The sequence below is a fragment of the Lissotriton helveticus genome, chromosome 5_1 (assembly GCF_964261635.1).
Source record: "Lissotriton helveticus chromosome 5_1, aLisHel1.1, whole genome shotgun sequence".
In the NCBI taxonomy this organism is placed as follows: Eukaryota; Metazoa; Chordata; class Amphibia; order Caudata; family Salamandridae; genus Lissotriton; species Lissotriton helveticus.
Window position 1 is genome coordinate 363,663,218 of NC_136065.1, and position 288,358 is coordinate 363,951,575.

General features: G+C 45.4%; 1 protein-coding gene across 1 annotated transcript; it reads right to left on the reverse strand.

The window, feature by feature from the left end:
* Positions 1-20,205: 20,205 nt before the first annotated feature.
* Positions 20,206-140,729, reverse strand: NBL1 (NBL1, DAN family BMP antagonist). The gene is made up of 4 exons (XM_078642490.1): positions 140,548-140,729; positions 47,789-47,982; positions 27,641-27,752; positions 20,206-26,217 (listed from the first exon to the last, which is right to left on the reverse strand). Exons 2-4 carry the CDS (start codon positions 47,953-47,955, stop codon positions 25,975-25,977), a joined length of 522 nt encoding a protein of 173 aa, XP_078498616.1. The 5' UTR covers positions 47,956-47,982; positions 140,548-140,729; the 3' UTR covers positions 20,206-25,974.
* Between the last annotated feature and the right edge of the window lie 147,629 nt (positions 140,730-288,358).

Here is a 288,358-nt window from a genome sequence, read left to right on the forward strand (position 1 = left end):
GGGAATCAAAAACATTTCAGAAGAAGGAGCTAAGGGAAAGATAACAATAACAAATGAATCAGGATGAGAGGGATCTAACCTTGAATGTACTAACTCACGATGTCCAGGATTTACATTTCCAGATAAAACGAAAAACTTTGTTCAATTGGCTACATACAAAGGGTGCTGATGTTGTACTACTGCTGAAGCACATCTCCTAGCGGATGATGCCAGGAGGTGTAGATCTCGTTAGTACTCTCTACAATTACATTCTAATGCCCCCACTAAGAACACGGGTGGTCACCGTGCCTTTGAAGGATGATATTGCCTTCAATCTAGAAGTAATTCATGGAGGCAAAGAGGGAGAATGGTTGGGATAAGAGGAGTTTTGCTTCCCAGGGCATCAACAATGGTCTGGGTTTATGAACCTAATGATAGCATGGTGGCTTTCTATTCTTGGGTGTTCCCGTTCAGATCCCATTTTGCGACGGAGACTTTGACAGTTGGGAGAGACCTAAACGTTGCTCTTGATCCTCTTCTTGATAGGTTTGACACTTTGTGTCACCAGGTTGGATCCCCAAGAACGAGCAATCCCTTACTCGCTGATAAGTGGGATTAAGGATTTGAATCCTACAGATATATGCCAATTACAGCATCCATGAGAAAGGAGTTATACTTTCTATTGTAACATGCATAGATCCTACTCTAGAACTGACTAGTTGTTAGTTTGACCTGCACTGTTACCATCTAGAATTGACTAGTTGCTAGTTTGACCTGCACTATTACCATTGATGAGATCCCCTACAATAGACACTCAAGTATTGTCTCACCATGCACCTATGTCAATGTTGCTCAGTATTATGCCTCTTTCTCGTCTCCTACCTGTGAGTTGTCAAAACGGTAAACACAATACACTGGTGCCTCTACTATACTGTAGGCTGGCGGTACCGATTTATTCAACAATTTGTATTCAACTTTTGATGCATATATTTAAATTACAGCATTTTCTAATAGCAAGGCTGTCTTGTTTGAACGAGCCATAGTGATTGACATGCTTAAGGCATAAGTCCCAATAATAATGTAAATGTATCAGTGTAATAAATTAGATTATTGTTTGGGGTGAGTAACTACCTACCTCAATGAATAATCACAACCCATGTCATGGTGAACCTTCAAACTCACTAAATTAACCTGAACTCAACCCGTTGGTAGCTATGGCAGAGAGCAGACAGGCTTAACTTAGGGTAATGTGTAGAGTATTATGAGGTACCAAAACTGTAATAAAGTCAAAATGCAAAAAGATAAATATCCCAAACTAAAATAGAAAACTAAAGTAAAGCTCAATAAAACAAAACTATACCAAAAAGACAAATATGAAATAAGGGGAACCGTAGATATGAATTTTTAAACTTTTATGTGGAAATAGCACAAAAATCAACAAAGTGTCAACGATAGTCACTGGTCATGGTAGACCAGGACTTAGGCGCAATTTGAGGCTGACTGCAATGGAGTGCGTGTCGGGTGCACCAACGAGCTTCATCCTGGTCAAAGGGTATACCTTCTGACTTAGTCTTTTAAGTCCTAATCAACCACAGGAGTACACTTCTAAAGACCCAAGGACCTTAGGGAGGCACTTAGAGACTGATAGGGTGCCCTGCAGAGGCCAACAGCAGGGTCCAGTTTAGGCTTAGTTGCCACTGGCCAGTTTGGTACTCCCAGGAAAAGGCCTCTTGCAGCTTGTTGTCTTCTTGTAGCCACATATGTCGTCGGCCAAGTGACTCTTGGTGTCCACTACTTTGCCCCATGTACAGGAGGGAGCAGGTCCTGTCCTTCAGGGCTCCTCTCAGGTCATAGATAGCTGGTCCAGCCTTCACTGATTTTTGCAGGTACAGAAAGTGTTTTGAAGTCTGTGCCTGGAAGTGTCACATTTATGCCTGGCACTAGCTAGTTATTGAGAATGACTGCAATGCACACTAACAATGGGGTACAAGTTCCTGAGGTGAACCCTGCCAACTCTGGGCATTTTTTAAATGGTGAAAGTCTTTGGCCACACTAAACTTGGGCTCTGAGGGCTGGGGGTGTGTGCGAGGAGTGTACTATGGTATAGTGTCCTTCCACATTTAACTTTAAAATCCAGTTCAAAGCAGCCACTGTACCCACAACAAACCAAGAAACAGAGGTCTGGTAGGACAAAACCAGAGTCCTTCAGCAACTAGACAGTAGATCCACAAGCATTGTCTTGGCATCATGTTTTCTACCCTTTCAAGTATGCACCAAGTGTTATATATGAACAGGTCTGTCAAGCATGACTTGACACTCAAGCAGGAACCGACACTGTAGTATCAAAAAGGATGCACATCGGCCCCATCTTACATATTTTGTGGAGTTCAGAGGACCCAGCGCTGCCAGTTCATGTCAGCCTATTCTTTGCTACTGGGATGCACATATTTAAGGCTAATTACTGGCTGGGAGAAGCTGGAGAGCCAATGCCAATTAGTCTTCAGAAACTTCCGGCAGGGAAAGGGTAACTTTCTAAAAGCTACTTTTCCTTAAAATTATAATAACATCTGGATTTACAATTGAATTCGATTTGTAATAATCAAAAAAACTATTTCTCTAGCTGGTCACATTCCTAAGTTACAATATTAGTATTTTAATGTGCATTGGACAGCAGGGTCTGTCACAGTGAAAATAGCTTTTATGGCCTTGTCCCTGTGGGTACATGGTAATATTAATGTTCTACATTATCTGACTTTTAAATATGATGCACCCTTCTTTGTGGGATACAAGGCTAACATAGGAGTGACTTATTCGTATTTAAAAGGGTGGGTTTAATCTTTTAAAGTGGTTTGTTTTGACAGGTCCCAGTGCATGTTTTGCACTGTTGCAGTCAGGTTGCAGCGGTAGGGCTGAAGCTATGTCTGCACTGCTATTATAGTGAAAGGCACAAAAGGTGGGGTAGTCCACTAGTGGAACTTGACTTCCAGGCCCATATACTAGGCATCTATAGGTAAGTTAGATATACCAATGAGGAATATGCAGGTGGATCGATAGGTGTCTCCCAAATAAAAGACCCTCATACACGTGTTTTTTCAGAGTTGTGTAGCGGTATATGATGTGTCCCCGCTTCTTGTAACACGTGTCCGTGCGTAATCCTTGGGTCAGTTTTTGTTTGCACCCTCCTCCAGGAGGTTGTACCATTGGTTAAAACAGTAGTGATGGTGAATAAGTGAAATAGTGCTATAAAGGTGTTCTAAAATACCCGGACAGCCAGAGGTTCAACTTTAATATTTCTGGATTCGGGAAGAAGGTTAAGGCGTGTCGCTATGGAATTATTTAGGAATTCTAGCGCACTAATCTTGTGAGGTTAAAAGTGGTCGACATGTTTCAGCCTTATCTGCCTGTTGGTCAGTCGGCTTTCCTCAGGACCATAAAGTGATTACGTGAAAAAAAGGAAAAGGTAAATTTGTAACCTGATTCGTTTTTTGTGGTAGTAGGTCACATTGTACCTGTAATAAGAGAAAAGGGAGATAGTGCAACCACATTTGTAACGAATAAGTGGGAAAAGACACTTCAGCAATGTACAATGACATAGAGACACAGTTGAGAATTATGAAGCATATTATTAAAAAAACGTATAATCAAAAGCGAGTTGTGCAATACTAGACTCAGAGTCACATTCATATTAAGCGTCAACTTACTCATTCTCAAAATTCTATGCGGAATATTGTGATGTATAAATCCCAAAGTCGTATTTAGGCGTCATGAGATCATTTCTTTACAGTGCCCTGATATTAAAAGCGCTATTTAATTTAAGGCGCAATTTCATTGTTACATTACCATGACGTCAAAGGCGCTAATCAATTTTACTGTGTCATCACGATTGTCTTAGACATTGGTATAACGATGTAATACCTGTTCGAGTATAGACTCTTACAATTATTTCAAAGTACATGCATTCGTTATTAGACGGTACCAAGCACTCGTTCTACATGTATTCTGAAAATCGAACATGTGCATACTGCCGCTATAGTATCTTTAAATGCGCACTCTGGAAAGCCTATTCAGAGAGAGATTCTATTCGAAAAGTAGGCACTTCTAACAATGAAATTGCGCCTTAAATTAAATAGCGCTTTTAATATCAGGGCACTGTAAAGAAATGATCTCATGACGCCTAAATACGACTTTGGGATTTATACATCACAATATTCCGCATAGAATTTTGAGAATGAGTAAGTTGACGCTTAATATGAATGTGACTCTGAGTCTAGTATTGCACAACTCGCTTTTAATTATATGTTTTTTTAATAATATGCTTCATAATTCTCAACTGTGTCTCTATGTCATTGTACATTGCTGAAGTGTCTTTTCCCACTTATTCGCTACAAATGTGGTTGTACTATCTCCCTTTTCTCTTATTAGAGGTACAATGTGACCTACTACCACAAAACGAATCAGGTTACAAATTTACCTTTTCCTTTTTTTCACTTAATCACTTTATGGTCCTGAGGAAAGCCGACTGACCAACAGGCAGATAAGGCTGAAACATGTCGACCACTTTTAACCTCACAAGATTAGTGCGCTAGAATTCCTAAATAATTCCATAGCGACACGCCTTAACCTTCTACCCGAATCCAGAAATATTAAAGTTGAACCTCTGGCTGTCCGGGTATTTTAGAACGCCTTTATAGCACTATTTCACTTATTCACCATCACTACTGTTTTAACCAATGGTACAACCTCCTGGCGGAGGGTGCAAACAAAAACTGACCCAAGGATTACGCACGGACACGTGTTACAAGAAGCGGGGACACATCATATACCGCTACACAATTCTGAAAAAACACGTGTATGAGGGTCTTTTTTTTGGGAGACACCTATCGATCCACCTGCAGACCTTGGTTATGCAGGACCAGTGATCCTTTCCACATTGATTTATAATTATTGAAAGGACTTTGAAAGGATCTCTACTCTCTCTCCCTCCACCAATTGATGATACAATGAGGAATATGCCAATTCAACCATGTTTTGAATGCCGGAGCACAGGCACTTTACTGCTGGTTAGCAGGTGTAAAGTGCTCAAAGTTCTAAAGCCAGCTAATGGCAAAAATCTGGGGTGGCCACACAGAAAATGTGCAATTCCTACAATCAGTAACATATTGTTAATGCTTTTTCGCATTATTTAGCCTTTTCCCTATGTGAGGGGTGACTTAAAGATGTACCAGATACCCCATAGGGTGTGCTAGAATGATGCTGAATATTTTGCACTTGACTTTCTGTGCACTAGTGGGTTACCCCATAAAAGATAAAGGGTAGATTCTGCAGGTGCATTGCTGCTTCCCTGTGGAAGACAGACTCACAATCCATTCTTATTTTTTTAATAACTTTTACTAAATGTAGTTGATGCCTTGAATACAAACAAGCATTGGCAAAGCCAATAGGTCGCGCTTTCGAACCTATTGACTTTTGCAATAGTTCTCGCGATGCTGTGCAGCATGGTTTTAAAAAAAAAAAGAAGCCATAATCAGATGGCTTGTTCATTTTGTAGGTGCACGAACCAAGCACACACTCACCTACAAAATGTTCCGTTTTCCCAATCCAAGATGAATTGGTAAACAGAAAAAAGTAGCACCAGTGGAGTGAAGAAACTAGGGGGGCTATGAATACAGAGGAAGGAAAGTAGAAGGAGAGGGTCAACAAAGCAACACCGGGGAAGGGGGGAAGCAAGGCCAAGTTGGGGGAAGCAACAGAAAGGGGGGCACAAAGCAACTTGGAGGCGCGGGAGATGGAAAGCAACACTGAGGTCCAGAGAAGGAAAATAGAGGGGGTGAGCAAACAGAGAGGAATGTGCAGAGAGCAAAAGAATGAGAGAGCGCAATGCGGAGTTGGGGGGAGAAGCAGCCATGTGAAAAAGCAATGCACAGTGGGATAAGCACATGAGAGCTAGCGGAAGCAAACAGGAAGCAATCTCAGTAGAAGGGGACGTTTATGAGGACTGCAACCAGGCCCGGACTGGCCGTTGCGGGCACCGGGCGATTCCCCGGTCGGCCGCATGGGTGGGGGCCGATTTTTGGGCCCCAGTGGGCCGTTTTTGTTACAGGGCCGTTTTTGCAGCATAGCTGCAAAAACGGCCCTGTAACAAAATCGGCCGAAAACCCGCCCTCGCAAAGAGTGCGGTCGCACCCCCAGGGGAGAGGGGGGGCCGGCTGACCACTTTGCCAGGGCAGATTTCGGTCCCCAGTCCGGCCCTGACTGCAACAGAAAAACATGCTCTCTCCTAGAGAGCTTAAAGATGAAGAAAAAAGTAGCACCTGAAAAGGGAGCAGCGGGAGGCTAAATTAATGTGTCCATGTTCCAGGGGAGGGAGAAACCCAAGACGAGAAAGTGAAGTCCACATGCACTAACGTATTAGAAGCAAACATGAGAGCAATGATGAAGACAAACTATAGTGTGTAATACACAGGTTCCAAGACCACCGTAAGGTAACACAAGTTCTTGAAACATGAGCTGCAGTGCTTAATTTGTAAAAATAAATGCCAGGGTTCTGACCAGGAAGCCACTGCAGCTTACACCACCCATCACCCCTGTCATCGCTGCCAAAACAACTATTCTCCATCCCTCTCGCCTGCAAGTGCAACGGTTCAAATTACAGGCCCGCAAAGCTAAAGGATGGCTGGGAAGCCAGGTATTAGTCATTTTTAATGTGTATTGTATTCATAAACGCCAGTTGGTAAGCTCCTCTCTAAAGTATACGAGCAACGCCACCATGTGGCAGACTGTTATAAGTGCAATCTTGACAAATTTGTGCGGTGCCGAGAGTGGCGGTGCAGAGCAACGGAAATCACGGGCTCAAATTAAGCACTGATGCACTTCTGAGGTAAGACCCAAAAAGGTTTGTCATTTCTTATAAGCTAGGACTTTTTTTTCCAGAGTGCCACAACCAGAACAATAGTTTTAGTGGGAGTTCTTGGATGACACCATCTTTCTCGAAATCTCTAGTTCTTTAAACCCCCATTACCTACTCGGTACGTTTCTCTCCCTAATTAATTATGTAATGAGACCGCTGCGCATCATTGCATAATTAATTAGGGTGAAAACGTACTCGGAGTAATGCAATTACTGGAAAGTAATTGAAGCATGTGTGCTCAGCACAGACAGTACTAACAGGGACGCTGTCCTGCCTCTGAATTTGTTTTTTCCACGCCACATTTATTGCTTGATGCTTTTGCAAGACTGGCTGTCTCCCAAGCTCCATGGTAGAGCGGGCTTCTATCATCAAGTTTCTCCGGTTCCTTCTCCTGATGAAGGCCTCTCTCTTCCCCTCCACTTACTACTGAGGGGTCAAAAAACTGGGGCATATTAGCAACAAATAGCGATATTGATCGCTAAATGCGCTTAGCGCATTTTTTTTCCGCTGTCTATCGCTGGATATTATCGCACAGATAACATGCTATTAGCAATGTTTATCTCTTATGCGATAAAATATCCGGCGATAGCGGCTCAAAGCGTGAAAATCGCTGGAAATCCAGCGATATGCAGGCATTAACGCTAATGGGGACTTAGCCTGAATATCCACCTCTCATTGGATATAAAGGTTAAGTCATGGTCTGAGCAGGCGTTAGATTCTGGCGATAATCGCGCTTAGCGCAACTTTTTTCATCGCACAGCCTGCCTTGCTAATAGGCGATAGCTGTGGTAGCGACTGCTTTCAGTCGCTAACAGGTTGGGTACGCCCACTTTGCATGTCTTTAGCAATAAATATCGCTGACATGCAAAGTGGGACCCAAACCGGTCGCGATCGCCTAAAAGCTGTCGCTAACTGCTGTTAGCGACTGCTTGCTAATAGGGCGATAAAGTTATTGCCACTTTAGCGGGGAAAAGTCCCGCTAAAGTGGCAATAGTGCCCTTGCTAATATGCCCCATTGTCCATAGGTGGAATTTGACTGTGCACCAGTTATTTTTTCTTATACCAGAACACGGGAAGTCAATATTTCCTCACCTCTTGCTCCTGACTCTCGAAGGATGTTTAATGTCAAAATGTTTTCTTTCCTATACATGTCTGTTTCAACAAACTTTGCCGGATTTTCTTCATGACAATGTAATCGCCCGAGTATTGTGCACCACTTCACTAATGTCTATAGCACCCTGACTGAAATGTACACAAGCAAGTAAATGGACAACTGTATTTAATACACTGTTTATACAATTAAAGATGTGCCTGATAGTAAATGTTTGTTCTAGTCGTATGAGGTGTCCCCGTTATAAACAAACTGACTCATTTGGAAAGTGTTGATCAGAAAGGAAATAATCCCATGGTATTCATGTGGTACAACCCAAACAAAGTTATATTTCTAAGTAATACAATTCCGTTTTAAAACATCCCAGAAGGAACCCACTTTTCCTTATGTGTGAAACATAGTTACAGCATCCTCTCCAAGTCAGATCTTCATAATCAAGAGGAGATCCGGGGCACATGCCAGGCCAGTGGCTCAGTTTAGTAATATATCCACCGCAGAAATCTATTTTTAACCTCATGGTAATAGATTCGAGTCTCTGTGCCTCCAATCACCGTTCATCCTCTTGAGGTCGATAAAATGAATACCGTTGTATTGTGTGAAAATATAACATTAGAAATCAGTCAATAGCCGTTAGTGTGAATGTGCACTCTATAAAGGAGGTTCTTATGCCATTTCATCTTTTTTTAATGCTGTTAATTGAGTCTTACCAGGATATAGATTTTTTTGGTCTGGCATTAGCAAAGCTCTTTTTATATTTCTAACATTATTTATATATAATAGTGTTACTTAAGGGGGCTTTTACGGAACCATCTATCACTGTGTTGTTGCATCATTCATATTTTTCCGTCCATTACAGCACACAGGAGGGCACAAAGGATCAGCCGACTTCTCCCATTGGCTAACTTTATTGTGAGTGATGGCATTCTCTCTCACAAGAAGTACATCCACACACAACTGTTCCCTTCCCTGCAGTGCTTCATTTGAGTGGGTGGTTTCCAGGAGCTCAGCACCTAATTATCAATACCAGAGCTGGTGACAGTCTGCCACAAGGTGGCACTGTCTGCCTAATTTAGAGATGACCACGGCAGCAGCTAATTATTAATTCATTATACTTTAAAACTGACTATTACCTAATGCGTAAACCATTCTTTTAGCTATGGGGACCTGAAATAGTCCAAAATGTCTTGTAGGCATGTGATGATAAGTAGTTGTGTTGTTACTATCATTGGCAGCATGGCAGGGGCATTATGTGGTGCAAATTGCAGTGGCCTCCTGACGAGAATCCTGGCACTTATGTTTTCCCCTCAAATTAAGCACTGCTTCGGTGCCAGGAAGAACTATGGCATTACATGCTTTTAGACCAAAAACGTGCTTTTCGTTTAGCAATTTTTTTTATATATATATCGACATGGGCCAGGCAAGTCAGCCACCAAAAAAAGTTTCAACACCTGTGTCAAAACAAGTATTGAAAATGCTAATAGGCTAGCAGCCCAACCCCAGACATGTTGGCTTTGCCAGTGCTTGTTTGGAGATGCAGCTTGGATTGAGGAGGGTGCATCCCAGCAGTTTCTAGGAGGACCGGCTGAATGTTAACACCAAGATCAGAACCCCTTGCCTGACCCCTTGATGGCTGCCACTGTAGTCCCTTCCATGTTGTGGTCCTACTTCGAGATATTTAATTTGACATTGACCTTTCCCCCATTCGGATATTGAATCTGTGAACTTACCTCCGACCGCGGAGACCTAGTTTTCTGGCCGACGCCCGGTGGAGCTACCTGGTAGCTAAAGAGGAGATGGGCTGTGGACTTTCCCCCTCGGCCGTCACCTACCCAGCAGGACGTTGGGCAGATTTTTCCTGCGTCTCTTCGTCATATGGATATTCGGATATTGAATCTGTGAACTTACCTCCGACCGCGTGGACCTAGTTTTCTGGCCGACGCCCGGTGGAGCTACCTGGTAGCTAAAGAGGAGATGGGCTGTGGACTCTCCCCCTCGGCCGTCACCTACCCAGCAGGACGTTGGGCAGATTTTTCCTGCGTCTCTTCGTCATATGTTCCCTCCTACACCTTTACCCTACCCCATTACCCCTCTACGCTCCATTTATTTTTCCCTCTATGTTCTCTAAATGTTTTCCCATTGAGACCTATATTTGGCCAATGCCGGGTGGAGCTATCTGATTGCTATAGAGGAGATGGGTTTTGGGACTTCCCCCTCGACCGTCACCTACCCAGCCGGACTTCGGGCAGACTTTCCTTCGTCTCTGCCGTACCTCCCTCCTACCCCTTTACCCTAACCCCCTTCCCGTCTACACTTCACTCATCTCGTCTTCTATGCTCTTGTAATGTGTGTCTAGCAACTGATGTAAATCGTAGCTGATGTAATTTTGTAATTTGTGGATCCTCATGTAAAGCGCTCTGATACCTCCGGGTCTAGCCAGCGCTATATAAAACCTTTGCCCTCACCTGTCCTTGCCCTAGTCCCCACCCTGTTTACCTGTGAATTTCCCGTGTCATTTGAGAGCTAGCTATTTTGTCTGATGCCCGATGGAGCTACCTGGTTTAGCTATACGGGAGACAGGTCGGGAATTCCCTCCTTGGACGTCACCTACCCAGTAGGTCTTTAGCCAGACTTCCTTTCGTCTCTCCTGTCGTCTCTTCCTGCTTCCTCCCTCTATTTATATCTCTACTTCTCTCCTCTCTCAATGTATTGAGACGGAACTATTTTGTCTGATGCCCGATGGAGCTACCTGGTTTAGGGCAGCAGAAATAGTTGGAAGCTGACATAGGAGAGGCCATGAGGGTTGGGAAGTGAAAGCAGTGGCTCATTATGCTGGTGATGGTTGAGAGGCCACTTGACAGTGGTGGGAGGGACTTAGGTCGAATCAGATTAGAAGAGGGATGAAAGTTAAAGTTTAGCAGCACAATTTTGGAATGTTTATTTGGGTGGTGTCAGAATGCGGGGCTGAAGGGAACTAGAAAGGCCCTTGATGATGAAGACGCAATGGGCAGAGATTAATGTGAGACGAAAGGTGAAGCGGCCCACAGTGAGCATATAGAGAATGAGTTACAAGGAGGAATAGCAGGAGTTATAGCCAGGCAGGAGGAGGCTATATCAAAAGTGTGTACATGTGGAATAAGAAGGAATAATGAAAGAGGAGTGAAATAGAGGCATTTGGTGGGTTCTAAGAATGCAATCCAGATTTAGTTAGGGTTTTGGGGAGGAGTAGGACGAAGATCAAGGGATTGGCAGAATGAAGAGGATTTGAGGCAAGTTAGAGAACTAAGGAGTGGATGGTGCAGAATAGAGAGAAATAAGTCTGAAGGCCTTTGGGGCACAAAGATAGAGATGTCCTGATTACAAATGGAATGGCTGGTGGGAGGGTATTCACTGTACCAAGTAAGTCGAGTCCTGAGTTTTCTCTCTGAAAATGGGCCTTAACACACGAAATTCTCCATCACTACAAATCCAACATGAACCACTATTTACAGGTTATTACTGCCAATAAATGCTAATTTAACTATTTTGACCTGTCTGTGTGGAAATTTCAAGGACCTCAAATCTCTACTACTCAACAACTACCTGAATGTGTGCACATCTCTACGTTCCCTCATTGATTAATGCCTTCTAGACGGTCACATGTCTTGCTCATTCGCCTTTTTGTCCCTGATGCCGTTCTCCTCCATGTACCCTGTGTTATACTTTGTGACTGTATAATCACTTAGTGCTGTACTGTCTTGCGACGTTGACATTATTAATACCCTCATATATCTCTTGTAAATGTATTTACATATTCACATAGGTGACCCTATTTAGAAAACCTCCCAGAGACTGTTGTGTCAAGAAACCGTCAAGACTTTTGTCTCAAAGACTGGGGTTTACCTGGTTACATTACTACGTCACCCTCGCTGAATCTAGGCTTTTATCTTCCTGTGCATTACGTCAGCGGTACAGTGACAGTTGCTTTATGTCTCTGTAAAGGAACGTACAATGTATTATTTGTCTCCATGCGCAGGTACCTGCTACTACTTATATGGCCGCTGCGCTATGTTCCTCTTTATTCTCTGTACTACCCATTTGCACATAAGTTACTACTTGTGTAGCGCTCTGATACCCTCAGGTCCAGCAAGTGCTATATAAAACTCCTAAATTAAAAAATAAAATAAAAACATAACCTGTAAAGTGCTCTGATACCGTCAGATCCAGCTAGTGCTACAGAAAGCTAAAAAAACAACTAAATTAATAAAATTGTGCGCCAGTAATCATTAAACTCAGAATTTCAATATGTAATCGAGCCTAGGCAGAAAGAGTTAAAGAGCATGTGTAGGTCTGTGTGCAATTGCTTCGCAATTCTGCACTCCTCACTCCCCTGCGGACGCCACTTACTAAGCCTAAACTATGTAACTGTAAGAAAAAAGAGTAAGGGTTATTGAACAGTTTTTGCCCACAATCTTTACTTTTTCTACTGTTTCTTGCCACTCCAACCCCATCACCGACCACTCAATCCTTTCCAGCCAATTGGCCAAGCCGCAGTGCACCCTTCTTCTTTATGAACCTTTAGTGCCCCTCCCACCTACTCTAATCTTGTTCAGATTGGGCCTGCTCTTCTACCCACCATCTACCTCTTTCTATTATTGAAGTAAAATACTGTATAACTATTGTAGTAATTGAAATGTCTGGTTGCTAGCTTGACCTGGGACCGCCCATTTGTGAACTGCTTCTCCAACTGCCAGCTGTTCTGGTCATGAAGAACAATTTTACTGCAGCAGGGTTTAAGTTGGCCATTTCCTTCTTGGGCCCATGCAACGCACATAACAATATTAGATGCAGACTTGTAGATATGTGTTATGTTGGAACAGTTATTGTATGCATATTATAAGCAAGATTTTTTTGTATGTATATTTCGATTTCCTCTATCCCCTTTATTTGCTGTAAAGCGCTCTGATACCCGAAAGGGTCTTGTCCGCGCTATACAAAACATTCAAAATAAATAAAATTAAAATAAATAACAAGCATTGGCAAAGCTAGTAGGCATGGCTGTGGCAAACACTAGTGGTTTCTTTCAATTGCAAGCATATGCCACAAAAAGACAAAAAAAAATGAAAACATGCTGTCACTTAAATGTGGCAGGCACATGCTTGCAATAAAAAAAGTAAAATACACTTTTTAATGAAAATGATAATAGCCATCACTCTTAATTTTAACAGAACAGTATGGGTGATTTTCCATGGGCAGATGCTTTTGAATAAGCATAGGGACCTGTTTTAGTTTAAATGCACTTCAAAGGGAAATATGATTCTTATTGGCACAAAAGAAAAGGGCCTGCCAGCTTTGAATTGCTAGAACCTAAAGATATATTTTAGGCACATAAAGAGGACTTAAAAACAAAAAAGGATCAACACTAAAAGGAAAAAAACATTAAAGTGAAGTATAGGCCCACGAATTCTTGTAATGAACTGTTGTGATCGGGGGGAAATGCTGGCAATAGAGCTATTGGCAGGGTCGGACAGGGACAAAAAGTAGGCATGTGCACCAAAAGAACAGTGACACACTTTAGTGAAGCATATAGTTAAAAAAAAGTGCTAATATCAGGGCAATCAACAGTAAAAACTGGCCCACCTGGTCTTAAAACCAGTCCAAACTGCTAAAACAAAAACAGCCCACACATTGCTGTCCAAAATGTCACCACGACTTGTTAATAAAAATATTTTGCAGTCAGTGCAACTTCATATCCAGGTCACAAAAGGAAGGAAATGAGAACGTAAACGGACATGCAATAAATAAAAATTAAGTACATACTAATGACTCCCCTTTTGGAAAGTTCTGTCTAACGCACCTTTGATTACAAAATAGTTTGTTTCTGTCCCCAAATACGTACCTGCCCCGTAATTAAAGCAACTTAAGTGCATTGCACTGAAAGTCAAAAACGTTTGTTTGTTTTCCTTCCAAAATGTTCATGCTTTCAAACGTTAAAGTCAAGGTAGGTGGGTAGTGTAAAAATGAAAGTGAATAGGGGAGAGGATGTTGCCTAATGGCTAGGGCAGTCGATCTCAAATCTCGGGAACTGGGTTTGAGTCTCGGCAGGGATGCTCAACATCCTGTGATTTTGGTCAAATCATTTAATCTCCCCGTGCCTAACTAAAAAAAAAATGAATGTGCCCTTGTGTAGCAACTGGTGCTCATGTAAAGCACTCAGATACCTTCGGGTCAAGTTTGCGCTATATAAAACTCAGGAGAAAAAAAAAAGTTTACTATTTGCGATATAACCTGAGAGAAGTGCTGCTAGTCTTGTACAATCTCGAGAAAGAAAGGGTTTATTTAGGAATTTATCAACCACAGGGTTCAGATCCAATGTGTACTAGAGAACAAGTTACAAACCCACACCTCTTATTAAGGTCCCATAGCCACTCTTCTTAGACCAATGCCCACCTCGTTTCCATCTTAAAGTGTTGTTCTGTGTGAGGGAAGCTTGCAGTACTGCTGCCCAGTGCTAGTTGTTGCGTGTCTGAGGTAGACACTGTTTACTTTAGGGTTTGTACACTGATGCATAGCTGCAAGCTTTTAGAATGGTTAACCGTAACATTTCCATGGTTTCAGTGTACTTAAAGTGACATTTATTTATTTATTTATAAAGTTTTATACAGCACAAACAAGATCCTGAAGGATATCAGAGTGCTTTACAATAAGTTGGAAGAGGGGACAAAATGAAATATACACAGCAATTGTGGAAAAAAAAATATCTACCAAATGTGTGATACTTAGAGTAACACTTTCCCGCACGTGAAACCAAGCAACGACATGAATAAAGAGAGATATATAATTACACTCTTTTCAGCAAATGAAATCTCTTAAAAGATCTTGAAACTGCTGCAAAACGCATGAAATGGAAGAGTATGAACTCTTGGCGATAACTGCCATAAATACTACCTAATCCCGTTCAGGAAAAATTTGTTCTGCATTGACAACAGTTTACTAGACAAACCGCAAAACAGGTACATAAAGAGGAAGTGACAGATATACCAGCCAGTCACTAAGGTTGCCACCTGGCTGGTATTCTCAGGTCATTACAAATAATGGGAAAAACTTTCAGAATTCAATATTTCTTAACCCTTGAACAATAATCTCAGAACAGGTACAAATGGCTAATATGCTTCTCTAAGAAAGATGTAGAAAAAAGGGGTTACGTCCCATATTGATGGTCAGAAAGGACGTTTTGAACATTTATAAAAAAAATAGAGATTCCGACCCCTTATTTGATTCCTGCTTTTTATTTTAGCAGAATGAGGACCAATATAGACCTATTTTCATTGGTCCTGGCTATTATTTGCCAAACTTTTATCTATCAATGATTTATAGATCTTATTTCATACTGTTTGTCTGGAAAGTGATACACACAAATCAAATTACATGAAAAACAGTCCTAGACACATTACAACTTATAACAATTGATAAGAAAAATATAATAAGTGGAAAGATTCAGCGACTTATAATGTTACACCAACAATTTTTCGGAACTCTATCCAACAACAATTTTTCATCTTTTCATAGAGTTCCTATAACCATGGGGTTTAGCTCAAAGCATTATGGGATTTAAAATTCAATGTTATCCCTATGATGCTATTTTGGCTGTATTCATCACCCTCGGGTAATATTTTAAGAAAGTGCTGACTTGTTTCTAATACCAGTGGATATTTAGGGATTGTCTTCAGGGCAGGTGACGTGGTGTAATCTGAACTGTTACCTGTGTATTATAACTCAGAGTTTTCTCAAAAATGATTTTATTTGTCTGGTCTTGCTGGGGCTGCATTTACTTAGTTCTCATGTATCACATTGTTTATTTGTAGCAACACGCTGTGTTTTGCATTAAAACTTGTCTTTAATGGTCCATTTATTGCCTGATACTAATGTTTGCCAAGCTCGTCTGAGTCACTGCTGTATGAATACTTTAGGTATATGGAGTCATAAGACTGACCGCCCTTTTCTTCGGGGTACTCGTCATTAATTTTTTATATTAAAAATTTTGCGGATATAATGTTGCAGTATTCCCCGGGCACTGTAATTTCTGGCAGTCTGCAGGTTCGTGAAATGTCAGTTTCTACTTTGCTTTAAATTCTCAGCAACCGACCAAACTCTTCATCAGTCGCTGATTATTTACACTTATTATATTTTTCTTATCAATTGTTATAAGTTGTAATGTATCTAGGTGTGCATGAAATAAGATATATAAATAATTGATAGATAATATGTTGGCGAATAATAGCCAGGATCAATGAAAATAGGTCTATATTGGTCCTCATTCTGCTAAAATAAAAAGCAGGAATCAAATAAGGTGGTCGGAATCTCTACTTTTTTACAAATATCTCTAAGAAAGATGGCAGGTAGTCATTGTGGAGTGCCAGACATACCCAGGGCACAAGTCCTATAAAGATAAGTGGAGTGACTAGCCAAGTTGGGCAGTATGCACGTGACATCATGAGGCGTGCCATCACAGAGCATGACATCACGACGCATGACATTGCATGTGGCATCACAGGAAGTGACCTCACTGGAAGTGACATTAGATATTAAGACCTCACACATGTGTATTAGGTATACCATTAATACATTTAAGTGCATTATGAGATTTAACAAATGAGATTTGGTGTCAGGTTGTGCCAAAAAAGTGGCTCTATCCCGACGCATATCCTGGGACTCAACTAATGTCAATTTCTTTAAAGCCTGCCACGAAAAAAATGGTAACAAGAAGGAGAATGGTAGTAGATCTGCTCTGCTTAATTAGTTGCAAATTCTGCACTTTAAAATATTTGATGGGGTTAAGGCATCTGCTGCAGAGGTGCCCAGTAAATCTCATGGAATAATAATAATGGTGAGATAACTCTGGAGGTTAACACATTTGTTGGAAAGACCGGTGTTTGGTGTAGTCCCAGATTTGAATCAAAGTTGTATAGAGGTTAAGATGGCTCCTGCAAAGCACACCATGTAACATGCAGATCCCAGATTTTTATTTTATGTAAATTGGTAAGTGGATTACTGCTTTGAACACAGAGATCCTTTTGTTACTTGCAGTTCATTATTTGTAATCCTTCTAATAGACCACAGTGAGCTATGTAGGGCATGTGACTCCTACACCTTGTAACCCTCATTGTCTCATGTAATACACCTTGTACATTGATGTGCACACTTACATGATTTATTGTCAATGGATAATGTGTGTTTTGTAAAGCGCTCTAACACCCTGCATTGGGATGAGAGTGCTGTAAAAGAAATAAAATAATGCTATTTAACTTATTTGTGTAAATTCTGGGACAGACCAACACATTTGACATTCTTACAGCGCATGCATCTATTATGTACAGGGACTGAACAAGGTAAAAAACATGCATCTCTTAAGTACCTATGAAGAGATAACAAGCTGCATGCTTTTGTTTCCCCTCCCTTGCATTTAAGTGTGAGGTTCCCACAGCCTCCAGTCAGGATACTCAATTAAAAGGGTGCCTGATGGCCCCTTAACTTCAGCCGGCTGGAGGTGAAAATAGCCCCCCTCGCTTCCTGCACGTTGCTGCTGGGAATGAAAGCCAGCAACGTACAGGCGCTGCTGAACATGTCCCGCTGTCTGAAAAGGACACTGGAACAAGTTCAACATATTTCTGTGGGGCCAACTTCTTGGCAGGGGGGACGCCGTCCACCCTGTGAAAATAGTGGGTGGACGCCGTGCACCCGAGTGTACCCCCGACTCATGTCCTGGACATACCTCAGGGAGGTGTATGCGTCTCTTTGCGGGGTAGAGGGACTGGACTGCCCCTACAGTCAGTGGTACGGTGCTCTCAAGTCAGCAAGGTTGGGTGAGCCAGCAAATTTAGAGGGACAGCAGAGCCAGAGGGGAGCCAGGGGTCAGCTCTGGGCCAAGGGCCTGTGTAGGAGCGGAGCCTTGAAAACATTTGGCATGTAAATCAACCAACAAACATAATGTAAACGTTTGAAAAAGAGTCTTTAAAATCGTAAAAGGTGTACTTCTTGTAGATGCATGCTAAAACATTTCACCTCAGTACGCCAAGTCAGTAGGAGCCTACATGTTACATGTAGCCTATTATTATAGACACAAGAGAGGATGCTGTACAGCGCGCATCCAAATTCCAAATGTTTTGGAAGTTATATAGCGGAAAACGTGTCCAAGATGAAAGGGGCGCTTCAGAGCTGCCACACACTGTTACACGTTTATTTTTCTGCAGTTTAAATAGCGGAACCTTGCCTGGGGAGAAAACAGCACTTCGTGACTAATATAGACAACATTACCTGTTTATTTGACAGCTGCTCTCCAGCATGTACAAGTAACAGAGCTCAATTAAAGAGGCAGAGCTCCGGTCTCCCCGAGCCTCGGGACAATGCCTGTCCCTGTGCCCGACAGGTGCCAGGAAGCAGCGTGGGGGCCGACAGCGCCAACTCCTTTTCTAGGCACCACAGGAAGGTATTTGTAGAGTCATTAAAAACACTACGTGTAACCTAACTAAAGCAAAGAGGGTCAGGTGAAACGTGACGAGAGGGGAAGAAGTCAGCCAGACAAGGTAAAGCAGCGGGGCCCAGGCTTAAATTACTGTTTCCATGACAACCACAGTCCTCTTTTGACCCCGACACCCAACCAAAGCTATCAGTTTGTGCTCTAGCTGACGAGACACAAGAGTTGTAGCGCTTTGAGCAATTAAGGGCATAACTAATGCGTGAAATTTCATGCCATTACGGTAAGGCGGAAATAGGCATTAAAATGCGCTAGCCTCCCCCACATGCGTGGCACTTGGCAGGGCTGCTGATACATGGGGTCCAATCCATGTGGGTAGTTCAAGCTATTCTCGTGAGTTGCATTTATGTACAGCAAACCTAGACAGAATCATTTACAGTGGCAGCTCCTCCGCTAAGGCAGATGAGCATCAAACCACTGCTCAAAAGGAAAAATAAATTGATAAAGTATCGTTATCATTTTATTTTTCCTATTGCAGTAAGTGTGGGCAGGGATGGCCAGAGCAGGCCTTAAGTGTGCATGACTGTTTGGCCGGCCCTCTTGGGCCGGCCAAACAGTCATGCACACTTTGCACGTTCTTCACAAATCTGCATTACACAGCCTGGTGAGGAACATGCACAGGCTCCCTGTCCCCGTCTGAGCGTGACCCACGGCACTCAGACCAATCACAACGCTGCTGCATTGCACGTTGTGATGCTCAGGGGAGCCTGTGGGCCCGGGTGCTTCCTGCGGTCGGCCGGGACTGGAAAAAGGAAGATGAAGAGGACGGAGGACGGAGGAGAGCTGGCAGCCAGACATCCAGGTAAGTTCTTTTTTTCCTATTCTACCCACCCACCCTCCCCTCCCCTCCCATCCCATCCCATCCAGTAGAAACCACTACTGGTCATTTATATAGTCAATCACTTCACTTCCTACAGGAGGTGGGAAACAATGATCTTCCCCCATGATCTGAGCACGTATCCTACACGGGCACGTGCTGGGGGTTCTCACACTTGCGCTCGCCCACCGTTTCCGACCCTCAATCAACTAGTGTACACGATTGCATACACCTGTCCACCCTTGCACACACATTTCTTTTTCAACCACAATGGCCTGCCGCCACCTCCCTCGCCCATCTCCACTCTGTCCCAGTTTACCTCTAGCCCCAGTTTTTTGACATTGGGGCAGAGTGCTGCTGACCATGCCAAGTGCATACCATCTAGGAATTATCATTTTTGCTGCTTTATATGCAGTATTCATTTACTGATGTGTGTTCTTTTACATGTGAACAGTTCACATTTCATGACCAATGTCTTTACCATATTGATGGAAACGGTTGATTGCAATTGTTAACTGTATTTTAAAACCAACATACTTTCTTAGAAAGAAGAAATAGTCATTGGATATCCTAAAATTCTGGCATGGATCAGTCCACAGTGAAGCAATGTTGGACAACCCTGACTTACCTTTTCTGTGTAAACTCAACTCTGTTATTGCTCCTTCCTGTGCAATACTTGCCCTGTGTGCAGAGGCGGCAGAGTGCATTAATGATGCCTGTGTTACCAGTCCTGTGTCTGCTGGAATGCAACATACATGCTGTCTAGCCCAGGGATGGGGGGGGACACTTTACTCCCATAGCCACCCCCAGGAGCCCCCTGCCCTCGTGCTTTGCCCTCCCCCAAGCATTCCTTTAATTCTGGCACACCAATGACACACTGCAAAAGTAAAATCTAATTTATTTCTGAAAAACGTACACAAACAATTCTGAGCACATATGTACATTAAGTGTCATACATAGTGAAAAGAAAAACATGGATCCTAATTCATTTCAGCCAGAGGGCGAGATCCACAATAACATGGATAAGAAAACACAAGATATCAGATCTGCTAGGAGTGGTAGCTTCACTCTTCCCAGAGAGGTGGTGTCCTTACTGTTACCAGGGGAAGATGATGTCCCCACAGCATGCAAAGGAGGAGCTCCACTGCCTCACTCCTGCCCGAGGAAAGGTGAGGTCTTCACTGCTGCTAGAGGAAATAGGATGCCCTCACTGGTGCCAAGAGGAGGAGATGTGATGGCCTCTCTGCTGGCTGAGGATTAGATGTGATGCCCTCTCTGCTGGAATGGGATGTTCTCACTGCTGGTAGAAGAGATGTAATGCTCTCACTGGTTTTAAGAGAAGGGGATATGATGGCCTTACAGTTTGCAGAGGAGGTGGTGTGATCGATTCCCCGCTGGCAGAGGCGTGATGTTCTTACTGCTGCCAGAGGAGACGGTGTTGTGTACTCACGGCTGCTAGAGCTGCGAAATCATCACTGCTGGCAAAGGAGATGTGATGCCCTCACAGCCACCAGAGGAAGAGATGGGATGTTCTCACTGGTGGCCGGGAAGGTTGTGTGATGTACTCATGGCTACTAGAGGTGGGGATGTCATGTCCTCACTGCTGTCAGAGGAGATGTAATGCACTCATGATTGCTACATGAAAACATGTCATATTCTCACAGCTGGCAGAGGAGAGATGTCTTCACTCCTGGTAGAGGAGATATGAAGTCCTCATGTCTCACACGGGATGGGATGCTCTCAATGCCAACAGAAGAGGGGATGTTATACAGTTACTGTTGGCAGAGAAGAAGAAATATCCACAAAGCTTCCAGGGGAGATGATCTATCATCACTGACACTAGAGTAGGTGGCATGATGCCCACACTGCTACTACCAGAGGAGAGATAATAGCATTACTGCTTGGAGAGAAAGTAATGTGACGACACTGGCAGAGCTTTGATGTCATTACTGCTGGCAGGGGAGATGTGATTGCCTATCTGTACATAGGGGAAGCATGCTTGTCTCACTATTGACAGTGGCTTAGATGTGATGCCCTCACTGTGCTAGGAGAGGCGATGGACTTGTAGAGGAAGAAGTGTGACTGACTCACCACTGGCAGAGATGCAATGTCTTCACTACTGCCAGACAGAGATGTGATGGCCTCACTGCTGCTAGGGGAGTTGATGTGTTGGCCCAACTGTTGGGAGGCCAGATGTGGTGTCATCACTGCTGCCAGAGAGATGGTGCTACAGAACACTGACACATGAGCAGGAGACATGCTCATGAAAGACCATCAGAGGGTTAAGCTACACCAAGACAGGCCCTAGGCCGCCAACATGATGTGCATGAAAATAATACAAGCATATACATACAGATCCGGAGGTCAAATGATATACCTACATGTGGCAGATTTGATGCCAAAGAAAGGCCAGAGAGAACTCAATAAGACAACCACATTCTGTAATGCTTTAAACACATGATCAAAAAGATGTGAAACAAAGGAACACAAAACTGACCACTCAACCTGCAAGTAAATGCAACACTTTACCACACTGCCATCAAGTGACATCCGATTGTACTGTTACTGGCATGCGCATAGCCTGCCTCCGATCTCTTCCTAGCCTCCTATTGATTCATTACAGGGACACCCTTATGTATTAAATGACTAAATTAATGAAGCGCAACTCTGCAGCTTGAATGACCTCTTTGCGGCTTGTAGCACCTGGGAATACTAGAAAAGACAGGATTCAAGAGGTCTTTGAATGGAAGATGGTTAAACTCAGGGCACATATTCATGGGAAGCACATCCCTGGAGATCTTGTACTACAAGGCCTCTACCTCCTTTCGAGGTGCAGACAGTCTGGTTCCGCTGGCTGTCTGGGACGCGGGGAAACCCTAGTAGGGTCAGAGTGGAGCTTCGAGGTCTGGATGCGTTGAAGGATCCTCAGCCGACAGCAGCCCTGAGGTAACAGCATATGCAGTTCTCATAGGCATTCATGATTTGTGTCTGTGGTAAATAATTCTCCTAGGTACTGTGCTAGGTTCTAGACTGTTGGAATACTTCCAAACTTTCTCTCCAGAACCACATACAAGCCTGTGACTTTTTAAGCTATATACATCTCAAAAATGTGCTGGAATCTCAGTTTGATTGTTACAATTTAAAAAAAGGTTTTAGGACAAAAACTGACTCACACCCTCCTGGTCAGACTGGTCCCCTTACTTTCCCTGCTTGTTCAGTGGGGCATGGAGCTGATATTAAAACATCTCCTAAAAATCTTTTAACTCCCAGTCCAGCCTCAGCCACACAGTTTTGGGGGTGCGGAGCATGCTTTGTTTGCATGCGTACAGGGAATGTTTTCCGGAGAAGTATATTTTGTTGCAGATAAATTATTTAACTTTGTTGTGGATGGTGCAGAAAACCTTAATGGTGACAAGGATATGGGTGGTTTGCCAATGTGTTGTCTTCAAGGGAACAGAGACCCATTTTTTTCCCTATTACGAGTCCGGCAGCAGCGCAATCAACCTCTTGAATGCAGAAGATTTAATGTTCGCGCAGCCATGATAGAAGGAGTGAAGATCAGGCATGAAGTTTATGGTATGATCCATTACCATCAGTGTCCCGCCCTCTAGAAGATGGAGGAGCGAGTGGGATACTGATCCACTGACCGGTCTGGAGGGTGATAGATTGATATTTCATTTAATGTTGGAAAAATGGTTTGAGTTTAGTCTTCCATCGTTAAAAAGCTTCTAGGCATCCATGGATTGATGGAAGACCAAACAACTTCTAAGACGCCTTATTGGTTTTGCTTTATGGTGATCAATAAGAGTCGAAGATCATTATTTTAGGAGATATAAAACATATTACGAATGTCAGTAATAATAACGAGGCGGCAAAGTGATATACTGAAGTGGGTGAGTGATTGGGAAGATCCTTGAAGAACTCCACAAGAAGCTAAAGGGAACCTGTAAATAAGCTGAGCCAAAGCAATGGAGACAGGATGGGCCCAATGAAGAATTACCCAGGAAAGAGTGTAGAATGGCTCTGAATACTTCAGAAAGAAGGTGGGCAGGGTACGAACCATGAAAGCTTTGCGAAGATATAGATGTTCAAGGAGTCATGTCCTATGATTATCAGCTGCTGCAAAAGAGTCTTTCCCATACTATTTTTATCCACAGAAGAAGCCAGACTATAATTGGCTGAAGGAGTTGCAAGTGGCAAGGTGATACAAAGAGGCAAAATAAGATTTTGCTCAGGGAACCTTTATAGAGAGAGAGAGAGGGGGAATCGCAATGGGTTAATATTTTGTCGGTGGTAGTGGGTCTTGAGGAAGATTATTGAGTTCGGTGAATCAATAACCTATTTGAAGGTGACCCAATTATTTTACTAAGCGAGTTATGTGTGAGCCGAAGATGTAGGTGTACCAGTTAGCGATTTAGGTGATTATGTCACTTGCTGAGGAGCAGTCACATAAACAGCAACAAGTGACCTTGGCGGTTTTGGTACAGGTGTCTAGTCTGTTTTGATCAGGGGAGGTTACATTTTGCTGCTGATTTGGGGGGGGGGGAGGTTTGAGAAGATGTCTACCACAGACTAGTTGGAATTCTTTATTTTAAGGTCCTAGAAACGTATATTGATCAATTTGGATATACTTTGAATATCTTATGGGAGCAATTTTCTGCATTAGTTAGATTCTAAGCTAGGAGGTCTTTCTTTGAGGTCGAGATGGCTTCGTGGCTCTTGGTAAGGTTGATTTTTGGAAGGTTTCATTAATGGCCCTCCTGATTGTTGGTCTTCTGAATATATCCTTGAACTCTAGAAGGTCCATCTTTGCCAACCAAGTGAATTCCCATTGGTCCTTATCGCCTTTCACCAAACCTCTCGCTTCGCATTCCATTGATGTTTTGCAAGCTGGCTATTGAAAGTAATTTGGTTGATCTAATATATGGCTCCTTTGGGCCTTTTTATGGCACCCCATGGCTGGATTAAAGACTGCTGGTGAGAGCGCATTAAGCATGCCAAGGAAAGATGCTAATAGAACAGCCATAAAATACTAATCAAAGGTCAGCACTATGCCAACAACTTGACAACAAAGAATTAAAACAAAGGCGCTAGCTCACCACTGGTCTTGCAAACAATTATGTGGAGGGGTCTCTAATAATCTAGGTACATGAATATCTAGAAAGAGGTGAACAATATTTTAAAGTGGGGCTATCAAGAGTCACTTGACCCGGAGACTACTGCGAACAAATATGGTTGCAGACAATGGTCAGAAAACAGTGGTCACACCATCTGGGATTAAGTTGTTCTCAGTGATTCTTGTTCATTTTATGGTGTTTGACACCAGTGCCTACATTGCCTCTTCCCAATAGTCTGTATCCAGGTCACAGAGTGCGTAAGCTCTTATTGTGATAAAAAAAACCTTGGTGGTCAGATCATCAGTACATGTGTCGACTAAGCAGCAGTTGCTGAGTGGTCATGATCCATAGCAACCACACCACCACCTCTGCTAATTTAGAATCTTGCTGGATGAGCTGTGAAAAGTATCCCCTCACTTATGTGATGTAGTTAGTTAGTAAGAAGTGGTACATTTCCAATGACTAAGTGCTGCTAGTACCTGTTTTGAGTGGTGGCTGACTCCCTGGTGAGTGGGAAGTAATTTTTAAGCTAGGTAGCGCATATTAAGTTAGTGGAAAAGGACAGAAGTGCTTAGAAGACTGTTGGGTGGTCTATATTTGGTGAACAATGAGTGAATTGTGGTATGTAATCCAGTAGATAGGCCTGTAGTTGTGAACCAGTGAATTGACCTGTTGTTCACCTAGTGAGCTGAACTGTGTTTGGTAACACATTGTAGCATGGTTATTGAACTAGCAGGCTGTTTTCTAGTTATCAGCCCAAAGAGAGGAGAAGTGGTTTGTGATTCAGTATGGTCTATAGATGTATTACACAAATGCACTCCAATATAGTTATTTGCCCAATTAGGCTGGTCTGGAATTAGTTACCCACAAAAGAGATGTGGCTCGTCACACAACACACTAAGTTTTGGTTAGGAAAGTTAATGCTAAAGTGGTTTAGGCTATGCTTAGTAACCCAATGGGCCGGCGTTTGGTGAGCTATAGTTAGATAGAGGCTATTGCCCTAGTGGATGATGCATAGCGTTTGCTACATGTGTTCTTTTTAGAATGAAGACAAGTGAATCACAATTTATACACTGAAAATACTTTGCATGCTTCAACTATGTTGCCTTGGCCGTGAAGTACACTGTTCAGATTTCGGTTCTCATTGTCTCACACACACACACTCCCTCACCCATGACTCTTCACTTCAACAAAACACATTGAAGTGTATCCACAAAATTTGGCAGGATGTCGGCAGATGACCTCCAAAGCAGAGCCCAAGGGGTTCAACAAGCCCATCCTCCTACGACTGCCAGCTTTTGTCACCCACTCCCAACTCCGCTCTTCCACCCCTCAATATTCAGTCTTTGTGCTAGGGGTAACCACAATAAGCAGAGAACGGAGTACTCTCTCTTCCGAGTCCAAGATCTCAAGAGATTCTACTCCTCTAGACATGGCCCATCACTGTGACCTGTGTGACGGATGCATACAACGCGTGGGATACACAGTGGGCTTGGTCCACATAGGTGCAAGGTCGGTGTCCACAGTCTGAGCTCAGTCCTCGCTCTCTTCCTCATGCGGTTGGTGCGCATGTGACTCGTCGGTCTGCTGCTGTATATATGGATAGTTGTGGCTCCCCTGGATTGGAGGCAGGGCCTCGTCGGCAGACAGTACACTGAAGAGCGCACCCTCATGGCTGGGGTCTTTACCACATGCCTGGCAGCTGCATCGACTTATCTTCTCCACCAGTTTATCCACCCTGGGCACATCCTCACTGCCTGGGCACTCAAGGGTCACCTAAAACAGAGGAACATATGTCAGACGAGGGAACCAGAGGGTCGACACAATAATGTGACCTGAATTAATAAAGGGACAAGGGGATTTAGAGCCACATGTGAACCAATAAAACAGGTCAAAAGAACAGGTTATCTTCAGAGCAAAGAAGGAGGACAGAGAAACAGACTAACATCATGTGAACCATTGACCAGAGGAGAAGGCTTCAGAGAATGCGATTTGGGATAGAATGTGAACCCCTAAGATTTAGGCGGTGCTTTCATAGAGGGACTGGGCTCGGGAAGTGAACCTCTAAATTGAAGGAGTCGTCAGTGCCAGTTAGGCACATAGATTTCCCGGACAATGGTACACTGTTTGATTGGCCTAGCATCAATTGGTGCAACTTGCTTCCAATGCGCTAGTCTAATTTGGCTGGCTCATGCAACCAGTCAAGATCAGAAATTATGTTAATAAGGGGTAGCAAAATAAATAAAGAGTTCTTACACTAGGAATTTCTTGCCACTATACTAAGATAATAAGAACTCGGAAATAAGTGAAAAGGAGCAACATAAAACCACCAGATCATATAATAAATCGAGCAGAAAAAAACAAGTCTTGGATTCACAGCTAAATTTACTTTCACAGTTGATGGATCTTAGACAGAAAAAAAAGTTTTAAGGACTGGCAGTCTTAACAGAAAAGCTATGTCCTCCCACCCGGGTTTTAGTGAATTTGGGTAAAACCAGGAGGTTAGCATCAGAAGAACACAGTCCTAAAAGGCTGATAATGTTTAAAACATTCTTAAGGGTCTGAAATCTCACGTGAGTGCTTAAAATAGAGGTGAGTGCTTATCATAGGAGGAAATGGAGTGTGTGAACACCTTGAAGAGAAAGGGATTGGTCAGAGGAGGGATCATGTGAACCCTTAAAAGAGTAGTGGGCAGACAGTGCCTGGTGGGCAGAGTGTAAACCCATAGAAGAGGAAAAATCAGAGGTAAGGAAAAGGACATGTGAGTCCATGGACAAGATTAAATGGCTTCTTGTGATTTGAGAATAACTTTAGTGCCTTACGAAGAACATGCATAACATTTAGAAGTCACTTACTGCATCTAGCATTTGCCCGGTTATGCCAAGCGTAATGCATAACAGTCAATGGGGGAGACAAAGTAATTTACGGTGAAGTAAATTAGGTATTTTCTATTTTACGTCTTGTGTGATTTTTTTGCTGTTCGCTACAGCAAAAACTATTAACAAAATTTACACAATTTGCTTTACTCTGATTCTATACACATTCACACTGGATGATAGAGAGATAGAGAGATAGAGAGATATGCACCTTTAAAAAACAAAAGATAACAAAAGTGCTTTGATAGAAACTTTCCTCATTTCCTCAAACAAGGCAGAGGAGTCACCTGCAATGTTCCTTTATACTCCATTGAAAGACTTACCACATTCCACACGGACTCTGCCGGCATGCACGAGTCGCAATGCACCAGGGACTCTGTGGACTGGGGGAAGGTGTTCGGAACACTGTAACTGAAGCACTGTCCCATGCATGCCCTGTCAAGAGAGAGAGAAAGTGAGAAACTGGAGTAAATACATAGAATGATTCCTGTAGAGCATCACCAACAAGAAATACCTTCCCCTCCCCCCCCCCCGCCACAAAAACACTAACCATTGGGCCTGGAGCAGCGTGTTGCACAGCTTAAAAGCACACCAAGGCCTCATCAGGGGTAGCAAGTGCTATATAATGCAATTACAATTCATTATAAAAACATAACACTCAGCAGCCACACTGTCTATTGTAGTTCATACAGGCTGCTTAATTATTCCATTTACTGCTGAACACTCTTACTCTCGCATAACACAAAAGGTAATGGTCATATCCATCACCCAGTACTATTTCAGTCCACAGCAATAAACCACCCAACACCAATTGAACAGGCACAGAACTGAGGAGTACATTTACATAAAGACACACCTTAAGTCCAATTCATGTGTTTACAAAGATCAGGTGCAGTGAAACCCTACCTCTCTCGAAACTAGCACAGGTGTTATATATCATTAAGGGGGAGACATCCCTTAAGGATTAGAACCCTCACTCACCCGAGGGTGACATGCTTCATCATATGGGTCCTCCTTACCAGTGCAGAAAACCTAGTCGTCACTGGGAGCTACTACTTCAGAGTTTTAAGGAAGGAGCTCAGAGATGTTTTCTGGGAGAAGGATGGGTATTAAACCCATATGTGAGAATGATGAGTGTAGTGAGGTATGCAGCGCTGTGTGAAAAGGACGTGAAATTAAAACTGTCTAGATAAGAATCACTAACATATGTTTTATTAATGTGTTCTCTCTGACAGGATTAAAATGAAACAGCACAGTGGTATGGATATATAACCACTGTCACTTAGTGGTCAACATGTTTCAGCCTGTTGATCAAACCTTTGTATCAGCGGCTTTCTTCAGGACCAGATATAATCGTGCTATGCTGCTGCAAATAGTGAAAAAATAATAATAAAGTATGTACAACACCGGTATTCCTGTTTTTCTTTCTTTGATCAGGTTATACCTCAAGGTATCCTCAATAGTAGGATAGCCCTGCCTCACCTCTACCTGACAGGCTGCTCAGGAAGGCGGCCCCGCTCTGTCCGTCGGTACCTCGGTTCAGCAGAGTGCTCGCCCCGGGAGGTCACAGAACTGAGGAGATCTGCCACAACCAGGTGGCCAACAGAGGAATCTAATTTAGTCCAACACTGTAGGTCTCAACTAGCAACATACTACAGCCACTTCCTCGCATCTCACAATGACAATCAGATTTTGGGATGATATGAACAACGTCCATCCCAGCAGATACCGCCACCACTTCTCCCTTTAAGCTATGCCTGCTCAGCACCATAAACTTTTGACACATCTCTGAATGGACAACCCAGTACAGTAGCCAGCTGCGTGGACTGGGAACATTAAATATGCCATAAAGGGACCCGGAGAGCTACTCAAAACTGTCAGCTTACTAAAAACCATAAACTGTGCCTATCCCTCACATTTCTTGAAATGTCACTGGTCAGCGCTGCGTCCCATAACACAACAACAGCACCTCTGTGGTCATCAAGCACAACATGGAAATACTTCCCAAATAGGAACCAAACACAGACTACATCCTTTCAACCATACTTCCTACACGGTGTAACATGCTACCCAGGGCGTTAAGTGGGATGAAAAAACTGGGGGGTCTCTCAAAGGGGCGTGGCCAATGTAATTAAGGGCCTGGCTTAAAAACACATTAGCTAAAAATCTGTGCTTAGCATATTGTGCCTCCGACTTGTCATTTCCTGCTCCTGTCATTGCATCCAGATATATCATACAACAAGTAACACCATACCTACAACCAGTTAGGACTATTGGCTTTGTCAATGGTTGTCCGTTGCATAAGATAAATAAGCAGCAACTATGGCTTGTAGATAAGATTGAAAAAGCTTCCACTTAAAGCCCTGGTGACACCACGACAATGTTGCTGCTCCGGAGATTCAAAAAGAGAAGGGAAATACAGAGAGAAAATACAAAGCTCACCTGGCATGACGTCATGCTGTAACTTCTCCATTAGTGAGAAGTGGCAAGTGAGCAGGCGCATATCGATGTGCCTGTGTCACCCCAGTCCTGAAAAAAATGGACCACCTGTGCTAGGGCACAAAACAGAGCCTGAGAGAGACCCGTTTTGAGGTCCCCTTTGAAAAATTGCCGGTGCTCGGACCCGGTGAGACCCGCCCACTTAAAGGCCTGATGCTATCCATGTAGACAAGCCCTTCAACACCCCACATAGGTGTAGTAAGCCCTATATAAATGTAAGCGATATATAATATGTTACAATCCAACACTTAAGGCACTTTCCCAGGCAGGCCCTTTAAATATGAGAAAAGAGAATGAAAGTGTTGGGGCATAAAGTTCTGGACAATGGAAGCCAACTTAAAAGAGGTGAGTCAGTGATCTTTTTACCAAAGTACTGTCCACCGGAGGCCCAAAAGGAACAGGAGGGAACTCTTGACCAAAGTACTGTCAAATGGAGGCATAAGGCCGGCTCTTTACTAAGGTACTGTCCCAGGGAGGCCCATCAGAGAGAAAAGCAGAGAACTGTATCCTAGGTACTGTCCAATGGAGAGCTATAGGGGAGAGAATAGGCAGCTCTTTACCCTGTCCTGTCCAGAAAAGGCCCACTGTGGAAAGAGGGCTGTGCTCTGTGTACTGAGCAAAGGAGAACCTGAGAGTAGTGAAGGGCTGAGCTGTATTCAGTAGATCTGTTCTTGTAAGGCCCGGCGAGGAAAAAGCTGTACAACACATGGCCCAGGAGATGCGCGAGGAGGGGGACAGAAAACGGAATACAGCGCCTCACAAGAGAACCCATGTTTTGTAATTTTGGTTTTGCAGTTTTGTATAGCGCGAACTCGACCCGAAGGTCCTGGAGCGTTTTATATGAGCACCAGTTACATTACATAAGGGAACATAAATTTTTTGTAGGCCCGGGGATTTGCCCAGAATCACGGGATGTTGTGCCCATGCCCAGGCTCGAACCTGCTTCCCCAGCTCCATAATCGGCAGCTCCACTGGCCGTTAGTCCACATCCTATGCAAGGGGACCTGAAAACTGGAGGGGAAGAGAGGTAGAGGGGTAGAGTGGATTTGCAGATGGGTGGGGGTCGGGGGTGAAGAAGCCAGTCAAGAGGGAGAAGGGCATATAACGACGTGGAAAGTGAGCGGAAGCGATTATAACACTTCCATTCACAAAAGCCTCCCTGGCATGGATGACCTCACAATCCGGTGCACTTCCAGCACGTGCCGATGACAGCCCCACCGAAGCGTGCCCGATCACACCGCGCAGAAGCAATCTGCACAGTGTGTGATCGATGGCTCGGCCAGCTTTTGGGGCCCAAGTCCTAGCACAGCGCGGCTGCTTGGTATTCATGAGCCATTTGTGAAGCAGGTTCATGCTTTCCAATAGAGACGCTCGCTGGCGGGATTGCGGATTATTCCTTTGTGAGGGGGAAGCTCGGAGGTGGCAGATTTCAGAACAAAAAGAATACATTGGTTTTAGCAGCAGCAGGAATAGCATCAAAGGCTGCGTATCCGAAGGAGGCCTTAGAATCTGCCTTTCGATCTGCATGGGTGCATTCCTGACAGGAAACCATTAGATTAGGTGTGAGCGGGGGACGCGTCGCGAGTGAAATGGAGGGTAAAGAAGTGCGCTGACGAGGCTGTGAAATATGTGTATAGTACTTAATGGTGAGTGGGGACGAGTCACAAGCAACGCGCAGACCAGTGTTCATCAGGCGGAGAGGTATCCGGGCAATATTGAAGGCAGAAATTGTTTTTAATGGCCCCATGGCTTAATATTTTTTTGGTCCATGCATGACAGCCTTTGATGCTAGGACAAGAACTGATGCCAATACATTTTTTTGCATAAAACGGTGTTTCTGATTATTTATATTTAACGTTTAGAAAATTTGGAGATTTGGCAATATTTCAAAGACTATTATGAACCGCTGATGGTTTAAGAGCATAATGTCTCGACCCAGCCATAACTAGTAGCATCTGCATTTGTTTAAGGAGCGCCGATGGGCAGACTTAGGAAGGGGTTTTTCTTTTCCACACTTTGTTTTCTAGTAGTAAAGTGATTACTTTTTTAGTTGCATTTTAATATAGCGTGAACTTGACCCGAAGGTATTGACACAGAGCACCAGTTACATCACAGAAGGACACATTCATTTTCGTATTTTTTAGGCACGAGGAGATTAATGGATTTGCTCAGAATCACAGGGGGGTTGTTACGACGCCGAGATTCGAACCTGCCCCTCAGTTCCAAAGTCGGCAACCTTGGTCGTTATGCCACATCTTCTCCCCACACAGCACGTTTGATTTGGAGTGATTTGACTAAACTTAAACTTGCAACTGCACAATTAAGGGGAGAATGGGACCAGGGTACATTTGAAAAGTGTGAGGCACCACAATCATAGTAAATTAATAGGACTGTGTAATGAAAAGGCTAATTACTTTAGGGTTTGTCCTGGTCTTATGAACAGATGCATTACAAGCCGATCTTAGAGTGCATGAACTGATAGGAGCTTTTAGGTTCTTCTCAGAAATCACAATTGCTCACCAGGATGAATTTATTACTGCAGTTTAGACTGAAAGTAGTACCTTCCAGGCAGAATAGGTCTAAAATAAAAACAAACTACAGGTCTATATGTACATCTTAATATATTTAGTACCAACTTTGACACTGTACAGTCCTCTGCTGCCTTGTGGCTAAGTCCAAGATACAGTTATGTATTTCTTTGCTAGCTCGGTCGCCAGTGAAGGTTCCAGCTGTCTATTTTCTATGAGCTTACTACTGGGGGTTGCTCTAGTTCTAAGTGCCACCACCCTTGGTATATATGGGGACTGAGGCTTAGGGAGATAAAGAACTGGCTAGAACCGAACAACTGGTCAGTTGGGGAAGGTGGTTGCAAAGATTAAGTCAGCAGGTGTTACTATCTGCAGCTTAATCACTAGCGTGTACCCCTCCAACCTGGCCAATGATTTGGCTTTAAAACGTAATGAAATGATTAGCACTGTATTTTTCTTCATGGACAAACCATGGAATGATATTGAATTGGTTTCCATAGTCACCCAGGGATGACCGTGGTTTGACCACGTAATTTACCAGACACAGGAAAGATTACAGTAGAAGCAATACGTAATTTGTGCCCCAGCTTGAGTAAGGAAAAAATGCAAGCAAACTAAAGGGGTGAAAAAGGAGGAATAGATATATAAATAATAGGGGACTGTTAATTCTCCCATAGTAGGGACATTTGTCCACTCATCCACTATACTATAAATATAGATACCATCACGATTGTTTAAAGACGTGATTACATCTTTTATTTATAATAATCACAGGGAATTATTATCCTCTTAATTTCTGTTGATTACACATTTACATTATAAAAAGTTAGAGATCCCAAATATAAAGAATGTGTCAAAGAATATAATTCCACTTTGATAAAAAGATTAGATCAGACTCCTCTTTATGGAAAGTGTAAAGAGCACTGCATTCATTCTTGGGCACTAACACACTTTAGCCCAATATGACACTGAAGCAGTCATCCTTTTAATATCCCTTTTCTGAGGCCAGCCTGTCATGTCACTTTCATATCATGTGATCATTACATTTTCCACTCCTGAGGGGGTAAGACAGAGCTGCAGTGCTGGCCCGCCCACACCCACTTAAGCCACCTCCAATTGGCTGAAATATTTATTGGTCTGTCTCAGATGGGTCATGCCTTTGCATGTACACTTTCCTCGGCCTCGTAGACCACTCATGGTTTACTTTCACTATGCCACCGCCCACCCATGTTACCCATCACTACCGCCCTTTTAAAGAGGAAAGTCGCTACAGTCCGGCACGGCTCTGGACCATGACAGACCAGTGAGCTGTCCAACATGCAACAGCCGGGACCAAAGGCACCAGCGGATGAACCGTGGATGCGAGGGATATGCAATCGCCCACTTAGCTGCAGGTGGTTGGGGCAACCATCCAGCAGCTAACAGGGTGACAGCGCAGTCATGTCACACCTGGCGATGGCAGCATGCAAACCTGTGGCACCAGAACACAGCCCCATACACAGGTCCACCACCAGGGCCGAATGCGTGGTCTTATGTAATAGATGTGATGCAGAGAGACCAGCTCTGTCCGCGTGAGCCTCCAACAACCAATGGTCAGCCAGTTAGCATAGCTACAGACATTAATGGTTGCTAATGTCATTTGCGTTTTCATTGTGCATGTGTGTGACATTTCAAAGGATATTTTATTGCAATTTAATCAAGTAATGTTATCTGTACATAATTAAATGCATTTAAGAAAAAAATGCATTGCAATTGCACTTATGTGCTGCTTACTACCCTTGATCAGGCGTTGAAGCACTTTACGCCACGCAGCATGCTGCTCCAGAACCCAAGGGTAGTAGCTAATTCAGTGGAATTTTCCTTTTGGGATGAATCTGTGTTCTTAAGAAAACTGTCCCCTTCATTTACTCAATTTTCTTGTGATGGATTAAATGAATAGGAGTTAAGTGTGCTCATTAGTGGGGACCGGTATGCGTGTTCACGTAGGTGGTTGGTGGGAATACTAGAGGGGATTAGGTTTCATTAGGTTGCAGTTGTGACTTTAAAAAAAAAAGGAGGTTTTTTTTTGTTGCAAATGATCAACTCTGTTGCAGTGTAAAGCCTAGAAAGCGCCTTACTATGCTTCCATAATCTACTTCGCCATGATAAATATATACAAGCTGTTTGTTGTCAGTGCATCGGTGTAATGTAGCCATAGGTTGTGCTATTACAGGAAAGTATTTCCAGCAAACATGCTGCTTAGACACTTCCTCTTCTCAACAAGAAATAACTTGTTCAGGCAACGTCAGAGAAACTCTGGAAACAGTTGCATTACTCTCAATAAAGCATTCATACCAAACTTTTTAAATGTATGACTAAACAAGAAAACATATTTGCTTGTAGGAGAGCGCTGTGTGTCTAGGACAGAGAGCACTGCGACATGAGAAGGACAGTCGGACAGCCTATACCAGTCTATTTGTCCAATGAGCACCAGGAAATCTTTCATAAAATCTGCATTTGTGTTTTTTTTCTAGCAAAGTAGGCAGGAAGAACACACCAAAGCAAAAGATTGATGTTTTTTCACTTACAAAACCTCCATTTATATGAGAGCATGTCCGGTCTTGAGAATAAATGCTTTACAACCGAGCAACATATTGAAAGAGCGATTAGTATTCACAAAGAGTAAAGTGGGGCACGCATTTGGAGGTGCAGAAAATTAAAGCACAATTAGCGGTATGTGGGCTGAAAAGATTCAATCGCAGTTATGGTGATATGTCCCTTAGACCATTGCTAACGGCCTACAAAGCATTGATCCCCTTGCAACTCCAATATGGTGCAGAAATCCTTTGCATAGAAGGTAAAAGCTCTTGGGATAAGGACAAAGGGAAATGCTTAAAATCACTATTGTCCCTCCCTAGTTCTTCAATGATACACGCAATTAGATTGGAACAAGGTCTGACCGCGAGGAATGTCCAGGTGAAATTAAGCCTACTTAGATTCTGGAATCGTTTGGGATCTGGAGAGGTTACAAAAGTGCCCCAATGGTGTATGAAGGAGATTCAGCTCCGTGAGTTAAAATGGGCCAAATCTACAAGAAGTAAACTCCAGACCTACAGATCAGCTCCCCTCTAGAACAGAAGGGTGATCAGAAGCAATCTAGCACCTGTACACTGCACACCCCCTCCCTGACTGGTCTCTTAATTAACTGCCGATCGCAAGTAAAGCATGCCGCCGATGTAGCTGCTCTCATCCTGAACAATAACTCCGACTTAGCTATTCTAACAGAATCATGGCTCAATGATTCCTCATCCCCATGCCTGGACCTCCTAGTCCCACCAACTATAACATTGCTAGGCTAGACAGACAACATAGCAAGAAAGGTGGTGGCATCACCTGCATCTATCACTCTAACCTTCTTGTCACTGAGCTTCTGGCGGATACTACCGATTCCTGCGAATACCTAGCCCTCTCAGTTTGCAGTAACACCACCCAACTGTGCAACCTGCACATCTTTTACCACCCCCCAGGCATGAACGACTCCTTCACTGACCACCTCATGGAAATTCTCACAGCAAAGAGTTCCTCCAACGCCAAAGACATTTTCCTCTGCGATTTCAACCTGCACTGGAACGATCCCAAGGATTCTCATGTCAACGCCATTAAAGAACTCTGGCCGATGAAGCCCTGACCCAAGCTTGTTCACTCCCAACCCACTCGAGAGGGGCCACTCTTGGCTGGATCATCTCTAAGGAGGCAATCGTCAAGCTTATCTCTATAAACCCCTGCGACTGGTCTGACCACCATGTCATTGCCTTCCTTCCACCTGGCACCCACAAGATAAGGACATCACAACCGGTGCTTCCTAAACGCTCGGTCAGAGACACCAAGAACCTGGACCACAAGGAACTTGAGGGCCGCTGCAAATCTGACCTCTCCCCCCCCACATATCACATCGGTCAGTTACCTCAATGATCAGTAACTCTGCAACTATGTTGAACATTCTGGATGACCTAGCCCCTCTTAAACTAAAAAGACCTCAAGTCAAAGATGGAAACCCATGGTTCACTGGATCCCTCAACAATGAGAGGAGATCTCTCCGACAAGCTGAAAGAATCTGGAGACAGCACCCCTCGGCCACTCGCCTAAAACCTCTCCGCCAGACCAGAAATACATAGAACAAGAACATCCTCAACTCAAAAAAAGAATTCTTCAGAGCGGAACTAGGGAATGCCCAGAACAGACCCGCAAACTCTTTGAGCTGGTCAAACACCAATCGAACAAATTGGCCAAAACATCAAAAGAAAACCCCAAGTCTCCAATCTCATCATAGGAATTCTTCTAGTTTTTTACGAACAAAATCAAAACCTTAGGTAACAAACTTAGTTCTGCCTCACTCTCTCTACCACCCCCTGACCTGCCGCCCCCTCACCCGCTGCCTCTACAGTCCTTACCTAAGAATCAAGCACACTGGACGGACTTCTCACTCTACGATGAAGGCACTGTCTCCAAAATCCTTTCCACCTTAAACCCGAACAACCATTGCAACGATCCTCTCCCTTCACACTGTCTTGCGGCCGCTGCTCAATCCATTATTCCTAGCTAGACTGCGATAATGAATGCCTCTCTCCGGCAGGGATCAATCCCTGGCTCGCTGAAAGCGGGCCAAGTCCTCCCCATTCTGAAAAAGCCGTCACTGGATCCAGCCTCCCCAGACAATTTCAGACCTATTTCCAACATTCCTCTCTTAGCTAAAGTGCTGGAGAAGTGTGTGCAACTGCAGCTAAGTCACCACATCAACAACTTCTACCTACTTGATGACTGCCAATCTGGATTCCGACCTGGACAGCACTGAAACCCCCATGCTCCACATCGTCGATGATGCCCTACAAGCACTTGACCAAGGCAAAACCTGTCTCCTAATCCTCCTAGATCTATCCACGGCCTTCGACACGGTCAACCATGGGAAGCTACTTGAATGCCTCAAACTTAGATTGGGATTAGATGGCCCTGTCCTTGACTGGTTTAGATCCTTCCTCCAAAACCAATCTCAGAGATTCCCAATCAACGGTAACCTGTCCGCTCCCTCCTTTGTCATGGTTGGAGTCCCTCAAGGATCAACATTGTCCCCCACCCTTTTCAACCTTTATTTAGAATCCCTTGCCGAAGTCCTTCGCACTGCAAATATCTCCTACCATATGTACGCCGACGACACTCCGATCTACATAAAAATCTCATCTCTCGAGGAGATTCTCGCCCTGAAGCTAACCGTCCAATGGCTCTCCTCCAACCAACTCAAACTCAATGCAAAGAAAACAGAGTTCCTTCTAATTTCCCCGCCTAAAACCAACTCAGAGATCCAGACATGGATTAAAGCCATCACAGCCTTAAACTGTCCCCCGACCATTGTGGACTCAGCCAAATCTCTGGGAATAACCTTAGATTACAATTTAAACATGCAAGACCACATCAACTCAATGGCCAAATCTGCCAGATTCCACCTGAGATACCTATGGAAACTGAAACCCTTCCTTGACGCTCCCGACCTAAAACTTGTAGTCCAAGCAGTAGTAATTTCTAGACTAAAATATGGCTGTTCCACCCTCTCTGGTTTACCCAAGATCTCCCTAGCACCCTTAAAAGCCTGCCTCAATGCAGAGGCCAGACTACTTACCGGCACAAGGAAATTTGATCACATCTCTCCTCACCTGAAAGCGCTGAACTGGCTTCCTTCTCAAGGTCAGCATACAACATAAGCTGGCATGCATCACGCACAAGGCACTACACTCAAACTCCCCTGCGTATCTTGCACAGAAACTTGTGATATCCGGAGGAATCAGACACTCTCAATCTGCCAGTGCACTCCTACTCCAGCCTGCATGCTTTCGGAATTAAAAAAAAACCTATAATCGGGCATTCGCTGGGGCTGCACCAAGAATATGGAACTCCTTCCCACCCGCCACCAGAAGAATCCCCTCTCTTGCACGCTTCAAAAAGGAGGCTAAATCCTTCCTAATGGGTAAATTCCTCGGCTAAACCCCGTCCCACAACCACCACAGAGACTATTGCCTCCCTCCTTCGGCCTCGCCCCACCAAGAAACCGGGGGCCTGTCCTCAGCAACTGTAATATTGACTATTTTTGTATACTCCCATCCCTCTTGTACTCAGCACTCCCCCTCCCTAATTTACATTGTACTCTTGTGATACCATGCCTCTTGTACGACTCTTTGACTCTGTAAAGCGCTCTGATACCCTAACGGGTCAAGTTCGCGCTCTATAAACACTAAAATAAATAAATAAACAGATTTGTGACTACTTGAACGTGAAAATAGATCCGCAGACATTGCAAATCGAGGTAATAAACAGTGTACTTAAATTGCAGGAAAAGGCATTGTCTAGAGCAGTAGACCGGAAGTACCTGAGTAAGAAAGACTCTGTAAAGTTTATGAATAATACCTGGGAGAAAGAAATCAGCTATCCCTATCTAGACACACTACCGAACCAATGGCTGAGAATGGAACTTTTTAGGATAAGAATTGGTATTAACCCGGCTTTAACAAATAGTTTAGTAAAATCAGGCTTGATGCAACCTGATGGAAAAGGTACGTTTAAGATGGGGACGAAATGTAATATTCTACACATTTTATTGGATTGCCAACATTTTTTAAACCTTCGTAAACTGTTTTTACGTCCGATCTTTTTAAAATATGATGTAAGGTCGCTTACACAAGCATGGGTGCTTCTTGCTGATATGGAAAACGTAGATACTGCGATAGCTATTGGAAAATATATGCAGGGTGTAAATAGGTCCCCTGCTTGATTATACGTTTAAGTGGAGCTAGAAGTTGTACTATCTGGCGGCACAGTGCAGCTTTGCACAGACATGGTATCATCCGGATGCCAGGATCAATTTCCTGAGGCCAGAGTCAGATTTTGTCCTACCGGACACCCTGGCTGCAGTTGTGCCCCTTGGTATTCCGCAAGATCCCAAGGACATTCAACCGGTCTCCACAACCAGTTGGGCTTGGGCTAAACTGGGCCGTCTCACTAACACCCACACGGTTTACTCCTCCGACCTACCACTCCCTAACGCAAAATGGCTGCCCATAACAGGCGAAAAGTTGGTACAGAAGACGTGCAAAAAATTTAATATCGTCAAAATGGGAGACTTGTTCCCTGCAGGCCATATAGTTGACCCAGAAGACGCGTTCTCATTTCCGGACGTGACATTCATGGACAGATTTATTCTGGCGAGACTTCGGTCTGTGCTTCGAGACCAGTTCCCATACTACCCGCTGGGGCCTCCGTCCTTCCCGCCACGAGACCAGTTCCCAGACTACCCGCTGGAGCCTCCGTCCTTCCCGCCACTCACAATGATGGTAGGAAGTAGCAGGGGGGTCCATTTGATATCCCAACTTTACAGAACATGTGCAGACTTAATCACACTGGACGATAGCAGGGTACGCAGCACTTGGGAAGCAGACTTGGGCAATTCAATATCTGACGAACAATGGACAGCTTGCTGCAAAGTAATGAAAACAGTATCTTTAAGTTTCTACGCAGAATATATGTCACCCCCGCCATAGCACACAAGATAGACCCAACAAGATCTCATCAGTGTCAGCGATGTCATTCCCCTCAAGCAGACTTCGTGCATCTAGCCTGGACGTGCCCACGCATACGCACTTTTTGGGTGGAAGTACGCTGTACATTGAGCAAGATCATACAGGTGCCTATGAACCTCCTGTGATACGTGGTCCAACTCCCTCTTAAAGTTCGCAGATTTGCTGCCATCGCTTTACTCTTGGCCAAAAGAAAGGTAGCAATACACTGGGGCGGCAGGAGGGCTCCAACAAAAAAGGGATGGATTCAATGCTTAGCTTCCTGTTCTACGAGAAGTGATCAGTATGCTGACACAATCCCTCTCTCCTCCAGGTCTAGAGACGTCTGGGGCCCCTTTAAGGCCTTCCTAACAGCACAACAGCAAGATCTCCACACACAGCAGGATCAGGGTATACTACCAACTGGGGTGGGCTAGTCTGGCACTCACCCCGTACTAACACCTCAAAATATGAAGCACCCACTCCCTATAGCTTTGGTCTATTTCCATTTCGAAAGTAGGCTGATGGGTGGAGGGGGTAGTTGGATTTACAGATGTGCAAATTGTACTGTCATTCGAGATGGACCTTAAATGCATTGTATACATACTACATCACATGTTACATTACCTACTGTGAATCGAAGGTAACTAATATTGAAATTACCTCGTGATTGTACCCAAAATGTCCCTTATTTGAAATCAGTGCCTTGCTTAGTCTTACCAAAATGCTAAATTAAGTGGAAAAAAAGTGGAGCTAGGAGTATTGTGATTTAAAATGAAATTTTACTGTTTTAAAATTCTGCTAGAAAAACTGTTAGGAATGAAGTTTTAAGACAAATAGATGTTAATACATTGCAACCTTGATTTTTAATGCATAAGAAAATGAACTTTCTAATGTTTTAGACTTTCTAATTATTATTGCAAGAGTTTATGTGGTTTAAAGACCTACGGTCTAAATAAACTTTACCTTTTAACTGAAGTGAGTAGTGTATTATCTTGGATTAAGAGGAAGAAAGCATTTAGGACGGTCTACAAGTGAACACTATATACTTGGAAGGTGGTAAATTCAATTTATGGGTGACTTAATTTGATTTTGCTTCAGACTTTGCCCTGGGCTGAGATTAGGAGGCATCAGGTCCTAGTTTAGGTAACATGAAGTGTGGTGATACGTACCATGGACAGCACATTTCCACTGGAGGAAAAAGCTGGCGTGCTTTAAAACTACACGTCACAGCATTTCTTTTCAAGCAGGGAGGGCAGCTAAATATCCACCAAAGTTAAATCGAAACTGTATGATTACGCATGCAGTGCTAATCCACTGCTCTACAAACAGTTTGCCTACCACTTTATAAGGTAATTAATATTGTTACCGCCAAGCTGGCCCGCTACCCTGCCGCCAAGCTGGCCCGCAATCCTGCAGCCAAGCTGGCCCGCAATCCTGCAGCCAAGCTGGCCAGCAACCCTCTCAATGTCTCTGATCTTTACCAGCTAGCCAACACTTCACTGTATTACAGTTCAAGCAGCTTTTGGAATTTCAATATCCATGGAGGAATCAAGCAGATGCTGTATGGTTTTGCACGCCATGCTAATCCACTACCCTACAGCAAGCTAATCTGAAATTTTATGAGGTAATCCACAACATTATAGCTAAACTAACTCACAACTTTATAATTAGCTGATCCAAAAATGTACAACTGTCTAAACCACAACTCTGCAGCCTAGCCAATTTACAACCCTGCAGCTAAGCTAATCCACACCTCTACAGCCTCACTTAACCCACTCCTCTGCAACCAAAAAAGCACACATGACTACAGCCAACCTAACCCACAACTCGGTCAAGATAACCCACAACTTGGTCAAGCTAGCCCACAGTGCGGCCAAGCCAACCAATAACATGGCCAAGCTAATCCATAATGCGGCCAAGCTAATCCATATCTCTACAGACACAACTCTACATCCAAGTGTCTAGGTGGAAGCTGGGTTGAAGGCCTTTTCCAAGGCTTCACTGACAATGGTTGCTGATTGGAGAGGCATTTTTTCCCAGATCTGTCTTTGCGCACTATATGCATGAGGTCTTTTGTTTTCATTCTATTTCCTCTGAATAAGTATTTATTAATGTGTTGTAAAGCATGTTCTGCAGGCCTGTGTAACAGTCAATAGGATATCAATCTAGGGGTGGAGATGGGATTTGGATTGATCAGGGGCTACCGGACCTCTTCTCTAGGGAAACGAAAAGAGAATAATAGAGGCAGCCACCATCAGTCATAGGCTATGGGTCCTCCTGCACCCTCGAGAGATGGTCCATCCATGCCTTGCCAGATCTAGAAAATATAACTGGAAATGAACAGGGCACCCTAGAGCTCTCTCGCTGTACAGTCTCCGAGAAACTGAATGCCAGCCTAGAGCGCGAAACCTACCCCAAATATTTACCTTTTATAACCAAATATTTACCTTTTATAACCAAAACTCTATGTAATACAGGATTTGTTTGTCGAACTTCTCTTCCAGACCGGTTACATTTACGAGCTAAAGGGAGAATTTATTTATTTAAAAAGGTTATTTTCCAGATTTTGAAGAAAAGAACGTACCGCAGTTTATAAAGCATCAGAAGCATGTCTTTCCAGGCAAATTGCAAGAGAGTAGATTTATAAGTAATCATTGATCACACAGTTTGGGATCATCAAGCTAGGGGGACGGACTTGTCCTATACTTCCATACCTCAATTCCAGTCATATCCTCACGTTTAGTCTCCTTATTCTCCTCCCGGTGTATCCTCATCTCCATTGTCTGTTATTCTGTCATCGGAGGACTCAGCTGTGGCCTCCAGATTCAGGAGTCTGTCAGAGTGATCTCTCCAGATATCAAGGTCCTCCACTACCTTGTAATCATGCAGGCTTTGTTTCATATGTAATTCTTCTGCTAATGCCCATTCCCCTATATCGCTATGCCAAAGGACAGGATCAGAGGCAACCCAGGCACCCCAGTGCCTGGCCAGAAGCAGCTCCAGTTGCAGGAACTTGGATGCTATCTTTTTCTTTTCCAAGCGGCGTGAGTTCCAGAGGAGGCAACATGCTGGTGTGAGTGTCAAGTTGATATTCACAGGCCTCTTTGGGTCCAGTACCACCAGCTCCCAGAACCTATAAACCTCCCTACAGGGCCATGCCAAGTGTGGGAAGCCCACACCAGCCTCAGCACATCTATGGAAGCTATCTGCGTGTGAGGCGGCATTCTGTGGAGAGCTCCTGGGCTCAGATAGGTCCTGCATAACACATTTTAGTGGATTATCTTTATGAGGGCGTTGCATGAGACCGAGTGGGTAAGGGTGTTAATACTTGACCAGTCCACCTCCTCCGGCTGTTCTTCCAAGTCAAATTCCCATGCTGACCGTGATCGCAGCATAGCCCCCCCACCCCCAAATAAATCCATGTTCATTGCTCTATATAATACTGAGGTCCGGTGGCGGCATGCCCCCCATGACAAAAGTATCTCCAAGGTGTGCAAGGCTCTGGGGTTTATGTTTCCCTGGTTATGTTTCCCTGGTTATGTCTGCCAAACCAGCATAGAGTAGGAAGTGACTGTGTCTCAGCATAAATGTGGTAAATGCTTCCTCAAATGTTATAAACGCCTCCCAGGCTATAGGTCTCCAAGAGTACTTCAGTCACCCGTACGCCACTCCTGAAAGGATACCTCCCCCATCAATTGTCAGATGGGTTTCAGTATCCAAATCGGGAGTTCCTGGTAGAACGGGACTCTTTACGTCTTTTTGGGAAAACCGCTGAACTGATGGAGGCTGTGCATCACGCTATATGCGGGCTGTCCAATGGGAGTCCCAACCCTCCATCAAGAGCTCTGGTAGATATTTGACTGCCAACACTCCCAATAAGAAGTGCTTCTCCCAGTTGTCTTCAGGATCCAGCCAATGTGCCACATGCTGACTCTGACTTCCATGCCACCAGAGGCTAGATGGCCATCGAAAATAACAGAGGAAACAGCAGACAGCCCGCAGCATGCCCCTACCCAATCTGAAGTCAGCTGAGAGTGTGAAATGGACTCTGACACACACCGCAGGATCCCTGAAGAGCATATTCGCTCATGTTTGAAATGACGGGCCAAAACCCACCTTGCGCATGATCGCCATCCTGCAGGGCTATTTCAGAGAACAGAATGCTTTTTCAGCATCTAGGGATCCCAGCGTGGCTGGCTCCACAGGCCTTCCTCCACACCACACACCCAAACAGTAACCTGATGATGTTCCTCGTTGCTCAATAGGGCATGAAGACCGATTGATCTGGAGCGATGAGAGCTTTCACCACTTATATCAAATGATTTGCCAGGACCTTCGCCAGCACCTTGGTTTCTACGTTGAGTAGCGATATCGGCCTATAGAAGGCCCACTCACTGCTCCCTTCTTGTGGATCAGGGCAATGGTGCCCAGAGCCTTACCATGTTTTAGCTTGGCCATGGTCTCAGAGATCTCAGCTTTGATGATATCTGCTTCCACGGCCATGCAGGCACCATGTCCCAGAGAAAGCCATCCAGATTCCTGTGGCTCTAACACTCTGCAACCAACAGAGTTCATGCAAGCATGCTGCAAAAAGCCTGGGCCATCACTGCGGGTGTCTCTACTACTTCACCACCCTCACTCCACAATAAGTATACCCACCTCTGTAACTCTTCTCTTAAGGCTAGCCAGGCCAGTAGTTTCCCAGCCTTGTCACCTGTCTCATACATAATGTCCTATATTGTGCACTTTTGGACTAGGGCGACTGTCATCCCGAAGTAAATAAATGTGCACCATCTTGATCTAGGATGTTAAATTCAGCCGCCTCAACAGACGTTTGACAGCAATAAAAGTTTCCAGCTGATGCTGCACTGCCATGATGTACTGTGGGTAGATGTTTGCAGTCCCACCCGTCCACTTGTTAGGGTCCGTCCATGGGCACGGGCTACCTGTAGGACCTTCTCTGTTCCTGATCTTGAAAAATTGACAGGGTGGGGCCCGGAAGTCATCCCCGTACCCTGTGCACCCTTTCAACCATGAATAAATCGGAGGCCTTTCCTCTCAGGATCGTCATCAGCAACCACTATTCAAGAAGCAGTTCCATGCTCAGGCCGTCAGCCTTTTCAGTGACCCCCACCAGACATATATGTTGTTTTGCCTGGATCAGCCTTCAGCATCTTTCAGCTTTTCTTTCAAAGCTACTATTTCTTTCGGCATCATTCTTAACATGCTGGTATAATCACGTACTGATTTCACCATTAAATTAGATTTTGAATACCAATAAAATTAGTCCTTGCATTATTTCTCTAGCTGCTACCAATCCGAATTTAGCATTTATTAAATGTAACCAATGTTTCCCTATGTGAGTAGCCAGCCTTGCTACAGTGAAAATAGCTTTTGGGGATGTTTCACTGTAAGGACATATTCAGCATTAACTTACATATTCTACCTTTAAATACCATGCAACCTGCCTTATTGGGAAATACGGCCAACAAAGGGATGACTTCTTAAAATTTAAAAAGGAAGTGTAGGCCTGTCAAAGGAGGTTATTTTGGCAGGTCGAATTTGCAGTTTAAAACAGCCACAGGTATGCTACCTGTGTGCAGCTCCTAGGTTACGCACAACAGCAGCCTCCCACGCGCAGCCTGCATACATGTCTATGTGTAACTAGCCCAGCGCCCATTACCCAATATGCACCGCAGTGGATTGATCTTAAAAGGCAGATACGGTTGGTAAGCACGCTTAGTATAAATTATTTATTTAGAAGTTTTACAAAGAACTCAGCTAACCCATTGGGATTTCCCAGCGCTAGAAACGTCAGGTCAGGTCAGGTCTTCATCGGCCTCACTAAATTTAGACCAGCCAGGTCTTCAGCTGTCTTCGAAAGATAAGTGAGAGACAGTTTCTCAGAGATTCTGGTAGAGCATTCCACAGCATAGGGCCCTGAAACGCAAATGACCAGCCTCCCATACGTGTGTGTTTAATTAAAGGGACAATGTTATGAAATTTCTGAGAGCTCGATTCAGGAAGTGAGATGACCACAGTAAAGGTCCAAAAACCAGGTGATCAAAAGCAAAAGATCCTGATGGACTAAATCAGCAGAACCTATTTGCAAGCTTATTGTAATAGTAAATATTATCCCAATAGCCAAGTCTTGCAAGAAATGCCACAAATCAAAAAGAAAAAACGGAAGAGTTGTGCTATGCCACTACATCCCATGCAGCGTCCAGACTGTGGTAGAATTTGGCTCTGGTTTTACTAGGTCCATTTGCTGTATTAAATGGCCGTATGGGGTATCAAACTCTTGTCACAAATTAGGTTTTAAAGTGGGAATAGATATTTGTAAGTATTCCTACGAATGAGGTTGTAATGCAGTTCAAGAGAATTCTTTGATCCCAGAGAGCACATTGTCCTTGTTGGTGACAATGATGTTCAATTCCAACACACAGGATGAGAGATTGTGTACCCATGAAGTTGCTCCCAAACGGACACCACTGTACTATCCTGAAAGCAATAACCTGGTTGAGAGGACTAATAGAGAGGGGTGCGAAGGGCTTCAAAGCTGCTTTTGCCTGTGCCTCAAATTTCAGACCTGAGAACCAGATTGTACCTCTCAGACCAGTACAGGTACATCACCCTTTTACATGTTAAAACAGAACCTCATGCTGAAATAAATATAGCCTGGTTGAGGAAATCTGGTGTGGGAAATGTTAAAAAGGATACACCCAAATCGGTAAAAAAAAATCAAATGCTGAGAACCGAGGTATAGAAAAAAGTGGTTTGACACAAGTCATGGTGCGTAAGAGGCAAGTTCTTGAGTGGGATATTTTGTCAAAATGGAAAGTCTGGCTGGGCCCGAAAAGTGGAGTCTGAAATTACCAGCGTAGTGATAAACTCAGGCTCTTGGTAGTGCTTACAGTAGTCAAGTATATGGACGAAAAAAGTATGCGAGTCTGGAGGGGTGCCAGAGCTTACATAAGGAGAAGGTGGTTTTCCAGATCCAGATATGCCTCCTGCTTTGCATTTGGATAAAGACCACTCGTAGTTGGATGGACGGATGAGAGTATGGCTGCTCCTGTAAATTTTGGAAGGTCAAGTCGGGAGACTGGTACGTCAGTTGACAGATTACATTTATACTTATTGCAGGCGAGGCAGATTTTTAAGCCTCCACTGTGCAAAGACTAGATTTAGTTATTTTCTTTTTACCATATACCCTAATACTGCCGCTGTAATTCATTGCTTCGGATGAAGCACTTCTTCTCGATGTGTTCGGCCACCTGTTCTTTGGTACTCTATACGCCTTTGTTTTACCTGTTCAGATGGGCTAGGCTTGGCCATTAGCGTTCACATTCCTTCAGATATCTCATTTGCTCTTAAATTGGTACTGCTAGAACGTTGCCTCTGCCACCCCCATACCTCATAATTAAATTAATTAATTCTGAAGCTTATAAAGCGCATGGTTACACTTACCAGTGTGTCCCCGCGCTGAATAAACCGCTGAGGAACCCGTCCTGGCCTGTTCCTGTGAGGCGCCCAACTCCTGGGCAGCCCCCTGGTGAAGCCAGGCATCCTTAGCGATTAGGGCCGGTGTGGAGACTAAGCAAGCTATTGCCCAGAGTTGCAGCGTGGGACCCCATGATTAGAGTAGGCACCGTGCCGAGAATTCTCAGGTCCGCGGACATTTGAGCTCAAGACCCTGCCGCGACGGGAATTGAACCCTGGTCCCGGGCCAGACCTCTGCATCAGGGTCTGCCGCTCTAATCAGTGAGCCACACTCCTCCACATCATCTGTTCTGGATAGCATCCCTAATAACCCCAAAAATCTCCCAATCCCGCGAACCCTCTACCACCCTCCACTTTGTCTTACTTGTTCTCGATGGACTGGGACTGGCAGCCGCTGTGCCCCACGATCTGGGTGATGACCTTCGCTTCGCACCAGGCGCTCTTGTCTGGGAAAAGAGCCAGTTTGTTGATGGGAGGTGGCGCTGCCAGCACCACAGCCGGGCCCAGGGCAGCGATCAGGAGGAAGATCATCCTTACCACCGGTGAAGGGCTCAGAAACTACAACCAGAACATGCAAAAAAAAAAAAAAAGTATGGTTAGCAACATCCACAAAACACATGCTTAGCAACACTACCCGCCTAAATGAAGGGCGGAGCATCGACATCTTCATTAAAAGACAAGGTCAGTACTATGAACGCCATGAAGGCAAATTCCGCATCACTAACAAACTCATAGGTAACATTAAAGATGCTGTCCCTAACCTAGATGTCCTCACTGCCCTCATACAGATAGCTAAAATAAAAACACAACTTCAAAGTGTAAATTAACATTTTTAAATCAATTATGGAAGGATAAGCAGATTGCATGGCCATCTGAAAGCTGGCCTAGAAAGTACTGAAGAATCACTACTCACCAACAGCGATCAATCACACAAGAACTCAAAGAACAAGTAGGAATTAACAGCAATAGCAAAAGACTGTTGAGATACAGATGTGTTTCAGTGGTCAGAGCAAATTGGGTGTGGTCAAGCAGTCAACAAAAACTAGAACACTCTACTGAAACCAGTGATAACGTGCCTGGCTCAGGGGTGTGCAATTTATTAAAATATCTACTTGTCCATGGGGCAGGTTGCTTCATAAATCTACTTGTCCTGCAACACAATCCACTTGTCCCTTTGGTGCCATGGAGTGCGGCAACACATTATGGCAGCAATCGCATTATACAAGAGCTCTTATATAGTCTCTCTGACTATGCCAGGGCTCATACCACAGTAGTGTTTGAATACTAGCAATCCCTTTATATTGCCAAGTTTCGGCAGATCTACATACTGGGACTGAAGGTAGTGGTAAGCAGTAGTTCCAGGGTTGCAATGCCCTTTTGAGTCTGTGCAAACCTACTAACTTGCATATTTTAAGGGTTTTCAACAACTCTTCTCTAATCTTTTCTAATACTGAGGAATGTTGGAAATTTACTCCTGATAATGGCAGACGTAAACCTTCTTCCAGAGTTGGGAAAAAAGTGGTTGGAGGGATAATGCAAACACTCAGGTTTTCGCATGAGCAAATCTACACATGCATATTTGCTCATGCTAAAATGTAGTTCACAAATATTTTCTAGGAGTACAATTTCTTGGTCTACTTCTGTAAATTCTTGTGAATGTGCGAAAGCCATATAATTGCACTTAATGCAAGGACATATACCAAGGGTGCACTTTTGAGACTTTCTTCAATAATTGGGCCCCTAATTTTGTCTGCCGTTAACCATGCCCTTTTGGGTTTATTAAAATTCTCTCTCTGTATCGGCTGGCTTCACTGAGAGTGATCGCATTCTGCTCTTTCACGAGGAGCATATCAGCACTCAAAGTAGTTTTGTTCAGTGCCAATAACTAATGTGGCAGTGTGTGCTTTTTTGTAGACCAAAAACAATTTTTGCTTTTGCCAATATTGGTTAATATGGTGAGGGCCCAGCAGCTCTCACATCAATAAGGTTTTACAAATACCATGCCAAAAGAATTCACCAATTGCCAAAACTAAAAAGCTGACCACCAATTTCAGACCTACTGGCTTTGCCAATGCTTGTTTATTTTTATGTTTCCCATAATCTTATTGAAACTGGTTACATTGATTTTCCAATATGAATATTTTTGGGAAATACTAGCATGCATCAACACATTTTAATAAATGATGCTGCAAAGAAATGGTACCTGAAATGTTACAGTAGTTTAGCAAAATGTTTTTTCCATACTTTCATTTTTTTAGGAGCATTTTATATTGAAAGCAAACAATCAATAATCTTGCTTTCATGCTTCTGCAAATATTTGCATTCAGGCAGCATTTTTTAGGGCCTCATATTGCTAAACTTTGAAACGGTGTGTACCTATTTTTATACTGGAACCACTATCAGTAGTGCAGTTAAAATGTACATTTAATTAGAGCGCTCACCCTAATAATAAAGGCTTTAAAATAGTGAACCATAAATACAAATTTGAACAGCATTAACATATGCACACAAATATTAACTTAACTGCAGGCAGTGCCCTCCCCTGACCCTTAATGTGGTACTACAAACTGGCAGCCAAAGGGTTTGTGCTGCAGGGGGTTGGGCCTACTTGTCCCAAGGACAAAATACACATTAAAACTTGTTGCCCGTGACCCCAAACAATATGTCCTGGGTGTCTGGCTATAGGAATTCCACATCCCTGCTGGCTATTGCATCAGCAACAAACAATGGACAACCCAACACACAGAACCTGACCCCAAAAATAACACAAATACGGGTGCAAGGAAAGGCTGCCGTTTCTCAACATTCTTGGGAACTAACTATTATGACTGCAGCCAGAATGAGCCTCGAAAGCAAGCAACCTCACCGCATTGTTTCACTGTAATCCAATCCACATACATCCCAGCTACTCACCAACCCTTGACCAGCAGAGAGCACATCAGACTCTGAGGCGATACCGTTGATAGACCGGTCATACTGTCACTGATCGACTATTTGATAGCTATTTCTAATGTTTTCCTTTGCAGCATATGAGGTTTTGGACATTGGTCTGTTTCCAGCCCTTGCTTATACGTCATCCTGGACCATCCGTTCCCTCTAGGACACTGGTGTAAACCACTATTAGACCTGGTCATTAGACTAGCTCACACCGTTAACCAATCTAAACGTTCTGAGAAAATCACCTTCTAGAAGGACACAGTGGCAATTCTGCACACATCTCCTGTATATCACAAATCTCTTTAAATTAGTTTCTGTTTTGAATCTGACTATGTGCTCTAAAATGATTATCTGACCACTCATCATGAATATCATTGCAAAAAATCTTAAATGATGTTTCACAATGGATGTATCTATGAAAATCAAAGCCTTTATGGTGACAGAAAACCTGTTGATTCAAAATATATGGAGAAATATAGGCTCCTCCTTTAGTGCAAACTGGAGAATGCAATTAAATAATCCTAGGTGTGATGCTTTGTCTTGACTTCAATTTAGAACAATAAACAACCTACATTATTGCAAGCTCATATACGATTATTTTTACATGAAGTATGTAAACTCCTGTTAAGCTGCTTACATTAATAGGCTAGTTCTTAACCTATTGTAACAATATACTGAGGCACTTTGACACCTGGTGGGACTTTGTTTGCAACAGTATAAAAAATAAATGCAAATATAAGTAAAACAATAAAAAATAAATAAAACAAAACTATAATTGGTGTGTGAAATCGCATTTTTTTGGGCTTTAGTCTGAAATGTCATGAAAATTATGCAAAAGGCTATAAATGTGATTTGCTGGTGTTTGACACGGAATATTCGCGAGGGCAAACTTTAGTTAAAAAAAAGAAATCACTTGATATTGGGAAGAGACGGGTTCAAGCAGGAAACGTCTCTTTGTAAGACATTTTATGCTCAAATCACTCAGTGAACAAAACTGATGCGAAATTGTGTAATCAGAAACTCGTAAATTTTGCAAGCATAATTAAGATCTTGAAAGTGCCTGGGGAATCGGGGCACTCTAATGCTCTACAAAAGTACTTTAAAGTATAAGCAAATCACCATTCTAAATGAATCCACTGTCAAATAGCTGGTGGTTAACCTGAAAAGTCTCACCCGCTCAATCAAAGACGCTTAATGCCAGTCACACCCAACAACAGGACGCCATCTTAGTTAAGCAACTGGTTAATCGCATTACCACAAAACACATAGAACCAAATTCAGCAATAAATATTTTGCTTGTACATGTATAAAACCAATAATGAAGAGTTGTAGCTTCCATTGGTGCAGCATACATGTCAATAGGGTACAAGTCGGGGTACACGTGGGAAATTGGGATCCACCCACTATTTTCACAGGGTGGATGCCAGCCACCCTTCCAAAAAGGCAGGACCGAATACAATATGCTGAACTCATCCAGGGTGGGTTTTCCAACACCTGCACGTTGTCTGCTTTCCTTTACCATCAGCTAAGTGCAGGCAAACGAGCAGGCTTTGGTCATTTAAATTCTAACTGGGGCCAAAACAAAGGTCGAAGTAAAGGGGCCATCAGGCCTCTTTTGGTTTGAGTATCCTGGCTGGGAGCTACATGGATCCTCACACCTATATGCAAACACAATGGAGGGGAAACAAAGGCACACAGCTTGCCATTACTTCAAACGTACTCATAAGAGGCATGGTTTTGACTTTGTTCAGTCCCTGTATATAAAAGATGTGCATGCACTGCAGGTTTGTACCGGTATTTACACAAATAATTTAAATAACACTATTTTGTGTTATTTCGATTATAGCGCTACTCATCCCGATGCACTTTCCATTAGACGTACACATTATACATTGACAATAAATTGTGTGTAATTAAATGCACAGGATGTGTTACACACGACAGTGAGGGTTACAAGGTGTAGGAGTCACATGTTCTTCATAGTGCACTGTGCTATATTAGAAGGATTACAATTTATGAACTGCAAGTAACAAAAGAATGTGTTAAAAGCAGTAACCCACTCACCTAGGCATATAAAATAAAAATATGCCATCTGCATGTTAGATTATGTGTTTTGCAGGAGACACGTTCAACCCCTCTATACTATTTCGATTCAAAACTTGGACTAGACAAAACACAGATCTCTCTAGCAAATAAATATATTAACCTCCAGAGTTCTCACCTATTATTGTCAGGGCCACCGGAATTCGGGAGCTTTGAGTGCCACATTATGTGTCAGGGTTGAGTAAATTATGTGGCAACAAAAGGAAAATTATGCAGTGTAATGTGGCACATTTTATGATAGTATTAGGTCATTGTTTTGTAATTTTTATACTGGTTAACATTTTCTGGGAATTGGTTGCACCTCATTTGTTCCAGATTAATATTCAAATATTGCAATAAGCAACAGAAAGGTACCCAGTCAATCTTTCCAAAGGGCATTCTACTGCGCAACCACACGTCACAGCGCTTTTAGTAACTTTTGAACTGTTTGAGCTAGAAACAAAAATTTTTTTTGATTAAATCTACAGATTACGCAGCAGATGAGGTATTAGGAGGCAAATGCAGCAAATCTATATTTATACGAAAAACAACACAGCCTCACAATTATAATTCCAGTGGCCCCGATTATAGTTCCCAGAGATTTACTAGGCTTTCAAAGTTCTCTGCAGCAGGCGCCTTAACCCCCTAAGACATTATAAAATGCAGACTTTGCTACTAATTACGCAGAACAGATTTACGCCCACATTTCTTCATGTTGCCAATTTCTTTGCGGTACAAAAGGGGGTGGTGATGGACGGAGCATCTGAACCAATCAAACACTCACACCCAGGCAAAAGATTTGGGTTTAATCCATCACTGTTCTTTAGCCCACTTTGCCACCCCAGTTCAGACATGGCCATATGCAAAATCAGTCTGACCCTGTGCCTCATGGGAACAGTCCAGCCCGAACTGCCAAGTCATGCCTTCCCTGGACCGGAAACAAGATTCCTAGGACCAGTTTCTGGCATATCAGCCGTCTTCAGCCAGGCTTTCTTTGTGGCAGATTTTTTTTAAATAAATGTATTAACAGAGCCAAACAGGTCTGAGGTGTTAAAATCTGATGTCACTTCTTGTGAGGTCGTTTCCTGTGAGGTGATGGGTTGTGATGGCCTCTTTCTGTGATGTCGCTTCCTGTGATGTTGCGTGATGTCACGCCGTGATGTCACACACCCTGATGTCACTTGCATACTGCCTGACTTGGTTAGGTCTCTCACTCTTTTCCTTTTGGACTTGTGCCATGCATGTCAACATTTTAAAACTGGAAAACGTTTGGAGAAATGTATTTTCCCGATTGACAGATAGATGCAGAGTCAGTTTTAGGTGGGGAAGGAAGGAGACAGCTATAAAGCCGTTTTGGCATACAAAATTAGGAGTCTCCCTCCAGATTCAGGTCTGTTGGCATATGTGGGTGCAGCGGCGGCACCGGGGCACAGGTCCACCTTTCCCTGATTATTGCTGTATTTTACAGTTCAACCAGTCACTGGCGGCGGCGGGGAGTGAGTGCAGGAGGCCTTCCCTCGACACCCTCATCGGCGTGTAAAACGCACTTTGAATCGGGCCAAAGAGGGCACCAACGTGGAACATTTTCAGTTGTCCGGTAGATGGCGCTACACTACCGTTACATCTCCTGTGAAGGCTTGTCAACTGGTGCTCTTGGAGATTGGTATGAAACGACGCCCTGATATACAAAGGATTTCGTTTTCAAAATTTGCAAGGAAATAAATGTAAACGTTAATGGTCGGAAGGAAGAGACGAGCCAGGGGAGTGATTGGTGAACAGAAAGTATCACACTAAAATTGGACTATGAGGAACAGAAAATATTTAGAGGAAATGGCAGTGATTTTTCAGAGACCCGTAAAGCCTCGACGCGCCACATTTGCACTGTCCAACTTTTACACATCGGTGTTTCGATGCATCGTGCACTGCTCTGCCAATGAACCTCAAACCCGACATGTCGCATCCTCTGCTATTCTAGTTTTAACACAGATGATACTCAACCCTAACCCTCCAACCAATATTGTGACGGATCCATGCAACAAGTCTTCAACGCGCCTCAATCCTATCACAACGAGACTCTCGTGGAACCACAGTCCTGCACCGGGGGTTGGCACAACAGTGCAAACCAGCCATAGGACACCATAGCAACATATTGCTTTCATCTCGAGGGTTTCAATAACCAGCTGTAGGAGTGCAATGAGGCACCCTAGGAAGACCACATACAGACAAGGTTCAAGCACCTACGATATAGGGTGACCACAGGGTCAGATTAGTAACGCGGGCACTCGGGCAATGCAAGAGGGGCCGGGGCCGAGTTCCAACTGTGGGCTGCTTTTTGGAGCAGTCTGGGGATCAGATTTGGGCGGTGTTGCTGTTCGGATACAGACAGCGACCCAGTGGGTGTCCGAGTGGCCTTCCTGGATGCAGATGGACGTTCATTACCTCATGTTTAGCAACAGGCAGAGGTGTCACTTTCTTTCTCTTGCAGGACCTTCCCATTAATGTATGAATACCTAGCGGGGCAGGTGGCCTGAGCAGAAGTGGCCTCCCTTGTTTTCAGTCACCAGTGTAAACGAATCTGTGCATTTTTTTGCATCCCCCCCCTTTTTTTTTTTTAATAACATTTCGCCAAAGCAGTGTTTTGAGGAAAGGCAATATGCAAATATAGACCACTTTTTTTTTTAGCGTGCCGGGGCCTATTTTGAATCCCAATCCAACCCTGGGTGACCACCTCACTCCAAGGCATTATGTGCCTGTCTCCAGTATCGACTTTTCACCTACAACTTATTTCCAAGAGTGCCAGTTTAAGTAGTTAAATGGAAGCAAAATATGCAGGCTGGACTGTTTTCATGAGGAACAGGGTCATGACTGATTTGCAAATGGTAGAGTTCAAACTGGGATGGAGCAGTGAGCAAAAGAACGATGAATTCAACCCAAATCCCTTGGGTGAGTGGTTGAAATGTTTCAGCACTCAGTCCATCATCTTGTTGTGTTTGCTATGATCGCCCTAAGTGGCCAAAGGTATGCCCAGACGTGGGTCCATTGCTGCTGTGCCACTGGATTCAAGCTAGCCTGGCTGATGAGGTGATATCTAGAAACCGGTCCCAGGATGCTTGTTTCTGGCTCAGGGAGGACCTGGCCTGGCAGTTCGGGCTGGACTGTTCCTACTGAAGCAGGTTCAATACGGATTTGCGTATGGCTGGCCCAAATTGGGGTGGCATGGTGAGCAAAAGAAAATGGATTCAAACCAGAGCTCTTGACTGGGGGTGAGTGGTTGAAAAGTTTTAGCACTGTGCTATGAAAGTTATTGCGTTATTGCCTCAAGTAATCATCCTACCAGGGTTTGAGAATGGGGAACAATCTCATGTTCACTGGAGAACATCACAACCTAGACAGTAGCCTGGGGTCCACCAAACGCAAACAACAGATGCCATGTCTATATGCAGTTGACAGCCAAACCATGGTCATCCCTGACTGGACCTCCTTGCTTCCAGGTACACATAGTCAAGTGCCTCACAGCAATTAGGCACTTCATGGCTCTCTGTTCTCATGTTAAATTTGTCTGGAGCAATGATTATCTAATTAATTCCACGACAATTCCTCACTTGACATTCTGGCCCTGTCACTCCAACTCCTTGGTGTGTTCTTTAACCTCAACAAGTGGCTTGACACAATGTACCCAGAGAGCCCCTTCACACAGCCAAAAACAGATCACTGCACTAGTCCCAAGTAAACTGGACTACCACAATAGTTTTTTTGTTGCCCACCCTCGTAGCTGATTATTCTCTACTAAACATAGTGCTGGAGTTCAACAGAAGAACTGGACCCAAATTCCCAGAGCACACACCCTCTTCCAATCCCCACCATCCCAGATGGATAGCTGCTAAAACAGGATGTTGTGTACAGTAAAGATTCTTTTATTAAGGCCAACAATGGCACTGCCCCCCCATTACCTCTCCCAACTCCACAATTTGTAAAGACCCACTCACAACTTACTCTCAATCTCCTAGTTCCTTCCAAAGTTCTGTGTACCACCTGAGGGTTCTGGTCCTCCACCTTTCTGGGCTCCTCCGCTTGCGTTCTACTGTTCACGTGTAATCTCATTGCTCGATCAGTGATGGCAGCCTCAGCACTAGCCCTAGATTAGTAAAATAAAGAAATAAGTGCAGAGGCCTAAAGTTTATCTTTAGGGCCCTCCGCCACAATTGCTAAATCCCAGCTAGATTTACTATTGACTCGACCTAATGCCATCTTCTTTGATGGCATGATTTATCTTACTCTACCAGATTTTTTTTTGCTTTCTCCCTTTGTAACTGTTTTCCTGATTATTTTTTCCCTCTTGCTCCAAGTCAAAGTCCGATGAAAAAGAATAAGTCTTGATTGTGAAAATGGGTGCATATCTCTCTCTCTCGCTCTCTCTCTCTAGTCATCGTCATCGTCCCTTACCAGCTACATCTTCTTTACATGTACCTCCCACACCCGAGACGGGGCCATGTACCTTGGTTTTCAGAGATGGCCAGAGTAATAGACTGTTCACTGTAGAAGGGATTGCATGCAGCCTGGGACTGTGACGGTGGAGTAGTGTGGCTCACTGGTTAGAGGCGGCAGGCCTGAGAGCAGAAGTCAGCCTGGGACCAGGGTTCAATTCCCGACGCGGCAGGGTTGTGGACCTTGGTCAGCGGACTTGATAATTCTCGCTTCGGTGCTTACTCTAATCAGGGGTTCCACTCAGCAACTCTGGGCATTAGCTTGCCTAATCTCCACAACGGCCCCACCAATTCCGGGGATGCCTGGCTCCACCTTGGGGACTCCCAGCAAGGGACCATCCCACAGGGAAAGCCAGGACGGGTTCCCCAGAGTTATACAGCGCCGGGACGCCCCGTTGCTGGGGCAGCTGTGCGCTTTACAAGTATACTACACACTGTTCATTTTGTCTCACTGGAGTTCTCGAAGATCTGGAGGAGCTACCATGTCCACTAGCCCTTTTTCACTATCCTCATTTATAGGTTAGGTCTCCAATGCGGTGTCCCAACTGAGTTTCAACAGGTGTGGTACAGTAAGTATTGCTGGGTGTTAACCTGGCCATATATTAATGTTGTCCTTAGTAAACCATCCATTGACTATTTACTGCAAGATTTGTACAGTGCAGTCAGATATGCCTTTATGGTTAGTATGATGGTTATGTTCCACCCTGGGTATATTTTAACATATCAGTTCCCCTGGGAGTGTACCCTTGTTTTGCTTTTTCAGCGTATTTCTAACCATAAGCCGCATAGAAGGTTGCCTATGGGGCTTCTGGCTGGGGCTGATGTCACAGGTCCACTATCATGAACTAATGTAGTGCTTTGCAGCAGTGCTGCAGACAGCTAGCGCTATATAAAACTCAAAAAATAAATAAGAACACACGAAAAAAGAAGAGGAAAAACACACGGAGTTGAGATGGCAGTGTTTGTGTATTCAGTGCCTTTCTTTTTAGTACTTTCCCTGTGAGTCAGTCGCAGCCCATAACATTGCATGCTAGCTGCTGAAAGGCTGAGTGAATATTTCTGTCAAGCCCTAGTTAAGTCGAGTCTGGATTTTGCTTTGTGTTTCCTAGGCACCGAAGATTTGGAACAACCTTCCCCCAGACGTACGCAGAATCTCTCCTTTTACTGCCTTCAAAATAGAAGCGAAAATGTTTCTCATGAACAAATTAACATCCTAAACCTTTAACTCTGATGCCTACTTGCCACCGATTTTATCCAAACAGCAATGTCTACCTCATTTGTATTATATGCGATTCCCGATTGTATGTATAATATGTGAGAATTATGTACTGTAAAGTGCTCCGATACCCCCATGGGACATGTTCGCGCTATATAAAACTTTATAAATAAATAAATATCATCTCAGATGGTTCATTAGCAAGGCCACTAAATTATGCGATTCTTTGGTCACAGCGTTTCCAACCTAATTATGGATTTACAGCACTTGCCCCAAATGATCTGCCACGTAATTGGCAATTTCAAGCTACAAATATGTTTCTAGCTCAAACAGATTAGAGTAATCTAAAAAAAGCATCACAAATTGTGCGGCACAATGACTGACCCCTGCACAGCTCGTCTTTCAGTTGCAGAGTGCTGTATGCTGGTGTCAATTGGTACAGATGTGACACTATTGCCCAGGCTGAGTTAATGGCCTAATTATCAAAACAGCAAACTGCTGGCACAGACCGTGCCCCCTAATTCCAGGTGCCATGCTCCGTACCAACGTTGAATTGTGTTTAAAGAAAACTTCAGTGGTACCCACAATGTAGCCAGACCGCCAGCCTGCAACCCCCACCCAACAGCATGTCCCCATCGTAAATTAAGATTTCTTTGAGCCATGATTTTAGGTCAGCATGGGGATGTCTTAGAACATGATGCAAGCCCACTACCCATTGCTACAAATTCTTTACTATATACATAGAGTGGGCTTTTGCTCACGTCCCCAAGAGTATTTCCCTCTCACCTCATGATGGTGGCTGTTTGAGGTATTATTCCACCTCCTATGGAGGGCTTACCTTGCAATGCATGAGGGACTATTTTACATCTCAAAAGTACACGCAATCAAGACATATTTCTATTTACATCATTTATAAAGAGCATGGCGACCCGGATGCGTCCCAGCGCCGAGTAAGAGGCAGCATCCCAACCGAGCGGACCGATCCCATATGAAATTATTTTTCTCAGATGCATTGTACACAGAAAGCAAATCATTTTTTGTTTCATTTTCACTGCAAAAATGTTTTAGTCGGGACTCAAAATGCAAGCGTGTCGTATTGGCTTTGCCAATGCTTCTTGTTTTTGGCACTCCGATGATAAAACGGACTTCTCACCTAAACTTGGAGGAGTCAGCCTAAATACATACTATTATTGTCTCTGCTTTCAAGAAAGCAAACATTCACTGCATAATTATTTTAAATCAGCAAAAACTATTGTGCAAGGATAACCATGTCTTCCCAAATTCCAATCGCTTCAGTAACCCGACAGGTCGAGCAGCAACAACAACTGGTGAAGGCAGATTGTTGGAGCCATCGCACTCAACATAACAAAAAAAAAGTCCTCCCCGTCTTCAAAAAAATGCTTCTTCACTGCATTTGTTTACAAACACATGGAGTCCAGATGCTGGTGTCTTTAATTAACATGTCTTGTGACGCATTCTAAGTCTCGTTAAGTACATCCAGTGCTTCACTTTAGGACAGACTCAACTGAAAATCTTTTCAGGTTTTTTTTTTGCCACATTTCAGAAGTAAATACTGAGGCCCAAGTCACATGTTTGATACTGTAGCTTTCTACAGCACCTGAAGTTCTCTTCTCTACTCACAATGCAATTAAGAAACCTCAAAATATATTTCTTTCTTTTGGTTTTGGTGGTGGGGCAGTTAGGGTACAACAAGCTATAATCCACAAAAATCCCAAATCGTTAGATTTCTAAAGGGGCGTATGCCGAATTAGGTCTTGAGGTCCCAAAAACAGCTGCCAAAAAGACTCAAAGGTGAATTTCCATACAGGAAAAGCCTCTGAAAAATACGATTCTGTGGCCTAGGTATTTTCTGTCTAATTATGGATTTTCCACACTTGCCAAATAATCCACCATCACCTATATAATTTGCAGTTTTCAATAAAAATGTTGTTTGGTGCACAATCAGATCAAAAGTTACAAAAAAAGCTCAACACATTGGCATACCTTTTGCATTGGTTATCCGGTGACTTTTTTTATTTCAAAGTATTTTATTAATTTTATAAGCAGACACATTAGCATTTCTGATACGAGGTTAACCAAACGTAGTTTGTAGTGCAGTGATTACATGTACTTTGAAATATATGTTTAGCTAATCCCCTTGACTTACATATTGCTGTAGCCTGGTGTTCAACTGATAAAGATGTGAATATGTTGTCTAGATAGCATTAATGAGTGTTAAAATGATAAGATGTGCTACATTCTCAGCATTTCCTTACTGCATAATTTGATCATATCTGCTGCATAATTTTGTACCCCATTGCTTTGTAATTTCCCAGGAAAACGGTAAAGTGCCAGAAGGTCAGTGCCTCCGAAATCCCACCGGGACAGAGCTAAAAGCAGTCACAATTTAGGCATAGTATAACTAGGGCTCCCGTTTTAATGGTATTTATTTTTTTAACATTTTATTCTGTATCCATATTTATGTTCTGGTCATCTTATTGTTATTAATCTATATTTATTTAATTTTTTGTGAACAGATGTGATAACTCGTATATTTCCACATTTAACAGATAATAGTGCACTCCTATTGATGCCCGTCGGGTTTTAGCACATTACACAGCCAAAAATAATAAACCCACATTAATAAATTAGCATAACAGAACCAATACATATTGAGGTGTACAGTATTTTAAGCAAATTATATTGAGCTTTGTAATTCCCATGCTGCCAATATGTACAGCTATTGGCCCGAAAGTCATTAATCTCAGCATGGAGAGTCACTCAAAAGAAGCCAAATTGTATGTATTTTTCTATTTTTAAAAACAAATACGGACAGGACACAGAATGTTTTCGGTCTATATTTATCTGTAAAAATCAGTAAAAACGGAAAACAGGGAGCCCTAAGTAATACGTGATTTACTGTATACCAGGCCCATTTGCCTTTCAGAGGCACAGACCTGCATGAATTTTATTCAGGACTCAACCTCATTCCCGGTTTTCCCACCGACATGGTAGCTATATGGTTCTTCCTGCCTGCACCAGGTCAAGCCTCTTGCTGCCTGCAGGGATATTCATTTGTTGGCCCGCTCTGGGAGGGTGGCCTACAGGAAGACAGAGTAGACTGGAGACACCGGCAGCTGTCCAGTCTGTCTTCTGTCATCCTGCCTAGCCTATGGAGTGCTCCCAAATGCATGGACGTTAAAAGCCAAGTAAATGTACGCACTAGTTAGACAGCGAATACATTCCAGTCAGTGTTGGGTGCCTTTACAATAAGTTATCCTAAACGATGGCTGCTTTCCCATATCATTTTATATGTATATCATTATATTATGGTGTCAGTTTTAACCCACTATAAACATTAGAGGAAACTGTGCTCTTTGCAACATAGTAGCATTAATATTTTACACAGTTTAATCAGTGTCTGTTGGTTTTCATGCTCACAGTCAAAGAGCGAATGGACTGTTAATGGTCGGAGAAAGCAGAAATTAGAATGTTTGCAAGATGGCAGCTCTGATTGAAGACGGACTGCTGTCGTTTCAAGATACGAACCCTTGAACTCCAGAGTTAAATGGATATCCCTTAATACATTTTTATGTAAACTGTAAGAAAACAGGGAGTTTTGCAGATGTCCTCCACTTTATTACCCCATTGGACAACTAGACGCTGGTTTTCAACTCCAACAGTGCACTGAAGCCTGATAACCAGGCTCCAGTGCCCTAGCCCTAAAAGTGTTATGTGTAAATTGACAACCCTAAATGAAAAGGACTTTACTCCCCTTATAAGTCCCTAGTATATGGTACCAGTGGTACCCAGGGCATGGCTGGTAAAGGGGCCTCCAGGGTTTTCAGCACACTTATTGTGCCATCCTGAGGGACACAAGTAAATTACTGACAACATGCTTGTCATTGCAGACTGCAAGAACTGTATATACTGCTCCATCTTGACTTTGCCGTCACAATGCGTGGCAAAATCAATGCACTGCTTTTTATATAGGTCAGTCACCAATCAGGAAGATCTCATGAACCAGGTAGGCACATTGTCTTATATTAAAGGTGTGGGCATTTACTTACACACTTATATGTCCTAATAGTGGCCTTTACCATGAAAGTTCACTATAAGCGATAGGCAGTTCACAGGATTACATGGGCAGCACCCGGGCAAACCTGGGGTTGCAAGCTTCATTTTGGTACCACCTAAATATGTCAAGTTTGGTGTCAAACAACGTGCCTTCTCAACACTGACACTAATGTGGTGTAGAGGGCAATGTGGTGGCATGAGCACAAATGGCTACCTTGGAGGTTGCCCACCTGCTCACCCTAGCTTTGGGAGGGTGGCCTACAGGAAGACAGAGTAGACTGGAGACACCGGCAGCTGTCCAGTCTGTCTTCTGTCATCCTGCCTAGCCTATGGAGTGCTCCCAAATGCATGGACGTTAAAAGCCAAGTAAATGTACGCACTAGTTAGACAGCGAATACATTCCAGTCAGTGTTGGGTGCCTTTACAATAAGTTATCCTAAACGATGGCTGCTTTCCCATATCATTTTATATGTATATCATTATATTATGGTGTCAGTTTTAACCCACTATAAACATTAGAGGAAACTGTGCTCTTTGCAACATAGTAGCATTAATATTTTACACAGTTTAATCAGTGTCTGTTGGTTTTCATGCTCACAGTCAAAGAGCGAATGGACTGTTAATGGTCGGAGAAAGCAGAAATTAGAATGTTTGCAAGATGGCAGCTCTGATTGAAGACGGACTGCTGTCGTTTCAAGATACGAACCCTTGAACTCCAGAGTTAAATGGATATCCCTTAATACATTTTTATGTAAACTGTAAGAAAACAGGGAGTTTTGCAGATGTCCTCCACTTTATTACCCCATTGGACAACTAGACGCTGGTTTTCAACTCCAACAGTGCACTGAAGCCTGATAACCAGGCTCCAGTGCCCTAGCCCTAAAAGTGTTATGTGTAAATTGACAACCCTAAATGAAAAGGACTTTACTCCCCTTATAAGTCCCTAGTATATGGTACCAGTGGTACCCAGGGCATGGCTGGTAAAGGGGCCTCCAGGGCTTTCAGCACACTTATTGTGCCATCCTGAGGGACACAAGTAAATTACTGACAACATGCTTGTCATTGCAGACTGCAAGAACTGTATATACTGCTCCATCTTGACTTTGCCGTCACAATGCGTGGCAAAATCAATGCACTGCTTTTTATATAGGTCAGTCACCAATCGGGAAGATCTCATGAACCAGGTAGGCACATTGTCTTATATTAAAGGTGTGGGCATTTACTTACACACTTATATGTCCTAATAGTGGCCTTTACCATGAAAGTTCACTATAAGCGATAGGCGGTTCACAGGATTACATGGGCAGCACCCGGGCAAACCTGGGGTTGCAAGCTTCATTTTGGTACCACCTAAATATGTCAAGTTTGGTGTCAAACAACGTGCCTTCTCAACACTGACACTAATGTGGTGTAGAGGGCAATGTGGTGGCATGAGCACAAATGGCTACCTTGGAGGTTGCCCACCTGCTCACCCTAGCTTCTCCATGCTCTGGCTGGCAGCCCACGCTTGCTGCCACCAAGACAGGATTCTGACCGCCTTCCAGGCAGTGTGATCACTCCCAGGAGGCATGAACAAATGCCTGAGCAGGAAGGGTCACACCTCCTCCCTCTCAGGACAGCTAGTGATTTGGCACATAAATGCTACACCATCTTGAATATGCAGCAGGGCTACCTCCCTAAGGAGGAAAGAGCCCCCCCCTGCCACAGGCATACTTGCTCCTGGACAGATGGGAAATTGGGTATGCAGAAGGTGTACATCCCTAATAGGCTAGCCACATGCCTGGTCTGAACAGCTAAAGAAAATGTTTGCCATTGTTAAAATTGGTGGAAACAGTAGGTTCTGGGTAGAAAAGGTGACCTCAAGGTCAGATTAGATGCTGGGGCAAGTAGCCCATTGCCACTTGCACCCACACCTTAATGCCCCTAAATCTAGGATTTAAAAGCCACCCTGACACCAAAACATCGGTTCTGAACCAACTTGCAAAGAGACAAAGAAAAGACCTGTGTCTGCGACAACAGGACTTACACAAACCAAAAGAGGGATACTTTGTACCTGTGGCATTGCTCCTGGAACTGCCTGATCAAGACTCGTGCTATGCTGGCTTGGTTTCCCCCAGAAAGAGGCAGAAGCAACTTCATTGGACTAGTGGCATTAGTACCCTCCAAACTGCAGGTAAATCAACACTCCAGATACAAATAATTGCAGGTCATCGGGCCCTCCAAGGGATCACCCAAAAGCAGATGATCCAGTGCATTGTGAGAACCGTAATCCCGTCCTCGCTGAAGTTTTAGGCAGCTACCGTGCTCCCCTGGACCTCCAAGAAGCTTCCTAGTGAGCTTACTGCTGGCAAGGCTTGTTGGTCACCAGTCCGGCAACCGACCCCTGCACTAGATGGTGCATCAAGAGGAAAATCCTAACACCTTCAACTGACCACAACTGTGGCCCAGTTATTGATCTTTCCCATACGTTTTCCTCCCAGCATTGTGTAGGAAGTAAAAAGCAGCTCTCCTGCAGCTCCCGTTCATCACCAGGGCCTGCAAGGACAACTATGCACCAGGCCTCCACAGGCCAGGCAAAATTCTACTGACAGTCATGGCCTGGTCCAGGGACCTGCATCATGTTTACCCTCTATAGGTTACTTTGGTGTCTAAATTAGGATAAAAATACACTTTATTTTTATAAATTGGTATCGGATTTCTATCAAGTTGTGTCAATTACTCATCATCCATGTTGGTACTCTGAAATGCTTAACACATGCCCCCCTAGGTCTTTCTCATGACCCCCAAGCAGCTCAATAAGGAAACCACTTCATTTAGTCTTCCTTCGCTGGATTTTGGTCCAGGTTCTGCCACATAACCTTGGTCAATATACGTTTCAGTGGAGACACAACTTGCTTGGACACAAGTCCAATAGATTGATTCAACTAGCACAACAAGTTGGGTATATTCTAATAAAATGAGAACTACATGTAGGGGTCACACCATATAAAAAGAATTTAGTAGAAACATCCTTTTTGTACATGTAAAGATAAAAACCCTCACTGAAAATAAGTTTCTTAGACACATTATGGTTTCGCCAACAAATACTCCCTTGGTACCCCTGAGGATGGATCTGGGTATCCTCCCAATGGTGGACCTAATCTCGAGCCGACCGTTGCTTTATTGGCAACGGTTATGGAGCACAGCAGAGTTAAGACACTATAGGAAGGAACTCAAGGTACTATTATTGTCACCTGGGGCCATGGGTGGCATACCGTGGCTGTCTTTTGCGAGGGATTCGCTCCGTGCTATTGGTAGGGAGGACTTATGGTCTACCCCGGAGGAGTCCTGTTTAGTTACCCCAAATAAAACCTTAGCTAAAGAATTAAGCAATTTTAAATTGATCAGTTTAATTCACGCGGCTAGAGTAGGGACTCCTGACGCACGGGTTTCTGAACTTTGTCACATTACCAATTTGAACAGGTCCTAGATTCAATACAGCCCACATTTACAAGAAGGTTGTTTCTTCAATTTAGATACGGGACCCTTCTACTTTTTGTAACAACTAATAAGTGGTCAGACGAGGCCTGCTATTTATGCCCTGGATGCCGAGTGGCAGAGGAAACAGAACTCCACGTACTGTTCTTTTACCCGGCATACAAACAGGTTTAGGTCTAAATGGGTTATACAAATGTGTAGAAACATGGGGATCAGGGATTACCTTGTATTCTAGAGGATCTTAAAATCTAATGCAGATCCAGTGTATGTGGTTGTAATCTCTAAATTTCTCCAGGCTATGTGGAAGAAACGAAGGCACTTGTTGAAAATTTGATACCTACTTAACTGTGACTGTTTAAATTAGTTGTAATTACTCTGGAGCATTTTGAATGAATTATATGATATGTTTAATAATGGTCTTAAATTTTTTATCTTAAATTATATATATTTTTTTTAATTAACTTTTTAAAAATGGTTTTTGAGCTTAAACATTTAGTGAAGTTTATGCATCCTTACATTTGCCAATGTCACCACGAGATTTTATTGTACACTGCCATGGGAAACGTATTGTTTATTATTAATTTACATGTGCTTTTATGACTGTAATAGTCGCAATAAAGTAATTATGATGATGATGAAAGATAAAAACACAGACTCCACCAAATCACCTGAATCACCTCACCAATATGTGTATTCAGAAGTGGGCTCCAATTTTTTTTTCTTTAAATACCATCAGCTAGGTGAGTCTCCAAATCTTAGAAAAAGGTACCATTAGCAAACCCCAGTGCACGTGTCCTCACAGTGCCTTATATATGCTGCAACCATCATTCACCACAAACAAATGATACACCAATCCTGTATACTGCCTAATGACAGACAGAATTAAGGTAAAGTATTCTCTCAGTTGGCCATGTCCACACAGTAATCAGCCGTTTTACTGGATAATTCCTATCAGATAGAAAAGAAAACCTGAATTATTATCTCTGTGCATGAACACTCCATTATACAAAACGGGGATAACATCCTCCATTCAGCCCTCCAACCTACACATACCCATGCCGTCAACATTTATATGTTAATGTTATATGGACTTATAACGCGCACGGCTGCCCCAGCCAAGGGGCGTCCCGGCGCTAGCTGCATGAAGTGATCGGACAGGAGGTGTTTGTGCTGTCATAGAAGAAATATTGCACACTAACAGAAAAGGTGAGTCTTTATGGCTTTCCTGAAGGGTAGAAGATCTTCTATTCCTCGGATTTGAATTGGAAGTTCATTCCAGAGTTTTGCAGCAAGGTATCTGAATGAACGGCCGCCCATCCTGGCTAAAATACGGGGCACTACAGCTAAATTCTGCCCCTCTGATCGCAGCGTGCGTCGGGGAACGTAGGATGAAAGAAGTGGACAGAGCATGGGGGGGAGGCAGTTTTGAGAATTTTAAATGCAAGGCATAGGGTTTTGTAGTGGATCCTTTTTTCCACGGGAAGCCAGTGGAGTTTCGTAAGGACAGAGGACACCGACTTATGACGCGGGAGGCCGGTCAGAGCTCTGGCGGCGGTGTTCTGGACTCGCTGGAGTCTAGATTTCTCTGCTACGTTTGCCCCTAACAAGAGGGAGCTAGCGTAGTCCAGCCTGGACAAGATTGCTGACTGCACCACTAGTTGGCGGGTTTGGTGGTCGAAATTTTTTAGAATCGGTCTGAGATTTCGTAGAATGCCAAAACAGGTGGCCGCCACTTTCTTGGTATGGTGGGTGAGGTTCAGGGCAGCTCCACCCAGACTCCCAGGTTTTTTACATGGTCTTTATACTCGGGTGGCTGGCCGAGGATCTCTGGCCACCAGCTGTTCCCCCAGGCAGTTGTTTCTTTGCCCACTAGTAAAACCTCAGTTTTGCCGGCGTTTAGTTGTAGGTAGTTCGCCGTCATCCAGTTGGTGATGTCAATGAGCGTCTGTTTGAAATTCTGTGCACTGAGACCGCTTTCGTTATCCAGTGCCACAACCAGCTGGGTGTCGTCGGAGTAGGTCACAAGTGAGAGTCCGTGTCTCCTGGCTACTTCTGCCAGGGGTTGGACGTAGACATTGAACAGGGTAGGGCTCAAAGCTGACCCCTGGGGAACACCCTGCTCAATGGAGTACTCTTTAGAAAGAAAAGGAGGTGTGGAGACTCTGAAAGATCTGCCAGATAGGAAAGCTTTAAACCAATTGAGAGCCTGCCCTGTGATCCCTATCTCCTCCAGCCTCGACAGCAAAATCTCGTGTGACACCGTATCGAAGGCAGCACTGAGATCTAAAAGGATCAGTGCTGCCGTCCCACCAGAATCTAATATGGTACGGAGATGTTCTGTCACACTTAAGAGAGCTGTCTCGGTGCTGTGACCAGCGCGGAAGCCATGTTGGGACCTGTCCAGAATGGAATTGGACATCAAATAGTTGGTCAAGATGGAATTAACATGGGCTTCCGCTACTTTTGCTGGCCAGGGGAGGAGTGATATAGGTCTGAAGCTTTCGGGTAGGGTAGGGTCTAGCGTGGGCTTTTTTATGATGGGAGTCACCCAGGCTTGCTTCCATCTTGTAGGTATAATGGCCATGGAAAAGGACAGGTTTACCATGTCTCTAAGGGGGCCAAGAACAGTCCAATCTAACTCTCTAAATAGTTCAGGCTTCAGGGGGTCTGCAGGTGAACCTGACTTGATTTTATGGCAGAGTTTGAGCAAATCTTCATGGCTGAGTGTTGAGATATTGGAAAGATTGGGCCTGTTCGGGTCGACTGCAGAAACAAGGTGGGGAGTCGCTGGAAAGGTGCAATAGATTTTCTTAATTTTGTCGATGAAAAAAGACGCCATGTTATTGCAAAATGTGGAAGACGTATTGGAATTGTCTATCGATCTCTTGGCACTAAGCTCTTTCAGTATTCTAAAAATGGTTTTGGATGCATTATCACTATTCTTAATCTCAGTGGTGTAATACGCCGCTCGAGTCCTGCAGATATTGCGGTGGTAAGTTTTTTGTAGTTGGACATAGAGGGCCCTGAGTATCGGATCATAGTCTCTCCTCCATCTTCGTTCGGCTTTTTTACACTTTTTTTTTTGCAAGGAGAGCACTTCGTTGAACCAAGGGCTGGATTCGTGGGAGCGCGCCCTGATCCATTTGGCTGGTATCAGGGTGTCCAAAGCATTACTAATCCACTCGCAAAACTGGTCATAGTCTCGGTCAGGGTCCTCGCTCGGTTGAGGGGGGTTCTTTGTGAGGAGTGCGTGGACGTCTTCGAGACACAGCTTCCTCCATGGTCTTTTCAGGACTTGCTAGGCGGGTTTTAAATTAGAGTCAGTACTGAGAGGTATAGACAATCACCAAACAGTGGTCAATCCAGACCATAGGGATAGGGGGTTCAACACTTACATTGCTCAGATTCGAAAAGATGGGATCTAAGAGATGCCCAACGCTGTGTGTAGGACCACTCACAAGCTGGCAGAGCTGAAGGGCAGCGAGATCGGCCAGAAAGGTATTGATCCTAGTGTGAGTGGTGAGATCAAAGTGAATGTTCAAGTCTCCTATGATGGTGAAGTTCACAGTTTCGGCGATCAGAGAGCATGTATGCTCCAGGAGCGAGGTTGTAAAGTTCATGCTTGCTCCCGGTGGCCTGTAGATCAGAAGACCCACGAGGCTAAGTAGAGAATTAATCTTAATATTGAAGCGTGCACATTCGCTTTCATGGATTTCTAATCTCAATAGATGGCAAGTAAAATAGGATTTAACCATTATTGCTATCCCCCCTCCCCTCGAGTGCCTATTCAGCGTATACGCAGTATACCCCGTAGGGGTGGCGAGGTTGATGACTGAATTCATATCGTCTTGAAGCCAGGTCTCTGTCAGAAATAAAATATCTAGGCAGTAGTTGGAGAGTAACTCATGAATTTCCGAGTAGTGTTTCTGCATAGATCTGACGTTCAGCTGGCCCACTCTAATTTGTTGGGGTTTGACTTTATTAAGGGACGGTAGTAGGGAGGGAATCGGCAGAGCGAAGCCACAAGGGCAAATGAAACGACTTCTACTAGATGAGAGGTTATGTTCAACACATTCGCTATCTGAACCTTTTAGAGACAATATCTCTTGTCTAGAGTAGGATATCACGTCCTCTCTTGTGTCGCCCTGATCCAAAATTCCAAATCCTTCCATCCTAAATCCAGAGATGCTTGCTGTAAGACTCCGGTGTGCAAATCAAGTTATTGATGGCAAGATTTTGAGCAGAATTGTTTTAGGACATCAGGTTTTGCTCATATATCCATAGCATTACTTTTTTAACACCTTGGGTGCTCAGAAGATCCCTCTGCTGTGCTGGGCCATACGGAAATGGGTGTGGTCATGACAAGCTCAGCTCGTCATGAGCACACGAGAGGTATACCTCACGACGAGCTGAGCTCGTCATGAGCATCGAAGGGGTTAACCAAGCAAAGGAGGTTTTTTTTATGGAAGTCTAGGAATGTTGTCCCTAGTGATTAGCTGCAGCATTATTGATAGCTAAGCATAATGAATCTCGTTTTGGTTGATTTTGACGCTCTTTGTGTCTGCTTTGAGGTTGCCGGAGTATCTTACGGAAGAAGGAGGAGAAGCATATCATGACAATCTATGATTTCGATGTATTACAGGATCTAGGATGGATGGATTTTGTATACAAATGTCAACGACATGGGTATGAATAGGATTATGCGGTGAAGTTATAGGGAGGATGTTATTCCCTTTTTTTTGTGCTGGGTGACTCAATTTATTGGACTTGGATCCTGAAGAAGGTTGTCAAGCAAGTTGTGTATCCACCAAAACGTACGTTGACGGAAGGTGTCTGGCAGACCCTGAACCAAGATACAGCAAAGGAAGAATAAAAGAAGGGCTACTTAGGACTACTACAGATTCATGAGAAATGTTTGAAGGGAATGTGTGTTAGCGTGGTGTGTGGGTATGAACGAGAGACAGTAAGATACAAGCGGGAATTAGATGGATATTGTGTATTAAATTGATTTGATACTGTGTATCTATATTACTATAGTGTAATTTTGATGACAAAAAGTGCAATATGGATAACTTTTGTGTTGGACCTAGTGTTACCAAGTCACATAGGGTAGCCTGGCCTAGGGTAAGACAGTCAGTTCCTAGAAGTTCAAATGTAAAGTTTGCGGTCCACCCAGCAGTAACTCAATGCACTTCCACACAAAAACGACACTAAACCAAAATTTTGTGGAAAAATATGGACTGGTTTATAAAAATTGTTTTGATTTACTTTGTCTTTTTCACACCATTATTTCTCCTTATACTCTTGTTCCCTTTAAGCATTTGAAATCACATTACAAAGTCATATTTTACTTCCTCCGACAACTTACATATGAGTTCAGCACTACTTTACCCACCAGTATAATAACAGTACTACACAGTAAATAATGAGTGAGCAATTGATTGAGGAAATCAACCTATACAGCCCCCTAAGTAAACATAGGCATTCTAAACAGGCAGATGTACAGTGTGAACAGAAGTTTCCTCAGTTGATCCCTTCAGTTATGTAACCACTTAGCATTTTAACTTTCTACAGAGAGTTTCTCCAACGCACAGAGTTAGCACCTCCTACAACAATGGATTGCACTCACAAGTGGAGGCTTTCTGGTTAAGCGATCCCTGGTTATAATGTGCAACACAGATTGGAATTCCTGTCACAGGCAACCTATATCCGGGCGTCAGCACACCCGGTAGGCTGAAGGGCCTCACCCTAGCTCTGCCACGTAATAGTCATGCATCCAAACTCCACTGGGTGCCAGGAACGTTCTCCCGCCCCTATTCTCGGTGCTCCCAGTCAGGGGTTAGAAGAAATGTGGGAAGACCTTAAACACCCACAGTTCCCGCTTCCCTCCTTACTTGAGTCGGGCTACCGGAGACTGTTTCTGAGTACTGCTCCAGCCCCGAAAATCAGCTTTCCTCAGGGGCCTCTTTCGGTCCCCAACAGCTCTTACCTCGTGGGCCTGTCCATATTTTGTACTACTAAATGAGAAATAGGGCGCACTACTTGTTTAACAGTCTTCTAGTTTGTGTGGTTCTCCGGGGTATCACTATCCTGTCCATATTTTGCACACACCAGCCCCGGAGAATGGTCGCACTAGGTCCGCCTCCAGATCTCGCCCCCCAATCCCACCTCCGGCCGCCTTTGTCGTTTCTCTCACCGGTGGCGCTACCACGCAGCCGCGGGAGAGTAGCGGCCCAGAACGGAGGTTGCTCCTACAGCTGGCTCAGGAAGTGGCCCTCCTTTGGGCCTACGCGATCTTAGGCCCCTCCTGGCTGAGGAAGTAGTCTTCGCCCGGAGAATGCGCAGAAGCGCGCCGCGTCAGCTCGGCTGGCCCCTCACTCCACTCAGCCCCGCCAAATCAGCAGGGCCAACGATCCCCAGCCTGGTCCAACAATGATGGTGACAGGATGAGTGGGACACCCACCAGAGCCCCGATTCTCCTCACCTCGGGCTTCACAGGTGAGGGGGGTGCAATCTCTGGGTGCTCTCCTTAAAACAGGTGAGGGGTCACAGCTGCGCCAGAGCAGCAGATAGCACACCAGTCAAAGAGGAGGGGGTGGAGATGAAGTCTCACGCTTTTGGGCCCCAGTCCCCTAACTTCTGCCAGAGTCAAACTAGCCTTCCATACTGGACAGGAGGAAGGGGGTGCTTCTTACTTCTCACCCTCCTCAGCTGGGATCTCCTATGCTTCACCGCTAGCTAGGGTCAGTTGTTACACCCAACTTGAGGTAACTCCCTGTCCAGGGTCAGCAGGTCGGTACTAACTGGGTCAGGTCTACAGGAATGGGGGTGGTGACCCCAGTAAGGAGGCAACCCTAGAAAAGTAGTCCACCCTATGAAGGCCCTACCCCTTCCAGACCCACAGCCTATACTCCAGCTGCTCCTCTCTGACAAGACAAAATGGTCTCCCTACAGGTGTCCTATTTATACCCCTAGCTCCCAAGGTCCAGAACAAGCGAGAAGGTTCTGGAAGCCTCCTATTCTATCCTATGGGCCCAGTCCCTGAGTTGGCAGTTATGGCAGTTAATAGCCACCATTTTACATGACCCAAACTTTCCAGTCAGAAAAGGGGCACCTAGGCCTCAGGAAAGAAACTATGAGGGTGAAAGAGCATCTATCCCCCAGGACAACACCATAAAAATTCAGTGGACACAAAAAGATTAAAAGGTTATGAGGGGCAAAAAGGGGATAAAATAAATAAAAATTAGGAGGGACTACCCAAAGGCAGACAGGTCTAACACGCGTCCCCCCCCAGCTGAAAGTGGGGAGAGCTACCCAACCCCTTGGGAGTCCTCATCACTAAGGCGGAAATACCTAGAGAGACCGTCTGCATTGGCGTGGTCCACTCCAGGCCGATGTTCCACCCGGAAGTCCATTCCCTGTAGGTAGATGGACCATCTCAGCAACTTGGGATTTTCCCCCTTCATTTGCATCAGCCAACGAAGGGGTCGGTGGTCAGTCTGAACCAGGAAGTGCGAGCCAAACAGGTATGGCCGCAACTTCTTCAGAGCCCACACCACCGCAAAAGCTTCCCGCTCAATTGCACTCCACTTCTGTTCCCGGGGAAGCAGTCTCCTGGATAGGAAAACCACAGGCTGATCCAGACCCTCTTCATTGAGTTGCGATAACACTGCCCCAATGCCATGTTCTGATGCGTCTGTCTGAACAATGAACTCCTTAGAGAAGTCTGGGGCCCTCAGGACCGGTGCTGCACACATTGCCTGCTTCAATTTCTCAAAGGCTTGCTGATAAGCCTCTGTCCAGACTACCCGTCGAGGTTGTTTCTTTGAGGTAAGCTCTGTGAGGGGCGCTACAATAGTGCCATACCCTTTCACAAAGCGACGGTAGTAACCTGTGAGGCCCAGAAAAGCTCGGACCTCAGTCTGGGTCTTCGGGGGGTTCCCAGGCCATGATTGCCTCAATCTTTGCCTGGAGGGGCTGCACTGTTCCCCTACCCACCAAGTGGCCTAGGTACACAACCGACCCCTGCCCAATCTGACATTTGCTGGCCTTGATTGTCAAGCCAGCTTGTTTCAGGGCCTGGAGAACTGCTTGCAAGTGATGCAAATGGTCCTCCCAACTGCTGCTGAAGACAGCAATGTCATCCTGGTAAGCAGCGGAGAAACTCTCCATTCCGGAAAGGACCTGGTTCACCAGCTGCTGAAAAGTGGCAGGGGCGTTCTTGAGCCCAAAGGGCATCACACAGAACTTGAAGTGTCCTTCAGGCGTGGAGAAAGCTGACCTTTCCTTTGCTCCATCTGTAAGGGAGATCTGCCAGTACCCTGAAGTGAGCTCAAAGGTACTCAAGTATTGGGCAGCTCCCAGCCGGTCAATTAATTCATCCGCCCTAGGGATCGGATGAGCATCAGTTTTGGTAACTGAGTTCAGTCCCCGGTAATCCACACAGAACCTCAGTTCTGGAGTGGTGCCTGGTGGAGCAGATTTTGGCACTAGAACCACCGGACTGGACCAAGGGCTACTGGAAGGTTCAATAACTCCTAGCTCCAGCATCTTGGTAACCTCACCGTGGATGTTGGCCTTCACCTTGTCTGACAGCCGGTAGGTCTTTGACTTCACTGGTGGGCTGTCTCCTGTGTCCACATCATGGGTACACAGGTGGGTCCTTCCCGGGACAAGGGAGAACAACGTAGAGTACTGCTCCAGTATCTGGCGGGACTCCTCCCACTGTTCAGGAGTGAGGGTTGGGGAGAATCACTCCCTCCACCGACCCATCCTTTTCCTGAGACGAAAACAAGTCCGGGAGAGGTTCGCTTTCCGCTTCCTCTCCTCCATCAGTCACCATCATCAAGATGACCTCGGGCCTCTCATGGTGGGGTTTGAGGCGATTAGCATGTAGCACCCGTAGGGGCTGTCGAGGGGTCTTAAGGTCCACCAGATATGTGGCCTTACCCTTCTTCTCTAACACCTCAAAGGGGCCTGTCCAGCGATCCTGGAGGGCACTTAGCTCTCCAGGCTCCATCACCCACACTTTCTGGCCAGGCTCCAACTCCACCGGGTGAGCGTTGTGGTCATACCACTCCTTCATTACCGCTTGGCTGGCCTCCAAGTTGTCAGAAGCTTACTTCCACAACTTCGCCATTTGGCTCCTGAAGGCCAGCATGTAGCTCACCACATCCTGGGGAGGCTTCCTGGGAGACTTTTCCCATCCATCCTTCACCAGGCTGAGAGGTCCGCGTACAGGATGCCCATACAGAAGCTCAAAGGGGCTGAAGCCCACTCCCTTCTGTGGCACTTCCCTGTAGGAAAATAGCAAACAGGGTAGGAGGACGTCCCATTTCCTCCGCAGGCTTTCAGGCAGACTTCTGATCATGCCCTTCAAGGTCTTGTTGAACCTTTCTACCAGTCCATTTGACTGGGGGTGATAGGGTGTGGTGAACCGGTAGGTCACTCCACACTCCTTCCACATTGCGCGCATATACGCTGACATGAAGTTGGTCCCCCTGTCAGACACAACTTCTTTGGGGAAACCCACTCGGGTGAAGATCCTCATCAGGGCCCTAGCCACTACAGGTGCAGTGACAGTCCTCAGAGGAATTGCCTCTGGGTACCGCGTGGCGTGATCCAACAGAACCAGGATAAACCTGTGACCAGCCGTTGTTGGCGGATCCAATGGCCCCACAATGTCGATGCACCCTTTCAAAGGGGGTGCTAACGACAGGTAGTGGTTCCAGGGGAGCTTTCAGCTTCACCCCTGTTTTCCCACTGGCTTGACAGGATACACATGTCCGACAGTAGGTGTCGGATGACACTTTCATCTGAGGCCAGTAAAAGTGGGGGACAAGCCGGGCAAAGGTCTTGTCCTGACCTAAGTGTCCTGCCAAGGGAATCTCATGAGCCAGTTCCAACAGAAAGGCTCGGTATCGTTGAGGGACTACCAAGGACCTTGAAGAACCAGGTAAAGGTACCTTGGGTTCACTGTAGAGTAGTCCGTCCTCCCAGTAAATGTGGTAGTGCCCTGCAACGTTCCCTGCTGCCTGGGCTTCGGCCTGTCGCCTCAGTCCCTCAAGGGTAGGGCACTCCTTCTGGCCCTTACAGAACTCTTCCCTAGTAGGCCCTCCCTCCACATGCCACTCAGCAGGGATGGGTAGGTCCTCCAGGGAGACTACTTCCCCCTCCATGCACTCCTGGCTCACCACCGCAGGTGGCCGATCTGTCACATGGGGCGTGGAAGCCGAAGCAGGCTTCTCCCGTCTTCGGGTCTGTCCCTTTTTGGCAGCGGGCTGGGCCATTGTTCCAGGCTCCAACCCAGGCGAACTCCCTCTCCGGGTAGTCGCAGACCTTGTGCTTACACAGGCCCAGTCAGGTGTACCCAGCATCTCTGAATGAGTCCGGTATTCCACCTCTCTCCAAGCATTGTGCTCCATGTCATTCCCCAGCAGGCAATCGACTGGCACGGCAGGGCTTACGGCAACTCGAAGTGAACCTGCAACCCCTTCCCACTCAAAGGGAACCTCGGCCACAGGGTAGTGGCCCATTCTGCCGTCAGCCATCGCGGCAGGGTGGAGTACATTGGGAATCACCTGCTCTGGAGATACCAGTTGACTCCTTACCATAGTCATACTGGCTCCTGTATCTCTCAGAGCCTCCCCTCTCTGGCCATTGATGGTGATCCATTGCCCATACTTGGTAGTATTTGGGGGCACCTGGATCTTAGGAACCATCTCCCGATCTCCCAGGGACACTAAGGTGACACCCGCCCACTCACCCCCCTTATCTAAGGGCAACTCCTCCCCGAGCGCTACACTAGCTACTCCCGAGGCTTTTCCTCCGGTGGGAGGGGATGGTCTCTTTGGGCATTTGACATCTCCTTTATAATGTCCAACACCACCACACTCAAAGCAGTGGACAACCCTTGGCTGCTGGCTTTGGCCAGGATGAGGGTTTCTGGGCGGGTTAGCCTTAGGGGTGAAACCTGTTCCCTTTCCCTGGAAACTGTTTTGGGGACCTTTAGAGAACTCCCGCTTTTTCTCCCCTCCCTCCTTCTTCTGAGGGGCGCCATGTCCGGCCCTTTGGGAATCCCCTCCAGTCCCCTTTGAGGACACCCGGGTACTTGCCCAGATGTCCGCCTCCTCTGCAAGCTTCCAGGGGTTGGGTCAGCTTGCTGTCCACCAGGTGTTGGCGCAGCTCGGGAAAACATTTCTCGAGTTGATGCTCTTTAGGAAAAAGGTCATATAACCCCTCATAGTTCTTCACCTCGCTGCCCTGTACCCAGCCCTCCAATGCCTTCCTCGCATAGTCCAGGAAATCCACCCAGTTTTGGGTGCTTAACTTGTTGCTCCCCCTGAACTTTTGGCGATACTTTTCCAGGGTTAGCCCAAACTTTGATTAACGCTACCTTCATGGTGGGGTAGTGGGTCTGCTCCTCCTGTTCCAGGGCCAATAATGTGTCCCGACCCGTGGGAGGCATATACTTATATAACCCACCCCCCAGTGTTTCTCCTGGATCCCATGGGCTCTTAAAGAGACCTCATAGGCAGCCAGCCACTTGGCAATGTCATCCCCTTGGCTATAGCTGGCAACTATGTCTTTAGGTAGGTAGGGTCTGGACTCCCTGGTGGGTTCTCTTTTTTTGCTGCCACCATTCGGAGAGTTGGAGGGTCCTAATTGTAGGGCCTTGAGTTCTAGCTCTCTTAGTTTAAGCTCATGAGCCATAATCTGTTCCTCCCTCTCCCGTTCTAACTTGGCTAACTCCCACTTCAGCTGCCTTTTCTCCCTCCTGTCTGTTAGTTCAGCTTCGGTCAAGCTTCCTCCGGAGACACTACTGCCCCTCCTTGAGTAGGTCATCGGTCCTGGAAGTAGGTTTCCCATCTCAGGATGGAACAATCCCTCTACCCCTATGACTGTGTCCCGGTCCGTCCCCTCTTCCTCCTCCTTTCCTTCTCCATGCGCTGCCACCCAAGCCCTCAAACTGGTCTGGAGTTCCCCCTTCTTGGCACCACGCTTAAAAAACACTCCCATCTTTTGACAAAAGTCCCTAAGCTGGGCTGCAGAATAAGTTTCCAGTTCTTCCAGAGCAAATTCCATTTTGCTAAAGAGCTATGTAGGGACAAGCACACAAAAAGAATAGATCCACAAGGGGCAATCTGAAGCTACCTCCACCCACCACCAGGAATGAATTTAGAAAAAGCAAAAGTAGTAATTTGGAAGTCCGCCAGGAGAAAACTCCTGGTGTAGGTCAGTGGAATACACTAAGTTACTGCAGAGTAGTCGCAACCACAGTTCTCATCCCACCGCTAGACACCAATCATGTTGGACCTAGTGTTACCAAGTCACATAGGGTAGCCTGGCCTAGGGTAAGACAGTCAGTTCCTAGAAGTTCAAATGCAAAGTTTGCGCTCCACCCAGCAGTAACTCAATGCACTTCCACACAAAAACGACACTACACCAAAATTTTGTGGAAAAATATGAACTGGTTTATAAAAATAGTTTTGATTCACTTTGTCTTTTTCACACCATTATTTCTCCTTATACTCTTGTTCCCTTTAAGCATTTGAAATCACATTACAAAGTCATATTTTACTTCCTCCGACAACTTACATATGAGTTCAGCACTACTTTACCCACCAGTATAATAACAGTACTACACAGTAAATAATGAGTGAGCAATTGATTGAGGAAATCAACCTATACAGCCCCCTAAGTAAACATAGGCATTCTAAACAGGCAGATGTACAGTGTGAACAGAAGTTTCCTCAGTTGATCCCTTCAGTTATGTAACCACTTAGCATTTTAACTTTCTACAGAGAGTTTCTCCAACGCACAGAGTTAGCACCTCCTACAACAATGGATTGCACTCACAAGTGGAGGCTTTCTGGTTAAGCGATCCCTGGTTATAATGTGCAACACAGATTGGAATTCCTCTCACAGGCAACCTATATCCGGGCGTCAGCACACCCGGTAGGCTGAAGGACCTCACCCTAGCTCTGCCACGTAATAGTGATGCATCCAAACTCCACTGGGTGCCAGGAACGTTCTCCCGCCCCTATTCTCGGTGCTCCCAGTCAGGGGTTAGAAGAAATGTGGGAAGACCTTAAACACCCAACAGTTCCCGCTTCCCTCCTTACTTGAGTCGGGCTACCGGAGACTGTTTCTGAGTACTGCTCCAGCCCCGAAAATCAGCTTTCCTCAGGGGCCTCTTTCGGTCCCCAACAGCGCTTACCTCGTGGGCCTGTCCATATTTTGCACACACCAGCCCCGGAGAGAGGTCGCACTAGGTCAGCCTCCAGAGCTCGCCCCCAATCCCGCCTCCAGCCGCCTTTGTCGTTTCTCTCACCGGTGGCGCTACCACGCAGCCGCGGGAGAGTAGCGGCCCAGAACGGAGGTTGCTCCTACAGCTGGCTCAGGAAGTGGCCCTCCTTTGGGCCTGCGCGATCTTAGGCCCCTCCTGGCTGAGGAAGTAGTCTTCGCCCGGTGAATGCGCAGAAGCGCGCCGCGTCAGCTCGGCTGGCCCCTCACTCCACTCAGCCCCGCCAAATCAGTAGCGCCAACGATCCCCAGCCTGGTCCAACAACGATGGTGACAGGATGAGTGGGACACCCACCAGACCCCCGATTCTCCTCACCTCGGGCTTCACAGGTGAGGGGGGTGCAATCTCTGGGTGCTCTCCTTAAAACGGGTGAGGGGTCACAGCTGCGCCAGAGCAGCAGATAGCACACCAGTCAAAGAGGAGGGGGGTGGAGATGAAGTCTCACGCTTTTGGGCCCCAGTCCCCTAACTTCTGCCAGAGTCAAACTAGACTTCCATACTGGACAGGAGGAAGGGGGTGCTTCTTACTTCTCACCCTCCTCAGCTGGGATCTCCTATGCTTCACCGCTAGCTAGGGTCAGTTGTTACACCCAACTTGAGGTAACTCCCTGTCCAGGGTCAGCAGGTCGGGACTAACTGGGTCAGGTTTACAGGAATGGGGGTGGTAACCCCAGTAAGGAGGCAACCCTAGAAAAGTAGTCCACCCTCTGAAGGTCCTACCCCTTCCAGACCCACAGCCTATACTCCAGCTGCTCCTCTCTGACAAGACAAAATGGTCGCCCTACAGGTGTCCTATATATACCCCTAGCTCCCAAGGTCCAGAACAAGCCAGAAGGTTCTGGAAGCCTCCTATTCTATCCTATGGGCCCAGTCCCTGAGTTGGCAGTTATGGCAGTTAATAGCCACCATTTTACATGACCCAAACTTTCCAGTCAGAAAAGGGGCACCTAGGCCTCAGGAAAGAAACTATGAGGGTGAAAGAGCATCTATCCCCCAGGACAACACCATAAAAATTCAGTGGACACAAAAAGATTAAAAGGTTATGAGGGGCAAAAAGGGGATAAAATAAATAAAAATTAGGAGGGACTACCCAAAGGCAGACAGGTCTAACATTTTGTATATGTAAAATGATGGGGTAAAAATGTGATATGTAAAGTTTTGCAATGTATACGAGATAAAGAAAGCGTAAGAAGAATGCAATAAATCTTTGAAAGAAATTGTTGGGACAGCAACTATGTTGAATATATTCCTGTAATTAATGTAAAGAGGTCTGGCGGCTAATATTTGTTTAAGAATACTGTGTTAGAGGAATTTGGTTTCCTTTCTGTTCTAGGACCACTGTCCCATGCCTCCAAAATCCAAAAATGTAAGTAAGTCGTTTAATGTATTCTTTAGAAGGTGATAACCAAACCCAAAAGAGATAGAAGCTGCATCATCAGCAACTTAGTCAGCATTCATGAGGTTGGCATTAGCATCAAATCACAAAAAATAACACCTGAGGACATTTGTGCAATAAAAACCGGATGTTTCATAATTTTCAGTGTTTATGCAGCTCAGTAAAGCCTGGGTTCAGTCCAGGGTTCAAAAAGAACCATTGCATTGGCACAATCTCAGCTCTTACTGCAAAATACCCAAAAGGTGGCCCTTTAAATCCTCGAACATAATCAGGTTCCAAGGGCAATAATGGAATGTTAGGGGCTAGGTGTCTGTCTGGCAGAGCATTGATTCCTAATGCTAGGGATGTAAAGGAGTATAAAGGGACACCAGAGTATTCAGTAATATGAAGCGAGGTGGCATATATCGTTATTTGTCGATGCCATCTGGGTAGTGCTTGGAAGAGGAGAACAATAATCCCATAAGTCCTCGCGCCGCAGACGTAAAGGCCTAAAGAAGCAGGGTGAGCATTGTGAAAAATGCACAGCCCTCATATTATTAGGGTGTGACATGTATATATTCATCTATATTCTGATATTGTTGTATCTTGAGTCTGATTGTGATTATTGTATTTAGATTTTGATTATGTTTATATCGACTGCTGAGTCTGATTGTGATTATTGTATTTAGATTTTGATTTTGACTATGTTTATATCGACTGCTCAATAGTATCACGTTTGGCTCCATGTAACGTACTGTTTGCATTTGTTCTCTGTTTTCTGATGCACACGGGTACCACTTTAGTTCATCCTCGCCATCCTAACATGGATCCCATCGGCGAGCACACTTCTAGAATAAACTACCCACCCACACTCACCAAAAAAGCCGCTAAACGCTATAAACACAACTTCCTGAGATCTCACCCTGAAACACCCTTTGCCGACACCTACTTCTCACCGGTCAATGGATCCCTGAACACTAACATCATCTTCCACACCACACGCAGAGCTCAATGGAGAAAAACGTTCCACACCTTACTCACAGTCTCCACCACCAGAAAATCCGCTCATGGCCTAACTCTCTCCATCACACCTTCACTACTATTCCCAGGTAGAGCCACCATTACTATTTAGAATAACTGAATGGTCCTATCCCAAGCCACAGACAGGAACTTGGAACTACTAGACAACCTGTTCCCCACTTTCAAAGATCACCTCTCCGACCCGCGGTCAGACACTCACATTGCCCTCAGTTCCACCACCCCTGACTTCACCCCTGACCCCATAGCTCCCATCACACACAACACTTCTAACCTAGCACAGCTCCAGGCAGCTGCTACACACTCTGCATTCAGTGACACACCTACCACCCCAGACTTCTCAACTCCCACCCATAACACCTCTCTCCCAGTTCAGCACCAGGTAACAATCACTCACGCCTCAAACACAGACACAGCTCCTTCCAACTATCACAACACTCGCACCCCCACCCCTCCTTCCAGACCCAGGACCTCCACACATACCATTAACACGCCTCTCTCCCAGAACATCACAGCCAACATTAACACAGCTAACCTAGTTTCGCACCAAAATGACACGCACAAAGACAAATCCCACCCTCTATCCCCCCCATACTCAGCCCCCACCCCCCTCTAACTAACTACGCAGAACACACCTCTTCTCCTATTCTAACTCCCCCCCTCACAACAGGACCACCCCAATACCATTTCCCCACCCACTCTCAGCCCCCATTATCCTTCCTGCATCCCCAGCTCCACTAACATACACCCATCCTCCACCTTGATCTCTAACATACACCCATCCTCCACTTTGATCTCTCCGCCTACCAACAACGCCCACACTCACGACCACACTCATACCCATACCACCAACCTCCTACCCACCTCATCCTCACCCAACACGCCCATACACTCTCCCCCTCCTAATACCATCTTGTACACTAACATAACGGAGTCCTACACCAACATCAGCCCACTACACCGCCTGAACGACAACTCCTTGGTCAGTCAGCCACCCTCGACCTCCACCCCCACCTCCATCACCCACCCCACATTGGACTTGATTATGGCCACCCTCATCCAGATTAAAGGAGACATACACAGCATCAAAGATCTACTCTCCACACACCCCGTACATCCCTCACTCACCTCCACCTCCACCCCAAAGATGTCCCCTACCCTACCGGCTGACACTCTCACTCAGCACTCCACACACCGGACCTCAATGCCTGTTCGTAATCGCTACAACCGCCCCCGTCGCCCCTGCAAGCCTTCACCCACCTCCACCTCCCCTCCCAATGAGTCCCGCACCTCTTCGGGTAACTCTCTCACTCGACACTCCCCACACTGGACTTCAATCCCTGCCAGCAATCGCAACAACCGCCCTCGTCGCCCCTGCAACGCTCTTTCGGACCTCGACACACTCACTCTCCTACGTGAGTATGACCCAACCCCCCAAAATAACACATCCGCCACACATCTCACCATTCCTACGATACACTCAAATGCCCTTAGACCCCCCTCACTCAACAGCAGAACCTCCAACCCCAATAACCTTAGAAAAGTCCCTCTCTCTCTTGAACCCTCTCTTGAACCCTCTACCGCCTCCAACACACCCCGTCTCAAATGCACTCTCCTTAACTGCAGATCGGCCTCGAAACATTCCGCCGCCATCGCTGATCTCTTATCGCTGGACCTTGACCTAATCATTCTGACTGAAACTTGGCTAACTGAAGCCTCCTCACCTATAATGGACATTCTGGTTCCACCTAATTACCACATAATTAGACTTGACAGGCCAGGCAAAATAGGTGGTGGAATTGCATGCATCCACAGGAACAACATCTCCGTTCTGAAAGGCAAGTCCACCCCTATAACATCCCCAACATCCTTTGAATACATTTGCCTAGACATTATCAGTGGGGACAAACCGATATGCTCTCTACACTTCATTTACCACCCACCCAGAGACAACCTTACCTTTTCTCAACAAATCATGGATATGATCTCAACCAACTCCGGACGGCAGCTCACCCAAATATACCTTGGCGACTTCAACCTCCACTGGAACGATCACAATGACGCGATGGTAAATAGCCTTAAAAGTTTCCTCAATGCCCTTGACCTCACCCAAATATGCAACAGCCCGACCCACAAGAAAGGCTCCACCCTCGACCTTATCTCCAAAGAGGACTCTATCCAACTAGAGTCTATCCAACCTTGTGACTGGTCAGATCACCATACTGTCACATTCTTCATCAGTGTAAAAGTTAAATCCAACCCGGCTCAATCCGCTAAGCCCAAAGTCTGGAAAAGAGACCTGAAAAAACTTAACCCAAGCTCTCTGTCTCCTAACAGCTGCAATCTCCTACTACCACCGCCCGGCGTTGAGGACGTTCAATCATTGACTGACCACTACCTCAATGCTATGTCCACAATAATAAATGAGGCGGCACCTATGCAGTTAAAAAGAGTCTCAACTAAAATGTCCAACCCATGGTATAACGGAAGTCTCAATGAGGACAGACGAGACATGCGAATGGCAGAACGCACCTGGAGATCAGCTCCCTCTGCACTGCACCTAAAAACTCTGAAGAAAAAGAGAAACGCCTATTTCAGGAAAATAAAACGCTCAAAACTAGATTTCTTCAGCCTCCAGCTTGACCAAGCAAAAAACCGTCCGAGAAAACTGTTTGAGCTAATCAAAACACAATCCAAGGAACAACCCCAACCACTCAGCACTGTACGCGAAGCTCCCTCCTGTGAAGACTTCTCCGCTTTCTTTATCCAAAAAACTGACAACATAAAGAGCGATCTCCTTGCGGACGCAAGCCTCTATTCCAAACCTCACTGCATAGCACCCACTGAACCAAAAAACAATGCTACATGGTCATCCTTTGGCACATACTCTGAAGAGGAAATTGGCTAACTGCTCAGTACCTTGAAACCATCCAATCACCTAACAGATCCCCTTCCTGCTAACGCTGTAAAAGACTTTGCGCCCCTTTGCTTCTCCCACTCTGGACCAGAAATATTAACGGCTCACTTCAACAAGGAACCATACCCGACTCCCTCAAAGTTGGACAAGTCACACCCTTACTAAAGAAACCTACAGCAGACCCCTCTGATCTGAACAACTATCGTCCCATCACTAATATCCCCACTCTCGCCAAACTGCTGGAAAAATGCGTACAGCTACAATTGACTAAACACATTGAACAATTTGATCTCCTCAATCCTCATCAATCAGGTTTCCGAGCAGGACACAGTACAGAAACTGCTATGACTCACATAATTGACGACGCACTTCAAATGCTAGACCAAAACGACACATGCCTCCTCATCCTTCTTGATCTCTCTTCAGCATTCGACACCGTTAAACATGAGAACTTACTCGAACTATTAAGCACTAGAATGGGATTATCTGGAACTGTTCTCAAATGGTTCACTTCCTTCCTTCACAACAGATCGCAGAAGTTCAAGAGCAACAATCTGATGTCATCGCCAATACCGGTAACGCTGGGCGTCCCCCAAGGATCCTCTCTATCCCCAACTTTGTTCAACTTAGTGATGGAACCTCTAACCACCTTGCTACAAGCATCCAACTTACACTTTCACATGTACGCCGATGACACCCAACTATATCTCAAATTACAATCCCCCACAGACATTCTGCTCCTGAACTCAACGATCAGAAGCACCCAATCCTGGCTAGCCGATAATCATCTCAAACTCAATGCTCTGAAAACAGAGTTCCTTCTGATATCACCTCCAGCGAAGATCTCCACCACTCAAAGTTGGCTTAAACACCTTACTGCACTCAATGTCCAACCCACCATTCGTGGACTCAGCAAAATCTCTAGGCATAACCCTCGACACCAATCTCAACATGCAGCAACACATCAACAAGGCTACTAAGGGAGCGAATTTCCAAATCAATACCCTGAGGAAACTTAAAGCATTCCTCCCAGCCAATGACTTCCAAACCGCAGTACAATCACTAGTCATCCCTCGAATAGAATATGGCAGCGTCGCCCTCTGCGGACTCCCGCTAACTACTACCGCACCTCTAAGAGCTTCTCTAAACGCTGCAGCGAGGCTCATAACTGGGTCAAAAAAGCACTCTCATATTACACCTGACTTGAAATCCCTGAACTGGCTGCCTTTTGAAGCCAGAATACATCTGAAAATCGCCTGCATGGCACACAAGGCGATACACCATAACTCTCCTGGCTACCTCACGCAGAAGTTGACAATTTCTGCCGGCGCTAGAAAAACTAGAGGCACAAACAATCTTCTGCTGAAACCTCGTAGATTCCGGAAGGAAAAAACATATAAACGCTCCTTCTCAGGAATGGCACCCAGAATCTGGAACTCACCCCCCCCCCCGAAACCAGGCTCATCTCTTCCACTACACTGTTTAAGAAAGAAGTAAAAGCTATCCTCATGGCAAAAAACACCTGAACTGTTAAGTAGGTCACCTTAAGAAAAGGCACCGATCTGTATTATTTGTCTGACCCCCGCTGCACATATGCATTATTTGTATTAGTGATTCACTGATTTACATGCTGGCTGTGCCCTCATTTATTTGTATTGTATGCTCCCCTGACTTAATTGTTTTGATTATGTTCCCTCATGTACCCTTTCTGTGTAAAGCGCTCTGATATCTGCAAAGATCTTGTCCGCGCTATATAAAACTTTCAAAATAAATAAATAAATAAATACCCATTCCATGACACCACCCCCATCCCCCAACCTTCCCCTCGATGCTTGAAACCCCATCAGCCCTGCAGCTTCCATGTTTCCAAGACAATGTGAGGAATGTGTCCAAAAAGTCACAAAATGTAACTGATTAAATACAAAGCACGATGATAGTGTGCTAATAAGTAGAACTGTCACACCAAATGCGGACAGGCGCGTCCCTCAAATACTGTATGCCAACAACACCCCCACCACAATCCACATGACACCCCTTCTAGACATGATATCCCCTTCTGATACACCAGCATCTTCACCCACTACCCCTAAGAAACTTTTCAAAGGAGACATATAGTTACACAACCACATTAGAATGAAGCAGGGTTTTCTTATACATATGTCCCACACAATAACTTCAAAAATATGGATCACCCGACATCTTCCCAAATTCAAAAATCTCTCACCATAGTGAAATCTACCATTACAGAGCAGCATCCCATTTCTCACCATCTCACTCAAGACATGATTCCCCATATGACAATTCTCTCATCTCAACACCCTTAGTTTGACTCAACCAGTGCTTAATTTGAGCCTGTGGTTTCCAGTGCTCAGCAATGGCATTTAATGTTCAATAACGGCACTAATGAAAGTCCACCACGCGGTGGTGCTGCCTGTCCAACTGTGTTTAATAACTCAATATACATTAAAAATGAATAATACCTGCCAACCATGTCATTCTTATAGCTTTGGGTGGCCTGGAATTGTCTGAACTGGCACACATGTAAGCGTGCAAGGATTAGTAGTTGCAATATTCATCCAGACCAAGGCATATCAACTGAAAGCTAGATACAAGCCCTAAAAAATTCAGTCTTAAACTAAGGAAACTAAAATGCACCAGAACATCTCAGTAAATGGTGTTACAGAAGCCCACAGCACAGTCCTTTCTACCTTTGAATTTGATGGTAATGGGTCTTAAGCTTTTCAAAATTATATCTATCCCACAAAAAATCTTTCTGACTAGTTACCCCGCTAGAAATAGGTTTAAACTTCTAACGTGGCTTTTACATTTTGTGATGCAGCCCCAAGATATGAGAGACATGTGGTGTATGAAGTGGGCGGTAAACCACAGTGTATACTCAGGCACCCTGCTCATCTGCCCGATGTCCTCTGGCATAGACTACTCCATCTGCCCCTTGTTGCCCTCCTTCCGACACTGCCTCCCCACCTCCTTGTAGGATGGCTGGGAGTTTTAGAATACAATAGCCTTGAAACAGGCAAGAATGTTGATTCACCAAAATGGCAGGGGTAGCGGAAGTGACATCACATGCTATCTGACCTTTACTTTCATGGACAGTCAAATGCTTACACATACATTCACTCATACACACACTCCTTACATAAAAGCAACACACACTCACCCGCATGCGCACACACACACACAAAATACATTTAAAAGCATTTTTTCCCCAGGTGGAGTCATATTGCAGCTAATTGCACTGTAATAATATAAACCGCCTTAAAACAAGGAAATTAAAGTCACAACCAACATCCATAAGGACGAGCTGCCCCTATGTTCCTGGCACCGATGTTTCCACCTCAGAGGCCAGGGGTCGCAAAGGTAGGGCCAGGGGTTTCAAGGGGCAAGCCAGGTTTGCAGCTGCGACCCCTGGCGACCCCTAAATGACATCCATAAAAACAGTATTTCCTAAAGGAGCGCATCCATTGCTGTGCTTGTACAAGGATCACAAGGGAAACAGCCACTACAACGCGGCCGTTACCACGAATACACTAACCATGCATGTTTTAGAACGCATGCCTGGTTACCACGGATAATCTTTACCATGCATTCCTTTACTGCGAGATACGTAGTAAAGGAATGGGAGTTAAAGGTCGAAATAAAAAAGGGGGCTTGGGGGGGCTCTCCCCTCCCCAAAAAAAGTGGGCTTAAAAAAAAAACTCTTACCTAAAAGACGCTCTTCTGTGCCTCTTGTCCTTAATGAGAGCCTCCCTAACGACGTAATTACGTACGTGCATCTACGTACTGCATTGTCAAAAAAATAGAAAAAGGACCATTAAAAACAGTGTTAGAAGAAGGAGAATTCCGTCAAAAGAAATTGAGTATACTTTTTTTATTACACTAATTTAATAGGTTAGGATTTATTAAAAACATATATAGATTTTAACTAAATAATCAGCCCTGCAGTCGGTTTACCATGAAAATGCCATTATCATGCATAGATATACAACGAAAGTCGTTGTAAAGGTATGCGTGGTAAAGGCATTTTCGTGGTAAACCATATGCGTGGTAATGGCATTCCCGTTGTAACACATGCGTGGAAAAGGCATGCCTTGCAAGGGAATGCGTTGTAACGTCATACAACCGGATCACAAGTGGGCGGAAAAGACGTCTGATAATTTCTGCAAATTGGCTCTTCGCCATTTTGAAGTGTGGCTCGCCAACACAGCTGTTTGCAAGACCACTTTTTTGTAATATATAGAGAGTGGATCAGCCCCGTCATGTACTGCCTAGTTGTGTTGGCCACCTTCTGATTATGTGGATGCTTTTTCATTTTGGCTTGTTTTTTTTTGTCTTTTCTCTGTGCCAACGTGTTCTTTTCGAATCACTACTCCTTCAGCCTTGTTGGCTGTATGTGCCACTGCTGTCCTGTCACCTTTGAATATGTTTTTCTGTTACAGTATTGAAAGAACGCTTCTAAGAAGGATACCAATTTAAATATTCAACCCAAGAGGTTTATGCTCCTTCAGCTGCCCTTGGAAGTGAACATTTTGAAACGTGCGCATCCTTTCATTATATCATTCTTATGGTATATGCAATGAATACGGGCTCATTCTAGGAGGGAGTTTACACTTTACAATATGGCAGCAGAAGCGGAAAACCTTTCTTAGTTCTAAATAGCAAGGAATGCATATGGTCACCGATAAGGATTCTGGGTATGCAGATAATTGTGGTTGTACAGTCTTTTTCCAAGATTTTGTCTACACCGTTTATCCTAGTGAACAGTCTAGCCTGTCCGCCTCCTTTTGTTATCTCCACAAACAGCACAGCTGCTTGTGTAGCACAAACAGCTGTGCTACACATGAATTCCACACTAAGGAGCCATGTTTTGTGATGGTTTTTTCCACATAAAATGAAACCTGTTCCACTAAAGCAGGCTTCTCTAGCTCTTCAACTGCCTAACATTAATTAGCTCTCCTGGGTACAGTTCAGCGTACTAAATTAGATGCTTTCGCTTGACCTAATTAATATACCCGTACCAGAATTGAAAAATGTTGTTTTCAAAATGAGAATGTGTGTATTTTCAGAACTGACAAGCTGAGGTTTGAATTTCCAAAATATATTTAAAGCGGATATTGGAGTGCTAAATAATGGTGTGTTGGGGAGGTTTATTACTAATATTATGACCTTGATGCCAGGAGCATTTAGGCTACGGCTGTTAAGTATTACCTATGTAAAGGTATTCCAAATTGATAAAGCCTTTTTTTACATTACTGCTGTCGACCCTGCCCGATGCAGCGGTTAATTTTATGTAGGGTGGCCAATGACAATCTTTTCTGATGTAATCACTATTGCAATACAAATTATATTAGTAACTATTGCAATACAAATTATATTAGTAGCTCGGGCCGATTTTTTATTGATCAGAAGTAGCTCTCATAACAGAGAAGGTTGGCGACCCCTGCACTAAAGGCATCTTTCACGTTTATACCCACTTACTCCAGCTTCAGAAGGGAGCGAGGACTGTATTCTCTACCCAGTAGAAGAGTTGTGCCTCAGCGAAGTTGCTTACAAACACGGTTATTGTTACATATATTCAAATGTTCACACACAGTAAATAATGTTTTAATGATAAACATTTTATTCTCTTTTATTTTGTTTGCGAAAAATAGTTCAACGTCTACAGGGATATCTAGTGTAAGCCTGTAGTATTGTGCCCCATTGGTGTGCTTGGCTACACAGGGACATTAGTACCAGACGCTAGGTTTGAACCCTTATGCTTTTGACTTAAGTAGCACACTTAAGTAGCACATCTAGCAGCCACTTGTGGGAGTGATTAACAGAAGCCAGACCTATTGGCTTTGCCAATGCTCATTTAATATGAAGCACTTGTTGCCATACGTTCTCATAAGTAGCAGCTGAAACAGTTGTCCCAATATACTCTTTTTTTTCTCTGTAGAATACGCTGGGATTATCGCATATCCACTATCGCCAATAATTAGACACCAAGGAACCCGACAATGACAAGGCTTATAGTGTGAAAGCCCACCACGCATGCACATGAGAGGGAGTGGATCACAGCCCACTGTTTAAATTGAGCCGGTGTTTGCTGGTGGTGGCCACCAACACTCATTTTTGGGGGCCGGCACTTATTTTTCAGCATCAGACATTTACCGAGAGAAAGAGAGAGGAAAAACTTTAAAAGAAGGAGGAAGAGAAAGAAAAAACATCACAGAGGTAGAAAGCAGGAGCTTGCACAAGTGGGATGAAGGGGCAGGTAGCATCTGGTAGTCGATTAAAGAGCCATGAGGTGGATTCCAGACTAAGAAGCCTTGGTATTCGGCACGCCGACATGTAACAACACTGCCTCGGGTTTCTGAGCAGAGCTTCGGGCACCGGCATGAATTCTTTCACAAATTAAGCACTGATCATATCCAACAGATGACAGGGTGAGGAGACCCGTCGTTCACGGAATACTGATGCTGAACACAAGTCCTAACATTCACATCAACAACAGCACTCTCTAAAATACGACTACACTATTCAAAGATGTTTATTATCCATTTATTGTTCATATAAAAGAAACTAGGCTCGTTCTCAATAGAACACTGTAGAGGTATCACACTGCAAAACAATGCAGTGACACGTATATAATTAAGATCAAATAAAGAGCAAATAGAAACTGGTTAGTAGCTGTGGGCATTAAAAACCTTGCATGATCAATGTAATATCGACGGTAATCGATATTACATTGATCAATGCAATCCTCAAGAGCGGAGGGGTACCACCCTCCCACCGTTTTTCGGACCTGAAGAGGGCCTGTCAGACTGAGCACCGGTCAGCTTGACAGACACTCTTCTGGTTGAGGTCAGGCAACCAGGCACTATACATATGCTAAATGCGCGAGTGCCTGGCTGCCTGAGCTGATCTTTGCCAGGCTAAGATCACACCCACCGGGCTGTGACATCTTCAGCACAGCAAAGTGCCTCAAGGACCTACTCTACAGGCTGAGGTGCAGTGCCACCAATCGCTCGGACCTGGACACTTCAGTTTTAAGGTAGGTGGGGGGAGACGAGATGGGTGCTGTAGGTGTGTGGGGTCTACTGCCCCTTCTGCTTCAATTACCGTCCGCCACAGGTCAGGAACTACATATATGGAACCAAATGGCATGATTGACTGTTGTAATAAAGTGAAAAAATTAAGTAAGAACTCATTAAAAAAAATACACTGGGATTGTGGTTAGAAGTTAGAAACAGTTGTCAACAGTAGCAGCATGTGAAAGGGAAGGCAGCCACACAGGAACAGGTTTTGTGATGGCTTGGGCACCAGAGTTGTGACATGAAACCAGGAGACTGATATGTGAATCGGTCAGATGTCTGACCGCTCTTCATGCACTTTAGAGCCCACCTCACAGGCATAAACCATCTCTTTATTTGGTCACCGGATAATCCTTCTTAACTGTGCTTTCGAGGGAAACTGAATGTGCTGCCGACTGTTTCACGTTGTTTTCATCACGGACATGAATGTCCTCACGACCGCACAAGGCCAAGTGACATGTCCACGTGAGATACACATATGTATTGACCAAGAGCGCCAGGGAAGAGTGCTAGGGTTGTGCTAGAAACACCTGCAAAGGTTGTTTACTTTGCAGCATCGTCACATACCCTGTGAGGAGCACTTAGGATGAAAGGCAACAGTGCCAGATGTTGGTTTTTACATAAAAAAAGATACAAAGAGCACAGCAGCAGACCAAGGTCAAGCACATAAATTCCGTCAGTTTCGATTTATACGTTGGTGCTACTTCTCCCAACACCCGCTGCCAGAGGTTGTGTAAGAAACAAAATGTTCATAGGAAGAGGAAGGTGCACTCCAATGAAGTCAGTTGCGCAAGAGGTTTGTGTGAAAGTTCTTCTCTTTATTTATTCTTTTCGTGAAAAAAACGGCCCAGCCAACGCGTTTCGTTCCCCCAGTGCCACGGGAACTTCGTCAGGGCTTACGTAGAGAGCACTTAAGAGGTAAGCTTGTAACAGAAGAATAATAATCCTCACTAGGTTCAGTCACCACGGTTGGGTCGTCCCAGACAACCAAGTTCTAACTCTCGCAGCTAGTCACAACGATCAGCATTGATGATGCTTCTGATAATAGTGTCCTTATTCGGAAGCCAATAACTAATATCCTTCTATACAGAGGTGTCCTCCTGGATTCAAAATAACCACACAGTCATTCCCCAATTTTTAATTCGAATTTAGAAACAAAGCCCGTAGAGAGGATATTTAGCAGAAAAGTCGCTATTTTCCAAATTGTAGATAACGGTCCAATTTCCAGTTCTAACTATTAGTGAGCACCATAGTCAGTTCAAGGTGCCAGGATTCATGAAGCATTGCCTCAGTATTGGCGAATCATATCTCAAAGAAGTTTGGCCAATTGGTATGGTAATCAAAATTCGCTCCTCCCAGTTTCGGACGTCAATAAAATTTATATCGCAACACCGTTGCCTATAATAGGGCACTATTCCAAAAATTGGAAACGGGAGGTGGAAAGTGTACGTAACCTTCACAGAGACCCGACGTCCACCTTATAGATATTTCATCCGTAGTAAGGATGAAGCAAGTCCACGGCACCTGTGATAAGGTGCAGTCGTTACGATCCTCTGGTAACCAGCAAAGACATTAGCGTGCACCTTCCTCTTCCTATGTACATATTGGTTTTTACATGTTAAGTGGCAAACGATAGGGGTCACTGTTACAGGACCATTCTCCACATTTTATCGACTTCTGATGGATTAAGGGTGGAGTAAAGCACGGAGGATGGTGGAGTAAAGCATGGAGATTTATAACGTTTGATTAGGCTTGGGCAAAACGTTAATAACCTCAGAGTGATTGGTGTAATCTTCTTAATTTTGTGTAATGACATTTATGCAGAATCAACAAGATTACAACACATCGTGTAATTTCGGTGACAACTTTTTATGCGAGATGTAACATTCAGGTAATTTTTTAACAGAAGCTGCGTTTCAAGTTGTTTTTTTACTTAAGAGGACCATTCTGGTAATTTTTCAGTGGAAAACTACAAATCTGAATGAGAGTGGCAGCGGTCTGAATGTGAACAGCTGTTCCTTTAACATGAGTGGTCAACAAACATATCAAGTACATTTTTACTTGAGTGGACCATGCGGGTAATTTTTGAGCCCAAAACTGAAAAATCTAAATGCGAGTAAATGTAAATGTAAATGTAGTATACTTGTAAAGCGCACAGCTGCCCCAGCAACGGGGCGTCCCGGCGCTGTATAACTCTGGGGAACCCGTCCTGGCTTTCCCTGTGGGATGGTCCCTTGCTGGGAGTCCCCAAGGTGGAGCCAGGCATCCCCGGAATTGGTGGGGCCGTTGTGGAGATTAGGCAAGCTAATGCCCAGAGTTGCCGAGTGGAACCCCTGATTAGAGTAAGCACTGAAGCGAGAATTATCAAGTCCGCTGACCAAGGTCCACGACCCTGCCGCGTCGGGAATTGAACCCTGGTCCCGGGCTGACTTCTGCTCTCAGGCCTGCTGCCTCTAACCAGTGAGCCACACTACTCCTAGCAGTGTTTTGAATGCAAGCGACCAGAAATCAATTCTAAATTCAATTTTCGGAGTTGACTTTTAACCTTAACAGATTACTCATGTAATTTTTGGGGTAAGAGATGCATTTGGCATAATTACTCCTAATTTTGCATAACAGCAAATTTCACACACTGCTACCTGTGATCCCTAGTTTCCAAACTAATTTTTATAGCAGGAGGATTCATGCACTTCACTCGCTCTCAAATGATTTCCCCTCACTGAAATTTGTAATCAATCCTCAAACCCATATAGGGATCTCTGTTAATAATGGGCACTAGCAGAGCTACAAAATGCATTCCAGCTCCCCATCCATGTCAGTGGTTCCTTCTCCTCTTCCAATGTGGTCCCTCCTTGCTCATGACCTGCCATGCCCCCTTTGCAATCCACTGCCTCCAAGCACAGTCCTATTCCACCATGTCTGAAGGATTCATTTGCAGTAGGGTGTTCAGGCCAAGGGGATTGAGGTGTACAAGGAGGAGGAGTAGTAGTAGTAGTAGTAGTTAGGGACGGCAGGAGTGTTGCAGAGGGAGTTGGGTAGGGAGTGTTGGAGGGATGGATGGTAAGGGGGAGTTGGGTTAAGGGAGGGGATGGGAGTGGCAAACACATTAGAGCAGGTTTGAAATAAAACTATCTAGATTGAGTCAGCTTTTACCACTTTTCATTGATGGTGTCCGTAGATGTTTAGTGAGGTAATTGCCCTTTTTTTTATCTGAACCAATTGCCAGCAGGTATGGGAGGAGAGTTTGGATGAATCTTTCCACTTGGAGAGAATGACTTTGAGGCTGATTGTGACGAAGATGTCCCCTAAAATGTGGCCTTTTTCTAGTCAGCTCATAATTTTATATCAGGGGGAGGATTCCTAATGTAATAGAGGTTAGGTTAGGAGTCCAATTAGTGTGTAGAATTTGTAAGATGGTATTGCTAATGTCTAACCAGAATTTCTTAGTAAAAGTACATTCCAATAACATGTGCCTCAAGTCACCGGCTTTTTTCTCACAACTCCAGTAGGTGTCGGAGGGTCTAAGTCCAAGTTTACATAGTTTGGCAGGGGCCCATTCGGCCATATAAGCAATCCAGGATCAACATTGCACTAGTGATGGCGAACTTTTGTTAGAAGTAAGGTTCTCCCATATGGACGGCCAGTCTGGTGTCTCGCCCGGTGTACAGTTTGAATCGGAGAGAAAGGATTCCCATTTCTTTTGTATAGATTTGTTTACACTGGAGTTTGAATGGAGAGGAGTGAATATGGTTTCGACACAAAGTATCCGCCTTTGGTACGTGTTTGTAGCGTGTTCTGTAGGTCGGGAGTAAGTGCTGGTTTGTTTCTGGCTAGGAGTGTCTTAATCTTTAGGAAATGAAAAAAGTCTAGGTCATTTAAGATTAAGTTAGCTCTGGGTAAAATGACCTCCTTTCAAGGGAGAGTCAAGAACGCTAAATATTTTCTTTGAATTAAAGTGCGCCCTGATTGCTCATTGGTGGGTGCAATATTTGTGAGAGATGTGTAAGCAGCTCGTCAGCCGGAGAGAAGCACTCAATGGCCCTCATTGCGAGTAAATGGCTAGATTCCAATCCCTGCTCAAACAGGTGTTTGCACGGGGTTAGGAATTACAAGTTGTGTGATCATTATTACACCCTCTCTGTGTGCTTCTGGTAAGTCAGACTTGCCATAATTTATATGGGGAAACGGCCCAGAAAAAAGCATAGACATCTTGAAGTCAGTGTGTTAAAAAACAATACTGCATGTTTTACCCCATTTTTCTTCTAAAGGCTCAGAAAAAGAGGCATTTACCTTAATTGCTAAATCCCACACTGTGTGGTTAATGGTGGGTACCACTTGTGGTAAATACCCCACCCTATTCTGACAAACTCATAATGAGAACCGATATTACTGTTATCTTGTGTGTACAGTTAAATGTTAGAGTTCCAGAATCTGCCTGTGGAGGACCATGGAAAATTAATTAACACTTCAGTAGAAAAAGTGAACAATGAGATAGTTATGGATTTGAGAAAGAACAGCCCGGACAGTAAGAGTCTTATAAAAACATTCAATCTATATTCATAGCTGAGCCCCAGAGGAAATTGCAACGTTGTCGCTGTTTGCTGAGAGAAATTATTGTAAAGATCTGACACCAGTAGTGGAGATATGCAACAGAGCCTCACTCACCCCTTCCCCCCTCACCCACATTTCAGGCAACGAAACTTGAGCTACAATAGACTGCCAGCACAGCAATATCAACCATAGACCCTTGTTGAAAGTTAAAGTTTATGTTTATGTTTTGGCAATTTGTATGGCGCGCAAATACCTGGGGGTCTAAATGATCAGATCAGATGATGACAATTACAAGATCTTTAATGTGGAAACAGCCATGTTTTTACTTGCTTCCTGAAGCGGAGGAGGGTGATGGAGGTTTTAATGGTGAGGGGAAGGGAATTCCATAATCTAGCCGTGGAAATCACAAAACATCTGTCGCCCCAGTTCGCTTTCCTTGTGCGTTGGACATTAAGCAGATGAGCTGAGGATGAGCGAAGTGTCCTGGGAGTTACAAGAGGACGAAAAGCATCGTTAAGAAACTGCGGGCCAGAATTGTTAATAGCCTTGTAAGCAATACACAGTGCCTTAAATTTCGTGCGGCTTTTGACAGGAAGCCAGTGAAGCTGTCGAATGAAAGGTGTGATGGAGGTGTACTTGGGTATGCCCAGTAAGATTCTAGCTGAAGCGTTCTGCACCAGTTGAAGCTTATTTAGAACCTTTTCCTGCGCGTTGAGGAGGAGGGCATTGCAGTAATCTGTACTGTAAAAAATAAGGGTGCTGATCAGAGTCTTACCGGCTGTTATGGGAAGGTAGGGGAGAAGCTTCTTGATTTTCTTTAGAGTAAAGAAGGAGGTGGAAACTACCGCATTGACATGATGGTGGAAAAGCAATCTATCGTCAAACATGACTCCAAGATTACGAACCTTAGTGACGGGTTCGGGTGGAGAACCCATCTCATTAGGCCACCAGTGGGGGAACCAAGCAGGTTCAAGCTTCCCAAAGGTCATTACCTCCGTTTTTCCAGAGTTTAATTTTAAACAGTTGGAGGACATCCAGGAGCTGATGGCAAGCATTCCTTCTTGGAAGTTCGCTGCAACTAAAAGTCCATCATGATGTACTGATAGAACCAGCTGGGTGTCGTCGGCATATGTTGTGAGACTAATGCCATAAGACTTGATCACCCTCGCTAAGTCCGAGACGTAGATATTAAACAAAGTGGGACTTAGCGAGGAGCCCTGCGGCACTCCACAAGGAAGGGAAAAAGTGAGGGAAAAGAAGGAGCCTAATTTTACAGCTTGAGAGCGTTTGGCAAGAAAAGATGCAACAAGGTCTTTGGCCTTATGCTGGATACCAATCGCTGAGACACGGTCGATCAGAGTAGCATGATCGACCGCGTCAAAGGTCGCGGACAAGTCAAGCAGTATCAAAACTGCCGCACCGCCTTTGTCTAGGGTTATTCTGATTTCATCAGCCGCTTTTATAAGGGCCGTCTCAGTTCCATGCCCTTGTCTGAATCCGAACGGAGTATCGTCAAGCAGGTGGTTTGAGTCAATGAATTTGGAGAGCTGCCTATTCATTAGATTTTCAAATATTTTTGCAGGGAACGGAAGGCAGGCAATAGGTCTGTAGCTGGAAGGTGATGTGGGGTCAAGGGTACCTTTTCTTAAAAGTGGCTTAATTATAGCTTTTTTCCATACTGATGGATAAGAACCTGTAAGGAACATGGTATTGCAAATATTGGCTAAAGCAGGAGAGATGGCATCAGGAATGAGGTTGAGGATGGAAGGAGGACATGGGTCAAGGGGTGATCCTGATTTGGTGATAGAGATTAAATGAGAGATTTGTTCCTCAGAAACCTGATTAAACTTAGGAAAAGAAGTGTTGGTACAGGGGTGCCTAGCAGTATTATGTGTTGAAGAAGGTTCGTGAAGGAAAGCAGAAAAGATAGCAGTAACTTTGTCCTAGAAGAAATCTGCCAGAGAATTGCAGAGGGCTTGAGAGGTGTCGGGAAGAGGGTTAGGGGGATTAGAAAGGTGGTTAACCATCTGAAACAGTTTTTTTGCCGAGTTGTGTGCCTGATTGATTTGAGTAGTGAAGTACGTAGTCTTTTCTGCGAAAATTAGTTCTTTATACTTGGACAGGGCACTTTTGTAAGAATGTTTATCAAGGGGATTGTAGTGCCTGCGCCAGTGTCTTTCCAAGTTCCTGCAGTGTTGTCTTTGTAAGCGGAGGGATTCAGAAAACCATGGAGCGGAAGGGGAACTTCGGTTACGGAGAAAAGTCTTGGGAGGTGCCATTGTGGTGCAGGCAGTGTCCAGGTTTTTAAGGTAGTTATTAGATGCTAGTGCCCGATCCGGCTCCACCACATTGAGGACATTGGTCAGCATAGAGGTCAGAAGAGGAATATCAATGTTTTTCCAGTCTCGTGTTAAAGCTGGGGATGATGGTCTGGCTTGAGATGGAAAGGACTTAACTTTAACTGAAAAACAAACTGCAGAATGATCTGTCCAAGTGAAGGGAATAGGGGTGGAAGTCAAAATGTCAGGGTTGTTAGTGAATATCCCATCAAGGGTATGTCCTGCCTTATGTGTAGGCCGGGTGACAAGTTGCTGAAGTCCTACAGCTGACAAATCGCTAATAAGGGAGATGGTGTTGATGTCAGTAAGGGATTCCAAATGGAAATTTAAGTCTCCTAATATGGTGTAGTGAGGAGCTCCAGCTGTAGTCTCGGCTAGATTGTTAAGACTCGCAAGGAAATTAAATTTAGGGCCAGGAGGGCGGTAGAGCAGAGTGCCTGTGAATGACTGGTTGCTTGAAAGGCCAATATAGAAAGAAAAGCCTTCGCAGTCTCCATAGTTAAGGGCTGTCGTTTGTAAATTATAGCAGTCTCTATATATAATGGCTATACCGCCACCTCTTTCAACAGTTCTGTCTAATCTATACACGCAGTAACCCTCAGGTAGGGCTGCTTTGAAGTCTAGGCCAGAGGAGTTGCCACCCAAAGTCTCAGTGACGAACAGAAGATCTAGGTTGTAGGACGAAATGAACTCCAAAATATCAAGTTTATGTCTTGGAAGGGAACGCACATTAATGAGTGCTGCCAAGACCTGTTTGGGGATAACAGGTAATGGAGAATGTCTTCTGCAAGCACGACATTTGAAAGGGCCTACCAAAGGACCAGTGTGAAGAACTGATGGCATACAATGCGGCAGTTTAGGGGATGGATTAAGTGCTAAGAGTTGCGAGAAAGTGTAAGTGACCATTACAGTGACCTTTGGGGCTTGAGGGTGCAGTTGACCAGGGGGAGTGGCCCTAGGCCCGGTGCGGACGGGCGCAGATGGGCGCAGACGGGCTTGCCTTTGGGGCACCTTCGGCGCGCCGCATGCGCACCCGCTGCACGGACGGGAAATGGTATGAACTATAAAGGGGTGGGGGAGGGTGGGACTCATCCCAGCACTGGTGCGCTGACTGACTCGAACCCCCAATATGGCGGCAAGCCCTGCCTCCAACGCGTCAGATCCTAATAGTCTGCGCGTGGAGCGGGCGGTGAATGCGGCGAGGCAGGGGTGAGTGAAGAATTTTTAAAAATAAGCACAAGTTACAAGGCGCAACAGAAACAAAAGCAATACTTTTTAAAAATAGTGGCTGTCTCGTCCTCCGGCTTCCGCCTCAGAGGAGTAGTACTCACTGATCTGAGCGCGCAAAGTGGCGAGCGATTAAGTAGGCAGGAGGGCGGGAATCATCCCAGCACTGGTGTGCTGACTGACTCGAACCCCCAATATGGCGGCAAGCCCTGCCTCCAACGCGTCAGATCCTAATCGTCTGCGCGTGGAGCGGGCGGTAAATGCGGCGAGGCAGGGGTGAGTGAAGAATTTTTAAAATAAGCACAAGTTACAAGACGCAACAGAAACAAAAGCAATAATTTTTAAAAATAGTGGCTGTCTCGTCCTCCGGCTTCTGCCTCTGAGGAGTAGTACTCACTGATCTGGGCGCGCAAAGTGGCGAGCGATTAAGTAGGCAGGAGGGCGGGACTCATCCCAGCACTGGTGCGCTGACTGACTCGAACCCCCAATATGGCGGCAAGCCCTGCCTCCAACGCGTCAGATCCTAATCGTCTGCGCGTGGAGCGGGCGGTGAATGCGGCGAGGCAGGGGTGAGTGAAGACATTTTAAAATAAGCACAAGTTACAAGGCGCAACAGAAACAAAAGCAATAATTTTTTTAAATAGTGGCTGTCTCGTCCTCCGGCTTCCGCCTCAGAGGAGTAGTACTCACTGAAGTGGTTGTATTAAATCAGTGGAGTACTAGCGGGTCACTGGAATTATGCTAAACTGTGGCGTTTACCACATAATTATGGATTTGCCACATTTGTTGCGTAATCCATCATCTGCTGCATTAACTGCAGATTTGAACAGATTTTTTTTATTTGTACCGGATCAAATGTTACTAAAAACAGAGACGTGCCCTGAGTGTGTAACCCCTGTGCAAACGCAATTACAATAAATCTGCAACCCTGTTAAACTCCGGCGAGGCCAGCCAAACATGATGAATTCTGAGAGGTGAAAAGGGCTCAGCAAAAACCAGGACATTAGATTTTTAAGCCGAAAAAACCAAATTCTCTCTTAATCCCCATTCCTGGGAGAAAACGAATATATAATCTATTTACGAATCCCGGGCATCGGATATTATCAGGTGCAATAAATAGCACACTCAGAAGGACGAGCGGCTGTAAAGGAATCTGCGCTTCCTCCGATCGCAACGGTCGTGCCAAGCTGTGATCCGGACTGTAGCCACAAGGAGGCACTGTAGCATCACCAAACAGTCCATCAATTACAAACGTATAGCCTTAATTCCATCCTAACTCTCTAAACTTCGCTACCGCATACAACTTGATGTTAATTCAATGCAGCTTCAACACGGGCGCAGCTGCCCCACCTTTCTCGTGGAGACACCTTCAGCCACGAATGTCTTGTTCACGAAACTAAGCTTCAATCCAGAGCTCCTTGGTTCGCTTTTAATCTTTGGTGTTATTAAATCGGTATGTAAAGAATTCTTGGCTGAAAAGGCCTGGCTAGGCCGACGGTCACACGCGACACCAGGTCACTTGGCAGCAATCCCCTGAACTCTCCCACGCAGCTTTGTGAATCCCAGAGCCCGCCGCCTTCGAGTGTCAGCGAGTAGGCGCAGTTGTCTGCATTACAAGCCCCGTCATTCATTCATTCATTCAATCACATCTCATCTATCTCTTCCTGTAAAATATGTACATCAACATATCCCCAAGTGTCCGCCCCGGTATAAAAAAAGACCACAAACTGCAACAGGCCCCTTGTGCAAGACAGCAGCAGAGATCGGTCTATAGCACAATAGCCCCCTCTCTAAACTGTATGCACTTATAAGATTATGCGCTAAGAAAGCACCTCGAGGCGCTATACGATCCCCAGTCACAAGCGATGACTCCAAGGTCAGAAACGTTGCATTAGGCCACACTGCTAAAGTATGATAAAGTAGTGTGCTCCGCACTGACACAGTAGGCGGTTCGGCGAGGAATTTCGCTACGTTATGTTATGTTATGTTATTTATTATTTATTAAGCGTGCATACGCCCGAGGGCTTCTTGGCGCTGATGAGAGAATCAAACATAACAGTACATAAAAGACATATAATCACTATTTACAATAGGCCTGAGAAAAAAGAAAAGTTTTAAATGCCTTCCTGAAGGCAAGGAGGTCCCTACTGTGTCGCAGAGTCAAAGGGAGGGAGTTCCACAATGAAGCAGCTAAAAATTGAAAACTGCTGCCTCCCTGTCGTTTCTTTTTGAAACGAGGGACCTCAAGTAGGTCTTTGTGGGCTGATCCCAAGCTGCGTAAGGGTTTATATTTGCTCAGCAATTGTCTAAGGAACATAGGACCCTTACCCTCCAAAGCCTTGAACACAATGCAGCCCACCTTGAATGTAGCTCTCTGTTCCACAGGCAGCCAGTGCAAGGTCTCTAGTCCGTGTCTAATCGATTCCCACTTCGGGACTTTGCAAATAAGTCTCGCAGCTTGATTTTGCAAGTATTGCAATCTTTTGAGTTGGCCAATAGCCGCCCCCAAATAAAGGCCATTTGAGAAGTCGATGTGAGACAGGACTAGAGCACTAACTGCCTGAATTAAGGCCAACCCGGTAAGGAGGTGTGCTATTTTCTTAATCTTCCTCAGTTGAAAAAACCCGAGGAGACCACCGTTCCGACTTGACTTTCCAAGGTAAGATCCTCACTGAGAGTCACTCCCAAACTTTTTACTGTTCGGGATTTTTTTGGGGGCGAGCCCATGTCCGACGGCCAAAAACAAGGACTCCAACTGATCTCACTCTTCCCAGGCAGAATGAGCTCAGTTTTTCCCGGGTTTAACTTAAGGTGGTTTAAAGACATCCACCTTTGGATAAAAGACATAGTTGCTCAAAAGTCCTCGGCCGCATTGGGTGAATTTAGCACAAAAACCAACTGCAGGTCGTCTGCATAATTATATACATCAACCTTAAACTCTCGTAGGGAAAACAAAAGAGGCCGCATATACAAATTAAATAATAGAGGGGACAAGGAAGATCCTTGAGGAACCCCACAAAAGGAGATGTTTTTAGGGGCTGTAAAGGAACCTAGTCGAACCGACTGGGTACGTTCTGAAATAAAGGACTTGAGCCAGGCCAAGGCCGAGTCTCGAAGACCGGCCTGTTCGACACGGTTGACCAAGATGGTATAGTCAACCGTGTCGAACGCGGCAGACAGATCCAATAACACCAAGGCCTGGTGCAAGTCCCCGTCGGCATTAGACCTTAAGGTATTCTGAACGGCCAATATCACTGCCTCAGTAGAATGACCAGGCCGGAAACCTGCCTGGTTAGGTTGTAAATAGCCAGAGGCTTCCACAAAACTTGATAGGCTATTGGTTACATGAGCCTCCAAAATTTTGGACAAGTAAGGCAGTAGCGATATTGGTCTGTAATTTGAAAGGTCTGAGGAGTCGATGCCAGGTTTCTTTTTTAAAGGGATCAATAAGGCCTGTTTAAAACTATTAGGGACTTTCCCTGACATGAGGGAATTATTGAGCAGAGGAATCAGGCTATTTGGGAATGCCCGACCATTTTCTCTCATTACTTGGGGAGGGCAGACATCCTGAGGAGATCCTGATTTAACTCTAATGAGCAAATCTTGAAGGATTTGGTCATTGATTAAGGGGAAGGAATGCAAAGTAAGGGGGTTTAAAAAGGTATCGTCTATCGGGGCACAAACTGGAAGCTTGGATAGAGTATCCTTAATCAACACTATCTTATCATTAAAAAAGTCATTCAGCGAGTTGCAGAGCAATTGTGAGGGGACAACCGGGGGAGAAGTTCTCTCATCATTGCACAACTCAGTCACAATCCTGAAAATTTCTTTCGACTTATTAGTCGCATTAAGTATTTTAGAAGAGAAATAAGCAGTTTTGTGAGTGTGCAACGTCTTTTGGTAGGCTTTACGAATTAAACAGTATGCAATCCTTGCTTGAGAACAGTAATTAATACGCCATGTTCTCTCTTGCTGCCTCACTTCAAGTTTTAATTTCCTCAACTCCGGCGTGAACCACTTGTGTGCGTCCGCGCCGCGTGAGTTATCAAAGCGGGTGAGGGGAACACAGACGTTAATGGCCGAGATTAGCCATTCTTGAAGCCTACAATCGGCTATCTCCACATCTGAGCTCTGCTCTGGCAGAGTAGACTTTAACAAATTTAAAAAAGCTGACATGTCCATCGAGGACCATTTCCGAGTCAGACTGGTAGCCTGCAGCTTGAATTGAGGTGCTTTCACAACACAAAATGAGAAACTAATGGTAAAATGATCAGACCAGCTACAAGGTTTAATATCAATAAAATCAATAGGTAAGTTCAGTGACCATAGTTGATCGAGACTGTGGCCCTTTTGATGAGTTTGAGTATCTATATATTGTGTTAGATTCAGATCACTCAAAAGGTCCTTCGTCTCGGCTGCTTGGGGATCTAATAGTATGTTGTCAAACCAGAGATTTAAATCCCCGATCAGGAGTAATTTAGAGTTATTGGTGGCTAGCATAGCCAGTTGCTCCGCAAAAATGGCAGGAAACATAGCCATAGTTTGGGGTGGGCGGTATAATAAAACCACCACAAGTGTCCCGTTGACAGTATCCAATTTGGCAACAATATTCTCCACATTAGGTATGTCTAAGGAGGGGAGTTGTCTAAGTTGATGTTTCTTATTGGCAATAATGGCCACCCCGCCCCCAGTTTTACCTGCTGGTCGTATCACAGAAATGATATACTAATCAGCAGGCAAGGCAGCTAAGATGTCCGGTAATGAATCCGGTGTGAGCCATGTCTCAGTCAACAGGAGTAAGTCCGGTTTGGTATCAGATAGCAACAAAAAGATATCTGTCTGATGTTTGGTCATAGAACGGGTGTTTAAATAGACACATTTAAAATTACAGGTGGTACCTGGCGTACTTTCCAAAACCGCATAATTAGAGGCAGGGTCCGTAGCTAGATTAATAGGATTACTGATGCCTAGGCGAGATGTCCGTTTCGTCGTGTTGAGGGGTACGGGGGGGCACATCATGATGGTAGGTCGTAACGCTAGTAAGTCAGCGGATGTATACACTAAGGGACAAACATAGTCCTTGGCCCCTAGCCCCGGACGCTCGCGGACGAGCGCAGACGAGCTTGACTCTAGCGCGACTCCGGCGCGCCTCCGTCGCGCCCGCTGCGCTCGTCCGCTGCGCTCCCTCCAGCACATTACGTTTTATGTGAGGGAGCCTCGAGCGACTGGACCGCTGCCACAGGTCCCTGCGCTCTCTGACTCCTCCCAATATGGCGCCCGTTCCCACCACCAGACCGGCACTAGGAGCCGCGGTAGGTGAGCTGCCCTCCACACAATCGGCAGAAGCCGCGATGGAACAAGGCAGAGGGGCCGCTATTAAGGTGAGAGTGCGAGTGGCACTAGTAATCAGCCGCCCTGCACGTATACAAATACAAAAGCACTCGCCAGCGATTCCACATGCAAGTAGCTGTTGCAGTCACCGCTTTGCACACAGTAACTATTTAAAACACAATATGGCAAAATAATACAGGTTAAAATTTGTAAGAGCAATTGTAGTCAGGTCTGCCGTGATGCAGAGTCTCTCATTAAATGGCGCCGGGCTGCTACCACCAACCCGGAATCCACGAGTGAGAGAGGACTCCCTATCGTTTTATGGGAGGGAGCCTCGAGCGACTGGACCGCTGCCACAGGTCCCTGCGCTCTCTGACTCCTCCCAATATGGCGCCCGTTCCCACCACCAGACCGGCACTAGGAGCCGCGGTAGGTGAGCCGCCCTCCACACAATCGGCAGAAGCCGCGATGGAACAAGGCAGAGGGGCCGCTATTAAGGTGAGAGTGCGAGTGGCACTAGTAATCAGCCGCCCTGCACGTATACAAATACAAAAGCACTCGCCAGCGATTCCACATGCAAGTAGCTGTTGCAGTCACCGCTTTGCACACAGTAACTATTTAAAACACAATATGGCAAAATAATACAGGTTAAAATTTGTAAGAGCAATTGTAGTCAGGTCTGCCGTGATGCAGAGTCTCTCATTAAATGGCGCCGGGCTGCTACCACCAACCCGGAATCCACGAGTGAGAGAGGACTCCCTATCGTTTTATGGGAGGGAGCCTCGAGCGACTGGACCGCTGCCACAGGTCCCTGCGCTCTCTGACTCCTCCCAATATGGCGCCCGTTCCCACCACCAGACCGGCACTAGGAGCCGCGGTAGGTGAGCCGCCCTCCACACAATCGGCAGAAGCCGCGATGGAACAAGGCAGAGGGGACGCTATTAAGGTGAGAGTGCGAGTGGCACTAGTAATCAGCCGCCCTGCACGTATACAAATACAAAAGCACTCGCCAGCGATTCCACATGCAAGTAGCTGTTGCAGTCACCGCTTTGCACACAGTAACTATTTAAAACACAATATGGCAAAATAATACAGGTTAAAATTTGTAAGAGCAATTGTAGTCAGGTCTGCCGTGATGCAGAGTCTCTCATTAAATGGCGCCGGGCTGCTACCACCAACCCGGAATCCGCCTCATTTGGCCCTTTTCCGGGTTTTTTCCCGACTGTTCTCTCTCCAAAATATGGACCTTTAACACTCTTCTGACTCATCGCCACTAAAAACTGTGCCTGGTCTTAAAGGTTCCAGTTTTGCCCCAGTTGTACCTCAACGGCCTTTTCCGCTGCCCTTGAAAATAAGCTTTCAGTTGCACTGCTACCGTCAGCTTGTAAATTATAACCACGTGCTCGCCAGTTAAAAAAAGCAATAACGCACGAAAAAAGGACGCACGTATGCCATAAAGTCCTTTTTTAAAAAAAAAAAAAGACAGCAATGCGTAATGTGCAGCCCAGGGCATTAATAAAACAGGGAGCAGGTGGGGCTTTTGCACCTCTTATTGCAGTAGTGACCGTTATGAGCTGAGCACAATTTGTGCTCTAACCAGTTTTCCATCACACACTTCCACTACTGAAAACTGCCCGCATAAAAAGTAAAACGACACTAACATTTGCGCACATAACTAACCGTTTATTTATTTTACACCTTAGGTAGTAGTCGGTTGCAAAAACTAACCCGAAATCAGAAGCAAACAACGTAATTTCCACCGCAGTGGTTTGTGCCCACAGTTAACATCAGGCTGTGAATGACGTATTAAAGCGCAAAGCGGCAGCAACAATAGAAAACCCGTTACCAGAATACCTGACCTGACACAAACCTTTTTGTGGGGTGTTTTTGCGCCCGATTTTTAAACTGGGTTAATGACCGCACTAGCATTATTCTGACAACGTAAAAAAAGCCTGCCCTTAGCTTGACGTCCCTTCAGGGGTCGAACAAGTGAACTGTTCGCACTCCGAGAAAAAGAATACGTTTGATGGTAACATTACATGGATAAAGAGGCAGATGATGAAAATACGATAAACTGCACTAGTCTAACCACCACCATTTAATGCGTAACAGAAATGAAGCCTCAACAGTGGCCAGACAACAAAGAAGTACAAAATTCCAGTCATCAAGCAGCAGGTGAAGATTGGTTTATATAGAGCTTGAGGACGACGCCACAATTTCCTACTTCCAAGGTTTTGATATATTGTTACTACAAGAGACTTGGCTTATGGCACCGCAGCACCTAGAAGGCTTAAAAATTCATCACATTCCAGCTAACAAACTTAATCGTCCAGGAAGAGGGAATGGCGGCCTTGCAGTCTACATATCAACACAAAATGCAGTCACCTCCTGGGACCTCTCGGGCTCATCATATAGTCTCCAGTGTGTGGGAATCTCACACGCTTCGAGCAATGGCCAAAGTCGGAGACTAATCTTAATGAACGCCTACGTCCGTCCAAATACAGCATCAAGGAAATCCTTTGTAGAAGAAGCCGCAGCGTCAGTAGTGAGAGTGCAAACAGGCCCTTTAAATTCAGAAATTCTATTCACTGGTGACTTTAACATGTGGTTCATGTCAGACCTCCAAAAAAATGAGGTCACCAAATCACACGACAGCATCTGGGTGATACCACCGCAGGATCGGACTGGACGGCACAAGATCGATCCCTATGGAAGATCTCTACAAGGCAACCTTGAAAACCTCGGTCCTAGAGCGTTAAACAGGCGTTTTTCCTCCGACAAGCCTCCTCGATTTTCCTATCTATCAAAAAAAGGCACTTCACTAATTAACTATACCTTTGTTAGCCTCTCATTGTTCCATCAAATAGCAGGTTATTGTCTTGGAAACAGAACGGAAAGTGACCATTGTCCCTAAGAAATTATGCTGTGGACCGGTCACAAGCAACATGAAGAAGAAAGGGCTTTGCCATCCGAGAGTATTACAATCAACCTCAAACGAATCAAATGCTCCCCCAAGAATCTTCAACTAGTATCAACAGAGGCCAAACTAATAATTGACCGCCAAAGCAGGAGCCCAGAAAATATAATCACCAACTGGTCAATATTTGCAACCGAACTCATTGACAGATTTGCAAAACCAATAACGCTCACAATCCAAACCAGACAAAAACATACATCCCGATCGAATCCAGAGATACAATCAGCAACAAGAACTATGAATCGGGCATGGCGGGCCTTAAAAACTGATCCAATGGACCCCATTAAATTAACAAAATTGAGAGAGGCCCGAAGCCATCATAAGAAAGCGAAACGTGAGCTACGAATACGCCAATGGAACTCTTTCTGGTCCAAACTGCAGTATGACATCAAAACACAGAATTCTGCTAGGTTCTGGCGAACAATCAATAGCGTATCTGGGCGTGCACCTAAAGTTGCCTCCTCGTGCATACTTGAGACAGAGTGGGTCGACTTTCTCTATTCTCACTTCAACAATCAAGAAGGGATTACCCACCTAAGTCCACCCTCCTCGGCCAAAGCAACACAAAAAGAGTGTGTCCGGGCATCACTTCTAAATACTGTAAACTCCCCAACAAAGGAATGTCCCTTTGCAGATCACAAAACGGCACTAACAAAAGAGCAGGTATCGACTAAAAGCAGGGCTAATTCCATAACAATCCAGAAGGACGAAATAGAAAAAATGATAAAAAAGGGACGGAAGGATGGTGCTCCTGGCCCAGGCGGAATTCCTCAAGCTTTATTCAAGGAAGACGCAACCTTTTGGGCTGCGAACCTAAGCACCCTTTTCACTTCAAGCCTGCAAAATAACATCATACCGCCCTCCTGGCGAGGATCAATCCTCGCACCGATCTTCAAAGGAGGGGATAAAAAATCCCCAGGGAACTATCACCTCATCGCACTCATTGACAATGAAGCAAAGTATTTTGCGGGAGTGTTGCTTAACGCACTTAGGGCATGGGCGGATGACAACTCGATAATTCCTCCGAACCAAACAGGCTTCAGAAAAAACACTGGGACCTCCGTCAATCTAATGACCCTCTCTTGCCTGATTGACCAAGCAAAGTTCCGTTCTTGTCCACTTTATATGGGATTCATTGACTTTCAAGCGGCCTTCGATAACGTTAACAGAAGTAAACTTTGGCAGAAGTTGGCTAGACTTAACATTTCAGCGGACCTCCTAAGAGCTATACAACTTTTACACCAGGACACATGGGTCAAGATTAAGATCGGGGATGGCTCAAGACTATCTCGCCCTATTCTGACGAAAAGAGGCCTCAAACAGGACTGCGTCTTGGCCCCGACACTTTTTAATCTATTTCTAGCCGACCTGCCCGAAGTCCTCAATAAGGTCAATTCCCATGCTCCCAAACTATCTGGTCTTTTGTTGACAAATCTACTTTACGCCGATGACGTGGTCCTGCTAACTAAAACAAAGATCGGAATGCAAAGGCTCCTGGATGCTATCTTGGAATATTCAAACAATAACGAACTTCAAATTAACAACAGGAAGACGAAAATCCTAGCAATTCATCCAAGGAAAGCCAAGAAACAGTGCTGGACCTTGAATAATGAAACCATCGCCGAATCAAACTGCCAGAGGTACCTCGGAGTCACTTTTAACAATAATGAAAAATACAAATCCCATCTTGAAGAACAAAAAAGGAAGGGTTAATTCAAAAGAAGATGCAAGGCCCAACTCTTGCACCTACACTACAGGCCGCTCAGGCAAAAATTATTCCCACCCTAACCTACGGTAGTGAAGCTCTAAAAGGATTGGACAGTTGCCAACTGGACACAACCAATTCTAAGATCTATAGATCAGTGTTTAAATTACCAACCCATACATCACCGGCACAAATTAGGTTGGAACTAGGCATCTGCAAGCAATCACTGGCTAGAGCGATGTACTTTCTAGTGTGCTGTCACAAATTAAGGCTATCAAAGGAGGGAAGTCTAGGGCACCACCTGTGGGCCAGTATTGACAATAACTCATGGCCAGCAGGACACGACTACTGGTCAAAAGGTCTAACAACCCTATGCCTAAAATGACCTCTGGAACTTGCACGCTAGTCAAACGGAATTCAAAAGGCTAGCGAAAATTAGTACCAAACATTTATCAACTTTGGAAGTTAAAGCTACACTAGCAAAAATAAGTCATGGGTGGATGACCCTTCAATCCTATTCCCTGCTAATCCCACAGCCGTACCTTACCATATCTTTTAGTGTACGAACCAAATTAAGTTTCTTAAAGTTGAGACTGGGAGTTATCAACTTGCTGACTCATTGGCCAAAATGGAAAAGAGAGTTCGGACGTGACCTATGCCGACTGTGTGGGAACCATAAAGAAGACATTACACACATTGTCTGCTTGTGCCCAAAACTGCTGACCGAGAGACGGGGCCTGCTCAAGCCTCTTTGGAACATAAAAATGATCAGAAGCTGTAGAGCAGCAGTCCTGGCCTGCTTTGATCATAGGAACACTAAATTAAACTGTGCCCTAGTTAAATTCATGGAGCGTGCTGTTAAAAAAACTCAGTGAGGCGCCGACAGCATGCGATTCCCCATTGGCATAATGTTACATAAGCTTCACCTGTTATTGCTACCCCTACTGGTTTTATGATGTTATTGCTGGTTTTTACGAATTATGACATTTTAAATGAAATCTTGAATTCTTTTTTTTTTATCTTATTTTTTTTTAAAGTTTTGTATTTGCAATGTTTTTTTTTTTAATCACGCAATAAATAAATAAATGATTGGTTTATATAGAGCTTGTGTCGTGCCTAAACGCTTCAAATAGCTAATGGGTCCTCTTTTATTTTGGTGCCCGGGACTATTTTTTGTCCCAGTCCGACCCTGGTGGTAACCCTTGCTGCGCTTTTTTGGCAAATAAAAGTTGTACAATTAGCGCCCCTCAATAAATTTCGGGAGGGAAAAACCAGACCGACAAGTAAAAGGGACATAAGGATTTTGTGGAGAAGGGCACTCAAATCCGGTTGTTATGCCCCATTTCTTGGGAAGTAACTGGGTGCTATTTTTCGCACCATGTATATTCGGATCCCTTGGGGTGTCGGAATAGATCAGGAGCGATAAACAGTACACCCTTTTCCAGGATGACGTAATCGGTTCTTAAGTGGATACTGGCAGTTCTAACTTTTGACCTTCAAATGACCGAATTTCTCATCAGCGAGCGCTTAACTCACTGAGTTTCACTCCTTGGTGAATAAATATGAGCTTCCACCGATGCCCAGGACAGTGCAATCCGCATAAATCGTGCAACAGGGTGTAAACGCGGGAAAAAAGCTGAAACAAGGTAAAGTATCATTTCCTCAAGAGAGAGAGGTGTGCTTGAAAACCATGTCTGTCGGATGAATTTGGCACCCATAACACAGACTAAATTCAGGGAGAAGAGAGAGAAGCTTATGACAGAAGTCTCGAACACGTGTCGGGGAACAAAGACAGGCCCCACTTTCCTCCTGAAAACAGGAGAACTGTTTATTCTTCACTGTTTCAAGATCTAGAAAAATCGCCTCAATCTCGAATTCTTCCTCAACCTCCGTCGAGATTCTCTGAGCCTCTGGGTGACACAGAGACCCAGCAGTCTCAAAACCAGCCCCGTGCACTCAAATCAAGGGCCGCTCCAACCACTCTTTGATCGAGAACTGTCCCATCCTAGCGCCGGCCAGCCTGACACCAGCGCCACCTCGCAGCACATAAACCGAGCCTCCTCTGATACAACACCGAGCCCTCCCAGCACAGTCCTATCCAGGCCCCCTTCCACCCAGCACCGCGCTTTATAAAAATGCATTAAATAAATAAAAATAGGCGGAGGAGCTTCGCTGGCATCCAAGATGGTCGCGTGAGCACAGAGCTCCCCGGACCCGCGCTGCCCCCTTACAGATATCCTGACTACATCCTGATTCTGAGGACGGGCTTTTGTTCGTACATCCTTGCTGATCTTCGTACCCTTTGAAAAATTGAATTTGGACGCTGGGGTCCACTTTTGTGTCGTCTCTACTTTTTGCGGCCCACCCAGAGGCAGCCCGGGGGCTCGGTTGCTCAGCAGGCCGAGGAGCAGTTGATCAACAACGGCTGAGGAGGTCCCCTCTGGCCGACCTCTCCTGACTTTCGGTTTCGTTTTCTGCTCCCGGCTCTGATTGGCAGAGGTGTAGCCCTGATCCACCTTCGGCTGGCCTGTTGTCTCTTTGCTGTTCGGTGCTGGCCCGACTGACTGCCAGGATCCCGGCCTTCTGTGCCTACAACAATCTGATCTGGTCTTGTTGACTGCCTGGACACTCCAAGACCGGCCATTTTCACCAGGTCGCGGGGACCCCTTCGGTGTCCCTTTTCCAATATGGCCTCCGGACCGCCTCTTGAGAAGCGCAAGACCAAGGCACCTCTCCGTGGTGGTCAATCTCAGACGAACATTATGGATCACTACTCGCAGGTCAAGGGGTCGCCTGGCACTGCGGGCCGCGCTTCGCATAATCCTAAGACCGTCTTCTCAGCGTCTTCGGACCCATCCTTGCAGGACATCATGAGTGCCATTGCCAACATGCAGGCCTCTATTGGACAGCAGTATGAGGCCCTGGCCTCTAACATCGACACGGTGGCCGTTGACATTACGCTGATTAGAGCGGATCTTGCGAAGACTAATGAGCGGGTAGAGTCATTGAGCTTGAAGACTTCTAGTCTTACTGCGGATGTCACGGAGGCACAGACTGAGATAGGTAATCTGCGTTCCTCGCATGACCTGATGGCTCGTCACCTCGAAGACTATGAAAACGGGGCCCGTCGCAACGTGTGCCTTATTGGTGTCCCGGAGAATCCCGAGACCCTGGGGGTTGACCTCTTTGTGGAGGACTTGATTACCAACTATCTATCTCCCGCTGGACTCAGCAAGTTCTTTGCGGTTGAGCGCGCTCATCGTATCCCTGGCGGAAAGGCTAAGCCGGGTGCCCCCCCCCCCCCGAGGCCCATTATTGCCAGGCTGTTCCACTTCAGAGACCGGGATGCTGTTCTGCAGGCCTCACGGGACAAGGGCCCAGTGAACTTTGAGAATGCCTCCGTTTCTTTTTATCCTGACTTTTCACCGCTTGTCCGAAAACAAAGACTTGGATTCCAGGGAGTGAAGAAACGATTGCGGGACTTGGGTTTCAAATACGCCTTGTTGTTCCCTACCAGGCTCCGGATTGAATATCGGGAACGTGTATTCTTTTTGATCGACCCGAAACTGTCAGTGACTGGCTCGACTCTCTACCTATAAGAGATGAACATACTGGGCACCCCGAAGGCGCCGACGGGGGTGTAGCGGAGTGAGGATTGTACCCGTGGATCCTGGAGTCTGAACTTTTCTGCTGTTTCAGCTGAGTCTGGACTTGGGTCTTCTATTAGGCCTATATCAGTCTGGGGTTGGCGGGGGGTGAATGGGGACTCTTCCTCCTCCTGGGTTCTTTGCGTAGCTTAGTTTAGTAATGGGGCGACAGGCACACTGCAAGTTGGGGTGGCTTTTTAGTCGTACACAGGGGTGCAGGGTGGGGGGAGTAACGAGTTCAAGTTGGGGGGTGGTGGGGGGGGTGTGTGTGTTTCTGTTTCCTCGCAAGTCATCGTATTGTTTTCTTTATCCTCACTGATCATGGGGTTCTATGTGGGTCCTGCTCTGTTTACTTTTAGGGGATGGGGGGTGGCGAGTTGAGACTTATCCTGGAATGTCAATGGGTTAGGGGACAGAATTAAGCGAAGTATTGTTTTGCGATTCTTTAGGCGTCACTCTCCCGACATTGTCCTCCTACAGGAGACGCATTTAATAGGCAATGCATGTCAGGCGATGAATAGGCGCGGTTATCGGTTGGTGGCCCATGCGGGGTTTACTTCTGGGTCCAGGGGGGCTGGTATGCTCATTCAGTCCTCTCTGCCTTTTGCAGTTGACGAGGTGAAACTTGACGACAGGGGGGCGCTATGCGGTGCTCACTGGTAGGTGGGAGGGGAAGACACTGTCCATACTTTCGGTTTATGTTCCCCTGGGTCTGCAGGCTTTAACCTATGCTGATCTGTGTAGAGTCCTTTTGGACCTCCCTGAGGGCCTTTTGATTTTGGGTGGGATTTCAATTTGGTAGTTTCTGGCACCTTTGATCGTCATCCTCCCAGAGATTTACCTAGGGCACAAATGTGGTTGAGTGACCTGCTAGAGACCTTCGGGCTGGTGGACGCTTGGAGACTACTCCACCCTACACAGTTGCAGTACACCTTCCACTCTGGGGCACATGGCAGCCTTTCTAGATTGGACTATTTCTTAATGCCCGCGGTCCAATCCTCCTCCATCAGAGAAATCCGTCAGCTCCCTAGGGGTATTTCCGATCACTCCCCCTTGTGGCTCCGGTATGAGGTCGGGGCGGGCGATGAGGGTAGAGTTGCTCCCATTAATCCATGGTAACCCCAAGACCCGTTCGGAACTAGTAAAAGCTATTGAGCATTATTTTGGCGAAAATGTGGGGTCTGTTTCTTCTGCTGTTTCGTTATGGGAAGCATTTAAAACTGTTGTACGTGGTCAGTCCCTGTCCTTGATTGTCGTTGCTAAGAAGGCTGCAAATATGGAGGTGGTGCGATTGGAATCTGAGATAGCCGCTTTGGAGGACGATCTTCGATTGGGCGTCTCAGATATGAAGTTGCACTCCCTTGCTTTGAAACAAGCTGATTACAAGGCTCTTGTGACTGATGCTGCAAAAGTGATGTATAGGGAGCAGCAGGGACAGATGTATTATGTGGGTGACAAAGCGGGTAAATTGCTTGCGTGGTTGGACAAGAAAGAGAGGGTCAATCGTGTGGTTCCTGTGATTGAGCGGCCTGATGGTGAGTGTGTCACTGATCCGGCTGGGATCGTCCAGTGTTTCACGGACCACTTTGAGACGGTGTACACCTCTGTTTGTGATAGGGATGAGGTGGACTCCCGATTGCTGTTGCGGGACATTGCTTTGCCTCGCCTTTCTGACGCTGACAGAGACCTCATGGATGCTCCGCTTACAGTGGATGAAGTTGCGGTGGCTATTCGTTCACTCCGTTCGGGTAAGGTGATGGGCCCCAATGGTTTGCCCATTGAATTGTACAAGTTGCGACCCGACAAAATGGCGCCCTACTTAAGGGACATGTTCCTCGAGGCTCTGGAGTCTGGCTCCCTCCCCTTGGACCAACGACTCGCTACTATTGTAGTCATTCCTAAGGAGGGTAAGCCACGAGATAGGTCTGTACGAAGTACAACTATCTCTTTACTCAATGCCGAACCCAAGATTTTGGCTAAATTATTGGCTAATCGCTTAGTAACTGTGATCGAGGACTTGATCCATCCAGATCAATCCGGTTTTATCCCACACCGCAACACTGCTTTGAATCTGCGCAGACTCCATGGAGTTCTCGCGAGAGCCGGGACGCTCACTGAACCGGCCATTTTGGCTTCTCTTGACGCTACCATGGCCTTCGACACTATCGAATGGCCCTACCTTTGGGCGGCCCTCTCGAAATTCGAGTTTGGGCCGGGCTTCATAGCCTGGGTGAAGCTTCTTTATGAGACTCCCTGGCCCAGGTGGTTGTTAATCGAAGAGTGTCTTGTGTCTTTACGCTTGGACGGGGCACCCGGCAGGGCTGTCCGCTGTCTCCTCTTGCTTTTTGCTCTCGCCCTGGAACCTTTGGCGGAGTGGCTCCGTTGGGAACCGTCTATGCGGGGCATCCGATGGTCTCCTGATTTCGAGGATCGAGTTTCGCTATACGCGGACGACATCCTCCTATATCTGACTTCCCCTAAAAAGTCCCTGAATGTACTTTTTGATGTTCTGACCTCTTTCGGAAAGAACTCCGGTCTTGTTATTAATTGGGCTAAATCCTGAGTCTACGTTTTGGCGGGAGATCTTCCTCCACTGCTGCGTAGATTTCCGATTCACGTGACGGAGACCGGTTTCAAGTACTTGGGGATTTAGGTTTCCTTGGACCCCTCTAGGCGCTGTGAGCTTAATTTACTACCCCCCCTTCAGCGGCTCACGCTCGACGTGGCTCGCTGGCGTAGGTTGCCACGGTCGCCCCTCGGTAGAGCGGCGCTTTTCAAAATGATGTCTCTACCTCAATTTTTATACGCGCTCAAGAATTCCTTTGACCCGATTGCTTCGGGCTATTTTCGTGAAGTGGAGAGCCTACAGAGGCAATTGGTCTGGGACGGGCGTGCCCGTATTGCTCTCTCTAAGCTCACGCTTCCTTGGTACGATGGCGGTATTGCCCTCCCGGACATCAAGCGTTATTACTGGGCTTCCCAGTTAAGTGCGATTAATCATGCGACCTATGCTCCAGGCCCTGCCCCGGCGTTCTCCATGGACAAATTTATTCTGCCGGGGGGGACCTTCAGCAGAGTGTTTTACTCTGGGAGGCACCGTGGAACACTGACTGGTCCCACTAGGATTGCAGTGAGAGTGTGGCGTGATGCGAATGGGGCCTTGGGTTGGCGTGGTAGGTTCACTCGGGCCACCCCTTTCTATGATTCGGAATGTTTGGGTCACCTGTGGAAAACGAAAGGCTTTGATAAATGGGATATGATTGGTATCAGTAGAGTGGGCGATTTGTGGTCGAAGGGTACTGTCAAGTCCTTTGACGTGCTGCGAGTGGAGTATGAACTTGGTGACAATGAATTCTTTAGGTATGCCCAGGTCCGTCATACCCTGTTGTCCGTGTTTGCTGCGGGTGATGATATCCCTGAGTCTTCCCCTCTGGAGGACCGCATTTTGGATGGTCATGTGCCCGACAGTACGATCTCATTGATTTATAAAAAGCTCATCAATAACAGAGCTGACTTGCTGGTTCGCCTCAGGGCCGCGTGGTGTGCAGACGGACTGGAATTGGACGATGAGGACTGGCAGGCTGCTTTGTCCTCTCCCAAGAAGGTCGCTATTCCTGCTGGTTTGAGGTTCGTCCAGCTTAAGATTCTTCACCGAGTGTATGTCACAGGGCCTTGTCTGGTTCGAATGGGTTTTTCCTTGGATGGGTTATGTAAGCGCGGCTGTGGGATGTCTGGTACCTTTCTCCGCATATTGTGGGAATGCCCGGAGATGGTTAAGTTCTGGTCCCGAGTGCATGATGTCATGGAGGGTGTCACGGGTGTGTCCCTGCTGCCCGAGGCCAGGCGTTGCTTGCTGAATGTTTGGGAGCCCAATGACTACGGCTCAGCACAGATTGTATGGGCGACCCTTGGAAATATGATCGCGAAAAGGGACATTGCCCAGCTCTGGGGTTCACATAGACAGCCCACCTTATCCAAGTGGAAAGAAAACATGGACTGGTGCATGGTTCGGGAGAAGACTGTGTACCTTTCCCGGGGACAGCCCAAGAAATGGGGTAGAATCTGGTCCCAATGGAACGCCTACTGTGGTAATATATGTACTCCCCCGCACGATGTACCCATTGATGTGTCCTCATCCCCCTAATTGACATTCACTTTTATTTGTTGTTCATGATTTCGTTGGTTTCCTTGTCCGCCCCTTTCCCCGTACTAGCCGAATGCGATGTATTCATCTACCCTTTGAGCTCTGCCTGCACGGACTCATGATACTGTACTACTATGTCCTTGCCTTGTGAGATTTTGTTTGCTTTTCTGTATGTTGGAAAGGCGATCCCAGGGGAGACAGAAGATGTCTGACTGTCCGCCCCGAGACCCACCTCTCTCTATGGAATAGGCCGAGCGCCGCAGGGAGGCCTCCTTGGCGAGGCTCCTCTCCTACAACCGTAACAGCTGAGCAATCACACTACTACAGATGGACACCACACGAAGGAATATTCACAAGTATCTTTATATAATAAAAATGAAGGCACGTTCTTGGCAGGGTAGCAGGCAGGGATCGAGGGATCCGTAAAGTCTTGGCTTCGGGAGTAAGGGGGTAGCGGGACAGTCTTGGCACCAACTGGTGCGTGGATAGTTCAAGTGGTCAGGCCGCGACAGCGTCAGCAGGGCCTCGAAGGTGGTTCAGCTTGGTCAGGCCGCGACAGCGTCAGCAGGGCCTCGAAGATGGTTCAGTTCGGTCAGGCCGCGACAGCAGGGCCTCGAAGATGGTTCAGCTCGGTCAGGCCGCGACAGCGTCAGCAGGGCCTCGAAGATGGTTCAGCTCGGTCAGGCCGCGACAGCGTCAGCAGGGCCTCGAAGATGGTTCAGCTTGGTCAGGCCGCGACAGCGTCAGTAGGGCCTGGAAGATGGTTCAGCTTGGTCAGGCCGCGACAGCGTCAGCAGGGCCTCGAAAGTTCCAGGGCATGAGTTCGGATCAGGATCAGCCGCGACAAGGTCAGCAGGGCTTCGACTCCAAGATACAACTGGAGTCCTAATCCAGGGCGGGCCCAGATATAGGACTGGAGTCCTTTGATGTCCGGACCCTCGCGCCTGGGGGTCAGAGGGGCCGGGATGAAGGTGTCCAGACACCCAGCAGGGGGGTGGAGCCAGCGCCCAGGGAGGCTGGAGGGCGATCGATACCAGGCGTCCGGGGACGGCTGGAGGCCCATCGAAACTCCCCTCCTCCGGGATCCGTCAAGTGGCCACTCTACCACCTGGGAGGATCTTGGTGCCTCGATGTCGGGGCTTCGCTGGGGCCGGGGCCAGGGATGGCTGCGGCCATGTGCTCGGGACGTGACGGACCCAAGATGGAGTCGGGCCGGGAATGGTGGCCTGGCATGGTCGCCAGACCGGCAGTGTTGACGAGCAGGGTCTGCCGGGGTTCCAGGGGGGGAGAACCGTGGGTTGCCAGGGGGGCTGCTCTCGTCGATGGCTCGGGTTCAGGGGGGGGGGGGGTCGACAGCAGGTCGACAGCGGGCCGATGTCGTCCCGGGCCCGCCATGCGGGAGGGGTAGGACCACGCCACGAGGCCGGGTCCAACACACGTCCCCTCCAGCTGAAGGCGGGGAGAGTCACCCATCTCCCTGGGTATTCTCCTCGTCGAGGCGGAAGAAGCGGGACAGGCCGTCAGCGTTGGCGTGATCGTCGCCAGGGCGATGCTCCACAGTGAAGTCCATCCCTTGCAGGGAGATGGACCACCTTAGCAGCTTTGGGTTTTCGCCACGCATCTGCATCAGCCACCGCAGGGGCCGGTGGTCAGTCTGGATCCGGAAGTGGGTGCCGAAGAGGTAGGGCCTGAGTTTCTTGAGGGCCCACACCACGGCGAAGGCCTCTCTCTCAATGGTGCTCCATCGCTGCTCTCTGGCCAGCAGCCGCCGGCTGATGAAGGCCACCGGATGGTCAATCCCCTCGGGATCAATCTGGGATAGGACTGCCCCAATGCCATGCTCCGAGGCGTCGGTCTGGACTACGAACTCTCGGCTGTAGTCAGGGGCTTGGAGCACAGGGGTGGTGCACATGGCTGTTTTCAAAGTCTCGAAGGCCACCTGACACGTGGGTGTCCATTGTACTTTTTGTGGCCGGTTCTTCGAGGTCAGTTCAGTGAGGGGGCCCACCATGCTTCCATAGTTCTTTATGAAGCGCCGATAATATCCAGTGAGCCCCAGGAAGGCTCGGACGGCTGTCTGGCTGACCGGGGGCTCCCAGGCCACAACGGCGTCAATCTTGGGTTGGAGGGGAGCCACGTGGCCGCTCCCCACTTGGTGTCCCAGGTAGGTCACGGACCCTTGACCCATCTGGCACTTGCTGGCTTTCACAGTTAGTCCGGCCCGTCGGAGGGCCGTCAGGACCTCCCAGAGGTGCTTCAGGTGCTCGGCCCAGTGGAGGCTGTACACTGCAATGTCGTCTAGATAGGCGGCGCTGAATTCTTATAGCCCCGCCAGCACTTGGTTCACCAGTCTCTGGAAGGTTGCTGGGGCGTTTTTCATGCCGAAGGGCATCACCTTGAATTGGTAGTGGCCATCGGGTGTGGAGAAGGCCGATCGCTCCTGGGCGCCAGGGGTGAGGCCGATCTGCCAGTACCCGGCTGTGAGGTCGAAGGTACTGAGGTACTTGGCGGCTCCCAGGCGGTCGATTAGTTCATCGGCCCGGGGGATGGGATGTGCGTCGGTTCTGGTCACAGCATTCAGTCCCCGGTAGTCGACACAAAACATGAGTTCTGGAGGGGTGCCAGGTGCGGCGGCTTTGGGGACCAGGACAACTGGGCTGGCCCAGGGACTGTCGGAGGGTTCGATCACCCCCAGGGCCAGCATTTTGGTAACTTCTTTCTGGATGCAGGCCCGAACTCGGTCGGGAACTCGGTAGGCCCGGTGTCGTACTGGCTGGCTGTCCCCGGTGTCAACATCGTGGACACACCACTGGGTAACTCCAGGGGTGAGGGAGAACAGGTCCGTGAATTGCCCCAACAGCTCTTGGCAGTCTCGGCGCAGTGCGGGGGTCAGGTCGAAGGAGAGAGAGATTCCCTCGGCGGAGCCGTCTTTCTCGGCGCACCTTAGGAGGTCGGGCAGGGGCTCGGAGTCGTCTTCGGCCCCATCATCGGTAGCTAGCAGCAGGCTCAGTTCTGTGCGGGCAAAATGAGGCTTGAGCCGATTGGTGTGGAGAACCCGGAGGGGGTTTCGGGGTGACTCCATGTCCACGAGATAGGTGACGGGGCTCTTGCGCTCGATCACTTTGAAGGGGCCCGACCATTTGTCCTGGAGGGCACAAGGTTCGACCGGGGCCATGACCCAGACCTGCTGGCCCGGCTGGAACTCGATGGATGAAGAGTTCTGGTCATACCAGCGTTTCATGTCCTCCTGACTGGCCTCAAGGTTGGCCTCGGCAAGGGCCCGGAACTTCAGAGTCTGGCTTCGGAGGGTCAGGAGGTACCGGTAGACATCCGGCGGTGCGTCTTGGATGGTAGTTTCCCAGCCTACTTTGACCAGGCTGAGGGGACCTCGGACAGGGTGCCCGTACAAGAGTTCAAAGGGGCTGAACCCCAGGGATTTCTGGGGTACCTCCCGATAGGCGAACAAGAGGCAGGGCAGCAGGACGTCCCATTTGCGGCGGAGGGGTTCTTCTAGGCCCTGGATCATCCCCTTGAGTGTTCGGTTAAACCGCTCCACAAGTCCATTCCCTTGGGGGTGATACGGGGTGGTGAACTTATACGTGACCCCGCACTGTTGCCACAGGGACCGCATATACTTCGATATAAAGTTTGTGCCCCGATCGCTCACGACTTCTCGGGGGAACCTCACTCTGGAGAAGATCCCCATCAGGGCTCGGCCCACCACGGGAGCCGTTATGGTTCGGAGGGGGATGGCTTCGGGATAGCGGGTGGCATGGTCCACCAGGACGAGGATGAAGCGATGCCCTTGCGAGGTTCGGGGGTCCAGGGGCCCCACGATGTCGATCCCCACTCGCTCGAAGGGAGTGGTCACTACTGGAAAGGGTTGGAGCGGGGCCTTCACCTTCCCCCAGCTCTTTCCGCTGGCTTGGCATGTCGGGCAGGTGCGGCAGTGGTTATGCACATCGTTGCGCATTTTCGGCCAGTAGAAATGGGTCACCAAGCGGCTGTAAGTTTTGTCCTGCCCCAGGTGCCCGGCGAGGGGCACATCGTGTGCCAGGTTCAAGAGGAAGTCTCTGAATCGTAGGGGGACCACCAACACTCGGCTGGCCCCCAGCTCGGCAATTTTCTGTTCACTGTATAGGAGGCCGTGGTCCCAGTAGACCCAGTGGGACCCCGAGGTGTCCCCGGCAGCTTGGGCTGTGGCTTGCTGCCGGGTCCCCTCGAGGGAGGGGCAGGTCTTCTGTTCCTGCCGGAATTGTTCTCGAGTGGGACCACCCTCCTGGCGCCATTGGGCTAGTTCAGGTATGTCGCTGAGTTCGGCGCTGCCTTCTTGGTCCTGCTCCGATGGCTCGGGCTCGGATTCTTCATTGACTGCGGGCGGTGGTGGCGCGGGCCACTCCGACTCTTCCGTCGGGGTGGCCTCGGTTGCCGCCGGGGCCCGGGCAGTCATAGATCGGGTCGTAGCACAGACCCACTCTGGTAGTCCCATCATTCCTTGATGCTCTCTCCGCTCGACTTGGGCCCAGGGAGAGCTCTCGAGGTCGTTTCCGAAGAGGCAGTCCACGGGGGCGTCGTCCCGGACGGTCACCTTGAGGGTGCCCGACACCCCCCCCCCCACTCGAAGGGGATTCGGGCCATCTGACACAGAGTCTCAGAGTTGTCGGCGGCCCTCACGGGGCATCGCACGTTTGGTATGATCTGTTCGGGGGTCACCAAGTGGCAGCGGACGGCCGTCACACTGGCTCCCGTGTCTCGGAGGGCTTCGGTCCGCCGTCCATTGATGAGGACCCACTGACGGTATTTTTGAGTGTTGCTCGGTAGCGGGGCCTGGGGGATCATGTCTCTTTCGCCCAGGCAGGCTAGGGCCATGGCGGCCGGTTCATACTCGGTCTGATCTTCATTGTAGACCTCTTCGTCTTCTTCTCCCCCTTCCCCCAGGGCGGCAGCAGCGAACTGGCGGGTCGGAGGCCCGTTGGTGCCGGGACGCTGGTTCATGGGGCAGAGGGGGTCACTGGCATAGTGACCGGGCCGCTGGCATCTGTGGCAAGTAAGGTTTGGGCGGGGCCCCGGCCGTGTTGGAGGGGGCCCTCTTCTGGTCAGGGATGGCGACGTGTTATTCTGGGGTGACCCCCGGGGCGGACTCCGGCCCGGGGCCGATGGGAAGTCTCGGCTCCTGTTCTGGCCTCCTCCGCTGCCACGCTGGCGGTGGTGCCCCTGGCCGTTTCGTCCAGTTTCTCCTATCAGGGTCCGGGGGACCCGGGTGCTCACCCATCGATCGGCCTCAACGGCGAATTTGAGGCTCGGTCAGCTTGCTGTCGAGGAGATGCTGTCTGAGCTCAACAAAGCAGTTGTTGGAGAGGTGCTCCCAAACGATGAGGTCGAACAGCTGCTCGTAGGTGGACACGTTGCTGCCCTTTATCCACCCTTCCAGGGCCCGGCTATAAAAGTTCACGTACTCTACCCACGTGGTACCGGGGATCTTTTTGCAGTCTCTGAACCGCTGTCGGTACATCTCGGGGGTGAGGCCATACCGGGTGAGCAGGGCGTCCTTCATGTGGTCATAGGAGGACATCACGTCCTCGGCCAGCTCGAGCAGGGTGTCTCTTCCTTCGCTGACAGATCTCCCCCATAAGCCGGCACCCCAATCTTTTCGCGGGATGTGGTGCGCGGTCATGGCCACTTCATACGCTTTGAACCATTGCTGGACATCGTCATTCTTGTAGTATTCCTTGACGATATCCTTGGGAATGTGGACCTTTGGGTCGGCAGGAGGTGGGGGGTCCCGGGTTACCGCGGCGCCAGCCTCTTCGATCTTGGCTTTGATCTCGAGTACTTTGAGGCCACGCTCGTGTTCGTACGTGAGCTTTTTTTCTTCCAATTCCCTTTGCCTCCGCCTTTCTTCCATATCTCCCTCTAATCGTAGTTGCTCAATGGCCATTTTTTTTCTGCTAGTTGAAGTTCTCCATCCAGCCGGAGTCGGGCGAGCTCTAGTTCATGGAGCAGACTCCTCTCTCGTTCCCGGGCGTCTTCGTGGGAGAGGCCCGGTTCTCTGTTGGCGGTTCTTTCTTCCACTGGGGCTATGCCTGTACTCAGGGGTACTACTAGGACAATGTCATTGTTAGCTTGGGGTGGGGTCGCTCCGGTTTCCACCCACGTTTGCAGCGCGTCTTTGAAATCGTATTTCGTGCTTAGTCCGGTGGTAGCGATACCCAGGGCTTTGCAGAATTGTTTGAGTTCTTTATGGGTGTAACCCTCTAATCGTTCCTTCTGGAATTCTGTGGTCATTCCGGCTTCCTTAGTAGTCATCGTGGTTGTGGGTCTCTGTTAGTAGTGGCGAGTTACTCGCTGTACGATTTGCGCGGGCTCGGATCCCGTCGCTTGCCACCAATGTTGGAAAGGCGATCCCAGGGGAGACAGAAGATGTCTGACTGTCCGCCCTGAGACCCACCTCTCTCTATGGAATAGGCCGAGCACCTTAGGGAGGCCTCCTTGGCGAGGATCCTCTCCTACAACCGTAACAGCTGAGCAATCACACTACTACAGATGGACACCACACAAAGGAATATTCACAAGTATCTTTATATAATAAAAATGAAGGCACGTTCTTGGCAGGGTAGCAGGCAGGGATCGAGGGATCCGTAAAGTCTTGGCTTCGGGAGTAAGGGGGTAGCGGGACAGTCTTGGCACCAACTGGTGCGTGGATAGTTCAAGGGGTCAGGCCGCGACAGCGTCAGCAGGGCCTTGGAATAGTTCAGCGTTGATTAGGCCGCGACAGCGTCAGCAGGGCCTCGAAGGTGGTTCAGCTTGGTCAGGCCGCGACAGCGTCAGCAGGGCCTCGAAGATGGTTCAGTTCGGTCAGGCCGCGACAGCGTCAGCAGGGCCTCGAAGATGGTTCAGCTCGGTCAGGCCGCGACAGCGTCAGCAGGGCCTCGAAGATGGTTCAGCTCGGTCAGGCCGCGACAGCGTCAGCAGGGCCTCGAAGATGGTTCAGCTTGGTCAGGCCGCAACAGCGTCAGCAGGGCCTCGAAAGTTCCAGGGCATGAGTTCGGATCAGGATCAGCCGCGACAAGGTCAGCAGGGCTTCGACTCCAAGATACAACTGGAGTCCTAATCCAGGGCGGGCCCAGATATAGGACTGGAGTCCTTTGATGTCCGGACCCTCGCGCCTGGGGGTCAGAGGGGCCGGGATGAAGGTGTCCAGACACCCAGCAGGGGGGTGGAGCCAGCGCCCAGGGAGGCTGGAGGGCGATCAATACCAGGCGTCCGGGGACGGCTGGAGGCCCATCGAAACTCCCCTCCTCCGGGATCCGTCAAGTGGCCACTCTACCACCTGGGAGGATCTTGATGCCTCGATGTCGGGGCTTCGCTGGGGCCGGGGCCAGGGATGGCTGCGGCCATGTGCTCGGGACGTGACGGACCCAAGATGGAGTCGGGCCGGGAATGGTGGCCTGGCATGGTCGCCAGACCGGCAGTGTTGACGAGCAGGGTCTGCCGGGGTTCCAGGGGGGAGAGCCGTGGGTTGCCAGGGGGGCTGCTCTCGTCGATGGTTCGGGTTCAGGGGGGTCGAAAGCGGGTCGACGGAGGGCCGATGTCGTCCCGGGCCCGCCATGCGGGAGGGGTAGGACCACGCCACGAGGCCGGGTCCAACACTGTATGTTTGTTTAATTTTAATAAAAACTTTTTAAAAAAATAATAAATAAATAAAAATAAATAAATAAATAAACCTAGCACCGAGAAGCCAAGCACAGGGCACTCAAATCAGGCAATGCTCCTACCGCAACACACTCTAGCCCAGAGCGGACTCATCCTAGCACCCTCCCATCCATCCTAGCACCCTCCCATCCAACACCGCCCTCACGAACCAAGCACTGCGCCCTCCCATATCAGATACTCCGAGCACCCTTAAACCAAGGACTGCTCAACCACCGCACCCTCTAACCCGGAACTGACTCCAACTTTCCCACCAAGCACTGTCCCTTCTAAGCAGAGTTCATTCCCAGCAACGCCCCTCCCCACATCCTCAAAGCCAACACTGCTCATTAAAATCAGGGACTGCTCAACCCCAACGTATTCCAGTCCACCACAATCCCATCACAGTCAAAGACGTTTTAAGGCATGGGCAAAGTGTGCTATAGCACAGGGCCCCAGTCTTTCAGGGGGCCCTGATCGAGCCAGCTCTATTCTGCAGAGTCTTGCCCGGATGACATTGAATAATTCTTAAAAAGATTGTTATAAAACTTGTTTCGTTTCATTTACTTTTATAGAGGTGATGTGTGAGAGTCTATTACAGACATTTTGCAGATAAATATTGTGTTTATTTTTCTGCAACATTCATAAAAAAAACTTTTTTAGATCAAAATAGAACCTCACATATGAGAAATGTGAGGGGGTCAAAGAGATTATTTGCAGATATATAAAAGTGAGTTGCTGAAAACACATATCACTATTCCTAAATATTAGATCATGTAAGTGCATTTAGAATGTGTAGGAGTGTGCCTGGATAAAGAGAGGATGAAAGAGCTGAAATTGGATCATAAGTTCAAAACTGCTCTGAACAGGGCCCCCCAAAATACTTTTGGCCCAGGGCCCCCGAAATTCTTAAGATGTCCCTGATCCCAGTACCACCCCTTCCAGCACCCTTTAACCTAGCGCCGCACCTCCATAACTCAGACCTGAAACCTGTATCCCTCAAACTCAGCATGCCCCATCCCAGCACAATCTAACCAAGCACCACCCCTTCCCAGCACACTCTAACCAAGAACCGCCCCGTCCCAGCACACTAACCAAGCGCCACCCATTCCCAGCACAATCTAACCAAGCGCCGCCCCTTCCCAGCCCTTCCCAGCACACTCTAACCAAGCACCCCCCTTCCCAGCACACTCTAACCAAGCACTGCCCTTTTCCAGCACGATCTAATCAAGCACCGCCCATCGCAGTGGCGGCTCCTCCGCTTAGGCGGAGCGTTGCCACACAGCCATTTTGGCAGTGCAAAAATAATAACAGGACAATATCATTTTATTTTTCTATACAGGAGTCGGGCGGGGCTGGGCTCTGCGACGCCAGAGCAGGGGAGGAGTGGTGTGCACTCCTCTAAGTGCATATGACGGTTTGGCTGGCAAAACTGTTATGCACACTTGGCATGTTCTCCATTGGACTGTGTTGCTTAGTCCCATGGAGATCATGCCTAGGCTACAGGGACTGCCTGAGCGACCAAACAGGATGCTCAGACCAATCACAGCGCTGCTCATAAAGCGTCGTGATTGGCTGGGAGAGTCCGGAAGCATGGGTGCTCCCGATGCTTCTAGCAGACCAAGGACTTAGGAGAGGCGTGCAGCGGCGTGGCGTTGAAGGTAAGTTTGTTTGAATTTTTTTTTTTTTATCCACCCCAGCCCCTGTGAGGCAGCCGCCACTGCCATTGCAGCACACTCTAACCAAGCACCGCAGCACACTAACCAAGCACCACCCCGTCCCAGCACAATCTAACCAAGCACCACCCCACCGCAGCACACTATAGACAAGCACCACCCCATCACAGCACTGCCCCACCACAGCACACTAACCAAGCACCGCCTCACCGCACTCTACCCCACCAGATCAAATTCTATCCAAGCACCGCCCACTACATCACATTTTAACCATGCACACCCCATACCAGCACACTAACCAAGCATCACCCCATCCCAGCACACTAAGCAAGTACCGCCCCATCCGAGCACAATCTAACCATGCACCGCCCCATCCCAGCACAATCTAAACAAGCATCCCCCCATCCCAGCACAATCTAAACAAGCATCACCCCATCCCAGCACAATGTAAACAAGCATCACCCCATCCCAGCACAATCTAACCAAGCATCACTCCATCCCAGCACAATCTAACCAAGCATCACTCCATCCCAGCACAATCTAACCAAGCATCACTCCACCCCAGCACAATCTAAACAAGCATCACCCCATCCCAGCACAATCTAACCAAGCATCACTCCATCCCACCACAATCTAACAAAGCACCACCCCACCGTAGCACACTTCAACCCTGCACCGCCCCATCTCCAGCACAATCTAACTAAGCACCACCCCTTCCCAGCACAATCTAATAAAGCACCACCCCACTCCCAGCACATTACCCAAGCACCTGCCCATTCAAGCACACTCTAATCAAGCAGCTTGCTTGTGCTTCTTGCCCTGAACTGCAGCCTCAGGGCAGCAGTGGGGTGTCAAACACTGGAAGGGCAAATTTACAACTCTAACTCAAGTCCTAGAATATTTGCTGAAAGAGCCCAATTTCAGCACAGTAACCAAGCACCGGCCCATCCCAGAACATCCTAAGAAAGCACCACCCCTCTGCAGCACACTCTAACCAAGCACTGCTCCACCTCACTAACCCTGCACTGCTCCACCCCAGCAAAAACTATCCAAGCATCAACCTATCAGAGCAAACTCTAAACTATTACCATCCCATTCTAAACCTGTATGGCTAGACCCCCAGTGCACTAAGCCTGCACCGCTGCGCCCCAGTACACTAACCCTGCACAACCCCACCCCAGCTCAAACTAACCAAGCAACGACCTATCCCAGCCCCCACTATCCTAGCACCACCCCATTTTAACACCCCTCCCCCAGCACACTAACCCTGCACCCCGTACCCCAGTGCACTAACCTTGCAGTGCCCCACTCCAGCGCACTGATCAAGCGCCGCCCCATCCCAGCACACTATAAGCCTGCACAGCCCCATCCCAGCACAAACTAACCAAACAGTTAGTTTGTGTTTCTTGCCCTGAACTGCAGCCTCAAGGCAGCAGTGGGCATGGCAGACACTGGAAGGTCAAATTTACTATTCTATCTCCTTGAATATTTGGGACAAGAGCCCCATTCCAACACGCTAACCAATCACCGCCCATTCTAGCACATTTGGACCCCGCACCACCCCATTCTAGTACATTCTAACCCTGCACCACCCCATTCTGCACCGCTACAACTCACCGCACTAACCCTGCACCTCCCCACCACAGCACACGCTGACCATGCAGACTATCCTAGTACCGCCCCATTCTAGCACATTCTGAACATGCACCGTCCGACCATGAGAGCACTAAGCATGCACCACCCTACCACAGTGCACTAACCCTGCACCGCCCCAGTACACTAACCCTGCACCGACTCACCGCAGTGCACTAACCCTGCACCGCCCCAGTACACTAACCCTGCACCACCCTACCACAGTGCACTAACCCTGCACCGCCCCAGTACACTAACCCTGCACCACCCTACCACAGTGCACTAACCCTGCACCGCCCCAGTACACTAACCCTGCACCGACTCACCTCAGTGCACTAACCCTGCACCGCCCCACCCCAGTGCACTAACCCTGCACCGCCCCAGTGCACTAACCCTGCACCACCCCACCCCAGTGCACTAACCCTGCACCACCCCACCCCAGTGCACTAACCCTGCACCGCCCCAGTACACTAACCCTGCACCGACTCACCGCAGTGCACTAACCCTGCACCACCCCACCCCAGTGCACTAACCCTGCACCACCCCACCCCAGTGCACTAACCCTGCACCGCCCCAGTACACTAACCCTGCACCGACTCACCGCAGTGCACTAACCCTGCACCACCCCACCCCAGTGCACTAACCCTGCACCACCCCACCCCAGTGCACTAACCCTGCACCACCCCACCCCAGTGCACTAACCCTGCACCGCCCCAGTACACTAACCCTGCACCACCCCACCCCAGTGCACTAACCCTGCACCACCCCACCCCAGTGCACTAACCCTGCACCGCCCCAGTACACTAACCCTGCACCACCCCACCCCAGTGCACTAACCCTGCACCACCCCACCCCAGTGCACTAACCCTGCACCACCCCACCCCAGTGCACTAACCCTGCACCACCCCAGTACACTAACCCTGCACCACCCCACCCCAGTGCACTAACCCTGCACCACCCCACCCCAGTGCACTAACCCTGCACCGCCCCAGTACACTAACCCTGCACCACCCCACCCCAGTGCACTAACCCTGCACCGCCCCAGTACACTAACCCTGCACCACCCCACCCCAGTGCACTAACCCTGCACCACCCCACCCCGTGCACTAACCCTGCACCGCCCCAGTACACTAACCCTGCACCACCCCACCCCAGTGCACTAACCCTGCACCGCCCCAGTACACTAACCCTGCACCGACTCACCGCAGTGCACTAACCCTGCACCACCCCACCCCAGTGCACTAACCCTGCACCACCCCACCCCAGTGCACTAACCCTGCACCACCCCACCCCAGTGCACTAACCCTGCACCACCCCACCCCAGTGCACTAACCCTGCACCGCCCCAGTACACTAACCCTGCACCGACTCACCGCAGTGCACTAACCCTGCACCACCCCACCCCAGTGCACTAACCCTGCACCACCCCACCCCAGTGCACTAACCCTGCACCACCCCACCCCAGTGCACTAACCCTGCACCGCCCCAGTACACTAACCCTGCACCACCCCACCCCAGTGCACTAACCCTGCACCACCCCACCCCAGTGCACTAACCCTGCACCGCCCCAGTACACTAACCCTGCACCACCCCACCCCAGTGCACTAACCCTGCACCACCCCACCCCAGTGCACTAACCCTGCACCACCCCACCCCAGTGCACTAACCCTGCACCACCCCAGTACACTAACCCTGCACCACCCCACCCCAGTGCACTAACCCTGCACCACCCCACCCCAGTGCACTAACCCTGCACCGCCCCAGTACACTAACCCTGCACCACCCCACCCCAGTGCACTAACCCTGCACCGCCCCAGCACACTAACCCTGCACCACCCCACCCCAGTGCACTAACCCTGCACCACCCCACCCCAGTGCACTAACCCTGCACCGCCCCAGTACACTAACCCTGCACCACCCCACCCCAGTGCACTAACCCTGCACCGCCCCAGTACACTAACCCTGCACCGACTCACCGCAGTGCACTAACCCTGCACCGCCCCAGTACACTAACCCTGCACCGACTCACCGCAGTGCACTAACCCTGCACCACCCCACCCCAGTGCACTAACCCTACACCACCCCACCCCAGTGCACTAACCCTGCACCGCCCCAGTACACTAACCCTGCACCGACTCACCGCAGTGCACTAACCCTGCACCACCCCACCCCAGTGCACTAACCCTGCACCACCCCACCCCAGTGCACTAACCCTGCACCGCCCCAGTGCACTAACCCTGCACCGACTCACCGCAGTGCACTAACCCTGCACCACCCCACCCCAGTGCACTAACCCTGCACCACCCCACCCCAGTGCACTAACCCTGCACCGCCCCAGTACACTAACCCTGCACCGACTCACCGCAGTGCACTAACCCTGCACCACCCCACCCCAGTGCAATAACCCTACACCACCCCACCCCAGAACACCAACCCTGCACCTCCCCCAGCACAATCTAACCAAGCACCACCCGAACCCAGCACACTAATCCTGCACTGCCCCAGCAAACTAATCAAGCACCACCTCATCCTAGCCCAATTTGACCAAGCACTGCCCCATCCCAGCACAATCTAACCCAGCACAGCCCCATCCCAGCACCTTAATCAAGCACCGCCTCATCCCAGCACACTAATCAAGCACCGCCTCATCCCAGCACACTAATCAAGCACCACCTCATCCTAGCCCAATTTGACCAAGCACTGCCCCATCCCAGCACAATCTAACCCAGCACAGCCCCATCCCAGCACCTTAATCAAGCACCACCTCATCCCAGCACACTAATCAAGCACCACCTCGTCCTAGCACAATCTAACCAAACACTGCACCATTCCAGCACACTAACCAAACACTGCACCATTCCAGCACACTAACCAAACCCTGCCCCATCCCCGCACCATCTAGCCACGCACCGCCCCATTCCAGCACACTCTAACCACGCAAAGCCCCCTCCGAGCACACTAACCCAGCACTGCTCCATCCCAGCACATTAATCAAGCATCGCCCCCATCCCAGCACACTCCAACCAAGCACCAACCTAGCACACTAATCAAGCACAACCTCATCTCACACTCTTACCAAGCACCACCCAATACCCCGCACATTCTAACCAAGCACCACCCCATCGTCGCAGAATCAAACCAAGCACCGCCCCAGCACAGTAATCAAGCACCACCACATTACACTATAACCAAGCACTGCCCCATCCCAGCACAATCTAACCAAGCACGGCCCCATTTCAACACACTAATCCTGCACCTCCCAGCACACTAATCATACACCACCTCATCCCAGCACAAGCTAGCCTAGCCTGCCCCACCAATCAAGCACCTCCCCATCCCAGTACACTAACCAAGCATCGCCCCACCCAGCACACTCTAAACATGCAGTACCATCCTAGCACCCTCAGGACCAAGCCCGCAAAATCAATTCAAAGCGCTCTCTGACCCCGCACCACCCGATCTCTCATTATCCTAGCAACCTCCAACCCCAGCAGAGCTGCATCTATTACAAGCACCCTCTAACCAGGAAATCATGTTCGCAGCGCTACCCCAGCGCGAGAACCGCCTCACCCCACAACTCTCTCTGACAAACGCACCCTCAGCCAACTTTCTCACTCTAGTCCTAGTATCGTCTCACTCCTGCCTAGGTCATGTTCACCGTCTCACTCACCAGCACACTCTCGTTAATTTGCCATTCGCTCGAACCAGCACCACCCACAATCCTAGCAGTCTCTGGCTCCAACCCCTGCCCTCTACCGCACCCTAACCTTCTCCCAGTACAACACGACAACTCTACTTTCTTACCACAGCATTCTCATTTCTCTCTAAAACCAGCCCAGTTTTACCTCTCACTATACATTCTGCATTTTCTACTCGGATCTTTTACTCTCACACGCTGCCTAACTCCAGCAAAGTCTCTGCGTTTAGCACTTTTTGTACACTATTTTACGCTCCCTGTAACACCGGCACCATCGATCACAGAGTGTGCACGAAGATGCTCTCAGTGCCACATCTATTACCGGCCCTCAATGTACTCCCACTATCTCCAGCCAGAGAAGGCTAGCTCAGCGCCCTGTTCTCTCACTCTAGGGTACCCCACTAACAACCCCATATCGTTCACGAGTACCACTCCTTTTAACCCCAATGCAGTCTCCCCTAACCCAATTGTTCCAGCTGTAATAATCTCACTATACTCTCTGGCTCCAATCCAAGCATTACACACAACCCGCTCTCCAATCCAAGCACTTACACTCTCTTTCTCTAATCTGAGAACACATTCTCTCTCTCTAATCCATGCACACACACCTCACTCTAAAGCAACCACACACGCACCCCTCTCCTTCTAATCCAAGAATACACACAACTCCCTCTCCAATTCAAGCACTTACACTGTCTTTTTCTAATCCGAGAACACACTCTCTCTCTTAACCAACCACACACACACCTCTCTAAGGCTACCACACACACACACTCCACTTTCTCTAATCTGAGAACACACTCTCTCTAATCCAACCATACACACACCTCTCTAAGGCAACCACACACACCCCTCCCTCTCTAATCCAAGAAAACACACTTTCTCTAATCCGAGAACACACTCCCTCTTTCTAATCCAAGCACACACCACACACCTCACTCCAAGGCAACCACACACGCACCCCTCTCCCTCTAATCCAAGCATACACACACAACTCCCTCTCCAATCCAAGCATTTACACTGTATTTCTCTAATCCAAACACCCACACACAACTCACTCTAAAGCAACCACACACACCCCTCTCTCTCTAATCCAAGAACACACATATCCCTCTCTCACTTCCAAGAACACACACACTCTTTCTAATCCACTTGTTCTCTCATCAAAGAAACACACTCTCCCTCTCTCGCTAATCCAAGCACACACACGTCCCTCGCTCTTATCAAAGCACACACACACTCTTTCTCTGATTCAGGAGCACATCCCTCTCTCTCTAATCCAAGCATACACACATCCCTCTCTCTCTAATCCACACACACCCTCTTTCTCTAATCCAAACACACACACACACCCTCTCTCTCTAATCTAAGCACACATCCCCTCTCTCTCTAATCCAAACACACATATACCATCTCTAATCCAAGCACACACACTCCCCATCATCCAAGCTCACCCACATCCTCTCTTTCTAACCCAAACACATACATACTCCCCATCTACCCCAATCACACACTCGCCCTCTAACCCAGTCACACTCGCACACTAATCCAATCGCACACACACATTCTCTAATCAAATGACACACATACTCTAAACCAAGAATCACACACACACACACACACACTAATCCAATGGCATACACACAAAATATCTAATCCAATTACATACACATACACCCTGAACCAAACAACACACAGACACCACCCACCCATCCATTGGTGCACACACACACAGACACAAATCTATTGTCAGACACACCCCCCCCAATCCATTGGCAGACACACCCCCCCCAATTCATTGGCACCCCCCAATTCATTGGCACGCACACACACACCAATCCATTGGCGCACACACACACACACACCAATCCATCAGGCGCACACACACACTCCCCCCGCAGTGGCACACACACTCCCCCCGCAGTCACACACTCCCCCCGCAGTGGCACACTCCCCCCGCAGTGGCACACTCCCCCCGCAGTGGCACACTCCCCCCGCAGTGGCACACACACACTCCCCCTGCAGGGGCACGCACACACTCCCCCCGCAGGGGCACGCACACACTCCCCCCGCAGGGGCACGCACACACTCCCCCCGCAGGGGCACGCACACACTCCCCCCGCAGGGGCACGCACACACTCCGCCCGCAGGGGCACGCACACACTCCCCCCGCAGGGGCACGCACACACTCCGCCCGCAGGGGCACGCACACACTCCGCCCGCAGGGGCACGCACACACTCCGCCCGCAGGGGCACGCACACACTCCGCCCGCAGGGGCACGCACACACTCCGCCCGCAGGGGCACGCACACACTCCGCCCGCAGTGGCACGCACACACTCCCCCCGCAGTGGCACGCACACACTCCCCCCTCAGTGGCACACACACACTCCCCCCTCAGTGGCACACACACACTCCCCCCTCAGTGGCACACACACACTCCCCCCTCAGTGGCACACACACACACTCCCCCCGCAGGGGCACACACACACACTCCCCCCGCAGGGGCACGCACACACTCCCCCCGCAGGGGCACGCACACACTCCCCCCGCAGGGGCACGCACACACTCCCCCCGCAGGGGCACGCACACACTCCCCCCGCAGGGGCACGCACACACTCCCCCCGCAGGGGCACGCACACACTCCCCCCGCAGGGGCACGCACACACTCCCCCCGCAGGGGCACGCACACACTCCCCCCGCAGGGGCACACACACACTCCCCCCGCAGGGGCACACACACACTCCCACCGCAGGGGCACACACACACTCCCCCCTCAGTGGCACACACACACTCCCCCCTCAGTGGCACACACACACTCCCCCCTCAGTGGCACACACACACTCCCCCCTCAGTGGCACACACACACTCCCCCCTCAGTGGCACACACACACTCCCCCCTCAGTGGCACACACACACTCCCCCCTCAGTGGCACACACACACTCCCCCCTCAGTGGCACACACACACTCCCCCCTCAGTGGCACACACACACTCCCCCCTCAGTGGCACACACACACTCCCCCCGCAGGGGCACACACACACTCGCCCCTCAGTGGCACACACACACTCGCCCCTCAGTGGCACACACACACTCCCCCCTCAGTGGCACACACACACTCGCCCCTCAGTGGCACACACACACTCGCCCCGCAGGGGCACACACACACTCGCCCCGCAGGGGCACACACACACTCGCCCCTCAGTGGCACACACACTCTAATTCAGTCAAGTCTAATCCAGTCACACACACGTTACCCAAGCTCACACAGGCAGATTCTTTGTAATAAAAGCACAAACTTGGCCTAGTAGCAGAACCCTGACACCAGTCTAACATGGGGTGCACACAGTCCCATTAGCTATACCCGCTAGAGGTGGGTGGGCCACTGAAAGCTCGAGCCTGAAGCATGGCTCTGGCTCTGCTCAAGGTTCTACTGGAACCTTGAGCCCATGACAAGAAGGGCTCTCAAGTGGAAACGGCTTCCACCCACCATCTACCCAGGATGTGGTGTTACGACCAGAGCAGCCAACTTTGCAACTGGGGAACCAGGCTCAGAGTTCACCATTGACTCAACATCCTGTGATTCTGGGCAACTCACTTAACCTCCTTGTGCCTTTGAAAAGTGATTGTGACCGAGTGTAATGTAAGTGATGTTCATTAAAGTGCCCCAATACCTTTGGTCAAGTAGGCGCTACATACAAACTGCAGAAAAATGCACAAACCGGTAAAAACAAAGCGTTAACATAAAAAAGGGAAGACAAATAGATAACTATTCAGCGGCTGATTTGTACAAAGTGAAACCAGAAAACCTGGATAAATCGTGCCTTCTCAGCTTAATTAGTGTGATTTTAGGCACATATCTTATTTCTCAAAACCTTATTTTTCTTCTTTATTGCGTATGAAAGCACTTTCATATATGTGAGTTCAGAATACCAGTTTTATAAAAATCTATTGTGTTTGCGTGTATAGACTACAAGTTGCTCTATAGTAATCTGGAAACATATTTACATGGCAATTGTCTTTTCTTAGTTCACTAATGGTTCACGTCTAAAAACTAGCACTTTTAATAAGTACTTCCCAGTGCAGTGCTATAACGTGACGTATTATTGTCAAAGCTTACATGTTAAAGAAAACCGCTTTTTTGAATTTCAAAAAAACATTATGATATTTCACGTGATGTTTGTTGTATGATTCATATAGCAAACGTTTTCATGGCTCGGCTCGTGCATGGACTCTTGGCTCGGCGCTCTCTTAATTTTTGGCTCGCTGACCTCTATCCCCGCCATACAAATACACCCCAAAACGGGCCCGCGCACACACTGTACACCACGCTCCAACCAACCCACAGGCAGGGTCGGCTTTAGGGTTGGTGGCGCCTGGTGCGACAATCATTCTTGGTGCCCACACACCCAATGACTACCTCCTCGGTTGTTCTCACTACCATCAGGCAAAAGTGCTCCTCATCGCTCCGATCGTAGGTTATTGCTAAAAACAGCGCCCCCTTGAGGTCGGCGCCCCCCTCCACAGGTCAGCGCCCAGTGCGGCTGCACCAGTCGCACTGCCCTAAAGCCGGCCCTCCGCACACGCCCACAACACCCCACCACGCACTCTCTTACCCCAGCATCCATGTTCGCTATACTCAAGTAAAATATTTTATTGTTTTAGTCTTTTCAATAGTCGTTTACAAGATTGTAATAAACTTGCATCCTACAAATATTTATAAAACAGACATTGCCTTATAAGGCATAATTAGTATGATCAAATATTGCTTGCTTGTTCATTCAGATTGCTGTTGTAGAGTTGTATCGTCATCACAAAATTATGAAATCATCGACAGCGTGCAATTATCTGCAAAAGCTAACTAGGGTTAATTGTCATGTAATCTGGCACTCAAACTCTCAAACCCAGCACAGTCAACGCACGTCTCTCTAACGTTCGCACACTTCCCTACACAACTTCAGAGCAAAACAGTTTCTATACCACAACTTCACAGGTACAATCTCTAACTCAACTCCCATACTCGTCCCCTAAAACACTCTAGCACACTCAGCACTTTTGTCAAATCACTGCACTTTACCCACTACTCACCCTTGCGGCAAATCCTCCACACTCTGACCCAAACGCCCACTTCTAGGGCAAATCCTTCACTCTGTGACCCCAGCACTCCCTCGGTGCAAATTCCGCTAACTCCCACACACTCACTCTCATGGTAAATCCCTCACTCTGACCACAGCACTCACTCTCATGGCAATTCCTTCACATTCCCTCATCTCTCGCTCTCATGGCAAACCCTTCATTCACTGTGACTATAGCAGTCACTAATTGCAATTCCTTCATAATCTGTAATCATAACACTGACTCTCACGACAATTCCTTCGCATTCCCTCATGTCAAAACCCTCACACGCTAACCACAGCACTCACTCTCATGGCAAACCTTTCACACACTGTGACTACAACACTTGATTTCATGGCAAATCCTTCATCGTTTATTACCACAACATTCACTCTCCGGGCAAGTCCTTCACACTGACCACAGCGCTCACCGTCATGGCAATGTCTTCACTTTTACCACAACACTCACTTTCATGGCTAATCCGTGAGCCTCTGTGACCTCTTCACTCACTCCCATGGCAAAACTTTAGCACTCAGACGACAGCACTCACTCATAAAAAATCTTTCTCATTCTGTGACCAGAACGCTCACTCATGGCAAATTCTCACACTCCAACAGCACTCATTCTGATGGCAAATGCTTCACACTCAGACCACAACACTCACTCATTACAGTTCCTTCAGACTCCCACGACAGCACTCATTCTCATGGCAAATCCCTCACACTCAGTGACCACAACACTCACTTTCAGGGTAAATATTTCGCACTCTGTGACCACAGAGCAATGCACTCTGCCAGGGAGACTGCCCAACTCCATCTAATCCTGGACACCCTTTTCAATACTAGACATTTCACCCACAAGTCATTGCTATCAGGTATGTTAAGTAGTTCAGTGGAAGTAAAGACTACAACACCCAAAATGCATTCGTTTTCACAAAAAGCCCTTGAGCACAAACAGTTTGACTGTAAACCTACGCACTCTCTACGTTAAACTGTAACGCACTAAGTAATTGCACTATCCACTCACTCCAAGCCCACCACAAACCAAAGTGATTCTCAAGTTGTCCCTGTTCGGTGTGAGACGTTCACTATCCCCCGCTTTCCATTCTGAGCGTTATAGTCAACCATTTACACAGAAAACACATAACTACGAACATGGAAATGTAAGGGATAAAACCAGATCTGCAAAAGTGCCTCCTTCCAGATGTGGTAAAACCTAAGATCCCCGTCACTCTTTGTAAACACAACACTCCTTAACTCACTCTCGTCCCAAACACACACACTCTCTCGACCAGCACTCTCCCAGGACTTACTCTGTAACCCAGTTTCTCTCTTAATTTAGAGGGTTTTCCAGCACTCAAGACCCGGCACACACAATCTCAAGACCCGGCACACACACACACAAACACAATCTCAAAACCCGTCACACACACAGACACACAATCTCAAAACCCAGCACACACACACACAGACACACAATCTCAAGACCCGGCACACACACACACACACACACACACGCAATCTCAAAACCCGGCACACACACACACACAATCTCAAAACCCGGCACACACACACACACACACAATCTCAAAACCCGGCACACACACACACACACACAATCTCAAAACCCGGCACACACACAATCTCAAAACCCGGCACACAGACACACACAATCTCAAAACCCGGCACACAGACACACACAATCTCAAAACCCGGCACACAGACACACACAATCTCAAAACCCGGCACACAGACACACACAATCTCAAAACCCGGCACACAGACACACACAATCTCACACACAATCTCAAAACCCGGCACACAGACACACAATCTCAAAACCCGGCACACACACACAGACACACAATCTCAAAACCCGGTACACAAACACAATCTCAAGACCCGGCACTCACACACATACAATCTCAAGACCCAGCACACACACACATACAATCTCAAGACCCAGCACACAAAACACACTGTTTAGTCCCAGCACACTACTTTGTAGCAGTTTAGCTCCGCCACCTATTCTCTATAGCAGCTTTCTATTCTCTCTAAACCAAACGCTTACCGATCACAGATTCTACAACATGGCTGTTACTCCCCACTTAAGCATTACTGGGCCCCCTCTGAATCATTATTGGAATCCGAGAACCCCCACTGAGTCATTACTCTCAGCCTAACCATTTTCTTTCATTTGAACTGCAAAACAATTCACACAAAAATACAGAAACACATCAAAAAAAAATAAAAGATTTAATAATTTGTGTAATTAAAACAAATAAAACATTTAATTGGAAGTTTGAAGCTTTTCTAAATTCAATTGAGGCCACCCATCGTCCATACTATATTCTGTTTCATGCACTTGCACGGCTCCCAAGAATCATTCTGGCAATACTAGCAATTCTTTAGCCTCCAATTTCAAGTTCCTTCACATTTACAGAACGTATTAAAAGCTCAATTTGACATGTTGCTTCTTTAAATAATATTAACAGATTAACAATGTTAATGTTTTAAGCTGTCACGGACCCCCAGGGGGTCCCTGGACCACAGTTTGAGGACCACTGTACCTCCCCCGTTCTCTCTTTGGCTGTCTCTCCATCGGTCCACTGCTTTCTCTCTTTATTCCCAGAGCCCTCTCTCTCAATTAATTCCTAACTCTCTCCAAACCTTCTCTAACCCCGGCAATCTCGTTACAAATCCAGCTCTCTCGAGAATCCCAACGTTGTTTCGCTTACTTCCAAGTATTGTCGTCACTAACCACAGCACCCACTCCTGGTATCAGAGGTCTGTCATCACAGGTCCCTCTCACTTCAACACATCTCTAAGAAATGCACTCTCAGCCTAGGACACTTGCTGTCCTACACTGACTTTCCGTGCAAAGCACCTACCTCCCAATGCCTCAGCACCCTCTCTGCATCTCCAGCGGACTGTCTCGCTCTGTCAAACACTCACTGACGCCGTGACCGGCTCGCCACTCACTGTCTCTGCTGAATTTACTTGATGATTGTGTCTCCTCGTCCTAATACAAGACTTCCAACCTCAGCACACACGGTCCATTACGAACACACGCCCGTACCTCGCCTTCTCCTTCCCCAGCAATCTCTCTCCCCTCCAGGCACTCTGCTTCTCCCTCCGTCACTTTTTCAAACCTTGACATTGACTGTTCTCTGCACCCCTCAGTTACAAACACTGCCGCTTTTCACCAGCCGCTCTCTTTCCAGCACTCCGTGTCTCCCCGGCACTCTCTCGGCTTCCAGCCCTCCCTCGGTGTCAAGCACCCCCTGTATCCAGCACCCTTATTCCCAGCGCGCCCTCACGCTCTTCGCAGCGCCCGCTCTTGAGCGTCTAGTTCTGAGGCAGATCACGGCGTGGGAGCGGCCCGGGCTCTTACCAGAAAGGGTGACCGTCAGGTAAGTCCCATAAAGAATCCTCCAGGGTGGGGTCCCAGGGGCTGGACAGACAGGAGTCCCCCCGAGAGACCCTTGAAGTTGCCAGGAAGACGGGAGCCGGGATGTATAAGCAGCCCAGCCCCAAAACTCCTCTCCTAATAGGGAAATAGGATTTGAAGCCTCTGCTCGCAGCCCTCTGCTGGAGAGAGCGGGAACTGCAGGCAGGGCCAGGAGTGAGCCCAGGAACAGGCAGGGCCAGGCAGTGACCTCAGCAGCAGGCACAAGGCTGCGAGTTAGCGAAGAGGCCGAGCAGTGAGCTCAGAGCTCTCGAGTTTCCCAGCTTCATGGATGAGTAGCTCACTGAGTCCTGAAATTTCATTTAAATTGAGGAAATTGTAGTCCTGGTTTTTGTAATGGGTTAAACGGGACTACAAATCCCAATATGCAATGAAAAAAATCTGGACTCGGTCAGGTGAGCTGCTCACAGAATGGATTTGGATCATCTAAGAGCTCAGCCGGCAGTATCACCGAATTTTAGAGCTCTGTGTGCTCATCAGGCAGGTTCAAGACCTAGCTTACAATAGGCACAGCAATTTGTGGTTCATGAAGGGCTACTAGATACAGTGGCGGCTGGCATGTCCCGAGGGTGGTAGGGTGGGTGTGACATTAAAAAAAAAGAAAAAATTAAAACAACTTACCTGCAAGCGTGATGCGACTTCCTCCTCGATGGTCTTCTCTCCTCGAGGAAGGCAGGCTCCAAACTCCCTTCATCAATCCTAGCGCTGCTCTCATCAGCATAAGAGCAGTACGAGGATTGGGGGAGCGGCCTCACTCGGTGCTCCGCAGTGCTCTGGGGGCTTTGGCTTTCTCTAACTGAGCTGTCTTAAGATAGCTGGGTTAGAGAGGTTTAACACCTTGCGTGCTTATGACGAGCTGAGCTCGTCATGAGGCACAGTGGCGCTGTGCTGTCATGACCGCCGCGGCGTTCATACGCGGTGCTAATTCCCCTGCTGTGCTGAGCGTTCCAGGGTAAAGGATGTGGTCATGACGAGCTCAGCTCGTCATGAGCACAGCGCCACCGTGCAGCGTGAATTAGCCCCGCGGCAAAGGGGTTAAAGTGCGCATGTGTGGCTGTCCCTCACAAGACGTCCGGCCAAAAAGACGTGCACTTTAAACTGAAAGTGCCCCTCTCTCTCTGCTGTTTTCATTCAGCAGCAGCCCCGCCCCCGTCTTGACGCTCCGTTCGGGATGGGGGGAAGAAAATTAAAATGGCAATGAATTAACTTCATTACTATTCTACTTTTCTCTCAGGGGGCATTTAAGTGGGATGACGCTCCTCCGCTCAAATAGAGGAGACGCTCCTGACTAGGTAGCTGCTAAGTTTTCCGGGTCAATGCAGATTGTTCTCCTTTGGTCCAGGTCTTTTTAATTTGACCTCTGGGCCTGGTAGCCCTGGTGTTATATTGGCATAAATGAGACTTGATGCATTTGCTAGTAGTTTGAGCTTGTCTGCAATCAGGAGCAAGAGAGTGAGGCAAGCAGGACCATGAGTATGACTTCAGGATCAGACAGGGCTAAAACAAGTCCCAGAATTCAAAGGAAAAAAAATCTGGACTCAAACAGCACTCGGCCTTATGGACCTGGGAAACTTGGCAGCTATGAAAAGTGAGCTCACCAGTAGGCAGGACAGGGTTCATAGAAGGCAGGAAGAGGCCCATAAACTCAGCAGCAGGCAGTGGAAGTTCAGTGAGTTCAGCACTGTCTGTGAGGCAAGTTTGGCTGGGCAGGAGTAGGTGCCAGCTGACCCCAAGTCATATGTGAAACATCATCTATTCCTGGCTTTTAGCTAATAGAACTTAAGCTGGGATTTTTTTTAAACCCATCTCCATGTTAAACTCAAGCGTGCAAATCCCAGAAAGCAACTTGCTGCTGGATCAAAATCTATCACTGGTTTAAGATGCGACTGTTGTAGTTGGATTGGAGGTCTGCAGTGGTGACTGGTGGGTTTTGAAAATGGTGAGGCATAAAAGTTGATGATGAGTGTTACGTCATAAGTGAGAAAAGCAAACAAGCCCAACCAACTGAGATAATTTGGGATGGGGGTTACACCCCCAAGAATTTTTTGAGATAATGAATGGGAATAGAGAGATAGGAGGAAAGGATAGCTTGTGAAGGGGACATTCTGCAGAGAGAAGGAGCGGGCATAGAGAGGAGGAGGCGTTGGAAGGAGGGGAATATAAAGGGCAGATGAAGATGAGAGAAAACACAAATATAATTAGGAGAGGGGTGAGCAAGAAGGAGGGAGAAGTGTTAACCCCTTCGGCGCTGCTCGAATTCTCCTGCTGTGCGGGAGAATCAATAAGTGGGCAGGTTTCGGACGGCCGGGGGCCGTCCTTAGCACATGCCCACAGTGACGTCGGACAGCCAGGGGCCGTCCTGAGCACCGAAGAGGTTAAAAGGTTGAAGTATGTAATAGAAAGCGACCTGGGAGAGTGGGACATTGTAAAAGGGTAAGAAAGGAGAAAGTAAGCAAGTGCATAAAATGGTTGGAAGACTTGGTGGAGTGAGAGACAGAAAGGTCGAATGACAAGTCAGAGAGATGAAGAGACAGACAGGGGAAGGGGGGTGCGTCAATTAGGGCACTGAGGCGTTGCCCCACAAGCTGCCCGCAGCTCCCTCGGTCTCTGAACTTAAGTAAACTCTCAGTTTACTTAAGTTCAGAGATGCCAAGGGAGAACTGACAATCATGTCAGTCAGCATGATGTCGGACCGCGCACCCCCTTCAGAGTCTGAAGGGGGTGGGCGGTCCAACGTCATGTTGACTGACATGATTATCAGACCAGGGGCAGCAGGCAGCACCACAAGTGCGCATGAATGGGGAAGGTCGGTGAATTTTTCCGCCGTGCCCAGTCATGCGCACTAGGGTCTGCACAGGCTGGCGCATTCCCATTAGGAGAGCGAGGGTTGGGCAAAGGCTCAATCCTCGGTCTCCTGATGGGCAGTCAGACAGAGAGTAACCGTGCCCAAAGTCAATCCTGGTGCTGCTGGCAGCGCCAGGGTTGGCTGAGAGGGGTTGCCATCCAATTGCCAGCAGTGATGCGACTGTTCTGTTCTGTAGGCGCCAACGGACCCGAAGCAGCGCGGACCTGTTCAGGTAGGATTTTTTAAATTTATTTTAAAACTCCCCCACCCGACACCCCTCCCTCCCCCCGTGAGCCGCGACTGCTACCCCTGTCAGCCTTTTTCCTATTTAACCATATAACTATTTGCATTTACACGTGCCAGGAAACTACAGGCAAGATTTACTACCTTTCTCTCAATGCAGCGGTGTGCAAAAATCTACATAACTGCATTGATCAAACATTGAAAAAATGTGCAACGCTGTGTTTTGTGAAAGTTGGGCAATTTTAGCGTGGTGCTAAGCATTGTGCTATGGCATAAAAACGAGCCAGTGCTAAGCCTCAACCTATCATGAAATGTGCCTGGCTGGTGTGAACAGATAAATGCCTCAGCTTGATTAGATATGGCACTAGGGTGGAGTTTGGGCCATGTGGCTGCCTTCTTGTGAGGACCTGCATTGATTATTTGCTCCGATGTCTGAAGAACATTGTTTATGATCAGCTCTATTTTTTGCACTGGGCATAATGGGTGAAAACAATTATACAGCGCATGGTTGAACATGGATAAACCTATTGTTCCTCCTCCCATCATGACTCTTGTTGGACCGGCTCCACGGGCAGCATTTTCATTTTCTGTGTCAGGCACAATTGCAACTCTGGATGTGCAGCAGCTGTGTTAAAAGAAGATTAATTTTTAATTTTCCAATGCCTCAGGAAGTTGTCAGGGTTCTGGCTTTCAGGAATGCATTACATTCAGCATGAAGCCTCTTTCTGTTTGGTAAAGGACAAGTTAACAAAGGGTACACAATTAGTATCCTAAGTTTGCGCGACTGCTGCAGTGTGATGCTTAGACTTAATTTTAATTTGAAGTGTCATTGGGTGACCATAATTTGTTACTTTAAATCACTTGCGAGTCACAAGTACATGTGCTGAATGATGAGGAATGTGACCCCTGGGCTGCACGGCCCGTAGGCGTGCAAAATATTCTTCTGTTAAATTTTGAAATCCGCTGGCCATGGTGAATACTATTACAGAATGTTGCAAGAAGCTAGTCAGAATTAAGATGTATGCAGGCGTGCAAAGCCCATAGGCTAACATTGAAACAGCCGTGTGTATTTGGTGGACTTGTGACTATGCTCCACATGCTCCATTGTAAATCACTCGAGAGTAACTCCCCACCCGTTCCTATATTCATATATTGGTATAGCCTACTCTCAAACTACATGAAGTTAACCTGACCATTTGGTTGTGTATTGGGATTGCTTTATTAACCTTCCTGCTTCCTCAAATTTGCTTGAAAATGCACCATTTGTCCACTCTTTTTTCAAAATGTTCTCCAGAGGGGAAACCCCCCCCAAACCCCCTGTAGGTTGTTCGGTCTCGATCACTATGCTCGCTTGCCGCAGTGCAGTACGTAATCATTTTAATCCCACCACTTTCAAATGTCACCAGCCACCACTGGAAGGGGCAGCTGGGAAAAATCAGAGAGATGGACAGAAGATAGGAACAATCTGACAGAAAGAAGAGGAGTTAGGCAAGTGAAGGAGCAGTAGAGAGCAAGTGAAAGTTTGGAGAGCATAAGTGAGGGTGTAGTGGCAGAGAGTAGGGAAGAGTGGGAGTGCAGACGTCGAGAGAGTGGAGGCAGAGGGGGAAGGGATTCAGCAGTTCCTGGCATGGTGCAATTGGCAGTTAGTCAAGAAGAGAGAAGCAGATGAGTTGCTCCTCTTACTAAACCTCTGTGCATTACTGAATATTAATTGCCCTTGTCCAGTACTGTGCGCCTTGCCAACTCTGGTACAGCACTGTGCACACAATCTGCCTCTATGCAGCTTTGTGCACACCGTCAACATTGTAAGGAATTACATAAACTGCAGGACGTCTGAAAACACTTGTGTAGGGTCTTTTACGGCTGAAGGTCACTCCCTGCACAGTACTGTTCATCTTTCTAAGGTTGTAAAAAAAATAGTGGCTCTGAGTTATTAATATCCGTATCAAGTTATAAAGCTCATAAATGTGTGTGTGTATCCATGCATATGCTAAAGTTGAAAGGGTGCAGCAAAAAGCTGTGTCCCGTCGATATGGTGGGGAATAAAGTCTAGATTTTGCATTAAACACAGGTGATAACCATATATTGCATTTCAATTGCCAAAACACGCATTCAAAGGATCAAACATAAAAAAAAGTGAATGGCTTTCGGTATACTTCTGTATTCCAATTACTACCAAGTAATAAGCAAGTGATGTACCTTATGTAACAGACACATTTTCACAACTGGGCAGTTCACTGCCGGGAAGAGCAGAGAGTAACTGTTTGAAGTGATGGAGGGATCAAGGAAGCGATGTGATTGAATTTATGACCCTAACATTAGATTCACAGCCACGAAGGCTAGGTGTGGTCGACAACAACGCTATCAGCTTTTAGTTTTTTTTGTTTTGTTTTTTTAGGGAGTTTTACATTGCGCGAACTTGACCCAAATCGGGTATCAGAGCACTTTACATAGCACAAGTTGCGTTACATGAGGACACATTCATTTTTTTTGTTAGGCACGGGGAGATTAATTGATTTGCCCAGAATCACAGGATGTTCAGTGTCATTGCTGATACTCGAACCCATCCCCAGATTCGAGGTCGACCGCCCTAGCTGTTAGGCAGTTATGATCATTTGAAGAATCATTTCTGAACAGTTTCCATTTGGTGACTATTTCACCATCAATGTATGTCATGCATCTATTTGAATTCAGCATAGTTCTTAGGCCAGATGACAATTCGTTTTCGCATATGTCTTCGCCTCTTGTTTGTAAGATGCTTCAGTGGACTAATGCACCTCTCTAGAGATCTGTGGAAAAACTGAAGAGTACAGTTTCACATCTTGCAGTGTCCACTATACTTTTCATCTTTCAGAAAACCAATGAGTTAGTTTACAATAATAATACTATTAGTGTCTAAAGATGGAACAAATCGTGAAATGTGCTATGCGACTGTACTAATAATTCCGTCCTCAGGTGCCCTGGTATGTAGGTTCGAAATCTATAAACCCCCACCTTAATAAAATAAATAAAAGACAGGCGTGGCCAGCATGACTCGTGGGTGTGGGGGTCATGTGGGTGTTCGCAGGTGGGGGCAATAATAAAAAATCCTTCCCGGATCCCGCCTCTGCTCCTGTTGGGTCCCGCGTTTTCCTGCTGCTTTCCTCCTCTCCTGCCTCCAGCAGGAACAGGAAGCAGGCAGCCTCCCTCCCCTCCCCTAAGCCAATGACAACGCTGCAATAGCAGCGTTGTTTTTGGTGGGGATAGTGCCCAGCCGGGCACCTATGAGGAGGCCATTATCTCTATGTAGGCTGCAGGGAGAGTGCGCATGAATGCTGTTGTCGGCCCCAGAGAGCCAACTAAACAGTCAGGGACCACAACATTGGGCAAGCCACTCCTCCCCGACGGGCCCACCCTGTCCAGTCTCAACCAGGCATACCCTTCTGCTTTCTCTCAGTGAAAGAAGCAGAAACATAAAATTATAGGTTTACCATTTTACGTTTCTGCTTCTCGCACTGCGATAAAGCAGTGGGACGAGGCTCCTCTGCCCTAATGGAGGAGCCGCCCCTGGAGGTCTGTGAAGTATGAGCAAGGAGTAATTCTAGTAGGAGGTAGTAACTTCACATTGGGTACAATATCATCTGCACGAAGTGACTGGGAACCCAAAGCAGCCCTGGCCCCGGGAGGCTGGAAAGGCCTGCTTGCTGCTTTTTTTTACTGGGAACCAGCCCCCACCCCATCTCTGTTAAACCAGCTACCACCCTTCCAGCCTTCCTGGGAAATGCCCAAAGCAAGGTACGGCCAGTCTGGTCCAGATCATCTGCATAGCTCTAGTCAAGGCTTCATCCTTCAGCTGTAGTATTGATATATTCAACTCTGGACCCATGTTTATAAGGATATGCCATGATATTTTTTCATGTGAACATGCTTTAACGAAAGGCATTTAGCAAACAACAAGATGCATATGGTTACATTTGTACAGTATAGTAAAATCGCATTGAAAAGGCCAGACCCCATGTCTATTAGGATAATTGATTCCCTGTTTAAAGAAATTATTACATGCAATCTATGAAGCAGCAGTATTTTTCTCCTCTCTGCAAAACTGACAGGAGATTTGCTGTACTGTGGTAATAAACTTGAATTTGACCTTTGCACCGTATTAATAGTTGCGTGAATGTGTGTTTATTTGTACAGTTGCTCTACTACACACATTTATATTTATAAATTACCCAGTGGTTGTCGCCACTGGGTAATTATAGTTAGGTCAGCTGTTCCGTATAAAATTTGTTGTTTGTGTTGCTAATAACTTTGGCCCTGTTTGATTAATCTCCAAGAAACTTTCCCAAAAAGTTTTATTTTTTCAGTAGCTTGTGCTTGAAAAGTTTCGGGGTGATCGATCAAGCCAGGAGAGAAAAAATGGGTTCCTAAAACACAAAATCTTAATGCATTTTTCATAGACTTTTTAAAGAAGGGCTACAGCAAAAACAGCTGAACGGAATTACACCAGATTTGGCAGGAAGCTAGATCTTGGTCCGCAGATTGTGCTTTTAGTGATTTGGTTTAAATTCATTTAGTCGTTTTTGAGAAACTAAAGGTAAAAAATAACTGTATATCTGGACGGTTGTGTCAGTGAAAGGCTGGGGAGATTCTTGCAGGAGAGCCAGTTGAAAAATAGAACGTTCTGATTGGCCCAGGGAGGATAATTTAACTAGGCCATCTCGCTCCCAAAGGAATCAGACTACCGTGGGAGCGAGCACTCTGACTGGCTGACAGCAACATCAGAAACCCCAGGGAGTCCACCCCCAGGGCTGAAATTTCAAAAAATGTAGGGGTGATCACACGGCTCCCTGTCCAGAGCCATGACCCCCAGGGCCGAAATGTTTAAAAATGGGAAGGGGTCACAAAGCCCCCCTCTTTAAGGCTTTAAAGGCCCGGGGAGCCGACCCCCAGGTCCTAAATTACTGAAAATGAAGAGGGGGCAACGTGGCCCTCTAGCCTGAGCCTTTAATGGCCCCGGAGACCTCATACCCTAGGGTCAGCTCACACGCTATGCCCAGGGGGGACACAACTCTGGGACATAGCAGTTTCCCTGCTCACACCAGCTTGAGCAGGGAAACTTATGTTTTCTACTGCTAGGCGGGAGCATTTTTTAATCTCCCACCTAGCGGAAGCAAACACAAAAGCTGCTCCCAACCGGAGGGAGCTTTGAAAATGCTCCGGCCATCTGAGAGCAGACTTTTGATGTTTCCCTCCACGCACCGATGTGAAAAGGGAAATAGCTCATATTATTGCCCCTACTCTGTGGGAGCAGCATTAGTAGCGTCAGTAGTGCGGGCCCCGGGGTATAAGGTCCACGGGGCTGGAAAAGGCTCAGGTAAGGGGCCCACGGGTCCCCTCCCCTTTAATTTTAAAAATTGCCCTGCAGGATGGGATCCCCAGGGCCTAACAAGGCTCAAGGAAGGGGGCCATGTGCCCCCCTTCAATTGAAGTAGTGACATTGGCGGAAGAAGTGCCCACAGCATAACAAGGCTCAGTAGTGGGGTCTTGTGGCCCCCTGCCTTTTATTTTAAGGAGTGACCCTGGGGGATGGGATTGCCAAGGCCTGATGAGGCTTGGGCCTCCCCTTTAATTAAAAGAAAAACGGCCCTGGGCTATGGAGTCACCAGGAACTGATGAGGCTCAGAGAGGGCGAACACTTGGCCCCTCCTCCACTGTATAAAAAAAAGGACCTGGGTGACGGGTACCCAGGGCCTAATAATGGCATTAGGTATGGCAAAAAAAATATTACTTTCTGTTAAAAAGAAATCTCGAAATTCACTGCGAAAAAGAAAGGTTGAAGTAACCTTATAGTTAGGTGTGATAAAAAAAGAACTGTTTATGTTTGAAAAATAAACATAGAAATTCACTGAAAAAAAGAAACATTAACATATTGAACTTTAAAAAAACACAGAAATTCTTGCACCCCTGCCATACGCTGCTTATGATCCCACATATTACATCACTCAAGACATGTTCTATGCCATCAGTTATGACGTTACTTATGACATCTCAAATTACATCATTGGTGACATCTCTGATGACATCATCCATTGAGTGTGTTAGTTTGTTTTATGGTTTTCATAGTGACGGGTAACTACCATATTACTTTTCTATTTAATTTTGTACTCCAGCTAATCGATATGTGTTTACAAAACGCTTGTGCTCCTAATGCACGTGCCTCATGCAATGGAGGAGGAGGAGTTCTCTGCCTTTTGACAGTCACTGGTCCACCATGACCCTCTGACGCCAGAGACTCACTCTACCCCTCCCATCCTGGTATACGGAGTAGAGTTTTTTCATGCAGGGCTCTCTATATGTAGCATTAGAGCTACAGCAGAAGAGCTGAGCACTAAGACCTGAAAAGCACAAAGGGCTAGTGACTGGGGCATTACCACGCAGAGCCCCTTAGAACAAGCACTTCTAATGCAGCTAATAATCATATCTACCCCTTGCTTTAGCTGTTCCCATCTGGCAAGTTATTTTCCATTTATTCTGGGAGATTTTATTAAGAGTGGCTGGCATTTATTTTTAATTGTGGTTTGGGTGATTCCATCAAGAGTGATGAGAGTAAGAAGAACTAGTCATCCCTGTTCTTGAATGTGGGTACAGCCTTCCTGTACAGCTGGGCTGGCACCGAGTAGAGCAATGATAGATAACCTGCTCAACTCTCTGTCCTGGGGGTATTCAACAAGAAATGAATCTCCCAGTAGTTGTAGAATCAACTTCTCTATCAACTGGGCAGGTGTCAGGAAGATGCCTTTTGCTGAGGTCTGATTGCCTTGTGATTAGGTAATATGTTATACATTTCCTAAGAAGTGAAGATGCCAACAGCACCAACTAATGGAAATAGACTTCTGCCTTATTTGGGAGCACTGTTGCTCTGTCTCACTGTACTTGGCTACAGTTTGTTCACTGGGTGGAAGTCAAAACAGTATAAGGTAGTGTCTTCCAGTACAGCATTATCAGTGACTTGGAATGCCTCTTCATGTCAATTGGTCCATTCCCACTTGGTGCAAAACTTCAACAGGTGCTCTGAGGCTCAGTGGATGTTGTAGAATTGGGTATGGATGTTTTGTAGTTAGATGACTTTCATTAGAAAATATATACCTCCCATACAATCTGGGGTGCAGTTGAAGATTTGATGCCTTGGACCATTCTTTGGGGTGGACTGTGATCCCTGCAATGAAGAAAAAATTCCCAAAGAATTTCATTGGGGCTTCATAAATTCATTGGGAGACAACCTTTACAACGCGACGATACTAAAAGGGGGGTTGAACCCATGCAGTCGCGGGGACCTGGGCGTTATGTGATATTGCGTTATATTGAATGTTAAATAATACGACATGCCACAGGTCGCAGCAATGAATCGGTCTAATGTTGGTTTTTAAATTTCAGATTCGAATGCCCCACAACATCCCTCCCTTTATCACTGTCCTGATGAAGACCCCGTTCATAGGAATATAAGTAACCTACGGCTAGGGGTCGAAACGTCGACGCCTTCTTATTTTTTTGGACATCCGGCACACGCCCATGAATTGTTGTAATCATGTATATAGCCGTGGAATGTTCTTGAATTAATGGTTTTCAAATAAGGCCTTAAAGCATTTGGGTCCTATATATTCTTTGAATTGTTTTGAAAATTTATATAAACTTTAGCTATTGCATTTTTCTTGAATATTTCTATTCTTTTATGACTTTTCACTTACCTGAGCACATCCCCTCTTTTCCTTTCACTACCCGACTGGGGCTTACTATTTATTACAAAATACAATGTATGTTTTACAAGTAACCTTTACAACGCAACTTTTACTACGCAGTGCCATTACGACTCAACTTTTACAACGCAAACCATTACAACGCATTGTGCTGGGGGGCGCTCTAGGATAGGGAATAGGTTTAATTTACTATCCACAGGGACTGGAGTTGGAATAGTAAATTAAACTATTCACTATCCAGCGCCCCAAAGCACTATGCGTTGTAATGGTATGCGTTGTAAAAGTTGCGTCGTAATGGCATGCGTTGTGAAAGCATGCGTTGTGATGTCATACATCCAAATTCATTCTTTTTTCAGTCCAGTGAATGCATGCTCTTTGGTCATATTAAATGTAATTCACAAACTCTTGTAATGTTCTTGTGGAGACATGAGGATGTCTACCAATATTTTTGGGATTACATGTTGAAAGGCTTCAGCAATGAAAGACGCTGCAGTTGCATACCCATGAACAGCCTTAGCACAATGTGGGTTGAGAAGGATGTGATGCACAACCATTCGTTTACTTCTAGCCGAAGGTACCTGAGATTAAAGTGCAGCTTGGGGAACCACTAGTCACCATTTAGGTAGACCAGCTTATTATTGATAGCTCTCTGATGATTTTGTGATTCTGTGTTTTGCTGTATTTTAAGATTCTTTGTTTATAAGGCCTACTAAACAACCCTAATGAGTATTCACAGTCTGATCGAAGTAGTAATCTTTTTGTTTTTCAAGCTCAACCTGTAACATGGCTATGGCTTGATACTTTTAAGAAGGCCAGGAGAGTAGCACTAAATGGTACAACAACTACATGCCACTGAAAGACTGTCATTTAATCATACTTGTGATGCAATAGCTATGGCATGGAGAAGTATTATCTGCAGTCTACTTTGTGGAATATACCACATTATCAGGCTTCTGGCTGACAAGGCTGATAGTTCATACTACAGTCATCAGTCCAAATGTTTTGCAAGTCAAGTACTTACTGCACAGAATGTATTAATATTTTTATTTATGGAGTTTTATGTAGTGCGAACATGACTCGTCTGGGTATTAGAGCGCTGTATTTATAACAAACAGTCATAAATCATGGGAAAAGAGAAAAACAAATGACAATCAGAGAAGGAATAATCGTGGAGTTACATATATACAGTACATCATCAAGCATATCAGTTTCAAGAGCCACAGGAGTCCACCCAACGCTAGTCAAGCTGAAGAAGGATCAAGGATCCTAGTGAAGGACTCCCTGCATCAAGAGCTTTTTTTGAGGGGTTTGTCCTAATTGCAGGTGGTAAAGTATTCAAAATTATTGGGGTATGGCCAGAGAAGGAGCGGTTGTAGGTTTTCTTTTTTTTTACTTCTGTGGTTTCAACAATAGGGAGTCATGTCATAACTTTAAATGAATTCTTCGACATCTGCATCATGATATTAAGTATTTCTTCTCAAAGATTGTCAGAATTAGTGATCTTCTAATACAGAATCGGGAAATTTGTGGTAATTCTCCGCTGTATTTATGGAATCAGCAAAAAATATCTATTTTTGCTGTGCTGACCCCTTCTCGCACACATCCCATGAATACACAAAATCAAAGTTGGAGGACAGGCGTTCTGAGACATCGCCCCTAAAGCATGGAACAGTCTCCCTCTCCACATCATTGCCTTCTCCTCTCTTCTTGAATTCTACAAGAAGACCTGGCGATGGGCAAGTCCCAAATCACACAGCCACTCAGTGCCAGGATACTCTCACAAGTGATAGTACAAGTTACAAATCTAAATAACATAACATGGGAGCTATCGTCATTTGGCAAGCAATCAGAAATGTATATCTCCATGGGGTGTTTGATTTTCAGATTAGCAGTTTTAGAGAGAATTTAGAATGACTTTATTTTCAGCCATCTGGGTTGGCGGAATGCACACTGATGTCTGGTGAGATGAACTTCATTGTTAATTGCAAATTCTCAAGAGAAGAATTGTGGTCACCCAGGAGGCCCTTTAAAGAAAACATACTGACTCCTTGTATGCTGATGATTTGTTTTTGAATCTGAGATATTCCAGAAGGGCAGGTCAGCTAGTCATGGAAATAGTGGACACATTTTACTTGATGGGATAAATCTGTAATTCACTTGTTACAGGAAGATGACTTCACAATAAACCCTCAGTCAGCTTCAAGGTAGTGCAGAAGAGCTGTAAATGCTTGGAGATGTATGTTATGGATGATCCTCCAACTGGCCTGGACGTTTAACCGCACTTCCATCCTTTATCCAACATATTCCGACTTGAAACGTTGGATTTCACGACCGATTTCAATTGCAGACAGATGGCTTTGGTTAAGACGCGGTTATTTTCAAATTCTTAGAGAGTGAAAGCACTCTTATGATCAGGGTGACAATTGTTGGTGCCGAGACGCCCTTTGGGCATATCCGTGCTTTATAAGACTACATAATATAACATAACATAACAAGAGGGTGTCCATCACTAGAATATTATAAAAGCTGCAAGGCTACCTTCATGAGATCCCACAGAGCTTCTTTAAAAAAATAAAAGACTAACTCGTGCATTCATATGGGTGCATAAGAAGTTGACTGTCACATTTAACAATTGGTATGGTGAGGTAAATTTGTAATACTGGCATCTCAGCTGCCAGTTCTCAATGAGTGGCCATTTGGAGCTCATGAGGATCCAGCAGTCTGGGTTGAATTACTGGAATTGACTGAATCAGTAGAACTAAATGCATTACATGGAGGACCAATATCAAACACATATCCATTGCAAAATAAGTGGTGCTGAGCTGTTGGAATAAAGCAGTATAACTGGTGGACTAGAACAAATGAGAAATGGCTGCAACCTTCACAACCCCCCCCCCCCGGTTACTGTACTGAAAGGATCCTGAAATTGGGAAACAGTAACCTCTGTGCTAATTAAAACCCAATTTTACAGATTTCTACAAGTGCGGCATGCGTTACATGATCATAAAGCAGTCTTAGAAGATATCCAGGAACATAGTCCATTAGAAGGGGAAAATAACACAGAATCCTATTGATTGGAAATAGATATTACAAATATACAGCTCCCTGATTATTAACACCCCAGTCTCCCTTGTTGAGGTAGATAAGACATGGGAAGCCAATGCTGGTCCCATAGAAGAGAGCGACTGCACAGACCGAAATGGTGGGACATATAATAATAATGATGATTCCTACAACGTTACGTCTCTTCCAGTTCAGATATATGCATCAAACCTACTATACATCTGACCACCTCTGGCACATAGGGTAATTACTACAGGTGGGCGAAGCTCATGTAAATCCGTGTAGCGAAATTAAGTGGAATTATCTAAGAATTCCGCAAGATTACGCGGAATAACGCGAGAAGAGTAATTCTTAGTTTAGCACTATTTGTTAGTGCACAAATGCCCCCTTGCATTAAAAATGGATGCAAGGGTGAATTTTGAACTAAGAAATAGCGCCAAATGCAACAGACCATAAATAGCAAATGTAAGCAGATGCTTGCGCCTGCTAAATATCCTTTTGGGGTAATATTTCCCCCAACTTACTCCTGGTATTTAGCGCTATTTGGTTAGCACCAAATGCATGGTTGCTTCAAAAATGTACGAGGATTTATTTTGCCCTAAGACATAGCGCTAAATGCAGCAGATCGGGAATAGCGTGCGTGAGCGGTCACTTGCTCACTGAATGTGTTCTTACTGTTGGATTTTTTCCCCCAAATTACTCTTAATTACGTGAACAGGAGTAATTGTGTTATTATTGGTAATTCCACATCAAAGAGAAACACGGAATTACCTAAATTACTCTAATTACTCCTGCGTAATTAGAGTTCTGCCCATACCTAGTAATTACCTGCCCCAAACTGCTCTAGATGTGGAGTCGAAACACAAGCTTTGTTTCCACTTAAAATGATCTTGCCCAAAAATTCAGAAATACTGGTCTGGGATTGCTAAAACAAATGACTGCCATACTGCAAGTTCCCATCACATTGTTCAGAAATTGATCCTCCTGAGCTTTATGGAAGAAGCAGGATTTCAGAAATATGCTACACAACGAATTGGGTTGGAATTGTTTTTTTCTGAAACTCAGCATAGCTACACTCTGGATAACCTCTACAGATCCACCAATGAGAGTACGACGACAAGGTATGGACAGATGTGCCGCCGTGGAAAAGGCAATTTATCAAGCATGAGGCTATGGGGACCTTGGACAGCTTATTTATGATATTACTGTAGACAATACTCTAGAGACCAGCAAGTGTCCAAATGTAAATAAGTATATCATACGTTCTGTAATCATGTAGATTGGAACTATGCCTATGTCCATGTGGTCATAACTATGCAAAACCCAATAAAATATTTATATAAAACAAGAGACCGTGCTGACAACTGAAGAGGCAGTGAGCTTAGTATGTGCATTGCACGCCACCTTTGCCCAAAGCGTTTCACAACACAAAAAACGATAAAGAAGGAACTCTACATCAAGTACTGCTCCATAGGATTGTAATCCATCATTTTCCCTGGTGACGCCTATGGACAGTCGAGCCTGTAGTCTGCTGGAAGTGCTGTTACCTGCATAAGAAGTCTCCAGCCTTGAAGACGCCTTTATGAATGGACTGACCCTGAAGTCATGCTAACTTTGGGGACCTTTCCCTTCAGACCTGAAATTGCTAGAGGGAACCCCTGCAGCTGTTAATCACACGGTAAGTGGCTTCTGGACTGATCTGAAAACGTTTCTTCTAGGTGAGCCGCTGCATCAAATTTGACACCACCTTCACAGGAACCCTCAACAGGGCTGGATTGTAGATCCCCATACATCACCTTATCTGGACATATTCCACCGGCTACAAGCTTACCACACTAACTGCTGGTTCCAACAGGCTCAACACAAGCTAACATTCTTCAATATGGCTTGTATCTTTGACCTTAAACCATCTCCAAAGACCAGATGGCCCAAACATTTTGGTTCTGGACCACCTGCACATGACTGTCAAGGTGATTTGATAGCTACATGCATGTGTTCAACTCAACTTCCTGCACACCACTACTATTTAAATCGGTTTGACGCAGCTCAACGGCACCTATGATTGATTCCGACCTGACGCCTCCCATTGAAATCCACTTTTTTCCTTCACTCGAGGTTCATTCTTCAGTGCAGCAGCTCATTAGAATAGGGCTTTGACAATGATTTGAAGTGACTTATTTTTAATCCAGTTACCTTGTTTTGAATGCTTGACCAGTTGCACCCTTTGTCACTTATGGTGGCGCGGGTGCTGATTAATAATTCTTTATCGTCTGAACCAATTTTAAATGTTTTGAACTTGAACAATCATTAAGTATTTTGTTTTTTATCTAACTTTGGGTTTAAATTTAAAGTTTTTTTTTATCTGTCTTGACTGTACTGGTCGTTCCCATAAAGAGTAGTCTTACTGCTGAAACCATATTACCAAGCATGAACAAAGGTTTTCTCACACGAAAAATTTGCACTCAGACTGTGGAACAAAGACCAGAAGGCCGGTATCTGACAGGTGCTTTCCAAGGTATTTGCGCCAAACCATCATATATATTCTTGTTTTACTGTCACTGAGATGTAAGCATGGCTTCAATTTACAGAACTGTTCCTCCAACACGGGCTTCCCTGATGCTCTCGTGACAGCACATTCATATGTAGACCCTGAATGGAATATGACACTTTACAACGCACGCGTTACAACGCCAGTCATTACAATGCATTTTTTACATCGCAAAATCCATTACAATGCATGTCGTTACAGCGCATAATCCATTACAATGCAATTACTATTCTAACTCCGCTGAGTCGTTACTTTGGGGAATGCGTTGTAATGGATTATGCAATGTAATGACATGAGTTGTAATGGATTTTGCGATGTAAAAAATGCATTGTAATGACACGCGTTGTAACGCGTGCGTTGTAAACTATGTTTCCCCCTTGAATGATGCATACCCGCCAACTCACACTGTGCCACTGTGTAACAAATGATATCGGCTTCCATCACACTGTCTCCCGGTGAGGAGCCGATATCACATGGTGGCAGGGAAAACGAGCTGTAAATAGTGGTTTTCCCGCTCGTTTTCTGAGCCTTTGAACTGCCGACGTCCACTGAGGGGTTTGAAAACAGCCCAGGACATAGGCACCATCCTCGGCAAGTTTTTTTTGTTTTTTCTTGCGAGGAGGGGTATTGGGAAGTGGGGGGCTTCAAAATTGCCTTGTAGGTACTTCTCGGCACGAGACCCTGCCCCCTCCCCACACAGTGAGATTGTTCTTCAATGGGGCGGGTATGATGATGGCCTTCCATTGGAGGTGTGACTGCCTTCTCTTTTATCCTGTTCATAATGAGTGAGATGATGTGTAGGTTATGTTATGTTATGTTAGTGATATTTATACAGAGCGGCTGTTACCCTGGGGTGTCCTGGCGCTAGTTACATCTCCTGTGACAAAAGAAATGGGAGAGATTTACCTGTACCTCCTCCTCTTCGAAGTTCTCTATCAGCAACAGCAGGGATCCACTATTCCCTGCTTTGATTTTCTTCTCTGCTTCTCGCCTCATTGTGTGAGCACTTAGTTTTTTTGTGTCATCATAATAATAAGCGCTGACTGAGTGGCTGGCTTCCCACAAGCTAAATACATCTGATGTTTGCAGGGGAAGTCACCTTTTGAGCTAACACACTTATGCTATGTCCACTTGTGTGGCCATCTTCGTGACTTATTTTATTTGTTCCTAGTTCAGTATTTTAGGCTCTCTTTTGTCCATTGTTTTGGTGCATGTTTTTCATGTTTCATGCAAAAGAGTCCTGGTTGCTTGTAATGCTGAAAAACATGATTGCTTTTGCACTCAGATGCAGCGGGTGCTGCAAAGCGAGGGCCTAGAAAGTAGGCTAGCTTCTCATTTCATGTTTGTTCAGCGAACAAGTATGTGCTTTGATTGCCATGTTTTTCTTAACTCATGCTGACAGGCCAGAGAAAGAAAGTTCCCATTCCTTGGCTCACCCGCTGTTTTCAAAGGGCAGCTGAAAGATAGCTACAAAGGAAGACGACCTTGTGTGTTCCATCCTGTAGGAAGAAGGAAGGAAAGCAGCAGTGAGTTACTGCCTGCATTTTCTTGAATTAGATGCATTGTTCAAATATTCTTTGTAATGATACAAGAGCTAAGCGTGATCTGACCCCTCCCTGCAACATTGAAAGGTGCATAAAGTGTAGGCGCAAGAGGGGGGTCGCACACAAGGCCAGTTGCTGTAGGAGATGCTGAACCATGAAGTTCAGATTCCAGCCTGGAGGACCAATAAGGAACACGGGGGGGCATGGCATGGCTTGGCAGATCATCTAGATCTTACCTAGGAATGCTGTTAAACAGCTGGTTATAACTTATGTAAAAACAAACAGAATAGGGATGGGTGATGAACTATGATTGGTGCATATTTAACCTTTGCCCTAATTTGTGCAATTATTCCTGAGCTGCTTATAATACTTACAATCATTCTAATGCTCGTGATTTATAGACAGTGGGGCTTATTTACAAGCCCATTGTACCACGGGTGTGCCACTTTTATTGATGCACCGGCAGCGCAGTGCGCCTGCCCATATTTAGAAGGCCATGTAAATTCACCCTGCGTGGCTTTTGATGGCCATGTAAATATGGCCCCCTTTTACACATTACTCTGCTTGGAAAGGGTGTTGCTGTGGGTGTTCCCATGCAACATCCATGGAACCCGACACATACACAAATTTACAATGTGTTGTAAACCTGGGAATGCGTCAGAATCCTACGCCTCCCCAGGGGAGGCGTAGGAATGGCGCAACGAGGAGAAATACTCTTATTTCTCCTTGGTTTTTCCTCTTTCTGAGGAAAGTGCCATCAATTATTGTTTTTGTGCATGAAGGTATCCCTTCCAGCACAAAAACAATCATCCCCACAACGCAGACGCCCTTGCAATATGATGCAAGGGTGTCTGCGTTGGCGCACAGCTGCTGTTTGTACGCCGGCACAGGGGAGAAGGACAGGAACGCGCCTGCGGTGCTGCCTTGCATCAGAAGTTTGTAAATGAAGTTCAGTGTGTAAAAGAAAGTCATATAGTGAGATACCAACCTGTGTGCATACTGATTTGGAGCCAAGAGTGGACTGTATGTATATTATCTAGGTATGAAAAATTCTCATATAGGTTTGTCTGACTCCTAACACCCGCTCCTAACTCAGCCGGAGCTGGGTGAGAGGCATTCTCCTTTTCTCTGAAAAGGCTCAATTTACATTTTGAGGCTTAGGGGCCTACCAAATGTGACCAAACAAATTGGGGCAATTACAACTTTTCTTTGATGGAGACATTTGCAAAAGTCTCCTCAGTTCATGGGGCTCAAACCTGGCAGAGCAGAAGTGGGTGCACCAATTGCAAGATATTTTTGACCTCCAATGATGTATGGCACTCTTCATTATGTGGTACTCTGATCTCTTCTGGATTCAACTGTGTCCTCACCAGATTCCTCAAATGTGCATGAAATCCACCTTTAGAATCTCCTTGTTTTTGTTGTGCTTAGCACAAGATTAATTTTTTTAATCAAAATTTACTGGGAGGGGGGGGCAGGGCATGGTGCATATTCAGTGAAATCACTCCAGTGGCAAAGTTATTAGCAGCACCCTGTTGGGAGGTTGAGAGGAGAGTTTTGTGTTCCTCGTCGTCTGCTTAGTGAAGTAAGTTTCCTAGATTCCCGCGTCTGTGCATGACTAATTGCTCCAGTCGAGGTTTTTTCTTTGAATGTCGACATGCAGCAGCACCGCAGAGTTCACATCTGCCATCTCACCTCTTGTACGCGACGTGAGTAGGATGACTAGATGGATTCGTGTCACCAGGACACCACTTATTCATTCCTGGACTTTGCTTTTACATATCGGTGCATTCTGCTAGTTGTAACCTTGGTTTATTTTAATTAAGCCAATAGCATTGATACCCCTCATAACAATGATATGTAAAAGCAAAGTCCATGAATGGAAAAGCGGTGATGGGGTGCAGTGGGCCCATCTGGCCACCCTAGACGTGATGCCTGTAGATCATGGGTACTCACAAACTTTCTCTCGGGGGCCAAATTTACAGTGTGGTTTGTGTCCGAGGGCCGCACCGGTGGGGGCGGGGTCAGTGGAGGAGGGGGCGAGGCTAGAGCAACAAAAAAAACAGTCACCATGAGGTTGAACACAGGTCCCTGCAGCGGACGCCTTCGTCCACTGAGCCACCAGACCCGGCATACACACATCTCTCTCTCTATCTCCCTCTCTCTCTATTTCTCCCTCTGTCTCACTCCCTCTCACTCCCTCTCTCTCCCTCTCTCTCTCCCTGACTCCATCTGTCTCACTCCCTCTCTGCCTCCCTTTCCCTCCCTCCCTCGCTCTCCCTCTCCCTGCCTCCCTTTCCCTCCCTCCCTCGTCCTGCTTCTGTCTGTGTCCCTTTCCCTCCCTCCCTCGCTCTCCCTCTGTCTGTCTCCCTTTCCCTCCCTCCCTGGTTCTCCCTCTCTCTGCCTCCCTTTCCCTCCCTCCCTCTCCCTCCTTTTCCCTCCCTCCCTCGCTCTCCATCTGTCTGCCTCCCTTTCCCTCCCTCGCTCTCCCTCTCTCTGCCTCCCTTTCCCTCCCTCCCTCGCTCTCCCTCTGTCTGTCTCCCTTTCTCTCCCTCCCTAGTTCTCCCTCTCTCTGCCTCCCTTTCCCTCCCTCCCTCCCTCTCGCTCTGTACATCTCCCTTTCCCTCCCTCCCTGGTTCTCCCTCTCTATGCCTCCCTTTCCCTCCCTCCCTCGCTCTCCCTCTGTCTGTCTCCCTTTCTCTCCCTCCCTGGTTCTCCCTCTCTCTGCCTCCCTTTCCCTCCCTCCCTCGCTCGCTCTCGCTCTGTCCGTCTCCGTTTCCCTCCCTCCCTGGTTCTCCCTCTCTCTGCCTCCCTTTCCCTCCCTCCCTCGCTCTCCCTCTGTCTGCCTCCCTTTTCCTCCCTCCTTTCCTTCCTTCCCTCGCTCTCCCTCTGTCTGTCTCCCTTTCCCTCCCTCCCTCGCTCATCTCTCTCTGACTCCCTTTCCCTCCCTCCCTCGCTCTCCCTCTGTCTGCCTCCCTTTTCTTCCCTCCCTCGCACTCCCTCTCTCTGCTTCCCTTTCCCTCCCTCCCTCAAACTGCCTCCTTTTCCCCCGTCTCCTTCTCTCTGCCTCCCTTTCCCTCTCTCCCTCGCTCTCCCTCTGTCTGTCTCCCTTTCCCTCCCTCCCTCGCTCTCCCTCTCTCTGCCTCCCTTTCCCTCCCTCCCTCACTCCCTCTCCCTCCTTTTCCCTCCCTCCCTCGCTCTCCCTCTGTCTCCCTCCCTTTCTCTCACTCCCTCTGTCTTCCTCCCTCAACCTCCCTCTGTCACCCTCTTCATCTCGCCTTGCCTGTCTGTGCCCGGGCTGAGACAGCTTCAGGGCGCACAAACACAGCCACACTACAGACCATTTGTATGTTATGAGGCTTTTGTCTTTCACCTCTTGCGCCGCTGCACCTGCAGCTCCACTCTGACTATCACGAAATGCCCGGGCCCCAACAGAGCAGCAGAGTCTCGGCCCCCAGTGTTTGCAGACACTGTAAAAAAAAATTTTTTAACACGAGTAAATTGTCTGCAAGGTCCGCGGGCTGCCAGGGAAGGCTTGCCGGGCCGCTGACGGCCCGCGGGCCGTACTCTGAGTACCCATGCTGTAGATGAAAGTTTGAACCTGCGCATGTACACAGGTGTCACAGTGATCAGAACAAGCAGAAGAGTGGTGCTCACCAGTGCTTCAGATCCAGGCGGCCTGCCTGAGAGCGTGAGGTTCATGGCTCAGTCTAGCGCCACCATGCCTGACGTCACAGTTCAGTACTACCACTGTGACATCAGCACATCCCCCTTAATAAACGGCTCACGTACAACTGTTGTTACCAGCACCTCTGTGCACGTACTTGGGAACAGTGATTCATTTGTAAAATAATAAGTGCTGAGGCTTTCGTCAGGAGGTAGCTTGCACCAGCCCATTTCTCCTGTTAGTGCTGCCTAAAACAGAACCAACTACTAACCATGAAAGTTCAGGGAGGATGTGGTCTAATAGCCAGAGCTGATTTGGAAAAGAAAAACACAGATTACAGTACTGTTTACTGTAGAAGGGCATGTGAACTCGAGATATCTATATTCTGCAACTAATTGTAAATATCAAGAAAAAAGTATTGATCATTACATTTATGTTTATTCTTTTTTAACAAAAATACTTTTCATATTAGATATAAAAAATTCACATGTAAAAATCACATTACAAAATTGATAAATACACATTCCCAACGAACTAATTAGAACCACATATACATATTCATCTAATCATACAATGTGACATTAGACAATCAATACAATGGACATCCTAGTTTACTATTTGAACTGACACAATTTATAATTGAATATTCTTGATAAGTCAGTTACCAATATTACAGTGATTTACTTGCATAGTCCTATTACTAAAATACAATATGCAGAGATTGGTGACATATGTTGAAAACCAACGCGTTTCGGCTATGCCTTCATCAGGACTCCGTCACAGTGGTTTACTAAACAAGGAATATATAAATATAATTTTACTCTAGAGTACAACACAGCCCTTTCAAATATTAACACTATACATATATTAAGTAGATGACCTATTCGATAAACATATAGCTGGTCATGGATTTCACCAGTTCTCCAGAACACATTGGGGCTCCGAGGTCCAGGGAGACTGCTAATTTGTAAAGTATTATATATATTTTTCATTTTCACTACACTTTATATATTTACAGTAGCTGTTACATCATTGGGTCCTGAAGAAAGCCGGATAATTTTTCCAACTGGCTGAAACATGTTGACCGTCCTGCACAGCGCCACTTTGTAGTTATTAATTTCCACTACAGGGCGTGGTTTTAATTTTGACACTTAGACAATTCCAATTAAACATATTTTTTGTCTAAGTAGTCAATTTTAGTTTCACTTTCACTTAGAGCACTGCACTTCTTTCTCTCCACTTCTTGAGCATAATCTTGGCTAGAGTGTCGCTACAAATCCATATCCGCACCGTCGTTCGATGGTTTGGGCGGTATCAGGATTATGTATCAACTCCCATATGACGATACTCCGCCAATAAGGGTGGTCGGATGGGTATTTCTCAGCCAGATATGACTCATTATGTATAGTATATAGTCTCTTTCTCCTTAGTCTCTGTGCCTACACACACTTTTGACCCAGTATCCCCTTTTGTAATTTGTGTTGTTAAGTAGGGGTATGGGATGCTAGGTCGGTAAATATTCCTCTCTTTTGACACCTTTAAAGGTGTTATTTGTTTTCACGAGTAGAGCCAAAAGTGAAAACAAAGAGAAACTCCGTGGTGATTAACAACAATAATCATGCAAAAAAAATGTGTGACTTCTAACACAAAGCATCAATGTTAAGTTCTCAATTCATGCAGATGACAAATGACATCAATTTTTTATATATGGTCTAGATTATTCATGCAAAGGACAACAATGTGTGATCACAATTATTGTAACAGTGCACTTGTTTGTCAAAAATGATTAATGAGACAAAATGGCTCCTGGGTCCTTGCTCTTATAGATGGATACATATATATCTGGTTAAGTATGTTATCTATTTATAGGTTAAATATTACCTCCGCTTGTCTCTTGTGTGTCAAAAGTGAAGCTTGTATACAGTCATTAGGATAGATAAAGTACATCCCTTTTCAATGCGAGTAACTGTATAGAACTATATAACTCCTAAGATCGCCAGTCCCAACTCCCCCACACCCCCAGGTCCTATGACAACGGCACCTTTAGTGAGATAGTGCCCCCCACCCCCACCCACAGCAGCAGTAACTAGGTCTTCCTGCTAATTAACCTCTAACCCCACCCCCTTTCAAGATCACTGCAGGCTGCGCACCGGGTGCCCCCCACCTGTCCCCAATCATCTGGCACCTCTCCTCACTATATCTAGCAAGAATCTCCGAGACCACTCCCTCCCCAACCAATATCCACATGGCTCCACCCCCCCCCACTGACACATACCTCTCCAGACAATGCAATAAGCAACTAGGCACAGATTACCCCTGACCTACCCATCCCACTAACCCATCCCGAAACCCCCCTCCCATCCCGCCCGATCCCCCTTACCCCTCTTTTAAAAAGATGCTAACCAACCGTAACCCCCATCAGACCATCCCGTCATCCCCCACCCAACGTCCGCCCTCCAACCTGAAACCCCACGGCCCACACTCCTTCTCCATCATCTACCCCCCCCAACCTCTCGCCTAACGCCACTAAAATCTTCAAACACAATCTACTCAAGCGACACCCGGAAACCCTCACAGCCGACCTCTACCACAACTCCTCTGAAGGCAAGACTAAAACTGACCTTATCTTCTACACCACCCACCAAGCCAAATGGAAAAATAACCTAGCCACCCACCTACGAGTTACCAAAGCCACCAACATCCCCCACGGCCAACGACTAAGTATATCCAAGTCTCCCCCACTCCCAATTAACGCCACCATAACCCTATACAGAAATGGCAAAATCATGGTCCAAGCCAACGACTTCAACCTACACCAATTCAAACTCACCTTCCCTAAGCTGCGCAACTCCATCCTGACCCCAGAAAGACCGGACCTACCTAATTCCGTAGACTCACCCTCCCCACAAGCAAAATTGCCCTCTATCCCCCACTCCCACCCCCGAACCCCACCTCCCACCCCAAAAACCAGCCCCCCGCCCCACCCTCCAAGCCCCCCAAAACATTCTCCCCAATCCCCCTCCTCACACAAACCCGAGCACCCACCCAACCTATCACCGACCATCGGACGAAACCAGTCCTGCTCTCTCGAGCAATACCCTACACAATCCCCCACACCACCGCTTATCGGAAGACACACGCCTCTCCACTTCTCCTAACCCCGCCAACCCACACCCCCAACCTAACTCGCCACCCTGCCCCTCTCCTCCCCCGCACCGCAACAACATTCAAAACCCCTGTCAAAACCAACAGCCCCAGTCAGTTACGCCTCCCGAACCCACCCCTCCCAATCCCCAGAGACAATGGAAGTAATAAACGAGTGCCTCACTCGCATAGAAAAACAACTCAAGTCCCTCCTACCTCTGTCCCCGACTCACCTCTCAACCATAACTGAAAACCTATCCCTACTTCACATCCAATTCAACACTATCACCCATACCATCAACAAAATCCTTCTCAACACCACTGCGCCCTCCTCCCCCTCCAAACATCCAAGACCCCCCTCCCTCTCAAACGCCAGTGAGCCACCCCAACAGCCTAATCTCAGGACACCCAGCTGGCGCTCCTCCCCTCGCAACTCCCAATCCACAGGACCAAATAGAACGACCACCTCCCTCTCAAACACCAGTGAGCCACCACAACAGCCCAATCTCATGACGCCCAGCTGGCGCTCCTCCCCCCACAACTCCCAATCCAACAGACCAAAAAGAATGACCCCTGTTATGTCTCCGAGAGAGGCCTTGATTCTTGCCAAAACCTATGACCCCAGAAAAACACTAACCCCCCCTTCGCACATCCAAGTAATCACCGGTATAGGTAGAGACAACCCCCAACCTAGGCCCACAAAACGTCCCCCGCAACGCACAACAATCCCCCAAGCTCCCCCCCCTCTCGAACCCCCTCTGACAGCGGCCTGGTAAACTGTATGCTTATAAACTGCAGATCCGCAACCAAGCATGCTATTGAGCTGGCTGATGCCATACTCTGTAACAACACTGACATTGCGTTCCTCACCGAAACCTGGCTCAAAGAAACGTCTTACCCGCTCCTTGACCTCCTAGTCCCCCCTGGCTTCTCCATCATCAACAAAGACAGGATTGACCAACGTGGTGGTGGCATTGCCATTATCCACAAGAACAACATCAACATAACCAAACTCAAAACTCACACCTTCTCTACCTTCGAATACCTTAACACCATCATTACACGCCCAAACAACAAATCAACAAAATGCCATCTCATTTACCACCCCCCAGGAAACTCTCTGGCGTTCAGTGACCAATTTTCGGACCTACTAACTTAGTGCTCCCTAGCGAACTCTGAAAACATCTTCCTAGGTGACTTCAACCTCCCGTGGGACAATGACAATGACACTGTTATACAGTCCCTAAATGAACTCCTTCTCACAAACGAGCTCACCCAACACTGCAAGGGTCAAACCCACAACAAGCGCTCTACCCTAGATGCTATCATAGCCAGAAGCTAAACTATAACCATAAATAACATTCTCCCAATCGACTGGTCAGATCACCACATCATCCTTTTCAGTATCAACCAAACAGTAGCTCCTCCAATCAAGTCTCAAATCACCCACCAATGGTCCAGAAATCTCAAAGACATCCCCCTCCGGCCCTTCAAGAACCAATAACATCGCTGCTCCCAACCTGCTCAGACAACCTCAACACGGCCGAGCTCACCACTCTGTACAACAAAACAATGACAACTGCCCTTGACCAACTAGCCCCCCTAAAACTCAAAAGGGTTAGAGACATCCCCTCCTGAGCCTGGTTCAATAACGACCTCAATTCCGAACGAAGAAAAGTAAGAGCCGCTGAGAGACTCTGGAGAGGGAACCCATCCACAATCAACCTCTCCCAACTCAGAAAAGAATGCAACAACCACAAAAAACACATAATCAAGGAGAAAGGCACCTTCTTCTGGAACGCACTAGACAAAGCCAAAAACCGCCCCAAATAACTTTTCAACATCATCCAGAGACAGACCTCCAAGCCCACCAAGGCTAACCCCCCTGCCTCCAAATTGCAGTGTAACAATCTGGCTAAATTCTTCGATGACAAAATCTCCAAAATTGAGCTCTCCCTAGACCACCAGCCCCAATCCCAACAGTGTATATCCACACCCCTTATGAAACCTCTCCCATCCCCAACCCACAACACGCTCACTGAAGCCGAGACCACTCCTCCATCGACCCCCAAACTCGCCCCCCACCCTTGCCCCCCATCCCCCCAAGCAATGGAAAGACTTCATCCCCCTCTCCGAAGAGGAAATTTCTAATGTGATTGCTAACTCCAAATCCTCCAACCATTTCGCAGACCCATTACCCGCCTCCCTAGCCAAGAACCTCAACCTCACCCTAACCCCTCTGTGGACAAAGATTATCAACAGCTCTCTAAGCAACGGACTGATGCGCGCCTGCCTCAAATTAGGCCAAGTCACCCCCTCCTAAAAAAACCTGAGGCCGACCCTAATGACCTTAAAAAATTTAGGCCCATCACCAACCTCCCTTTCCTAGCCAAAATCCTAGAGAAATCTGTACTCTCCCAATTGAACCACCACCTGGAAGCTAATAACCTACTCGATTCACACCAATCTGGGTTCAGAAAAGGTTGCAGCACAGAAACAGCTATACTGAGCATTACAGACGACATTCACAACTCCCTTGACTCCAACAAATGCTGCCTACTTGTCCTCCTCGACCTATCAGCTGCCTTTGACAAAGTTGACCACAACCTACTCTTAGGCGCCCTTCAAAAACGCTTAGGAGCTGATGGCAATGTCCTAAAATGGTTCTCCTCATTTCTACATAACCGTTCACAACTCATAAAAATCCAAAACTCAATGTCCGACACCTCTCCCTCAACTCGAGGTGTTCCTCAAGGCTCAGTCCTCTCCCCCACACTTTTCAACATTTACATGGAACCACTCACCGCCATTCTAAAACAAGCAAGCATCGACTATCATCTCTATGCTGACGACACCCAGTTGTACCTCGAAGTCTCTTCCATCAATGACATCCTCCACCTAAACTCCACTCTCTCTAAAATAAAATATTGGCTAACTCTCAACCACCTCAAACTCAACCAAGAAAAAAACGAAATCCTTGTCTTCTCAAATCACGAGCAACCCGCTCAGATCCAAGAATGGCTAAACCACCTTACCGCTCTAAACTGCAAACTCACTCCAGCAAACTCAGTCAAATCACTAGGGATCTCTCTAGACCCAAGCCTCAACATGAGTTCCCACATCAAATCCACAGCTAAAGGCACCCTCTACAACCTAAAACTCCTCAACAAAATCAAACCCTTCATACCCCCCAAGGACCTAAAAACTGCAACACAATCTCTAGTTCTTTCCAGACTAGACTATGGCAATGCCACTCTAACCGGGTCAGCTAGAACAAATACAGTCCCCTTGAGAGCCACCCTAAACGCTGCAGCAAGAATGGTCTCAGGGACCAGGAAATTTGACCACATCAACCCTACTCTACAGGCCCTAAAATGGCTACCCATCGAAGCACGCTGCGCCTACAAAACGGCCTGCATCACACATAAAGCCTTGCACACAGGCAAACCGGATTACCTCACCACCAAACTCACAAAAGCTGGACAAACAAGAAACCTCAGAAGCTCCAACTCACTCCTCTTAATCCCCCCAAAAAGACATAAACAAAAAGCCCTCTGCTGTTCTTTCTCTGGGAATGCGCCAAAAATCTGGAACTCTCTCCCTACTCACATCAGGACGAATCCCTCTTTCACAATCTTCAAGAGGCAACTAAAAGAATTTCTCCTCAACCGCCACCTCTATGCTTCCGGACAATGACTTTGTTACTCTTGGTACCCAATATCCTTGTGATTCCAATTAAACTTTATTGCTTATGTTTTCACTTGTATGCTGTGAAGCGCTCTAATACCCCCAGGTCTTGCAAGCGCTATATTAAACTCCAAAAAGAAATAAATAAATAAAAGTAAAAAGAAAATAAACGTAGTTGTAGTTTGGAGGTGTCCCTTGAGTTTTATGAGGCTTGTAACATTCTGCCTATGTTTGATAAAAAGATATGTACCTTGATTTAAGGAGATATATTCTAGGGCCTCTATATGCTTCTTAATAAGTCAGGGTGGTTAAGAGATTCTTGGCCTGCAAAACGACATATTATAATACACAATTAGCTGTACCTGTACAATAATAGCCTAAAGAAATGACTACTACTCGATGTAAGTTTTTAAGATGCTAATGATGAACCTTACCTCTCCTATTGTAACCGTGCTTTTAACTGCCTCATGTCCAAACGCCTCAATATCCGACTCTACCTGTTGCCTGGATTGATTATGCCTTTTATAAAAAAGATATATGTACAGTGTAAAGGTCCCGTTGATGGAGGATAATACTTTCTTGTGTCTCGACACTTAAAATAAAAGAAAATGGGAAAAATATAGTGGTAGAACTCAAGATTAACTTAATTCACTACACCCATTTCTCATAGTGTTACTCAAAGGCACTTATAATCATGAGTCCAACATACAGGGAAACGACAACTAATGCGCATATGTGGGCGAATAGCCTAGGGTTATTCTAAGCGCTATCCAGTGTGTGTAAAAGATCGCACGTGCTTCGCTTCTACAATCTGATGTAACGCCTGCTTAGGTCACTTCACTATTACTGATACACGCATGTTATTACTTCTGTAGTATCATAACTAGTGAGAACCGGCTGATAATAGTCGTCATTCTCCATATCTTGTCGCCGACTATTAACTTCCTCGTTCGTATCAGTACAGACAATCTGATAGTGTAGGAACCTAATGGGGAATTTAGATAATTACAATCTGTAGATAGCCTTATACTTAACAAACTGGTTCTAAAATATCTCTATCTTTAAAAAGTCCAAATGGCTGTCGTGGTCATATAATTATTATCACCGCCGACGGCAATTGCCGAATGTAGCATGTGTATAGGTTAAAGACCTGAGGTTATTATGAATATTTGCTGGTACACTCTAATATACACGCGCGCTTTATATTTGCACCCACAGGAAACGCTGTTTTAAACTCCTCAGTATAAATGATCTGCGTGTTTGCTGTCGCTAAATTAACCAGACAAATCGCTCCACCAACTAAGAACAGCCATTCAACACGGGAAACCTCACCCAGCCTGGACACGGAAAGGATTGACAGATTGATAGCTGTTTCTCGATTCTGTGGGTGGTGTTGCATGACCGTTCTTAGTTGGTGGAGCGATTTGTCTGGTTAATTCCGATAACGAACGAGATTCCTCCATGCTAACTAGTTATGCTACCCCCAGTATAAGCAACAGCGACAGCATACGCGCAGATCATTTATACTGAGGAGTTTAAAACAGCGTTTCCTTTCGGTGCAAATATAAAGCGCACATGTATTTTAGGGTGTACCGGCAAATATTCAGAATAACCTCAGGTCTTTAACTTATGCACACGCCACCGTTGTCAATTGCAGTCACCAGTGATAATAATTATATGACCATGACAGCCATTTGGATTTTTTAAAGATAAAGATATTTTAAAACCAGTTTGTTAAGTATAAGGCTATCTACAGAATATAATTATTTGAGTTCCCCATTAGGTTCCTACACTATCAGATTATCTGTACTGATACGAACGAGGAAGTTAATAGTGGGCGGAGAGATATGGAGAATGACGACTATTATCAGCCGGTTCTCACCAGCTATGATGCTGCAGAAGTAATAACATATGCGTGGATCAGTAATAGTGAAGTGACATAAGTCGGCGTTACATCAGATTGTAGAAACGAAGCACGTATGATCTTTTACACACACTGGATAGCGCTTAAAAATAACCCTAGGCTATTTGCCCACATATGTGCATTATTTGTCGTTCCCCTACATGTTGGACTCATGATTATAAGTGCCTTTAAGTAACAATATGAGAAATGGGCGTAGTGAATTAAGTTAATCTTGAGTTCTACCACCATATTTTTCCCATTTTCTTTTATTTTCAGTGTTGAGACACGAGAAAGTATTATCCTCCATCAACGGGTTCTGCCATTTGGATTGTTTAAAAATATTGTGTGTTCACAATCCCATTTGTCCCACGTTATAAGGTCAGCATATGAATATAAGCCATAAGACTTTTAAGAGATAACTATATTGAGAATGCTGGTTTAGGACCTTTACACTGTATATATATATATATCTTTTGTAGAACAGGCATAATCAATCCAGGCTTCACTCAACCAGTAGAGTCGGATATTGAGGCATTTGGACATTGAGGCATCATGCAGTTAAAAGCACGGTTACAATAGGAGAGGTAAGGTTCATCATTAGCATCTTAAAAACTTAAATCGAGTAGTAGTCATGTCTTTAGGCTATTATTGTACAGGTACAGCTAATTGTGTATTATAATATGTCGTTTTGCAGGCCAAGAATCTCTTAACCACACTGACTTATTAAGAAGCATATAGAGGCCCTAGAATACATATCCTTAAATCAAGATACATATCTTTTTATCAAACATAGGCAGAATGTTACAAGCCTCATAAAACTCAAGGGACACCTCCAAACTACAACTGCGTTTATTTTCTTTTTAACTTCTATACAGTTACTCGTATTGAAAAGGGATGTACTTTATCTATCCTAATGACTGTATACAAGCTTCACTTTTGACAGACAAAAGACAAGCGGAGGTAATTTTCAACCTATAAATATATAACCTACTTAACCATATATATATGTATACATCTATAAGAACAAGGACCCAGGAGCCATTTTATCTCACGAATCATTTTTGACAAACAAGTGCACTGTTACAATAATTGTGATCACATATTATTGTCCTTTGCATGAATAATCTAGACCATATATAAAAAAATGTGTCATTTGTTATCTGCATCAATTGAGAACTTAACATTGTTGTTTTGTTTTAGAAGTCGCACACGTTTTTTGCCTGATTATTATCGTTAATCACCACAGAGTTTCTCTTTGTTTTCACTTTTGGCTCTACTCGTGAAATCCATGACCAGCTATATGTTTATCGAATAGGTCATCTACTTAATATATGTATGGTGTAAATATTTGAAAGGGCTGTGTTGTACTCTAGAGTAAAATTATGTTTATATATATTCCGTTTAGTAAACCACTGTGACGGAGTCCTGATGAATGCATAGCCGTAACGCGTTGGTTTTCAACATATGTCACCGGTCTCTGCATATTGTATTTTAGTAATAGGAATATGCAAGTAAATCACTGTAATATTGGTAACTGACTTATCAAGAATATTCAATTATCAATTGTGTCAGTTCAAATAGTAAACTAGGATGTCCATTGTATTCATTGCCTAATGTCACATTATATGATTAGACGAATATGTATATGTGGTTCTAATTAGATCGTTGGGAATGTGTATTTATCAATTTTGTAATCTAATTTTTACATGTGAAGTTTTAATATGAAAAGTATGTTTTTTTTTAAGAATAAAGATAAATTTAATGATCAATACTTTTTTTCTTGATGATATTTACAATTAGTTACAGTATATAGATAGCTAGAGTTCACATGCCCTTCTACAGAAAACAGTACTGTGCCCGGTGTTTTTCTTTTCCAAACCAGTATTTCCCTTGGTAGGGTTGTATCCTATTTCCAGGGGCCCGTTTGTTGTCCAGTAATGGCCAGAGCTGCCAATTTCAGAGCTGGGGAACCAGGTTCGCGCCTCGGCGATGGCTCAACAACCTGTGATTCTGGGCAAATCACTTATTCTCCCCGTAAATGAATGTGTCCTTAACTGGTTCTCATGAAAAGCACAGGTGTTGATAATTAAGTGCCGGTGCTGCGCACAGGAAACCACTGACTCAAATTAAGCACTGCTTGGGAAGCATAGGTGGCTGTGAGCTCTCAGCAACAAACACCACAGGAGTAGCTGGAGAGAATGACAGGTTAGCCACATGGAAATGTAGGCATGTGATATGGGCCCAACAGACAGGGCTCTGGTAGTCAGCTCGGTGTTGCAGACAACGCCTGCCCTGCTAGCAGAGCCAGTAGGAGGACAGGTCTGTGAGCTCATCAGCAGTGACAGATTTAAACCCATCAGGCAGTGAATAAGGCTGACAGCTCAGCCAGGCCCGCAGTTATAGGCTCAGCAGGTATCGTTAGAGCTCTTACCTTAACAGCTGCCAAGGCCTCGAGCTCTGTGGGTGTGACCAGGCCTGTGAGAGCTCAGTAGGAAACAAAGGCTGCCAGCATAGAGGTGCAGGCTGAGCCAGGGTTATGCATGCAGCAAGTACGAATCGGTGCTGCCTAAGGCGGCAGTGCCCTTTTCCTATGTAATGTCTACAACGCCTATAATTCAATGTAATAGTTAAAAAGCCAGGGGTGACCAATGGTGTCCCACATGACATGTGTCCAGGACCAGTTGGAAGCTAAGAGCAAGGACTGTGAGAAATAATGATGAGAAGCTGGGATGAGGCGTGAGGATGAGGATGTCCTAAAATGGATGCTGTAACTGCGAGCTGAGGCGTGCCATGTCTGTACATTCAGAAGATAATAAGGCCAGATATGTCTGCACACCTAGAGCCATGAGCCCAGTAGCATCCTAGGCTATAGTGTGACCTTAGTGCCGGTTCCATGGCTGCGAAATCAGAAATGCAGGAATGGACCAGGTTTTTTGTTTTTTTTTTGTATATTTTTATAGCGTTTTTTTTTTTTTACAACATATAACATATAGCATACAACATGTATAAATCCTCGTATTGTTGTTACTGGGAGCCCAGTTGTGTCGGTGAGCTCTGCAGTGAAAACAGGACCAGGCGTCGAGGCTGGAAATGCAAGCACGGCCCGTGTAAAGAAATTCTTCAGCCAATCAATGATACTAAGAATTTCTAGGTATTTTTGTCCCTTTTGGTTCGTGCGAAACAGATCTCACCATATGGTATTGGTAACTGTCTGCTAGCTAACGGTCTCTGACAGAGGAGCGGGCTGGCTCTCCAGTGACGGAAAGCAGGTGGTTCCACGCCTCTCTATAAGGCCTGTTTATCCATCAGAAATGATATAGGGTGACCAGATGTCCCGGATTTTCCCGGACAGTCCTGGTTTTCTGAGGACTGTCCTGGTGTCCTGAAGCTTTCCTTAATTTTGAATACATGTCCTGGTTTTTGGGGCAAGGTCAGGTCAGCCTGCAAAGGGCAATAAAAAAGGTATACTATCATTAAGTAATTTCTCTGTTTCTTCCAGGCAGCGCAGCAGTAAGTCGGCTGCATGCTCCCCAGCAAAGGGGAGGAGGGCAGGGTTTTATATAACATTAACTATGCCAGAACCTCTTCTAAGCATGGTGCATATCTACTTAAGTAGGAGACATACACACAGACACCCACTCATGCCTCCATCGCCCACGCTAAAATCGCGACAGGCAAGACATGAAAATACGGCTAAATGCTTTAGTCCTACTTTTATGTCACTGGCCTGTCCCGCTATGGAAGCCCATTAATTTGCTAATTATTTTCCACATAAGGTTGCAAGACCATAAAGTGGAATTTTCAGGATTTTGAATAGTTTCTTGTTTGAAGATGTTACTCTCTCCTGCGCACCTCACTCCTATACTAAGGTTACGAGTGACTTGGCACCCGCCTTTCAGAGGTTCTTGCATCCACCCAAGTCTGGCCTGGCACTGGTGCGTCCCAGCTTGGCACATACCGGGTGATGATCTCCGCACCTCCTTCTAGACCCCAGCTCACTACTGTTTGCAGTCTGTCACTCACCCCTCACCTGCCTGGCACTCACCCTTCACCCCTCAGGCCTGGCAGTCACTCCTCGCACCTGGCACTCACCCTTCTCCCTCTCTGGCACTTAGCCTTGACTCTCAGTGACACTCGACTGTCACCTCCCTGACACTCACCTTCGACCCTCCTGGTGCTCATACTTCTCCTCCCTGGCACATATCCTTCACCTCCCTGACACTCACCCATGTCCTTCCTGGCATTCACTACTCACCCCCTTGGCACTCACCCTTCACCTCCATGGCACTAGCCCTTCATCCCCCTGGCCTGGCAGCTACCCTTCACCCCTTGCACTCACCCTTCCCCTCCCTGGCACTCACCTTTGACCCTCCTGACTCTTACATCTCACCTCCATGGCACTCAACCTTCATCTCCCTGGCACTCACCCTTCATCCCCTGACCTGGCACTCTACCTTCAACTCCGTGGCACTAGCCCTTTGCCCCCCTGGCCTGGCAGCTACCCCTCACCCCTGGCACTCATACTCCCCCTTCTCGGCACTCACCCTTCCCCTCCCTGGCACTCACACTTGACCCTCCTGACTCTTATGTCTCATCTCCCTGGCACTCACTCCTCACCTCTCTGGCACTCACCCTTCACCCCCATGGCCTGACAGTCACCCTTGTCCCTCCTGGCATTCACTCCTCATCTCCCTGCCACTCACCCTTGACCCTCCAGGCACTAGCCCGGTTTCCCCCAAGAACAAAAAATGACAAGCATTGGCACAGACAATAGCTCTTGCCTTTGGGACCTTGGAAGTGTTTAGCCATGCAACAGTTGATGTTGTTGCACCAAGGATATTGTGCTGCATAACTAAATACTTAGAAGGTCCCAAAAGCGAGACCTATTGGCTACACCAATGCTTGTTACTTCTCAAAATCTGGTCACTCTATCAACACAGGCTGCTTCCGGCTTCCCTCTAATTTGCATGATGACCAATCACATGATTTCTTGGGATCCCCACGATTAGTGTAGGCGAAAGGGCGACTGCCCTGTGCTGGTACCAGAGTCCTTGACTCAGTCACGCAAAGCTTATTTACCTATCTCTGGCTGATAGCCTTTTTCTACGACTTTGCTCAGTCAGTATACCTGAATCAGGAAATGAGTTCTCTGTAGCCTTGTATAACCCCCTATCTACTGTGCTCAAACTTTAATTGTTGTGTTCTGGAATGATGTGAAACTCTTACATCATGGTTAAATATATAACAAGACACTTTGCCCTTGGCTAACTTCATGCTAAGTAAATTCCATCAATGAATAATAAAGCTTATCTGAGACAGGCCAAACAAAAACAATGATGTCCTCCCCAGAAGAGTTTGCAACTCAGCTTAAGGTCCATCCCCTAACCCCTAAGGCTTCTCAGGACAGAGACATCAAGCTAGTATTCCCGAGCCACCCATGAACTCCTGGTTATAGGCCTCAGCAAGGCTAGCACCTGAATAACGAGCCGGTGGCATGGATTCCTGGGCCTCATTTGGGGCCATATTATCAAGAAAGGGCGATACATTATCGCCGCGTTTATCGGCAGGAAACTGCCGCTAAAGCGGCGATAATGGGCTTGATAATATGCCCTTGTGAATTCCCATAGAAGCCCAGGTTAACACCAGAACATGGGCTTCTACGGGAATTCCCAAGGGCATATTATCAAGCCCATTATCGCAGCTTTAGCGGCAGTTTCCTGCCGATAAAAGCGGCGATAATGCATCGCCCTTTCTTGATAATATGGCCCCAAGGCCTTAAGATTGTAAATCGCTTTGTACCTTCACACTTCAACATGGGTTTCTGCCCTCTGTAAGGGCCAATCTGAAGGTTCCCTCCAGAGTGGAAACCAACCAACATCTGATCAGAGGAGAGCTCCTTTTTCTATCCTCAGCATCAACTGTGCCTAGGTATGGGAAACCCATCCTTGCTCCCTGTTGATTAAAGCGATCCATAGAGCCATGATTGGCAAGGAAGTCGGCGAACAGCAAAGTGAGTAAACTGAGCTTGTCCCTGACCCCAGGAGAGAACACTAGCCGCTGCCTAGTGGCCTACTGAAGAATGTTATTTTTATTCCAGTCTGCCAAATCACCCACAGACTGCATGCTGGAAAGCAATACAAGCAAAATATTCTATCCTATCCTGCCCGACACATATGTGGATGGACATTGGGCATGGAGTTCCTACACAAAAAAAGCATTTTGGTCTTTCTTACTAAGCACTGAAAACTATCACCAAAGAGTTTACCAATACTTTCAGTAGATTTAATCAGGATCACTGGAATTACGCATTTCTGTGGTAACGCGTACTCCGCATAATTGTGGATTTACCGCACTAGCCATATACTCTACCATTTGCTGCCTATTTTGTAGACTTCTACAAAAAGGGTTAACTAGTTATATTGTCATTATTTCATTTTCATTAATTGGCATTTATTCGCTGACATTTTTGTCCAGACGGTATTGTTTTGTTAAAATGAAGGAAAAAAATGAAATACTGCTACAAAATGTATCACGTTATGTCCTACAATTTCCCTAGCCATGATGCATACTTTAGTCTACCCTGCCTCATAATTTGGTCCTCTATCCTGCCTAATTCCAGGGGCCCTCGGTTTAACTAAAGAGACACAGAACCCATGGAGTAATCTTGTGGTCCCTGCGCCATAGGTCAGGGCAACTGATCTGCATTTTCCATGGATTGGGAAGGGGAGGGGGTCTGATTTCAATCACGATCATTCATTTACCCCCCCAGCTCCACAAGTAATTACCCCATTCAAAGGCTAGGTGCTGCCAAGATCCTTTGTCCTGAAAAGTGGGCGCTGGCAGATTGCCCCGACTCGAGGCAATAAGGGACGAGGTTTTACTTTTCTTTTTCTGACAAAACAGGGAGACCCTATCTTGTGTATATGGTACTTCGTATCTTGAAACCACACAATTCACAAGTCCTCCTGTTATGAAATCAACCACTTATTCAGAGCTGGGACTTTTGCTGCACCCTAGATTATAATATTTTCAATATCAGTTCATGGCTTTGGCCAGGAGACTGTCTCTGTCATTATTACTTTAAGATCATCCCTATGTCATTAGAAAAGTGTTGGGACAAAAACATAACATGGCTTGAAAAGCTTTTGCTCCCACGCTCGTGTGACAAGTTGTGGCCGCCTTGAGACCCTCACGGGTGAGTAGCGCGCTTTATAAACCCCCTGATTGATTGATTGATTGATTGATTGCCCTGCATACAACGTGCACGACCAATCCATAGATTCAGTATCTACAGCCCCTTTAAACAAGGTTGTGGGTAGATTGATAGCAGCTGATTCTAATCTGAGGAGTACGAGTCTTTTTGCCTGTACCCTTGGACGCCACAGGGCCACCCAACACATCCCTTGATATCTGTACAGCATAGCAGGAGGTCCTTACTTCCCACCATCAGTATATGTGTGAGGATGTGATCTCTTGGTTGACCCTGGCTTCCTGCCAGTGCCCCAAAAGTGGGTAAACTCTGACTCCATCCAGCCATCATTGTAATTTTTCTGGGCTTTTAGGAAACGCTAGCCAAGAGAGACGTCAAACCAAGGATTGAACTCAACCTGCTAATTCCTTCAAGAGTATGGGGCAAAGCCTAGACCTTCCTTCCACAGCGACCCAGAGAAGAGAGTGCTGTGCTGCCCAGTGAAAGGCGAGGAGCTGACCCAAAATGTCCTTGGCCCCAGAGGAGCCTGTGACTTTCTGTTTCCGTTATAATCACAGAGAGCCCTTCTGTTAGGAGAAAGGTTTTTTCTTTCCGCTCTGATGTTTATCGGGAAAACGGTGAGTTTTCCTTAGACAACCCTCACCCACCATGCTTTCCTTTGGTGGCATGCTTCATCATCAGGTTCTTTCCGTTCCTCTGTGGGTGGAACGAGGCGTGCTACGACCTGCGTGTTTCCTGGGATCATTTATAGTTGGAAAACATGTGTTTGGATGAAGTTTTAAAGGTGTGAGTGGGGGGAAGGAGAATTAAAAAAATATCTGGTTATTTTTAAGATCATAGTAGTAGGAAGGGTTTTGGATGAGAGAGAGTGAAGATAGAGGATACATTGACAGAGGTGTAGGGTGATGGTAGAACAGAGTAAAGCATTCGTGATAGTATTTTCTATTCTTGTACAACAGGACTAAAATGATAAATATATAGATACATGATTAACTAGCAAGGGAATATATGTGTGAGGAATATAATATATTGAGATTTGTGTGTGTTTGTTCTTGTGGAGCAGTGAGAGGAGATATTGATGTAGCGATTTTCTGTGAAAGATTTGTATGCGCAATACTGCTGGTGAGTGGTATTTGAATAGTACAGGGGTAGTGATGTGTTCTGGAGAAGAGTATGTGGTGTGTAAGAGGGTATGGACAAAAGTGATGAATGTTTGTGTTAGATTTGATCACTGGAATAGTTCATGTGTGTGGTGGAGTGATGTATAAGGATTTTATGGTTGTGTGTAGATGGTAAAAAGAGGAGGCAGTGTTGGTGGATGGTGTGATGGAAGACTGAGTATAGGTTTTGTCATGATAAAACCATATCTGTTAGGAACACATAGAGGATAGAGCTGGTGGTTTGCTTGAACAGGGAGTGTGTGTCTGGATGCATTATGTAAAATGTGGCTTTGGGTTGTGTTGGTGATGTGTGGATGTGTTAGTGGTATAGGACAGAGTTGTGCTTTGTGTGAGAATGCAAGTGCCATAGTGTTGTAGTTGGGGTGGAATTGTTTGTAGGTGTTGTTTGTGGGGTTTGGTAGGGGTTGTGTTAAATACACATTGAAATCTGTGTGAGGTTTGTTTGTGGTGCATGAGTAGAATGCCTTTGCTAATATTGTGTTTGGATGTTGGCGGATGTGGAGGGCTTATGGTGGTTCGTAAGTGAAAATTGGGTAGCATCTCTGGCCCTAGGCCTGATCCGAACAGGCCCAAACAGGTAAATGCCCTTGTCCTTTCTGCCCTTAGCCTCGATGCCCGGGCTGGGATGCCCTGAGCCCCATGCTTAAAATTGGCCAATGGAACCATAGGCCTAACCAATAAGAACCCTAACCCTAGAGCCAATGGGAGACCTGGCCCTATTAACCAATCACAGCCCTAGCCCTAGCAACCAATCAAAGCTAAAGCCCCAATCAAACCTAAAGCCCTAATCCCTAAGTCCAATAGGCTAGTAGCCAATCAGGACCCTAGCCCAAACAGCCAATCAGAACTCAAACCCTAGGCCCTTAGTCCTATAGAAGTACTGGCCATAGCAACCAGCCACAGCAACAGATGCAACCACCCATAGAAACATATGTAAGAGCCAAGTGACCTTAAGCCCAGACGGTTGTGGCAGGGAGGCGCTCCTCTATTCGGAAGCACTTTGGATACTGACAGGCACAATCCACACTTCCTAGATTGCAGAGTCTACTTTTCAGGTAAGGGAGAAATTTGAAGCCACGGAAATACTGTTTTTCGGGAAATTTAAACTAATCACTTTTCAAGGCAAAAAACGAGTGCTACATATACTTTCTAGACTCCTAACAGAGGTTCAAGTTAAATGTCTAACATAAAGTGCAAAATAACAATACTGAAAAATGAGAAAAAGAGAAAAAAAATAATAATAATAATAATAATAATAACAAGTGATACCCCTACACAGATTCACAAACATTTACGATTTTTTAATAAGGTGATAATTATAACAACAATACAACATCAATGGCGCTCAATAAGTTACATAAACAACCATAGAGACAATACACTGTGTAAACAAAATGAGTGGCTGAGGAAAGTTACATATATGAAGTTTATTGAAGACAAAAACAAAACATAGCAAAAAATGTGTCCTCTTTAATCAAGGCCACATGAAGGTATCAACAGCATTTCGACCACATTAAAATTTGGAGGTCATCATCAGGACAGACAATAATGAATACCAGAGCATCCAGTAGAAAACTCCAGTAATAAAATCTATAAGTACCCGATCCATAGCATGTAAATAGGTAGGCTCTACATTCTCCAAATGCAATGCGTAATACAAATGAGAATGCAGCCTATCCACCAGAATTGCAGTGGGCCCTCGACATTTATGACCCAAAGTTAAAAGGGGGTTGAGGGTCTCCCTATATCTTTCATTCAAACTGGTCCAGTCAACCATCAAAAATGTTTTCCCGAAAATGTCTGACACACCAGCAACAATAGTCATAGAGCGTGATGAAACATCAAGACCTGCTCCCTTACCTCCACAGCCTTCATGCGCCTTCCTGGGGCGCAATTGAGTGCCTAGACCTGGAACGCAACTCCGGTCGGGTGAGAAACCAAGCTCTCTAACCCGTGCGGCTCTCGAGGGCACCAATCAAGAACAAAAGTTGTGAGGGCTGTGACTGCAAAGTGGTGGCAACGGAGCTGCCGTTCCTGGAGACACACATACGGGGGTCGCTAGGTCCTGCTGTATCTGAGGCGGCGAGTAGAATAAGTAAGATGGTGCTTTATGAAACACCTCCTTCTTCGTCCCAATGTTTGATACCTCCAAGAGTTATTGTAGGTGCTAGTTTTATTCTAGCAACTAACTACTCTGTATTGGCATGAGACCAGTTGAGCCTCTAACTGGTGTGCCCTTGAAGTTTGTCTCACATGGATACCGATACCTTGCTAGCCCCAACCAACCTGACTCCAAGTATGTTTTGTGAATGGCCTTAAGCACCAAATTGCATCTGTGGTCTTGGATATGTCCCCTTTTCCACTTTTAGTACTAGATTTTTGCACTTTACTCGTTTTTGGGACTCTCTTACTGAAAACTCAACCCATGGAGTTGTCCAGCATTGCACCTAGGGCTATAAAGAAACTAGAACACGGAGCAGTCATTTCATATATCCAACTTTATTTATTGTATCAAGCATCTGGCACCTCTCTTCCACTGACTGCAGTTTGTAGATGAAGATTATGTGCAACCTTAGAGCAAGGGATTTCAATGTGTTGAGCTAGTGCAACACCCTGCCCACAAACTAACAATGCCCTTCCATTCACCAACAACCCATCCTCACGTTCACCACCCACCCCATCCGCCCTCAAGCAAGCAACTGCCAAAGGCAAACACTCGCCCATAAGCGAAACCTTTTGGCTTTGCCAATGCTTATTGTAAACAATATGGTTTGCAAGGGAGTGCTGATGTGTGGTCTCATGCAACATTTAAAATAGATATTCTATAATGTTGTTTGATGATGTCACCTATGGTTTTGAGATGTATTGTGAAATCATTCACTGGATGGCCCCTTCAAGACGATAGTCTGGAGCTTTCCCATAGTGCATATTTAGGTCTAGCATTATCCATGATTATACTAAAATGATATGTATACACTTACAAATAGGGGCTTTCAGTCAGTCCTCTTCACCTATTGGTCTGTGGTTGTGTCATTCACATTGTATTTCCGCCCACTAGAGCATACCGCATGTGACTGTGGGGTCAGTCCACTTTAGCCATTAGCTACCTTCACTGTGAGATATGGAATTCTGCTCTTTCAAAAGGAGACCTTCCACACACACTGGGTCTGCTATGACAAGGTGTGCTTTTTGTGACCAAAAATGTTTTGATTTTAGAATAGCTACCAAATTTCCCCGTTCTATGTATGATGAGCTGCTCCAATCCAGGTTTTTAGGTGAATTCTGGACTTGTAGTCTTGGTTTTATAATGGAACAAACAAGACAAGTCCCACATTTCAAAGACATGGTCTGGAGCAGCTAATCATGCATGGACCTGGGAAACTTGGCACCTATCTTTTAGCCATATTTCCTATTTACAGACAAGGGACTGGCAGCACATCCAACAATAACATCTTACAAAACAATCAATTGCAAATGTAAAAGGCTGACAGCCCACGACAGATCAGTTGGCTTTGCCAATGCTTGTTTATTATTTATCCCCAGAAAAGAGCCAACATGTTATTTTTCACCTGTTGATCTTTGCATGGTAGACATTGAAACACATATTTAAAAAATAATTGGATGGATTATTTGAGGCTTTTCAGCACATTTGGGAAGGTTAATAAATGATCATTATCTCCCAGCTCCTGAAGGGCTGAGGAGGTAAAAAGCAAACAGACAATGGGGTTCGGACAGCTTTATATCTGGTTGTTTTTTGTGTCCTCGACGGCTCCCTCTTAGCATAAAAATACAGAAAATGTTTGAGAAAGGCGTCACCACCTGGGAGACCTCAACTCAGATCTTCTCCTGTGCCGGCAACGAGTAGCAACTTACAACAAACATTTTTTCATATGTGCAAGAAGGCTGCCACATGGAAATGGGGATAAGGAGAGTGGTAGTTAAAGGATGCCTGATCCTTTTTAGGTCTCGCACCTAGTGTTACAGTGCGTAGCACTGCTCGCGCAGTGCGAGACCTCTTGTAAGGGGGTTCTGAAAGCTGCTCGTGCGTGTGAGCAGGCCCGCCATTGGCTTTAGCGTTTTGTTTTTTTAACGGAACGGTATTGGGCAAATGCGGGCGCATGTCCCGCCTTTGTTCCGCCCATTCCCGTCCGTGTCTAGGACGCACATCAGCGCGCGTTACAGACGACAGGCTCCCTCTCCCCCCCTCTCCTATGTGGTGCACGTACACCACTGGTTTCGATTCCAGCGTTCGGCTCCTCTGTGGTGCGCGGGCACCACAGGTTTCTATTCCGTGCTTGTTTGTTAAATGTCCTCGAGCCCGTTGCAGTCTTAAGGGGCCAGACGAGCGCACTGCTTCTGTTTTTCTAGCACTGTTCGCCTTCTTACATTATTCATTTTAAAAGCGCTACAGGCCGGTGTACACACCGGAAAGCCCCACGGTAATGTATGCTCCCTGCTTTGGAATTTAGTGTTTCTTCCCATGTCCTATGGCTACACGCATTTATTTATTTTTGTTGCGTTTTTTTATATGGTGAACACTTGCGTTTTTTGCCGTTTAGAGTTTGTAGGAGTGGAGATAGTTTGGCCAGACACAAAGATTGCCCCTATTGTGACCTAGGATGCACAGTCCCGTGCCTCCGCCCCTGCCTACGTCAGTCATGTTGTCTGAACCTGAGAACCCTCGGCTCTATTGGTTTAGTGTGCACTTCTTGCTCCCATCGTTTTAGGCTTCTTGGGTGGTCTTGTATCAGATTCTTCATGTATTCCCCTCACTCTCTCTTACTTTGAGTTGGGTGGGTTGTCACAGAGGTCTTTTTGGAGCAGGTACAAGCCTTCTAGCTGCACGAGTGTGGGGAGATGAGAGGTATGCTAGAATCTTTCGGTCGGGTGTGGCTTCCTCCCCTGGTGTGTTGATGGCACCGAATCTCTAGATTATGTTATGAGATCTTCTTTAGCTGCTTTGCTGGTGCCCTTGTGTTGTCACTGCTGTTGAATTGGGGAAGGTGTTGCACATCACATGGTAAACTTAGTGTACTCCTCCTGTGTCCATTTGTCATATATTCTGAGTCCGACTGATGGTTTACCAGTTCACTGTCCAGGGACGTTCTATCCCTTCTCAGTTTTCTTTCATGCAGATTCCAGAGTTTGGTGGTACAGTGGAGTTTTGGGTGGGAGAAGGGTTAAAGAGTAAAAGGGGCAGAGCAAAGAGCAGGAGCGAAAGATGAAAGGATGGGGGGCGATGGGGACCTCGGCTTGGAAAACCAATATTTTCCTTGAGGTCTTGGGCTTGTGTCAGAATAGGCGCAGAGAGACTTGTTGGAGAGTCTCCTTCTTATGGTGCAGAGGGACAAGTCCTGGTATCCTTTGTTTGCAGGATAGCGTGCCAGAGGATGCCAGAGTAGCCCTGTCTAGTACTCCTGTAGCTGCTCCAGTGAGACCTCAGTTGTCTATGCTTGACCAGGACTGTGAATGCTTTGGGACGCGGCAGAAGATTCAGTGGTCAAGATAAGAGCAGAACTTGCCTGGAGACGAACATAAAAGGAATCATGGACTGTCTTTAAAGAAATCTTATGGGGGAAGAAAGAAAATTAGGCTGGTCAGTCTGCTGCTTTGAATGAGGGTGGCCCTTTATCACGATAAATTCTTTCCCACGGTTTGGCAACAATGATTCTCCAAGGCTTTTTGTTAACTATTATATCCAGGTGAATGCCATCACAGAAGGTATTGAAAGATGTTACAGCACCATTGACCAGTAGGACAGATGATGTAGTGTTCAGGGTTGTAATTCAGAGACCTTAAGATCCGTTGCAGGGATGGGAATGTGGAAATTGCGAACTTCTGACCACACCTTATGCTATGCTTAATGGTCACCTTTGGTGAGAGTTATCAGAAATGGCCTACATATGTCCTTGGTGTTGGCTCTTGCGCTTCAAAATCCTTACAATCTTGTTGCAGGATAGCACAGATGTCCATAGTACTACCACGTCATGTGGGATACGCCTGGATGACACCACTCTTCACCAAGGCATAGTCCTGTAGTTCGCTTTTACATGCATTCTTATGTTCTCACTGTACGGTATAGCAGAAGGGTTCCTGGCATCAAATGCAAAAGATGTCTTGATTCCTTACAGTGTTGCTATCTGAAGTTATTCTCACAGGACGGGATAATGGATCAGCAGTGTCCTTGTTAGGTGCCATCTAAGCTTAACCAATTATGTTTAAAATGACCTTTTTGAGTGCTGCGTTGCACCTTTGCCATCTCTAAGTGTTCTAAATAAAAGGAATTTGTATTACACCAGTTAGTGGTACTCAATTTACCAACTTCTGAAGTGTGGATTACAATTGTATATTGCTAGAAGAGAGGCGAGTGTTTAGACGTTATTTCTTGCTTAGACAGATTCAGTGGCTGGTGCATTTCCAGGTTGCATGTGGATAGTTTGTTGTTTTATCCTGATGATTGCAGATCTAGATGCTTGATGGAAGTTGAGCGTTATCGACAGCAGTGTCTTCTCCATTATATTTAGCCAGAGGCAAGGGTCCCAGAGCTTCTGAAATGATGCTATGGTGTTGTCTCCCACTCCTAGTCTGACTTTGTGTGATGATACTGTTAAAACTGAGTCTATCTAGAATCGAAAATTATCCAAAGATCTTCAGTCCTGAGTCCAGCACGTGGCACACAAGGTGCTGAACAAGGGGAGGCTGTTGTAGGCAGCTGCATTGATGTCACTAACATCAGGTCCAGCTGCATACTTGATAAACTATAGAATGTTGAAAGAGTTGTTGTATGAAAAGAGGAGTTCAAAAATAAAGGTTTGCAAATCCTAATCTTTAATGTTGTGGAACTCGTTCTTGGATGACAACACTGGTGGCAAGATTTGGACCATGTGTAAAAGGGATAACGATCACAAGCACTACTCCAGCTGGATCAAGCTTCTCACACATAGCCCACAGCTCTACTCCACTTTTATCTTTGACAAGAAGCTTATTCTGAAAAGAAGTTAAAGGTCACTGACTCCTGCTGGACTGATTTTAAGGGCAGTACCACATTTAACTGCGGAAACATCACCACTCCCAACATACCATTATTGATATGCCACTTAGGACACATGGACCAGTGTACTCAAACATTGCTATTTGCTTTCCAGCAACGCCAGCAAGAGTAAACAAGCAACAAGCTCTGCTAGCCTATTACCGATTAACCCTTGCATGTACTAGAAACTTTACGCGTGAAGTTAACACTATGAAACCATAACATCAGCCCAATGAGACTCCAGTGACTACCTGTGCTATTTTAAACCCAAGGAGACCTCAGGGACTACTTTTCATATTTTAGACATAAGCAGACTGCAGCGAGCCCTTTGACAATTTAGGATTGTGTTTATTCCACACTGGGTGGACGTCGGACGACATGATTTAGTTTGGTTATTTGAGATCTATGTATAAAACAGAATATTGATCAATCATGTAACTGCATCTGTTACCACACTTTAGTGCAATAGGTTGCACATGACACCCCACAGCGAGTTTTCTTCCTTTTCCTGGCAAACCAGAGACTCCCTTTCGAAGGATGGGATCATGCATCTAAAGTAGTTATGTTGGCAGCTAGTGGTGAATGATTATCAGATGATGGAAAGCAGGCTACCTGATTGCATTATCCAGGGAATAAACGGAGTACGTCATACATTAACAGAGATAGAAACTGAAGGTTTTGGATACAATTTAACCTTTTATGCTACCACCTTAAAGTAATTAAAGGCTCATTTTGGACTTAGAACCAACATTATTTTGGAATGTTGTAAGTTCTCTTATAAGATGCAAAGGAGAACGTGAATCTATTGACAATTCTTTAGCGGTCTGAGAGAGTTGTTATTGAATTATGCATCTAGTGGGAAAGATTGTGTTTATACATGCAGTCAGATTATGTGCATCTCAAATAAGGCCATCCACAAATAAGTTTAAGAACCACGTCATGCAACGTTATGCGAAATTGTAGATACAGCTGGAGGCGAGGAGATGACTTCAAAGTATGTTGAATTTGTAAATGAAAAGAAATAGGAAAGCTTAACAGTCTGAAGTAATATGAAAACTTTTCTGTAAGACAATGAACTTGACAATGCAGTCAAATCTAAAATAATGTGTCAAATAACATTCTATGTATAAGTAATACATATAAATGTGTTAAATGTCAAAAGGGTTCTAGCAAATACAACAAGCATTTGCGATGCAATAGGTCTCGCACTACGGAATGTTGGAGCTATTGGTGTTGCATTATTATTAGCAATGCCAATAGCTCAAACTTTAATAATGCGCGACCTATTGCATTGCAAATGCTTGTTACATATGTTTTTTAAATTACATACACAATTTTATTTGTCATCGAGAGCAGCATTTATTTGTCCATACTGGATTCCTCCTAAGCATGGGGGTGGTAGAGTAACCCGTGGACCCTTCTGTGGAGCCAGTGGACAACATTTAGAAGCAGGAATAGAAGCTGATTGACAGGCGCCAATCATTCGGCCCCCTCCCCCCCCCCCCCCACACACACACACACATTCAGAGAGTCATTTCAACTAATGACCTGTCTCAAGGATTGATGCCATTTGGTCATCCATCACCATGCCAAATATCACACCGAGTCCGCATGGAGCCGGGATCTGATACAGTAAAAGTCGAAAAGCTTGAATTAAAATCAAAATATGGGAAATATAATGTATTGACATGTGTTTTTCTACAATGTACAACAGAGTGACGCCCTAACCTCAGCTAACTCTCATTGCCAATTAAACAGGTTATTAAGCAAATATTTCAAGTGTCAATTCAGTTCCAAAGTCTTTATAATTAATGTTATTTTTTTACCACATATTTGATCAACTTAAGAGGGATGATGACCGTGTCAAGCTTACCAGAATGTTGAACTTCGAAGTGCACGTTGTATACAGCTATGCGAAGCAGGAACATTAACCCGCAGAGCTATTTTTACATGTGTGCAGTAAGAATTCCAGCAGAGCAAACACCTGGAGAATCAGCCCAGCGCACTGTGGCAAATTAAAAGGGTGCCGCTTTTATAGCACAAAAAATGAATCCAATTAGGAAACACCAGTGAGAAACACGAGAGAAGTGCCGAGCCTAGCATTCACTGTAGGGGCCAAGAGAACCATGAAACATTCATTACTTCCTTTGATCTCTGCAGTTGGTGTTGTGGCGTTTAGCCATAAGGCCAGGCGAGCCTCGTAAAATAACAGACCGGCTGCACGCAGGACCCCAGCAGGCAGCAGTATCAGAGAAATGCATTAGCACCACAAGGTGATCGCATTACAGGCAGCCAGACCCCCTTACGAGGAGACAGTCTGTGAACTGCACAACTCTATGGTGCTGGGCGTGCACATTCGTGGCTCCTAATGTGCACTCTGGAACATAAGTTTTTTTAATGTCCTTATTCACCTTGATCACTTCCGCCTTCACAACTTCCGCCTTCACACCTTAAACCTCCCTTTTACAAGGAATAAAAGTGTTGCTACACAGGAAGGGGCCCTTATAAGAGAGTTTCACTGCAGACCGGAAAGCAGAGATGCTGAAATAGTTTTGTGGGGGTGCGATGCTGCCAATCAGTGTTACATGACTAAACTCATAAGAACTGTGGAAAATCCAAGCATCCCATTAAGAACAAGTGTAGCAAAGAGCCACGCCCATTTGGCAAGACAGTGGTCAGGGTGCAGTATGTAGCTGGTGGTGCATTTTGGAGCAAATTGTCGCAAATATATTTCTAGAGCATGGGGTCGTAGCACACTGTCATTTGCAGACAGCACATTCTGCATTTGAAATGGCCACTCATTTTGCACAGACATACTGCTGTGGTGTAGTTCCTATATCCCTGATAGGCTCTGCACATTTGAATAATATACACTATAGTTTGGCATAGGGCTGAGGTCAGTATGCCTCTTTCGAGTACATTAAACGTAATTACTTGTGTGCGCCAGCTAACTCAGAGGTCACTAAAAACTTCTCAAATAAACAAGAAGGGATTAGTTTCTGACAACTGCATAAACATGACATCTTTGTTTCCATTAGAATCGGAACAGTCTCAGAATCGTGGAAACAATAGATAACAGTTTCACGTAGTCAATTGTGCATGCTTAGTTTCTACAGAGTTTACACAGAAATATGTCGGCGGGCGTTCAATAAAAAGAGTTTATTGAACAGTCTTATTTCTCGTGCAAGAGATATGAACTGCTACAATCGTAAGACAGAATGCGAAGTATAAGACGTACAGCGTTAGCAGTAAGATAAAATAATACTGCAATAGCATGGTTTGTAGCTATGACATATATTCATAAAAATACATACATAAATAACACATGCTAAAATGTGAATACTCATCTGATGCTTCTAGCTAGTTCTACCCCAGTGTACCTAACCTAAGTGTAGCACGAGGTGAGAAGTAGGTGCTGTTTTTCCTATAATCTAGTTGGGCTATAGTTTAGATTGGTGTTGCAAAGATTTGCCAAAATTCCCTCTAGGTTCTAGTCTGCTCCATACCTTAGAATGAGAGAGGTTGGAATCTCTTTCTAGGTCTCGGTCTCTAACACCCTGCAAGGGAAGTCAGAAACACTGGAGCTGGATTCTCTATGAGGAGGATGGAAGCGTCTGGTCAGTGCGTCAGGCGGGGACTCGGCATCCTTCCGAGCGTGCAATGGCGAGCCGTGCATGTATGCAGAAAAAATGTGGTTTGCCATGGCAAGTGAAGGTATATTTATACCTTGAAGGTGTTTAGGAATGCCAGTATTGATATAAAAGTCGGGCAGAGGAACGTCATGAATGAACCCCTAAGGAATAGATGGATAATGCCTAAATAAGGGTAGGATTCCTATGCCTATATGTAAGGGCAATGCGAATTTTGCCTATATAAGGGCGTAAATCTGGAAACCTATATACGGTATCTAAAGCGACACACAACACCCACTCCAGTTTCGTATGAACGACATTACTAAATTCTAAACATGCTAAACATATCTAAAATATAGCTACACATGAATTGCTAAAAACAAGTCTAAAATACATTGTAAAAAATGCATTAAAACTGTTGCTTATGCATAAAAATGCAATGGTGCTGTACATATTAAAGCAATGTTTCATTCCAAGTATATGCTGGCATCAAATGCTAAATGAATGAACATACATATATATATATATACACATGATGAAATGGCTTGTAAATACAGAAGAAAAAAGCCGAAACCATATCATGTCAAGTTACATAAAACAATCGTTATTGACAAGGTGACATATTGTCTCTGAAAGTGTTTCAACGAATTCTGTTCTCTAAGAATAGTTCTACTGTAAGCAGATTACTTTGCCCAAAAAAATTTGGAAAAACAAATTAATCATAAGAAAAAGTTCCAAGTTTAGTCTTTGTTTTAAAAAATGAAGGCCAAAATCAGAGTCTTCCCGGTACACTGTGTGCTGAATCAAAAGTCAGTCTATGGGGATGGAGAAAACATGAAATCTTCTAATCCTGTAGACAAAAAGTTGTCTACCGTTGTAGGTGAAAGTTGAATTACCTCGTTTAGAAGACTAACTGCACATAGATGAGAACCATCGCCTGCAGCATTGGTCTCATCAGCAATGTCCGTATCGAATGTAACCTGCGTGCCTGTTGTTTCCTCTTGTACCTCAGCAGTAGCAATTTCCGTCTGTGAGATCTCAATGAGTGCCGTCATCAGGATTGGCAGCCGCTGGGGACAACACAGAGCATGGGCCGTTACCGGGTCCAGCAGAGTATCGATATCCGTAGGCAGGACTGATGGGAGTGTTAGACAGATGTCTAGCACGCATTCTTCACCGCAAAGCAGGCAGCGTAGAATAGGTAAGATGCAATCTTGCCAGATTGGTCTGAATGACAGAAACCATGTGGTATTTAATTCTCGTAGACGAGGTAAACCCAAAATTTGGACGATGCGCTCACGTCACTTCATCTCCAGTACAGCTTTCTCTATGGTGCTTGGAGTGACACTGGTGATTTGGCTTGCCATATTGTAGCAGTAGGAGAAAAAATAGGAACCCTGCAACGAGTGCTAAAAGTAGTGGCAGTCCGCCAAACACAGAGTGCAAAAAGTTGGGAAGCATTCCGAGGACTGCTTGAAAAGGTGCTAACAGTCCTGAACCCACGTTCTTAAATACATGTACACTACCGCTCATATCAGACATCTTTAAGATACGTTCCAACATTTCTGAGAAATGTATAGGGCAATTTGTATTCAAAAGGGCTTGTATCTCGGCTGAAGTCCTTGACACTTGTAGATCATAGGTTTCTTGGGCCGAGGTCAGAGGCACTGTTAGTTGTAAAAGAATGGCTTTCATTCTGTTTAGAGTATCAATTCGTATAAAAGAGATGTTCAGTGAAGGCCATAAAGGCGACTCCCTGACTGTCTTGATCTGAGAGAACAAGACTTGCATACAGCAAGTGACCCTGGATGTAACCATTACTAGATATGGAATACCTGGCAACATGCCACAGTAGCTGTGATCATTCAGCATTATGTAACTTCCATTCGAAAGTTGGCCAAACATTGGATTAATCACTGCAGCTGGTGAACCTTGCAGGTGGCAGGATAGGTTTCTAGTGGAACCCTCACAGGCCCCGTGTAAATTAATACCCTGACATAGGAGAGAACCGCTTAGTGCGTTTTCACAGTGTGCACCGCTAAGAAACACTTCATGCCCCCCACTCCCACATCTGTGTGTGTAAGGCAAATCCCAGGATGTCTTGATGTATTCTTTACCCAACCTTTCATATTTGCCTACTGGTATATGTTTTAGGCAATACTGAAAATGGAAAGTTGTAACAGGCAGAGTAATTTTACCATAAATGATCCACTCAATAGCTGGTTTCTCTCACATCAGTGAATGGTAATTTTTCCAGTTTTCCAATGCTCAGCACCGTATAGTCTGCTCCCCTTTGTGCCAGTTTGATCTATTTATCAGTGAGATTGAATTCTGAAAACAGTGACGTAGTGTTGATTAAACGCCAAGGCACATAGCCCGCACGCAAGTTTTGTAGCGTCCAGCCTAATAGCATGATAGCATGATAGAACGTAGTTGAGACTGACCATGTTGCGATATGACCAAGTCTTGTTCCATAATGTCTATGGCAGAGGATACAATATTGTCCAATGAATATATCCTGGATGACAGAGTCGTTAACCAATTGTCTACTACAGTGAAAGATTTCTCTAAATGAATACGATCAATTTCTCGTATTCCTTTTACAATTTCTGCTTCCATATTCCAACCTTCCATATTTCATTATAAGCAGCGTAGATACCGGCATATATGAAACGTTTTTGACACAGTTTTCTTGGACCTAGCAAGAATTCCCTAGGGTCTGCGCCTTCTTGAAGTAAAGTTAAGTGTTGTTTCACATCCTGTAGTGCAGCTTTCTGTAGCCAATCAAGGCAAAGTTTCCCTATACTGTATGTTGTTACTACCCCTGGATGCTGTCTTTGAACATAGCGTGGGCCTGGCCTATTGTAGTGAAACCCTGTGTTTTGTTCAGAATTCGATCTTGACAGCTGTTTGTGTCTGTGGGCCAGAGCAACCATTTGTTCCAATCTGGATCTGATTTGTTGTGATGCAAAATAGTATGTACGTCGACCTCCCCCTGTGTAGTGCTATTACTTGCAGGTACAGGTATGGATGGAGTGTTCATGTCTTTGATCTTGGCTATCCAAAGGCATGACATTTGTTGGACAGTGTCATTCAAAAACATAATTCCTGTCTTGTTCACATTTTTAAAGAAAAACGTTTCTGGATTTGACAAGTTGAACCCTGAAAAATATGGAAATTTCTTTGCAAACATTTTTGAGCTACCCTTTGGAGGTGTAGGACAATGTTCTCATTGGTTATACATAAATACATTTCTAAGTGATGCAGTTCTATGCAAGAAATGATGACCATAGTGGTTATAACAATACAAATTCAAATTCAAATTCAAAATAAGCTTTATTCGATTTTTAGCTTGCAAAATCATAGAAGCACATGTTAAGACATTTAAAAAAAAAAAGGATCTATACAGTTTAAAAAGACATAAAAAGGATAAAAATACAAGGGTAGACTATATACGGGGCTGTGAGTCTTCAGTCATAACTGCGGGAAGATTATTTAATTTAGACTAGATCAGAGTTAGGATAGAAGGATCACATACATATGTACATAGGCACTTCAAACATTTTCTGATCTGATTGTATTTAACACTATTTACATGTAAACAAGTGATATACCTGATACCAGCAGAGTGGGTAAGGAGGAGAAAACAGGATACGGCACAAGTATCTTGAAATAGGAGGAGACTGCTTTTATAACATATTCAGATTCCAATTGTTTTAATCTAAGGAATGCCGCTCTACATCCCCTTATACCCCATTTTGTGAGAATCGGTTTCAACAACCTTTTTCTGGGAATCTCATAGAATTTGCAAAACAAAATGCAGTGGATATTAGATTGATGAGATGAGTCATCACATGGGCACTTTACCAGATCTTTGGACCAGTCATTGCATTCTGGGAAGGTAATCATTCGAAAATAAGTATCAATACGAAAACTGGTCAGCAACATTCAGGAAAAACAGCTTAGTACTAATAGTAGATAGGGCTGGATCCCTACATGGGTAATAAGTAACTGATTTTCCATACGGTATGTTTACCCTTTTCCAGTAGCCACCTTTTGTTATCCAGATGTTCCAGGATCAATTTTTTAAGGGTACTTCTAGGTACCCTTTCCATGCTTGTTGGTGTGTCAAAAAATTCTCTGTGCCCAATATCAGACATCATAGTTTTTATATAGTTTAGCCATTTTATATTTGCCACTCTATCTAGCATCAGGCAATCAGTGACAATATCTCTGTTTAAGGTAGTTTCCGGTGTTACCCAAATTTTGTGCCATAATAACACTGGGGAAGATTTAATCGTGTCAGAAATGTATGGTAACCCAACTTCACTATGGCTAGAATAATTAGCCATGGATTTGGGGGATGCTAATAGGTAGCGGATAAAATAATTTTCGCAGTATTGGATCTGTTCTGCCTGGACAATCCCCCAGATCCCGGCCCCATAGATCCTGGTAGGAACACATTTTGCTTTATAAATTTGGAGAAGTTCACGTATCGGTCGCCCACCCAATTTTCTGTCGAAATTTATTAGGGCACCGTTGGCCCTAGAAAAGGCCAATTTTCTTGCTGACACCACCGAATGCCATGTTCCTCTGCTGTCAAAATTAATTCCCAAATAAGAGAATATATTAACGTTCTCGATCTTATTATTATCCCGGAAGATTGCCGTACTTGGCCTTATCGTGTTACCACAGGTCATGGAATACGTTTTTGAGACATTGATTTTTAACCCTCTGATGCTCATATATTCTACAAATTTAACAACTGCCCTTTGAAGGCCAATAATGGTCCGTGACATGATTGCGGCATCGTCCGCATACAGTAGGATAGGGGTTGGGGTGCCCCCCACGGAAGGGTAGTCGAACTGGAATTCCCTTAAATATTGTCCTACGCTATTGATGTACAAGGTGAAGAGAAAGGGCGCTAGAATACGCCCCTGTCTCACACCTCTTCTTATGTTAAATTTAGCAGAACATTCTCCCCTCCTGCCATACCGTACCCTGGCCCCCGCATCCCTATATAATTCCTTACTAAATGATAGAATCTGCTGATCTACGCCCATTTCACTAAGCGTCTTCCATAACATAGCATGGTCCACGCAGTCGAAGGCGGAGCTCAAGTCCACAAATGTCACAAAGAGGTTTCCTCTCTTAGGTTGAGTATATTTAGCTGTTAGTAGTGCTAAATTAAGGCCCTGTTCGATTGTACCCTTGCCTGTGCAGAATCCATATTGCAAGTTAGTGATAATATCCTTTTCCTCCACCCAATCCTGCAACCTATTGAGGATTATCCTGCCAGCTACCTTCATTAAAGCGTCTAATAGGGATATCGGGCGGTAGCATATTGGGTTGTTCCTGTCCCCTTTTTTAAAGATTGGTATGACAATCGCTTCCGGCCAAGTTGAGATAAAGCCGGAAGCGTTGGAGCAATTTAACACATTTGTTAACAGAGGTGCCCATAGACCTAGCTCAGCTTTATATATGTCTATTGGGACATCATCCGGGCCTGGCACTTTCCCTGAGGCACTTTCCCTAATTGCTCTGATCACCTCTTCGTAATCAAATACAATCCCCAGAGGGAACATGCCTGGTGGGCCAACCTCTTCATGTAAAGCGGTTGAATTATCTATGTCTTTATCGATCTCAGCTGTAGTAGGATTATCATATAAATTGGTGAAATGGGTGACCCAGATGTCCCCTGGAATAGCTAGGTTGATAATATCTAATTCCTTATCTTGCAAAAAGGGTGCGTTAACTGCTTTCCAAAAAGCTATGTTGTCATTCCTTTGACATGCCTCGTGAAGGGTCTGCCAGGTTTCACTTTTTAGCTCTCTTTTCCTTCTAGCTAGGGCGGCATGATAAGATCTTCTTGTCTGCCTTACAAACTCCGTTGATCTAGGAACTTCATGTAGTGCATGCTTCAGGTTATGATGAGCCCTAGAACAGTCTTTATCAAACCAGCCCTGAACTTTGTGGGTGTTAACTTTATATTCCCTTGTTAGTTGTTTTTTAATTTCCTCCGTGATTTTACTGAAGGAATCAAGGACTTTGTAGTTCTCTTCTAACGGTGAGAGACATATTTTCATATGGTCATAAGTGTTAATTACCAATTTTCGAGTGAAGGCTTCAGGATCAACTTTGCCCCATTTAATGGTATAACCATTGGAGCTTGCAAGAATAATAGGGGACTTATGAATAACCTTAGGGTTTACTTCCTCCCCCTTGGTTTTCAAGCAAAAAGAAATGGGATAATGATCACTTAAGGGGGTATCGAGTGTCTCCCATGACGACACAAGTGCTGAGTATCTAGAGGATAAGAGGGTAAAATCAATTATAGAATTAACCCCTCTCCCATTAAAGGTTGGTTGGCAATCTACCATTGGGGAGCAGCTTTCATTTACATAAGTTAGATCAAAATGGAATAACAATGTATTCAATGAATCCCCTAACTTGGAGTGGGTAAAGTGGGTTGGGACATCTTCCTTATCCTCCCCGAGCCCACATATGCCAGAAGTGCTGCGTGGGCACAGCTTACAATTAAAGTCACCCATCCATAGGAGTGCCAAGTCACCATCCTCCTGCTCCTCTAAACTGAGCAACGAGCTCTTGAGTCTGTTAATAATCTCTTCCCATAGGGATGAATGGGCATTGTTATAAAAGTTATAACAATACATATGTTCATAGTCTGATGAAACCTCCAAAAATTCATGATTTGGGAATACTGCGGACATTTCAAGATCAGACATCATGTTATTAACAGTCTCGAAGTCCCAATCATCAGAAAAGGTACTAGAGGTAATAAAGTAACTTAATGAAATTTTAAACAAGTGTGGAATCTTCAAGAGTTCCGACGGGCCAAAAATCTCATAATCAGTTTTGTCCCAAACTATACCATCTGGTATAGGAATGGCTGTGATGTTCACTGCTAACAAGTCTCTTGCTTCACGATGGGATGATTTGTGTGGCTGGAGAAGTAAGTTCCCTCTTTTACTTGCTGTGTCCATTTGAATATATCTTACATTTATCAGCATACCCAGAGTTTTTACCAGAGCTAACCAAAGTAGAAAGAACAATATTCCCAAAACAATCCCTAATTCAGTCCATGGTGAAACTAGATAAGTCTTTTTCAGGAGATGAAAAAATGTGTTGCTTGTTCTTTGAAAGTTCTTTGGGCTGGCGTTGTTTCAAGTTCGCTGGGATCCTCAGAAAACATATCAAAGTTAGTGAAATAACCAGAGGCAGTTCTGTGAATGGTTGGAATTCGGTGCAATCGCTGGAAGCAGTTGATCACTTGTTACTTCGTTGTAGACAGGTGTATCAGGATGAACTGTTATTTGGGTTTCAAGAGGAACGAGTTCCATAGCTTTGTTGCTTCGTCCTTCATTTCTCACTGTAGAATTTTCAAAGGTGATGAGTCCCTCAGTTTGAACCTCTTGGATTGTAGCTAGAGGAGTGCATATGCTACATTGTCGGAGTCCACTTGGCTTCTGCTTAGTACACATAGTGTGGTTTGATCAGGTCGATGGACACAAATTTCTTCTCCTTTTTACCAGCAAGAGGTGGCAAAAGTACTCGTCTTGATCCGGGGATTGCTAGGACAGGTACTGGTTGTCTGTAAGAAGTCCCAAATTCCTTCTTCATCTTTTCTCTGACTAGATCACCAAGCTTTGGGGTCCAGACAAGCCTTGCTGGGACAGTTGGTTTTTCCCCAGTGGTGGTTGGCTTCAGGAACACGTTGCTTTGTTTCAATCTTAGTTCATTTAAGTCCTGTAAAACAGTCAAACGATCTTTGATATCAAATTCTTTATTTTCCACCACTGTGCCTTTCATGTCAAGTCCCAAATAGAACCTCATAGGGAGTGACACCCCCTAGAGGACATCTTGGCAAATTGTTTAATGAGCGTTGGCCCCCATAAAGATGTTTGACCCACCCATCACCGAACCTAATACCCTAGCTGTTATAGACTGCTTTATGTCCCGTTTTTTTCTTTCCACAACAGAATTTCCCTCAGGATGGAATGGAGAAGAATATCGCAATGCTACGCCCAAACTGGCCATGGCTTCTTTGTAAACTCGAGAGCTAAATGCAGGGCCCCAGTCAGAGTGTAGTGTGCCAATTGCATATGTGCCGATAAAGACTCGCAAATCTTTTATAACAGTTCGAGCGTTAGTCAAGCACTGAGGCCACACCCATAGGAACCTTGAACACGAATCCACTGCGACCATGATATATTTATAGTTACCATCCCTTTGTAAGGGACCGCAGTGATCCAGGTAAACACATGCTAATGGTTTATCTGAGATTAACAGGGGCGTCTGCGCAGGACGCTTCTCAGAAGAGACTTTTACCTTATGGCATATTTCACAGTCCAAAACATAGTTTCTGGTCTGTTTCCTAATGCTGGGCCACCAGTATCTCTGTTTTAATAATGATACTGTGGCGGAAACACCTGCATGAGCAGAGGCGATCCCTTCATGGCTGCTAGAATTAGTCCTAATCTATGTTCCATGTTCGGTATTACCCTATCTCCCACTCCAGGGATTCGAGCAAACGGAACATTGTTCACATCAATTATATATGAGTATTTGAGTGGAAACTTTTTAGGTAACGCTGCACCACTGCCTTTGCTTGAAGCATTGACTGCCAGTATTATTTCACTGTCTATTTTTGTCTTTGAACGAGTGATTGCAGCTACGGAAGCCGTTTGCACAGCCCCCTTCGTGGCTTCATCAGCCAATGAATTCCCTTCAACGTGAATGCCATCACGTTGATCACTCCGCATGTGTATCACATGAGTGTTTTGTAGTCCGTTTCACAACTGAACTACTTCTTCCCAAAGCCTTTTGTGATTAATTGTGCCACCTTTTGCATCTTTGAAACCATTTTGAAGCCAATTCTGTAAATATTCTTTATAAGATTGAACACAGTAAAAAGTATTTTCAAGTGCCATTTTGAATGCTTGTAGTTCAGCTTGCTGAGCTGTACAATCTCATAGAGATTGTGTTTTTGTGACCATTGGTCTGAATTTGCCATCACGCATACGACCTATATCGATAACGCATGCTGCACTATAAGCTTGCTTACCCCCGTAGCGGGTTGTGCAGAACTGTCAGTATAAATTAAAATTCGTACTGGTCAAGAGGCAGAATTTCAGTAGGCAGAGGTCATTCGTGTTTGTATTGCAGGAATGCTTGTGTTTTCAAATGAAGATCAACAACATAGTCAACATCAGTTGCTGCAAGTGAATTAACCCATTGTATCCATCTTAGGTGTAAAGCTTTTGCATTCGGAATGATAGCTTTTGTAACTGCTTCTAAGGCTGGTATAGGGGTTACAACCATAATGCGTTAGCCCTGCGCTAGGAACTCTTTCTTTTGCTACAGCAGTTTGAATTGCTGTCAGAATTTTTCTGTTGGTGTAAATTTCATTTCTGCTTGTGTATGCAAATGTGATTTGTATGCAATTGGTACTTTTTCACCTTTGTTAAAATTTAAGTAGGTGAATCTGCATTGACCCAGAATGATTCGAATCACTAAGCTGCATACATTTAGGCGTTTTGTAAGTGTTTTGTTGCTAACATGTCAGCTTGAAGTGAATGCAGGATATCTGTGTGTTCCTGCGTCCAATGTGTGATTTGAAAATCAGGTTTGATTAATTCGTAGAGAGGTTTAACCCTTTCTGCGTAGTTTAGAATGTATGTTCTTCCAAGACTCAGGAAACCTAGAATCGATTGTAAGTTTTTCAGCATTTTTGGAGGTTGGAGCAGCGCACACTTTTCTAAAAAGTTGGATTGCAGGCTTTTGCCTTCACTTGATAGTTCATATCCTAGAAAAAGAACATTTAGATGGACAATTCTTGATTGTTTTAAATTGAATTTATCCCTTAGAGGTGAAGCCCAGTATAATGGTGTTCACCCTGTTCAAGTGCCTGTCCAGGTCATCGTCTGTCAGATCGATATCATTGACATATGACAATGCCTCGTCATCATAAATTTGTAGTAACTCTGTTACCCTTGCTGAGAATAACCCCGGGCTGTTCTTGAACCCTTGTGGGAGTCCACAGAAGTGAAGCTGTGTCCCCATTATTGAGAAAGCTGTCAAATACCTGCTTTCAGGTGCTATGTTTTGACAAAAGAAACCGTCAGAAATAGCTAATATGGTTTTATATTTTTTACGCACAATGTTATTCATTAATGCTGTACTGTGTGCATTTTGCACTGCAAATGTTTTACAACAAGAGTTTAGGTGTCTGTAATCCAAAACTAGACCATATGTATTGTCTGGTTTGGAAACAGGAAACAAAGGATTGTTCATTGATGAGGTGCATGTTTCAATCACCCCTTGGTATTCAAGTTGATCTAAGATCTCCCTGACCTGTTTTTTAGCTTCTTGCTTAATTGGATACTGCCTTTGTGCAGTTGGTTGATTTTTTAACTGGACCTTATGATGAGCTGAGTCCTCATCCAATCCTCCATGATTTTTGTATAATGCTGGGGCTTGGGCCACAGCCCATTTCCTGGCATAAGTATATTTTAAATGTACTGGAACATGGTTGGAGAAGGCTGGCATAATGATGTCTTCGCCATTTGGGCACTCCCTGACGCATTCTGGTTCCATTCCTGTTCTGCTAGAAGTATATCATAACCCTTTGAAAGTCGCTCCCAAAAGATTGCTTTCACTTTTCTTGGTATGTCTCCCTCCATCCGGAGTGTTATTTCATATAACTTTTGTGGGAAACTAACCCTGGTGTCTACAGTCTCTACTTGTATGTACTCATTCAAGTCCACTGTCTCCAGAAGTTCCTTCAGGTTCTGGCGAGCTTTTGTTACTTCTGCTGCATTGTTGAGCCCATTCTCCGTTCTTGAGTTGTGTTCTTCGAATTCTCGGCATGTCTGATCTTCAGACCTGCTACATTTTTTTGGGAGAATTTAGGTTTTGGTTTGTTTTTCTCAATGTGTTGATCATCTTTGGACTTCACGCGTTCTTCTTTTTGATCTGACCATCCTTTTCTGTGGATGTCTGTGACGATATCTGAAAGGTACGAGAGGAACGTGTATCAGCATTGTGATACCTGTCAGGTTTTCTCAAATTTTCCATAGTCCTGAGGTTTTACCTCCTTTCAGAGGGCTTCTTTTGAGGAAACCTACCTCGGGATTGAGAACGTTTCTCTTTTGAATGTTGTTTGTTATTTTCCCACTTCTTTTTAGAAGAGGTAGGAGTATGTTTGATAGAGTCCTTCTCAGGACCTTCAGACAGTTATGGTTTAACTAGTTTACCACCAAACTGGCCCTGCCTAATTCTTCATAGGATTTTTCAATTAATCTATCTAGTTCTTGTGGTTGTTCTGTTACATCAAATTCCCTTAACTTCTGGCGGATTGCCACTGATGCTGCTTCTCCTTTAATATTAGATAATATTACTGGTGAGACCTGGTTGAAATTTTTCAGTAACTTCATACCTAAATTCAGAGCAGGCTCTGCCCCGTATTCGTTTTGAATTTGTTTCAGGACATCAGGTATTACTGCCATAGACGGAACACCACGTGTTTTAGCATAGATGCCAGCTAAGACTGTACCCCAAGAGGTGCAATCTTCCAGATGTGGTGTTATCCCCATTGGTAAACAGATTGTTAGTATCCTGTGTTTCTCATAAGGGCTAGTATTAGGAAATACCACTTCGATTTGAGACATTTTTTGAGCTATCCAGAATAGAATTTGTTCACATTTTGTGGGCATTTTACCCATGACTGCGTGTAACATCTGTGGAGTGATTTTTAGCGTATTCCCCTGGTGAGAGGCTTGTCTTGAAATAGCTATTGTTGGTTGGACTGTGAAAGTCTGCATGATATATTGAACCAATTGTCTGTAGATTTTAATTACCTCTTTGAGTTGAGCAAGTCATTCTTCATTTGACATTTCTGTGATGTCAGGATGAGGCGTGTAACCGGCTAAAATCGGCCATGTTGCTCCTAGTCTACTTAGTGGACCGAACCTGGTAATGTGATTTGAATGTTTTAGAGGGCCTATAAACCAGAGTTCATGCTCTTGGTATGTGAGTGGAATTTCAATATCCTCGAAAGGAATATATTCCTCAGGTGGTTCATCTTCTTTGTAGAAGTGAAACATTTTTATTACAAGATTTGATTCTGGGAATACTATCCATGAATAGAATACCTCTGTCTGAAAAGATTCACGTGTCTCTATCACAAAACCTGCTCTACCACCTCTTGGTGTTAGGCCATGTTTTATAAGTTTCAGAGTGATGGCTCTACTTAAATTTGGAGCGATGATTATTGCATGTTCATTGGTTTAATTAAAACCTATATAATAATCAAAAGCTGCTGCGACGTGGTTGGGTACAGCTCCACTGGTTCCGGTGTCAACGCTGTCGTCGGTCATTGTTTATTGAAAATTGAAGAGCAAGTTTCAAGGGACCAAAGATAAGGTTCACAATATTTTGGAACACTGTATCCTTCAACGTTGAACAAACCAAACAGCTGATACATAGGATTTTCGTCCTACTCAGCTATGGCGGATATTATCCCTACCCACTCCAGACGTCTTATGGAGTATTATGAGTAGGGATCTCTGAGAAAAGCACGACTTCAGTATCTAGCATTAAATTAGTGCCTTACCAAACGGTTGAGCACCATGTAGTGTAGTTCTTATATCCCTGATAGCCTCTGCGCATTGGAATAATATACACTATAGTTTTGGCATAGGACTGAGGTCAGTATGCCTCTATCGAGTACATTAAACTTAATTACTTGTGTGTGCCAGCTAACTCAGAGGTCACTAGAAACTTCTCGAATAAACAAGAAGTGATTAGTTTCTGACAACCGCATAAACATAACAACTTTGTTTCCCTTAGAATCGGAACAGTCTCAGAAACGTGGAAACAATAGATAACAGTTTCACTCAGTCAATCGTGCATGCTTAGTTTCTACAGAGTTTACACAGAAATATGTAGACGGGTGTTTCAATAAAAAAGGTTTATTGAACAGTCTTATTTCTCGTGCAAGTGATATGAACTGCTACAATCGTAAGACAGAATGTGAAGTATAATACGTACAGCATTAGCAGTAAGATAAAATAATACTGCAATAGCATGGTTTGTAGCTATGACATATATTCATAAAAATACATACATAAATAACACAGGCTAAAATGTGAATTCTCATTTGGTGCTTCTAGCTATTCTACCACAGTGTACCTAACCTAAGTATAGTACGAGGTAAGAAGTAGGTGCTGTTTTTCCTATAGTCTAGTTGGGCTATAGTTTAGATTGGTGTTGCCAAGATTTGCCAAAAGTCCTTCTAGGTTCTAGTCTGCTCCATACCTTAGAATGAGAGAGGTTGGAATCTCTTTCCGGGTCTCGATCTCTAACACCTCGCAAGGGGAGTCAGAAACACTGGAGCTGGACTCTCTGCGAGGAGGATGGCAGCGTCTGGTCAGTGCGTCAGGCGGGGACTCGACTTCCTTCCGAACTTGCCGTGGCGAGCCGTGTCGTGCAAGTATGCAGCCGAACCGTGGTTTGCCATGGCAAGTGAAGGTATATTTATACCTTGAATGTGTTTAGGAATGCCAGTATTGACGTAAAAGTCTGGGAGAGGAGCGTCATGAATGAACCCCTAAGGAATAGATGTTCATGCATAATAAATGAGTTCTTGGAGAAATTAATAATCCAAGCAAGGGGAAGTCCTAAAGGCTTAAGAGTCTGGTTTTCCAAGAACTCATTGTGACGTGGATGGACGGATGTAGGTGGCCATGCCTGTATTTGGTTAGCATGGATAATGCCTAAATAAGGGTAGGATTTCTATGCCTATATAAGGGCAATGCGAATTGTGCATATAGAAGGGCGCAAATCGGAAAACCTATATACGGTATCTAAATCGACACACAACACTGCTTTACAGATAAACGTATATACCGCACAAATAATGTGTGGAAATCGGATTTTATTGAATATTTTAATTTTCAAATCACCAAGTGTCTTGGTTTAGTTTGGACCTATAAAAATGTTTGTTTCCAACACATGTCAGAATTACAAAAATGTGTGGTTTCCCAACTGTTCATATATTTTGAAATATTTGTACAGTTCATTTATTTAAATGTTATTGTGCGTTAGAAAAAAATTATATCCTACAACCTTTCCTTTTCCACCAGCAAGATTGTCAGATAGTTTTACTTTACAAAATCCAGTTACTTGCAGTCAGGGAGAGAAATCTACCTCCATGTTAAAGAAAGCAGCAATTTGTCACAAGACTTAGCCTGACGTTTGAACCCTGTCTTTGAATGTCCAACAAATGTGGCAAGATATAAACAAACTTTAAAGGCATCTTTATTGCTCATTCACTTTGGAAGTGCAGCATGGTTATTTTGTGGGGTGCCCCAGCACCCTTACTTCCAGCGCATATGTCGGAAAGTGAGTGGGCCAGCTTGAGTAGCGCACCCCGTAGAATCAACTCGCTCCAAGCATTGAACTCTATGAGTTCACAGTGTCTTCACCCTATTGTTTGGTTGAAGAAGATAACGTTATTTGTGTATGTCCATGTCCATTCCTTACCCCACTCTGGACACAGGATGGCATGTCTAAATCGTGGGTGCTCCCAACAGTCACAGGGTGGTGCCCGTCTTCTTTTGCCTGCCAGTGCTGTACGAGATGTGCCTATTTTATTTCCACAGCCATGTTGCTCCCTCATCCCCCTACCCTCACCTGCCCATTGCTTTCCCTACCACCCCCTGACTTTTTCTGTGTTTTTTATTTATCCTCCCACCCAGCCTCAAGCACCTCTACTGTTCCCCCAAGCATTCTCTTTTGCTTTCCTTCCCCACCATCTTGGAACAGTAAAAGAAATTAAATAAAATGGCACAAACATGATCTGGTTGGCTACCCTATCATCACGTCGTATAGGTGTGCATGCATAATGACACAAACATTCAAAACATTGCATTTTCTATTTTTTTTGCCGATGCTGTTTAGTATCAGCAAGAGCTTTCTTTCTAATGGAACTGAACAGCAATGGCAAATGGCATTGGCAAAAGCCAAGAGGTCATAAAGGTGAGACCTATTGGCTTTGCTAGTGCTTGTTCTGTACGCTAAAGAGAGATGAAAAAGGAAAGAGACTTATAAAGAAGATGGAGAACAATGAAGAAAATAAAAAAATGAAGAAGAGCTTGCGTTGCCATTTGGAGGAGTCGTCGCGCTGCACACACGTGCAGCATTTACTTGGTCTAGATTCGGTCTTACATGAATGTTTGGCTGGGATGTGTGAGTGTCTAAGCCAAAATGTGGTTGGTAAATACTAAAAATGTGTTGTCCTTAAGTTCAGTTCGATTTTATATTGTCTTTTTCTTTTCAGTGTATCAATACCTAAAGGGATTGTACTTGGGAAGAGACTGAAAAGAGAAGTGAAGTCAAACATAATTATATCAAATGATGAACTTTATGAGCTGGAATGTGATGGTCTTATCAGATTTAGTTTGCAGTCCCTGGAGCAGGTGAGGCTCAAACAAAAACCCAACAGCCAAACGAAGGTGACAAGCCCACCCAGAGGTCCATTGGTAAATTCACAGGAATCTCTATGGCAATCAAAGTTGGCCCTATGAGCCCATACTGCAGGGTCAGAGTCACTTGATGATGGGGTCAAAGGTGACTTGGAGCATCTTCCAGCGCTAGTACCTGCGGCAGGTCCTTCGCTAAGGCAAAGGAGCGTCGACCCAGTGCTTTAAAGCAGTGCAAAGGAAAAAAGAAAATAATGATAACGAGACGTTATTATTAGTTTATTTTTTGTTTTGCAGTTGCCCCCAGGTTAGGGCGGAGCTGGGCAGCCCGCAGCACAGGGAGGAGGAGTGGATGATGCTGCATCTAAGTGCGTATGACTGTTTGGCCGCATTTTGCATGGTCTCCATCCAGGCTGTATTATAGCCTGAGTGGGGAACATGCCCAGGAGCCCTTTCCCTCTCTGAGCTCCGAATCATGGCACTCAGACCAATCCTGAAGTATCAGCAGCGTCGTGATTGGCTCGGGGAGTCTGGAAGCCAGGGTGCTTCCTGTTCCTGCAGAGGAGAGGCGCTGGCTGGAGACAGCGACCAGCAGGTAAGTTTTATTTTGTATTTAATTGCTACCCCGTACCTTCCCCGCCACCGTCCCTTACCAGCCGCCACTGGCGAGTACTAATTGCAGAGTTTACCGTAGATGGCAATAGCTGATTCTTCTCATTACAGCGCACCACAGGCTTACAATAGAGTTGACCACAGAAACACAGCCAGGCAATCTTTTTTGGCACAGTGCATCTCCAGGATGCAGGCTGTCGACTATATCTTCACAGCAGAGTCCTGCAATACTCCCTGGGTGACCTATGTCAGCTACTACTTCTACAACTCCCAGGCCTGGGAGGTAAACTCATAGACAGGTCCAATTGTGGCAGGAAACTGGGCTCTCGGCAGCGCAGACCACATAGGTTGGCTTCTGTAAAATTCATTCTAGTCTCCTTCTTCTGGGCAGTACCTCCACCTGGCTGCTGTAGGTGGGCTTGTCCAGTCAACAAACTTCCTTCTGCATGGATTCCATATGCATCCCTCTTTCAGCAGCGCAGGCAGACTCCATTCTAAGGCAGACCCACAGTTCTCCTGTAGCAAGTAGTTGCAGACTTCTTCAGATGTTGTCCTCTCACCTCTGAAAGACTGTTTGTCAGCGACACCAGCCCCGGGTCCCTGAAGATTCCAAAACACTTTGGATTGTCACCAACACTAGTCAATGAGAAACCTTAAAATAATGTGTGATTCAGTTTTCTTATACTACTTTCCAGACATGGATTGTTGATTCTCCAAGGTATGTTCTGGAACCAGTTCAAGGTGACTCCCCTACTTTGTGTATACTTACTCGCTAGAGCAGACGGGTCTTTGTCTTAGTTGATGGTTCAGCAACACAGGGCTAACGAGGGAGTCACCAGGGAGGGTACCTAAAACACAAACACAAAAAGGAGTAAAACCCTCAGAACTGTCACCATTTTGGGAGCAGCACATCCGGGGGGATAGAAGGCAGACCTGGACCTGATAGTTTCATTCTGTCCTTCAAGAGGCCACTTTCTGCACCCCTCACACCTTCCATCCAGACTAATGGTAGTGCGCCAGGAAGAGACCAAAGACAGCCCCTCACCAAGTAGTTTAGGCTTCATTTCAATGGGGAATCCTGTCTCCACTTTCTACTGGCCTTATCTACAACAAAATGACGCAGCACGGCGGTGCAAGCCAGTTTGCTGCACCGAGCTGCGTCATTTTAAAAGCACAGGGATGCCTCACATTTACAACGATATGACGTATCATTGTGCTCTCATCTGTGCTGGCACACAATTGGCTGCCATGCACCAGGGCTGATATGGTGCAAGGGTGCCTGCGTTGTGGGAGTGATTGTCATAAGGTGTTTTCCTCTTTCTATGTGAGCTGCTCAATGCAGCACACAGAGAAAGAGGAAAAAACAAGGAGAAATAAAAGTATTTATCCTTGTTGCACCTCCTTACGCCTCAACTGGGGAGACGTAGGATTCGGACGCAGTTCTAGGTTTTACAAAATATTGTAAATCTGGGAATGCGGTGGAATCCATGGGAGTTGCGTGTGAATACCCTTGGTATGCCCCTTTCTTGCAAAGTGATGCGTGAAAAGGGGGCATACTTACAAGGCCATGAAAAGCCATGCAGGGTGGCTTTGCAGGGCCTTGTAAAGAAGGAGCAGCACACTGCGCCTCCCATGCATCAAGAAAAGTGATGCACCAGTGGCGCAAGGGACTTATAAATTATCCCCTAAGACTTTAGAGTCTGTTGCGTTACAAAAGCCTCAAGAACGCTAGCAATGCATAATGCTCGTGTGGCGGTTTCCTCTAACCTCCATCTTGTGCAGTCAGTGGCAATCTAAAACGGATCCTAGTGACGGAAACTACGACAGTCCGCATGCTCAAATGACTCAAAATAGAATCTACTCGTTATTGTGCACATGCACTAGCCATGCACATGGAAGAGCAGCAGACCCAGCAGGTACGAGCTGTCCGGCCAGGTGGAGGGTGAGGGGAAGGGAGGGTGGGGGGGGGAAATCGACAGATGACCACAAGGGAAAATTAAATAAATAATTAATTTTCCCTTGTTGTCGTCTGTCGAAATCCCCCCTCATCCGGCTCCACCACTCTTACCTGCACGAGCCGCTGCTGACATGGAATATACTAAAATGACCCAACTGCATAACATGGGCAGAACTTTAGGAGAGAGGCCGCTCGGCCACTCGACAGACCAGGGATCTCTAATAAAACAGTGTGCTGTGCACATATGATTCAAAAACCTACTGTCAACACTACCAAACCCATGTGTGCTGGCATAAGGCTAGTATCCTACGCCCGTGCAAAGTATGATTAGTGTGCCAGTACCAGACAACAGAGCCAAACTACTGTTTTGATGCCAAAGAACATAAATCACTTTTAATTTCAAGCATGTAAATATATGAATAAACTGTGACTGACAGCAATCTTTTATCATTGTTCAAACATAAATCACTTTGCTTGCATTGCACAATTTTTGATAAGTTAGATTATGCCATTAATATTTTTGTAACAAACATTGTTAATGTTTCCATTTACCTTTGCCAACACCAGCCCTTTCAAATGTTGCTGAACCAGCCCTTCTGGGCTCATCCCCAACCCTTCCCTGATGACGACAGTGAAGCACGCTCATAGATTCATTGATATAAACAGGGGCGGCTCCTCTGCTATGGCGGAGGAGCGTCGCCCCACTGCTTAAAGGCAGAAAATGAAAAATAAACTGATAATAAATCACTTTTATTATCATTTTATTTTTCATTGACTCAGCTGAGTTTGCTCAGTGTGCAGAGTCTGGGGCAGGGCGGGGCCAGGTCGCAGCATCACCAGCAGGTGGAGGAGGAGTAGTGGACAATGAAAATGCACACGTCGGTTTGGCCGTCCGTCCATGGCTGGCCAAACCAACATGTGCACTTGGATATCTCCAGGCTATTCCTTGAAGATGCCTGCAGGGCTCAGGAGCACAGGTTCCCAGTCCCTGCTGGAGTGTGAAACCCGGCCCTCTCTGCCCAATCCCCGTGCTTCTCTCATGCTGGAACTAATAGCATGAGAGAAGCTCTGGGATTGAATGGTCGAGCTGGCAGCCTGTTCTCATGGGAACTGTAGTGCCAGGAGCAGAGGATCAGCAAGGCGCAACGCGGGAGCAGACGGTAAGTGTATATTCATTTATTTATTATTTACTTTTCCCAGCATGGCCCCACCACGTAGAATGGGCAGCAGCCGTGACTGAGAAACACTGGTCACACTGGAAAGCTCTTCACTCTATCCAAACCCTACTTGAACCCCACTTGCTATTTGTCTTGTTTGTAAGTTATCCACTGCACTGGTCACCTACAAATGCCCATGTGCATTAGCCTCAATATAGTGGCCTATTTCAATGTGTAAATTTCCTGCCTGCTCACTAAGGAACCAGGGTAATAGTTATATAGGAAAAACAGTAGTTCCTGTGGAATTATATACTGTGAGGTTGTGATACATAAGCACAATCGTAATATAGGGGGTTAGATAATGGCAGAGCACGAAGGGGCAAAGTGGCAGTAACATGGGCTAGGCAATTGATGGATCTACCTAAACCATTGTTTAAGTGCATGCAAAAGAATGATGTTGTCATTGCCTTTATGATCAACTTTCCTGCTGTATATGAGCATATACATTTGTGACAGCCTCAGTCACATTGTCCAGTTTGTCACCCAGTGAGCTTTGATCCTCTTCAACAGTGTTTGGCAATTGTTCAAAGACCTTGGATATTTATACACACCAATTTATTGTGGATGTCTTTAAACATTTTTTGTTGTAAGTACAGAGTGTTCAACCTGGAAGCCTCTGAACCACCGATTATTCACTGAGTATCACGACTGTCCCCACAAGCAACAGATGTTGAAGACTGTGACCCCAAAAAAGTGTGATGCCTTGGAAGAGTCCTCCTCATGCGTGCCCACCCCCACTGCCTGTTCCTCATTGTCCCTGTGTGTAGTGGCCCCTTACACTCACCAGCAGACTGTGAGAGAGTTTGAACTATGGATCTTGATCATTGAGGCAGTGCTGTGAAGTTGCTGGTGGGGTTTCAGTGTCTCCTGCTCTCGCTGTCATGCTACATCTGTTCAAATCTAGACTGAAATGAGTGTGCGAATTTATAAATTGAATGTATGTCATGTAAAAATGTTTTTGGAACTTAAACTTTGACTTTGAGGGCTTACTAATGCAATTTTATTGTTCAGTTGTATTTAATTTAATATTTTATAATGACCACCTGGAGAGAGGTGTGTTTATATTATTATTGGAGTAAAACGACATCTCCCATAATGCACTACAAAAAGAATGACTTAATGGAATTTTGAGTTGCTGTATCATAGCTCATCCTTTGATTATTACGATTTAAAAGTGCAAATTAAACACTTTAAATACAGGTTTGTTAGTAAGTGTGCCTTAATGTGATATATGTGTGAAGTTTGTCCTTTACCTGTAGCAACTGAGGGTGTTGTAGCACTTTCTCCGACTCAAACGTGGATTTAATTAGCTCCTCCCTAAGGGTCGTGGTGGTCGAGTAGGGGGTCCTCCTCCTGTCGCACGTGCCTCCCTCAGTTTGTGTGCCACCTTCTCCTTGGTCCTCGATTGGAGATCATGAAGTCTTTTGCAAATCTTTTCAATGGTACGCAGGGCGCGACACCTACCGAATTAATCTTTTCAGGAATGCAGACCCATACCTTTTTAGAGTCATGGACCCTGAAGGAGGATTTCCCCAATAAAACATAATTGAGGACTACTCATTCCTTGCAGAGACTTTCAAGCTCCTTCTCACAAAATTGTTTTTTTTCTTCCTCCTGCATCTTTTTCAGGTTCCTCACAAGGGGCCATTTGTATCATTCCAAATTGCGATCCCAAACGCCGAAATTCACAGAATTTCGGCGTTTGCGATCGCTATTGGGCTTATTAGGTATGTATTAATGAAAAATTGCTTTGCAAAATTTGCGATTCTCTATTTTGCGATTGCATTTAAGGAATTGCAAATTGCGATTCCATAAATGCAATGTAAGAAGCACAGAAAAAGTGCAATTTGGCCATAAGGAATCTCAAATTACAACTAACTTCAAGTTGGTGTTAATATGCGATTTCTTTGAAAAATGCATTTATTTGCACTTTTCAAAGTGCAATGTGGCGTACATACAATCCCTTAGGGCATGCATGTGCGCCACATGTGCACTCATGCTTATTTCAGGGGTGTAACAGGGTGTCCTTTTGACACCCTTGCAACCTTGAAATTGCATTCTCAATTTGCGATTCTCTAATTGCTAATCACAAATTGAGAATGTCTTCCCATTCATTCCTATGGGCCTATAAGCCCATAGGAATGAATGGGGAGGGTTTCCTTAATTGCAAATCGCACTTTGCGATTCGCAATTAAGAAATATGTAGGATTCACAAATCTTTTTGCAAATCCTACACACATCTCTTTTTGCGATTCTCAAATAGCGATTCTCTGCTATTCGATATTTGAGAATTGCAAAAACACATTTTCATACATATGCCCCATTGATGGCAAAAAAAAATCACTAATTGTTTTGGATTGTTCAGTGCCCCTACAAACTGAGTGTTCTCCAGGTCTCTACAGAGCATGTGGCCTGTTTTTGAGGTCATCATTCACTGACTGATAGCGACATTTGTTAAATGCAACTCGTCACAATTTACATCATTACATAATGCGATTCTCTAAATTGCAAATGCGAATCCTATCACACCTTATGAGTCATTAATCTGAAGGTTAGTACATCAAGCCCTTAGTTATTTGGGATCCCCTTATCTCAGTTTTATACCTGCAAAGATAGTTCTCATTGTCTCTTTTGTTTGGAGTTGACATTGTGATAAATCTTAGTGGTAACCACACCTTCGATGCTCCACAATTACCCCTTTTAACAATAGGCAACCAAGCGCTAGCCGGCATATATACAACAAGCATTGAAAATGCAATAGGTCTTGCCTTTGATTAAGTTAAAGCCATTTGCTTTGCTAATGGTATTGTATAGCAAAGCAAATGGCTTTAACTTAATGAAAGGCGAGACCTATTGCATTTTTAATGCTTGTTTTTTTTAGTCATCTGGTTAAGATGTATTTGTGCCCCTGAAGATTTGCTCTATCTGGTGGCTACAATCTCTGAGACAATTTCTTTCACATATAAACAAGCATTTACAATGCAATGGTTTTGCCTTTGTTAAAGTTAGAGCTATTGGCATTGCTCTTGACATTATTTCTATTTATGGTTTTTTTAAACATAAATAAATGGCATTGTCATTTACAATAGCAGGGCAGGGCCCAGGGAAGGGGGGGCGAGGAGAGACGAAGGAGAGCTGCGGGCTCAGGAAAGGAGGGGGGGGCGAGGAGAGACAAAGGAGAGCTGCAGCTCAGGGAAGGGAGGGGCGAGGAGAGACGAAGGAGAGCTGCGGGCTCTTGTTGTAATGCTTGCATGGATGAGTTGGTGGATGCATGGATGGGTGCATGCATGGATGGGTGTATGGATGGGTGTATGGATAGATGCATGAATGGGTGAATGGATAGATACATATATACAGCCAATCCCTCAACAATTTATGCAATCCACAAACCCATTCAACCAACAACCCATCCATGCATCCACCCATACATCCATGCATACATCCATCCATCCATCATGCATCCATCCACCCACTGCGTCCCACTCCGACCCCTCTAAATATATCTCATTTTTTCTGTATATAGAGATGACTGTATTCACTAGTATATGCAGTAGACCTTTCTACTCTAACATTCCTATGTGACTCTTGCAGTACATCTATTCATATCCCTTCCATATGTTTATAGAAATATAACGAGAAACAACAGTCTCTTCTTTGTGTGACTACATCTAGTACATTTCAATTGTTTTCCTGTTTGTATCTTTTACTTAACGCATGTAAATCAAAGTCTTTAGGTTTGGCAACTGGTTCTTATGTAAAGCGCTCTGACACCTTTGGGTAAAGTTCGCGCTACATAAAATCACATTAAATAAAACTTTACCCCACAAATCCAACCATCCATTTGTGCCTAGGCTTACATTTTACGGCCTCGAAGCACACAGAGAAGGGACAGTTTACTAAGTCGATGCTTTGTAGGGTGCATGGCAGGGGACAGTTTTAGGCGCCAAGGGAGGGTAGGGAGCAGAGTCAGAGTACTTCACGGAGGTAGGGGGCACTTTTTTATGGTTCAGGGCAGGTGGCTACGGTACTTTTTGGAGCATGGCCTTATTTTAAAGGGCTCAATTCAGGTGGAGGAACAGCACAAAACACCAGGCAGACAGAGGGCAGAAGGACACAAAAACGAGGGGAAACAATTATAACTGAGGGCAGATTGGCACAAAAAACCAGGCAGACAGAGAAGAAGGACACAAAAATGAGGGGTGGGTGATTCTAACGGAGGGCAGAACGGCACAAATCACAAGGCAGACAGAGGGCAGAAGGACACAAAAACGAGGGGGGGATGATTGTAACAGAGGGCAGAACGGCACAAAACACCAGGCAGACAGAGGGAAGAAGGACACTAAAACGAGGGGGGGATGATTCTAACGGAGGGCAGAACGGCACAAAACACCAGGCAGACAGAGGGCAGAAGGACACAAAAACGAGGGGAAACAATTATAACTGAGGGCAGATTGGCACAAAAAAACAGGCAGACAGAGAAGAAGGACACAAAAACGAGGGGTGGGTGATTCTAACGGAGGGCAGAACGGCACAAATCACAAGGCAGACAGAGGGCAGAAGGACACAAAAACGAGGGGGGGATGATTGTAACAGAGGGCAGAACGGCACAAAACACCAGGCAGACAGAGGGAAGAAGGACACAAAAACGAGGGGGGGGATGATTCTAACGGAGGGCAGAACGGCACAAAACACCAGGCAGACAGAGGGAAGGAGGACACAAAAACGAGGGGGGGTGATTCTAACGGAGGGCAGAACGGCACAAATCACGAGGCAGACAGAGGGCAGAAGGACAGAAAAACGAGGGGGGATGATTGTAACAGAGGGCAGAACGGCAAAAAACACCAGGCAGACAGAGGGAAGAAGGACACAAAAACGAGGGGGGGATGATTGTAACGGAGGGCAGATTGACAGAAAACACGAGGCAGACAGAGGGCAGAAGGACACAAAAACGAGGGGTGGATGATTATAACGGAGGGCAGAATGGCACAAAACACCAGGCACACCGAGGGAAGAAGGACACAAAAACGAGTGGAAACAATTATAACTGAGGGCAGATTGGCACAAAAAACTAGGCAGACAGAGGGCAGAAGGACACAAAAACGAGAGGGAAGAAGGACACACAAGCTACGGCAGGAGGGGGAGGCACAAAGGGAATACGGACAACGGGAGGGGTCGGGAGGAAACACAAACTACGGTCACAGATGCCAGCCAGTTACCCCCACATTGGGTCACGGGTCGAAATGCAGCCTCAGCCCCACCCCTGCCCCTTCTCTTAGACAGCAGGGACTGTTTATCACACCACAGCCCCCTCATGCTCTCACCTTAATGGTCTAGTCCATCTGGGGGGAGTCAGCCAGTTGCCCCCACATTGGGTAATCCTGGGGGAGAGCAGTAGCCCGTTCCAGTGTGGTCCCCTGTCTCCCGCTCGTGACACGCTCGTGTCGCCCGCTCGTGACACGCGATGCTTCCTGTTCCGGCTCCCTTCATTACGCTGTTTACTCAACCTTAGTCAATGAATGGTAGAGTCCTTCACCTAGGCAGAAGCGCGTCTCGGAGTATATAGCGTATCTTCCATGGTAATTTATGCTTTTCGGATTCCATTGACGACATGTCAACCATAAATGTATTATTTTTGTTCTTTCGAGAGCAAAGATTCGAGCGGGGGCCTTGTATGCTCCTCTCTCTCAAATAAGAAGCCGTGGCTAATAGTCTAGTATAACTCCCAGATTAAGGTTTATAAGGCATCTAGCTTTCACAATCTGCGACGCCCTTGGTGCAGGAGCTGCTGAACGTGGCATCCCTTTTAATAAGATGTTCCATACTTTTAGTTCTTGCACTGTTACATAAAACAGAGTGCCTCTCAGACTTAAGAATCTTAATAGGGGACAATTGTGTCAGAGAAAGAACAAAATGATTATAAAAGCAGGGAAGTGGTGTCAGCCTAAACATCTGTTTCTCTACGCCCCCCTGCTTGTCGGCTGGGCGAGAGCGTGTGGCTGTAAAGGTGGTGCAGTCCCCGCGGCGGGCGCCTTGCAGCGGCTCGGGGTCAGGCGAACCCTCGGTGCTTCTGGGATCACGGACGGCTTCACATGGCCTCTGCGAGCGATGGGCCAATCCCAGCGCGGCCCTGAGGCGAGCCCCCGATGACGTCAGAGCTCCTTGACCAATAGAAACGCGGCTCCCTCGTGCCAGCAGCCTATCAGAGCCTATCAGATACACACACATACAAACTTGACTGTTTTGTTTTTCTCGGTCTAAACCCTTCTCCAGAACGAGCTCTGCATATTTGTACCCGTCATTGCTTTCTGTCTCTTCGAGGACAACATGCAGGTTACTGCTCAGCTTATAGCCCTGCAGGGCGTTGATGCCAATGTCGGGGTCTCGGGCATTATCGACAGCAATGCGCGTTCCTGGCAACGTGGACTCCGATATATTTAAATCAACAGCATTCTTTAAAAAACTCGGGATGTTATCGTTAATATCCTGGATGTGCACGGAAACACGAACAAAGTTAAAAAGAAATTAGACAGCGGGAGGGGGGGTGGGAACGGGTACACACTTACCTGCTCGGCAACATAAATCGCGCAGCCCACTCCTGCAAAAGGCAGGACGAGAGTAAACAAAACACGGCTTGAGAAAAAAAAAAAAAGACCCCGCCCACCGCAGCGTGACGTCGCCAAAAGGAAAAATTCCCGGGAACGCCCCCGAATCTGGTCCGGGATTGACGGACAGAGCCGTCTCCCAATGGCTAGCCTCCATTTATGGAGCTAGCCAATGGGAGGAGGGGGCGAGGAGGGGGCGGATACCCGACACCACAGAGAAACATAAGATTTTGCTAGCGCCAGCGTACTTCGTACGCATTGGCTAGGCAAAACCTAAAAACAAGCATTTACAATGCAATGGTTTTGCCTTTGTTAAAGTTAGAGCTATTGGCATTGCTCTTGACATTATTTTTATTTATGTTTTTTTTAAACATAAATAAATGGCATTGTCATTTACAATAGCAGGGCAGGGCCCAGGGAAGGGGGGGCGAGGAGAGACGAAGGAGAGCTGCGGGCTCAGGAAAGGAGGGGGGGCGAGGAGAGACAAAGGAGAGCTGCAGCTCAGGGAAGGGAGGGGCGAGGAGAGACGAAGGAGAGCTGCGGGCTCTTGTTGTAATGCTTGCATGGATGAGTTGGTGGATGCATGGATGGGTGCATGCATGGATGGGTGTATGGATGGGTGGATGGATAGATGCATATATACAGCCAATCCCTCAACAATTTATGCAATCCACCAACCCATTCAACCAACAGCCCATCCATGCATCCACCCATACATCCATGCATCATGCATACATCCATCCATCATGCATCCATCCACCCACTGCGTCCCACTCCGACCCCTCTAAATATAACTCATTTTTTCTGTATATAGAGATTACTGTATTCACTAGTATATGCAGTAGACCTTTCTACTCTAACATTCCTATGTGAATCTTGCAGTACATCTATTCATATCCCTTCCATATGTATATAGAAATATAACGAGAAACAACAGTCTCTTCTTTGTGTGACTACATCTAGTACATTTCAATTGTTTTCCTGTTTGTATCTTTTACTTAACGCATGTAAATCAAAGTCTTTAGGTTTGGCAACTGGTTCTTATGTAAAGCGCTCTGACACCTTTGGGTAAAGTTCGCGCTACATAAAATCACATTAAATAAAACTTTATCCCACAAATCCAACCATCCATTTGTGCCTAGGCTTACATTTTACGGCCTCGAAGCACACAGAGAAGGGACAGTTTACTAAGTCGATGCTTTATAGGGTGCATGGCAGGGGACAGTTTTAGGCACCAAGGGAGGGTAGGGGGCAGAGTCAGAGTACTTCACGGAGGTAGGGGGCACTTTTTTATGGTTCAGGGCAGGTGGCTACGGTACTTTTTGGAGCATGGCCTTATTTTAAAGGGCTCAGTTCAGGTGGAGGAACGGCACAAAACACCAGGCAGACAGAGGGCAGAAGGACACAAAAACGAGGGGAAACAATTATAACTGAGGGCAGATTGGCACAAAAAACCAGGCAGACAGAGAAGAAGGACACAAAAACGAGGGGTGGGTGATTCTAACGGAGGGCAGAACGGCACAAATCACAAGGCAGACAGAGGGCAGAAGGACACAAAAACGAGGGGGGGATGATTGTAACAGAGGGCAGAACGGCACAAAACACCAGGCAGACAGAGGGAAGAAGGACACAAAAACGAGGGGGGGGATGATTCTAACGGAGGGCAGAACGGCACAAAACACCAGGCAGACAGAGGGCAGAAGGACACAAAAACGAGGGGAAACAATTATAACTGAGGGCAGATTGGCACAAAAAACCAGGCAGACAGAGAAGAAGGACACAAAAACGAGGGGTGGGTGATTCTAACGGAGGGCAGAACGGCACAAATCACAAGGCAGACAGAGGGCAGAAGGACACAAAAACGAGGGGGGGATGATTGTAACAGAGGGCAGAACGGCACAAAACACCAGGCAGACAGAGGGAAGAAGGACACAAAAACGAGGGGGGGGGATGATTCTAACGGAGGGCAGAACGGCACAAAACACCAGGCAGACAGAGGGAAGGAGGACACAAAAACGAGGGGGGGATGATTCTAACGGAGGGCAGAACGGCAAAAATCACGAGGCAGACAGAGGGCAGAAGGACACAAAAACGAGGGGGGATGATTGTAACAGAGGGCAGAACGGCAAAAAACACCAGGCAGACAGAGGGAAGAAGGACACAAAAACGAGGGGGGGATGATTGTAACGGAGGGCAGATTGACAGAAAACTCGAGGGAGACAGAGGGCAGAAGGACACAAAAACGAGGGGTGGATGATTATAACGGAGGGCAGAATGGCACAAAACACCAGGCACACCGAGGGAAGAAGGACACAAAAACGAGTGGAAACAATTATAACTGAGGGCAGATTGGCACAAAAAACTAGGCAGACAGAGGGCAGAAGGACACAAAAACGAGAGGGAAGAAGGACACACAAGCTACGGCAGGAGGGGGCAGGCACAAAGGGAATACGGACAACGGGAGGGGTCGGGAGGAAACACAAACTACGGTCACAGATGCCAGCCAGTTACCCCCACATTGGGTCACGGGTCGAAATGCAGCCTCAGCCCCACCCCTGCCCCTTCTCTTAGACAGCAGGGACTGTTTATCACACCACAGCCCCCTCATGCTCTCACCTTAATGGTCTAGTCCATCTGGGGGGAGTCAGCCAGTTGCCCCCACATTGGGTAATCCTGGGGGAGAGCAGTAGCCCGTTCCAGTGTGGTCCCCTGTCTCCCGCTCGTGACACGCTTGTGTCGCCCGCTCGTGACACGCGATGCTTCCTGTTCCGGCTCCCTTCATTACGCTGTTTACTCAACCTTAGTCAATGAATGGTAGAGTCCTTCACCTAGGCAGAAGCGCGTCTCGGAGTATATAGCGTATCTTCCATGGTAATTTATGCTTTTCGGATTCCATTGACGACATGTCAACCATAAATGTATTATTTTTGTTCTTTCGAGAGCAAAGATTCGAGCGGGGGCCTTGTATGCTCCTCTCTCTCAAATAAGAAGCCGTGGCTAATAGTCTAGTATAACTCCCAGATTAAGGTTTATAAGGCGTCTAGCTTTCACAATCTGCGACGCCCTTGGTGCAGGAGCTGCTGAACGTGGCATCCCTTTTAATAAGATGTTCCATACTTTTAGTTCTTGCACTGTTACATAAAACAGAGTGCCTCTCAGACTTAAGAATCTTAATAGGGGACAATTGTGTCAGAGAAAGAACAAAATGATTATAAAAGCAGGGAAGTGGTGTCAGCCTAAACATCTGTTTCTCTCCGCCCCCCTGCTTGTCGGCTGGGCGAGAGCGTGTGGCTGTAAAGGTGGTGCAGACCCCGCGGCGGGCGCCTTGCAGCGGCTCGGGGTCAGGCGAACCCTCGGTGCTTCTGGGATCACGGACGGCTTCACATGGCCTCTGCGAGCGATGGGCCAATCCCAGCGCGGCCCTGAGGCGAGCCCCCGATGACGTCAGAGCTCCTTGACCAATAGAAACGCGGCTCCCTCGTGCCAGCAGCCTATCAGAGCCTATCAGATACACACACATACAAACTTGACGGCTTTGTTTTTCTCGGTCTAAACCCTTCTCCAGAACGAGCTCTTCATATTTGTACCCGTCATTGCTTTCTGTCTCTTCGAGGACAAAATGCAGGTTACTGCTCAGCTTATAGCCCTGCAGGGCGTTGATGCCAATGTCGGGGTCTCGGGCATTCCCGACAGCAATGCGCGTTCCTGGCAACGTGGACTCCGATATATTTAAATCAATAGCATTCTTTAAAAAACTCGGGATGTTATCGTTAATATCCTGGATGTGCACGGAAACACGAACAAAGTTAAAAACAAATTAGACAGCGGGAGGGGGGGCGGGAACGGGTACACACTTACCTGCTCGGCAACATAAATCGCGCAGCCCACTCCTGCAAAAGGCAGGACGAGAGTAAACAAAACACGGCTTGAGAAAAAAAAAAAAAGACCCCGCCCACCGCAGCGTGACGTCGCCAAAAGGAAAAATTGAATCTGGTCCGGGATTGACGGACAGAGCCGTCTCCCAATGGCTAGCCTCCATTTATGGAGCTAGCCAATGGGAGGAGGGGGCGAGGAGGGGGCGGATACCCGACTCCACAGAGAAACATAAGATTTTGCTAGCGCATGCGTACTTCGTACGCATTGGCTAGGCAAAACCTAACAAGGAAAAGGCAGGCTCGGGGCACAGTAGAAATAGTAGAATGTTTTAAGCTTAGAGTTGACTCGAGTTTAAAAAACACCGGAATAGGAATCGTCTTCATTAGCTGTCATATCTGATAGGAATTGTCGTAGAAAAAAACCTACTGCTCACTTGTAGAACCTGTTCCTTTTAGTTTTATTAACCTTTTAAATTAATGAAAGTGGCTACCCTGCGGGGAAGTAGTCCTTCATAGTTTTCATATGGAGTTTCAAGTGAGGCTTGTAGAGCCCATCTTATTTGGTTTCTGCTTATTATGTCCTTGACATAATAGGAAAGGCTGCCCAGGCAGCTGTAAAACATGAAGGTTTCACCTTGGTACTTCCATCCAAGACACGCGGTTCAATGCACTCAAAGTGAAGAGGGCCAATTTGGCTCTAAATCTGCTGGTTTTCGTCATCTCGAGATCAACTGCAACCATTTCCAGTAGCAAAGTGATCCCCATGTCTATCTTGCAACACAATATTTACATCAACAGCTCCAATGTTCCGAATTCTATCTGAATGGACCAAGCTTGTTTTACTTTTGGTATGCATGGCAAAGAAAGGAGACCTTCGTCAAAGTTTACGTGTGGGTTCAATGAAGACCTAATTATCTGTTAAATACGTTGAGGATCTATGACAATCTCCTTTATTTACCTAAACGGAGTCCTCGAGTCCTTATAAACACCCACAGAAGAAAGACAGGTCTCTCCCAGGTATGTATCTGAATGGGGCTGCAGCGCTAACCTGATTATCTTTCCACAGACAAAGAGGGCCGGGCCTAGACTGGTCTTGAACTGCCAATCTGCACAGTGGACTGAGCCAACTACCAATATCAGTTTCAAGTTTATTGACATTTAATGAAAACTTTAACAATCCAAAAGACAATTGACATCAGGAATACATTTTGAATAAAACATTGATTTTAACTCAGAATATTTTCACTGCAGGAGGACCTAACAAGTACAGAAGCAAACAGGGCTAAAATCCAGAGCCGACAAATGTAATCATCTCAAAATTCCACAATACATCTACTATAATGATGACCATCCTTAGTAAAATCCAGGAGGGGTTTAGGCTATGAGCCAGGAACCCAAATTTAGGCCATTGGTACCACTCTGGGGAATAGGTACTAACATTATTTTTTGCAAGGTATGGATGCCTAGCGATGGAAAATATGTGATAGCAAGTCGTTACTTTTTTTCTTTTTGTCTGACATTATTGGATTAGCAACTGTAGCCCGAAATAAAATTTTGTTTTTCATATTTTTGATAAATAGCATATAAATTCATCATAATATGAGGAAAAATAAATCTAATTCCACCAGATTGGTTAAATTCAATATTATTTCAAAATAATTATGATTATTAATTGTAATAATAACAATATAGTTATTAAAATAATAACAATACATCTTCATTGTATTCCTCATATATTGACATAGATTATATGCAGATTTTTCACTTACAACTTTAAATAATAATAGTTATATCTTACATAGGCAATGTATGTCATGAGTGAACATAAACACAATTTTATCATTCACACTCGTCATCATCTTCTTCTTCTGATTAGGTGTCATCATTCTCTGCGTCTGTTTGATTTTCACAGGCAGGAAGTCTGCACATGTCAGCGCACTTGAAGTCATTTAGACAGCAAACACATGTTGGGAGGTTGCAGCTCTTAATGCAGTTGCAAGCTAGTAGAGCTAACACAGCCTGAGGTGCTGGCTGCCCCTCCATCCAGCCCACTAGCAGTTGCTCTGCTCCCTTGTGTTTTTCCAACTTCCACCCTCTCCCAATTGGACTAGGTGTCTGTGGATCATTCAGAAGACATCTCTTGCTTATAGCGGCTTGATAATTCGCACGTTCGGCATGTTGCTTCAGATAGTCCCTGCAAGGTGGAAGTTGATGACTGTCTATCTCACCCTTCTCAGCGCAGAAGAGGTGATATCTCAAGTCATTCACATGATGAACCGAAGGTTTTGGTGCATACAGCAAGCACGAGAATTGCTCTAATTCGTCCATTAGTTCTTCAGCTGTACCATTGATTTGTTGAGCGGTCCCCTTACCAGTAAGTGTCTCTTCCAGCCTATCAGTGTTATCCCATGCTAAGTAAGTGAAGACATGAGGCTGAATGTCAGCTAGAAGAACAATTTGCTCATTTAAAGCCGCTGCAAGTTTCTGAAGACACAAGGCGGTATCATTTTCTTCCAGTTGTGAGTATGAAATCTTATGACCAAGTCTCTTTAGAGTGCGAATTATTTCAAGATTGCCTGTCAGTGTTTTTACAGCATATGTGAGCAACAATTGCTTGGCCATTTTAGACCGCTTTGTGTTTTCTAGATCTCCAGTCAGAAGTCCTAATAAGAACTGTTTAAGCTAATCAGGCAATGTAAATGAATCTTTAGCAATGTATGATGGATGACATTGCCATGGTGTTGATTTCAAGTTTGTTTTAATCATTGATCTTATGTGCCATGATGTTTGACCAATAATCTTGTTCATGTCTGTTGCCTTAACCTTTAAAACTGGTAATTCTCTTTTCAAACTCTGTTTTTCTCTTACAGCGTCCTGTAGCATGACACTATCAGGTTGGGCCAATACTTTTTCTTGGTTGTCTTGGAATATGTGGAGGCTGTCACCGAACTCGGAGTCCAATTTTCTTCTAAAATGCTTTTTGGTTGATTCATTTATTCTCTATATTCCTCTGCGTGTCATGAGGGTTTCAAATCTTTCATTGAGAGTCGTCACACGTATTACCTCTTTGTTAGGAATAGTCACAGTTCTTATGTATTGAAATAGTTCAACATATGATTCATCTCTCATATTTTTGTAGTGATCATTTATTTGAATGCTAGATGCACAATCTTCCTCCTTTGCTTGAACCCTTGTATAGTTCCTACTACAAGATGCATGATAATAGGCTCCTGCAGCTACTATGTCCCTACTACAAATGGTTAAGATCTTTGAATCACAATTATTGGTTGCACACTCTCCAAGCCTTTTGTCAACTTTAAGCTCTGTGACCTTGATTAATTTTTCACGCACTGACGTTCCCTTGTAGCATTTTATCTTTTACCAAAATATACATTCTTCAGCATGCACGTTTGACTTTAATGATGTTCTTCTGTTTAAGCGTACTCGTGCACTAACTCGTTCCAGCATCTTCACTGACACTTGCTTCAGCTTTTCGCTTAATAGTCTGTAAATCTCTCTTCATTGTAAACAGGTTCCTGCACTTCCTGTGGTAAAATATTTGGGGATCCGTGTTGCTTTCCACATTTCTCGCAATGTATAACAGGGAAATGTGATTCCTTACTTTACCTGCCTCTAACAAAGTTTTCCATGATGAGTAGTCCTGCGGGCTTGTCAGCATAACTCCATGTTGGACATATGACCATAAATGAATTATACCTTGGCAATCAGAGGGACAGGATGTGCTTGTTTTAGTCTTCTTCATGATGCTGCACGGCCATTCACCACCAGCTCTGGAACAAGAAATGAATTAGAACATTTATCAATTTTACTTGGTGTACTTAACATAATCATAATTACTATTATAATTATCAATTCATATAATCACATTTACTGTGATTGTAATTTTTAATAATAAAATTCATAATAATAGAAATTATGAAATAATTTCCATTTTAATCAAGGTATCTTAGGAGTGGGAGGAAACACACAAAAGGCAAAGAGTTATCACTTGCTATCACTTATTTTCCATCAAGGAATCCATACCTTGCCAATAAATCATGTTAGAACCAAACCCCCAAGTGTTACCGATAACATGGTTGGCTCAAGGCCCATCATCAAATGCTTACTGGTAACATATAAACACACAGCCTTCCATCTGAAGGTTCTCGCCGCTGAGGGCAAATGTGACAGGTGCCATAAATCCTCAAATTTTGATAGCAACAAACAAGATTAATACAAACATTTTATATTCATAGACATGCCAAGACAAATACAGATTAAGCGCCTGATTAGAGTTTGACAGACAGGTACAAGCGCATTAGGATATCATGCACTTCTAATAAGGCAGACGGGATATCCATCACATTAGTGACAGAGTATACCTGTCCACCAGACTCTAAACGGGTTAAGGCTCATGGATGTAGCACAGCAGCAATTATGTATGCCGAATTGAGAAAGTCAGGTTTAGGTCACCTCTGCTTAGAAAACTGAGCACCATCATTGGAAGCTACAATCGGTTCCTTTCCGTAATTGAAGAATCTCTCTGTAGCCATCAGTCGGGGGTGGCTATTTCCATGATTACTGCAATTCAGCCACCAAAGGGAACCCATACTGTACCCTTATATAACTTAATTTGTATGACAGTGAGATAGATTCAGCAATGGGGTTTGGAAGCTTGTACTCTACATGAGAGTGTGAAGGTATTCCAGCATGTTTCTGGCAGGAAAAACCTTTCCTATCAGTTGCTTTCCCAATAATCTTGGAAAATTGTGGAAATCTTGTAGTTTGCTCCAAGTAGGTGCGCTCTATAGGTCTATACGAAGTTGTAGTTCCTAGCAGCTCTTTCCAGACTGGGCACTTTATCAGACGCTAATAGGCACCAATAAGAAGCCAGATGCAAAGGAAACTGCCATTGACAGCTAAACACTGATGAAATAAGCAAAACTCCAATCTTGTCTGTTCCTGTGACGTGGAATCTAAAGAGGCTCTGTTGTTCAGAGTCCAGCCATTTGGCAATACCGCCAGAGATAGAGTCACAGCCATATGTTGGTGAAGTAAAATTTTGCTTTCACAATGTTCAGTAATGAGAGAAGTGAGACAGCGGCGGCCCACCCATTAGGGCGGAACAGCGTCGCCCCCCTACTGCAAGTGCAGCAGAAGTGAAAGATAAAACGGTAATAAAATGATGTACCATTTTATCTTTCACTGCTCCCAGCCTGAGCAGTGTTTGGGGGCGGGGCATTGCTGCTGACTGGCAGCAGAGCAGTGGTGCTCACTCCACAAGTTTACACTGTGCAAGTCACTTTGGCCAGGCGTCTTGCGACGGCCAGCCTGATGTGCACAGAGTAAACCTCTCCACCCAGCTGTCTCAGACAGCTGGGTGGAGAGTAGAGTTTTCCAGCAGGACAGGAGGCCTGTGCCTGCTGGAAAATCGAGGCAGCCTGCTCTAGCCAATCCTTGTGCTGCTCTTATGCTGATCATCTGCAGCATGAGAGAAGCATCAGGATTTGCAGAATGAGGTTGCCTGAGGCACCTTGAGATGGAGAGCGAAACACAGGTAAAAAAGTTTACTTTTTTTTACTTATCTTTTTGCCCCCCACTGGGTTTGTCTTTTGGTCCCCCTTGACGCCCTACAATGTTGAGGGTCACTGACCCCCGTTTAGCGAGAGGCCTGATAATAGCTTGATCAGTTTTTGCAAAGCATAATTTATAGAAAATGTCGGATTATTTAGCAAGATGTAACTGATGGCCACCTCTCCCATACAGCTAGGCACCTACATTCTTACAGGATTCTGCCCTTAAGATTGATGACCGTTTAAAAACCTTCTCCACTATTTTCCTCCCAAAAATTACTATATTGCTTTTTTCCATTTGTATTGTTAGTTTGTTCTTTCTTTAAAGAGTGGTTAGCTGACGCTAAACAGATTCTATGCAGCAGGAGAGTGTCATCCGGATTCTGGAGGGCTGGCATTAGAAAACCTCCCAATTTAGGAGGCAGGAGCAGGCATCAGTGAATGAATGAATGAAGCGGGTCTTGTTATGCGCAGAAAACTTGGCCCAACGGGCGTCAAGGCGCCTAAGTAAAATATATCAGCTAAGCTCCCTGCAGTACACTAAACAGCACACTCTCATTGATAGGCCTTCTTAAAGAAAAAGGTTTTAAGAGCATTTTTAAATAGCTCAATTGTGGGGAGGGTTTTTATATCCAGAGGGGTGGAGTTCCAGAGCTGAGGGGCAACCACAGAGAACGCTCTGGCTCCCCATCTGGCTAGTTTAAATCGTGGAACAATCAATTGACAAAGTCCCGCAGAACGAAGGCCTCTTGTAGGGACATAGCGCGTGAGAAGAGAGCCCATGGCACTAGAAGAGCCTTCTGTCACCGCTCTGTACGCTAAGCACAGAATTTTGAAAGAAATTCTGTGCTGCACAGGTAGCCAGTGAAGTTCCTTCCTAGCTGCAGTAGCAGAACAGGTTTTAGGAAGGGCCAAGACGAACCGAGCTGCAGCATTCTGCACAACCTGCAGTCGGTGCAAGAGGCTTTTATTGATTTCCGTGTAAAGGGAATTACAATAGTCAAGTCTCGATCCTACCAAGGCAACCGCAACCTGCTTACGAGCCTGGAGGGAGAGATACCCACGTATTTTACTGAGTATCCTGATCACACCCCAGCAGGTGGCCACGGTCCTGTTAACTTGGATGGAAAGGGAGAGCGAGGTGTCGAAGATGACGCCAAGATTTCTGGCAGATTGGGAGGGGGTGGGGCAGATGCCAAGAGAAGAAGGCCACCACTCATTTGACCAAGCATCTTGGTCCTTCCCAAAAATCAACACCTCCGTTTTTTCGCCGTTCAGTTTCAGGGAATTTATAGTCATCCAGTCTGCCACGTACTGCATGCATACCCTGAAAGAGGCGGCAGATGACCTAACAGAAGAGTGGGCCAGTGACACCATGATCTGGGTGTCATCTGCATAGGACACCACCTCCATCCCCTGCGATCTTACTAGTCTTGCCAGGGGAGCCACATAGATGTTGAACAGGGTCGGACTTAAGGCCGACCCTTGTGGCACCCCGCACTGCCATGACTTGGCAGGGGAGAGGTGGTTCCCCAGCATCACTCTCTGCTCCCTTTCCAACAGAAAGGAATTTAGGAGACTCTATCAAGATCAGTCATGTAAGAGGTTAAGGAGCAGGGTTGTCAAACGCAGACCCTTATTTCAATGCTCTTTTGTTTGCATACCCTGGAAGATAGCAGTGCCTCTAATGTTCACATGTACCCAAGTCCCGTGATATAACTGATAAATGACTCACAAGGACATTTGTCAATGCTCCATGATTGTAGATTTGCCCATTATAATGTTATGTTTATGTGATTAAAATCTATCTTAAAAATTATGAATCTAGCATATAGTTGCTGGTCAGAATGCACAAGTTTCAGTTTTCATTGAGGTAGCGTTGATATTATCAATGGTGCCAGTATTTGTTCTAAAATCCGTTTGAAACTAAGGTAAAAGTTTATTTTCAGCTGCCCAGCTGTACAACTCAACAAGAAGGACTTGGGCCTAATAGTTGGTCCTAGTAGCCTGTCTTATAGAAGCAATGAAGACTGATCCCCTTGAAGAGTCTGGCATTAAGCTATTCAGGAATCCATTTTTAGGTCTTATCCAGCAGACAGCTTGGACTGTTCCCATTGGGCGCAGGGTCAAGACTGATTTGCATATGGCTGAGTCCAAACTGGAATGGCATGGTGAGCAAAAATACAATGGCTTTAGGCCCAGATCTCTGTACTGGGGTGAATGTATGACATTGTTCTGCATTCTGTCCATCAATTGTTCTTTTTGCATTTGTCACCCCGAGCGGGACGGGTATGCTCAGACGTGAGTCCCGTGCTCTCCATGCCACGGTGCACAGTCTAAATATCGAATCCTAAATATCGACCTACAGAAATATCGAGTTGGTAATATCGAAGGTACAGAATATGAAGGTCAAGAATATCGTCGGACAGAATATCGAATCTAAGGTAAGTAATATCAATTTTTTTATATCGATGTAAGTAATATCGACGTTAGTAATATCGATATCAAATATATCGATGTTACTAATCTCGATGTTACTAATATCGATATTTATATTATTGTTAAGTATTCTACTGGTTTTAAATTATATGTAAACTATTTTTATATGTTAATAATGTTTTTTTAAGTCAATTTTGGGTTTTAGTACCGGAACGGGTTGTGGGTTTATAGGGGAATAGGATGAGAAGTAATTTAATTATACTAAATTAATTATTCATTTTTAGGAATTATGAAATTAATTTTCATTAATTTTTGCGTTTAAGTTCTGTAGCGGGTTTTGGGTTTATAGGGGAATTGGGTGGGAAGTAATTTAAATGTAATTAAGTAATGATTTCTTTTTATTTATTGGTATCGATAATTATTTTATTTTTTAATTAATTATTAATTGGCAATACATTTTTTAATTGATAATTATTTTTTTTTAATTGGTAATTACTTTTTTTAATTGGTAATTCATTTTTATAAATTGGTAATTAACTTTTATTAATTGATTAATTGATAATTATGTTAAGGGTATTATTTTATTATTGGATTGTGTTGTGCGTTTATAGGGGAATAGTGTTGGAAGTAATTAAAATCTAATTAAGTAATTATTACATTTATTGTTGGTTATTGATAATTAATTTATTGGACACTAATTATTAATTGGTAAATATTTTACATAACTTTTTGGTCATGAAAATTAATTAATTGTTGATTAATCATTAATAGGTAATTAAATACTATTAAATATTATGTATTGATATTTTTAATTAGTATATTAAAAAGTAATTATGAATTGGTAATTAATGTTTAATAAAAAAAATTGGGTATAAGAAAATCATTTGATTGTTCAATATTTTTAAATTGTTAATCACTTTTTAATAATTAATATGTTTTTTGTTATGGAAAATATGTTATTGTTCAATATTTCTTATTTGGTCATTAATATTAATTAATTAATACGTATTGGTATTTATTATTAATTTATTGGTAATTAATTATTCAATGGTAATTATGTTTTTAATAATTATTAATGGGTATTTGTAAATAATTTAGAGTCATTTAAAAATTAAATCATTAATTATTTTAAATACAAAAATTATTTATAAGTATGTTATATTTAACTTCTACGCTATCCAACACTTTCCCTACTGTTCCACTCTCTGGAGTTGGAATTGTCATTTTTACTCCTACGCTAGCCAACACTTTCCCTACTGTTCCACTCTCTGGAGTTGAAATAGTAATTTTTACCCCTACGCTATGCAACACTTTCCCTACTGTTCCAATCTCTGGAGTTGGAATAGTAATTTGTACCCCTACACTATCCAACACTTTCCGTACAGTTCCACTCTCTGGAGTGGGAATAGTCATTTTTACCCCTGCGCTATCCAACATTTTCCCTACTGTTGCACTCTTTGGAGTGGGAATAGTATATTTTACCCCTACGCTATCCAACACTTTCCTTACTGTTGCACACCCTGGAGTGGGAATAGTAATTTATTCCCCTACGCTATCCAACACTTTCCCTACTGTTGCACTCTCTGGAATTGGAATAGTAATGTTTACCCCTATGCTTTCCAACACTTTCCCTAGTTTTCCACTTTCTGGAGTGGGAATAGTAATTTTTACCCCTACGCTATCCAACATTTTCCCTATTGTTGCACTCTTTGGAGTGGGAGTAGTAATTTTTACCCCTTCGCTATCCAAGACTTACCCTAGTTTTCCACTTTTTGGAGTGGGAATAGTAATTTTTACCCCTACGCTATCCATCATTTTCTCTACTGATGCACTCTTTGGAGTGGTAATAGTAATTTTTATCTCTACGCTATCCAACACTTTCGCTACTGTTGCACTTTCTGGAGTGGGAATAGTAATTTTAAGCCCTACGCTATCCAACATTTTCCTTACTGTAGTTTTTTGGGGAGTTTGAATAGTAGTTTTATTTCTTTAGCTATTTAATATTTTTGTATTATTTTAGATAATGTAGTATATTATAAATTTTAAAAATATTGAAAGTAAATTTAATTTTTTTACTTTATTAAACATAATATTTAGTTTTTGTTTATGTTATTGTTTTATGTGTATAGTTGGATTTGTCATTTATAATATTTTTAATAATTTACAAGTTAATAAAATAATTATTAAAACTGATTATTAAGTATATATATTATATATGTTATGTATATGTGTAATTAATGTTTTATTATTATATATGTATTACTTATTCATTTTAAACATTATTAAATATTTTTAACTATGTTTATTTTATTTATAAGTATTTAGTTTATGTAACATATTTTTTTAACAACAAAAATGATATTTTTATTAACAATATTTTTAACATCGATATTTTATTTTCAATATTTTTGTGCTTACCACGTTGTAGATAGGATGTCGATATTCTTGCCTTCGATATTCTTGCGTCGATATTTCTGTAGGTCGATCTTCTGACCTTCGATATTCTGTCAGTGATTCCATGCCACTGGAGTCAAGCTATCCTGGCTGATGAGGGCTGAAAGCCCAAAACCGGTACTAGGATGCTTGTTTCCAGTCCAGGGAGTACCTGGCCTGGCAGTTCGGGCTGGACTGTTTCCATTGGGTGCAGGGTCAAGACTCATTTGCATATGGCTGGGTCCAAACTGGAATGGCATGGTGAGCAAAAAAACAATGGATTTAGGCCCAGATCGCTGTACTGGGGTGAATGTATGACATTGTTCTGCATTCTGTCCATCAATTGTTCTTTTTACAACTAATCACCAACAAAACGGAAGCACTCATCATGGGCCCAAACCCCGACGCTTGGGACGACACCTGGTGGCCCCTCGCCCTTGGAAACCTGTCCACCCCCTTTGGACCACGCACGCAACCTGGGAATTATCCTGGACTCAGAGCTCAAAATGGACCGCCAGATCAACTTCGTCTCATCCTCCTGCTTCTACACCCTTCGCCTCCTATCTAAGACCTTCAAATGGATCCCCCTCGAACACAGAAAGACAGTCACTCACGCCCTGGTCACCAGCAGGCGCAACTACGGCAACACACTCTATGCCGGAATAAACAGAAACCTCACCGCAAGCTGCAGAACATCCAAAACGCCACCGCAAGACTGGTCCTCAACCTGCCAAGAAACTGCCACATCTCCAATCACCTGCGCACACTCCACTTTGAAGCTAGAGTCACCTTCAAGATGCTAACCCACTCTCACAAGGCCCTCCACAACACCGGACCAGCATACCTGAACAGCTGACTCAAATTCCACTCACCCCAAAGGACCCTACAATCAGCCCAGCTCTCCTACGCCGAGGTCCCCCGCACCAGAAAGACCAAATTGGGAGGCCACTCCTTCTCCTTCTGCACAGCCAGAGCCTAGAACGACCTTCCGCTCCACGTCAGACAGACAACATCGCTCCCCATCTTTGCAAGAAACCTCAAAACCTGGCTCTTCGACAGACCCCCTCCTTGATGGACTGGAACCTGCGACTCCCCCCACCCCCCAGCACCTTGAGACCCTTACGGGTGAGTAGTCAGGCTTAACAAACACCTGATTGATTGATTGAATAAAAGATGTTAAAGCCGCAAAGCGATTATCCAAACTTTCGTTAGAGGATAAGAAAAATGAGATTCGGAGTAAAGCCTGGGAAGACCTCTCAGTGGCAGATAGAGCGAGGGGCAATAATATGTTCTGGGAAATAGTTCATCATCCTTTCTTCTCAGATCAAAATGCCCCATAAATCAAATCTGTCAATGCAGCAGATATGTGGGTGTTCCATTATACAAAAATCTTCCAACCAGGAAAGATGATGCAATCTTCCGACCTAGCAAATGGCTTGTGCAGAACTGAACAAATTCTGTAGGGTATTCCCAATCAGATAGAAATTAGTGAAGTGGTTTTAGCCATTGAAAAGTGTGCTCTTGGGTAAGCACCAGGCCCAGATGGTGTTCCCGCTGATATTTTGTTATCTAATATTAATCTTTGGGCCCCCTGTTAACAAATGTGACAAGGAGCATTGTGATGGGCCCCATCCCTGATTCTTGGAGGACAGCAAATATTTTCCCTGTTTTTAAAAAAGGGGAGAGAGCACTGCCATCATGTTATAGATCAATTTTCTTGTTAGATTCTAGTGTCAAGATCCTTGGTCATGTGCTGCCACCCTGATCGAGGTATTGGTACTGTGGAACAGTGCTTACATTTGTTTCTTATAGCAGGAAAATATGTTTATTGACCTGACAAGCACTTTTCATTTAGTAAATTATTCAAAGCTATGGGCTATGGGAAAAATGTGGGTTGAAATGGAACTACTTACCATTATAAAAAGCTTGCATCAGGACCTAACAGTAAGATTCTGCTTTGTCCCTCAGCATGAAAATACATCCCAAATTAGATCTACACAAGCTGATAGACAGGGTTGGATCTTAGCCACTTTCCTCTTCCTACTTCATATAAATGGGACTAGCAATCATTTAGTAAGCTCTGCAAAGGATATGCTAAGAATGGGAAGGCGATATTGAAAACAGTGGTCCTAGACCTATTCTTTCATCAATACAGAAATCAATCAATACATAGTCGTTATTCAGAAAACATTTTGAGCATGTCCAACCGATCAGCTCTGGCTAATAAATGCACAAGTCTAAAGAAAGGATTGCAACAGCACCAATACAAAAAACCGAAACAATTTTAATTCATTGTCTCTAGGTTGAATGCGATGAATCACAAATTTGTAAAGATTTTTTGAAAAAGGGTTTGGTTGCCCCGAAAGGGCGTGCAAGAAGAAAACAGAAAGAGTTAAAGCGGTGAGGCATGATAGGGAATAAGAAAGATTCAGAACAGTAGTGACATAAAATTATTTACAATCGTGTTATATAGAAAAACGGTTGAGCACTTCACCGTATTCACAAACCTGGCCACAAGACTTAATTATATACACATTTTTCATGGTATTCTCAAAGAAACACATTATGTTAATTTCCTATTTGCACATTTATATGGCGAGATTATGATTCAGGTTAGAAAACAACAAAAGCGTCGACGTTTCGACTCGTCTTAGGGCCTGTGGGTTAGTTAGACCTGGGCCATGCGAGTCTTCATCAGGACTAAAACCGGGACAACTCCAGGGTCATCAATTACTCTTGGTTGTTCCGGTTTTAGTCCTGATGAAGACTCGCATGGCCCAGGTCTAACTAACCCACAGGCCCTAAGACGAGTCGAAACGTGGACGCTCTTGTTGTTTTCTAACCTGGATCATAATCTCGCCATATAAATGTGGAAATAGGAAATTAACATTATGTGTTTCTTTGAGAATACCATGAAAAATGTGCATATAATTAAGTCTTGTGGCCAGGTTTGTGAATACGGTGAAGTGCTCAACCGTTTTTCTATATAACACGATTGTAAATAATTTTATGTCACTACTGTTCTGAATCTTTCTTATTCCCAATCACTCCACACCGCTTTAACTCTTTCTGTTTTCTTCTTGCACGCCCTTTCGGGGCAACCGAACCCTTTTTAAAAAAATCTTTAAAAATTTGTGATTCATCGCATTCAACCTAGAGACAATAAATTAAAATTGTTTCGGTTTTTTGTATTGGTGCTGTTGCAATCCTTTCTTTAGACTTGTGCATGTATTAGCCAGAGCTGATCAGTTGGACATGCTCAAAATGTTTTCTGAATAACGACTATGTATTGATTGATTTCTGTATTGATGAAAGAATAGGTCTAGGACCACTGTTTTCAATATCGCTTTATACCCGGGTCCACGGCTTTTCTGGGTTACCCCATTTTTGTTAAGAATGGGAAGGCAGTTCATACTCATCCTGCCATATCCGGATGATGCAGTGCTGAGTGCATGCACAGTCAGGGGCTTTCATGCTTTATTGGAATCCTTTTCTTTCTATATGGAAGATTGGAATTTAAAAGCAAATCCAAATTGACATGCTAGCTTTAAAACACACCCAACTAGCTGATGCATTGATCAAAGAGCATAGGTTGTCCCTAACTAAGCCAATTGCCCCCATTGTTAAAATCTATGTTTCTAACGTTTTGCCCGCAATTTTGTATGGTGCAGAACTATGGGGTTTTAACAACCTGTCCCCACTTATTGTCGCCCAGAATACATTTTTGAGGTCTTCTGTACCCCAATCCTCACCGCGTAATTCTTTACTGTTAGACCTTGGTTGCCAGGCAGTTGAAGATGTGGCACGCTACAGACCCCTGGCGTTCTGGCGACGCCTCTGGACCACACCAGAGCTCTCCTTATACGCTAAAGCCATGGTGGAAGTTAAAGAGTTTGGTGGTTCACACAAGATCTCCTGGCTGGCGGAAATCAAGTCACTGTTGACAGATATGGGGATGGGGGAACTTTGGGCCAATCCGGACACAGCTGAGTTCCCATCAAAAAAAGTTTATAGTGCTGTGTACTGGGAAATGATTAAAGTCAAGAGATTCTCCTCCCATGTCAGTAGTTCCTTGACAACAGTCTTCCTTGATACTAAGGATGAACCCTTCCTGGAAGATTATTGGGATACCATTACGAAGCCTCTCGATCGCAAATTGTACCACCAGCTCAGAGTAGGTACACTAACCCTACAATGGTTATCCAGTAGATGGAACTCTGCTGGTAGTGACAAATGTGTATTTTGTCCAGATACCATTGAAACCATCGATCATTTTTTATTTGCCTGCCCTGTGTATCATCAACCTAGGCGTGTATGGTTAAAAACTGTTTGTTCCCTTATGGGAACAAGATCAGTATTGGTTGCAAGCAGAATATTGAAAAATGACACCTCAAATCCAGTTGTAATTGGTGTAGCAAAACTTTTGAGTTGGGCGTGGGTCCTTCGGATTAAAAGGGGTGGGGTATAGTCGGCAGGAATGATCGAAGTCATGGTTATCTGAAGTAGGATCTACAGTTGGGAATTATCACAGGATTGATGAGTTCATACTAGAGATTTTTATACTAGAGATATGTTTTATATTAGATATGTCTAAGTCTATTGCCTATTTCTATATTTAATTCTATTTTAGGGAAAGTTTTATAATGTAAATATTTATGTATTCATGTACTACTGGATTTTACAACGAGCTTTTCTTTTTATCCTGTATACGATCAATTTTATCTTGTATGGATTTTGTATTATTTGTTATAGATTGTCTTTTATGATGAAGAATCACAATAAAGACTTAATGACAGACTGGAATCCTTTTCTTTCTATATGGAAGATCTGGATTTAAAAGCAAATCATAAAAATCATATAATGACTTGTGGGCAACCAAATACGAAGACAAAACATTTTTTATGGGGAAAAAATATTTAGAGAAGATAAAAATGTTTATTTGGGGATTCTTTTTAGCTCATCCTTTTGTTGGAATGCTCTTTTAACCTCAAGATCACAAAAAGTTAGCAGAAATATTGAGGCCATATTCCGATTTGCACATAGATTAAGACATAATCCTATAAAGGAAATGATAAATTTATAAAAAGTTAATGTACTTCAGTAGGGTTATATGGCACCGGGTTGTAGGGTTATAGGAATTCTCTAATGTGCAGAAAATCGTTTTACCCACAGACTTTTCTCCCCAAAGGCACAGCTGCTTTTATATACCATGGGATACTAGGGTTACCATATCTGGAGGGCCTGATTGGGCTTGTCCCATTTCATTGTGGATTAGGAGCCGGGTAAACCCGGAGGCAGCATTATTCAGACAATTCCGGGTTGTCTGTCCCTGGACAAAGGTTGATTGGATCCTTTGGCTTTCATATTTGAAGAAAACATTTGAGAAAATAAATCTCTTAGATTGGTCACTAATACTCAAAAGATAATTCCTAATTGTAAAGAGTTAATGAAACTGCATTACCTTGACCATTGTATGGAGATGAGGTTGGTGCGGGTCCGGGTTATGGAGACAGTAGTGAGATATTCTCTGGTATCAACCACAAGGAGCAGGGAATAATATTTACCCTGGAGTGTAAACCCCAGCCGCCATTTTTATCTTACCATTTTTAGATTAAGTTTAGTGCACTTTAAGGTTGCCTTCCCTTTGCAAAGTGTCTGGCACCATGATCTATCTCCTTGCCGTTGTAATAATGTTTCGAAGCAAAGCACAAGTCACTTTGTATAGATTTTGCCCACTATACTCAGGACCCTGGTTCTCCATCCTGGTTCATATTTTGTGTAGTTCAAACTTGAGACAGCATCAAGAAGGACTGGAGTTTGTTCATCAACTTTGCACAATTGACATTTGTTATGCAGTGTTAAACTTTATTAAATGGCATTTGTAATTAGGAAACTAAATGAAGAGTTACAAAAATGATTTTGTTATGTTAACGCCCCTTGTTCATGAATTCAATGTTTTTTATCTTTGATGACTAATATGAAAATGTTTCATAATTTCTTAGTATTTATGTAAGTATCTCAAACATTGTGTATCTTATGACTTTTATGGCTCCGGATGAATAAAGATTTCCACTGACTGACTTGTATTCTTCACTGCTCACACTTAGGGAACTATTTTTTTTGCTTTTTATTTAAGCATACCACACGAATGCATGTGTTTTTCAGGATCCCAACCAGGTCTCCACCCCCCCCCCCACAACGAAACGATGCAACCCCCTCCCCGAGCACTCAATTTTGCTCGCAACATTCTGTGCAACTTTTTATTTCACTCGCCCTTCAATATGCATGATCTTCATATTGCTCTCTTCTGTCCACTGCCGCCTCCTTCCTAGCTTTTAAAAATGTTTTTTTTTGTAAATTCTTCCCCATCCCTTGTTTCAGAATAGATTTTGGAGCAGTGATGGCTCCTCCATGTGAGCGGAAGAGCGTCGCCCCACTCCTTTCTCGCAGTGTGAGGATCAGAAACATAAAATGGTATTATAAATATAATTTTATGTTTCTGCACTGCGAGAAAGCAGAAGGGTTTGGTTTGGGGCGGGCGGGCAGACCTGCTCTAAGGCTCAGGGGGAGGAGTGGCATGCCTATTCTGAGGGCGCTGAATGTTTGGTCGGCCCCAGGGCCGACTAAACCAGTCATACACACTCTGCCTTTGCTCCCTACATGGAGAAAAGGGTCTCCCCATAGACGCTTGTGTGATCAGCGTCCAACCAATAACAACGCTACCATTGCAGCATTGCGATTGGCTTAGGTTTAGGGAGGAGAGGGAGGCTGCAGGCTTCCTAGAGGAATGAATGAATGAAATGATCTTTATTCGGATTCTGAAAAAATCCATAAAAGTACATACAGAATGAATCTTTTAAAATACGTGAAGACATATACAAAGTTAAAAGTTAAAAATGTTAAAATACATCCCAATTAGACATGAGCAGCATATATGGCAAAAAGTGCATATTACATAGAATTATACCACAAACAGTTTAGAAAAACATTCATAAATTTCTATATAGTTTGTATTTAAAGTTTAAAGTGCGTTATGCGTCCGAAGACCGTTATGCATGTTCCATACTTGCCCTCGATTTAACACAGGATTTTATGAAGCAGCTTACGGTAAATGTGACATCATCGGTTGGTAGCATTTGCAAAAATTTAAATGCCAATTTAAAATCTCTTAGATTGTATTTTCTGAAAATTGGCAATAGGTAATGATGGATATACAATTTATAGTGGCCACAGAAAATAAAATAATCCAATAAACTTTGTTTCCCACCGACAGAACACTGGCATTCAAGCTCTTCTAGATTTTTGTTATAGCCGAGTGGAAAGCTCAATAAATTTACAATACTGCCATCACGGAACCTGAATAAGAGGCTCCGATTCCATCTACCTATCGGTAATGTCAGATATCTACAGGGTTTGGAGGATTCATTTAAAACAATATTGTTAGTCACAGTTAGTGGAAGATATTTAATAATAGCTGGTTTCATTAATTCAGTTCTCAAGCGTTCCTCTTTGTATAACTCATATAGTGCCTGTTTTACAATGTTCTTATGGGCGGGCACAATGGTATTTGGTGAGCTAAACAGGGAACCATGTCCAACACTAATTAGACTATTCTTGACCGCATTTAGCCAAGGTATAAGGTTGGATCGTTCATGAGATAAACAGTCTAAAATTATGCTACGGGTCAAGGAAGCTGCTGGATTTGTCCAGGTTTTTAACCAAAAAAGCGTAGGCCTTGACTTTATGAAATCAGCTATGTATGACAACTTAAGTTCTTGGTGGCAGATAAAGATGGGCGTGCAAGAAATACCACCCAATACCTTCCTACAGAATCTATTTTCCTCTAGCTGCAGAGGCAAGCTATTACAATAGCCCCACACTTCGGATCCGTATGTCCCAGTTGGCAGACATTGGGTACGATAAATATTTAACAATGGGGTAATCACATCTGCCACTCTCGGTTGGCGAAGAGATAGAATTGAATTAATTGATTTGCCAATCTTATTTCTTGCGAGGGCAGTGTGATGCTGCCACGAGCCAGTATTAGAGAATAATAACCCTAAATAGGGGAAGGTACTTGTACATTTTAGTTCATTTTCGCCACTTTTGATTGAAAGGATATTATATCTTTTTAAACCACAATTCATGATAAATGATTTTTTAAAATTGGTATTCAAACCTAAATCAGACATAAAAACAACAAACCCTGTAATTAATGAGCGCAACGCATTTGGGGTACGCCCCATCAATACAGCGTCATCCGCGTAAAGTAAGGTAGTGATAGGGGAACCATTAATAATTGGGACATCCTTAGTGTTCTTACTCAGAGCAGGGCTCAGCCCATTGATATATAAAATAAAAAGTAAAGGGGCGAGTACACAGCCCTGCCGGACTCCTCTTTGGATGGAAATGTCACCAGATAATTCACCTTCGTTGTTAATGCGTACTTTTGCCTTAAGATCCCTGTGTAAATATGAAAGGAAATGTACTAAAGAATCATCTAAACCATATTCCAGCAATTGTGACCATAACCTAGAGCGGTTAACAAAATCAAAAGCGGAACTCAGATCCATGAAACCTAAATAAAGTGGGGACTTTTTAACGATAATATATTTGGCCATGATTAGGTTCAAGTTGAGACACTGCTCAACAGTGCCCACATGGCTTCTAAACCCCAATTGGCTGCAGTGTAACACATTATTATCTTCGGCCCAATCCCTTATTCTCTTAAATAATACCCTACCAAGGACTTTTAATGTATTGTCGATCAGCGAAATCGGTCGGTAACAGGCCGGATCGGCCCTGTCACCTTTCTTAAATATTGGTACGATGACGCTGTTCGACCAGGTTTCGGGGATGGAGCTATCGGTCAAATGATTAAATAAGTTACATAATAGGGGGGCCCAAAAGTTAATTTCCGATTTGATCTGGTCGATAGAAAGACCATCAGGGCCAGGGGCTTTATTACTAGCACTATCAGAAATTGCATCCTCCACCTCAGATATTGAGAAGTTCAGTTGATCATTATTGTTTATAGGCAAAATAGAATCTATGCTAGGGGCAGCTATGTTGTAGATTTTGGAGAAGTGCTCCACCCAGTCCTCTCCATTGATGTTACAGTTAATTGGTTGGATGTTAGAACCAAAAGACCTGAGTGATTTGACTTCTTTCCAGAACCCCGCGGTGTCTTTTAGAGAGACATTCCGTATTAGTAACTCCCAATGGTTAACCACTAAAGCCTCTGTTCTTGTCCGTAGGGCGAGTTTATATTTAGTTCTCAGTTCTCTCACTAGGTTAAAATCCCTAGGGTTTAGTTGTAAGGCCGCCCTCAATTCCCTATTGGCTTTAGAACACGCGGAATCAAACCAGCGTGGGCTGTGGTCTGTGTTGGGCCTAGATGGTTTAGAGGATTCCCTTCTCACTGCCCCACAGAGATTACCAAATGCCCCAATCAACACTTCATCGGTGCTCTCAAAGGACAGACAGATGTCTATTAACACTGGATGCTTTCTGATTACATTGGCTAGAATAGCTTTGTTGTCCGCCCCTTTCCATATTAGTCTAAGTCTATCAGTAGACAGTACCAGATTTTGTGGGCCACTCTCAACCTTTAATGCAGCCTTTCTTGTCTGAGGATGGTCTAGATGTATTCTTAGCGGATAGTGGTCACTATATGTACTACAGATAACCTCAGCTTTTCTAATTATATTACACAGAGATGGACAAAGAAATACATAATCAATCGTTGAGGCGCAGCCTTGGCCTATATAGGTGGGTGCGAATTTTGTTTCGGCGCTAGTACCAGCGATTTCCATGGCGTTCACTAAGTTACGTGAGGCTAATATGTTCTTTAATTCCTCACCATTTTGACACGGAGCACTCGTGCGATACATATGTGCATTAAAATCTCCCCCTATACAAATACCATCATAATGACCATATTTCAAACCCTCAACGATATCATCAATAAAACCAAACAAGGACAAAAAATTTCCATTGGGATGATTAACAAAATCATTATTATAAAAATTAATTATACATAAAATCATCCTGTTAATGTATTTTACAGCCATAAAACTTTTGCCTGGTGTTGGTATCGTTTTGATTTGTACCCCTGGTTTTATCTTTGACCAAATGGATAGCCCCCCGCTTGGCCGTCCCATAGATGAGGCTAAGGCCTTTGAGTTATAGCAGCAGAAGCCCTCCATTGTAGGGTCAGTTAAACACCAAGTTTCCTGGAGCAACAACAAGTCACAATTAGTTTTCACCCAGTCAAGCCATTCTTTGATTTTCAGTTTGGAGTTAAGACCCGCTATATTCCAACTCACAACGGAAAGTACAGAGTCCGAGGACTTATGATTCGTAGATTGGCCTCTTACAGGATTTCCTATCAGGGAATTTATATCTGTCTGATTTCCGTTGGTGACAGATGATAAGGAAGCAACTGAGTAGGCTGGCTTAATTAGAGATGGTCAGTCCAACATATCCAAACCTGACAGGGGTGCAAATCTATTAAATGTATTGAAGGGGAAAGCAACTGGCTGGAAATGCATGGCTGGTGGCTGAGGGTGCCTTGGTAGAGGATAAAAATGCATTAAAGGCGGTTGGAATTGCATAGGTGGCTGTCTGTAGAAGTAGCTTAAAGGTAGCATAGTTACAACCGTAGAAATAGCTGAACAGTTACCACTTATATTAAGCAGATGTCTTACAGTTCCTGGATTTTTGAAATTAAGAACTACACAATCTCCATCCTTATCTTTAGGTAGTGGTCCAATCCAAGGCACCCTGCGGGCTGATATTATTTCTCTTGATATGTCATATCCGACCCCTTTATGTTTAGTTAGCCAGTCTATACATTTGTTTCGGAGTTGAACCCAGGTTTCCCCCTGATCCTCCCTCAGCACTGGTACTCCTGCCAAAATCAAAACAAATGGGCAGGCATCCGGTGGTAAGTGTAAAGGACGCACCGGCCCTTCGTTTTTGTAGGACTTATTTAACCTTACTTGGGTAGAACCTATGTTATCGTTTGCAGCTGATGTTGTGGCTGTAATAGGTTGGGTAAGGTAGTCATCCTTGCTGGTTACACTTTTGTTAGTAGTGGCCAAAGGGGTGATTTTCCTTGGTGCAGGGGTAGGGATGGTTTTAACAGCCATACTAGGTTTTACACACTTAGCCCCTGCATTAACAGTTCGTGGTTGGGCTGGAGGTTGTGTAATGGGCGATGATGATGATGATGATTCCAGGTTTTTTGTTCCCTTATTCAATACAATGCAAGCAGCCTGTGTTTTTGATGAAAGGGTGTTGCTTAAGGATTCAAGATCCTTTAGAAGACGGTCGGCTCTAATTTGGTCCAGGCTAATAGACCCCTTTCTTTTGGCTTCAACATTTTTGACCAGGTTGTCCAATCTGTCCAGTCTTTTAAAAACATTATTAAATTGGTTGATCATAAGTTTCTCTACTCGATTAAAAATAGTGTCTACTATAGTTTCAATAAAGTTCCCATTCTGCTTGGAAAAGTTATAATTATCTCCCATTAGTGTTGTTTGGGTCCAAACAGTATTACCGTTCCCATCAGGGTGGGTTATGGGTGAAAAAGATGTATTGTCTATATCCATAGAGTCTTTTTCCTCCGTGGGTACAGTTGCCACCCCCAGAGATTTTTGTTTGTTCCACAGGCTTTGGGGAGTAGGCTGACGCTTGTTTGATGAGGGTTGTTTTCTTTTATTAGTACTTTGCTTAATGATGCATCGTTTCCTTTTCCACCCTCCTGGTTTGTTACTGCTGGGCTCCGTAACATCCAGGGTAATGACATCCCCCTGGGAAACAGGTATGCTAATAGGGGTGGTTTCTTTAGACAGAGGTGCCAGTTGGCTAACTGCTGTAGTTCTTAATAGGGCAGAATCTGTAGCTATATATATAACTGTGTTTTCGTCTTCCGATACAGTAGGCACGGCTGCAGGTGGAAGTGGTGGCTTAACCACTGTAATCTCGGGGGTAATATGGGTGTTTCCGGAAGCACTTGGTATGTTATTAGTCATATAAGGACCCATTGAAAACCTCCTCTCTGTCTCTACAATTTCATTGAAAGCGGTTTCAATTAGTGTTTCAAAAGATGTGATCAGGGAGACTGAGGCAGAGGTATCAGCATCCTGGGAGGATATATCAATGTGGGTGTTTATGGTAGTGGAATCACCCATGTTTGCGCCTAGGTATGACACTTACGGTTGAGATGTTCTTAGGGGGGTGGCCCGCCCGTCCCCTGTCGTCCCCGGACGGCCACAGACGGCCCGCCCTCTGCCCGGGCTCCGCCCGGCGACGTCCGCGCGCGTCCGCGACGCGGAGGGAGCTCCTCGATTTTGTGCACCTCCTGGTGCGCGGGACAGGAAGTGGCGGTGGTGTCCGGCCGCTATGGATGCTGGGAACCGTAGTTCCTCCCCTCGGCAGCCAAGATGGTGTGAGGCGCCGTCAACAGGGATCACCAACGGCGTCAGGAGCCCAGCACCCGGCAGCGACAGACACGAAGAAGAAACAGCAGTGCCCAAGGTAAATGCAGACACGCTTCTGCGAAGGTCCCCGCTCCACCGAGGGAGCTCCTCGATTTTGTGCACCTCCTGGTGCGCGGGACAGGAAGTGGCGGTGGTGTCCGGCCGCTATGGATGCTGGGAACCGTAGTTCCTCCCCTCGGCAGCCAAGATGGTGTGAGGCGCCGTCAACAGGGATCACCAACGGCGTCAGGAGCCCAGCACCCGGCAGCGACAGACACGAAGAAGAAACAGCAGTGCCCAAGGTAAATGCAGACACGCTTCTGCGAAGGTCCCCGCTCCACCGAGGGAGCTCCTCGATTTTGTGCACCTCCTGGTGCGCGGGACAGGAAGTGGCGGTGGTGTCCGGCCGCTATGGATGCTGGAAACCGTAGTTCCTCCCCTCGGCAGCCAAGATGGTGTGAGGCGCCGTCAACAGGGATCACCAACGGCGTCAGGAGCCCAGCACCCGGCAGCGACAGACACGAAGAAGAAACAGCAGTGCCCAAGGTAAATGCAGACACGCTTCTGCGAAGGTCCCCGCTCCACCGAGGGAGCTCCTCGATTTTGTGCACCTCCTGGTGCGCGGGACAGGAAGTGGCGGTGGTGTCCGGCCGCTATGGATGCTGGGAACCGTAGTTCCTCCCCTCGGCAGCCAAGATGGTGTGAGGCGCCGTCAACAGGGATCACCAACGGCGTCAGGAGCCCAGCACCCGGCAGCGACAGACACGAAGAAGAAACAGCAGTGCCCAAGGTAAATGCAGACACGCTTCTGCGAAGGTCCCCGCTCCACCGAGGGAGCTCCTCGATTTTGTGCACCTCCTGGTGCGCGGGACAGGAAGTGGCGGTGGTGTCCGGCCGCTATGGATGCTGGGAACCGTAGTTCCTCCCCTCGGCAGCCAAGATGGTGTGAGGCGCCGTCAACAGGGATCACCAACGGCGTCAGGAGCCCAGCACCCGGCAGCGACAGACACGAAGAAGAAACAGCAGTGCCCAAGGTAAATGCAGACACGCTTCTGCGAAGGTCCCCTAGAGGAGCTGAGAAGCAGAGACAACGAGGGACCAGACAGGGCCAGCGAAGGTAAGTTAAAACATTTTTTTTTTAATTAAACCCACCCCCGCGCAACCACCTCCCCGCACAGCCCCCCGCCCGTCCACCCGCGAGTAATGCCAGCTGTGACTGTTTTGGAGAGCCTGGCAGCTTCCATTTGCTGCTGCTGAGCTTTCATAAAAGTGGTTTTGCGCAACTGTAATTTTTTTATTTACCAATCCCAGTAAAGTTTACCATCTTGACTCAGTAAATAAAAAAAAAGAAAATGGTGCCAGCGCCAATCAGTAGGCATGATCAAGCATGGTAATACGTGCACATGCACACATACATCATCACTTATTTGCTTGCCTACTGAATCACACCACCAGTAGTGGCGTGGTACGTACCTGCTGTGCATGCATAGTGCCATGATGGCATACTTTTTCTTTTGTTCCTTTTTGCCAGTACTGTGCAGCATCAACAAAAACATTTTGCTCGATACTGTACAGTATTGGTACAAAGCATTGGCAAAGCTAGAATGTCCCATAATCGAGAATTGTTGGCCTTGCCAATGCTTGTTGAAAAAAGTGAAGCAAACAAGGGTCCCTTTTTACCTTTACTTTGGTTGATACGACTGAGGAATTCGTGAATGATAATAATTGATGTAAAATATCAAGGCAGGCCACCCCTTTTCCATATCAGCTAAAGCCCCTCCCTTTCCGGCAGACAGAATTCTCTTGTTGATCCATTTGGCAACCTGAGATCTAGATATTTACTTTTCTGTGTAAAGCGCACACCCATCTTCGAAAGATGATTTTGGCTGCTATTTCACTGACTAATGTGATGTGTGAACAGTGGAATGCAACTGCACAGTATCTATCTTCTATATTCACTAACTTTATTAAATCCCTTACGCATTCGTGTTTTGATATCTCATTTCATCTATAAGTGGAGTTCATAATCCCAGACACTTACAGTCTGTTTTATATTTCCAAAGTGTGTTTTAGAAATCACAGTGGAAAACACATAAGCAGAGGTGTTCCGGCTCCAAATACATTCACAGAAATGCAATGGCTCCTTTGGAAGCACTTAAAGAACCATGTGTGGTCTTAGAAAAAGGACAGCAATCTGCCAGCTTGCTTCCTGGTTGATTTGGAGACTCGTATGGTCCACTTCACACCATTAAATTGAGATGACCATGGTCTCCTAACTCTAGTTATAGATATAACCCTCTCAGTTACTGGCCTAGCCTTTATGTCTTTTTTTTATTTTATTTTTAATTTTATTTAAGTTTTCACAGCGACAACACACAAAAATACATTAAAATTCAGAAAGCATAGAATAATCGTTTTTTCAAAGGAAGATCATCAATGGGCACATACAGAATAACTTAAAGACACAGCATACATCATACTATTCGGTTACCGTTACAATATACTTGGAGAGGAGGGACAAAAGAAAAAAAACATGGAATTCACACAGAAAAAAAAAAAGAAAGGTAAGAGGCTTCCTATTGTTCAATATCTACTCAGTTCTTTCTTTTTCAAAAATATTAAGACTCATAATAATCCCAGAAAGCTCCCCAAATGTTCACACCCAGTTGTCTCTTCCTGGGGCCCTTTACAGAAAAAAGCCCCAATTCCAATTTATATAAATTATAAAATTTTTGCTCGCCACATTTGAAAAACAGGTGGATTTTCCTGCAGCCATTCAGTTGCTATACACAGGCGTGCTACCGTCATAGAGAAAAAACCAAAATATCGATGTTGATATAATACATCCAACAAGCTTTTTATGGGTATTTTACCCAATACCATCATGGCGGGAGTAATAACTAAAGGCGTCTTAATGACCATTGTCATGAATTTTTCAATGTCTGCAATAAAGCTCTGTAATTTAATACAACCGAAAAAAATATGTAAGATATCATCAGCATCATCCTCCCTACAACGGAAACATTTACCATCATACCCACCCCCCCATTTTGCCATTCGTACCGGGGTGTAGTATAAGTCAAATAAAATCTTTAAAAGTTGTGCTTTTAAATTCGCAGACATTAAAGATTCTCTCGCCATGATAAGGATATCTACCACTTCAATATCAGCCTCCCCTAAAACAGTCACCCACTTCAGCCTAACCTTATCAAGATCATCTGGCCTACCCAAAAGCCTTTATGTCTTATGAGAGGGTTGGTCCTTTCAATGTTTGTGATCTTCATCCTGATGAAGACTCCGCAAATTTCTTGCAAAGGGAGCAAAACATCAATAGATTCGGAATGGTTGTCTTTTTCCAATAATTGATCTGAAACACCAAAATCTGATTGAATCAATTCCACTTTTTCTAATAGTGAAAAACACAGCCAACATTCACTTTGCCTTCAGTTATCGTGGGCTACATCATAGTCTATCATTCAAGCGTGATGCAAATGTGCACTCCACTGCCACCTCTAAAACACTGGTACATCTTCTGTTCTACCTTATTAAATTCGTACTCCTTTTATGAATTCATAACAACACAAAAGTGTACATAAACTATAATTGTGTTGTTCTTGGCCTGGTAGCAAATCTGATCTTGGTGAGGTTAAACTAGTTTTTTGACAGGCACAGGTTAGAGGTAGAAAGGGGCTTATTTGCAGGGAATAAACAATAAATGCAGTTCTGCCATTAAAAACTTCTCAACCGAACATATAAATTGTGATTCGATTTCATAGAGGTGGACTTCCATAGCTGAACTAAAACTCAACTTTTGTGTGTATACTGTTCGTCTAACAGGACCTATTGTTGTTGGTGAAGGCTTTACAACCTTACAACCATATTGTAAGCAGTGCAGGGCGGGCAAAGCTGTAAGCTTGGCAGTTGCAGTAAAAAAGAAGCTTGGGGCATTATTTATGAGAAAGTGACTCACTGCGTGCTGCAAGCCATTTTGCTGCATAGCACTGAATCACCTTCAAAGCACAGGGCTGTGTCATATCTACAACTATATGACCGATCCCTGTACTCCCCCCTGTGCTGGCGCATAATTAGCTGCCATGCGCCGACATAGGCCTCCTTGCACCATGGTGCAAGGGTGCCTGCGTTGCAGGAGATTGTTTTTGTGTGTGATGGGTCAACTTCCTGCACAGAAACAGTCACAAGAGGTGTTTTCCTCTTTCTATGCCTGCTGCAGAATGCAGCACGCATAGAAAGAGGAAAAATCAAGGAAAAATGAAAACATTTTTCCTTGTTGCGCCTCCCTATGCCTCCCCTCAGGAGGCATAGCATTCTGACGCATTCCCAGGTTTAACAAAAACACAAGAATGGAGGGGGGTCTATAGGGGAATCAGGATTAACGACCAAATAGCACCATATCCCCAAATCTAACTAGTACAAAAACACAAGAGGGTGCTATTGGTCTGCATGGACTGGGAAGTGTCTAGTTTCCTCTAACCTGTGTGTGTATATATAGAGAGAGACTAACAAGTAGTGAGAGAAGGAAACCCATCAGCCCACCCATTGGCGGAGCTTCATCAACTGGGATGTAGAAATTACAGACTGGTATCCACTGGTAAACTCACTTTCAATATTGTGAGTGTTTACTAGTACTGGATCCACCAGTGATGAGAAGAAGTCAGAAGAATAGAAGCTGTGGGCAGGGTTGTTGCAGTGATCAGAAAAGTGAGTGCTAGTGAAAAGGAAAGTGTGTTAAAATTGACTACCATGGTGCCTAAGTGTAACTTTTATTCTGGCGGTCACCATGATGACAAAAGTTAAAAAGCAGAGTGTGGATAGAATTCCAGCAAATACTGCTATCCTGATGGTGAGTTAACTGATCTTAACTGGTTTGACCAGTTAAGATCAGTTAACTCATCATACTGCTATCCTGATGGTGAGTTAACTGATCTTAACTGGTTTGACCAGTTAAGATCAGTTAACTCATCATACTGCTATCCTGATGGTGAGTTAACTGATCTTAACTGGTTTGACCAGTTAATATCAGTTAACTCACCATCAGGATAGCAGTATTTGCTGGAATTCTATCCACACTCTGCTTTTTAACTTTTGTCATCATGGTGACCGCCAGAATAAAAGTTACACTTAGGCACCATGGTAGTCAATTTTAACACACTTTCCTTTTCACTAGCACTCACTTTTCTGAGCACTGCAACAACCCTGCCCACAGCTTCTATTCTTCTGACTTCTTCTCATCACTGGTGCATCCAGTACTAGTAAACACTCACAATATTGAAAGTGAGTTTACCAGTGGATACCAGTCTGTAATTTCTACATCCCAGATGATGAAGCTCCGCCAATGGGTGGGCTGATGGGTTTCCTTCTCTCACTACTTGTTAGTCTCTCTCTATATATACACACACAGGTTAGAGGAAACTAGACACTTCCCAGTCCATGCAGACCAATAGCATTCCCAGGTTTACCATTTCTCGTAAATCTGGGCATGTGTCAGGTTCCATGGGTGTTGCATGGGAACACCTAAAACACCACCCTAGGAACACCAGTTTCAAGCAAAGTGCTGTGTGAAAAGGCGCCGTATTTACAAGGACACGAAAAGCCACGCAGGATGGCTTTACGTGCCCTTGTAAATATGAGTCAGCATACTGTGCCGCTGGTGCGTCACAAAAAGGGACATATTGGCGGTGCAAGGGACTTGTAAATAAGCCCCTTAGAGATTAGCAGTCTAGATAGTGCCTGGGCTGTGCACTAAGCAGCAGATAGTAGGGAGCCATCAAGCTCAGCACTATGCGTGTCCAAAGTTGTATTGGTAGCAGCAGCAGTCATTCCAGGCACTCACAGTAGCAGACAATACTAGCAAAGAGGGCTCAAGAGGAGGCAGGACCAGAGCTTTGTCTCAAACAAAAGGCAGTAATATATAGTTTACTTTTAAAGCTCTCAAGCTTCTCTGAACTTCCACTTCAGATTTTGATGGAGTATACACAGGATTTTTTAAATTTCTGCTTGAGAGGTTTTTAGCAAAGTGGACTCTGGCACAGGGTTTCATAATTTATACCCAACATGACATACCTAGAATAATATTGCCTGCAAAGCATCTGAGTGGAATACTGTGACTGGTTGTCCCTGACACTTTTGGGCCTACCAATAGAACTCTCTCTGCATGCTACTCTAAAAAACTGTGGCACAGTATGAGTGAAATGGAAACTATAACAAATTAAGCCACTGAAATACATTTAAAACTACAATGTACATTGGGAGAAGGGCCAGTTGAACATACATTGGTAAAAAACAAAAGCGCTTTTCGCTCAGGGGCACCACTAAACAGGACCTTCTGATGCCAGAAATGGAGTCCATAGACAAGAAGGCCTTTTTTAGGTCGAAGCCTACCAGACAGCACAGCTGTCTGCTTTGCTAAAGACACCTTGGGAACTTTCAGAAAGCTTCTCTGGGAATACATTCTGCCTGCTGCTTACCATTGGCTTCGTGGTTTGTAACTCACATTTTCTGGGTTTCCATTTGGTGACTATTAGTTTTAGGCTGTCCAGGGTGAGTTTGTCCCTCCCAAGGAGCAACGCCTTTTCAAACCAGCTGTCCTTGTATTCTTTGGCAAGTGCTCCTTTCTGTAAACAGTCTTGTAAACCTTGTTATTATCTTGTCACATTTTCTGGGCATTCAAAGACAGAAGTCAAATGTTAGGCTCTGTCTTCCAAGGGAGCTTGGTGTTTACTTTTCTTTCTCCAAATTCAAAGTGAGAGGATTTATGTGATAATCTTTCTGGAAAGCGCGGGTAGGAAAGGGTTGCTTTCAAGTGCACAACAACATTTAAATGAATTGTGAAAGTATATCAGAATATATCAAAAGTAGGAAAGCACAAATGAAGTACATTTATTGTTAATTTTGAAGTGTGTTGGAAAGAAATACTTTAATATGATTAAAACAAATCAATACACTAAGTGCTGTATTTCCAGACATTATCGTGCGTGCACTGTTTGGTTTTATTAGTAAAACTGTATGTCTGCAAATGTAATGATCATTTCAATTGAAAATGTGTTTGTAATGGCAGTGTGCTACCCCAGCATGTATAATCCACTCTACACCACTCCACTGCACTCTGAGCCACTGCACTCTACTACTACACCAATCCACTCCACTGTATTGTATTGTATTTGCATTTATATAGCGCTTACTACCCCTGACGAGGCATCAAATTGCTTTTTCGGCAAGTAGCACACTACTCCGGGACCCATAAAGGATTAGTGTTGAATTAGTATAGTGAAATATGAAAGTAATTAAAGTGGTAGATAGGTTAGTCAGTTATTTGGATTCGGAAGGATAGCGGAAGGATAGAAGAAGGAAAAATGGTCTGTATTTATATAGAGCTTGTTACCCCTGATGGGGTGATTTATTTGGGGGGGCAGTAGCACGCTACTCCGGAAACCCATAAAGGATTAGTAGTGAATTAGTATGGGGAAATATGAAAGTAATTTGAATGGTGGATATTAGTCAGTTTTTTGGAGTGAGAAGGATAGCGGAGGGATAGAAGGGGTTTGCATTCATATAGTGCTTGTTACCCCTGAAGGGGTGTTGAAGCACTTTTTATGATGAGTAGCATGCTACTGTGGAATCCATAAGGATTAGTGCTGAAAATTAATATAGTGAAATATGAAGTAATTTGAGTGGTGGATATGTTAGTCAGTTATTTGGATTGAGAAGGGCTGGGGAGGGGTAGAAAATGGAAAAGGTTTGCATTTATATAGCGCTTGTAACCCTGATGGGGTGTTGAAGTGCTTTATTGGCGAGTAGCATGCTACTCCAGAACCCATAAAGAATTAGCGTTGAAGATTAGTGTAGTAAAATATGAAAGTAGTTTGAGTGGTGGATGTGTTATTCAGCGGGATAGAGAAAGGTAACGGAGGGATAGAAGAGGTAAAAAGGTTTGCATTTATATAATGCTTGCTTAACTCTGATGAGTTGGTGAAGCGCTTTTTTGGCGAGTAGCACGCTACTCTGTGACCCATAAAGGATTAGTGGTGAATTAGTATAGTGGAATATGAAATTTGAGAAGTGAACATGTTAGTCTGTTATTTTGATTGAAAAGGATAGTGGAGGGATAGGAGATTTTTTTTGGGGAGCTCATATCAGTAGGAGGAGGCTTTTGGATGAGTAAAAAGGGGTTGTGGAGGGGAAGAGTTAGAGGGAAGAGTTTAGAAAGGTTTGTTTCGGGGATCAGTATAGTAAAAGAGGTGTCAGATGATGCAAGGAGTTCATAGTAGTGGTATGGGGTTTGGCATAAATGAAAGAGAGGGTGTAGAGGATATATTGATAGATGTATAGGGTGAGATTAGGGTAGTGCATTGTAAAGAATAGTAGAAAGAAGTTTGAAATCATTTAGAAAGTTGGGTTAAAATTAGAATTAGAAGAAAGTGATAAATATATACATCAAGTACATTGAAAGTATATAGATACATAAAGGAGGTAGGTATATGTAGATTAAAGATATTGATAGAGGTACAGGATGAGAAATAGGGTAGTGCATTGGATATGCTTTTCAGGAGGAAAGTAACAAACACACAGGTCCAAGTACATGGAAGGTACATAGATGCAGAATAGAAGAAGTACATGTAGGCCAAAGATGCACCAGATAAACTCCGGTTTTCAAGTGTTATTGTACTTGAATTTTATTTTTTTAACATAATTATTCTACATGTTTATACAAAGCGATACAGGTACATATCCATAGTAAAAACAAATGATTATAGACAGAGGCATATGCTGTAAATTTCTGTTTCCGTATGCTGTTTATGTGGGAAGAGCCAATTCTTGAGCATTTTCCTGAAGATAAGGTGGCTGTCCGTGGATATTATGTTGGGGGTAAAGAGTTCCATAGTACGGCTGCTTGAACACAGAAGGATGTGTCACTCATTGTTTTTTCTTGTACCTTGGGATTTTGAGGCGAGGTGCCATATTAGAGCGGAGGTTCCTTTGTTGAATGAGTTTGGTGATTTAATTCCTGACGAAGTTGTCCCATTCCATGTATTGCTTTGTGGGTGATACAAAGCAGCTCGAACGTGGATCTTCTGGCAACCGATAACCAATGCAGGGCTTTCAAGGCAGGTGAGATGTGGTCTCTCGATTTGATATGCAAGAGTAGTTTGGCAGCCGAGTTCTGAATCCGTTGTAGTCTTTTCATTGTCTTTAAAGATGATCTGTGGTAGAGGTTATGCGTAATCGAGTTTGGACAGAACAAGGGAGATGGTAGCCTGGACCTTGTGTGGAAATCCCAAATGAAGGAAAATGAGTTGCAGCGTTTTTATAGTGACAAAGCTTGATCTTACTAGTTTGTCCACTTGGGCATTCATCAATAGCTCGGAGTACATGGTCATTCTGAGGTTTCTTACTTCCTTCAACACTTTAGGTGGTGATTACAGTTCATCAGGACAGGCGGCAAGCGGGTCATAATGTTTCCAATCGCCACCCGTGAGTGTTTCCGTTTTTGAAATATTCAATTTGAGGTGGCTTCAAGTCATCCACTGATCTACGGCTCTGAGACAAATGAAAATTGGGGAGTTTCCAATGTCTTTGGGGCATTCCAGTTGAAGGAGTATTTGCGTGTCATCTGCATAGTTATAGCATGTGAGGTGAAATTGATTGATCAGTACCGGTAATGACTTTATGTAGATGTTGAAAAGCATGGGCGAGATGATAGAGCCTTGAGTGACCCCTGCTTTTGTGGAGTATGGTTTGGATGAGAAGGGTGGGGTATGGATGACATTAGTTCTGTTTCGAAGGTAGGACGTGATCCAGTCTAGAGCATTCCCCTCTATGCCGGCTTCATAGAGTCTTTGATTCAGAGTGTCATTGTCAACCGTGTCAAAGGCAGCCGAGAGGTGCAAGAAGAGAAGAGCAGCAACCTCGTTGTGGTCTACTGTGTTCTTCAGGTCATCCCAGATGGCAAGGAGGGCAGATTCTGTGCCTCGTCCCGGTTGTAACCTGTTTGGAAGTCTGTAAGTTTGTCATTCTCTGCAATTAATTGTGACATCTGGACGAAGGCTGATCTTTCTATTAGTTTGCCCAGGAAAGGTCCGTTTGTAATGGGTCTGTAGTTGTCAGGGTTCAGTGGGTCCAAGTTTGTTTTCTTCAGTAAAAGGTGTATGTATGACTTTTTGAGTTCTTCTGGAAATATTCTAGTAGTTAATGAATCATTGATGATTCTTCTTACTGGAGTGGTAGCAGAGGTTATTAAAAGAATTATCTTGAAAGATTGTGGTGGACACCGATCAGAAGGGCTATCGGCAGGCCTGCTTGCCTTGACCAGGTCCATAAATTCATCGTGTGAGATGTGTTGGAAGGAACGGAGAGGCTGGGTTAGAGTATTCTTGAGTTGTTGTTTTGTCAAAGGGTTGGTCCTGGTTCTTTGTCTCTGTTTTAAGTATGAGTCCAACGTGTCTGCTTTGTCAGCGTAATGATTTGCCAGTTTGTCTTTGAAATCTAGAGTAACAGGATGAGTTCCTTCTAGGCAATTGGGTTTTCAAAATTCATTGAGTATTTTATAGAATTCTTTAGTTGAACATTTAGCATTTTGTATTCTGTCTGAATAGTGCCTTTTCTAAGCTGTTTTGAAAGCTGATTTGTATAATCTGTTAATTTTCTGTAGGTGAAGTTTGTCTTGTTTGACATTTTTTTTAGCCAGGCACGTTGCAGATTTCTAATTCGATTTTTATGTATTTTAGCTCTATTTTTATCCAAGGCGCTTTTTTTCTTTTGTTCTGTTGTGTGGTTTTGAGTGGTATCAGGATGTCAAAAGCTTCCTGTAGCCACTCATATAGTTTTTAACAGAATGTATTGTTTCGAGATGTGTACTGGATATTAGTTGTGTTTCTAACTGTTCCAAATTGAGTTTGTTCCACGGTCAATGCTATTAGGGTGACCAGATTCTCAAAACAAATAAAGGGACATGCCATAGACATAGAAATAGGACTACAGTTTGCAGCAACAATCAACATAAAAGTAGGATTATTTGACTGCTATCACAGACATAGAAAAAAGACTATGACAGCCTCTTCCACAAACACATATTAAGAATTACAGACAACAAAACAAAGGCCTTTTATTGGCTATACACTTTGTTCCATTTTAACAGGTTTTGCATCAACATTTGCTTTAGTTGGTGACCACCCTTGCCTTGAAACTCCAATTATGTATTCTTATTAAATAAAGCAGCATACATATGCAGTAGTCATCAAAAGCAGGTACTGCTGTTTGTATAATACTTCTCCCTACATCGTAGTCTATTGTTATTTTGCACACCATGCCACCTCAGTTTGGACCCAGCCATACGCAAATTAGTGTGTCACTGGAACCAAGCTATACCTGGTTTTTGATCCCTAATTAGAGCGAAACCATTCCTGGGTTGCTTGTGTTCTGGTTTAGGGAGTACATAGCCCAGCAGGCTGGACTGTTCCCATTGGAGCAGGGTCAAGACTCCCATCCATCACTTTTTGTTTATTTTAAGAAAACAAATTGAACACGATATCCCTTTTCATATTAAAGAGAGATTCTTGCATATGAAGGAAGGCTGGAGGGGGTGTGGCGGTCACAAATGCAATAGACATCCCAAGTCTTCCGGGGTTTGAAGGCGACTGCCTGATCCTTATATAGGCACCAGATCTCTTTCGAAATGGGTTCAGTTTCTCTACGTGTCTGTGGTATTAACATAGTTTTCTGCTGGGCTTCTTCCTTGTAGTGATGTACAGCTGTGTGCTGGAGTGTAATGAGACTTCTTTAGTGTTCTGACAAGCTAACTCACAGTGTATAACATATAAACAACTACCAGTAGAGCGATAATGTAGAAAGGGCATATTGGTGTAGAAACCTTGAGTGATGAAACGTAAACAGGATAAAAACGCACATGCAGTAAATATATAAACTTGTGAGTCAGTGGGAGAGGTAGCATCTGATGCTAAAGATATGGGGGCTTTGGGCTCAGCATTTTTAAGACAGGTGAGCTTATAGAGAATGCTTAAAATACAGAAGGGAAAAACTCACTGCATGGTATATTTTCCATTCTCGGTTCCAAAGTACGATGAAGGTGTAAAACTCCAGGATGTAACAAGGCCCTTAAGAAGGTTTTGGATGAGGGACCAACCCCCCACTAGCAAGTAAGCCTCATAACTTCTCAAGAGTTTATTTTAGGATTTTGTAACAGTTTCTTTTTTGCTCCGGTGGACCCCCCCCCCCCCCCCACCATAAATGCATCTTCCCTCACCTCTATATCAGACAGTGATTTAGGGACTGACAGCCTTCAGTCACTCACAAATCCTGGCCCTCTGTCACACTTACCTCCTGCTCATCAACCACTTGCACACACCTCAGACTTGTTCCCATGAAATTTTAAACAGATAGCCAGTATTTTTGGGGGAGGGGGAAATAAAGAGAAAATGTCCCTAAGGCATTTGAATACTGAAATTGCGAGTCTTGCGCTGGCTTGCCACCTGGAGATCAAGTCTCTTGAGGCTGCTGAAGGATTCCGATGTATCAATTTCACAAAATCATATTAAACTATGCCTACTAATGTAAAAGGGTATGTTTTTTGTCTAACAAAAGTTACCAATTTATAAAATGTCAGTAGTTATGTTATTATAGGGGAGATTGATCAGGATGACTAATCATTCAGTAGTGAAGACCTGATTGGAAGTTATGTTTCTACTTATTAACTAGGTTTTAAACTCTGTATTTTACTCCTAACTTTACTACGTCCTCTTACTGCTGATTTGGTGGATTGCTCACTGCTCAGACAGGCATCCCCCGGTCAGCTACCATCGATGCATTTTCCTTCTCAGCATTATTTTAAATGTTCCTCTCTTTTTTTGACATTTATTTACCTTTGTATATACCATTAGCCTGCTTCCTTTTTAATCATGTTATGGCACTGTAGTTGGTTATTAAGGTACCAAATATCTTTGGCTGGTTTAGTTTGTTTGAATGTATCATAAGACCTTAAGGCATTTGAATACTCAAATTGCAGGTCTTGCGCTGGCTTGCCGGATGGCAAGTCTCTTGTGGTGGCTGAAGGATTCCAATTCCTGGCTGAAGCAGCTCTGATTGGGAGGCTGAGCCCTGACTTGGTGGTGCTGTTAGGGCTGCGGAGAGTCATGCCGGATAGTTCCACTCCAGGCCCCTTTCACTTCTGGCAGCTGCTGGATTCTGATGCACTTTGACGCTCCGTAAAAGGGCAGAGCAGGGTCAGTCATTTGGCTGCTGGATCTTGCGGCTGTGACCTCTGACTCCTGGGCACTGGTGGTTCCGAGGTCCTCTTGTCCCGACGGCTGGCGCAACAGCATTGCTGTGTTGTAGAAAAAAAGGGAAATCCAAAGACAGAGGGCCAGATGTAGGTAATTTCGATTTACCGACTCTTAAATACCGACCCATACCGAATCGGTATTTAAGAGTCGGTAAATTTGAAGGAGGCAGATGTAGGTGAAAAATTACCGAATCTGTAAGAGTCGATATTTACCGATTCTGTAAATACCGAATCTGTATTTCACATTGATTCCTATGGGCCTTGAAGCCCATAGGAATCAATGGGAAATACAGAATCGGTAAATACCAAATCCTGCAAGGGTGCAGGGGGTGTCACTTTGACACCCTCTAGCACCCCAACTACAGGCTTGTGTGCCATGTGGCCACATACATGCCCTAAGGGCATGTCTGTGTGTCACATTGCACAGGTGTGAATGCACAGATGTGCATGCACACCTGAATTCAGTATTTTACCACCCAATAGGATTGGGTGGTAAAATATCGACTCTGAAGGGCCTGTGGCACTCTTTGGAGTGTCACCTACATATGGATTTACAGAATCGGTATATTTACCGATTCGGTAAAATACTAAAGTGGTAAATTTACCGAATCGGTAAATATACCGATTCTGTAAATTCAGACCCACCTACATCTCAAAAGCCAAATATCGGTCGGTAACGGCCAAAATCGGCCGTTACCGACCGGTATTTCTCTACCTACATCTGGCCCTAAATGTCTCTCCTTAAAGGATTTGCCTTTCTTCTACAACAATCACCTACGTGATGTAAGGTCGTAAATTTTTCAGCATTGGAAAGTGAGAATGCACACATCTATTTTACATCAGTTAGCATACTCAATACAGATAAACCGGGACGTTTCTTTAAACAACCCGGTACTACCCAAAAACCGGGACATTTCTTCAATTTGGAGAAAAGTGTCGGGACACCAGAACACTTTTCCAAAAACCATGGGTAGAGGTGTTACTGAAAACAAGCATTTGCAATGCAATAGGTCTCGCATCAGGAAAGTTTGAGCTATTGGTCTTGTAAATGACAATTTTTTTATTTATGTGTAGGTTTTGATAATAGCTAAATTAATAGCTTTGTCATTTACAATGCCAATAGTTATAACTTTCGAAAATGTGACACCTATAGCATTTGTAATGCAACATGTTTTGTAGTTACGTGACTTAGATGTATTGATATTACAAATAACAATGGCTTTTAATTTTTTTAAATAATTAATACTTAAATAAAAGTGATTGTAATTTATAATGGCAATAGCTTAAACTTTTGTAAATAACTTTTGTGAAGATTATGTTCAGTGTATTTTATTGTGACGAAAATCCAAGAACAGAAGTGAAATATTAACATCTTTTTGTGACATTTGTAATAATGCTTGAAACATTGAGAGAACATATTTGAACCAGTTGTTGTTGAATGGTTGCACAGATTGATGCTGTAATGGCGCGGAGTGATGTTGTGGTGGCGACAAGTGATGCTGTGGTAGCGCATAGTGATGTTATAGTGGCGACGAGTGATGCTGTGGTAGCGCATAGTGATGTTGTGGTGGTGACGAGTGATGCTGTGGTAGCGCATAGTGATGCTGTGGTAGCGCATAGTGATACTGTGGTAGCGCATAGTGATGCTGTGGTAGCGCATAGTGATGTTGTGGTGGCGACGAGTGATGCTGTGGTAGCGCATAGTGATGTTGTGGTGGCGACGAGTGATGCTGTGGTAACGCATAGTGATGTTGTGGTGGCGTTCAGTGATGCTGTGGTAGAGTATAGTGATGTTGTGGTGGCCCTGAGTGATGCTGTGGTGGCCCTGAGTGATGCTGTGGAGGCCCTGAGTGATGCTGTGGAGGCCCTGAGTGATGCTGTGGAGGCCCTGAGTCATGCTGTGGAGGCCCTGAGTCATGCTGTGGATGCCCTGAGTCATGCTGTGGATGCCCTGAGTCATGCTGTGGAGGCCCTGAGTCATGCTGTGGAGGCCCTGAGTCATGCTGTGGAGGCCCTGAGTCATGCTGTGGAGGCCCTGAGTCATGCTGTGGAGGCCCTGAGTCATGCTGTGGAGGCCCTGAGTCATGCTGTGGAGGCCCTGAGTGATGCTGTGGAGACCCTGAGTGATGCTGTGGAGACCCTGAGTGATGCTGTGGAGACCCTGAGTGATGCTGTGGAGGCCCTGAGTGATGTTGTTGAGGCCCTGAGTGAGGCTGTGGTGGCGCATACTAATGCTGTGGTAGCGCATAGTGATGCTGTAGTGTTCCTGAGTGATGCTGTGGTGGTGCTGAGTGATGCTGTGGTGGTGCTGAGTGATGCTGTGGTGGTGCTGAGTGATGCGGTGGTGGTGCTGAGGGATGCGGTGGTGGTGCTGAGAGATGCTGTGGTGGTGCTGAGGGATGCTGTGGTGGTGCTGAGGGATGCTGTGGTGGTGCTGAGTGATAATGTGGTGGTGCTCAGTGATAATGTGGTGGTGCTCAGTGATAATGTGGTGGTGCTCAGTGATAATGTGGTGGCACTGAGTGATGCTGGGGTAGCGCTGAATGATGATGTGGTGATGCTGAATGATGATGTGGTGATGCTGAGTGATGCTGTGGTGGTGCTGAGTGGTGCTGTGGTGGTGCTGTGTGATGCTGTGGTGGTGCTGAGTGGTGCTGTGGTGGTGTTGAGTGGTGCGGAGTGGTGCTGTGGTGGTGCTGTGGTGGTGCTGAGTGGTGCTGTGGTGGTGCTGAGTGATAATGTGGTGGTGCTGAGTGATAATGTGGGGGTGCTGAGTGATAATGTGGGGGTGCTGAGTGGTGCTGTGGTGGTGCTGAATGGTGCTGTGGTGGTGCTGCGTGATGGGTGTGTGCGTGTGTGTGCGTGCATGTGAGTGAAAGAATTAGCACTAAATAGCACGTGTGTGAGGCTGTGGTGGCGCATACTAATGCTGTGGTAGCGCATAGTGATGCTGTAGTGTTCCTGAGTGATGCTGTGGTGGTGCTGAGTGATGCTGTGGTGGTGCTGAGTGATGCTGTGGTGGTGCTGAGTGATGCGGTGGTGGTGCTGAGTGATGCGGTGGTGGTGCTGAGGGATGCGGTGGTGGTGCTGAGTGATGCTGTGGAGACCCTGAGTGATGCTGTGGAGACCCTGAGTGATGCTGTGGGCTCTGTGTGATGCTGTGGTGGTGCTGAGTGATGCGGTGGTGGTGCTGAGGGATGCGGTGGTGGTGCTGAGAGATGCTGTGGTGGTACTGAGGGATGCTGTGGTGGTGCTGAGGGATGCTGTGGTGGTGCTGAGGGATGCTGTGGTGGTGCTGAGTGATAATGTGGTGGTGCTGAGTGATAATGTGGTGGTGCTGAGTGATAATGTGGTGGTGCTCAGTGATAATGTGGTGGTGCTCAGTGATAATGTGGTGGCACTGAGTGATGCTGGGGTAGCGCTGAATGATGATGTGGTGATGCTGAATGATGATGTGGTGATGCTGAGTGATGCTGTGGTGGTGCTGAGTGGTGCTGTGGTGGTGCTGTGTGATGCTGTGGTGGTGCTGAGTGGTGCTGTGGTGGTGCTGAGTGGTGCTGAGTGGTGCTGTGGTGGTGCTGTGGTGGTGCTGAGTGGTGCTGTGGTGGTGCTGAGTGATAATGTGGGGGTGCTGAGTGATAATGTGGGGGTGCTGAGTGATAATGTGGGGGTGCTGAGTGGCGCTGTGGTGGTGCTGAGTGGTGCTGTGGTGGTGCTGAATGGTGCTGTGGTGGTGCTGCGTGATGGGTGTGTGCGTGTGTGTGCGTGCATGTGAGTGAAAGAATTAGCACTAAATAGCACGTGTGTGAGTTGGTCCTGCCAGGATGTGAACTGAAGACCTTTATTACATAACTGAAGATGTCAGCAGCGAGTGTTTAAAACACAGAAAAATCTTGCTGTGTGTGTGTGTGTGTGTGTATGCGTGTGTGTGAAAGAATTAGCACTAAATAGCACGTGTGTGAGTTGGTCCTGCCAGGATGTGAACTGATGACCTTTATAACATAACTGAATATGTCAGCAGCGAGCGTTTAAAACACAGAAAAATCTTGCTGTGAATGTGTGTGTGCGTGCGTGCATGTGTGTGAAAGAATTAGCACTAAATAGCACGTGTGTGAGTTGGGCCTGCCAGGATGTGAACTGAAGACCTTTATTACATAACTGAAGATGTCAGCAGCGAGCGTTTAAAACACAGAAAAATCTTGCTGTGAGTGTGTGTGTGTGTGTGCGTGCATGCATGTGTGTGTGTGAAAGAATTAGCACTAAATAGCACGTGTGTGAGTTGGTCCTGCCAGGATGTGAACTGATGACCTTTACTACATAACTGAAGATGTCAGCAGCGAGCGTTTAAATCACAGAAAAATCTTGCTGTGAGTGTGTGTGTGTGCGTGCGTGCATGTGTGTGAAAGAATTAGCACTAAATAGCACGTGTGTGAGTTGGTCCTGCCAGGATGTAAACTGATGACCTTTATTACATAACTGAAGATGTCAGCAGCGAGCGTTTAAAACACAGAAAAAAATCGCGCTGTGAATGTGTGTGTGTGTGTTTTCCTGGTCGTGGTGTGCGAGGCTCCCTTTCAAGTCGGGTGGGGGAGCAGGGGAGCCAGTAAGTGGGAGGGAATAGCTCTTGACATTGCTGGGTGGGCGGGGGAGCAGCAGCCTGTGGTGTGAGAGACAAATGTTGGGGTGAGGAGGAGGGAGGGGGGAGAGAGTGCGCTGCAGAGGAAGAGGCTGAAGGTGGGAGGGCGGGGGAGATAGCGAAAGGGTGAGAGAAGAGGCATAGCGCAGGAGGGCGGGGGAGAGCATTCCTTTGAAGTGTGAAGCTCTCGGCACAAGCGCGAGCCTGGGGAAGCTTCATGCTTGAGTGCCCAACATGCATTGTAGCAAATCTGCTGGTTCAAGAGACTTTGGTTCAGATGTAATAGGTTTGAGTATAAATACTCGACCTAAAAACAGTCCCTCCTCGCACCCTACTATGCACTCCTGTCATAATGTGGAAAGGTCTCATTGGAGAGGCCATTCTTTGCCCAGAGACTACTAGTGGGGAGAATAAAGGTATAAATACTGTAATGAAGAAAACTGTAAATTCTTCCCCAAAAATATTTTTATGATCTTGCAAGACTCTTGAGGGATCGTAAAAAAAAAAAACTCGTAGCGAAGTATAGAAAATCTTTCTCAAGAGAAACGTTACAGTACAGAGGCTTGTGTGTTTGCACAGTCTTATACTGACACCATACGATACAGAGCTATTATGCATGAAATATAGGTTGAATGCTTGCGCTAGCAAGATGCTTGCAGGAGAAATATACGAGCGAGAGCAGGCATGTGTGTGCTCCCACTCAGAGAAGATTCTCGCGGGTGTCAGCATTTTTTTATTTTTTTTAAAAAAAGGGGGAGAGTGGATTCATACCATGAAATAATCACTTGATGTTGCAATAGAGTTGCTTTGACAAGAGCTATTGTGTTATGGTGTGTAATGTTCAGTTACACACGGAACTGGATGCATTCCTTGATGTTACTAAGAAAATCCTGTTCCCTTTTGCAATGAAGTGCACTTCATCTCTTCTACAGACACTTGGCATATCAAACCGGATGTTATGATATATAGAGCCCATGCCATGGTCACAAAGAAATGCAGAAACTATTTTATTGACATGCTTTCGGGATTTCCAAATCATAGGACAAAATTCTTTTGAACATTGGCATTTCCGCCTTCGACATATGTTAGAATATACAAAGGCAATGTGCGGAAAGAGAGACATCAATTGTGAATAGGTCTCCTTTATTTGGATTTTAAGTGCAACACCTGTGATTATGCCTTGGTCATTCCCACCAAAGGGCACTATCATCAGGTCAGGATGCTCACAATCCAACATGCTCTCAACCGTTGGTAATAATGATACCACTTTATACTTCTATTACCAATCCAAGTTATGACCAAGGTTGGAAATACAAGATTCTTGTCAATACCACATATTCTGTAGCCCAGCGGATGAAGCTGTATCACAAACTCCAGAGGCGAACCATGGTGCAGTGTGGAGATCTCAATCACAAGAGGAATGCTCAGCAGAATGAGTAAACTTCAGGAGCAATATGGAGACATATGAGGAGAGAAAAAATTCCCATTGACAAAATTATAAATGTAATTGGTAGATTTTTGGCAGTAACAGAAGTAAGCTAGGTTGTGACCAAATGCTTTTTATATGGTGCTCAGTTACTTGATAAACAGTATGAGCTATTCCATTGGCTGATTTTCACATTTTGATACAATCCCTCAAGAGTTACATGAGAGTTGCATGGAAATTTAGCGAGTGACCCTGCCATGGTGTCTTTGCTCGATATCACGAAAGTCTTGCAAGCTCAATTGTAGTGGTGGGTGAAGAATTTGGCTCCACAGGTAGAGTTGGTGAAGTTTTACCCACAGCATGTGCACACTAGACCTTCTCCCGGTTAGATTTTTCAACTTGTGCAGTCGTGGCAGATCTTTTTGTGATCTGGTGTAAATCATTCAGTAGTTGCGGAGTTATTTAAAAAAAAATATATATATATTTATATAGTGAGATAGATAGTTTTGGAAATGAAAGGTAGTTAAAATGGAGGACAGCACCTAAATAAAAACATATTTGATTGAATGCTGTTAATATGCAGGTAGCTAAAAGTAGGCAGTGATTTAAAAAACAAAAAAATAACTTCTGTGATTGGTTCTGGGGGAAAAGTGTATGCTGTTAAGAACACTCTTATAATTCTAAACAGTCAACCACACCAGCTACAGTTCCATTTGAAGGTAGTATGGTGCTCACAGAAAGGGTCATGAACTTTTGACCTAGTGCTAGTAGTCAGTGTTCTAAACAAGCTACACAAAGCAATACATGTCCAAATTGTGAATCAGATCTCATGTCAACATTGTGTCTGCAAATAAGTGGCAAATATCTTATTTTAATGCTACAGTGGTCCACAGCAGATTGAAGTAAAATGGAAACAGATTACACATTTCATAGCATGACAAATCTATATTTCTGGAAGAACATATACTACCATGGCTATTATATTCCATGAAGGACTTACTGTCACATCTGATCACTACACTGTTTATGTAAAACGTGTAAGTGGATTGTCAAAATGTAATGCTAGCAACCTTAAATTCAAACAAAGGCTGCCTTATAAGCTACCAAATCCTTACCTTTTGTTTCTGGAACTGAAGTAGGAAGACCATTCTAAAAGTGAAATTGTCTAGTTGTAGTAGACACATTATCAGGATTTATGACATCATGTGGCCTCTAGGGGTGATGTCTTTATAACGCTTTCCATTGTGCAATACATAGCTAGAACTAGTTCTAATGATAAAGATCTTATTAACAGGATATATTTATTCACATTAGTAGAAGAAGTATAGATACAATTATTGGTTTAAAAACTGCAAGGAGTGCAATGCACAGTGTTGCTTAGTTGCAGTAACAGTGTGCAGGTTTGAGGCTTTTTTCTACAATCTTTAGGATTTTTTTACCCACTATTGAATGACAATTCGTTTAACAGTACATCATTTATGGTTTATCAGTACAGATTCTGAGAAAAGTAAAAAAGGGTAAATGCACCCACATTTTTATAGTGACAAGCATGTGACATTTCGCATAGTGAGTAACCATTTCACTTAATTCTTCACAGACAGCTGGTATTGTAATGACTGCAGCTGATGATGGTTCTCACAAGGCTGTTGTAGAGATGGACTGTCCTGCTGCACCTGCTTTCTCCTGCATCATCTGGGTGTATACTGTTTCATGAATTGTTTTAGGTTCTTTCACATGGAACTTGTCCCCTTTGAATACTTCTTTGCACTGCCTGTGGATAATTGCTTACCACAAATAATACACTGCATATATTTAGAACTAACCTTCTTTTATCATGAAGGTATTGTGAAATGCTTCCAGACATCAATGTTTTCTAACAGGTGGTGTATCTTCCTCCTCATCCTCTATAGGTTCTGGATGTTCATCCCGGACAGAATATTAAGCTTCAGCCATCCTATCAAATTATTCACAATTGTAAACAAAAAATAGAGCATCAATTCTTCTGAATCTTCTTTCTACAGAGTTCACTGGAGAAATAACTGTTTTGGGTGTGGTTTTACATGGATTGGGTCCTAATGTGCCCAATCAAAAGTCAAGGTTTGGGTGTGTCATCGACCGAATTCACGATTCCAGTCCGTAGATTCAAGAAGTTCCAAAACTTGGAAATCTAGTACGTTTCTTGAAAAACAGATTAAGGGTGCCATATATATATATATATATATACTTCTAAATGTGTTCACACTTAAGTCATTAATGGAAGTAGAGAGATGTACCTATTTAAAATAGAAATGGAAAATTAATTTATAAAGCATGTGTTAAACCCAAGGGTATCTAAGTGCTATGCTTGAAAAGCAGAGCTCCTAAGCACAGAAAATCCAGAGAGCCTATGATGAGAAAAGCCATGTTTTAATGATTTCTTGAATGAGGCAAAGGAGTCAAGTCTAGTGATGTGGGCGGACAGAGAATTCCATAACTTGGCAGCAGCAACAGAGATGGACCGACCACCCTGTCTGACTTTTCGGAACCTGGGCATAGAGTCTTTCCTAGATGAAGAGGACCAGAGTGACATGCCTGGAGTGTACCAGCTGTAGAGGGAGGAGAGATGTTTGGAACCCTTTGTGATGGAAAGCAAAGAAGACTATGCAAATAGCCTTAAAAACAATGTGCTTCCTCACAGGAAGCCAATACAGCACTCTAATGCCATGTCTGACAGACACTTGTTTTCAAGTGTTAAGAATAAAACGCCCAGCCGCATTTTGCGCCACTTGTTGCTTGTTAAGTGAGGAGGCATTAATATTCAGATAGAGCACATTGCAGTAATCAAGTCTAGAGGAGACTAAAGCAATGGCTACTAAGTGACATAATTCACCTGGAATAAAAGGATGACCTTCCAAAGAATCCTGATTATGTGAAAGCAATCCCTCGTGATACGATTGACCTGTCAGTTAAAGTTCATGGAAGTGTTGAAGATTACTTATTAAAAAGTAATTTTTTTAAATGTTAGTGAATCCGCGACGTATGGATTCATTGCGACATGTTCAGAATCAATAACTATAGAGTACTTGTGGTCTTGTCTATGTTTTCAGACCCGCAGAAGTACCACAGTACCAAAATAATAATTTTAAAAGAAAAACTTGCTTAATTACATTCACAAATACATTATGTATTTTAGAAGATTACTGGTTTTTACTTTTTAAAATGTATATAAAGTACTTTTTTAAATGTCTATAGTTTAAAATAAAAAGTTAACAAGCAAAATAAATTGCAGTATACTTAGTACTAAAAATTAACCCTAGAAATTACGTCAACAAATTAAACATTGCAGGGGCATAATAGAATTTGAAAAACCTATGAAATTCTCAAAAAAAACCCACAAAGGTTACAGGGACGTTATTGTTGGGAAATAATATTTTATAAAACGTGGAAATTCACTGAAAAAACCAGAGTTACAGGGAAGTCATAGTTAAGCTCAGATTGTACATGCACAAAATCATAGAAATTCAACACTTATAGTCACCTGAGCTAACTTACACCCCCGCAATGCACTGCTTATGACCTCACTTATTTCATCACTCATGACATGGTCAGTGACATCACTGATGCCATCTCAAATAACATCACTGGTGACATCACCCAGTGAGTCTAAGCGGTTCGTAAATTATTCTGAACCTTAAAGATATATATACACTATGCTACTGCCTAAGTTAAATTACTATCCTTTCTGAATACTAATGGGTGATACTGGTTCTAACATATGTCATCTGAGTGGCCCTGTGACTGTATCAGTGTGTGAACTTGTGTCTGAGTAGGTGTATGGGTGTGGGATTGGCTGTATGGATCTGTTAGTGGCTGTATAGGTCTGCTAGTGGTTATGTGAGTGGTGTGGTATGGGTCTGTGAATGGATGTGGGACTAGTTGACTATGTGTAAGTGGTTGTATGGGAGTGCGAGTCGGTATGTGAGTGGTTGTGTCTGTGTGTGAATGGGAGAGGGAGTGGTTATAAGAGTCTGTAAGTGGCGGTCTGATGTCTTACCACCTTCCCTTAATGTTGGCTCTGTTCATCTCCCCCCGCCCCCGAATCCACCCCGCTTGTCGTGGTGTTGGCTAACATACTGCGCCTCAACCCCAGGGCCAAGGAAGACTTTTTCCAGTTAAAGAAGAAGGTGGTGCGCTGGCTCAATTCCAACATTGCCCTTAGTCTTAGGGTGGAAAATCATATCCTCATGGTGCCCCAGACTCAGTGGGTTGGTAGCACAACCAAATCTTGGCAGGGGGACTGTACTATTGTTAATTTTAACATCACTACTATTGTTGACCACATCCTTAGTTCTGTAGTACAGTCTGAGTGTAGTCCTTGGAATTCTGCAAACCTGGCATTACCATTGGGCTAGTTTTTATCAACCCATATAGTTTCATCCTGGATCCCAACGAGAGCGGCCTACTGAGGGCCAGCACTTGGTGGTGGTTCCTCGGATCCTTAGAGTCCGGGCTGGCGGCCGCTCCTTTCGTTACAGAGCTGCCATGCTATGGAATACACTTCCTGTGCAGATTCGGGGCCTTAACAACTATCTAGAATTTAGGAAGGCTATCAAGACTTTTCTCTTCCCTACTAACTAGCTGGTGTTGCCTTGTGTTGTGTCAGTCTTTTCTTTCAGCGCCGGGACGCCATTTTGCTTGGGCAGCTATTCGCACTATATAAGACACCTTAACATAACATAACATAACATTGTGGGGGCTTTATAGGGGGGGCTGTAGGGGTAAGCACTGCAAACAGGTACGCCCCTATGAGCAAGCTGGAAGATTGTGAGTGACGCCATATGGGTCTCTCGGACCACCCGATACTTGCCCCTCAGGGAAATGTCCTACCCCCAGAACAGGATCAGACTGAGTACAGAGGGTGCAAGTTTCTTTCCTGGAACATTACGGGCTGGCAAGTAAGATCGATAATCCGGGATGGCTGGCCCTTATAAAAACTTTTGAAGTGATATGTCTCCAGTAAACTTGGGCTATCAATAATAACTTCCACCTGGATGGCTATAAAAATCTTTATTGTAGCAACCCCATCAGGGAGAGCCAAGGGGGGGGGCTTACTACCTTCGTCTCGCTGGCTGTCTTTGACGTCTCAGTGTCTGTACTCTATGTTTCACCCAATGTACATGTGATGTTGCTGTCTAGTGGCAAGAGTAGACTTCTTTTGATACATTTTTACAACGCGGGTGTTGCACACGAGGGGTAGGGTAACAATGCAGTTGGGGTCAGTATTACGGGTGGCACCTTGAAAGGCATGAACTGTCATTACATCTTTTTAACTGGGGACTTTAACATCCATATGTGTGGAGACATCAGACAAGGAGGAGTGGAAGCCATGGGCTGCGCCCGACAATCTGGTCTGCACATGGAACATAACTCTCAGGGCACCGAGCTTAACTTAATTTTACTTGAACTCGACTTAACATCTGTCATGAACAAGTTGCCCCCGGGGAAAACAGACATTACTCCCACATTCATCGGTAGAGGTTGTGAGGCCTTTATAGACTTCACCTATGTATCTACTCCTTTCTTTTCCCTGGTCACAGATTTCTTTGTCCAGTCAAGTGAATTCGGTGATCATAATCCCACTTGTGTAGCAACATGATGGGCTCGATTACATAGACACACTGAGGTGAGCGGGGGATGTTGTCTCTCTCAAACTAGCGGAGGCGGGGAAGAGTTTAAAATGGGGATGTATAGCACCAGAGTCTCTTCACAAGTCCCTTGCAACTCAGTGTAGCAGGGAGTTTACCTCCTGTCTTATGGCGAGGCTAGCACTTTGGACATCCTGGGAGCATTTGGAACTATGTCCACTGTTATACAGAGGCTTTTATGAGCCCCGGTCAGAGGCTTTTATGAGCCCCGGTCAGGGGCCCTGACCTAGTAGGACCAAGATGTTTCGATTCAGTTTGTCCTCAGGCTTCTAGGAACCTGAGACAGGCCTTAAACAACAAGCCCCGAGATGTGGTGGTGGTCAAAGGGCTTCTCAGAGCATATAAGGCCGTATTAGCAACTCATAAGTCCTCCCTGAAGGAGGAGTCCTGGTCTGACTTAGTGGAGGCAAGCACACTGCACAACAGTTCTAAGTTTTGGGCTATCATTAACAGCCCATTTCTTTCAGAAGTGAACACCCAATTATTGGTTGCCCATATCATGGAGGATGATTGGGTCCATCACTTTGAGGGTATTTTTCAACCAAATCTCACGCTATTTGAGTGGTAGGAAAGGGTGGAAGGTAAGGCGGATCTCGTATTTTCCACCCAAGAAGTAAGAGCTGGTATATTGGGTCTGACCCAAAGAAAGGCCCCATGGTCAGATGGGATTCCCCCTGACCTCTACATTGCCCATATAGACTTTTGGGCGCCTGTTCTTACAGCTATTAATGCTGCAGTGCGGGTCGGCCATCCAGACTATTGGGCCTTATCGACCATAGTCCCGGTATTTAAAAATCGGGACAGTACCTCATGCTACAGGCCCATTTCTCTCCTAGACTCTGTGGTGAAGGTGGTGGGCCGCATGATTCTTGACAGACTGGTATCTGCTATTCAATATGGTTTCCACCCTGGTCTTTCAACTGCGGAGCAGTGTTTGAACTTATGCCTTGTCCTGAACAAGTACACTGTGGCTCATTCATGTCCCCTATATTTAGCCTTCATGGACCTGTCCTCAGCCTTTAACTGTGTGAACAGGTCCAAGGTATGGCAGCTGATGGCATCCATTGACATTGATATAAACATCATCTGGTTTTTGAGGGACCTTTACCAAGATTCTAGGGCGGCAGTTCGCTATTCAAAGGACCTGAAAGTGTCTCTTCAGTTTAACATCATGAGGGTGTGCATCAGGGGTGCATCCTTGCACCCTTCCTCTTTAATTTATACATCAACTCCCTAGAAAAGGCCCTTCTAGCAACTAAAGCGGACAGTCACCAGGTAGGCAAGTGTAGCCTCCCAGTCCTTTCATACGCGGACGACGCAGTCCACCTGGCGAGGACTGCAAGGGGCTTACAACTTCTCCTTAACTCTTTTGCCTCTTTTATGGAGGAGCTGGACTTGTCGGTGAACCACTCTAAATCAACATCATGCAAGTGGGCCCTGGAAAGGCTAAGACTAAGCAGCCCATGTTTAAACTAGGTAGCTCTTTAATACCCAAGACAAATGTTTTTTCCTACCTGGAAGTAGTGTTAGACGCCACCTTGAGCTGGTGCCCCTTGCTTAATCGAAAGAAAGGGGACCTAGCGAAAGCTTCAGCAGCTCTTTTTAACTTTGCCAGCAGAGTGGGAGGGAAGCCAATAGAGGGCCTCCTGAAGGTTTACCTAGAAAAAATTATCTCAACGGTTATTTATGGGAGCAAGATATGGGGCCATATCATGCTTGGTGCTCTGCAGAGCACCGAAAACTCATTCTTGCGAATAGCTCTTTCGGTCCCACAAGGCACCCCATCCTACGTTGTTCATGAGGAACTGGGGATGCCTTTTCTCTTTGATGACCGGGCTTTTCGACCTCTAGCCATGTGGCTCAAGATATGGGCCAAGCAAGAGAGCGTACCTACGGGATTGTATTTCTCTTGATCACGTCTCATGTATTTGATGGCTCAAGTACATAAAAGTTGTCCTTGCCAGGCTAGGAAGAGCAGATCTCTTTACGAATCCTGAGGGTATTGGTAAAATGGATCTCACTTGAGCCAAGGAGTGTTTTTTAAGAATGCAATACTGTGAAAGAGAAGGAAATGAGCTGTTTAAGCCCATTGAGCGCAAGTATGTTGTACTGAAAACCGTGCCTACCACGGAGCCTTATCTTCTAGAGGTGAAAAGCATCCACAATCGTTTTCTCTTGACGAGGTTTTTGCTTGACCTCTTCCACTACTTACTGGCACATCCCATTGGTTCTCACAGAGGTCAGTGCCTCATGCCCTGTGGCTGCGATGGAAAATCTCCTTAGGACATGACGCACTTTTTAATGTTCTGCACTTTTTACGCTGTTCCCAGAAGGTTATTTATTATTCCTATCTTTAAAAAAATGGGCTGAAGGAAGGTGAGACCAGCTTTTATCTTCTTACAACTTCTCATTAGTGACAAGTTGTAAATAATACCTGTATTGTAATTCGTGTTTTTATATGTGTATAGTTCATTTGGATTTTATCACATCTAATAATTAGTAGTATGATTTATGGTATATCGAAGGCTGTATGCCTTTTATGGTTTTATTCTTAAAGCCGAATAAAGTTTTATAGTATTGTATTTGGTGTGTGAGTGGTTGTATGTGAATGTGTTGGAGTGGTACAATGATGTCATTCCAGATGTCATCAGTGATGTCACTGACCAGATCATGATTGATGGAATATGGGAGGTCATAAGCAGTGCATTGCGGAGGCATAAGTTATAGTTTGCTCAGGTAACTAAAGCTGTTGAATCTCAACAGTTTTGTGCGTGTACAATCTGAGCCTAACTACAATGTCCCTGTAACCTTTGATTTTTTCAGTAAAACATATACATATACACATATATATATATACACACATATATATATATGTATATATACACACACACACACACACACACACACACATATATATATATACATATACATACATACTGTAGGATAAGGAAGGGAACTTTTTCAGGAAGGGGAGGGGAGTGATGATGCCATGTTAAAAATATAATGAAAATGTACTGAAACACGCATTATGATTTTGTTTGGAAAACATGAGACTAACAGTTAAATCGGTTTCTAGACCAGGCCTAAAAAGAGGGCAAAGCCTGCACATGACCTAGATATGCAATTAGCCCCAACAACAGCGGCATTGAGAGGGGCCTTTTAAGTTAGCAGGCGCCATGCCGAGTCAGAGATTGCAGAAAAATCCCTTGAATAACAAAAAACTTCCTCTGGAAAAAAATTGTTTCTTAATAAGTAATATCCCACAGAGCACCAGCCACAGGCAGTAAAAACTCATGCAGAAGGAGCAAGAACTGCAGCAACATAAAAAAAAAATAGGAAAATATGGCAACACCACCACGTGCTGATACACTTTGCCAGAACGTCTTCACTGTCAACATCTGAATTTTGGGAATAAGCATTTATGGCTCTGGTCTCGGGGGAGATATATACTAAAAATATGATCCGTTTGATGAAAATGAGGACATGCATTTGTTTTTGGCTGTCTTTGATAATAACTCCTAACAGCTGTTCCATCGGCACAGATTGGCCGGGAGCCCATCTCTCGGTTCTTACAGGGAGCAGCGGAACCTCTTGCTGCGCCGAACTTACATTTTTAAAATAACTATTCTGCTTAAAAGGAAAATAGTTAATATGATCTGATTTCACCCTCCAAGCGTGCACGGGAAAATGCCATTGGGCCAGAAAATGAAAGAGAGAAAGCTGTATGGATCTGTTTTTAATATATGAGTGGAAGGGCAACATATGAAGTAATTCGAGGAGTTAAAATGACTGTGTTTAACAAACAGTGTGTGTTGGCTTTTCCTGCGACATCCATCACAACATAGAAGCACAGAAGAGAAAAGATCAACTGAATTCGCAAAAAACAGGGCAGGAGATCTCAAAAAAGTTTAACACACAAGACAAACTATAGAATCAAATCTGTCTGCTTACATCACATCCTTCCAGGCTATGATGTTTAGTCCCAAGCGCCGAGATACCCTCATGGGTGATTCAGCGCTATACAAACCAATAAACATAAACATAACAACAGAGACACATAAAACCATCAAATAAACGGTATTCTCTTCAGTGGTTTCTTGGTCTGAGTGGTTAGTAGGTGTTCCCTGTGGCAGTACCAACGTCCTCATATAGCAACACGTGCGTACCCTTGGTCCACGTGCCCCAGCCTCATGTATTTCTTTTACCCCCCATGCACAGCACTGTCTTCAACCCATCCTCATCCTGAAGATGATCCTAATTTTTGTGGATCGAAACGCCGTCGACACACCAGCGCAACCATAGGCGCTTTTTCAGAAAGTGATTCACGAACAATGAAATTTAATTGAAGTAGAAACGTACTCTCTCAGTTACTCGGAACCATACTGTGACAACTATTCACTGTATATATGTCTACACTAGTCACCTTGCGCCGCCCACGCTGTTCACACTGTCACTGAGCTGCTACCTTGGTTTTCACTCACAAACCACGAGCACCATGTGCCACTTGGGTTAAACCAATTATTTTCATTTATGTATTACAGTGCTGTTACAACTGTATTATTTATTTGTTTACTTCCCAATTTTACCTAGAGTTGCTTATATAAATTATGCCAAGAGCACATACTATAACTAAATAGAGTCTCCTTTTTTTCCTTGTGGATAATGTTGCATGCATATCCTTAATAATTGCCTATGAATCATACCAGTTGGGATATCCTTTGTTTGTATTACAATTCACCCCAATCCCAACACGGTTGACGGGTCACGCTCCTGTTGTTTGTTACTAGGTTCATACAAGGCATGTCCACTCCTACATGTTCTAGTCACCTCAGGTGTGGTGCAGTCTTACAGATAGCGATTACCACATTTGCCGTTCTTGTGGGTTAAAAGGCAAGTCTTGCAGTTGCCACCATGTCCACCTTTGTGTTAGTCTAGTGATTAGTTTATTGCTGTTTTGGTACTGCAGAAATACTTTACACATTGCCCTAAGTTAAGCCTTTATGCTTTGTGCCATAGCTAACAGCGCATTGAGCTCAGGTTAATTTAGTGACTTTCAGGGTTCACCCAGACCAGGATTGGGATTATTCCTGCTAATCCAATTTCTTACACTCCATATGTTGAAGCAGAGGTTCATCCAATGTCCTGAGGCAGGGGTGGTTTATATACGGATCCCTCTATTATGAAGTGGGAGTGGATGCTTTGTCAAGAGCAGAGAGCCAACCCTCTATCCTGAGGCAGCAGGTGATCCTATGTCTTGAGATGGGAGCCGACCATGTGTCCTAAGGCTGCAGATGAACCTATATCTTGAGGCAGTGACGACCTGGTGTCCTAAGGCTGCAGATGACCCTATATCTTGAGGCAGTGACGACCTTGTGTCCTGAGGGTGCAGCTGACCTTATACCTTGAGGTGGGACCCAACCTTGTGACTTTAGGCCGCAGCTGAGCCTATGTCTTGAAACCCGACCAGGGCCCTTGCGCCAGGTGGGAGCGGACCAACTGTCCTGAGGCAGAAGGGGCCATCTTTCATGAGGCTGGAGTGGGCCTTGTGTCCTGAGGTGGGGCCGGACCTTTGTCTTGAGGCATTAGGTGGCTATATGCCCTAAGGCAGAAGCAGGCCTGGAATGGGATGGGAGCCACCCTTATGTTCTGTAGCAGAGACTGGTGGGGAGCAGGTCCCCTGTCTTGTGGCAGGACCTGGCCATGTGTCCTGTGGAAGGAACTGGTCCTCTGCCCAATGGCAGGATCAGGCCATCCGTCCTGTGGAAAAATCTGGGCCTACCCTCTGTCCTGTGGGGGGGCCTACCATCTGTCCTGTGTAGGGGGCCTACCCTCTGCCCTGTGGAGGGTGCCTACCATCGGTCCTGTGGAGGGGGCCTACCCTCTGTCCTGTGGCGGGGGGCCTACCCTCTGTCCTGTGGCGGGGGGCCTACCCTCTGTCCTGTGGCGGGGGGGCCTACCCTCTGTCCTGTGGAGGGGGCCTACCCTCTGTCCTGTGGCGGGGGCCTACCCTCTGTCCTGTGGAGGGGGCCTACCCTCTGTCCTGTGGAGGGGGCCTACCCTCTGTCCTGTGACGGGGGCCAACCTTCTGTCCTGTGGATGGGCCTACCCTGTGGCGGGGGCCTACCCTCTGTCCTGTGGTTGGGGCCAACACTATATTAGGAGGAGAGAATAGCCTTCTCTTCTAAGATAGAAGCTTTGAATTCCGGATTTCTTCTCCCTATCGGAGAGTTATCAGTGCATCCCTCGGGACATATGGATGGCTTCCAGATGAGGCAATGACACGGATATAGCATTCCTTGCTGTTCCAGTCACACCCACCAACTATCTGAAAAAAAATAACAAGAGAGCTAAATAACAAGAGAGCACCAGTGGTCTGATGGGAACAGCGCGCCCTTTGCTCTGCTCCGACAGTCTCCGTCCTCCTCTGCAAAACATCTACACAGAAAATTGTTCCCCTCTGTGGAAAAAAAACGAATAGTAAATTGTGAAAACAGCCATCCCCAACTAGGGCCGCTACCTGGACGGTTTTATACTGGCATGGCCGGTATTTGCAAGATTCTGCCGGGACAAAAATTAGAAGAAAAAAAAATCACCTAGAGCCCTTATTTTGTCAACTTATCGACACATACTTTAAACAATAAAAGTTGGAAGAAAACACTTTAAATGTGATCGACAGCTACTCTAATTACCCCTGGCTGATCATTAAAGTCACCACAGACAGGAATGGCATATTAACACAGACACTTTATAGACTCTTCTACTCAAGACGGGGCCTCTGCATAATCTTAAAACGTGGACAGATCGCCGGCCTTTTACTTTTTTTTTGGGGTGGGGGGGGGATTGTGACCCTACCCCTCCCCCTCACACCCCCAGCCCGCTTCGCACACAGGAGGACCTCACCCCAGTCACCTTAGGACTTTTCTAAGGGCTGTGCGTCGCACTGTTTGCACTCGAGAAATCGCATCCTGAGCCCCTCATGGACTATGTGTGAGAGTCAGTGACCTCACCACTAGGACCCCACATCTTCTGTACTAGAGAAGTGTTTAACCCCAGTGACTTCCACACGTTGTTGTGCTGCACGGATTTAAGCCTCGGATATTCTTTCACCCTCCCTCTGCACTAGTGTTGCACAGACAGCATCCCGAGGAAACCTCGCATCTTCTGTACTGCGAAATTTAGTGTTTGATTTGTTAAGAAATTAAGTGCAGGGTCCCGAAAATGTTCTTAAGAAGCCTCCCAAGCTTCTGAAAGGGGAGGTGGGGAGGGGAGGCGGGGGGAGCATGCTGTCTAATCTTCATTCCACCTCGCGGGCCTTCCCTTTCATCACCCTTCACTTCTTAACTCTTTAACACACTCTTGCATGTTCTGTTTCACCTTTGCCTCTCCCTTTCTCACGGTTTTCTTGTCTTTCCCGTTTTTCCCTCTCCTTTTCACCTTTCTCTTGCTTTCTTTGGCTCAAAGGTTGAAAATAAAAATGAAGTCCAAGTACTCAAATGTACAGGGGAAAAAATAAACACAAAATGCTTTCACAAAAAGGAATGCCGGTGCTCTCTACTTGCAACCACCGGCACAAATTAAGCCCTATCACTCTACCATTGATGGTATTAGCTGAAGTGAGCTGGATTCTTTATTCTAAAATCTAACTGGACCATTTATCTTTGCCCAGTTGCACCCTCACGGGCTTGGACGCCCGCAATAACTTTTCCTCAAGGTCTATTTTTTAACACTTCGTTCCCATCGGGGTGGTGGGGTATCAATGTATTGCAAGAAAGTAATCACTCTTCTTTTGGGGGAACTAAAATAACTTAAACCCAACCAACCGGGAAATCTACCAGCCAACTGCATTTCTACCTGCTCTTGTTGAAAATCATAGATCAGAACATAGTTAAGTGGCCGCCACTAAACTAGACAGCACCTGGACACTGGATTAGTCTCAGGCTGGGTTTCAGACAAGATATAATAGGGAGGCAGTACTGGTGGCTACCCTCGACAGACTGAGGGCTAGAAGGAAGACCAGGATGGGATGGCTGGCCGGTTGCTGTTATGTCCATTGGCTGCGTTGGACACGGTGGATTATGAAAGCTTTGGTGGCTGGTGAGGTACAACCATATTGATCACAATAGGTCCACATCTTTTTATTATGCAATAAGTAGCACTAATAAGTCGCTGGGAGTACCACCTATTGTGTTGAATTTACAAATGCCATGGTCATACACACTCTGCATGCAACACATGCATGTTTTGACCCCATATCTCTAAAGGGTCCATGCATTCAAAAGTGAGAGGCATACATACATGTAGATGGTGTGGTCACGCTAACGTTCAAAATGGCCGTGTAGCGTGAGGCTCCAGAAATAGATCCGGCCACAAATAGGGTAATCTGCTGCCATCCCTGCTCATGGCTGGGCGCTACAGCCAGCTTAGACCCTGAGAAGCCCCCCGCAACTCATGTTGGGTGTGGTGACTGTCTGATGACCAACCCGACACAAATCCGCAAGGTTTTCCACCCCACCCCTTCAAGCCCTGATGGTGACAGGGTCCGCAGGTGAGCCGGAGGCTGTGATGGGTGGCTATGGCCTGCTGGGTAGGGGGATCTGTGGGACTGGCTGGCCACGCTATGGGGAGTGCTGAGACCCAGGGCGAAGGCCACTGGGCTATGGGGCCGGCAGAGGCAGCCTAAGGCCTACAGTGCGATGGAGGCCAGCCCCTCACAGGCTTTGCCACATCGGCAACCATGCAGAAGGAACACGGAGTACCGGCTGTGCAATCTCCTCGTTGCCTCCCTCTGTGCCTTCAACTACAATTCAGGCCTTCTGTTCCAGTCCATGCTGTGATTCCTAGTGGCCAGACTACGCTGGAGGAATAATGAGAGTACCGGCTGCTCAGTCTCCTGCGCCTTCAGATATGATTCGAGCCTTCGGCCCCAGCCCATACTGTGAACCCTTACGGCAGGACTGCACCCTCTTCTGTGCTGCTTTGCCAATCTAGAGATCGGAGGTTGGGTTGCCAGCACCCCCAGCGAGATTGGCACCTGCCCACTGTAGCCTACAAGACAAACCTAACCCCTGGCCCATCAAAGTGACCGTACAATTCACCACCACGAGGAAAGGGGGCCGGAAACAGGCCAGGTTGCACTTTGTACACAAGAAGGCAACACGCAGAACTGTATTGGGTTCAGATACTGAAGATGAAACTCCAGAAGGCTCCACAAGAGGAGGAGATGAGGTCCTATTGCAAGAGCTGTGCAGCGGAATGCAATCAATTGGAAACAAGATTGATTACATAGCCTCCAGAATCAACAGGCTTACTGAAAGGCTGGACAGACAGAATGTGTGACTGAGCAGTACGGAACCGTGCATTTCTGATTTTGAAGATACCACTGGCACAAATGTAGACCAGCTGAACAAAATGGAGAAACTGTTGTCCCAAGTGGTAGAAAAAAAATGAAGACTTAGAAGCCTGCTTGTGTTGTAATAACATACAGATTTCTAGGATGGCCGAGACCACTGACATTGGCTGTCCGACACGTTCGTGTAACAGCTATTCATCAAGCTCTTCGGTGTGAGCGTTTGGGGGTAGAGAGGAAGTTCTTCTCGACCTTCTGGTTGAGGGCGCATGGGTCCCTCAGACAGCATCCACTTCCTGGTGCCCCCACCATGGCCTCTGATAGCTCGCCTACTCAACTTTTGCTATTCCGACAATGCCCTTCGCCTTGCCCAAGAGAATGGCCACTTCAATACTAGGGTTTCACCATGTCTATCTTTCCAGACATCACCCAAGCAGTGCAGAAGGCCAGAAGAAAGTTCACAGATGTGAAAAAACGATTGCGCAACAAGGGAATTAAACAGCATATTCTACCCAGCGCGCTTGAAGTTAGCCATGGACGACCAAACCCAGGTCTTTACTAACCCGTGGATAACAGTTCCTTTTGCAAACAAGCATTTACAATGCAACGGTCTCGCCTTTGCCGAAGTTAGAGCTATTGGCATTGGAAATGACAACATTTTTATTTATGTGTTGGTTTTGAAAACAGATAAATAAATGGCATTGTCATTTACAATGTCAACAGCTTAATCTCTCACACACACACACACACACACACACACACACACACACACACACACACACAGCCCCCCACACACACAGAGAGCCCCCCACACACACAGAGAGCCCCCCACACACAGAGAGCCCCCCACACACACAAAGAGAGCCCCACACACAGAGAGCCCCCCCACACACACACAGCCCCTACCACAGACACAGAGAGCCCCCCCACACAGAGCCCCCCCACACACACAGAGCCCCCCCACACACACAGAACCCCCCACACACAGCCCCCCCACACACAGAGCCCCCCACACACACACAACACAGAGAGCCACACACACACACAGTCACACACACAGAGCCCCCCACACACACACAGAGCCCCCCACACACAGAGAGCCCCCCCACACACACAGCGCCTCTCCACACACACAGCGCCCCACACACACACAGCGCCCCACACACACACAGCGCCCCACACACACACAGCGCCCCACACACACACACAGCGCCCCACACACACACACAGCGCCCCACACACACACACAGCGCCCCACACACACACAGCGCCCCACACACACACACAGCGCCCCACACACACACAGCGCCCGACACACAAACAGCGCCCCACACACACACAGCGCCCCACACACACAAATGAAGGATGGCACACATGGAGGGTGAGTTTAAAAAACCCAAAATCATGAAGCACACATTAAAGGGTCGCATGCAAGACTGTTTCTATTAGGTACAAATAGAGCACTGTGTCAGAAGTCAAGATGTTACTCTTCTGAGCATTAAATAATGTCTCGCCAAATGGCCCCAGCTTCTGATCTGCCCCCCTTTACAGATAATTTAGACCCTTACTGATGTCAGCAAACAAACTGAGATGATGTTGCGAATGCAGCGCCCCCCTGTTGAGTGGTTATAGTTATGCAGACCCCGGCTGGTCATATTGACCGAGTTCTGCCCAGCTTCCCCTTACACCCTCCCTCCCTCCCTCCCTCCCCCCGGGTCCTAGGGGTGAGGGCGGCACGTCCTGCGAAGAGCGATACTTACATATGCACAGCTCCAGCACGTAAGCATAATTTGACCAGCACACCACCAGCGCGATGAAGACCACCGGGACCCAGCCCAGCATCCGCTGGCAGCACTTGAGGACGTGCGAGGGCGCCACCTTGGCTCCGGTGCGTGGAGCCATCTGCCGGAGGAGGCGTGGGCAAGTAGAAGCTGTGTGACGTCAGCACGGATGCCATACCAGACTCAGAAGGAAAGGGATCAAAAATCACTGGCGGAAAAACAGTTGCTGCACAGAAGGCTTTGATCGACGGGACTGAAAAGTATTAAGGAGGGTAATGCTCCAGCAAAGTGTAAATTGGGACAGCAGCGTGCAGTCCCGGTGGAGCCTGGGAGAGAGAGGCAGCAGCAGGGGACTGAGGGACAGAAAACAGCAGCGATAAGTACAAGAGCTGACAAAGAACAGGCACCCCCCCCCCTGCAGACCGGATCCCATCCTCAGGGAGCTGACGCAACACTAACTTCCGCACCTCAAACCCCGCGCTTTCCAATAATTGCCCACCTATTCGCCCAAAATGAATCTGTGCCACTTAAGTATACTCCTAAACTTCCTCTTAGGAATAAGAAAAAGCAAGCCATCAGGAGGGCAGTGGAACACCACCCCGTTTCTCCGAGGCGAGGCAGAAATGCCTCGGAGAAACCACTGCCATTTTCGTGATTGGGGGGCGTGTTTTCGTTCTCTCCTCTTCCCATTGGCTGGAATGTAAAATTCCAGCCAATGGGAAGAAGATAGAAAGAAAACAGAAAGAAACTAAAAAACACACCCTCAATCCCGTCCTAAATTGATGGACAACCCTGTTCTCCAATGACTGGCCTCCGTTTAGGAAGCCAGCCAATGGAGAAGAGGGGCGGGTTCAAGCCCCACTCTCTGAAACATCAGTTTTCTCCCAGCGAGAGCTAGGCAAGCGCAGCCTTCACTAGGTAAAACCTAAAAAAACTTCAAACATAGTGACTCAGGAGGGGGCGCTGAAGCAGCAGCCAGATCTAACCCTGGCAGAGACAACAATGGGACTATCACCTGACCCGGGCGCTGCACCCAGCATCTAGATGGAAGAACAGATAACATAGAATCTTCCAGGAACGCCCACAAGATTAACTGATTGATGTTTGTAAGTTGCCCACCCGTGCACTTGAAAGTCCCCATTTATGTGGTAATATTTAAAGTCACTTAACAGACTAGTGGGAATGGCTTAGCAGAGCGCTGCTCTCACCCCTGGTGGTCATGATCTCGACATATTAATGGGGAATCAACACTGAAAGTTGCAGTATTCAGCAGGGGGGGATGGGCAAAGGTTTCAGTTCTATTTTTATTTTACGTTTCGAAAGATGCGGGCACCTAGATAACACCATACATGAACACAAGTAGCCCTGTTTCCCTGGGTGACTGATACCTTCCTCACTACCATGACATGATTGAGACAGCTAACAAAAAACCTGGCATTACTGTCCTGAACCCTCGAGGCATTAACAATCCACGTAAAGGTAAAATGGTGTAATAACAACCAAGAAGAGAGATTTACAGTGCTGGAGGGCAGAAAGTAATTCTACTTAATACCTACACACCAAACGTTGATTAGCCTGGGTTCTTCCACTCTGTTAATTTAACCCTACAGCATGCAGGCGCTGCTTCAGTCTTCTGGGGCAGGGACCTTAACTTGGTCCTCGACCAAGATAGGGACTGTACTAGTGCCAGAGGCACTGCGAAAACACATTCTACCAAAATATCGGTGGAAATCCTGGACAATAACGGTCTGGTGGATGGATGGCAAATATGACATAATCGTGCTCAGGAGTACTCAGCCCGCTTGGGTCCCAATCCCATGGACTACTGACTCGTCACTGGATCGGTCACTCCGTGGATCACTGATGTTACACATCTTCCACATACCTTATTGGACCACTACTGTTAAATTGACACTTCCCATACTCTCCCATAGAGTCGGCTGCCCCCTTTGGTGATTCCCCATTTAAGCCCTAACCGAGGAGCTCTTCAGGGGTAAAATACGCAAGGCAATTGAGGAATACATCAGCTTAAATGAAAGATCAGTTTTCAAGTGTGGAGAGGTGTGGCTCACTGGTTAGAGGCGGCAGACCTGGAAGCAGAGAACGGCTCGGGACCAGGGTTCAATTCCCGACGCGGCAGGGTCTTGGACCAGGGTCAACGGACTCGATAATTCTCGCCTCAGTGCCTACTCTAACCAGGGAACACACTCGGTAACTCTGGGCATTAAGCTTGCCTCATCTCTACAACGGCCCCCCACAGACGCCGGGGATGCCTGGTTTCACCCTGATTCAGAAAAGGGGGTGGTGATGGACAGAGCATCTGAATTAAACAGAACACTCATACCCAGTCAAAAGATCAGGGCTTGATCCATCACCGTTTTTTAGCTCACTGCACCATTCCAGTTCAGAACCTGGCTATATGCAAATTAGTCTGTCCCTGGCCCAGTGCATCATGGGAACAGGGCAGACCAAACTACCAAGCCAATTCTTTACTGGAAAGGAAACAAGCTTCCGGGGACCGGTTTCTGGCATTGCAGCCGTCTTCGGCCCGGCTTGCTTGAATCCTGATGGTGCAGTGAGCAAGGGACTCATGTCTGAGCATACCCTGCCACTCCTATAGTGGCCAAAACGATTCAGAAAAGGGGGTGGTGATGGACAGAGCATCTGAATTAAACAGAACACTCATACCCAGTCAAAAGATCAGGGCTTGATCCATCACCGTTTTTTAGCTCACTGCACCATTCCAGTTCAGAACCTGGCTATATGCAAATTAGGCTGTCCCTGGCCCAGTGCATCATGGGAACAGGGCAGACCAAACTACCAAGCCAATTCTTTACTGGAAAGGAAACAAGCTTCCGGGGACCGGTTTCTGGCATTGCAGCCGTCTTCGGCCCGGCTTGCTTGAATCCTGATGGTGCAGTGAGCAAGGGACTCATGTCTGAGCATACCCCGCCACTCCTATAGTGGCCAAAACGATTCAGAAAAGGGGGTGGTGATGGACAGAGCATCTGAATTAAACAGAACACTCATACCCAGTCAAAAGATCAGGGCTTGATCCATCACCGTTTTTTAGCTCACTGCACCATTCCAGTTCAGAACCTGGCTATATGCAAATTAGTCTGTCCCTGGCCCAGTGCATCATGGGAACAGGGCAGACCAAACTACCAAGCCAATTCTTTACTGGAAAGGAAACAAGCTTCCGGGGACCGGTTTCTGGCATTGCAGCCGTCTTCGGCCCGGCTTGCTTGAATCCTGATGGTGCAGTGAGCAAGGGACTCATGTCTGAGCATACCCTGCCACTCCTATAGTGGCCAAAACGATTCAGAAAAGGGGGTGGTGATGGACAGAGCATCTGAATTAAACAGAACACTCATACCCAGTCAAAAGATCAGGGCTTGATCCATCACTGTTTTTTAGCTCACTGCACCATTCCAGTTCAGAACCTGGCTATATGCAAATTAGTCTGTCCCTGGCCCAGTGCATCATGGGAACAGGGCAGACCAAACTACCAAGCCAATTCTTTACTGGAAAGGAAACAAGCTTCCGGGGACCGGTTTCTGGCATTGCAGCCGTCTTCGGCCCGGCTTGCTTGAATCCTGATGGTGCAGTGAGCAAGGGACTCATGTCTGAGCATACCCTGCCACTCCTATAGTGGCCAAAACGATTCAGAAAAGGGGGTGGTGATGGACAGAGCATCTGAATTAAACAGAACACTCATACCCAGTCAAAAGATCAGGGCTTGATCCATCACCGTTTTTTAGCTCACTGCACCATTCCAGTTCAGAACCTGGCTATATGCAAATTAGTCTGTCCCTGGCCCAGTGCATCATGGGAACAGGGCAGACCAAACTACCAAGCCAATTCTTTACTGGAAAGGAAACAAGCTTCCGGGGACCGGTTTCTGGCATTGCAGCCGTCTTCGGCCCGGCTTGCTTGAATCCTGATGGTGCAGTGAGCAAGGGACTCATGTCTGAGCATACCCTGCCACTCCTATAGTGGCCAAAACGATTCAGAAAAGGGGGTGGTGATGGACAGAGCATCTGAATTAAACAGAACACTCATACCCAGTCAAAAGATCAGGGCTTGATCCATCACCGTTTTTTAGCTCACTGCACCATTCCAGTTCAGAACCTGGCTATATGCAAATTAGTCTGTCCCTGGCCCAGTGCATCATGGGAACAGGGCAGACCAAACTACCAAGCCAATTCTTTACTGGAAAGGAAACAAGCTTCCGGGGACCGGTTTCTGGCATTGCAGCCGTCTTCGGCCCGGCTTGCTTGAATCCTGATGGTGCAGTGAGCAAGGGACTCATGTCTGAGCATACCCTGCCACTCCTATAGTGGCCAAAACGATTCAGAAAAGGGGGTGGTGATGGACAGAGCATCTGAATTAAACAGAACACTCATACCCAGTCAAAAGATCAGGGCTTGATCCATCACCGTTTTTTAGCTCACTGCACCATTCCAGTTCAGAACCTGGCTATATGCAAATTAGTCTGTCCCTGGCCCAGTGCATCATGGGAACAGGGCAGACCAAACTACCAAGCCAATTCATTACTGGAAAGGAAACAAGCTTCCGGGGACCGGTTTCTGGCATTGCAGCCGTCTTCGGCCCGGCTTGCTTGAATCCTGATGGTGCAGTGAGCAAGGGACTCATGTCTGAGCATACCCTGCCACTCCTATAGTGGCCAAAACGATTCAGAAAAGGGGGTGGTGATGGACAGAGCATCTGAATTAAACAGAACACTCATACCCAGTCAAAAGATCAGGGCTTGATCCATCACCGTTTTTTAGCTCACTGCACCATTCCAGTTCAGAACCTGGCTATATGCAAATTAGTCTGTCCCTGGCCCAGTGCATCATGGGAACAGGGCAGACCAAACTACCAAGTTTGGTTTGCCCTGTTCCCATCATGCACTGGGACAGGAACAGACTAATTTGCATATAGCCAAGTTCTGAGCTGGGATGGTGCAGTGAGCTAAAAAACGGTGATGGATCAAGCCCTGATCTTTGGACTGGGTAAGAGTGGTCTGCTTAATTCAGGCACTCTGTTCATCACCACCCCCTTTTCTGAATCATTTTGTCCACCATAAGCGTGGAAGGGTATACTCAGATGTGAGTCCCTTGCTCATTGCGCCATCAGGATTCAAGCAAGCCGGGCCGAAGACGCCTGAAATGGCAGAAACCGGTCCCCGGAAGCTTGTTTCCTTCCCAGTACAAGAATTGGCTTGGTAGTTTGGTTTGCCCTGTTCCCATCATGCACTGGGACAGGAACAGACTAATTTGCATATAGCCAAGTTCTGAGCTGGGATGGTGCAGTGAGCTAAAAAACGGTGATGGATCAAGCCCTGATCTTTGGACTGGGTAAGAGTGGTCTGCTTAATTCAGGCACTCTGTTCATCACCACCCCCTTTTCTGAATCATTTTGTCCACCATAAGCGTGGAAGGGTATACTCAGATGTGAGTCCCTTGCTCATTGCACCATCAGGATTCAAGCAAGCCGGGCCGAAGACGCCTGAAATGGCAGAAACCGGTCCCCGGAAGCTTGTTTCCTTCCCATTACAAGAATTGGCTTGGTAGTTTGGTTTGCCCTGTTCCCATCATGCACTGGGACAGGAACAGACTAATTTGCATATAGCCAAGTTCTGAGCTGGGATGGTGCAGTGAGCTAAAAAACGGTGATGGATCAAGCCCTGATCTTTGGACTGGGTAAGAGTGGTCTGCTTAATTCAGGTACTCTGTTCATCACCACCCCCTTTTCTGAATCATTTTGTCCACCATAAGCGTGGAAGGGTATACTCAGATGTGAGTCCCTTGCTCATTGCACCATCAGGATTCAAGCAAGCCGGGCCGAAGACGCCTGAAATGGCAGAAACCGGTCCCCGGAAGCTTGTTTCCTTCCCAGTACAAGAATTGGCTTGGTAGTTTGGTTTGCCCTGTTCCCATCATGCACTGGGACAGGAACAGACTAATTTGCATATAGCCAAGTTCTGAGCTGGGATGGTGCAGTGAGCTAAAAAACGGTGATGGATCAAGCCCTGATCTTTGGACTGGGTAAGAGTGGTCTGCTTAATTCAGGCACTCTGTTCATCACCACCCCCTTTTCTGAATCATTTTGTCCACCATAAGCGTGGAAGGGTATACTCAGATGTGAGTCCCTTGCTCATTGCACCATCAGGATTCAAGCAAGCCGGGCCGAAGACGCCTGAAATGGCAGAAACCGGTCCCCGGAAGCTTGTTTCCTTCCCAGTACAAGAATTGGCTTGGTAGTTTGGTTTGCCCTGTTCCCATCATGCACTGGGACAGGAACAGACTAATTTGCATATAGCCAAGTTCTGAGCTGGGATGGTGCAGTGAGCTAAAAAACGGTGATGGATCAAGCCCTGATCTTTGGACTGGGTAAGAGTGGTCTGCTTAATTCAGGCACTCTGTTCACCACCACCCCCTTTTCTGAATCATTTTGTCCACCATAAGCGTGGAAGGGTATACTCAGATGTGAGTCCCTTGCTCATTGCACCATCAGGATTCAAGCAAGCCGGGCCGAAGACGCCTGAAATGGCAGAAACCGGTCCCCGGAAGCTTGTTTCCTTCCCAGTACAAGAATTGGCTTGGTAGTTTGGTTTGCCCTGTTCCCATCATGCACTGGGACAGGAACAGACTAATTTGCATATAGCCAAGTTCTGAGCTGGGATGGTGCAGTGAGCTAAAAAACGGTGATGGATCAAGCCCTGATCTTTGGACTGGGTAAGAGTGGTCTGCTTAATTCAGGCACTCTGTTCATCACCACCCCCTTTTCTGAATCATTTTGTCCACCATAAGCGTGGAAGGGTATATTCAGATGTGAGTCCCTTGCTCATTGCACCATCAGGATTCAAGCAAGCCGGGCCGAAGACGCCTGAAATGGCAGAAACCGGTCCCCGGAAGCTTGTTTCCTTCCCAGTACAAGAATTGGCTTGGTAGTTTGGTTTGCCCTGTTCCCATCATGCACTGGGACAGGAACAGACTAATTTGCATATAGCCAAGTTCTGAGCTGGGATGGTGAGGTGAGCTAAAAAACGGTGATGGATCAAGCCCTGATCTTTGGACTGGGTAAGAGTGGTCTGCTTAATTCAGGCACTCTGTTCATCACCACCCCCTTTTCTGAATCATGGTTTCACCCTGGAGATACCCAGAAAGGGACCATCTCACAGGGAAAACCAGGACAGGTTCCCCAGCGGTCTACAGCGCCAGGACACTCGGGTAGAGTAACAGTGCGCTTTACAAGTATCCAACATTTACATTTACGTAGTCACACTTTGGGAGGCATTCAAAGTATACACTAGAGGCATGGCAATTTCTAAGCAAGCAGGCATCCTAAAAATCATACACACAAAACTCTCAAATTCGAGCGCAAACTCTGACAGTTCAATTCGGCCAACCCGTCATCACCCCTCCCCCCCACACTTACCAACAAAAACGCCAGAGTTTATTACAGCAATACAGGGAATTTTCATATAGTGAGGTTAAATTCCTAGGTAAACATGCTCAGGTCAGTCAGTAGGGTGAGGGAGAGACTAGGCAGAACACTGTCCAAATTACTGAAAGGTTGTACACAACGCGCACTACTCACCTCCATACCGAAATAGGGGACACACTCTTCACCATTGACACCATATAGTGGGAATTTTTCCATTACCATCTAGAAGAATACCCCACTGCCACTCAAGCTAATCTTAAAAATATTGCTATGGCGTGGCTAGACCCGGGAATCCAACACTTCCTAAGTGCTACTATTACACTTGAGAAATTTCTGCCTGCCATTGAAAGCCTAGAGGGGCACAAAGCGCTTGGGCTGACTAGTGAGTTTTACAAAAGGGTAAAAACTTTTCTGGCCCCCTGCCGCCAAGATGTCTATACTGAAGTGTGCAGACTGGGACCCTCCCTCTGCTCCACAAAGTGGTGACTACACTATTACCTAAAACCTGGAAAGACCCCCTACTTTGTGCCTTTTATGGACCTCTATCTCTGATCAATCTTGACAATAAGATATTAGCAAAAGTGATTGCCACCAGACTTTCTCTACTTATGGAACACCTGATCTCTTTTGCCCATTCCAGATTTGTGCCTAACAGATCCATGTCCATCAACCTCCGCACCATAGTCACAGTGCTCGACCAGATAGCCCCAAATGTGCCGGCTGCAGTAGTCCTTGATGCAGAAAAGGCCTTTGACTTCTTAGAGTGGCCTTTTCTCTTTCAAATATTAGCTAAGGTGGAAATCCCCGGTGACTTCATTGCACTCATCAAGCTCCTTTATACGGAACCAGCTGCTTACATCTTGATTAACGGCACACAGACAGACCCCATACCAATTCATAGAGACACCAGACAGGGATGCCCGCTGCTACCCCTATTAATCATGCGAGCCATGGATCCCTTTGCAAGCCTTTGCAGGAGCGCCATTCACATAGAGGATTGGTATTCCACACAAAATGCCTTCCACTATCCATGTATGTCGATGATATCTTGCTACTTGTAAGAAACACAGCGATAAATCTCTAGCGTCTTCATTCACAACATAATACGATTTGGACCGATTATTAATTGGTCAAAGCCGGATATCCTCACCCATACTGACTGCACAACACTGACACAGTTAGACTTCCCTATAGGCTGAGTTACCAACTCGGTAATATACCTGGGCAGCATTCTTAACCAAATCAAAAGCTCTATATTGCAGAAAAACTATGGCCCAGTAATGGAGCGGCTGGAGATGCAGGTGGGAAGGCTGGATTAAACTGCCCCTATCACTTGCGGGGGGTAGGATAGCCATTATTAAGATGGATGTCCTAATCCAAGTTTTATACATCTTTTCGAATATTCCCATTCCACTCCTCAAGACCTTCTTTAATACATGTTGCGGCCTCCTGATTAAACTAATCTGGATTGTAAAACAACCCTGCATTCGTTGGAACATACTAACACTGCCATAATACAAGGGAGGACTTGACGTGTCAGACTTGGATCTTTATAATCCAGTGGAGCAATGCCACTGTGCACAACAGTGAAGGCAGACTTCCTTACTTAAATCCTGAGTGCGACTAAGCGGGGGATACACTGCTCAAAACCCTGTCCCCCAGATGGCCTTCCCAGAAATCCGCAAGAAATAAAAACTACAGCAAACCAGTTGGGGCTGGCGGAGACTTAGCCGCAACTTAGTTATTCCACACTTTACTCACCGACAATTCCCCTCCTGTGTAATCCGATACCACCACCCACGACAGACAAATTAGTACAGTGTACCCCCAACACAGTGGGGATGGAGGAACTGGGAGATCTGTAACCCCAACACAGGTTTGCAACACCAGAGCACCTTTCACATGGCAACACCGCTCGCACCCTAAACCGATTTTTATACCTGAGGTTACCACACACAGCCCAGACCGCC

Bases quoted from the DNA above. Each gene is read 5' to 3' on its own strand.
- NBL1 (XM_078642490.1), bottom strand. From the start codon at position 47,955: ATGATCTTCCTCCTGATCGCTGCCCTGGGCCCGGCTGTGGTGCTGGCA. The intron at 27,753-47,788 runs GTAAGACAAAGT...CTCTCTTGACAG, and splicing joins TCCCAGTCCATCGAGAACAA to GGCATGCATGGGACAGTGCT. The intron at 26,218-27,640 runs GTAAGTCTTTCA...CCTCTGTTTTAG, and splicing joins CAGAGTCCGTGTGGAATGTG to GTGACCCTTGAGTGCCCAGG.